Source organism: Dasypus novemcinctus, chromosome 31 (genome assembly GCF_030445035.2).
Source record: "Dasypus novemcinctus isolate mDasNov1 chromosome 31, mDasNov1.1.hap2, whole genome shotgun sequence".
Lineage (NCBI taxonomy): Eukaryota > Metazoa > Chordata > Mammalia > Cingulata > Dasypodidae > Dasypus > Dasypus novemcinctus.
In genome coordinates, this window is record NC_080703.1 from 21,253,645 (window position 1) to 21,542,002 (window position 288,358).

Here is a 288,358-nt window from a genome sequence, read left to right on the forward strand (position 1 = left end):
TGTGATAGCCAGGCCCTGAGCCTCAACAGACTAGCAACTCCTACACTCTGGTTTATTGGACTTACCCCACTCAGCTAACACGGAGGTGAAGAAGGTCAACCACCACACCAGAGAGCCAAGAGTGCCTACAACTGAAAGCAGGAGAATTGCATCCATCATCCATGTGGAATCTAAGCCCCTCTTGATATAGATGTGGAGTGGACACAACCATTCCAGGGACCACAGGATGGAGGAATAGAGTATGGATTAGAGTGGACTTACTGATATTCTATTCATGAACTATTGTGATTAGTAATCGAAGAAAATGTAGCATTGATATGGAGAAAGTGGCCATGGTAGCTGCTGAGGGTAGGGAGTGGGAAGAAGAGACATGATGTGATATGGAAGCATTTTCAGGACTTGGAGCTGTCCTGGGTGGTACTGCAGGGACAGTTACCAGACACTGTATGTCCTCCCACGGCCCATTGGGTGGACTGGGAGAGACTGTAAACTATAATGTGGACCATTGACCATGTGATGCAGCAGTGCTCAGAGATGTATTCACCAAGTGCAATGAATGTCCCATGATGATGGAGGAGGTTGTTGTTACGGGAGGAGTAGGATGAGGGGGTGGGGGGTATATAGGACCTCATATTTTTTGAATGTAACATTAAAAAAATAAAGACAGAAAAAGAAAAAAAAAAAAGAAATAAAAGGTAATCTGTTGGGTAGTTGCTTAAGTCTATCCCCAACTAAACATCATGAAAATGGAAAATCCAATATAGAGAATGTTGGATTATGAAAAACAAAGTGAATTATCTGGATGTACTTTCCATATCTCTCTCACTGGTAATAATGGGTTTTAGGAAGAGAATGTAAAATATCAAAACTATTACAGTTATTGCACTGTGGTAGGAAAGCCAAAGTTATGGGCATATTTTCCCCCATTAAATATCTCTCAGAAAGTCTAAAACTGTCTATTCAGAGTTCAACTATTATTTTTCAGAGATTGTCATCAATCAATCCTACCTGCAGAAACTACAGGAGATTGCACATTTTGGGATCACATGGCCACAGGCTTCTTCTAAATGTCTTTCCAATTTTCTGGGCCTTTGTGTCTGAATTATTGCTATATTTTGCTTTGTTTTAAGTTACTGGGACATGAACACCTTGGAGCTATTCTGGGACTCGCTGTAAAAAGTAGTGGCACTTTACATGTTATTGCCCAGTATCACTGGTGGGATTAGACCATACCTCTTTTATTTTCCCTATTTTCCCTTGGAACAAAAATGGTTTGTTTTTTGGGTACATGGTGGAACCTGGGTGAAGGGAGCACAGGGTTTGGTACGGGACTGGGATTACCAATGGCACTCAGGTTTTCTTAGTTGGTGAATTAGAGTTACGTGCATTCAATAGCCCTAAAACTAGAAACAACGCATGCATTGAAAAGATGTGAGCTCAATGAGTGAATGAAACGGATGTCATCCTATCCCCTGGACCCCTGTAAGTTGTTACAAGAAACTACAGATAGTTAAGTGTTTGCCTACAACATGTCCCAATATGACACCAGTTCATGTACAAATACCTAGAACATCTTTTCCATGCATTATGCATGAAATACATCTAATAAAACACCTACAGGAAGAGAGAGTGAACCAAACTGGTGGTAAAAACATGACCTTCCTTCATAAGGTCAAATAGTTTTATTTTGATTCAACACTACAATACAGTATATATCCATTAAAAAAAGAAAACTCTATAATGTATATAAATTATTCCTTCCATTCATCAGTTCTTCTTTTCTTTTCCCGTTACAGCTTTGGTACAGTGTGATTTCAGTATATAATTTTTAAATACTTTTAGCATCACAAACTCAACACAAAGTACAAAACTAATCCAAATTAGGGATATTATAATCTACACAGTGGTATTCAGTGGTAGGAAAAAATCTTACCTTGATGAATTCATGTCACTAGCTAAGCTATAAAGGCATACCTAGCAGACATGACAGAAATATGCACCATTAACCAGCTAACATGTGTATTAGTCTTTTCTTTTTTACAGGATACCAGCAGCAGCCATTTGAGTGTTGAGTGAATACTTAAATCCTCAGCCAGTTTTCCCACCTTGTTCCTCTTCTCGTCAAGGCCATGAGTAATATCTGAAGAAATGGACCACAGCCAGAGCGCTCAGAATTTGACCTGCCACCCGGCATTGCTCATGCTTGCACAGTTAGTCCTGCAGCTGGCCGACATCACAGGGACGGTGCTGGACGGGCAGGGTGGGCCAATCAGCCTAAGGTTGCTCTGAGGAGTGGGCGGTGTGACATTACAGTAGACAGGCATTCCGGTGGCTGGGAGTGACCCTTGACCTGCCTGGGTAGGTAGCATGATTGGCTGTTGGAATGACTGCTGGGGCAGTCCTTGAGAACCCTGGGTCATTGGCACCTGTAGGAAGACACAAGAGAGAACCCTACATGGAAAGGCTACTTTTGCGTTATGCCTAACAGGCCACCCATCCCAGCTCTGCCGCTTACCAGCTCTTTCACATGGGGCACAGTCATTTGGCCTCTCTGATCCCCTAGACCATTTGCATGATGACTGCTACCTCAAGGTGCCCTTGAAAGGATCACAGTGCCTGGGCACAATGCCAGGTGCTGAGTTCCCCTCCCTCCTGGGTCTTGTCCTGCAGGGACTGCAGGCTGAGTCTTACTCTGGGTTTCCTTCAGTTTAGAAAGCCAGGCTCTCATTCAAGTTTTTTGCAAATTGGCCTGGTGCCTTCCTTAGTAAAGCCCTGCCCCAGAACATTTGCACTCAGCCTGCAGCTAGTACACAACTGAAGGTAGAAGTTGATACAATGTGAATAGATAAGCTAGTGTATTAGAGGGCCTGGAATGGTCTCCTTAGGGCCAGAAGTAACTGGTGCAAGGAAATTAAATGACAAAAGCATTTCACTAACCCTTTACTTCCACCTCCAGGCTATTCCAGGATATAAATTGCTATATACTTTGTGAACACTCAACTTGGGTTTAGTCTGGAAAACTAAATCCAGACCCCATAAAGGCCAGTCAAATGAATCTCAGATGCCATTTAAAATTTTCTTAAAACTGAAAATTATGATAAAGTGACAATTCTTCAGGTATGGCAAAAATGTACCCCTGCGGGGAATTTCTCATGAAAGCTTTCTACCAATAAGGGAAATTTCGATAGAATGTCCAAAGGTCTTTATGAGAGAACTTCAGACTTTAGTATTTTCTTCCATGATTAGAAAGTTGACACGGGAACTAACTTAGCAGGGTATGCAAAAGCCATAATAGCTAAAGAAGCGTCCCTTTCCCATTTTCTACTTTTCTGTTATCACCTTGATTCAAAGTCAACCATTAGCTGTGGCTATGCCAATCTCCCACCCCCCCCCCCCCCCAGCCAACCACCTGCAGAGCCACATACCCACTCTCTTTATGCGGAATGTGATACAGTATAACCCACACTTCCCCAAGCTGCTGACGTGTACCTGATAAGAAGACATTGTGGGGTAGGAGACCATCACGCTTTGCACCGGAGCTCCCTGTTGGCTGCTCATCACGCTCTGACTCTGAGATGGCTGCTGCACTCCCATTAGACTTTGGAATCCCTGTTGACCAGATAAGACCGACGGGTAACCTGGGAAGAAAAACGACAGCTTGAACTGATTGTGCCAGAAAGAACACAACTTACGTTTCATGGGATAAGAGCACGGGTTCACATGGCCATCTTCAGACAACTCAGTCTTCATATCCAGATGGAGTTATCCAAATGGTTATTTCCTGAGAATGCATTCTTAAATTTTAAGAGCGGACATGATGATGGTTCTAAAAAACTCATGGATAGTCTCACTATAATACAGAACTGGCCAATGAGCATATTATGATGGTAGTAAATTCTCCATGCCACAAAGGCAGAAGCCTCTAGCGACATCAGTTGCCTGTTATAAATTATGCCTTTCATATTTGGCTTATTTGGTTTCAATGATATTTGGAGAGCCCACAGATGATCAAGTATTAAGTTGACGAGTCCCCTACTCTTCCCACCAGCTTGCTGTACCTCAGTTCGCATAAAGACCAACAAAGAGCCTACTGAATTTGGATTTATTCTATTTTCTCATGTCCTATGGAAAAAAAATCGCACTCTTTTGAGTAATTCAATCCACATTGCCATAGACAAAAGATAATGACAAGTGACAGGTATGACCTGTTTTACCACATTATGGTATAATATTTCAATAAATGATCATATACATAATAGATACTGACAGAATGCAACATTAAAAGAAATTATCTAACTATCTGAGTCTTTTTGGGTAGGCCATTTGGTTGACTTCCTTTTCTTTCTTTTTTAAGGAGACATTTATTCAAATTATTTTAATCCCCACCACAGCAAGTGGTTTAAAAATGCATTCTTCAAGGAAAGCTGTGAACTGTTCTCTCTATAAAAGTGTTGGGAAGAAAGTTATGACTTAGGTGAAAATGGCAGGGTAGTAGAGCAAAGGAACATTCACTTAATGCTACAAAACAAGATCTTTCTGTGGCTCATGTTATTATCACAATGAGTATCTGAGAATAAGGAAAATGTCTTAATGCAACTCTGAGAGAGAAGAAGCTTAAAAGCCTAGATTTTCTTAATGCAAATCCTAGATCCGTTTAACAACCAGATCTTTTTGACTAAAAGAAAAGGCAAAAAACAACTAATTAGCATATAAAATCATTTGGAAATCAGGTCATTTCATCAAACAAGATTGCAGAAGGTGTAGCCATTTTTGGAACACCTGAGAGAGCAAATGTGGGGAAGACAGAGTTGGGAGGTCTGACATTTGCCTGCTGCTGGGGGAGTGTAGCAAATGTGTAATTTAAAATGTCACCCTTTCACCTTTTTCATACCTGCTTTAATTCCTTTTCATCGTGGTATTAACTCATTGAGTTATTTTAAATGATCAAAAAACATTTATATGATTTATTTATATTATGACTATAAATATAGGTAACAGCCACCACCCAGCAGCTACATCCTGGCCACAATATACAGTCAAAACCTTCCTTAAATAGGCTTGGCAGGTCTATTTTAAGACCCTAATAACAGAGCCTCTGACGGCTGCATAACTGAATGCTTACAGTTTATACAATAGAGAAAAACCTCAGACTTGGGAACAAGAAATGCTATTAAGGCCAAGTCCTTCTCATCACTACCTCCTGGAAGGTCTCAGAGGCAGGGCCACTTGAGAGAAATTGCTTTTAACTTTGATTGCCACAACCAAAAAGTTTTTATATTGCTTCTCCTTGTTTAGAACTTCCACGCTAATGCATATAGCCATTAGCTCTGAACAATTCTATTGCTATTTTATTATTTCGTTATAACATTATCCCAAGCCACACCAAATTCTTTGCAGCATGAATTGTTAGAGGCATAAGAAAATAACTTGGTGTGATTGTACAAAACATGATCAACAGTTTTCCTTACTGTTTAGTTCTATAGCAAAGGGCAAGCAATGTGAAGCTGCTCTCTAGTCCAAATAACTGGAAATATAATACAGCCTTATTTCTGGTTGAAGTTTCAAAGTATATATTGAAAATGAGGGAAATGCCTTCGGAGTTTTGGGCTCACATTTGATCATCTGGTAAAAACCCAGCAGGCCTGAATGGGTCTTTTGCAGAAGGTCCACAGCTACTGTGTAAGCAAAAAGAAGACAGAAGGTGAGCAAGGGGCTAGAGAGGGGAAAGGAAGTAGGGTGGCCTTGGTTTGAAGATTATTTATGTATTTTTTTATTTTATCCTTTCATCCTTTCACAGAGTCATCTTACTTCAAAATAAATTGAGTTGGCCTATGATTCATGAATTACACCAGCCTCTAAACCAAAACTGGGGTGAAGAGAAAATAAGTCCCATGAAAACAGAGCTGTTAGGACACTCCAAGAATGGAGTGTCTTAGTAGAGAGACACAGGAAGCATCGAACAATATTCAAGGAGAGGAAAAAAGCCCGGAGGTTGGGTGGTGGCTTCCTAATAAAGGGGCAGAGGGCCTGAGCGCGGGGTTTCTCTTCTCTGCGAGCACAGCTCCATCCCCAGGGCAGCCTCTCGCTCCCTGGGCTTTCTCCACCTGATGATTTGTGAAGGTCAATATTCAGGTATGCAGAGCAACCTGGCCACCTGCACGGGCACTGGGTGTCCCACAGTAAACACCTTTAAGGCAAACAAGGATGTATGTGCCGAGCAAATACTCTACAATTTCCAAATGAAAACTTAAATGTCAAGGAACGCCCAATTCATATTCATGAATCCCCTTCCTTTCTCAATTTGCTCTCCAGGCATGAAATGCCCACCTGGAATGGTTTACCTGGGGAGCACCCATTTCTTCAGATAATGTCAGGGAAGGGAGGTCTTTAGGACAGGAGGCTGTCTGGAATATGAGTCTGAGCTCTGGGCCAGGGATTAAACCAATAGAAATGAAATAGCAGTGACCTAAGAATGAACCAGCAGTGTCTGCCAGGGACACAACACGCCCGAAGGCAGCTGTGGCAGTGCTATTGGCAACCTGCTTATCTTGTCTATTCAAATGAGAAATGTGTTCCAATTTGTCAGTTCTTAGCTGTGAAATGATCACTTTTTCATATTTATGGAGGATTAGGAAGATATAATGCATCTGAAAAAAACAGCAACAGCAACTGTATCTGCCCTGCAGGCTTGTAGGAGACGATAAAGACGTTAGCGACTTTTATTATTTCTCTTTCCGTCAGGATTGATTCGATTTTTTAGTCACATGCGCCATTTATTTTCCGAAGGTAAAAAGGCTAGGAATGGACAAACACTTCCTAGCAAATACAAGAATATACTCTGCTAAGACTGAGAAGTTACAAGATTTAAAATGTCTGAATCTTATTGTCTGAAAATGAGTAAGGATTCTGCTAAAATGTGGCAGTTAGTGAATTGCTTGAAGTGCTTTAAGGATAACTCATTAGTATGCCAGCAAGAAAATATTCCTCTTGATGTACCACAATTATGAAAAAGCATAATGATTAGGGATTATAAATTGGTATGCTTGTGACTGGCATTATTTGTATCTCTTATTTGGGGTAGTTAGTTACAGATCCAACATTTTGGAAATGAATGAAATGACAGAGTAGCAAACCCCATTTTCAGTTGTTTGCTGTTGAGAATGGAGGTCGAAGATGGGGACGAGAATAGTCAAGAGAGCAAATTTCTTCAGAGCCAATTTCTCCAGAAACAAGCCAGACGGCACTGCTTCCTTGCACGCGCTCAAGCAGTGTGTCACAGGCTGCGTCTGATTTTTCAAGTCATTAGAGTGAACAACACACTTAATATAAAAACCACTTCTCTCGGATAAGCCAAGATACAAGTATCTCCCAAAGTTCCTAAGAAGTCAATGAGCTTCAAACTCTGCTCTTGGTGCAGGATCTCGAGATGGAATCACAGTTGCTCAGCCATCCTTGGCTGAGGCATGGCCACTGAAGAACAGGAGGAAAATGCTCATTCAAGTCCATCAAGACTGGCCTCAGCCTTTGCTGGCTTTTTTTTTTTTTTTTGCCTTTATTTATTTTTTAAATGTTACATTAAAAAAAATGAGGTCCCCATATACCCCTCACCCCCCTCATCCCAATCCTTTGCCCATAACAACAACATCCATCATCATGAGACATTCATTGCATTTGGTGGATACGTCTCTGAGCACCGCTGCATCTCATGGTCAATGGTCCACATCATAATCCACACTCTCCCACAGTCCACCCAGTGGGCCATGGGAGGACATACAATGTCTGGTAACTATCCCTGCAGCACCACCCAGGACAACTCCAACCCCTGAAAATGTCCCCACATCACATCTCTTCCTCCCACTCCCTACCCCCAGCAGCCACCATGGCCATTTTCTCCACACCAATGCTACGTTTTCTTCGATTACTAGTCACAACAGTTCATGAATAGAATATCAGTAAGTCCACTCTAATCCATACTCTATTCCTCCATCCTGTGGACCTTAGAATGGTTGTGTCCACTCCACATCTACATCAAGAGGGGGCTTAGATTCCACATGGATACTGGATGCAATTCTCCTGCTTTCAGTTGTAGGCACTCTTGGCTCCCTGGTGCTTTGCTGGCTTTTTGTAGTGTATGTCTTTTGCCATTTCCCTACATCTGCCTGGTTCTGTTACTTTGCTTCCTATCAACTCCTTTACACTTCCACCTTCTTGAAGATTTTCCATTACAAACTAGCTGTATGTGTTGATTGCTCACTCTAAGCCAAACAGTGGACTATGTGCTTTTACCTAATTGTTGTGACAATCCCAGCAGATAATCAACTATTAGACTCATTTCACAGAAGGGAAAACGGTGACTTACAGAAATGTAATAACTTGTCAAGGTCCTGCAGTATGAGGGAAAGCTAGAATTTAAGTTGTGTTTTCTGACTTGGGCACCCTTGCTTTTACCACTATATTGTAGTATGATTTATTATACATTCTTCCTTCTCCCATCCCCCCGACTTAGTCCCTCCATGTGGCAGGTACTCAATGACCATGTATTGTATTAATTGTTTCCTCAATCTTAAAACAAGGAAAGAGGACAAGAAAAATGCTCCATAGTTCATTGAACAAAATCTTGTTCATACCAAAGAAAGAAAGAAGAATATCAAAGGTAAAGTGTGACCACTTTCTTAAAACCAACTCACACCTCTCAGTAGCAGTTTTAAAGGCTTTCTACTCAGATAATGGAACACCAGTCAGGGGTGTGGCAGGGGTAGGTGCTATTCAAACAGACTCTAGTCACTTTGTTTGTTTCATTCGTTTCCAGTTGACCAATACTAGAATTTTCCATGACAAATAATGGCTCGCCTCACAATATCTGAAGGGACTGTATATTTACTCTGAATGGTTTTCTTAAAATGATCTTAAAATCTTAACATATAAGGTCAAACCAGCTTATTTATACAGGAAATAGAAGGTCAATCATTTGACTCTTTCTGGCAACTGGACACCCCTAGGAAAGTTGCTTGGCTTTTGGAGATAACAATAGTGTTCAGAGTATCTGAAAGCTAAAAATAGGTAAGAGGGAGAAGATACACAGGATTCTGAAGAACAGCGAAAGGCACCAGATGAGGGTCTAAAGAAATCAAGATCCTTCAGGCCTCTTAGAGATAGTTGCACTTTTAGAGTTTTTAGACTGCTATCGTTATGCTTTCTAATTCTGGGGGTAGTGGGATTTGTTCCCAAGTTTTATTTCATTACTCCTAGGCATTGTCTCCATGATAGGAGGTCCTCTTTACCACTTAAGCATCTTGGGGTTCCACCTAGCCATGGCTGGAGAAAACAGACACGTAGCAGGATCTTATCATATTTTACTTCCATGGGTCCCTGAGAGAGGACCCCTCCCCTTAGGCCTCAGAGGAGTGGCTGTCCCCTGCTTGCAACTCCACTGCCTTAACAGCTCCCGTTGCCTTGAGGCCTCCCAGAACCAGGGCTCCTTGGCCACCCAGGGAGGCATCTGAGTTCACTGACCTTTACAGACACGCTTCTATTCCAAACCAATTTCCAGGCTCTAAATCCCCGGTGTGACAATATAGGCCAAGGAGGGTCAACTTTGAAAATCAAGGTGGGGGTCTTTTAAAGAAAAATCGCCTCTATGCCAGACTCCTAATTTATGTTGCCTAAAGCCCTAAGTAGTCCCTTTAAAATAATACAGCAGGAAGGAGCTGTGGCTCAGTTGATTGGGCTCCCGTCTACCCTATGGGAGGCCCTGGGTTCGCTTCCCAGGGCCTCCTTGTGAAGGCAAGGTGGCGTGCACCTGCGGAGAGCTGGAGCAGCAAGATAATGCAACAAAGGGAGGCAAGCAGACACAGAAGAACGTGCAGTGAATGGACACAGAGAGCAGACAGCAAGTAAGCCATGGGGCGGGGGTGGGGGGTAAATAAATAAATAAGAAATCTTAAAAAAATAATAATAATACAGCAGTAGAGACCACAGGGAAGGCTTTTTTTTTTTTTCCTCTCTCAAACATGTTTAAAATGTTAAGATAAAGGATAAGAAAGCCTAACCTGGGAAAAATAATCAGGTACTGATCTGCTCTTATCTGTGAAGTGCAACAGCTGTAAACTGGTTTTGAAAATTCAACAAAGGAGGTACAAGAAATTGCTTCTTTTCTTGTTGTTGTTGTCGAAGTCCATGACGGTTTCTTTGATTCTTTGAGGCCAATGTCTGCCTTCATCTCATTTACTGGCATGCTTTGCCCGCCTCTTCTTGCTTTTTCTCCCCATTTATTGTTTTAACTTTGCAGGAATGTTGGTACAGAACCGCCCGTGGAGAGCTTGCAGGGGAGTGGTGGGAAGGCAGGGCTCCTCGCTGCCCCGAAGGCCACCCGGTCCTGTGACAGGCCCTACGTGGGACCATGCTTTCTGAAGCAGTACTTTTTCTTCCTACTAGCTCCTTTGCTCATTAGCTTTCGTAGCACGCAGAGTGTAATTCTTAAAAGCCTCTTTACCGTCCCCTGAGAACCTCCACGCATGGGTCATTTCCTAATGGCCATACCCATCAGATGAACCACCTTATTACTGCAAGCTCGGGGCCTTTTCGCTGCAATTACACCATCCCGATCCATGTTATCGCAACTACAAAGCTGTTTTTCTGTCTCTCGCTCTTGCTCTCTCTGTCTCTCTCGCTCGCTTGTAAATCAGGGCCAACACGAGAGACACTGTTAAATGACTAGGGGAATGGATCACACACAGAATTTCAATGAATGCCTCAGAGGGAAGCCAGCACTGGATTCCATTTAAATGGAAGAGGCTGTCATATTATTGAAGGAATTCTCTGAACTTCCCTGGCCCATAGCACTGTGCTGACAGCCAGAGCTTCAACAACCCGGAGGGAGAGAGCCTCTGTGAAAAACTCACACGTGCTTTACTTTCTTAATGAGGTTGTGCGGCTTACAGGAAAACGTGGCGTTCTTGTGCCTCTACCAGTAATATTAATAATTTACATACTTAAAACCACTCTGGGTGGCACCAAACTGTTCCTGAAACCACATCAGGAGCTTTTTTCCTGAATTGAGCTTGAGATAAACTAGTGATGGAGATGGCTGTAAAAACTGTTCCCATAATAACCCTCTTCCCAGTGCATATTTTTACATTAAATTGCGGTTGCTCAATTGGCTTGAAGGAGTTAATCATGAAGTCATGGGGCCAGCACCGCTGTGATCAAACTACTCTCACTGTCTCTTGGCTACAGAATGTAAATCTCTAGTCACCGTGCTTGAAAAAAAGTGCTATGGTCACAGAGTCACTCTGCAGAAATCCAGCTATCTCTGTACCTGGAGGAACTATTCACAGGCAAGCACAATTGATTGAGTTGAGAGTGCCCTTTTTGAATAAGAAAGCTTCATACATTATGATTTGCAAGTGGTCAAAGTAACTGTCTTCCTCAGTTCAATTCCAGACTGGTAACATTCTCACACAATCATCACTCTAGTGGTCGATATAGAATATCACTTTTGGTGGGCATGAGCATGTAGTAACTTACTGTACCGTAGTGATGAATATCAGTGGTATGCTGGAGAATCAGTTCTCTGAAAAATAAAAGCCCTGATTTGTATAGTACTTGCTGGCTCTCATGGTGTAACTACAGCCCATTTCGAACTACAAATAGTTTCATGCTGGGTGGCAAAATTTTCTGATTTTTTAAACAGTTGTCTCTGGTGAGCCAGCATGAGGTGGCTCCAATATACCACTTACCAAACAGTCAATGTCAGGCAATTAAATTTTAGTTCACTTAATTTTTCCTTTGATCCTCCCTTCCACAAACCAGAGACTCTGTTCTTTGCTACCTTGGTAAAGGAGTGACTATGAGAATCCTTTAGAGACCACACATCAAGTGGTGGAGACAAGTCATAAACAGAGACTTCTAGCACACTGGAATGGTAATAGGATAGGAATGTGGCTCAGGCTCTAGGATCACTGAGGAGGGAACATTTACTTCTGGTGTGGGTGGGGAAAAGGGTAAGCATGTAGCAGTCTTCCCGGAGCTCATTTTGAACCTAGTATTACAAAAGGAGCAGGTATTTGCTAATGGGATGGGGTGAAGTGAGAAGAAATGGGATAGAGAAGGTCTAAGCACGAGGTTTAGGTGTGCAAAAGCCCAGAGATATGAAAAAAAATGTTCAAGGATTGTAGGTAGCAGGATATTGCAGCAGGTTAGATATGGGTAGAAGCCCTAGAGGAGGCTAGAGAGGAGCCGGTCTCAAATCTTAAGACTTTGAAAACTACACTATGAAATTGGAACTTAATCCTGAAAGATTTTAGGGTGCCATGTAAGATCTATAAGCAACACAATAAAGTGATGGGGTAGCCATTTTGAAGGGTTCTTCAGGAATCACTGTTTATGGGGCTGCATGACGGGAGGTAGGGTGCCTACTGGGGAGCATCAGCAAAAATCCAAAGCAGGGATAATTCATGAGGATGTGAAGTAAGGCAGGATAATAGGGATTGAGAGGAGAGATCCATTAGAGAGATACTTAAATGTTTCAAACCGGCATCTATGAGCTGGAAGGAGGGGATGACAGAAAAGAGGAACCCAAGAATGAACCCCAGGTTCTGATTTGGGCGAGGGGGCAGACAGTGATATTTTAGTTAGCTAAAAGTTGCTGGGAGCAATATATCAGAAATGGGTTGGCTTTTACCATGGGGATTTATTAGGTTAAAAGTTTACAGTTCTGAGGCCATGGAAGTGTCCAAATCAAGGCATCATCAAGAGATGCTGTCTCACCAAGGTGAAGCTGCGATCAGGCATGCGGCGGCATCATCTGAAGATGTTTTCTCTCTAAACTTAGCAGTGGGTGATCAGGCACATGGCAGAGCATAATGGCGGCTCTGGCAGTCTCTGTTCTCCAGGCTTACTTTCTCCCCAAGCTCATCTGTGGACATTTCTCTGCCTCTGAAGTTTTTTTTCTGTCTGAGACTTTTATTCCTCCATTTATAAAGGACTATAGTAAAGAAAATAACTACTATCCCCATCCCACCCCCATCATGCCCTACTGAAGTGGTCTAATCAAAAAGTCCAATCTACAATAAGTTTAGACAAACAGGAATGGATTAGCTCTAAGGACACTGTAACAGTTTGACATTGTTTATGAATTCCAAAAATAGATATTAAATTATGTTTGCGAATTGGTCTTTTCCTCAGGGCATATTAGATAACATTGGATTCAGACGTTTCACTTTTGATGAAATAATGATTAAAGCTTTGATTGGGCCACATCAGTAGGATGTTGAGTTCTCACCCCCTTGGTGGTGGAGGGGGGAGGACTTATAGAGAAACTGCACTGTAGAGAAGAAAGTTGGAGTTTTAATGCTGGAGCCCCATGAAGTAAATACCTAGAGAAGCAGATACCTGAGGAAATAAAGACATGGCAGAGGCCCTGGGAAGAGAGATGAGCCATTTGCCTGATAGTCTACAGCTGGCCTCGTGGAGAGAGCAGAGCAGCTGAGCCTAGAGAGAAACAAACCCCAGGGAGAGAGGAACCCAGGAAGCCTGAACCCTTGCAGATATCAACAGTCATCTTGCTCCAACACATGGCAACAGACTTTGGTGAGGGAAGTAACTTACACTTTATGGCCTCGTAACTATAAGCTTCTATCCCATGTAAATACCCTTTATAAAAGGTATTTTGCATCAGCACCCCTTTGGCTGACTAATAAGATGTGATCTTCTGGGGTCCACCCAGCTTCAAACTGTCACACCAGAGAAACAAGTAAATGGAGATGATCAGTAAAAACACGAGCAAAAAGTGTCTCGAACTCTGGTGAACAGTCTGTCAGAGAGATAAAAATTTGGGAGTCAAAAGAACACAGTTGCTCTTGCAGCTCATATATTTAGGAGTAGGCAGAGATTGAAAGAGGATCAAGATGGAACTCTTGGGCAATGAAATATAATACAATAATATTCAAGTGTTTGTTCAAGGGGATGATACCTGAAAAGGAGAATGAGAATTGATTGGAAAATTAGGAGAAGAAAGAGAAACAAGTGGTGTCAAGGAAAAAAAAGGGAAAATCATAAATTTGTCTTTGGAGTTTTCTAGAAGTAGGATCAAAGTAAAGGTGGACATTAAGACTATGAACAAAGGCATAAAGTTTAAAAAAAAGGAAAGAAAGAAAGAGGAAGGGAGCATTTCAAGAAAGAGAAATGTGACATTGATGAGAGCTACAGAAATTCCAGGTTCAGAAAATACATTTGACCTTGACATAAGCATCACCTGTAATGGGAAAGAAGCCAGATAGAAAGGAAAGGAAGGAAAGAGTTTCCTTTGAGAGGCTTGATTATGAAATAAAGAGCTGCACAGAGAATTAGAGGGGTGACTTCAGATTGATGGGATTTTGTGGTTTTGAGATTGTTGTTTTAATATGCGAGAAATATGAGGATTTTTATATTTTGGAAAAGGAACTAAAGAGGAGAAGACTGAAAATTAGGCAGAGAGTGAGAAAATCTATGAACCTGTCATGGTTCATAGCACATTAAGCACCAAGAGATACACCCATCCAAGCAGGTTAGAACCTGGGTGCCAGAGACACTGCATTTTCTGTTTGAACCATCATATGGCTCTCAGTGTCACCTCCTCACTTTTAAACATCTCATTTAATTCAGCATTACCGTGTCTCAGGCCTTTCTTTTCTGCCATTTTGGATGAAGACACAAGACAACTCAGAGAGCTTATTATGAACCACAACCAAATGCTCTAATATAACTTTGAGAAGGCAACAGAAGCTTCCCAAGATCATTTCTGATGATAGTTTCTGATAAGAATCTGAAGGATAGAGGCTTTCACGTATTTTATGAGCATCCACATGGAACTGCAGTAACTCAAGGAAATCTTGATTAGAGATGGATGAGAAGCCTATGATTCCACAAACTCTCCAAAATCAGGATCCACTGATATGACAGCATGTTCTAAATTATCTGCTAGAGTGGACAACCAAATGAAAGCCTAAGAAGAGATGGAAACAAAGTAAGATAGTTTCCTTTACATCATGGACACATATTCTTTGAACATATATGTCAAAGTGCCATGGGCTAAAGTTTTCCGGATCAAGATTCTTTTGAATTTCCTGTAAGATTCAGGTAGATATAATCAGTCAGTTTTGAAATTTAGGATGCCAACAAAATTAAAGTTTGACTTGTTCACATTTCTTGACAACCCAAAAGGATTGACAACATAAATTTCAGACTTAGTTCTAAAATTGAAACAAAGTAAAACAAACAAACAAAAAAAATTTAGCTTAGAATACATTTATATATGCTATCTCTGACTAATGCATTGTAAGGAGAGTTTGGGGCTACACAATTTTAAAGTTCTCATTATATTAGAGTGTGGGAAGGATGACTTCTGATTCCCTGTTTATCTTTCTTCATTAGTATTCAAGCAGAGGACCGTGTGAAAAGATATAAAGCAAAGTAGAGGTACTATGGGTAAGAGATTTAAAATGGAGTTGGGAGGTCATGCTGGAGGTCACTCTTATGCAAATCTCAGCTATACATCCCCAAATTGACAAAGTATGCAAAGCCTCAAGCGACAGTGTTCCTCAAAACCCTAAGGATATCCAGATACCAGACACAAACCACAAGATAATGAACTCAGTAAACTAGTTTCGTGCAGTAAACAAGCAATTTGGATTGCTACTTGAATCCCTGATACCCAAATTACAATTCTAAGACCCCAAATAAACACCTCTGTTGCCTTGCAGCTCAGTTTGTTAATTCTCAGTCAACAAATCTCAGTCCCCAATAAATCATCTGGGGAGCAGATGCTGTCATGGCCCCAACAACAGGAAAGATACTTTCTGCTCATCTAATAATCAGCCCATGATTATCCTCGGGTAACAGCAATATGAAATATTTTAATCTCACCACGTGGAGGACTGTTATTTAAAAGTGCTTTTATCTGGATTGAGACAACAATCAGAAGTCTTCAGGCCTGTCCACACAAAAACAAATGTGCTCATCTTTTCAGCTGGCTGGAACTGGCGGCTAGTCAACACAGAAATCAGACTTCTCAAAAATTAAGGAAAGGAAAATGAAACTGAAGGACAAATGGTCCATACCAAAGAGTCAGCATCTTTCAATCTCTAGAGCAGGCTGTCTCCTCCAGGTCTACCTGCCCCAGGTAGAAAGGGAAACAAATTCAAATTATTCTCTTGCTAACTTTTCCCTTCAACTCAAGGCATTCAAGAGTAATTAATATTCTGCCTTTCATTATGGCTAAAGGTGCTTTCTAAGCTCCCAAATGGAGCTTGAGTATTTAAGACGGTCACAAGCCTGCTCGCTGAGGTTCTCTGTCAAGTCACCGAGAAGTTTCCACACATGGCATAGTTAAGTCTTAAAACCTTTGGTAGGTAGATAGAGCTGGTGGCACCACCGATGTGGTCAGTACAATGAGATGATACAAACACACTGGGTCTCAGAGAGCCCAGCAGGTGCCTCACATTCTGCCCTTGGCCAGATGCCAAACTATTCTGAGAACCACTAAAAAAGTGTTATATCAGACCCATCCATACTCAGTGAGCTTTTGCATGTTGGAATTCCAGGCTTTAGATTCTCTCTGGTTGCCACTTAACCCAGCCTCATCATCTTGCCTCCATCTCTGATTGCCTACTCCCCCAGCCAGCTGGAATGCCCTTTTCTCTAGATCAGTAATTCTCAATGTTAAGCCTGACTCGGATTAATGAATGGACCATTTTTTTTTAAAGATTTATTTTTCATTTATTCCTCTCCCCTTCTTCCTCTTCCTCCTTGTTGTTTGCTCTCTGTGTCCATTTGCTGTGTGTTCTTCTGTGTCTGCTTGCATTCTTGTCAACAGCACTGGGAATCTATGTCTCTATTTTTGTTGTTGTTGCATCATCTTGCTGCATCAGCTCTCTGTGTGTGTGGTGCCACTCCTAGGCAGCCTGTGCTTTTTATGTGTGGGGCGGCTCTCCTTGCAGGGTGCACTCCTTGCACATGGGGTTTCCCTACGCGGGGGACACCCCTGTGTTGCACGGCACTTCTTGTGCACATCAGCACTGTGCATGGGCCAGCTCATCACATGGGTCAGGAGGCCCTGGGTTTGAACCCTGGACCTCCCATGTGGTAGGTGGATGTCCATCAGTTGAGCCAAATCCGCTTCCCCCAATGGACCTTTTAAGACACAAATTGCTGGGCCTCAAGCTCAAATATCTGATTCAGTAAGTTTGGGTTGGAACCTGAGAATCTGCATTTCTGACAAGGTCCCCAGTGATGCTGATACTGCTGGCGTGGGGACCACATTTTGAAAATAACTCCTAGGCCTTGGTTCTCCAATATTTCTGCCTTAAATTCCTAGTGTTTGATCCACTCACTACTTTTCTCCTCACAGAGTGAGTAGTGGGGTAAATCACCCCTCCGTGGGAGGCCATCTCTTCTCTCTGACTTCTTTTCCTTCATCTCTCAAATGGAGACAATTCTTTTCTCAAGGAATTTCTGTTAGGATGGGCTAAGATCCCCTGTGTAAAACTCATAGCAGTGGTGGAGCCTCTGGCAATGAGCAGTTTGTGACTGCTCCTCCCTTGCTCTCTGCACTTGCCACCTCATGGTCTTGAAACACATTTTACTACTTAGGTCCTGCTTCCCAGCTGGATTGCAGTCCTCTGTAATCCTTAACATTAGACATGTCTGCAGAGCCTTGTATTCTTCATTTGGTGCCTCAAGAACATTCACTGAAGATGCTGACAAAGAAAACTGCCCTATGTCATTCATTCTGCAAGTACCCTGCACTGGCACGCAAACGAAAATGAACAAGCAAACAAAACCTTGAAGGAAAAGAATGGAGAAGCAATGTGCTCAGAGCAGAGAGCCCAAAGCCCTGCGAACCCCTGAACAGTGGCAGACAGGAAATGATTTATCATCGTCACAGAAGAGTAACCAAGGATCTGGCCAGATTACAACTGCTTTTTCTTATCCCGTTTGCCTCCGGCAAATGGAGTCAATTCAGACAGAAAATCAAGAGGGCAGAGGACAGTTTTGTAATCCCAGAGTTTACTGCTAGGATGGGAAGAGGGATAGGTCCAAAAGATAAAAGGAGGAAGAATTATAGGAAGGGGTTGAGGAAGAGTGTAGGAAGAGGGAAAGAAAAAATGCATTTTGAAATTGTGTTTGACATTCTTACAGTTATCTCTTAGCATTTCTTGAGGCAGTTTGCTAAACAAGGGTTACACTCGCTTGTGATTGAGCCTCAACCTTCATTTGACTTAAAACAAAAAACATTCACAAGAAGCCTGGATTTTACTCCCTACCCCACCTTGGAGGTGGCATATAGCTGGCCTCCCTTGCTTTTCTCAATGTCTTCTTGATTCCCATAAAGCCTAGTCATTCGATCTGAGTACAAACAATGGATCTGGGGATCTCTTGATCCAACAAGTTCTAACTGATGAAACTCAGGTTTGGGGTTTGAAGAAAGTGACTTGTCCAGGACCATACATAGAATTTCTTATGAATCTGGGACTAAAACCCATTTTCCTATTATTCATTGCCCTAGAACTGCATGCTATAATGTCTCCTCCAAATATGGTAGATGGGACTGCTAGGAATATTTATGTTTCCTAAATGTTGATGCTAAAGAGTTGTGTTGCATCTTACTGAGAACAGTCCACCTGTATTTGAGAATTGAACAGGAAAGCCATTTCCTTCCCTCACATTTGCCAGTTCTGTCACTGCAATCACATTGTTATTAAGAGCTTTGAGAATACATCTCGTACACGTACACTACTGGGGCTCACCTAATTTGCATCAAGTAGCTACTAACAGGCTTTTCTAAGATAGCACATAGTAGGGCATTCGGGAGAAAGAACATATAGTTAGGGAGGGTCAATGAACTTATAGTATAAGGCAGGGGTTCTTAACCTTTTTTGTTCCATGGACCCTTTGCCAGTCAGGTGAAAAACACAGACCCCTTACTAAGTCCACACTACCCTGTGTTATTACTGAAAAAATATATCACACCCACACCAACACACCCCCACAGGAATAATGCTTTTCTGAATTTCAATTCAAGCTCACGAACCCCTTGTTAAGAATCCCTGATATAAGGAGTTGCACAAATGCAACCAAACTATCCCTTTTGAAACTATCAGACCAACTGTATCCCAGTTTTTCAGATATAGATTTTAGTAGGTATGAACCAGCTGGCAACATTCAGCTGAGGCCATCCAGTGCCTTGGTTTAGACCATACTCACAGTAACTCAAGGCAGCCAAAGCAAACATTCTCCTTCCTTTAGCCAAGTTAACAGTAACATTTATGACATATGCCTTCTCATTCTAAGCACCTTATGAAGTGGGTGAAAACTATTATTTTCATTTTGCAGAGGATGAAAATGACATATAAGAAATCAAGTAGATTGTTTAAGGCTACACAGCCTAAAAGTGCCAGAATTCAGACAGGGGTCTGCTTTTGATTTTGTTTTCTGCTGACTTCTTTCCCCGCCATCTCAGGGGCATGGCAGGCAACAGAATTCCACTCAAATGATTCATCTCAAGAAATAATAATAAAGGGAGTATTTTCAAATGTGTAGGCAAGTTAAGGGAGTAAGTGAGGTTGTGGTACCCAGAGCCCAACAACAGTGAAAGCCCTTTTCTCTCCTATGCCTGAAAGTCCTAGGGAAGGAGCCAGTGTATGGGAAGCCAGTGGGAACCAACTGCATCCCAAGGCAGGGAGAGGCTGAAGATACTGCAATCACGCTCCTGCCCTTTGCTCTCCAGCTGTGGATGCCTTTCACTAGCAAAACCTTCCTGGAAGCCACAGGGCAGAGGAACCTGAGAGATCCAGAAAAGGGCAGTGAATGGCTGCATGATGGGAGGAGAGGCAAAGAGAGAATAATCAGTTGTTCTTTCCCTTCAAAGATTACAAGAAGTGCTTTCCTATGTAACGGAGAATTTCCCAAGCTACTGAGTCAATCTGCTCAAAGGAAGATTTTAAACAGAGTTGGATAATCCTTTTAGTAAAGTACTGTCTCTTGGTTTTATAGATAATTTTTTTCCCTCAGAAATGATCCTTTTAAACACTTGATAATATGTCAGACTATGCACTTAGCATGACTGCTTCCACAATTAAGTAAATGTGAACTCTCAAATTTATATGTCATTAGCTACTAGGGCAGAATATTTGACTCTTTGCCCTAATGCTTGCCTTCCATTTTGAGGAAATGGCAACCTTTGTATGGAATTGATAATAACTTAAGAAGTACTATTAAGTTTAGATATTCGATATGACAAAAAAATAGATTATGATTCAACCCAAGCAGTATTATTCATATTTTTGAATTTTCCTTTACTGCCTGAAGAATGAGATGACCGAAATGAAATGGGTAATAATGGATGAAGAATATTTCAGGAGAAAATGAAAAAGAAAAATGGAGTATCTAATTTAGTTCTACAACTGAGCATACTGACCTTAGATTCTACAAGTCTATTTCATTTAGAAAATGCTCCATTGTAAATTGGTCTCAAGTTTGGTACATATAACCATATTTGTTCAAACAACTATCACCAAGGTGAAACAGTGTGATAGAATACTTAAATGAGACTTTAAGCTTTCTGATGTTAAATCTAAGACATTTCTGCTTCTTAATGGAAAAATTACAGGTTCCACAACCAAATAAACATTTAACTGGACACCAGCTCTCTCACCCAATGGTTGTGTGACACTGGGAAAGTAGCCTAATATCTGGAGCTTTGTTTTGCTTGACTATAAACTAGGCAGTTGGCAAATAAATCCCAACTTCCCAGGGCTTTTGTGAAAGTCAAGTAGATATCAGGCAATATGACTACACATTGTTCAGCACATGGCATTTACCAGATGGTAAATGGCATTTGTTTCCACCAAGTCCTGCTAGCGTATGGGGTATTTTAACTCCCTCCAGACCTGCACCTTAAATGAAGAACAAGCTGGCTGTTGATCATCCAGAGGGTACCCAACATCCTCCTAGCCGCCACCAAACAAACAAGAAAATCCTGGAACTGTTCCTTCTAACTGATAATGCCCAGGATTTAGTATCCAAAATTACTTTGCCAGCTAAGGCACAGTCATTAAATGCAATCCACATGGAAACCAACATGTCCTGCAATAAATATGACTTTCTGCTCTTGGATTATATGGAAATTTTAATCTCTAGTAACAAAAACAGCAGCAGCAGCAACTCTAAATATGAAAGTAGGCGGAACACCCAGTGTAGCAGGGTGTAGGAAAGGAAAACTCATCTTGGCTGGGAAGTAGATGCCAGGAAAGATTCTTCGGAAAGGATCGTAGGTCCAACCCAGATTCAAAGCATTGGAGGAACACAGATACCTTGGCTGGACACTTCAGGAAGGCTGGCTGCTGTCTTCGTCAACTAGAGGCTCTGTTCCATGGGTTATCACCAAAGACTCAGCAAAATTGGGGGTCTTCTCTTGCTCCTGCTAACCCAGCGCATACAAACCCTGTTCCCTTCTGTCTCTTTTAGGCTTGTATTCCCCTAGGAGGAACATATATATATCCTACTTCCCACCTCCCCCCGGAGTCCTTGAGAAAAGGAGGGCTCCCTTTCAGTCTAAAGATGTCTCACAGCAAAAGGATACTGAGTACACTCTGGGCTCAAGGAGGTGCTTTCGATTTCTTTCTGGTTACTTGTTAAATGGAGCCCCCTGTCACCACATCAGAGATAAGATAAGCAGCAGCAGCCCTCTCTCCTTCCACAGGCCTGCACTCAGGGCCCATCTCCTACCATGTTATACTTTTATAATGCTTCCGAGCACCTAGAACACTGATCCCATGCAGCACCACAGGCTCTCTAATTGCTTGACTCTAGCCATTTTGTATTTTTGTGTGTGTGCCAGATGATGAAGCCAGTGACTTTTAAGAGTATATTATTTTAAATTAATAAAGTATTGATTATATATAATCAATAGAAGGCAAAGTTTAAGAATATTCATAATGCATACAGACCAATTTTACTTTTTCCCATTTAACAAGTGACGCATGATGTTTAATTTAGTTTCGATTTAATTATGAAAGAAATCATGATTGTCAAACAAATATCTGTTGAAATTGTCTTGACCCACGGGTTCTATGGTCATGGCAGAAGGGGTTCACTGCCATGACAGATGGCCCTTCTTTGGAGCTGGTGTTTCTGCGTGATGGAAATGGACTCAGAGGGGATCTCTTTTCACAAGACTTGCATGCTACTTTATTGGAATTGTAGTTGGTGCTGAGTTTAAGATATATGTAGGGGATTTGGATCTCTGGACTGATAATATGACACCCAGGCCCAGAGCCTCAACAGACTTCAGCTCCTACACTTTGACGTACTGGACTTACTCCACTCAGCTAACATGGAGTTGAAGAAGGTCAACCACCACAACATGGAGCCTAGAGTGTCTACAACTAGAAGCGGGAAGAGTGCATCCAGTACTCATGTGGAATCTAAGCCCTCACTTGACATAGGTGTGCAATGGACACAACCAATCCAATGTCCACAGAGGAAATGTGAAATGGGGGCTGCTGGGTGTGGGGAACGGGAGGAAGAGATGAGATGTGGAGGCGTTTTCGGGACGTGGAGTTGTCCTGGATAGTGCTTCACGGACAATTACGGGACACTGTAGATCCCCCCAGGGCCCACTGGATGGAACGTGAGAGAGTCTGGGCTATGATGTGGACCATTGACTATGGGGTGCAGTGATGCTCAGAGATGAACTTACCAGGTGCAATGGATGTATCATGATGATGGGAGAGAGTGTTGCTGTGGGGGGAGTGGGGGGCGGGGGCAGTGGGGTTGAATGGGACCTCATATATATTTTTTAATGTAATTAAAAAATAATAATAATAAATAAATATTTAAAAAAAAAAAAAGAAATTGTCTTTGGGTCCAAATGAATAATACAGACTTGTTAAAGCACCATGACAGACAAAAAATGCTTTTTAACATCGTGTTTGGAAACATTGCACTTCATGCATCAAACAATTAACTGACTGGTTTTGATGATTTGTGTGTTTTGTTTCAAATTGACTAGATAAGATGAAAAGATTCAGGCTACCCACTGCAAGCACTTATACACACATACACACACACACACACACTCCAACACACTGGAGATTGTAGATAGGCTCTGTGCCTTCTAATCAGCAAGCCAAATTTGATATAAATGCCACTATTTCCCTCTTTTAAACTTGAAATTTATTTATCTATCTAATTAATTTATTCACAAACTAGAGCTTTTATTTCATACATATTGTGCCAAAGGGCATAAAATGAAGATTAAAATCTACCTTCCTCCCTCTTAACATTGTTTTTCTAAATATTAGAGACAGATCTGTGAGTTAAATATAAGGTGTCCTACATGCCCCAATTTATGCCTATTGCTCCAGCATAATTATTACTAGCCCTCCTTTTCATTCTCACATGTTTATCTGTTCAGATGAGAAATTATTATGTGTATGAGTGTAGATAAATGCACATACATATATACATATGTATGCATATCTACATACATATACATCCACGCACCTGTAGATGCATGGGTGTATGCTTACATATCTATGCATATTTATATATATATATGAATAATTGCATATACATTTTATGAATATAGTGAAGATATGCTTGATGTGAACTTAGAGAAATGTTACTCTTTTATGTTCCTTGTAAATTGCACTGCAACATTTGTGTTTTCTTTCTTTTCCTGTCTTTAACCAATGGTCCATTATGCAAATAAATTTAAACATCCGTGGCTTAGAATTAAAACTATTTAAATGTTTGGCAGCTAATTGGGTTCACAACAGGGTCAAAAGGAATGAGTGACTGAGTCACAAGTGCACTCGCTCTGCAATCTCTCCTAACAGCCACCCACTCAGGGTGCACCTTCAGAATTTTTTGAGGGTGGTACAGAGGGTATGGTGGTATTAATTTGCTATATTACTCTTTTTAAATGGGACATATTTACTGCCTTTAACAGCAGGAACTGCCAGAAACTCAAGTCCATGGTTTGAGAATTGCAGCTCTAATTTCCTCACTAATCTTAGGAAGGGAGAGAACTGGACAATAGAGCAGTAGGCACAACTGAGGCAAGTCACTGATCAAGGACACTGATAACAGGGAAGTAGAGGTGGCTAAACCAGCTGGGTGCCCGCCTACCACATGGGAAGTCCCGGGTTTGGTTCCCAGTGCCTCCTGGAGAAGGTGAGTAAACAATGAGCAGACAGATGAGAGAACCATCAGGGAGAGGGGGAGATTAAAATAAAGAAAAAAAAAAAAAGACACCAACAACATTTACTGGGGATTATGGAGCACCTTGAAAATCTGGTGAATGTCTCAAAATCTTTTCCTTAGACAATTGTACCCAGGCAAGTACACATGAAATTTTGCATAAATTTCCCTGGTTTCAGAAACCCCTGACAATCAGTCGTGAAATCCAGAATTCAGAACCCATGAACTAGAAAAAATGATCAACGATTCTCATTCTTTATTAATCAAATATAGCATAATTCAATTCAAACAGAGTCTACTTCTCAATACACTCCTCCAGCAAGATTCTCAGTATTAAGAAAAAGGGTGAAAGAGTAGGAGGAAGGCTTTGGGGTTACTTCCATTTCTTAGGCTGCTCAATCAAATACCAGGAAATAGGACAGATTAAACAATGGGAATTTATTTGCTCATGGTTTGGAGGCTGGGAAAATGTCCAAATCAAGGTACCATCAAGGCAATGCTTTCTTTCCTAAGACTGGCTGCCAGCGATCCTTGGCTCCTCTGCCACGTGGCAGGGCACATGGCGATGTCTGCTAATCTCTCTCTTCTCTTCTGATTTAACGGATTTCAGCTTCTTGCTTATGTAGCTTTCTCCCTCTTTGTCTGAGTTCCATTCTCTTATAATAGAATGAAGATCTATCCTGAATGAGGCGGGGCACACCCTAACTGAAATAGCCTCATCAAAAGATCTTGCTTACAATAGTTTTAGACCCACAAGAATAGATTTAATTTAAGAACATGTTTTTATGGGGTTCATACTGCTTCAGACCAACAGAGGTATTCCCAAAGAACACATTGCATGGATAAAGAGCAATTTAAGACAAGCAATTTTAGACAAGATCTGGCATTTGGGATTGATCCAAGAGAGACCACCAACAGAAGTGAGATGTTCCTTAGAGAGGTCTTTGTGAGTTGAGTAGAGAAGGGAAATCTTCCTGAGATGGCCATTCCAAAGTATAAATAAAGCCATGTTCTTTAAAATGTTTTTCATTTAGTAATATTTCCAGCCATGTTTTTTTTAATTGCTTGTTATATGGGATAACCTTTTTAATCTGTTATTAAACTGGTAAGCATGTTTGCTGGAATTTTCCCTATCTCGATTCAGCTCTATATTCCCAAGGGAAGCTTACATAGAGAAATTGGGTTTCTGTTTCTCACCCTCAGTATGACAGTCCCAGAGCAAAGACAGGACACAGACATTGTTTTACCAAAGCCTTTCATTCAATGAAGTCATTAGAACCTCTTGATAGACATATCGACTTAGCTGACACTGTGTCTTCCTGATAATGCCAATGAACACAAAGCCACACGTGTCCACATTTATATAGATGGAGCCAAAGTTGCAGCACCTCATTATAATTGCTTTCATTATGAACTTACTAAGAGCATATATAGCTATTTCTTTAGAGAATAAAATTTTAATTAAGAGAAGTTGGTACTTCAGCAGGTGAGAGTCCTTGGAAAGCTTACATGAAGAACTTTCATGGACGAGAACTCCTGAGTGGCCTGCCATTACTAATCATGAGGAAGGGCACAGCTGAGCAGCTTAAAAATAAATGATTATAACTGCATGATGCAGTTGTGAAAGAGCCGCTATTTATACCTAATATCTACAATGATAAATCTAATGATGTCTCAATGGGTGCAAAACATTTCGTCCTGAAACTGGTAAAAGCATTTTCTTGGAAGGATGTAAGCATGTTTCTTGTTTTATTTTGTAGGCACAAATTGCCAAGGCATGAGAGGCTATATATTTTAGTAAAGACACAGACCAAAGAGACAGATTCCTTGTATATCCTGAAGCATCTATTTCCCTTGAACAAACTTCTACTTCCTCATCTGTAAAATGGGGAGGGTGATACAATTGATAATATCAATCTCATGGGGTTGGGGTGAGAATGAAGTGCAGTAACACCTCTAAGTATACTACTCTCACATCGAAGAAAGCCCTTGGATTTGTTACGATTATTGTTTTTTAAAAATGATTTAAAGTTAGAAATTCACTTGCTGCTAAGGAAACGCCACCCCCAGGGTTCACCCAAAAGGCATTAGACTCTAATAATATGTTTCATCCTCAAGATGATGCACTTTTTATTTTTTTATTTTTTTATTATTTTTTTAAGATGATGCACTTTTTACTTGTTTTTCAAGGATCGGTCTTCAGGTTCTATGAATAATAAGAAACCCAGTGCTCAGCCTGAAGATATGGCCACGGAAGGGGTTTTTAAAGTACAAAATCCTTTTTTTAAATCTCACTTTAACAAAAAGTAAAATATCTAGGAAGAATAACCCGCTAGAGGCAAAAATCACTGCCACCTAATAATGCCAGGCTTGGTTACAGGAGTGTGATTCCGGAAGAGCAGCTGATCCGGGCTCCTGCGCACAGTCTGTACTCAGAAGCTGACATCAATTCATCAACCCAGACAAAGTCCATGCAGCTGTTTTCAGGCAGCCAAAGCCCTGCAATTTATTGGCCACTAGGACATCTGTGATCACCACACAGATGATTGCCCAAAATAAAGTGGGATAAAAAGAGATGAAGATTATGTCTTGCAGAGGTAAGTTCACTGGACCAGAAAGCAAATACGCTGGCTTTCAAAAAGCCATAATGGAAATGTGATATAGAATCTGAGATGATGGGGACCACCCAGGAGGAAGATGACTCACCTCTGAATGCAGAAAACCGAGCCCAAGATGTTGGACTGATCAATGACCAATTGTTTCACGATCTGAATGTCAGCACCCAACTCTGACTCAATTGTATGGCTTTGGGCAAGTCTCTTAACCTCCTTGGGCCTCAGTTTCCATACTGTAAAGCTAGGGGCCAGGGCGAAATTGGACCTTTTTAAGATTTCTTCTGAGTCTAATGTTCTAAAATTTTAAGAGAATCGCTTTATCGAGGACAATTTGGTAAATAATTATTATTTTGACACAAAATTTTAAATTCAGAAAGATGCTTCCCATTCAAATATCCTTTTTTAAATCCCACTTCCAAGAATAGCTGATACTGGATACTTCAACAGATTCCCCCAAATGTTTTAAATTAAACCTGTCAGATTCATCAAAGGTTACATTTCTGACTGGGTGCAATAACCAGCTACAGCCAAATTTAGAACTTTAATGGCTTCAAAGAAAATCTCCTTCTGCTACTTAAAAAGATATTATTGAGCCTTAATCTGAGCTGAAATTGTTTGCTTAAAAAAAAAGTCATGCTCAATGTGAACTGCAATCTCATGGGGTTTGTCAAAGTCAGTCTACACCAATATGTTTTGGGAGAAAAACAGTCAAACAACCGAAACAAAACAAAACAATAAACAAAATGCAAAACAAAACAAACCTCTTGATCTAAACAGAACATAGTCCAAAGTGCCTTTAAAAATATTTTGTTAATGCATGTGACTATGCAATGATTTTAAAAGTCACTTATCTTCTTGACCATAGGTCCTCAAAAGACACTTCTGTGATATACACCTTTCTTATTTTTCTCACTTTCCGCACTCCATACTGTCTGTGCAATGTATTGCGTTACTGTTGAAAGAATGTTCAATAGATAAAAGGAGCATCAACTACTAACGTTATGTCATCGTTCACCTCAATATCTTATTTCTGAAAAGCAGCGCCTAGCGGTCAGCAGGGAGAAAAGGCAGTGGACACCAATCTGCACATGAATCAGGGAAACTCGATGGGAATCCAGGATGGGAAATATTAGGATCTGACCTCCCATCCCAGCCAAGTGTGATTCCAGGTCTAAGGAGAGGTAGTTGCCCACAAAAGTAAGAAAAGGAAGATTTTCTCCAGTGGAGCTACAAGTAAGGCACTTGACTTTGGGAGAAACAAGGCACATAACTCAGTGTGCCTAATTTCCCTAGATTACAAACGAGAGTATTAGATGACCCCTTCGGCTCCAACAATTTGTGATCCTAATATTTTGCCAGTATGGACATTCTCCTGTTCTGCTTTGAAAATTTAGGGTCCCCTTAACTGACTATTAATTCATGCTAGCTGTCTCCCAAACAGTCATCCGCTGATCAAAATAATGTGTTATAGTGCTGCAGTGATTTCCCACATCTATTTCATCATGGTATAAACCACATAAATGACACAAACCAACCATTAGGGCATTAAAGAATTGTGGCATGGGATACAATCAGTAGGCTACTGATCACGATTTTAACACCTTCTCTTGTTTTTACGGTAGGCTATTTACCATGCTCAGAAATGGGGTTCAGTCATTGCAACATATATTTAAAAAAAATTAAAAATAAAAAAAAAAGACCAAGTCACTGCCCACAAAATAAAACTCATAATCAAACACATTCCTCCTTGTAAAGTCTGGGTGTGGCTCCAGACCATTCTTGGGGAGTCTTCTGAATATAGGGCAGCAACTGTTTTACCACAAACAGTAAACGCTGTTTGTGATAAAAACCACATGCTATTTCAGAATTCTCTCACCTGAAATCAGTGAGATGAAAGGCTATATTTCTAGGAGCAGTGGCAGCCTGGGTTGTTAAAGCATCAAATGGTTCATTCCCAAGGCTGGATGCTGAGCCACTTTACTAATCTTACTAATATATACCCTTGAGGACTGTTGGTAAAATCAAGCTCCTCTTTCCTAGGCCAAGCTGGTAAAAAGAAAAGAAGCACGTAAAAGGAGTAATTTCAGACATGCAAAGGACTAAAGATTTTCCTTCTATGAAAGAATTTAGGAGCCAGGTTTGGAGTAATGCTGGGAAGCAGAGCATCATATGAAACAGGTTTGGAGTTTATCCCAGACAACAACAAAGAAATATTTTTCAGATGAGTATTTTGCAAAGTCTAACAAATGCTGATGTTGAGAAGCTTTTAAGCTGCCTTCAGATTGCATGGATGCAATGGTTTCTAGAAACTGTAGCAACATGGCAAATTTAAATAGTGAGTCAACCAATTTCAAAACTTTGTCTTAGGCAGGTGCACATCACTGCATTCCAACAGAACTGTGTACTTTTTATTGGGAGAGAGGCAGTAGTTAGTGGTAAATTTTTGGAAGTTTCCAAGTCAAATCACCATATACCCTTCTAAGCCATGCCTCTACTCCCACACTGTGCTTGCCTATCAAATTAATTTTTTTTCTGTTTCTTAGCAAGATAGTATGGCTTTGTCTACAGAAAAGTGCATTTTTCTAGGCAGATATGCAAAGGAAAGTTTTCCAAAAATTATCATCAAAGAGACCTGATTCGATAAACAGAGATTGCCTAGCTTAATCAATCAGCCTAAGACTACAATGAAAGACAGGAAAATACACAGCTTTTTTAGGGCATTTTAATGACATTTAAATGAAGCAGTGTTTTGTTAGGCTCAAAGCAAAGCAACACTGTGTAAAGGAGACAACATTGGGTCTAGGACACAGAGTGGGTCCAGTGACCAGTTTCCTTTTGGACCACAAAGCTGTGCCGATTATTGCATCCAGAAATTACTGATTGGAAGTTTGGCACTTGAGTTATAAATTGAAGCTGCTTCTCTATGTTAATGTGACTTGGGGTTTCAAAGCAAGAGTGGGAAGTTTGGTCCTTACTGACAGAACTTCAAACAGCAAAGTTTCTGAAAAGTCTATGATTTTAGAGAACAAGATTTCTCAATGAGAAGGCAGTAGTCACTCAGATAAGGGGCTTGCCATGACACGCGTTTCCTTAGGAGACATGTTCTATGAATTCAGCCACTGCTTTATCTGAATCTGTTATCCTAGCCTGATGAACGGCTGGGAAGATTTCTAATTTCTTGGTCTGAGCTCATTTTTTCTTTCTCAAGATATAGACAGCCATATAGACAGAGAAAGAAGGAAAGAGACAGAGAGACAGACAAGCAGAGAGACCCTGCTGTTTCTTCAAGGATTATCAATAATCGTTTCCCTTTTTCATCCACTTGGCGTTAACACAGGTGCATAGCCCAAAGGAGAAATTACCTTATTCCAGTCCTTCTTCATTTCTATGACATTCCTAATTCTTCAATAAACCATGTCTTCAAACTGAACACAGGATGCCAAAAAAGTATCATGCCAGTATTTAAAGAACACACTGAGAATATAGCAATAAATCACAACTATTTAATGATAAAATAGTTTCAGCAATAATACTGCAACATCGACATTTTTTAGGAAAGGGTACAGTGGGCCTTTTGATAGAAAGACACAATAAATGAGACTGAATCATGCCCAGATAAGCACTTAAAAAAATGTAAAACTCAACACACAAAAATGCAGTTTTCAGGGAAAAGCAAATTTGTGAATGGAATTCCATAGGGAAGTTTTGCCTATTAAGTTTCCAAAACAAATCATCCATGAAAGCTTGCTATTTTCTACTGTAGAGACCTTTACTTCAATGACATTAAATTTAATGAAATGGCTGTAAACCAAATATCAGTTGTTTTTCATTTTTAAACAGATATTTATAAGACAGTGGTGTTCCCATGAATAATTGTTCTCCTAGTAAGGGAACCACCATATCTTAGCGATAGGCAATGCCTCATATTTTGTGAAAATGAGTGAATCCTCTAAAAATGATAGCCCTCTTCACATTTATTGTCTGGAGCAGTTCCGTTCCAGGCAACAGGAAGCCAGCTCCCTTCCTGGACTCAGAGAAAAGAGGATGGGGTGAAGGCCTTGGAAAAGGAACTGGGAAGGAGAGAGGCAAAATATACCTACTCGGGAAGTGGATGGGGCTCAAGTGATTGAGCTCCCGCCTACCACAGGGGAAGTCCCGGGTTCAGTTCTCAGTGCCTCCTCGAGAAGACAAGCAAGACAACAAGCTGATGCAATGGGCAGGTGCAGCAAGCTGACACAACAAGATGACGCATCAGGGAGAAACAAAGAGAAAAGACAATGATAGACACAATAAAGCAGGCAGTGGAGATGGCTCAAATGATTGAAAGCCTCTCTCCTGCATGGGAGGTCCCAGGCTCAGTTCCTGGAGCTTCCTAAAGAGAAGATGAGCAGACACAGAAAGCACAGAGCAAATGGACCCAGAAAGCAGACAGTGAGTGCAAACAATGGGGAAGGGGGATAAATAAAGTCTTAAAAAAATTCTACCTACTTAAAACAGTCTGAGAATCTGAATCCCATCCCCCTCCACCCCATCCTCTCCATCTGCAAAGGAACTCCTAGGCTATCAGACACAGTGCTAGCTTGGAGTCCGGTTGCCTGGGTTACACATGAGAGAGGTAAAAAAAAAAAAGGTAGGTAGAGGCAGAAACTGTATAAGAGAGTGGGAGGAGTGAGAAGATGACACTCCTGGAGTGCCTCCTGATTAAACTGGTGATGATGGGAGAGTTGTAATGCTGACTGATCAATGTTTAAGAATCGGTGGGCATTTAAGGGTGTAGCTTGGGACGATCAAGGGTGTAGCTTGAGAGATGCTGTTTTGGAGATCCCGTAATTAGACATGAAGGGGGGCTCATGAAGTTCTTAATAATGGCTATTAAGGAGTTTGATATAAAAAAATAACAGCGTCGTTAACTGCAAGAGATGCATGGAAAAATCTGAAATTCCATGACAGGACATAAAAGTCCTTCTTGATAATTAATGTACAAAGATTTAGAGCTAATTCAAACATTGCAGTGTGTGTGGGAAAGCACTTGGTTTTGCAACAAATAAATTAGTTTCTAATTATAAAACCTGGCTTCTTTATAGACATTGTTTTCTCTGCTTGGAGTGAACTACTGAGTCAATTAAAAACAAAAGTTATTTTTTTATCATTTAAGAAGTGATGGCAAATTAGTTTATAAATATTTAGCAGTCTCCAGTCAAGCCAATAAAAAAGAACACACTTTATTGTTCTTCATGCTGAAGAGTCCTGAAAAAGTATTAAAATAAGATTATGTTTTCCTTATTAGGAACTTCAGACATGGTATTGCTATGTAGTACATTTTCTCACTGAGGAATCCAAAGGGCTCCAGTTAGGTGCATTCTGGGTCTGGGTCCAGTCATTGTGAAATAAAAAGGGGACAACGTGGATCCCAGAGATCACGACGGGGAAAACATTGATTCTGCAGTCTGATTTATTGTCTATGGAGTTTTCAAGAGGTGGACATTATGTTAAACATCAGATTCCTTCTCCTGAACCACAGACCTAAAAACAGGAATGATTTGCACTTAGTTCTATTTCTTTTTGGGCTGATTTCACTGAGACGCTGGAGCAGTTATCTGCAGCTAACTGAAATTTAACCCCAATTGTAAGCATTTAATGCCCCCATCATAAGAGTAATAATAAAGAAATAAATTGCCACTATAAAATAAATAGGATAAAAGGTGCCCATTTCTTAGGGAACCTACGTGTTTTCCTTGGAATACTTCCTTTCATCTTAAAATATATATATATATATATATATATATATATATATATATATATATATATATGTATGTATGTATAGATAATATGGGCTTCCTAATTTCATTTTAGGAAATGGGTTATAATGTATTACAATTTACACAAATAAAAGTCTTGGAGAGCACTGCATCTATAAAGCATGAAGATAACTTATTGTTTTGGCAAATGATATAACTGCTTTCAGTGTCAGCTGTGATTTATTGAAGCAATTCAAATACAGTTGGAAAGTATATTAGCTTCGCCTCTGCCCACAAAGGGCACATTTGAACAGGGTAGGCCACGCCAATGATAAATTACAACCAGAACCAAGTGAAAGCAATTGGCACATCAGATGCCTAAAGGCTCCAAATTACAGCAAGAATGTGTTTTCCATGATAATCCCTCACATGCAGTGGCATCCAGGGCAGGCAAAGAAACAAATTAGCACCTGTTGTTTTATTTTGTGAGAGTGCTTTTTTCGTAACAAAGCTTCTCTTGCTTATGTCAAAAAACAGCCTGGCACCTCCATAGTGCCTTCAAAGTTACAGTGCCATTAAAACTCCAGCTGGAGATGTACAAAGGGATTCCAGAATGGAATTTGGCACAGCTATGTGTCTAAGTTTTATCAAATGAGTAGAGTCAGCTATGCTGCATTTCCTCTTTAAAGAACAGAAACATGACTTTAGCTGTGTGACCGGTCATTTAAAATCCAGAAAGTTATGTTCCTAATGAAAGACCAATGAATAGAAACTTTTGCTGCATTAGCCTTGGGATATTCCCCGTAAGTAGTGGAGTGGGCCTTGGAATAGGAAGTCTTCGGAATGGTGACTATCTCTTCCACAGGCTCCAGCACTCACCAGTCACTGCTAGCTTTGTATCAAGAGCCCACTAAGTGCCAACAATTTAAGCAACTTGCATGAATGACTGCATTTAATCCACTTTGAGGAGCTAGTCCTAGGATTATCACCATTTTACAGATGAGACCACTGAGGCAGAGTGATGAAATAACCTGTCCTAGGTCACACAGCTCTAAATGACGAAGATTTGAAGCCAGGTAATCTAACTCCTGAGTTCTTATTCTTAAACACTCAAAGACGCAGCATAAATTATTTATACGTAATAATTATTTAAAGGGACTTTTTAAAACTCTTTTCCATCTTTCTCATTTTCTCATTTCTCCTTTTTGATCCCAGTAAGAAGCAATTACTCATGGTCCTTTTAATTTAATAAGCATTGAAAGCACTGGGCTTTCATTTGCATGTTCCCATTTTGTTTCCGGGAATAGCTGAGCCTCACTCCTGGGCAAGGAAGTATGCAAAATTGTATCTCAGCTGCACTCATTTGACAAGAAGGTGCACTGATTGATAGCCAGTATATTGATGCTCTATTTTTGCAATAACTCAAGGACCCAGGACAAAAGAGAAGACCCAATTAACCACATCACAGAATTTCTCTACTACGTCCCTGCTTTTTTTCCCTCAAGTGAACCTCTTAACTATCATTCAGAATCAATCTCATACATGTTTCTAACGAGTTTATCTACTTTCTTAATCCAAATCGCAAGTAGCAGAAAAAAAAAAAACAATGGAGCAAGGCAAAACTGTTTAGATTTGACATTCTGATAGAAGTAAACCTGAAAAAAAGAACTGAAGTTTCAGGACATTTATGATAAGAACCCTTTTATGTTCAGTGTATATACTCTGCTTAGTAAGAAGGGGAGAGTGAAATCACTTCTGCAGAATTTCCATCTAAAACTCAGTAACTTAAATTCAATTACTTAAAAGGAAAATTTTCTTTTTTAAAAAAGAAAGTTCACCTAAGTGAAACAACTTGTCCTTCAGTAATGTTGCTAAATGAGACAATAATGTATTTCTCATGATTTTAGTTCTGAGATTGACCTGACCATTGGGCATTGCTTCAGAGCCTTGAAGTGGAGAGCTTTTGGAAATGATGAGTGTTCAATTCCTTGTCATACCTCAATAATTAGTTAAAAATCCTCCATAGACTCTATGATCTTGGCACATACGTGGACTTCTATCCTTTGCATACAAATAGCAGAAATGCATTTTTTCCCAATAAAAGTGATAGACTTACATTTATCTCTCCACAATCATTTAGAAAAAAAAATACATATATATGCAAACAGAAAACAAATTAAAAAACCACAAAACATTCTCTAAGGGTCCCCTTTTGCTCTGTAATTCTGGATTCTTACTGACTTCCTTTGTGAATAAACATGCTATATTTGAAAGGGTCACCCGGAATTAAGGAGGTAGTTTTGCCCCTTTCTAAGGTCAATTCCTGACCTCCACCTGCTGTGTCCTAAATCAGCTATTTCACCATAAGGATGGAGGAAAGCACCTAACGACCTAGAAGGCCAGGGCATATATCAGCACTTGGAGATGAACAACAAAATACTTGGAGGAAAAAAAAACACAACAACTGTTAAATTGTGTTACTATACCACTTTATATTGTTCTTAACTTGTAAGTTTCCAGTGCAAGCGCTGTGCTTTTAAAATCAGAGCCATGATACTAAAAGTAAACATTTCTAAAAATGCTATTTTCATCACACAAAAACATTGCAAATAATTCAGCTATAATTTCTCTTGACAAATGTCTAAGATGTTTCACAGGGACTCAAACTAAATATGATTTTTCGTCGATCACATTTTTAGCTCACCCACGAAAATTAAAAGTTCCATCATGTCCTTCTATGGGACATGTACAAACAATGAAATGTAATGTTCTAAAGCAAATTTGCTTAACATACCCTTTCATTTTAATTATCCTTGGCAATTCAACCCTCTCTGAGACTTTTATTTGGCCTACAAAATAATCATTGGCAGAAGTTTACTACTGGAGAAGAGTATCTGAATATTTTTGCAGACTATTAGATGGTGAAGAAAAATTTGGAAATGATTCCACTAAACAGCATGATTTCTATCCTCATCCATCCCAGGGCCTCCAAATCACCACCAAAGTTAGTTACGTTTCAGATTTAAGATGAATGCACTAAACTCATTCCCATGCAATTTATTAGATTTTAGTGTTCTATAAAGGATTTACAATTGATAAAAATAGAACCACTGAGCTACCATTTAGGGACTGTCCAAGCGCCATGTGGTTCTATGGGGATTAAGTAATAGTTATTTCCCTTCTTAGACATAATCGCCCAGCAAAAAGCACGACTGGGGAGGGAGCCTTCACTCATTTCGTTATCCTCTGAGGAACATCCAGGAGACACGGGCGAAAACTACGGACATGGTAGGTCTGTTAAAAGCAACTTTATCAGATGCCCAAACTGCACTTCTAGACAGTCCAAGTAACAATATGGGGATCACGTATGAATTACCCTAAAGCTACATAATAACCTCACCTTCCAACAGCTCAGGAGAGGAAGGGAAATACTCAACGGAGCCAGAAGTGAGGCGGCCAGGAGAAGAATTAGCGAGAACCAGCACGGTGTGTCATTACCCTGCATCAGGGCACATCTGACAGGTCTCCTCAACGCCAGCTGGGTTGTCCTGTTCTTAAAAAGGCACACAGAGCCACTAGTCTTACACCTGTGTCTGGGGAGGCTTCCTCTCCCATGCCTGACCAACTCATCCCATGCGTTTCCTCTCCGGTGGGCTCTGATTCAGTTCTCTAGCAGTTATTTCAAATATCTGAAGTATCTACCATCCAGGAAATCCGCCCTGTCTGAACCCTCGTAAATGTGGAAGGGCACTGTAGAAACGGCTCCTCTGCACCAGGACTGAGGAATCTATGAGGCCGTTAGCGCCCTTCACAACTTATTGGCCTCAGACGCTTAGTTTGGTTTTTAAATTTCTTGGCTTTAATAAAAGGTTGCTAAATTGACTTAGAAAATCTCAACACATGCCAGTCATCAATTTAGGGATCATTTATATTCTTAGTATCATCCTCTGCAACATTCAGTCTTATTATATTAGGAAACTGTTACTTTTTTGCATTCAACAATTATTGATTAAGCACCTGTTATGTGCGGTCTATATTGACAGTAAGTGATCAAGAACTTTTTCCTTCCCCAGTCCTTTAGTTTTCATGAATCCAGGTTTTATTAAAAAAAATAAGTAGATATTATAACTTGAAAAAACACACAAAGAACTGAAAGTTTCAGAAGGAAGGTCCAATATGCTAGTAACCTGAATGGCAGCACACCTGCACATGTATTCAATGCCAGTGGCCAAAGATGTAGATTTTATATAGAAAAGCAAATAAATGAAAACTGGGAAACAATATTAGCTTTTCTCTGATAACAGCACAAGTATCATTTTAACAGAGTTAAGGATATGGTCTGTCTTGTTCACCAAGACAGATGAAGATAATTTCCATGACAGTATATCTCTGTAATTTCAATTAATAAATGTGTGAGGAAATAGCATCTGACTTTTGGAAAGTCAAAATCCTAAGTGTAAGAGTAATGATATATATCCCATGCCTGGATGCTTGCATGTATATATAGTTATTACAAACTTTTCAACCTTGGTATTGAGGGCTCTGTGTTTGGTAAAAGCTCCTTACTTTGTAAACATATCGTGAAATCACAACAGATTGAATGGCTCCACGGATGGAGCATGCAAATAGCATCTGCATGGGATGACACCAGCTCTGTCTTCAGACATCAGTAAAAAATGGTAGCCAGGAGTCACTTTCTTTCATGTACCGTGCCCACTTCTAACCAACCCCACCTCCTAGTCTAAACCTCCGCTAAGCATAGGTAAAGCCCACATTTGCTATATCGGATAGCATTTCCTAACAACATAGATACCTTCCAACGTGGGGAAGGAAATTTGCACACGATTTGAAAGCAAGAGCATTCCTGCCATCTGGATGCCTTTGAACACGGGGAAGGAAATGGAAATCAGAAGAATTCTCATGGCAGACTAGCTTTGGGCCGATGGTTCGTACATATTATATTAGTGGCATATTAATTGCTTGAGACTGCGTTTTAAGACTTGGAAAAGCGGATCTGTCTGAGCATTAGAATCAGTTACATGTGGAAGAAGGAAAAGCTTTTGAAAGAGACTGGAGAAATGCACTTTCCCCACAAAACTGAGTCATCCTGGGGAAGAGGAGAGACGCAGTTTTCAGCAACTCAGGGGGTTCAGGTATCTGCTTTTTTTTTTTTCACATAAGCTTTCCCTCCCTCTCCTAGTGCAGGTGGGGAGCATCTCTTAAAAAACAATGATTGGGAGCCCTGAAAGTGCATTTTCCTCTGGCTAATTTATATCACATCTACACCTTTCCTGAAGAAGTGTCTACTATCCAGTGTCATGAGGGTCTCTTTAACATCAAAATGTTTATAGAGTTTCAATTGGCTTTCACTATGTCTCCAAATTCTTTTTTTGCACATAAAATACAGTCTCAATAAATGAATGGAGTCCATCTCAAGGTCCTTTAAGACCAACAGACATCAAACTCCCAATTGATTTATTTTTGTACTTCCTACTTCTACTTCCATGCCTGTTAGCTCCCCAAATAAAGCCATCTGCAGTGATTTCACAGAAGTTCTGGCTTCCCTGCAGGCTCTCACATCCCCAAAACCCAACAGCGGCTTCGGCTACAAATCTAGTAGAAAGAGACAGATGGCAGTTGTCATCGAAGGCTGGCTGTCATCGCCAGGCAAGCATGCAGAATTCAAGTAAATGGTATTTGCAGCTATACCCCAGACCTGAGGGCCAGCCGTGTTAGCCCGAACGGGGAGAGATTTCTTGGGAATGTTGAGAGCTGGCATTACTGATTCACATCATTTACAGTCAGTTACTTTCATCACAAACCAAAAAATGCTATAATGAAAAAGGAAAAAAAGAATTAAAAGAAAGTTTCTTGGTATTTTTTTACTCTGTTTTGCACAATTTTCTTGAATAGACCCCGACATATCTTTTTTCAGTTTTTCAGTTGCACTTATAAACACACACAAGATTCAACATGAGGTTTACAGATACAACATGAGATTTTATACATGCCATTTAACTGCTAAAGTTTCATGTCATTCCTACAATATTAGGTAGCTCAATTCAGGAAGGAAGACAGGATCACTGTTTCTCTTCTGCTTAATTCTAGCCAGTGGTAAAACAATCCAAAGTGCTAGCGTTTATTGGCAACATTATAAAACGCTTTGGCAAAGCACATTGGTTTTTCATGCTTAATACCTTTCTTCAACTCTTCAGCTTAAGAAGAATGGGCAGATACAAATTGTCTTGTTTCTTCTACTTGAGCTGAAGACTTGTTCCTGAATAACAGACACTAAATATATTGGCAAACTCATAAATTCCTGAAGTTCCAAACTGAACAGGTGGCTCACAAAGAAGAGAAAGCTTACAGCACACTAAATATCCATCAATAATTGATGAGCTCAGCAGCAGAATCATTTAGAAATCAACAGCTATACAAATAGGCATACTCTTTGTCACTGTTCTGACTAAGGAGAAAATACAGACTAGTGAGAGAAACAGGATTGGGAAGAGGTTTGAGCTTTGGTCACCAACTGAGGTAGAATTCTTGATTTTCTGGGACAGAGTGAGAACTTAGGACTTAAAATTGCATCAGTTGATCCCTATACTTACTGAATGACATCTCTGGAATTAAATTTCAGTAGATTCACCTATTTACTGTATAGATACAGTTATACGTATATTAATTAATCTTGCCATATTTTAATAGAGGGGAAGCATTTTGAGTTCAGTAATCACAGGGTTTATTTAGAAGCATACTTAATTGTGTCATAAGTACTGCCAGATTAATATCATAATTTCCAGAGCAAAAACCAAACGAGTCATTGCATCCCACCAGAATTTTAAAAATACAAATTTCAGAAATGGAAAATAAAATAAAAATGAGCGCTATCGGTTCTTTAAAATTATGCACACACACCGTTTTTTGGAAAACTATTTATCTACTAAAATTGTTAGAAAAGACCAGCAAAAGATAATAGCAAGAAAATGCCCATTCCACAGCTGATCTCTTTTCGTTAATGGGAAAACAGAACAAGTGGGGTCCTGTAGTTGAAGGTTAAACCAATCAAAGGCAGAAAGTGTATCTCAAGTATGGTTTCTGTGCCGGGCAAACAGCTGGACTGAAAGGCACTGGGGAAGGAGGTGGGGAGAAATTTTTCCATGGGGGACTTTGTCACATTCCTGTTGCCAAGGAAACTGTCTCCTTTGTGTGGCATAGTTCTACAGGTACTTGAGGTACACTCCAACTCAAAGAGTGTGTGCTCTTTGAATTGGATCACATGTAAAGATGAGAAATTAAAAAGACCCAAAAGCATTCAACAGAGGACCGAAAGAACCCTGAAACTTCTGCAGAGTCATCTCTGTTTGGGAAGAGAAGAAGCAAAGGCAGTAGCAGTGGCTTGCTGTGAAATACTTATTGACTATGGATGATCAGGGTGGTAGAAAAATGAGAGATTTGAAAGCTACAGTTTCCGACAATTCAGGCTTCGCTATTGAGGAGGAAACCAGGAAAGCTAGGACAGCACTGAGAAACATCATGGTGTGATTGCTGATACTCAGCAGCATAGACTGGATGTTTGGGGCTCACCGTGGGCGATTTCCGGATGACTGAGACAAGGCAATGCCCTGGGCCTCCCTGGACCTACCAGAGGAGTTGGAGTGATTAATTATTGCCATCAAAATTGTGTCACAGAAATATTGGAAGAATCACAGCATGTGCACATATAAAATAATAATGAGGCGGTTTGAAAAAAATAAAAATACTAATAAGAAAGTGACATGATCTGTGGACACAATACATATATGTGTGTATGCATAATATGCACAAACATAGGCCCAAAGGCAGAAACCAAAAAGGCAAAAAAATGAAAACTCATTATTCTTGCGTCAGGGTAGTGTTTTTATGCCTGTTTTTTTTAAACTTCCATTACTATCGGTTCTCGATTGTTTTCCTGATTTATAAAAAGTTGCACGCAGAAAATACAATACAAAAAAAATTACCATTAGCATCATGTACTCTTTCTCATAATTCCAGCCACTTTTTCAGGTAGGCAGGAGCTTTGCTCTCTGGTTAAGTGTTTGTCCTTGGCAGGCTCTCTTGGAGGCACTTCAATCCTCCAGGCTCAGATCAGCCGAAGCTGAGCCTCTCTTATCCAAAAGATCTGGTGGGGCTCAACTAGGGAAACTAAGTTTCTATCAAGAGTCACTGAAGAGCACCTCAAGCCATCTGACCTCTGTACTGGAGTACCACCCACCCTGGCTAACATCGTCCATGCATAGATGATTATTACGGTATTTGTTTTCCTTGAAAACATCATTGTCCTTGAAAAAAAAAATTGCTTGCAAAACCCACTGGGCACAAGTTTTACAGATTCTACTACATATTCTTCCACTACTGTGAAATGTTTGGTCCACTGTGGTTTCCTGCCTTCTGCAAAGTGTGTTTTGGGCTCTATTTTGGCCCTTCTACCTGCCATTTATTTTTTTATTCTGGAATCCCTTTTGACCCACAATGGCTCATTGAACGTGAAGAGCTGCTGGACCTGTTGCAAACAAACAAACAAGAAACCAACAACAGCAAAAAAGCAACCAACGCAGTACAAAGCATTTGGGAGAACGTAAAAAACATGAATTCAATAAGTCTCCAGGTGTCTTCAAGGCAACTGGGTGGGAATCCGCGCAAGATGTCAGCAGGCAGTTAGGGGCTGGTGCTCCTTGAAGGGCCCCAGCGACATCATTGCAGCAGGGAAGACTGGCCAAGAACCCCGAATAACACCTGGCTGAACGGTGGCGGGAGGAGATCTGCTGCGGCTTCTGGGGTTTGGACAAGAGCATACGCGGGAAGGCTATTGCATCTGCCTAACATAGTCTTCCAATGAACATTTGTTTAACTCATGCCTCTGCCATGGAATCGCGCTGTAACGACCGAATCCATTAGTGACTCCACTTGTCATGACCTGTCAACCGTTGGATCTAATGGAGATGTGCGAGTTGCTGAGTTTGTACCAGAAGCTCTCCCAGGGGCACACGATCCCATAGTCTTCCTGGGGTGCAGCAATTTATTACATGGCTCCAGAACTGAAACCATCTTGTGCCACTCTTTGGACAGAAGGGCCCGTGGCATTGCAGAGCTGGAGGGGGTGGTTCAAACTCTGATCCCACGCCGCCGGGCTGGGGAAGGGACCAACTGGACTGTGGCGGGTTGCTGATTTGCTGTACTGAACTCACATCTGTGTTACTGCGGAAAGCAGCCATTTCTGAAGACAGTGGGAAGAAGAGAGGGTTTTAAAGAGCAGCATATTTCGGGGAACTAATTACCTCGGAGGTCGTGGCTTTTAAATTTAGAGATTTGCGTGAGGTTTTCTATTCAAAGTTGAAACAGCATGGACATTTTAAAGCAAAAGTGAACCGCTTTGAAATGGCAAATCTGAACACCACGTAAAGGCCTAACAATTTTCCCGGGGGTGCTGCTGCAACGTTGAATTTGGGGGGCAAGATTAAGAAAAAATGCTACTCAAGATGCCCTTTTCTTTTTTTTTATTACTACAAATCTCTAAGTAGCAAACCCTGAACACCGAATTTATGCTGGCTCTAGGAATGCCAGGGTGAACAAGACAGAGTGCGATAGTCTCAGAGCTCTATGTGTGGAAGGTGGGGGGAGTCTAACACGTTCATCTTAATCACCGGATGCAAGATTGTGAATGCCTTTGGTAAGATGGACTGTCCTAGCTCAAAATGGAAAGGAGAGTGTAAAAAGGAAAGAAAAGAAATCAATGTACTGACAATATAGAGAAAATAAGCAGACAACCAGACATGATAGGAGAGGCAGGCAGAGGTGAGGGGAAAATATTGTTTTATATAAGGAGAAAAAGAGAGGGAGAGAGTTTTGGAGGACTTGTGTAGAGTTAGGAGTTAAAAGGAGAAAAATAAAATTTGAAAACACATTGGGAATGGGAGGAAGAGACTATGGAGAATTTTAATAAAAAGTTATTCCAAAGAAGGATGGGACTAAAAAATGGGATAACTCAAAGATCTAGATGACTGATAATAGTTGGCAGAAGAAATTGTTAGTAAGAAATTAACAAAGAGTGAAAAGAGAAAACATGGAAAAGGAGGGAAAAGACTGTACATGGCAGGAAAAAAAAATCCTCTCTTCCCTAAATTTAATGCAGTGAAATCATCAGGTAACCTTGACCCCTGGAACAAGTAGTTTGGGTTTTTTAGAATTTTCGGTGGTGTATATCATTCGAACCTTAGGAAAACTTCACAGGTTGTGGAGTTTTCAAGCAACATACGTGTGTGTATGACTATTTTTGACCACTTTTCTCTTCTTAGTAATGCCCTTCTCTGATATAACTCATTTTTATCTCATTTTTTTTCATAAGCTACTGCATTTCATTTTCTGCTGCATAGTGAAAGAAAACAAAATATTGCTGTGCTCTGATTTATTTGCCATCTTTCCAGAAAACCAGAAATCTTAATTGTACCAGTGTGCTTAACAGTAGAACAAAGATCAAGTTGTAGACAGTAAAAGACGAATAAAATGTAAAGTGGCAAGCAACTACTGCAAAAAGGCTAAACAAATTCCTTTTAATTATAAACTCCTAGAGACAGAGGAAATCTGTCCATCGATATGGTTGGGGGAACATGTAAGCTTCTTGTCATAAAAATAGCATGCTTCCTATTTTTGTTTCTAATAAATTTTTTTAAGGCGGTACCAGAATCGAACCCGGGACCATGTATATGGGAAGCAAGTGCTCAACCACGTCAGCTATATCCACTGCCTGCTTCTAATAATTTTAGCCCTTTGCAAAATCTCAGCATATTTCTCATTCCCATTTTTATAAGTGGAATAATTAGACCAATTAATGAAAAAAAATGGACATTTCCAGAATCATATTTTTAGAACAGCATGTTCCATAAGGATGTTCCTAGGTGAGTTCACTGATGTTAACAGAAATCAGACAACGAAGTCCCTTGTGACTCTACGAGAACCTAACCCTTTGCTTTTAGTAAAATAATAATGTATGTATCACTTCCTTAGTGCTGTCAACTGTAACAAATTTTGCATTGTTTCTGAGTGATTATTGGTTATTAATTCTGTCCTCAAAAATACATGGATTAATGGGATTTTAAGATTTAAAATATATGGAAAATAAATGTAGGATAATTAGAAAAATGGATCTTTTTAAAAACCATTAAATATTGTGGAAGGCAATTTAAGGTAGAGAAGCAAAATTCTACTGTCTATAAATGAATGTCTCTTATTGCTCATGCTGGTATTCCAAATTCTTTCTTTAGTTCTGATAAACCCTCTCCTCACCTCCAGCCAGTTACAAGGGGGAAAAAATCAAAGTGAGGAATATCACAAGCAGAAAGAAAGAGAAAAAAAACTTTTAAAGATAAAACCTCATCCATTAATTATACTGCTACTGACTGCATAATATATCAAGCTAAAAGTACAAGAGTCACTGTCAGCTTTATTCAACAGCTCTGGTTAAATACATTTAAGACCCATTAAGATATCTCTTGCCCCATCCTAAATGTATTTCAGAACAACATAAACAGGTAATAACCTTTCTTGCTAGGAGCTGTTAATACTAATAGTATGCTACTGTAACAGAAATATCACTCTTTTTTAAAGCTAAACACAAACACATTTATGTATTTAGAATATCTATGCAGAACAATCAGGAAATGAACAGTGGTTTCAAAGTATTTTCAAATACACACCTACCACAGATAATTGAATCTCCTGGCCAGAGGTGCCACTGGGTCAATCTAGGAGGAAACTAAGATGATAGGAAAAAAGGGCTGCCATGAACAAATAGGGATGAGGGTAGATTTTCAGGGCCTGAATTTTCCCTGCCATCTGAACACTTTTAAGACTAATCACTTGAAATGAATATTGATGGGGATATAATTATTTTAAATTTGTAGAGATTCCCAAATTGCTTAGAGTATTAACATCTAAACATATTGTAACCTTGAAACTGACCCAAGGTTCTGTGACATAATTGTTGGGTGTCTGAAAGTCAAAGAATCTATTTTGTTAATGTGGATTGGTTTGTTGGGCTATCTTTCTATTTGACTTCATAATATTAACTACTATTATTTTCTTACTTATTTTTGAATTAAATGGCTGAGAGATTTCCATTCAGCCTTTTAAATGTTTACAAAATAACTTTAGCTGAGGCCCCATATTTTCCATAGGGAAAAAATGAATCACCAATTCTGGCTGGAAAGAATATTCTCTCTCTATCTATCTATCTCTGGTGCACATGAGCACACCCACACACATTCCCTGCACATGTGAAAGTGGAAATAGGTACACAGATTATTCATTCTTCTCACATCTGTGAGTGCCACTATGTCATGGACTCATGTTTTATTTAGCTATTCTCTCAAAATTCAGATTTATAAACTACCATAAATTCTTTCTAGCCATCAATCACAAAATCAGATAAGTTGATTACGAAATTTAAGAATTGTGACTAAAATACAAATACTTTCAAGTCAAAGAGTGAATTTGGGTAGGTTTCTTCTCTTTGCAAAATCTTACATATGGGCTGGCCATCATTGAAAATGTACCATTTATTACATTGCTCTCAAGATGATAGATACGTAGCATCAGCATCATCTGGGAGCTTGCTAGAAACGCAGAATCTCAAGGCCTACTCAAGAACTACAGCATCTAAATTGTGCATTTTTAACAAGATCCCTGGTTGCTTTATATGTACATTAAAGTTTGAGGAGCACTGGCTACAGTATTTCTTCTTCCCCTCCCCCACAAAACATATCCACAATTTTAATGAATAGAGAGGAGCATTTACAATTTCCTGTTAAGAATCTTCAGAGGCCTGGAGTTGATTTGTGTGTGCAAGGGATTAAAGAAAATGAGTAGTTCTACCAAAGAAATGAAAAATATTTGATTTTTGTTCCAGAAAAAGTAAGAAATTTTAAAAAAAGCTAAACAACATGATAGAGTAGCTGAAATAAGCACAGATGAAGCTAATGGTCCCTTTTTAAGGTTCATATTTCCCACAGGCTGATCCCCTCCATCTCTAGAATTCTTCGTTGGCACAAATGATTTTCTGCAGATTTAAAATGGAGGTTTGAGCCAAGTGAATTTACAGTCCAAAGGTCAGAGTGTCTCCTGCAGATTCCTGGATTATACTGTTACCCCATTATCAGTGAGCAAAACTAGAAGAAAAACAAACATTTAGCAAAACAAACTGTCTAAATTTCATTTCTATTTCTACCATTCATGTCTCAAGATGGCTATTGAGCAGGGTATAAAAGAATGTGAGCTTTATCTTAAATACAAGTGAAAAGAGTAAGCAAAGCAGCTAAAAATTTCTAAAGACTGGGAAACGGACTTTGGCCCAGTGGTTAGGGCGTCCGTCTACCACATGGGAGGCCCGCGGTTCAAGCCCCGGGCCTCCTTGACCCGTGTGGAGCTGGCCCATGCGCAGTGCTGATGCGCGCAAGGAGTGCCGTGCCACACAGGGGTGTCCCCCGCGTAGGGGAGCCCCACGCGCAAGGAGTGCACCCGTAAGGAGAGCCGCCCAGCGCGAAGGAGGGAGCAGCCTGCCCAGGAATGGCGCCACCCACACTACCCATGCCGCTGACGACAACAGAAGCGGACAAAGAAACAAGATGCAGCAAAAAGACACAGAAAACAGACAACCGGGGGAGGGGAGGGGAATTAAATAAATAAAAAATAAATCTTTAAAAAAAAAAAATTTCTAAAGACCTCCCCCACTGTCTTATGCAAGGGACTCCAGCTCCATTATTACAAAGCAGGTTGGAACATTATTTATGCAAAACAGAGTCCTGAGATGAATGACAAAAGAAGACCCTTAAATATGCTTAAAAGCCCCACAAAAGCAGCATGGGGTTTCGTAATACGATGCATTTTTATGATTTCCTTTTCATGGCTTCCTCTTGAACTAAATTTGAAAAGTAAAAGATTTTCATGGAAAATGTTACATGAAATTGTTTTTTTTTGTTTTTTTGTTTATTACCTAAAATGAGACATTCAGTAGATACTTGCAAGTGGGGGAGGAAAATAATTTATAAAGAAGCAGAGGTGAGAGGGATCGCCACACTTTTCAGGATCCACACCAAATGGTTTGCTACAATTAGTACTTAATCTAATTTAAGGTTTGCTCATTTCTTTCCTTCCTGTACTGCTCTGCAGCTAGCTTATCTTCATATTGTTCTGTTTTCTTGACATTCAAGACTATACTTTCTTGATCCATTAGGAAGGTGGGACTATGGGACTGTCTCTGTTAAGCAGTCATCTATCATATACTTCCATTTAAACCTAAAGTGATTGTACTGGCATTAAGCCACGATCTTGAATGCCTAGCACGTGAGCGATGAAGGCAGCAGTTTCTAGGAACAGCTCACCCCAACCTCACGGGTCAGAGGGCCTTTACTTTTCAGACTATTTCTTTGGAATGTTTCTGATTTCTTTTAGGAATGTTGCATTTCTAATTCATTTGAGAAACAAGCCAAATGGTAAGATGCCTTGAGTAACTTCAAAGTCTCTCCTTTATTTCCTTCTCCTCCTTGGGCTTCAGGGACACAGAGGGCAACCTTCACTTTGATATATAATTCAGGACTTTCAGAAGTCTTATCGTTGAGGTCTTTAACATCCACCATTCAGCAACTGATAAAACTACTAAAAAGAAAAGATCTGAACAACATAGTCAATCTGATCTGACATATACAGAGCATTCCACCCAATAACTGCCCAATGCACATTTTTTCAGTTTCCAACAAACATTCATGAAGACTGACCACATAATGGGACATAAAACAAATCTCAGCAAATTTAATGGAATTGAAATCTACCCAGTTATGTTCTCTGACTATACTGGAACTAAACTAGATATCAATAACAGAAAGAAAAAAGGAAAATCTCCAAACCCTTAGACAATAAATAACACATTTCTAAATAATCCTTAGGTCAAAGAGTGAGTCTCAAACAAAATAAAAATTACACGCAATTGAATAAAAATGAAAATACACTATATCAAAATGCATGGGACATAATAAAAATAGTGCTGACAGAAAAATTTCTAACATTAAATACCCACATTAGAAACTAGGAAAGGTCTCAAATCAATATCTAACTGCCCAGCTCAAGAAATTACAAAGAGAACACAATAAACCCAAAATAAGGAGAAGGAAGAAAATAATAAAGACAGTAGAAATCAGTGAAATTGAAAACAGTAGATCAAGAGAGAAAATCAATGAAACAGAGCTGGTTCTTTGAAAAAAATCAATAAAATCGATAAATCTAACAGGACTGTCAAAAAAAAAAAAAAAAGAGAGAATTTACAAATCACCAAGTTCTGGATTGAAAGAGGTAATATCAAAACAGATCCTGAAAGGGAAGTATCATTCAAAGGCAAAATAATACTATACAAGAAGACTTTTTTGAGGACCTACTGTGCTTAAACTAAGCAGGGCACCTCTTTCCCCCACTAAATAAAGCAAAAAGAGCACCAGGCTTGGCATCCAAGACTTGGATTGAGTTTAGTTTACTTGTCATTTTAATATCCTTGGACAAGTCATTTAATTTCTCTGCATCTTGCCTTACTCATCTGAAAATTGGGAATAACAATTGTTGCCTTACCCACTCACAGAATGCAGAGAGATTCCAATAAAAGCAGGTGTGAATGTATTCGGCTGACAATAATTCAATAAACTACTGTGCAAGTGTTTTAAAAAACAGATCCTGCAGCCTTTAAAAGGATAGAAAAGGAATACCCCAGACAACTTTACACTCACACATTTCACAACTTAGAAAAAAATGGGCCAATTCTTCTAAAACCACAAACTTATAACACTCAACCAAGATGAAACAGATAATCTGAATATTCCTATAACCACTAAAGGAATTGGATTCTTAATTTAAAACTTCCCAAATTATCTGAAACAAATATATATATATACACACACACACACACACACACACACACATTTTTTTTCCCCCAAAACAGGTCCCCTAAATCTCCAGGACCAGACAGTTCTACTGGAAAATTCTACCAAACATTTAAAGCTTAGCATAAATTTTTTACAGTTCCAGAAAATAGAAAAGAAGGAAACACAGTTCCCAAATCATTTTATGAGGCCAGTATTATTTAAATACTAATACCAGGATTCATTCACTCCATATACTATTTCTGAAAGTGTACAGGACTTTATTAGTTAATTTTAATTGCTTTTTGGACACGTCTAAGATTTTGGAGAGCCAAGAATGAAGCTAAGTGTATCTTTTATTAAGTCAAACTAAAAAGGAAGCTTGGAGCTGGAGATACAATCTAGGGGGAATTTTGTTTTTCCCTCTCCAATGTGGGACTTAAGCATAAATGTCTCAGGGCTTTCTGCCACTTTTTTTGGAGTGGGCCAGCTCTGCAAAGTAAAATGGAACCCCAATCTGGGTCAGGAGGAAAAGTCCAGGGTTCCTGATTTGTTCTGCTATTATTTGTTATCTGCCTCTTTTACATGGGCAGGCTGATTTAGATTCAACCTGATAACGTCTACATGATAATCCTTGTTAGTAAATAAAGACAAAACTGGTAACTGTGTTTATCCTGTTATGGTACAGTGCTTAATACACAAGCCTAAAGCCAGTCCAGCAGGCCTGACTCCCAATTCAGCCAACCGTGGGACCCAAGGAGACTTACTTCAGCTCTCTTAGCAATAGTTTCCCATACCTGTAAATAGAATGCTAAATCCCCAGGATCACTAAATATGTGGCGGTGATTTAGTAGCGCAATGTTTGTAAAAACTTAGCATAGCCATTAGCTCATAAGGTGCCATCAACTGAGAGTGGACATCATTATTCCTAACACTTCTGTGGTCTCAAAGGAGTTTTTGAACAAGAGTATAACCATACCAATATAGGTATTAAATGAAAGCAGAATGGTAACAGACTGCTATAGAAAACCTGAAAACTTTAAGGAATAAAATATTAGTTTATCTTCACTTCATTTCGATATGTGACCCCTAGGAAATTTTCTAAGCAAGACACACTCAACTCCAAGTCTTTCAAAGCCAGGATGACTTAAAAACTGCATTCTATTTCGCTAAACCTGATAACTGCATTCCTACACAGTCTGGGGTTATCAATAATTGCCTCATAAAGACAACTGCACCTCCACTATTGGGGCCACTTGATGATGTACTGGCAATAAACATTTTTTTAAATATTAGAGACATTTCTATATTAAAGGTTTAAAACTTTTTTCTTACCTATGTAGCAACTAAGTCCAACATCACTGTGCAAATCTACCCTTTGATTTCTCCCAAAATTATCAACATTATTTATTTATAGTCACCACCAACAAATACTTCTTCTTCTATATGCTTAGCACCTTTATCGCCCATCGGTAGGGTAAAGAGGAAACAACGACTAGAAGCAAGAGCTTATGGTCCCCTACTGGGACGCACCATAATTCAAGTATCCTATTTGACTCATTGCAGAAGACCCAACTCATTTTATAAAAAGTCACTGGATATAATTTTGAGGTCTAGGATATGTAGTAACCGATAGAGCTTGCAGTTCTGCCAAGAATGAAGGAGTAAGAGATGCTGTTCGTTGCAATTAAATAAAGATTAAGAACGGTGCCAGGAGGCAAATTGAGATTAAAAACTTACTTGGCTTTTACTGACATGCTTTTCCCTACTCTAATGCCTACTCATATAACTGAGGACACTAAGATGCAATCTAGAATCAGTACTAGACAAGGACAGGAGGTCAGATCCAAGGATGCAGGGCTGCCAGAGGCAGGAGCTACAGCAAGTGAGAGTGTCACTGCAGGAAAACACCATGCCAATTCCCATGCAGAGGTCAACAAAGATAAAGAAAGTTTATCTTCAAGCTCTCCAGGCTGGCCTTTTTGTTTGTTTGTTTGTTTTTAGGAGGTACAAGGGATTGAACCTGGGACCTCATACATGCAAAACAGATGCTCAAACCCCAAGCTACACATGCTTCCTGCCAGGTAGCTTTTAAAAAATATATATGTGGTTTATTTTTTTTTAAGATTTAATTAATTTATTTCTCCTCCACCCCTCGTTGTTTGTACGCACTATCAGCTCTGTGTGTCTGTTCGTTGTGTGCTCATTTTATTTTTTAGGAGGCACCAGGAATGAAACCCCAAACCCATGTGGTAGGCAGGCACCTAACCGCTTGAGCCACATCTGTTTCCCCAGGTTGGTTTTTAACACTATCCAAAGAAGCTCTTTCCCCTTTGAAATAGTCTGTCGACATGGCATTGCTCCCTCAAATAACTGCTATGTCCATTTGGAAGGTGTGTTGGTCCTGCTACCTTCAGCAAAGACCTCCCAGGCATAGTGTCCTCTCAGTCACAGAGCCCTTGTGTGAGCTGGGTTACCTGGATTTTATCAGTGGAAGGAAGTCTTAGTGAAGTTAGGGAACTCTGTCTGTCTTTCCAAATGCTCAGTACATTTAGCATGGCTGTAGAAATTGCACTGAGATTTCTACAGCCAGATACTGGGTGTGCTGGTACACAGAAATTGAGTTCAGAGGCTTCAGTCTGCACGTGTCTATTGATGTCTCTTCTGGGGAAGATACTTTTCGTGTATCATTTCCCTTTTCCCACCTCCCTACCCTCAGAGACCACTGTAGCTATCACTCACTTCCTCGGTACCTGGGACAGCGCCCTTGCTTCTATTCTGAGCCATGAGACCACTTTAAAATGTATTCTTTCTCATTGCGGTGCAGTTATCTCACCTTGGAGATGGCATTTCCATGGTGATAAGGGAGCCAGGATCAAGTCAAAGCCACCGGGTTGCCACGGAGTGTATTTAGGGCCAGGCAGGTCTCTCTGAGATGGGGGAAGGGTCTTGGAGCCCAAATGTTCCCACATTTTATAAAAGTCAAAAATGCCGTTCCTTGTGTTGCTGCTTAGTGAAGTTAGTGGAGAGGTGAAATAGCAGTGGGTTGCCAGTGGGGACCCCAAGACTTGTTCTAAATCGGATGCTGTTATCATCTTAGCATATTATCCAATTTACTCAGCTTTGGCTCTAGAGTTTGTGAGTTAGCAAGTTCCCGCACATTTTGTAACTGCATTCCTGTATATGAACTACATTCTAACAGACTGAAATAACTCTCTAGAAAACTATTTAACACAACGGCACTAAACTAAATTAAAACAAACCAAAACATTATGATTAGAGATCTGCATCTTCGCTCTTCTGAAGGCATTTGTAGCCAAAAGGAAAACGTTACTATAGCCTCTGGGACACTATCTAGGAAGTTATAAATAAACTCTTTGCGGTAAACATTAGCAGAAGAAAATATGGTTTCAAAATGCAGGCAATACCTCAGCATCGTAAATACCTAAACTGTGCAGCACAGTTACCACCAAAACAATAGAGATAAGCGCATTTTCCAATAATCAGAGAAAATGTTGCTAAATGCTCTTCTGAAAACAATTAACAATTTAAAATTGTTTTTGTGTTCTTATTACTTTAAACATGTACAGTTAATTCAGAGGTGAGAATATATTCATCCTCGAACTCACACAATGCAGAAACAAGGCAAGCTTTGGTTGGCTACTACACATTTCTGTAGTTCTTTCCCTGCAGACTTTAAATAGGCCATGAGAAGAACTAAAGAACACAGAGCCATCCATGATACAGAGGAATTTAATTCTGTCTTCAAACTGACAAAATGCTAGCAAGGTCAGCATTAGTATCCTTAAGCTGAGTCCTTGACAGGGATTATGCTTTTTTCATAGCTCAAAAAATTGTACCTATCATGTTTGTATAAATGTGTGTGTGTGTATATGGATTATGCATGTAGATGTGCATATTTTGTGCAGAAATCAGATCACGGAGCAGGCATTCATGAGCAGCTGTCTTTTCCATGACCTACTTACAGAAGGCAGGGTCTCCCAGGCAGGCAGTCTTCAGCATGACAATTAGCAGTTTCTCCTGCAGTTTGCTCACCAGGACTGACACAAGCCTCTCCTTAGCACCAGCTCACTCAGCCCTGCCGGGTTCCTGCTGCTCTCTGGGTGACGGCATTCCATTAGGAGTGTGACACAGTAGGGAAAGAGACCGGTTCACTGTGAGACCTGCTACTCACTCTCGTACAGTGTATCGGCCCCCCTTCCCACTGCACAGTGGCTGCCGAGTTCTGGGTGACAGGCTATGCCGTGGCCATCTTGAAAGTGAACCATGGAGACAAAGTTCCATGGAGACACAGGCTGCATTTGTCAGTGGCCTTGTTTTAAAGACAGTGCGTCTCAGGAGGGTGTAGAAACAACCTAGGTTGATTTCCGAGCCTTGGGAACAGGGGAAGAACTCTCTTCAAGTTGAAAAGGAAGCAAACCAAAGCAAACAACAAAAAAGAAAAACACATGAACTAGGAAGACAAGGGTGTGGTTGACTCTCTACTTGAAAATAAACCAAGAAGTTCCCCAAATCATTTATGGACACCGTGTTTAGCATGCACGTCTGGGATGCAAAAGTGAGGTGTGATTCACCTTCGTGTACCTCTTACTCTTCCACAGAGAAGTAATCAAATGTGTTGCTATCTGCTTGGGGTAAGCAAAATGAGCAGATTTAAAGTGCCCAGCTTGGATACTCATCCAACGATTTACCTGCGAAAACAATTGTGTTCGAGGAGAAAATAGAAAAGCGATTCCAAATACCTGCTTGCTGTGCTGCCTGTGGCATCTGCTGGCTCCTCGGAGCATTGTACTGAACTGAGGCCAGGGACCGGTACTGCTGTGTGGTTGAGGTAGGGTACTGGCCAGATGAGTAATAATATACTGGCATCTGTGGAAGGAGAGCAGGGAATGAGAACTGTACTTAAAGTAACATTTTACACATAGCTAAAATATACTAAATTTTCTTATGTTTTAATACGATTGTGGTAGATTGCAGGTGCATGCTACTAAGCTCTTGAGGAGGAGAAATCTATTCTCCAAGCCCTTGAATCTTCCCCTCTGACTTGCTTTGACCAATGCAATGAGTAGAAGTTTGAGATTTGCAAGCGTAAACCTAAAGAGGCCTCACAGCTTCCACTTTTGCAGGTGGCTAACCTAGTCACGAGCTATCCTTCTGGAGGAAGAGGCCATGTGGAGAATAGGGGCAGATCAGTTAACCCCCTACACCAAAGGTCCAGACGTGTGCGTGAGGCCATCTTGGATTTTCTAGTCCCAGGTGAGCTGACCCAGCCAATAGCACAGGGAGCAGAAATGAGCCATCTCTGCTCATCTGACTTAATTTTGAGCAATGAAATGGTTATTGTTTTAAACCACTGAATCTTTTTTTAAAATTTTATTTTTTGTCTTTATTCATTTTTCTAATATTACATTCAAAAAATATGAGGTTCCCATATACCCCCCACCCCCCTCACCCCACTACTCCCCCCATAGCAACATTCTCCTCCCTCATCATGAGACATTCACAGCATTTGGTGAATACATCTCTGAGCATCGCTGCACCTCATGGTCAATGGTACACATCATAGCCCACACTCTCCCACGTTCCATCCAGTGGGCCATGGGAGGACATACAATGTCTGGTAATTGTCCCTGCAGCACCACCCAAGACAACTCCAAGTCCCGAAAACGCCTCCACATCTCATCTCTTCCTCTCTCCCGTTCCCCACACCTGGCAGCCACCATGGCCACTTTCTCCACTGAATCTTGTGTCTTTTACAATCAAACAATAGATAATCAAACATCAGCAACAAAAGTTACTCCTTAGGGTATAGCCTATAATATTGTATCTCACTTGAATCGTTTTTCTAATAACACAGGTGGGACATGAAAAATGCTGATCTTGAGCCTAAAAGGAGAGAATAAAATTATGAAATGTGGTTCAAAGAAGCACTTTGTACAGTGATTGAGACACGTTTTATAGTGACTGGGATACATATATATATATCCTTAGAGGGGAAACATAATAAAATGTGGTTCATATCACTTTCTATCACTATCTAATGATTGAAAATATATAAATTTCCAATAAGATTGAAATCATTATCACCTAATCTAGAAAGACTTCCTTATCTGCCCCAGGCTGGACTGAAAGCATCAGTGGAGTCAAATCCGTCTCCTCGTAGCACGAGAGAGCAGCTGCTTATTTGATTGTCAGATTCCAGGACAACGGCTGGGCCACGTTCACTTGGAAACACAGTGAGGTCATATTGTATTTATAGGCTACCCATGGATCTGCTTCTCTACTTCCTTTCTCTTTACAAGTTCCTAGAAGCACAGCTCTCCTGTTCACTCACGCTCTCGTGTGTTCGTCCTTTAGGGCTTAGTGGGTGGTGGTAAGCTTTAATTTAGACATAGTTAGATGGAAGACTGCTTAAGTGTTGGGTCTACATCTTCTCTTCTAATCCCATTTACACTGATTTTGAGTTCTCCACCAGTTGAAAATAAATTGGATTGCTGACTGCCTGTTTGCATTGCTCCTTGTACAGAGAGGAGGAATTAGCAGGGTAGGACTTTCACAGAATTCCATGTAGAAAAATAGGCACACACTAACTTTGACCTAAATATGATTCAGAGCTAAAATGCACCTTTTCAAGTGAGTTTTATTCACAAGTAAAGGAAGGAAACCCACTTGGAAAAAAATGCCTTGGACGTGGAACACTTTACCCTACTTCATGTTCACAGAAAATGCCATGAGACTCATAAGGGGACATAAATGAGAAATATGCTCCCTGGACAATATCCACAGATATTCAAAACTACGAAGGGTAATGCCTTTCCTTTGGAATATGGAGGTCTTAGTAAATATGAAATTATTCTCACTCTAAGGAAAAAAGAGCAAGTAACTTACACAACACTTATGGCAATGTAAGAGTAGAGTAAATTAGTTAAGAGTATGATCGTTAGCGTTGGATGGCTGAATTCAAATCAAGAACCCAACCCACTGGATGTCTGTAATGACACCACCAATACTTTTTTAGGTCCATGTCCCAAACGTCAAACGGTGAGAAAATTGTGCCTACCTTATGGATATGTTGAGAAGACATTGTGTGTATAGCCATTGTTGCTGATATTAGTGTTTTATGGCCATAAAAATATCAGTGTTGCTGATATTAGTGTTTTATGGCCATAAAAATATCAGTGATCATCAACTTTACTGTTATTCAAATAATAAGTCCCATTGTTTGTACAATGGACTTCACTTCTGAAACTGAAATAAATTAAAAATAGAGAAGACCTTGCCCTCAACTATAGGAGACAAATAAAATATTATGTAAACGGAGAATGTTTTAATTCAGTTCATCTGAATCTTTAAATGGCAAAACAGATACTCTTATAGACTGCTCTTAAAAATAAGGAAATACAAGTTTTTCAGCCATGATTCAAAGACATAATTCTGTTCTAAATGAGAATTGTTACAGATGTAGTTTTTATTCTTAAGCAGAACAAAGATTAAAGAGGAAAAAAAAATCACTCCTGTCCTAGAGTAATAGTTCCACTGCTTCTGAAGTCCAGTTGTGCCTATCAAATGCAGCTTTGCATTCCAGCTCTTGTCTATTGCCACAGCACGCGATCGGTGTTAGAAATTCTGTGAGTACTATCTTGGAAAAACACCTAATTTATGATGAACAATGGCTAAAATTTGATGTGAATCAGCCAGATGACTTGATAAGCATGTCTGTGTGGTATAAAATGAGATATGAGCAAGAACCTGGACTAGGAAGTACAATTAGAAGAAATCGTTCTTTTACTGATGCTTAAATATTTAGTGTTCCACTAGAAGAGGAGCCAGTAGGAGCCTAGTTCCACTAGGACTTCCTTTTAGAGGGGTCCTAAAAGGAAATACCACCTCATCCTGGGCTTTCCCATAAAGAAAAGTAGTGTGAAGGCATCATTTTAGGATAAGGTGGGAGCCATGTTAATCTGAGACCCTTAGTAATGGGTGACCAAGTGACCACTGCAAAGTGGTCCATAACTCCCTTGGGCTCTTTATGCAGCAATAGGCAAATGAAATATATAAAACCTCCACTGATATTTTTCAAGGATGATATTTTTGTGATATCTCGCAAATTCTATCCCAAAGAAGAATGTTACCTAATATTAAACATTTATATTAAGGCTGTTTTCTTATCACTCTTAATTATTTTCTATCCCCAGGCTTTTGTCCTACCATCGTTAAAGTGAAAAGATAGGCACCCCAGTCAACAGCCAACAGATATAACATATGCAGAATAAAATTACTAGGCATCAGGGAGCCATGGTTATCAGGCTGTTTTATTTTCTGATTTACTCATGTGAAATAGGAAACACCGTTTGCATATCAAAATTGCTGTTGAAACATATACAGCATATTTTCCTGCCTTAGGATAAAGTAGGAACAAAAGGTAAATTAGTCTTGGTGGATTTGTTCATTGTGCAATCCCCTAGAATCATTATGAATTAGAATTCTGATTATCTAACAATATGGATATTACAGGGTAAGAGACTGAATTTAGTTCAAAGCAAACAGGGGTCGGTACCTGGCAACTGATTTATAAATTATTATAGTATATGGTATGTGTAATTGTTTATAGTATAAGTAGTTTATAGTCGTATGCTCTTATCATTACTCTTTTCCTTTGTAAGGAAGTTTATAAAAATAAATGTACAAATAATTCTGGAATAATAATAGGTTTTCGTTGCATTCTGGCAAATTGCCATGCTATTAATGTTTACTGTCATTATACATCAGATGCATCCTAATATTGAGAATAGTAACAACTATCTGATTCATCCATCTGCCTTTTAGGAAGAATAGCATTTTGTTCCTTTGGGAAAGATTATGCCTTGATTAGATGTAAGCTGACAAATGTGTTATCCAAACCTTGACTCCCTTCCTGCATTCAATATAGGAAGCATGAAAATATCCGCAAGGGTGAGGAGTAGAGTTCAAACACTTGAAAATTTCTTGATGGGTAGCAATGATCTGGATATAAAGTACACTCCTTGTTTTAAAAAGGGAGAGAGTGAGTCTCCATTTTTAGGACTAAACTTTTACTGTTTTGATTTTCAGTTCCAGTTCCTGAGATGCATGCTAGAGGACTGCCCAAACAGAATCATCTTCATTTATTTACCCACTTTCTCCCATAGCCCCTTCGGTTCAGCACCTCTCAAAGGTACATCAGCCAGGACTTAGGAATTTTGGCCACCTACCATATGATACAAATGGGTCCCTGGCCCATCCTCATTCTCCCCCATAGAGGAGGGAAGCTGAGCTGGGCTAAGCGGAATCTCTTTAAGGATCAGTGCGAAAGGTCAGAAGGGAAAGGAGAGAAGGAAGAAAACAACCACCACACCATGGAGCCTAGAGTGATTACAACTGAAAGTGGGAGGATTGCATCCAGCATCCATGTGGAATCTGAGCCTCCTCTTGACATAGAGGTGCAATGGACATAACCAATCCAATGTCCACATAGAAGAGGTGGCATTGGATTGGGAAAAGTCTACATGGTGGCTGATGGGTATGGGGAAAGGCAGGAAGAGATGAGAGGTGGAGGCGTCTTTGGGACATGGAGCTGCCCTGGATGGTGCTTCAGGGGCAATCACCAGACATTGTAAATCCTCACAGGGCCCACTGGATGGAATGGGGGAGAGTATGGGCCATGATGTGGATCATTGACCATGAGGTGCAGAGGTGCCCAAAGATGTACTTACCAAATGCAATGTATGTGTCATGATGATGGGAACGAGTGTTGCTGGGGGGGCAGAGGTGGGGTGGGGGGGTGGGGTTGAATGGGACCTCATATATATATTCTTAATGTAATATTATTACAAAGTCAATAAAAAAAAATGAAAAAAAAAAAAGAGTAAGGGCAGCCCCCAAAGCAGGAAATGTATATTTTTAGCAAACTATACTAACATATAGAGAATCAAAAAGTGAGTGAATTAGGCAATGAAAGGACTTAATATAAGCTAGAAGAAACTATAAAAAATAAAATAAAACGAGTACTTCCCCACTTCCCTTGTCCAAATCCCTCTTTTCCCTGCCCAATTGTTTCTAGTTTTATCTTTCCAGTGGGCATTGAGAAAGCATAAATGACACGTCAGACAAAACTGATCTCAAGGATATTAAATGGACTCATTTCCTGCATAATTATAACATATTTCCAAATATCCACAGGTAGAATCTCAAATGAGTTCTTTTCATAGTTCAATAATAGACTTACCCGATTTTTAAATGTTTACTAAACTGAAAGTCACTTGGGATTATAGCCTATATCATTATCTATGATTCTTTAAAAAAAGAAATTTACAGATTCAGACTGATCTTGAGCTAGGAACATCAGTATGTTTGCTTGTCTCTCTCCTTTCCCCCCTTTTCTAATTTCAAATCAGTTAAAGAGGAAATGAAGGCATTTCTGTTGCAGACACACCAGGAATTCTAAATTGTCTTTACTTCTACAGTGCATTAATATTGAAATTTCTTCATCAGGAAAGGACATTTTTTTAACACTTCGATTAAATATTTTGTCAAGTCTTTTTGATGGCAGAAATGGGTAAGAACCCTTAAACGTTATTTAGGCTAAGTGAATGAAACTATTTTTTCAAATAATTAAATTTGAGGTGTTTAATTTTTTTAGTAAAATAATTCACATATTAATGAAGATCTTTACTCCGTAACTTAAAATCGTTTTTCACATCTACTTAAAGTCTATGAGCAAAAAGATATCATAGAGACGGCAACTGAAGATGAACTATTAAATCACTCCAAAGAAAATGAACAACTGAGTGAAAATCATTTCATGGTAGAGGGTTTTGTGTGGCTTGAAAAGAAAATAATTTATTCAAGATGAGAAGACAGCGAAACAAATGACACAACGGTGACACTGCACTTTAAACAGCTCGTCCAATGCAATACTTCATAATTAGGATGGAATTTGCTTTGGATATGTGTGCCTTGAAAATGGACCAGAAACTGCCTCTGTGCATTTTACATCTTGACAGTAATCACTTCCAATATTCTGCAAGAGATCCCCAGGGGAGCATGTGAGACGTTTGGTGGCGAACAGTAACACATAATCAGTCTTTGAGAAGACAGTAAAAATCAGTGATCTGTGATGTCTTACATGCTCAAGTCAATTAAATATGATTAATGGCTACCTCTGAGAGCATGCGTGAGCTCTGCCTCCCCCTAGGGAAAGCAAAGGACACTGGAGATCGGCTTACTTTCCTCCTTTATATTCATAGAGGAACTCCTGCCTGCAGCACCGATTAACTCCAGAAAATGCCTATGAATGGATAAGAAAGGAAAGAGCACAATTCCTGAGCTGCAGCCAGAGAAGACTGCAAGTCCCCTGGCTGCTGGCCTTTTCCTTCCCCAAGGGCATTCCTAGGCAGTCCAGTGAGCGGGTCATCACTGGAGGGAGCTCTAGCCTATGGGATCCGCATCAACGGCCTGGAAAATGGGATCCTCCCCTTAGGTTTACTTTCCGTGCTCCGGGGCTTTGCATGTGCTGCTGGACAGAAGCACAGATCAGGTTCTGGGAGCGGGACGATCAGCCTGAGCCGGAAGGGCCCTTCAGATTGTGGACCTGGCAAAGGCTGGCATGGAGAACGGAAGTCAGACTGGACCTCAGACCAGCTGTTGGGTCCCAGGGGTGGGGGAAGGCACGCCTACCTGTGCAGGTGGAGGCTGCTGCACAAATCCCTGTGGTGGGGGAGGGGGCTGGAGGACTTGCTGGGAGATGGGAGGTCCAGAGCCTGAGAAGCCCCCCGGAGGAAGCTGCTGGCCGGAAGAGGCGATGATAAAGCTGGGCTGTTGGGCTGGCTGTGGCAGGAGGGAGGACGGGTACACGGGACCCGACGGGGGCTCGGGGGTCTCCCCTGAGGACTGCCGGCTCAGGTTTATCTGGCTGAACTGAGTCGCCACGTCTTCTCTCTGCAAGCCAGAGGGATGCACGAAGTCAGCGAGATCGGCCTGGGAACGGGAGAGGCACATCGAGGCAGACACGGGTCGCATGTGCGTTCAGTTTGCCGAAAAGGAAAAGAAAGGTATTCTCAGGTCAGCACGTAAACCGGAAGAATCGGGTTTTAATCATCCCGAGGATTGGAACTGGTGGACGATTTGACCCAATTCTCCCCTTTCAAGGAAAGCTCGTCTTGTCTTTTCGCTGAGGGCTCGGGCCCCTCACGGTGGTATCTGGTGGCCCCCCTTTCTGAAGAGCCAGCTGGGCCTGCTGGCAGCCACAGAATCATGCTCACTGCCACCCACTGCTGCTGCAGAGAAACACGGAGCCAGGACTGGTGTCACCGGCAGGCCAGGTGGGATTTCACTGCCTACATTAGAGTATTTGTTCACTGGCCTGGCCTGAAACTTAGGGGCATTACCCACACTTGAAACTTTTACCCAGTATAACTAATTACATTTGAAAAGTGAAAGGGATTGGTACCTGGACACTATGGGAAGACGGACATCAGAAGCAGGGTGATAATGGCTACCCCAACACTGTTTGGAGATATTTCCTAAGTCCTCACATCAAATTCACCAGCCTCTCCCTTCCTGCCTTCTAACTCTGAAGGCATTCAAGTCCTGCTCAGCTGGTAATCTCTCACAAGGGACCTAGCCAACAGAAGTGCTAAATGGGCAACAGAAGACCGGAGGAAACCATCGTTTTGCAGAGACGGGCTGCACCGCCGGAGAATGACACGTGCACACAGCCCCTGCTTAGAGCACAGCGCACCTGCCGGGCGTCAGCCGACCCCGCACGAGAATGGAGGAAAGCCAGGGAATCTGCTCTCCCCGGGGAAAGTCACACACGTATAATACAGTACCACAGGGAAGTGCTGCGTTGGAGACACAGGCAGGAGATGCTGGGGAGGAAAAGAGACGGCTGGATATTGCACTGACTGGGAGGAAGCCTGCAGCCCCTGGACAGACTGGAGGAAAGAAAGAGCTCATCAGGTGACAGGTAACCACCAGCAGTTAAAACATTACAGGAAGGTTATCTGACCGGAAGCCTCCACTGCCCCTTACAGGTCGGTCCTCCTGGTTCAGTGCTCTCCAGAGACCAACTCAGAGCCCAGTTCCTGCAGCCCAGAGTCAGAGAGCCTTGAGGGAGGCTCATTTCCTTCATGTGAACACAAACTGGTGCTCGCTGCCAGGCTAAAGAGGGTTCCTTTGAGAGGCTGCTGTTCTATTTTTGATGGTGGTGTTGGTGCACAGATTTTCTGGGTCCAAACATATTGCCTAGTGACTAATATGTAAGAAAAACAATAAAAAGGAGGTTTGTTCTGACAGCCTACCCGGGCACTTGAGGACCCTGTGGACTTTCTCCACATGTAACTCCAAGGAGGGCAGCTCTGCATCTCTATAAGGGGTATGTGGACAACCGGGCCAGCCTTGGATGAACTGAGTTCTAGTCTTCCCATTGATAAAAAGCTCCATACTGACCCTCGGGCATGAGACTTGGTCTGGGATGGGAAGAGGGCGACCGAGATGAGGCACATGGTCTCCTGGCCTGGAGGGGATTATGATTCTAGGCTCCAAAACAGAGGTTTCTTTCTTGTGTAAAAGCAATATGAAGACCTAGAGAAAGCTGTCATTCATTCTTCTCTATACCACGCCTTCACCGGGCAAGTCACTGGATGAGACACTCATCCCCATCTGAACTTGAGGATTCGGATGAAACCCTGTCAAGCTGTACCCAGATATTCTAGGCTGCCAGGATTTCATTTCTGAGGCTCCAGTGTATGGGGGCAGACACCAATGAAAAACGCACCCTCTCCCTGCTGAACTTCCGCTCGGAGGACCATGCGGCTTTCATCTTTGGGTACTCCACCACCCTGGCTTCCAGCTGGCTCCTTACCTGAGGGACCAGTGCACCTGCCATTTGTGGCTGCTGGGGCTGGACTTGCTGCTGAGGCTGCGGAGAGGGCTGCTGCTGGGGCTGCTGCTGGGACTGCCCCACCAGCGCACTTGGCAGGGGCTGCTGACTGCTGGGTGGGTTGTATATTGCAGGTGTCCCATCGGGATTCACAAACGGCTGACCTGCAATGGAATCAGAGCTTGGTCTGGGCGAGCATCTCACTTTCTCCTTTGGCAGAAGGAACCACTCTGGTAGATACTCAGAAAGTAAAGGGGAGGGCAGTTGAAAGCCAAGATGCCAAAACCTTCACAAGGTGAAGAACACACCGTTGGTGACCCATCAGTTAAGCCGGGTAGCAAAGGAAAGCCCAGAACAATTTAAGGAGCTGCCAATAAATCCACAAACTTCTAGATTTACCAACCCTCAGTGGCAGTCGGTGGAGGAAGCCCGTGGAGAAACAAGCTTCACAAAGCCATATGTTTCCTTGCCCTGCACCTCACAGCCTCGGGTGAGAACATACACGGAAAGGTAATGGCTGTTTTCCATTGACCCAACTCTGGCTACATTTACAGGACATTCATTTCGCTTTCCACTAAGCCTTGTCCCCAATTCAGAAAATATCAGTTCCAAAAATGTGTATATTCCACAGAACACCCATTCAGTTGCTTGTCTAAAAAGACACAACCAGGGGAATACAGGGTTTTAGAATTTAAAGGCGATGCATAATAAGCTCAGTAGAGTCATGTTGAATTCATAAAGCTAATATGCATTAGTTTGACCTATGAAATAATGGCATCTTCACTCTTATTACTAGTAAGGAAAGTATTGCTTTATACTTGAGTTTTCTATAGTTACAAATCAGATCCTTTGAGTCTCATCTAGACTATGAAGATGCAAAGTCTTATCAACCTTTGTTTCAGAAGGGGAAATGAAGGCCCACTGGATAAAACATAGTAATAAGGAACAGAAAGGAGAGAGTGAAGGGCAGCAAACAAAATGGGAGGAAAAAAGGAGGGAGTGGAAGGAAAAGGAGAGAACAAACCAACTTTCAATGTGGCAGGCACCAATACAGGCCCCTACACTTAAGATCTCAGCTCTTCTGAAAACCCTATAATTATGTACTATCATTTCCACTTTACAAACAAGAAAACAAGGTCAAGGAAGTGAGATGTAATTAAGAATCACTAGGAAAAAACCAGAACAGGAATGAAAAGAAATCCCAGATGACAATGTTGTAGCAGCTGAATGTAAATTAAAACTTTCAACAGAAAGTCTGACCGAGAAAGTTTATTTTATTAGAGCGAGAAACAGGTACTTTTGTCAACAGAAAAAGAGGAATATTTGAAATCCCAAAGGAAGTGAAAATACTATACAAAAAACTAAAACATTGTGCAATTATGACCAAGCAACAGAATCTAAGAAAACAGCCTTTGCTTGACCTTGAAAATCGGAATATATTAATTTTTAAATTATATCTTTTCAGGGGATAACTCGCTCTCAAATTAAATACTATTTATAAAAGTATTATTGTAAAACAGAATGCTAACATTATAAATATTAATGATGTAAGGTTATGGTATTGTTGACAGATGTTGAGGGGAGACGTTTACTTGTCATTTTATATCCTCTATATGATTTATGTATTGTATCCATATGCTAGTACTACTGTTATACTAACAGTAAAATTCAGATGAAAATAGTGTTCTGGATTTAAGTATTCTCTTTTAACACAGTTTGAGGGATGAAGTCATGACTAACCAAGTGTCCAAAAGAAAGTAAATGTTCAGGATGAATTTCCAGAATGGGGAAGTGAGGGACTTGGAGAACTCACTCTTCCATAGAACAGTCAAGACACTGGCAAAGCAACTAACACTCAGCATTTCGGAAGCCTGGAACTTAATCACAGCCTCCAAATGAACTGAAAAACGATCTCTCTAAGAGAAACTACTGACTCTTGCTAAGACAACAGGGTCTGTGGCATCTTAACTGGAAGCGATGCCTCCCTCCCTCCCTAGCTCAGGCCACAGAGGAGACTGAACACTTCCAGAGGTCCATGGAAAGCCCCATTCCCTGAGCACAGTCGATATTTTACCTTAACTAGCAGATCCCTGTAAAATCTTCATTCCTATTTATAGTACATTCAAGACCAGGCAAAACTGACCAATGGCAATACAAGTCAGAATAGTGTTACATATGATGGGGTATGAGGAAAACTACTGGAGATGAGAAATGCCCTATATCCTGTTCTTGAGAAAGGCCCATGGATCTGTGCAGGTCATGCATGTCAGCTAACTAGAAACAAATTAAGAAAGTAAAGTGAGACAGGTTTGGGAGAAAATGCTGAGATTTGTAGTCGTATAAAACGTTTATAGAGAGCCATGGACTTGATTTCAGCTCAGCTGGGAAATGCAGTGGGAGGCAAGCATTCCCATTATTACCAAATTCTGAGCCAAATATATCTGTATGCATGCAGCAAGAAATCTCAAATGCTGCATATTCATTAATATACCTGCCAGAACTGAGGAAGTGCTAATAATGGAATTGTAACCAATGACAATGTACAGTGATGGAAAAGCCAATGTACCAGGAGTACATGCACAGAACAAGGCCAGAATCTAGTTTTTGTGTGTTTTTTTTAAATGTTGTTCTTACTCTAGGCACTTGTTTTCCTATCACTCATCTAATTTTAGCTACATTTTATTGTTTTTAATTCATTTCCTTTTTTTTAACTAACTTTCTACTGGATTCAAAATGGACAAACCATATTCCTTCCCCACTCCACCAACCACAACCAACAATTTGGGAAAGAATGAAAAAAATGCTACAGTTTTCAAAAAACCAAAGTCCATTAACACATTTAATCTCCTAGTCTTTAGTTCTTTCCAGGTTTTTTCTTGGATTTTAGAAAGGCAAGGGAAATTTTGGTTTGCCAAATATTAAAAAAAACAAAAAACAAAAACTACAGTAGCAAATACACATCTCCATCTGAAATAATTTCAAAATCAGCTTCACTCTGTGCATGCTCTTTCTCTCTTCCACATACACACACAATGGAAAGCAGAAAGAAAAGGATTTTTACTATGTTATTCTGTTACTTTCAATTGACCCCAATGAGCCACAAGGAGTGGGAAAAACTAGCTATAATTAGGGTGAAAAATACAACCCCAAAATATTCAGGTGCCCTTTTCGATAAATTCTCAATTCTCTATATGAAACATGATTAATGCACTGTCAACTAGAAGAAAGAGATGTTTCCAAATAATTGCCTATGAAAAGCGCGAAGAATTCAATTAAGCAGAGAGAGATGGCAAGAGCTTCTGGAAAGAGAAGAGAATATGCAAGACTGATTTTATGCTTACCAAGGAGAGGTGGTGAGAATGAACTGAGGAAAATGAAAGAAGTAAGACAGATGCCAGGGAAAAGAACAAAAACAGTTTCCTGAGAGACCTAGGACAGTGACTATTGGTTTCCAAGTCAGGGAAGGACTGCCTCCTCTATGTTCTGTGATTTCCACCAATCCAGATGCAATTACAGCTGAGTACAAGCAATTAGTTTGAATGACAGCTGCTGAGCTCCGAAGGGAAAAGAAAAGATTGGCTGGCCTTAGGCTTATTCAGCCTGGAAGAAGTTTTTGTGTCAGAAACGGCACCAGCTCTCCCAGCAGGCCCTGGCATGTGTGTTGGCAGAAGCAAAGAGTGTGATGACAGAGGTAAGCCAGGGAAGAGAAAAGTATCAAGGGCACAGTATTTATTCCTGAAAGGCTTATTTAAAATGAGAGAAAAGGGGGCTGGTAGAAAGAGGTTTTCCTCTCCCAGTCCTTAGAAGGTGATATTCAAATTATAAGGAAGCTACTGATGATGGGTTAGCTCAGGCATTGCAAAGAAATGTTTATAGACAAAACACAAAAATTCCATCGAACATTTAAGGAAATGGTGAACGCACTGGATAAGTAGATGATAGAAGTGCTGTTAAAATAGTATAGCATTAGGGAAGCCCATCAAGAACATTTGAAAGAGACCAGCCCTGGCAGGCTGCTCAGATTGAGGTTCCTGCAGATGCCAAATACTTACATTACACACTCATGAATTTGCCCTAGATGAAGGCAAAGCGAAAACGGCAACACAACATATCCGGGCAACATTAATGCGTTCATAAGGGACACCAATGCCTGTTGGCATCACAGGATAGCACGGGGTTGAAAGACAGTAGCTCAACAGAAATGAGCTTTCTTCTGAAAAGGGAGCTGGGCTTCAGAGAGCCCCAGGAAGATCAAACCCAAAAGTCCATACTTGCCTTGCCTCTGTGGCAACTCACTCAAGCAGGTGCCTCAGAAGCAGAGTAAGAGCGGGCAAGATGGTTGAGCAGCGCAAACGGACCAGCTGAGAGTTAAATCTGAGGTTGGACAAAATCAACAGTTGTGGTTGTGTTTGGGAGCTGCAAGAGTATATGTGGGCCAAATATGTTGTACTTAGTAAGGCACAAGTCACTTGTGCTGACGAAGGAAATTCTGTCCTCTCATTTAGTAGGTACATGACTGGCAGTTCCCTTAGCGTTTTGAAATCATTGCTTGTCTTATTCTTGCTTATGAAAGATATTACATCAATTGTAGTTTTTTACATGAGCCATACGCTCAAAAATATGGCATCAGGTTAAAACCAAACAAAACCAACAAAACACTACTCTACTAGCCAAACCAGTATTAATAATGTATAGTAGATGTTATATCAATAATTATCCAATGTAGTTACTAGGCTCCTGCAGAGTGACAAAAACTTTGTTATCCACTCTGGGGTAACGAATAACAACAACAACAAATATGGCCCTTCCCCACAAACAGCTGTTAAATGTGCTGGTAACAGGAAATACACTTATGGAAGAGCAATTTACACGGAAGCAAAGTACTCCTATGTTCTTCGTTCCTAACACCAAACCATTTCTGCCATGTACCTGGCAGAAGGGTATTTAAGAAAATGTAAGGGGTATAGATTCCAGGAATTCACAGCAGAAAGAAAAAGGGTGAGTACCAGCCCAAAAGATGAAATTTCCCATTGCAACAGAAGTCATATAAGAGATATAAAGATTGATAGCAAAATAGATATACACACACATACATAAACATCACAGATACGTACATATATGCTTAATTACATTGATGTGTATATATACTCAATTACAAAAACAAATACATGTTCATTTAATCCAATGTGAATATAATAATTCACCTTATCTTCCACCACTCAACAACAGTATACAATATATTAAAACTCTTTCTTGTCTAGGGAAATTTTACTGCCTGTCACTTTTCAGATCAGAGAAATGGGCATGGAGAAGTTGTTCAATAGAATTATTAGATTATTTTCCTTAGTTGGGATCCCTTTTCAAAGAAGATATTTTTATAATGACTTTAAATGACGCAGTTCAATGAATAAGAATGAGGATGTGGCTTAAGACAGCACTTTATTTCTTTTTCTAGAAGCAAGATTATAGATCATAATATACACATTCACATGCACAGTTATGCTATCATTAAAAGTAATATTCCTCTATTATACTCTAAAAATATTCTGTTGAGCATTTTTGAAACACTGCAATTTTGCTAACACACTGCTCAAAACCATCGCTCATTTTTCTGTAAATCTACAACTTCTCTAATTTTAAAAAAACAATCAGAAAGCAGATGCTTAGTGTGTGCTCTTGTCTGCAAGCCCTCTTCCATCTCAATTAAAAGTGAAAGAACTTTTCAAAAAGTAAAAAATTTAAGCCAACAGTTAGTTCCTATTTTGATCAGTGCCCAGAGTAATGAATATGGTCCTGGCCGTCTATTCATTTCCTTTATGGCATTTACACACATCCAAATAAAATAAAATTAAAAAAAGAACCGATTCAATATTTTCCTTAGAAGAATCTAATCTGAAGCTTTCAAATGGTTTTCAATAAAAGGATTATGCCTTCTTTTCCCCTCAAGCTCATGACAATTTCAGAATGTCTCAATCAAATACCAGGCCTTGAGAATGTGCCATATGTTTTCAGGAAAATGTGGCAATTATTCAAGGAACTATTTTACTATCGTTTGGATGTTTCTCTGGATTTCCTAGTTACTAGTAGCATTATGGATGTGGGAAGACTGAGTCAGATCGCGTTTATGAGATTCTCATGCAGCTTTACATTTTCAAGCATAGAAAGTTGAAGGAATACACTGGAAGGATCTAAACCAAACCTCAGAAGTACTGGGACCCAATTCCATGTTCTTCCCCAATCACTAAGATGGACAGGCCTCTTAAGAAGAGACCAGTTAATATCAAGCCTTTGAAACCAGTGTTTCTCAACCTCAGCACTCCTGCTATTTGGGCTGCAGGGAATTTAGCACATCTCTGGCCTCTGCCTGCTAGATGACAGCAGCACCCCTCCCTCTCCAGACCTGATAAACAAACATGACTCTATATACTACTCAATGGCCTTTGGGGTTGAAGAGACCCATCCCCAGTGGAGAAGTTTTCCCTAGGAAGGAGATGTTCTCCAGTCTATTTGCTGATGTTAGGCTCTATGCTCTGGATCCTTGGAATCAGTGTGGAAGTTAATTGATCCACTAGAGCAATTAAAAAACAAGTAACTAATGGCTATTTGTTATTGCAGAAACCATAGTAATGGGGTAATTAATTTTCCAAACCTGGCCAAAGCTAGTCTAAACCTAAAATCCCTAAGAATTTGTCCTCTGTATCCTCTTCCCCACTGCTATTCCCTCTTCTTCAGTAGGCGTTGCATGATGTGCTAAGACAAGAAAGTTGTTTCTGTAGTTAAGAATCCACCATGTGTTCCAACTGATACCTCAAATTCCTGAAATCTCTTTGGATACAAAAATACTTCTGCCCCAATGCAAGCTAACCAGGGGTTTATTCTGGGAAAGACAGCATCTTAATTAATTCAGTCCAGTTCATCACACTGTGGACTCTGATTTCAGCTCATGGGAAGACATAATAGACAGTATGGACAGGGAAGAAAGGACAGAGAGGAAAGTGTAAGTTTCTGGGAAATTGCTCTATCAGTAACTATATCCTTATCTGTATGGGAATGGGTAGGGGTATGGGAATGGGTATAGACAGACATAGCTATAGATGTAGATGATACAGATAGACCCAGAGATAAAAGACAGAGATATACAGATACAGATATATAGACTTAGATATTTGCTCTTCCCTTCACCACATTTCATGCAGCAAACAAGCTCTCCTGCTCTTGCATTTTCAGGAATCTCACTGGCAAATTCAACACATCAAACATAAGGACCAACCTCCGAGCTCGTGTGCCTGTCAAAGCAGCTGTAGTAAACTAACCTGTGTGTGGATTAAGAAGGATGCTTCCGGGCGGGATGCCTGTTGGCGCTTCAAATGGGAGGAGGATGTAGCTGGTGCTGCTGGGAGCGACCTGGCCCCCCATTCCGTTCTCTGGATAGGGCACACAGCCTGAAGAGCTGACTGCCACGCCTGAGACCAGGGATGCGCTCTGGAGAGGTGGATGGGTGCGGGACAGCGATCCAGAGGAGCCTGCGCTGCTGGAAGACTCCGAACCTGCCACAGATGCAGATTGACAAATCGTTCAACACAAAGAGGAGGAGAGAAAGCACGGCGCTAAGTCTAAAAGCTTACTTTCACCCAATTCATTGTTGAAAGCCTTGAGGTGTATGCTGTAGGATGAGATTAACTAATGCGCTCTCCCACACTTCGGGCTCACGCTTTATTGAAACCTTTACTACGTATTTTTCAGATGTGTCAATTTTCTAGGGGAAAAAAAAAGGGATTAAGGTGGATGCTCTCTCTTTCAGCCTTCTCATGTGCCACTAGGTTGATAAATTGGAAATAGTACCCTAAGGCTCTGAACTCAGTGAATGAACACTCCCAACTCCCCAAGTAATCAATGTCATAGAAATGTCTTACTGACCTGGAATGGTGAGAATAAAATGGCTGAGAGCGTGACTAAAGAGCTTTCAGTCTAAGAAGGAGACTTGTGAGGTGGTGATCAAGCACATAGTTTTCTAAAGTACTGGTTCTCCAACACCCATAAAGCTGAGTTTTGAGGGGGCATGCTCAGAAACAATCTTTTCCCCTAGATGTTAGAAGAACTGGATCATTCCTACCAGAAGCATAGCATACGTGAGTGAAAAAAAAACTTCAAAATCAAAAGCGAATCTCTTCCAAGGAGTGCTGTTGGTTGAAAATGTTTACAGGACTGAAAGTCAGGGAGATAAAGCCTCAATCAGGATTCGACTCTTTCAACTTTCTGACCAGGGACAACTTTAGTTCATTGAGTATTAGCTCCCTTTTGCGAAATGGTGAAATAACATTGACTTTAGAAAGTAAGGACTTTTAAAAAGAGGACTTAAGGAATCAGGTAAAGGGACTAGCACATACTACATGACAAAACGATGATGGGTAAAGTGCTTAAGATACAGTACTGTATTTTCCTTACTTGCAGAACTCATATTCATATGGTCAAGAGGTGGGCCTAGGAGGGCTTGATCCTAGATAATGAGCAAGCATTTTTCAGATGACACAGGAGAGTAAAAGCATAGGGATGTGAGTGGGCTGTTGACTTCTCCAACACATAGGCTAGTTCAGGATATTCCACCTAAATGGCTCAGAATGCTGACTGGGCTTTGAAGAAGGTTGGGGAGGAAATAAAGGGTTGTTAAAGGAAAATGGAAAATGATTCCCCTGCTCAGGGGAGTTTTGAGACCATGTTGCTGACATTATGAATCTGAAATCACGGCCCCAATGCAAATTGTACTGTTTGTTTTTGGACATGTTGTGTATAATTTGATGCCACAAGTCCAAGTGTGGCACCAGTATGGTCAACAACTGGTTGTAGACGGTGAAAATACAACAATACACCTGCCCCCAGACATCTTATAACATGCAAGAAATGCTTCAGCTCATCTCCATTCAGAGGGGTTAGACAGTGAGAAAGAGATGGGGCTAACTGGACATATCCTAACTCTGACTTGAGGTGTGAGCTAGGGCTGGCAAGGTGTATGTTAGGAAGACGGGGGGATCATACATACACTGAAGTGCCACAGTCAAAACCAAAGAGTGATTCATCTTTAGGCAGATGGCCATTTATCATGGATTTGCAACATCATTCCCTTCTATCAGATATAAAAAAAAAAATACTAGTGTAATCAGAGCAAAGAAACAATGCAAAACATTTGATTCCGCAGGTTAAAGGAAGGAAGGAAACATAATTTGGCTTAAATTCTCAACACTTGCAACGAGGGAGATGTGAAACCTCCTGGGTAGTGGCTTAGCAATCAGTGGCTTAATAACTGGTCTTTCTAACCAGGTGGCTGACTTACGGCCAGCCTGCAAACATCAATAACCTAGAATCATGTAGAGTAATATTCTGCACATAGCCAGTATTACTGAACTACTTGATCAAAAATGAATGCTAGCAATCATTATAAACAGCATTCAAAGTACTTAAAGTTTTTAAAAAATTAAAATTGATATTTGAGAACTTTATGATGTATGAGTTAAAAGTGCCCTAGTTTCCTTTTCCTCAGGGACTTAATAAGAATGGCAAATATAGTTTTCTTTTAAAAAATACATCTGACAGAGACTGTGCTAATCACACTATACAGATTATCCGATCCAGTTTTCACAGCAACGTCATTTTGAAGATGAGAACTCATGCTCAGAGATATTACATCCATTTCCCAAGCTCACTCAGTGTTGTGGAGTTCAAATCCAGGCAAGATACTCCAAGGGTCACTCTCCAAGCGTGCGGGTCATATGTTTACCCTAGTGATTTTCACATGAGGACTGGGAGGGGCAGGGACCCTAACCAGGCTTAAGGTCAAGTGCTAGGAGGTGCTGAGCAGAGGTCAGATGCTGCCCACAGTGGGATGCTCAGAAGCTGAACCTGGACCCTCAAGAGCAGTTGAGGGGAGGGCAGGAAGAAGATTCTGAGTGGCTGGGTGAATGATTCTGATGAACTGAAGAGAGGAATAAAGACAAAAAGGGAGGGGTGGGCAAAATGGGAAAAGATTGGAAAAGAGGTCACAAGGCAAAGCAAAAGGGGAGGGGCAGGAGAGAAAGGATAGGGCCAGATTCCCTTGGACTAGGTGAGCTCTTCACCTGGAGTTTGCTTCTAGCTCTGCCACTTACTAACTCTGCCGCCTTTGGGAAGTGATGATATTTTCACCCTCAATATACGTCTTGGTAAAATAAAGGCACCTGACTAAATGGTGAGTAAGGCCCCTGTCACCATATTTGTTCTTGAATTAATAATTCAGGAAAACATTTTCAGAATCAGGACTCAGTGGAATAAACGAATGCGTTCAAAACTTCAAGGAGGAAGACAACACCAGTAGCACAGTTGTGAGAGTAAAGAAGTGGTGGGAAGATGGGGTGCTCCAAAAATACCCCACGGTGTAGACATGGAAGATAATACCAAAAACAACATTGTATCCAGAAAACAAAATGCTACGGCACCCAAAACTATTAAATGGAACCAAAGAAGGTCATATTTCTCTAGAGCAATTGTTTTCAAAGTGTGGTCTCCAGACCAGCAGCTCCAGCCTCCCTTGGAAACTTATCAGGAATGCACATTCTCAGGCCCCACCCAGACACAGTGAATCAGCAACTCTGAGGGTGGCATCCAGTGATCTGCGCTTTAATAAGCTTCAGGTGAATCTGATGCTGGCTAAAGTCGAGAAACTCTGCCCTGGAGATCAAAAGGGAGGGAAAATAGTAAAAAGCAGGTCATTTGGACAGTATGGGAAGAAATAGATGTGGTACTCTTATTTCTCAACCACAGTGGCACTAGCACGAAGTAGCTGAGGATGCAGGAGAAGCACCTTCCGAGGGCTTTTCACCAGGATGATACAGTGGCAGCCTCTCCTTAAGTGTGTGCTTGGTATCTCTGAGGTGACAATTACTGAACTCAGTGCTTGGGAGAAAGAGGAAGGCACAGGGTAGCCTCAAAAGAAAGTGCATGCACACTCAGACTTCAGGAAGATGCTTTGACCAAAATGTAGGAAAGCTGTTTCTAACATGGAAAAGAGTCTCATTACTATCGATTTAAAGAAGAACCTATGTAATCAAAGGAGGAGTAACTTAAATGTCACAATTCCAGACTTGGTTTTTGAAAGGTCAAAAAAAAAAAAAAAGTTTGCAATTCCACTGTGAACAATGAGGTGAAAAAAATGGAAAACTTGTGCTGTTCTGATGCCCTATGACAGCAAACTGACAGCTTTGCTTCACAAAAGCTTCCTGGGAAATTGTAAGTTTGTTTTGACATCCTATCTTCATCTCCTTTAATTTTTTTTTCTTCCTTTCCATACCTGTACCTTGACAAGCTTTCAAATGAAGAGTTAGATTAAAAGGGGGAAAATATGTGAAGCTCTTACAATTTCTAATCATTCTTCAGAGAACATGGCATTTTAGCATTCTTGAAGTGTTTTAAGTATTTCCCAAAGAGGTTTGCTTTGGGAGTGATTGGGGGCTGGCTGCATGGAGAACGATGATTAATTTAAAAATCTTAAGAGCTCTTTTGGCACGTTGGAATTTTTAAGTGCACCATTTAAGGTACTTGGTTTCAGCATTTTAAGGGGATTTAAAACTATTTAACCTTTCTTAGTTTATAGCAGCTCAAGTGTACCACAGTGTATTTTCTTGACTTCAGTTGTAGCAACAGTAGGATAGGAGAGCAATTCATTAGAGTAAGAAATCAAGAATCCACCAACTGGTGAAAAAAGATTACAGGAAAGTAGGGTAAGCCTGCCTGAATCTTTCCAAGAAGCTATTGTGTGTGTGTGTGTGTGTGTGTGTGTGTGTGTGTGTGTGTATAGAATAATGGCTCTGACAAAATACTATTTCCTGACTATGTAGGAAAACATAAAATAAATTTTTAGGAATCATTTGCTAACAATATAATCATGTTAAACCATCAGCACAAGAAGTTCAGATTTTTCACAGTCTCCCCTAGAATGAGCCTGGGGCTTGGTTGGGAAAGTGTTCAGGATCAGAGCCTATGGCTGAAATCAGACTGGTGTCTTCTATTCAGAACCCCAAACTCTGGCCTGGCCTTCACTTCCCTGTTCTCCACACCTGCACCCCACGAACATACCCATTCCCCATGAAGACACCCACTAGGCCAGTTGGCACCCAGGTGGGGTCACTGAATCACAGCTCTCAACTCCCACCCTAGTTGAGAGTCATGGGCTCCAGTCTTCATGAAGCAGAAACACAGCCAAGACAAAACAAAAACCATGACCTAAACCATAAAGTTTAACTCATGGAGTGCTACGGTCACCTTTGTGGGATTTTCTGAGGCATTTTAATGGCAAACATTTGAAATAATTTGAAGACAATGCTGAGGGATTCTTGGGAGCCCAATGGGCAAGGAATGGTAGACCAGGAGGGGTCTTTTGCAGGCTTGTATGCATCCTGCGTGCCATGTGTCAGGAGGGTTGTTTTGCATTGATGGTTCTGTTAAGTCTCTCATCATCACTCACCTCCCAAAGACTTTCCATGCAAATCTGAACTACCTACTTCAAGACATAGCTATTCACTTAGAAGAAAAATAACAGCAAAAATAAAGATGCACTTGGAATCTCTAAACCTCTCTAAGGCTCACTTTCCTCATCTGCAAAGCAGGGAAGAAAACATTAAAGGACAATAGTGAAAATAAAAGAAATAGTTTTTCAAGGGCTTATAATTTGCTGGGCATTCTTTGAATTGCTTTAGCTGTATTAACTCATTTAATCTTCACAATAACCCCATAATATTGGTACTTTTACTCTTTCCACGTCTTAGATTAGGAAACCAAACCAAGGCACAAATAGGTTCAATAACTTGCCCTGGATCATACTAACAGCATGCCAAAGCAGGAGTCCAAGCTGTTAATATTACACTTACCTTACAGTGAGGTTTTAAGAGATTAAATCATACTATTAAAAATAATAACTAGCATTTGCCAAATAGCTGCCATGTGCTGGATGTCATGGTAATCACTTTTATAGAAACGATCTAATTTAAATTCACAATAGACTGTTGAGGTGGAAGGGAGTAATATTCTACTATTACCTATATTTTATAGATAAGGATTAGAGAGGTTAATAAATTGATCTACACAGGCAGCTAGCAAGTGACAGCAGTGGAATTTTAATCCCACCTTTGAGTTCCCGTTTATTAATTTATTACCACCCTGATCACTACTCAACTGAAGTCAGAGGGAACTCTGACCCTATGACTTTGGTAGAATCCAGAAAATGCCACAAGACACAAACCCATTCAGTACTAGCTACCTGCTTTGGACAGCTTCCCGGTGCTCCTGCTACTGGACGTGCTGTCACCTCTGGTCAGCACCGTGATGCCCCCAAAACTCGCTGTCTTGGTCATGGTGGGCTTCAGGTTGCGGTTGGAACTGTCAGAGTCTGTGCTGCTCCAGGCCCTTTGGTGGTCGGACCACTTGAGTTCATTCTCCGAGCTGCTCTGTCGACTCCCAGATGTTCTCCCCGAGCTGTCTCTGTTGCCTCTGGAGCAGACCCAGCAGAAAGAGGCACAGGGACAGTGTTACGTTGCCTGAACGGTGCAGGCTCAGAGCAGGGCCTTTCTTGGAAGAGTCGTCTACACAGGACCCTTCTTGTTGACCCTTTCCCTTAAGCTCGTTGCCTCACACGAATGCCACAAATACCTCAGTGATGTACAGACAGATAATGCATCACACATGACCCACATGTTACAAACAGAAAGGCCAAACTAGGAATGTCCCATGACGCCTCTGCCGGTGAAGGAGAAACAACTAGAAAAGCATGCTGTAAAATATAACTGTGAGCTTCTCTTAGGAGGAGAAGAGGAAGATAAGTTTTCCTGACCCAAATCAACTATGAATGAATGTTGGGAATAATTATGATCTTGATTGCTCCTAAATACAACTCCCACTGAAGGATTTTGCGCTCCCTTCAGCATTCAATAATTGGGCCATGGAAAAATGCACATAGCCCCAAAGAAGCTACTTATCAATTAATTTTCCACCTTCATGTGCATAGGTGACCTGGGATGATTAGACTTGTCTGAATATATTTCCTCCCCTTCAAATTTGCCAAGGTTTTTGGCAGACAGCACAGAAATCACAGAAATTACCCTGTTAACTTATGGTGAGATTTTTATCCAGTGAGTTTAACCTTCATGGGCAGAGGAAAGAGTTCTTTAATCTTTTTCATGTAGAAAAGCTTGTGAAAATAACAACAGTGGAAACACTCTACTGACATGGAACTTTCTAAGGGGATCAATGGAAATACAAAAAAGCTCTGTAGGTGAAAGAACAGGTTTGTTCAAAATTTGAACATAAAGAGCATGACTATATTGCAAGAGACCCAATAGCCAAAAGTGAATTTTGAAGAGCATCTCAAAGGATTGTGCAAAATTGCACACATTTTATTAAGCAAGTTGATGAAATTTGCATTTTCATTGGTTTCCAATCTGCTTAAAGAGTAGCTTCATTAATGTTTTCAATTTTTTCTGCAGATGGAAATAATGCATCATTAAAATACCCTAAGATTCTCATGGGCTATGGATATGAGAAGGGGACATAAATCATGGGCAGTAGAAATAATCCCTAATTTCATGTCATTATGCAATGTGATTTTTCAAGTCATGATAAAATCTCACAGACATAAGCAGTAGCTTTGTTAATAAATTCATTTTAAACAAATGAGGGACTGTTGAGATTCTAGAAGTAAGCATTTCTCATAGAAACACTCACCAGCAAAATGGTACAGAAGGTACACAGAAAATTCTGGGTTTTGCTTCAATTTTACTTACTAAAATTTTTCTTTCATTTCATGAAAATTTAAGAAGGTAAGTGGATCCAGAAGGCAAAAATGAAATAGCTAATCTGTGACAGGAACTTTGTAAGATGAGGGGGAAATGTGGAATAGAAAATTCACAAAACAGAAAGCACTTTCAGGGGGAACATGGGATGAAAATAACCGGTTCCCTGCCAGCCTCCATCAATGTTTTCTTTCAAAAATTCTCCCTGTTCTCAGTACCTGAAGAATGGCTGGGTTTAGGAGCAATGACCACATAGAAAGGACCGGAGTGCTGTTAGAAAATACCAGAAACCCACTAGTGACCAGTTAACTTTAGCTCTTGAATGTTTTGAAATTAAAAAAAGCCATGGGAAGTGGAGTGGAGAAAGAATAACGACCTCCATTCCAAATTGTTTCTCTTTTAATCTCCACACTCAACTTCATTATTCTCCCATATAACCGGTTACTGAACTGATGTTTGACAAAGCCTGGTCCTTCAAGATGGATTTCATTATATATTAGCAAGCATGCATGCACCTGGAATTTGATATAATGTCATTTACAGGTAATGTAGAATATATATTTTTTAATGTGGGGTGCTACTTCAGCATGATGCATCAGAAGGGAATTAACATATGGGGTGATTCCTTTTTCCCATCACTATTTTTGCTACAAATACCACCTTCTTCATAAACTATCTGCTCTTGGAGAAATCCAGTCTTCCCTTAAATACCAGTGTGGATGAGCTTCTCTCCGAAAAGAAGGTGGTCACCGCTATTCTTAGCTGCAATACACATATATTTTGAATTGTTTTTACAATTGGGTTGATGGTTTTATGCTAAGTCATCTTCCTGAGTTTTTGTGCTTGGTGATTCTGCTGAAAGGTAGCATCTATATTTGGGATGACTGAACTGAGTGGATGGTGTCTATGGCTATGGGGCAGATTTGGGATGCTCTAAAACTAGTTGACCTCTAAGGGACAAGAACCCATGTTTCATCTATATTAACCTATACAAATCTCTTCAGATCAGGGAAGGTATTAGACTATATGGTTCAACCTCAAAAGAAGTTAAAAAAAAATTCTGTTTGGTTTTACCAAAGTGTAAGAGGATATATGACTCAAACTTTGCTCTAATGATGAAGTCATTTTTTTATGGCAAATAAACTTTCTAAGTACACAATCCATCTAATTTTCTTGACCTTTTTTTTCTTCTAAGTGAGCATGAATTTGTCTCATCTTTCCTATAACAGATGAAATCTATTATTCATAAATGCACCAACAAATTAAATAAATATATTGGATACAGAGTATATTTGTAGCCCTTATCCCTATGATGGAAAGAGTAAATAATGAGAAAATGGATTTGGTTCTTCTGGCTTCATAGAGCTTTCAGGCTAGTAGAGAATTTTAAAAAATTGTAAACCTGTCCCTTTATCTGATACAGACCTTGATTTAAGAAGTTCATTATAATTGGAAGCAATCTTATATCTTCCTTTAGGAACAAAATTTGTATTTAAAACATACACACACACACACTGCATGGACTATTATGCTGTGTAGTACTGGGCTTAAAAATCAACTACCCAAATAGAGTTATCATTGACTTATTTTCCAGTGCTGGGAACATATAAAAAATTGCAACCTGTCGGAGAAATTTCAACTCAGTGGCGTTCACCAGAGTTGATTCTGTTAATGGTAAATCACTGTGCTACCAAAGGTAGCCCTTAAGAAAAAGCGAAAAATCAGAGCGGGGGAATCCTAAGGGATTATATAAAAAGGGCTGGCTTTCTAATTCTAGTGACTTCCACACCAGCCATGTAACAGGTTTTACAAAGAGATTGCCAAACATATTTAATTTCATGAACAGAAATGCTTTTTACACTAATACACTTATATTTAACATTTATTCTGCCACATAATCTGAAAACACAGTTTTTAAAAAGTAAACCATACCAACCGAAAGAGCTGTCTTTTCTTATAGGTCTCATTGCATATGTTATTGTCTTCCAAGAGCCTACTGGAAATGAAAAACATGATTTTTATCACGTAAAGGCTAAGAGTACAACTACCTATGTTAAATGGATGTGTGCTCTCCTCAAGCACATCTTTCTTGAAGAGTAAGCCCATACACTGTCTTTTACTTGTAGAAGGTTGAATTTTACCAAAGTAAATAAAGGATTTTCCCTACCCCAGGATTAATAGCCCTACTTTAGGATTAAGGCATGGATGCTAGCTAGGTGGGAAAGGAGGGTGGATAAAATAAAGGGAAGAAAAGAGGATAAAAGAAATTGATACAGATATAATTGACATTTAATTTCTTAATTGTTCTTTTTTTTCTACAGGTAATAACAAAGTTGTTTTTCTTTTTTTAATTTCTTGGAAACATTAACATACCAGAAGCAAGTATTTAAAAACATACCTGTTTTTGGAGGAGAGCCAGTCAATTAGATTTTTGCTTTTGGGGATTAGCAAGAGTCCATATATGCAATGCATATATGTGACCAATAAATATATTATTGTACATAATACAATTTGAATATGAGGAACACTTAAGTATCTTAGCAATCATTTTATATAAAATCCAAGTAAATAGAAAAGACTGGGGAATAAGGAAGGGAAAGCGACTGCCCAGAAGACAAGAGAATAAGACTTCCCACATAATTAAGTTGTAAATGCTTGCTTAATCTTTTTTGGTAAGATGTAGAATTTTGGAATGTCTCAGAGTCATCCCCAAGATGCCAGTGCTAACGGATTCCTAGTTTGGTTATAAATAGAGAATAATTATCTGAATGTTTATGGATTCCCAGGCCAATCTTGAGAGTTGGTTTTGAATCCTTCATATGGAGTTGTTTTCTAATTTTGATACTTTTTCTAAAAGAAGCATGAAAAAGAGTTTACTTAATGGCAGGGGTTAGTTACTTGAAGATTTCCAACTGCTGATAGGAATGATTTCAATTTTTTTTTAACCGATCATCTCTGAAAGCCCAGTTTAAATTTCTCTAAGGACTGGCACGTAATCAAACAGCCACTATTTTAATCAGTTTCACAGGAGCACTCATTAAGTTGACACGTGAAATAAAATTAACCACCATTTTTGTATGGAATACTACCTTTCCACTCAAAGTTGTGCATTTTGATGCATCTTAAATATGATTAGTACAGTTAATGTGGAATTCCGTAATTTCCCCTGAAAATCTGTGGTTATATTAATGGAGCATTTGAATATCTATGTCAGTTTAGAACCATTTTTTAAAAAGTTATAATGTTAAGCTTGATGACCTCATGCTCCTCTGCTCAAGACTTTGTAAAAATGCTATAAACTCTCCACATGACAAGACCACACACCCCCCACTAATTCCTTAGCTAGATACACTGCCAAATCCACACCAGTTTAGATAAGATTTCCAAGTTACGCTTTTATGAAGATTCATGAACTGTTTAGAATGATAAATTTTAAGACAGTAGTACTCAAACTATCATTTATATAGCCATATATAATGAGGGGGATAAGAAGTGGCTGATAATATTAGATATGCAGGGGCTTTTAGTAGCCTACTCTATAAGCCAATGAAACTGCAAGTTCCTGTGTGGTCTCAGCATTTATACTTTGTAAAACCTGGTAAAGGTAATAAGAATTACACCTTTGAAGGTATAGTTCTCAACCAGAAATTGAGACCTTACATACATAAGAAAAATGTTTAAACCTAGGTGCAAAAGTAACTGAGAAAGTATTTCCCCCAAATCAAATAATTTTTAGACATGCTACATAACATAAAAATGTGTGTGTATATATATGTGTGTGCACACATAGATATATGTATTTATGTATACATATATACAAGCATACACTTACATATGGGGTGTATATATCTATGAATATACAGGACACACATGACAGACTCTGTTCTTTTAAAAACAAGGAAAAGTAAATTTCATTTTACCTGTTTTCCACAAAAAGGCTTTCCTGGGAGCAAACTGACTGAAAAATAAAAAAAGGCATTGTATCAGACGTTCTGGATATGCTGAGGGATCCCAAAGCCTTGCCTGATTCTAAAACTACTTTTCCCCTTCTAAGGGAAAAGAATTAACAATGCGCACTAGTTTCAGAAAACAAGGAAGTAAAAAAGAAAAAAAAAAGGTTAGAGTTAGAGAGCAAATATTTCTCAGGCTGCCCAGGATATTTTTCCATCAGGGGATCTCCAGGTTTGAAACAGATTGAGCCTGTTCAGCATCGAGGTCAAAGGGAGAGAGATGTTGTAAATGAAACTGCCGGGGAGACACGTGGCGCTGGATTCCGAGGGGCTGTTTCCTCGGGTGGTTCCGCTCAGAACTGCAGAGGTGCAGCCACCAAGGAGAGTCAAGGCAGTGGGTTCAGATCAAGGCAAAGCGTGCACACTCAGTACGATCCAGCTGAGGGTGGAAAATCCGTAAAGCCACGATCCTGAAATCATCACATGGGAATGCTCAACCCTCATAGAACAAACAGATTGGGTGCAACCTTCTCCAAAATGAAGAAATACCATCGAATGTCAATCAGATGTGAAGGAGGAACAGAAAAGAAGCGAGGAAGGAATGAAGCTAATTTTTAGAAAACTGTCAAGCTCCACTAATATTTCTTAATTTTTCACATGAGGAATCAACTCATGAGCTCTATTTCCCTAGCATTCATTTATCTGTTATCTTGTGTTTCATACAAAAGGTAGGAAGGATGAAATTCCATGATCATTGTATACTGGGGAAAGGTGGCTCACATTCAACTTAAGCAGGAAAAGAGAAGTCCAAACAAAATATGATGCTGTGCTCCTATAATACAGAATCTGGAAGTTCAGGGATTAACAAAACCATTTTCAAATTTTAAGTTATTAAACATAATTATACATACATTATATTCTATCTGTGTAGATTTTCTAAATCATGAATAACTGACCTGTTAAAAGAATAAGCAGAAATTTAACAGGTCCATCTTAAGAGAAAATAAAACTAAAGAAATAACAATGACCTTTCAATAACTAATCCTTGAATTAAAAGATGCTGCCATGTAAGCACTTCAGAGAGCCAGGCAGGATATTGGTTTCTTTCTCATTTTGCCATAGAGAAATTGTTTCATTCCACTAGGCCAGAAGGCTACATGTGGAAGTGATGTTTTCGTCCTCAGTGGCCTCAGCATTTCAAGGAGAGCACCTCTAGAACAATTTCTATCTCAATCACCATGCATTTAACATGCATCCTGGATAACAAGTGTGCAAAAACATTATTTAGCAAAAAGCCAAACTAGCCAATTAAATGAAAATCTTTTCAGAAAATCGCTTTTTAAAAATCTGACATTTGTGCATAAAAAGGGAACAAATACAAATGATGTGCCATTGACACTGTTTCTAGGAAGATCTCTTCACAGTAAAGGAAACATCCTGTTGTCTTTATTTCCTTTAGTTTGGTTTTGCTGTCAGTTTGAGCCAAGTCTTGGTATGTGAAAGAAAGTGAGGTTGTCTCAGGTATACTTTATGAATTCAATACTTTATTATTTCTCTGCTCTTGAAGTTGGAAAGAGGTCAATTTAGGTTTATAAAGTTCTGACATGATATAGGAATTTCTGGGAATCCATTCCTTCTTTGAAGGAATTGATCAAAGACACGCGGACCTCTTCAGACTTTTTAATCAAATAGCATTTGGGGGCAAGTTAAGCTTACAGCCCAAACTCTTTGAATTAAAAGATAAGACCCCCTCAAGACAAGGGTGCCTTTCCCAAAACTATATTTCTGATTTTTACAGAAAGTTCCTAAAAAAATCATTCTACCGCTCCCTCATCTCATTTTCATAAATAAGACAGAGAAGTTTAAAGGCTTCAATTCAGTTGCTGATGAAAATAAACTTTTTTTTTAAAAAAAGTAATATTAATAACTTGCAAACTATAATAACAAAGAAAATTGTCACGATAATTAAGTGCTACATTCAGAGCTGTCACTTATATGCATTCTCGGATATGAAGTGCTCACTTTTTTTTTTAAAGGAGAAAAATGATTTTGCCTAATGTGTTACAGAATTCTCCCCCACATCGCACCCCCAATCCTGGAGGCATCTCATACCCTTATCATCAGTTTTCTACAAAGAGGAATCCCAGTGCAAAACAGGGGAGCACAGATAAGCAGGTTCCCTGAATCTCTATTTGTACATATCCTTCAGAAATTACGCTCTAAGCAAGGCATGTCTTTCTCAAATATATTGCTTTATCAATCTAAAATTCTTAAAGCTGGCAATATTGCAGAGGATTAATCCTAAAATAAGTGGACATCCTTGCTAAAGGAAACAAAAGAATCAAGATATTTCACATATTACTGATTCCTAAAGACATTTATTTATCATTTGAGAACTAAATTGTGTGTTCTAACTTATATTTTGCGATAGACTTATCTCAAGATAACTAAATATCTCAAGGCTTTTTTAAAAAATAGATACCCTCTAAAGTAATCTGCATATCTAGACTGTGTGCCTGCATATATAATAAGCACACACATACACACATGCACGCCTTAGACACCAAGATACATTTGGAAAATATTCAAAAATATATCTAATTCAAAAGCAAATTTGATTTTTTCTAAACTAAGTTTAAATACCAGGAAGTATTTCTGAACTTTATTTTCATTTTAAGGAGAGAAAAGCAAAAACAAAAAACAAAAACAAGCAAACAAACAAAAAACCCGTCTACTTAAGTATATCACTATTTGAATCTATTCATCTATTCAAATGACTTTACTACTTAAATAATAATTGCCAAGGAAGGCAGCTTTTATTAGCTCAGTTTTTAAAAAATACGAACAAACTAAACACCATTTAAGAAAAAGATGAGGCTTCTGTACCATAATTTCCTTATGCTGGATTCTTTGCATTTGTTTTATAATTGACTTAATATACTTTATTATCTTGTGTATCTCAACAATTTGGGCAGTGGTAATGGTCCTTGGGGGGCCTGAAAGTGCATAGCATGAAGGTCCCTTGAAATGTGCTATCACTATCTAAATGGTAAGGAGATTCGTTGCCAGATATCATTGAAAAAAATTCATATTGCTGTGCTATGTCCTTGAGAGTTTGTGTTAATATGGCATACACTAATATCTTGCTAATACAGCGTGGCCGCCAATGATCCACCAGTACCTCCTGGTCTTCACCCCTGGAATGGTCCTTCCCATAGTTTACCAGTGTTGATTTGTGTGTCCAACAGAAACAGCAGAAGGGAAGATATGTCGTGTCCAAGATTAGGTTATGAAAAGACGGTGGCTTCCATCTTGGACTCTCTTTCTCTTGAGTCACACCTGCCATAGGGGAAGCCAGTTGCTGTGTAAAGACACCCAGATGGCCAACGGGAAGCCCACCGAGTGAAACACTGAGGTCTCCAGCCTCGAGCCAGTGAGGAACAGAGGCTTGCCAATAACCGTGCATGTCTGGAAGCAGAGAACCCCTTCATCAAGCCTTCAGATGACTGCAGCCCTAACAGCTCAACTGCAACCTCGTGCCACTCCCAGATTCCTGACACGCAGAGATTGTGGAGTAATAAGTGTTAGTTGTTTCAAGCTGCCAAATTTTGGTACAAAGAAATAGAAAGCTGACACACAGAGAACACAATGATGGGACTCACGCCTCCAGGGGAGCCATGGACTAGTGAAAAAGGCTCTGGGCATTTTTCATCCTGGTAGGAGATGTACCCTTAACATTCTGAGGATCACGAAAACTCGTAATAATATAATGAATGGAAAGAACCCTTTCCTTAGAGAAATGCACATGTGCTCATGAGCATTGCAGCTGATACAGGGATTTCACTTCATCTATGAAGTCCTTCTCTGAATATACTAGGGGATGAGGGACGCCAGTTGAAAAGCCCCTTTCCTAAGAGATCAGGTCAAGATTAGTGCCAGAAACAGAAGACCTGGGGACCCACCCGAATTAGTAAAGATGCGAGTGTTGTGTAGACGCGAGTATAACGAAGGAGCCCACAGCCCTGCTCCTGCAGAGCACTTTAAATTGGGCTGCCAAAAGTTTCAGGGAATGGACTTTAAAAGATTTCATAGAGTGAAATGCCCATAGCCTTCTCATATTTAAATGTATGTCTGATTCCATGTTTTTAAAGTGTTAATACTTCATCTGGCCATAGAGGCTCCTGACAGCAACATTTTCCTCCAATCTTGACCCTGGGACCCTGAACCACGGCTGCTAACCTCTTTAATGGGGTGGTAGGGACATGCAATGTCCAAGGGAAATCATGCTGACCCTGAAGGACCGCAGTCCAGGGGTCGTTCTCATCACAGGCAGGCATCGGTGATGTTTTATTTTCTGTTGCCTAGCTCTTGAGCAGCTATCAACGTGGCACGGCTTTTTAAAGAAAAGCATAATGTCATTTGTGTGTTGCTATCTGCATGACTGGTATTTGCTTCTCCAGGTAGCAATGCATTCATAAATTACTTGACTTGCCAGAGCAGAGTAAGTCGTAAATATGTTCATAAGAGAGAGAAAGAAAGAATAAAAAACTGAACCAGCCTTAAGACAAATTTCTCTCTGTGAAGGTCATTAGATTGGAAACTGCTACCTCCCCGTTCACTATAGGAATCCCTACCCTGCCAAGACTAGCATAGATCCTCTCATCCCTTCATTCTTGTAACCAGTAGACACAATTAAAGACCTACTATGTGCGAGGGCTGTGCTTGCATCACCTCTAATTCTGACCCTAATAAAAAGTCAAAGTGGCCCACACATACTCAGAATTGTCTGGAATCGCATCCCAACATCCAACTATGGCTACCTGCAACTGTCCCTCCCAGTCTCCTCATTCCAGCTCTGAGCCAGAACTATTCACATGTCAAGATTTGATCTTCTTATGCCCATGAAAGGCAAAGTGGTTCTAGAGAAGATAATAGAAACTGCAGACATGTGGACGGAATGCAGTGCTTCAAGAATCTGAACTTCCTCTGCGGCTTTGTATGAAAGCACCCAGCACTGGCCGCAGGACCAGGGAAACGAGTGTCAGCCTGAAACTTCCAGGGACAGCCGTTCTCATCCACATGGAGCCCCGGAGCCCAAGTGTCCAGGCTGGCTTTGTAAACCCTCCAGGGGCCAATCACAACAGCAGGTCAGATGCCCCCACTGACTGAGCGAAGCAGGAAGTGTTGGTGGTCAGGGGGTCTACAGAAAGAGCTTGCACCTCTACGTTGTCAGAGGAAAGAACTCACTGCATTTTAGGAGGCTGCCAAATGGTTTCACGGAATGGAAACACTATGGGAATAACTCATGGTTTTGATTTCTTTGTGTTTAAATCTAGCTTTAATTTTTTCCCCCAGCTTTCAAGTGTTTATTTCAATTGTAATTTATTTTGATCACAGTGAGTAAAGGAACAAAACGCTCAACCACATTGTTCACAGTGATTCGAACAAAATAAATTATTTTGTGATTATTTCCTTGGCAGGTTTCTCCCGGACCTAATTTGATTTGAATTTGAGGAGGAAATATGAGAATTATTGTTTAACTGTTATAGAGTAAAATGTCCATACTTGCTGAGAACCCAGAAAATACTCTCTTTCTTCTGTGTGTATGTATAATCAACAGGCTCTTCTCTCTTTTCTGTAATTTCTTCCTCTGCACAACACTGGTATTTAAAAGAACACAAAAATGCTGTTTCTGCTAATATGGATGTGAAGGCATTTCTTCAAATCTGACAACTTCTCCACAGTTAAGGTCTCTTTTACTGAGCAAAATTAGACCTATGTGCCCTCACAGGTCATATCCTAGGAACACACCAAACCATTGGCTAATTTTCCATCACTTCCCTGAATCAGGTCCTCGTCCAGTTTGCGGTCGTTTGATTTGTTCCCCGGCTTCAGCTTCCTTTTTCCCTGCCAGCTCACTGTCTGGGGAACGAAACTGCCTTACTGCTGATGGGAGGACCACACTAAAGAGGCAATTAAAACAACTACTCACATCGTGTGCAAATATTCTCTCCCTCACTCTCTGATATTCCTCTTCTCTCTCTTCAATTGATTTACTTCGTCTGTCATCTCTAAATGGATGCATTCTGTTTTGCTGAACAGAAAAAAGAAATCAGGAGGGTTATCCAAGTTGAGCTGTTAGAAGCCTGCAGTTAAGCAACTGTCAGCTGAGAATAATACATGTTCATGTAAACAAATGGAGCATGGAAAGTCTCACTCCCTCTGGACCTTATGGAGGTCACGGGGGCATGGCTTGTACTGTGTGTATATGACGTGCAGTGAGGGGAGAAGTTTGCTGCACCTGGTAGCTTCCTGCCTGGCTGGAAGTAGCACCGGTGTTTTAGAAATGAAAGCACCTGTCAGTGCCGCAGGTGTTTAGCCAATTCAGGACATGGTGGGTCATCATCGACCAGCATCTTGCTAACCTGAATGGTTCTGACTCCTCAGAGGAAGGAGCTAGTTCAATGTGGCTGAGGGAAGAAATGCCTTTGAAAACCTGGAAAATGGAGAATTAGAGCAAATGAGTGAAGGAAGGAATGGGCAGAAAAGAAGATGGAGTAGACACTATTTCTCTATATCCTAATTTGTATTTTATTCCCTCACTGATGGATCTTGTGAATTGCATCAGGCAAAGAAAGCAGGATCATGGGCTTTTAAAACCAAATTTAAAATGTCTATCTGGCGATAAGGGTCAATGTCAAGAAAACTGAAGGAACAATTCAAAGAATCCAGCATGAGGACTGCTCTTTGTCCTCTCATCTGAACAACTTTCTGCAACTCAACTACCCCCCAGCCTATTCTTGCCATACCTCACAAAGTGCTATGTACTAGCCACATTCATCCATCCATTCAGCAAACTACCCGCTAAATACACGGCCCTGGCACATGTTTCCTAACAGGAGCCACGGTGCAGCTCAGTCGTGGTGGTGGCGGTGGTGGGAGGAAACAAGATACAAAATACGAAGTGTTGGTTAGTTTTTTTTCAAGTGCGTCTGAGACACACATACTGACATAGAGTGACTCACTGAGAATAATTAAAATAACTCGAGTGAGATGCATATTGTCTTACCTTGAAGAATTCTAAAGCAAAGTCTATTTTCAAAAAAATCTATTTCGATTGTTGGAGACACAAAGTGTAATGGGAATGGCATTTATGTATGGCTTCCTACTCTTCTGTTGTGGTTCATTTATTTATTTTTGCCGTTTACTCCGTTTTCTTCCTAATCCATCCCCCTGTCCCAAATCTGCAAGAACGATTTAGTGAAGCCCCTCTGCCCTTTCCCAGGTACCATGAATACGGCTACGCTAGAGCAACAGTGTATTGTCATAGCAAAAGGACACGTAAAGATAACATTCTGCTACAGTTCATGCACAACAAAGCAGACAATTCACACGGACAGTAAAACATGGGAGAGAGAAGGCGTGGGAGACTAAAACATGAACTCAATTCTTTGCTGTGAAGACTTAGTTTAGGAGAGTTGCAAAATCCACCTGTCCTCACCATAACAAGGTTTGTTCTTTACAGCTACACCGGTTGATCATCAGTCCGTATTGATAATCCAGCTCAATTTGTGCACAACTGAAGGACAAAGCTGTAGGGATTGGAACGACTGCCATAGTTACACAGACATCTGGAAATGCGACTGACAAAGCTTTCCCCCCGAAGCTCGGAGCTGTGGCAGCCCATCCCCCACCCCCAAATCATGCAGCAGGTACTGCGCCAAGCACCACCCATGCAGCCCAGCACAGAGCCATTGCTAAAGCAACCAAGACATTTTTTTTTTTCCGCTACCCATTGAGAGCCAAAAGAGGAGGCAAGGGGGCAAGGAAGCTGGAGAAAGGACAGTGGTACCAGAGGCAGGGAAGGGATGGCAGGAGGAGGGGACAACAGGAGAAGGACAAAAACATCAGTCAGCCCACCTTCAAAAACAACAACGTCAGCCACTCTCAAACTTGAGAACCAACCTGATTGTCTTCTTTATCAATACTAGAGTTATCTCGCTTCAAGATAAACCGCTTCTGGGATTCTTCACCTTTTTCATCTTTTAAATGTTCACAAAACCTTTGCTCTGGTCTGCCAGCAAAGTAAAACATATCAATAAAAAAGCTTTTTTCCCCTCCAGTTTAAAATTATTTCTTAGAGTTGTTTTTCCCCCACAGTGGCATTCAACTTGAAAAAAAGAAGTTTACAGTTTACAAGTGGTCTCGATAACTAGAGTTGCTGGCAATATACAGGTAGGAAATAATACGTCACTTTACATGTGCTGTTAGAATACCTTTTGTTGTTTTGCATTCCGAGTCCTGTTTTGCGGTCATGATTAACTGCATCTGCTCACCATGGCTGAAGTTGAAAAAAAATTTTAAAGGCCTGCACATATATAGGTTTATGGACGTATTCCTTTCATTCCTTGATGCCATTGCTCCTGAATTCAAACAAGTTCTCTCCCGTATTCTCAAACTAAGATACGTATAGAACCTGGAAGTACCACATTAATTCATCAACATTCAGAAACGCCCCATCGTTTGCTCCCTTTCAAGAGTTCCCTGAATCCAAAATGAGAGAGGATCATCTATAAATTATTTCTGGCTTTCTCCAATACATATGCTCTGGAATCTGGCTACGCTAGTCTCTGATATCCTAGACCACATCTTTTTTTTTTTTTTTTTTCATTTATCTATCTATATTAATCCTTATGCCTTATGCCAATTTCATACAATTTTTTTTGAGATTTTTAAAATTTTATTTTTTAACTATCTTTTAAAAAAAGTTAACATCACACAAACGTTACATTTAAAAACATAAGAGGTTTCCATACACCCCACTCCCCACCCCCGCATCCCCATCAATTTTTTAAGTTGTATTTTTTTGAAGATACATAGATCACAAAAAATGTTACATAAAAACAAAAAATAAGAGGCTCCCATATATCCCCCACTCCCCCCACATCAACAATCTCCCTCATCATTGTGGCACATTCACTGCATTTTGTGAATATACCCTGGAGCATTGCTGCACCACATGGTCAATAGTTTACATCTTAGTTTACACTCTCCTCCAGTACATTCGGTGGGCTATGGCAGGACATACAATGTCCAGCATAAATCAGTTCCATAATTGGGGGAACTGGAGGTATTTAGTTCAAACAACTTAATGACTGATTAGCATGGAAAAAATGTTCCAAGTAGTTATACACTATTGATTTGTCAATTGATTTTTTTTTAAGTCCTCTTAATCATTTACAGGAAAGGGCTCCACTTCTTGTTAATTTCCTATAATCCTCACTCTACACCACAGAACTCAGTGAATGATTTGGGCTTGCATTCATCTCAGAGGAAGTGCTAAAATGACTGTCCTGGTTTAGAAAAAGTTGTAGTTTATCACTCTCATTAAAGTGGGCCTGAAATATTGTGACTAGCAATGGAAGAAACTGTAGCATTAATGTGGAGAGAGTGGCCACGGTAGCTGCTGAGGGCAGAGAGAGGGGAGAAGAGATCTGATGTGGGGGCATTTTTGGGACTTGGAGTTGTCCTAAATGATATTGCAGGGACAGATGCTGGACATTATATATCCTGCCATAGCCCACTGAATGGACTGGGGGAATGTGTAAACTACAATGTAAACTATCCATGTGGTGCAGCAGTGTTCCAAAACGTATTCACCAAATGCAATGAACGTGCCACAATGATGAAAGAGGCTGTTGTGGGAGGAGTGGGGTAGGGTATGGGGTACATGGGAACCTCTTATAGTTTTTAATGTAACATTTTTGTGATCTATTTATCTTCAAAAAATACAATTAAAAATACATAAATTAAAATTAAAATTAAAAAATGAAGTGGCCCTCAAGGGCTGAGTGTGTTTCTTCTGATGCCTGCTGGGTTTGCTCTCCCAACTGGCTCTCTCTGCATTCGGTAACCAGGAAGTCATTTCATGGGCAGTGGTGTCGCTTGATTATTAGGGGTCACTGGTAACAAGGGAATCTCATAGTTCCCTCGTAGCTCCGAAACAAGCAAACAGCATTTTTAAAACAAAGGAAGAGTTGAAGCGTATGACTCAAATTTCGATGAGAAGCATTCCTTCCTTAAATACAGGCACCTAAATTATAATAAAATTGGTGTGCAGACAATAAGAGAAAACTGGAATAATACCAGTTTCTAGAATAGTGTATAATTTTTGCAAAGTGATATAATTATCTTTTTTTAATCCCTACAGTAAAACTCTGATGTAGGAGGAGCAAAGATTTTTTTTTGCTTCTTTTACAGATGAGGTAATCACCCCTGATCCATCCCTTTGACCCCAAGTTTATGGATTCGCCTACTAAGTAACAGGCATAAAACAGCCTTTTCACATGCTTGTAGAAGTCTGTTTTTGTATCAATCTGATTATTTGGTGCACGGTGGGCTAGAGGCCCTCAAAGCTCACAGTAAAGAACTAGAAGTCCTCCACCACCCTAGAAATCAATGTAAATGTTGTCCAACCAACTTAAAATGTAGTAAAGTATAACAAACAACCTGGAGGTACATTGATGACATTTTAAAATCAGAACACCAAAGGAATAAAATCAACGTGCTTTACAGTGTGCCATTTACAGTAGAGAAATTCAACATATGTTAATGATGCATAGTCAATGTACACTTCAATTATCACACTCTAAGCTGTTATTATCTTGGATAGCTTCAAGTCGCTGCAAACAGGAACATTTCTCTAGCATTTTTTTAAAGGATCTCAATACTTTCCACTAATACTTCCATATTCTATTTAGGTTTTTTTTTGTTGTTGTTTACATAGGCAATGACATTAGGATATTGACCTAAATACAAATGTTGATTCAATCAATGTTAATTAGGTCTCTCCCTCCGTGTATCTCTTGACTCTACAGTCTGATAAACTCTAGTAAATGAAATGATTTGTGAACTGTTAACCTTACAGATGCACTCTTTGTATTTGTTGCTAATTGGACGGGGGCCCTCTTAGAATGGAAACTGAGAATACGGACTTGTGATTTGTGAGCAGATGGTGAATTTACTTTAGACTAAATCTTCCTTAAGAAGAAAAGCATTCAAGTGAGATTTCAGCACATTAACCACAGCTAGAATGTAAATTTCATGTGGGTAGGGGCCTTCTAGCTATTTAATCTCTAGTGCCTAGAATCAGGGCTAGCACATGGGAAGCATTCAGTTTGAATGAATAAATGAAACACATACAATGGAATGTTTAGGATAGTGGTTCATAAATCACTGGTGCAATTCAAGGACAGATCAAAAGAGTCACTATATAAGACACAGAATCATAAAAATTTTAATGATAGAACAGGAGAGAATTTGTTTAGTAGGAGCACAAATTTAAATTTAGAGTATTAGGAAAATCTTTAAAAATCAGGACTTAATGTTTTGTTCAAGTTTACAATCATGTAAAAAGAAATTTATGATCTGAAGGTATCTTGGAAAGGGAAGTAGAAATGGAAATCACACCTCTTCTAGCCTTAGAACTTCTGAATTTGAAATGTCATTGTAGCTATGAAAAAACTAAACGTTATTTTTGAAATTTCATTTCTACTTTATACTGCTGGCCTATTTGTTTTTCATGACAGGATGTATTTGGGAAAAATGCATCTATTGCATAACCAAACAGTAGTCAAAAGATCTTGTTCTAATCAATAATGTAAATATTACTTAAACCAAAAGTGTTTACTCTGATATAACTTTTTTTATCTTAATTTTATTGTAGGCCATACGGGGGATTGAGCCCAGGACCCTATAATGGGAAGTAGGTGCTCAACCACTGAGCTAAATCTGCTCTCCAATGAGAGTTGTTTTTTTCATTTGTTTCTTTGCTGTTTGTTTTTAGGAGATACTGGAGACTGAGCCTGGGACCCTGTATATAGGAAGCAGGCACTCAACCACTTGAGCTACATCTGCTCTCTCTGACATAACTTTTGCAAAACGCATTCTCAATAACTGCTTTTAATATCTTGTTTTATTTTCTCCAAACACTATAAGTTAGTACAAATTATTAATCCTTTTATGTTTTCCAAAAATATTTTGTATGATCAAAAAGCAACCTTGTAAAGTCTGCTTAAAGGGAATAAAAAAAAACCTTACAAGATTTTTTTTCCAGGATGATTTTATAGAGAACTATCTATGGTTCTAAAGCTAAGAGCAACTTGAAGATTAAACTCACACAAACGAAGATAAACAACTGAAGCACTGCAAATGATTAAACTAAAAATTACCAGTAATGCACCATTACATTATAGCTTATTAAAAATCCTTTTACCATTAATTTAATACCATAGCACTATTATTTCTTATAAAATGAATGGCACTAAAATAATGTATTACAGAACATTACTTAAAATGGTAATAAATTATTTTTAATGTATTAATATGAGAGAATATAACATTAAGAAAAAATCCCCAAAGCTGCAGAAGGTCATGATAGCCATTAAATTAATGATGATCAGATTTTACCATATATCTTACAGCCATGTATCATACATGCCTATTTTTTTTTCCCTTGGCAGACTTTAGCCCATGAGGTATTATTTCTAGCTTTCTCCATATCATCATCAAAAAGCAGAGAAAATAAATTTAATGCTTCTTCTAGATGGAAAATAGTTTCCTCTTCTCTAGGTAAAAATATATGTTCCCACAATTCCTAGCTCATATCAACTATGAAAGCTCATTGTTCATGTGTGCTAAACAGTGCTGGCATTTCCAGTCAGCTTCCTGGCATACTCAATCAAGCCCCTGATAAGTTAGAATTAACTCCTCATTGTTCCTTAATTAGACATAGCCTACTAATTGAGAAGCAGTGTTGTTGAGTGAAATACGACAGGTGTGAGACAATCAAACTCTTTCACTCAGTCAATTCCAATTTTAGTTAGAATAGTTTTCTCATGAAGTTTCAAAGAGAAGAACACTCACTATTATTATTATTATTGTTTTACATTTTTCATCTTCTAGTATTTTCAATAGTTTACCCTCAGTGGCAGGTTCTTGAGACCAAATTTATTACTTTACTTTCAAATAGTTAAGTTTAATTCCCTGCCACATACACACACACACACAGAAATGAAAATTTCTATTCTACTAAATATGGAGAGGCACCAAGAGGAAGTCTTTGAATTTCAAACTGAGTAATTAAAAGGTGGTCATTAATATGTATAAGCACCTTAGCAAAGAAAGGCTCTGAGCAATACAGAATAAAATATTTTGATGGTGTATGATCTCTACAAAAAATATTTTAATTGTGAAACATATTAGAAAAGAGTAAGTGGCACTGCTCCCAAAATACTCTGAATTTTCAATTAAAAAATGTTTACAATATTGACGTCTTCTATTAAAAAGGAAAAAAAAAGTCCTATGCTCTGATATTCAAATAGCTTTTCAAAAATTCCAATAACATTTTGTCATTTTACACCATTTTATTCCCTTTTAAATGAGACTTAACCTTACAAATCAGATAATGTCTTCAATGGTAAGTATCCAACTCCCTATTTTTGCCTCTCTTACAAACTCCTGTTCTCCCTTTGCCATACTTTTGATTAATTTCATTCTTCTCTATTTCTACCTTACACTGTACATACAAACACAGACATGTAAATTAACACTGAAAATACCTTGATCCCCTTTAATACCATAAGGCTATTCATAAAAAACAAAATTAAGCAGAATACTCAAAGATAACATGGGTCTGTAAGAAAGACCACTAAAGCTGGGGAAACCAACTTGGCAAACAATTTGGATATGTGCATTAAGAATCTTGAAAATGTTAACCCACATTGACAAAACAGTTTCATTTCTAAGAATGTATCCAAGGGAAATAATAAAAATAAACACAGAGTTCCATTGTTCACAAGAACAAAACAGTGAAAGTCCTCAGTGAACGGGTTAAGTGACCCAAGATATCACCATGTGCAAATATGCAGCCTTCTAAAATGATATCCAACAATATTGACTAAAATAGAAAAACTATTTATAAAAACATGGATACATCATGGTCACATGTATGCTGAAGTTGTAATATATAACATTATGTTAGGAGTGATACAGTAAGACAAATGTTAGCAGTGATCGTTTCTGGATGGTGGGATGACAGGCAATTTTTATTTCTAACCTTTGACTTATTTGTGATTATTACAACAAACGTAATAAAAATAAAAAAAGTTCTATTTTAGAAAGAGAGGAAAGCAACTCAACAACTACAAAGTATCCAATCACTGGGTTATGTATAATTAAAACGTTCTTATATTGTGATTTTCTACATTTTCTTCCATAAGCCTGTATTATATTATAATCAGTTAAAATGATCATTTAGATGCATTGGTTTCTCAAACTAATTCTTAATCTCTCTCCTTGCTGCTACTTTTTAAAATAAAGAATTAATTATTCTCCTTGTTTCTGGTCTTGGATTATTATGTAACAGTCCCCCAATATACGCAAGCCAAAAATAAACAAATAAAAAAATATCTTTATTGCTATATCCATCTTGATCTATATGCATATAAATAAATACATGCATTTAGTAAAGTAAATTAAATGGCAGGGTCTACTCTGAAGACCTTTCTTCTTTTGCCCTCTAAAATAAAAAAAAAAACAAATAACTATGACATAGAGAAGGATAGAAGAAAAAGAATAAAAAGAGAAAATATAAAAGTTGAAAAGAGAAAGAAATCACATGCAATTAAGACCTGGAATATTATATTCTCTGCTCATGATTTGGGTTATTTCTGACCTGTACTGAGCACAGTATTGGCAAACAATAAAGAGGCATACATAACATATAGATACACAGAGATGCATTTCTGGAAGTTTTCCTCTAAAAGAGAATTGCCACAAATGAAAAGTCATGTGTATAGTAGAAACGCATCTTCATAGAAAGGCATTTTTTTTCTAAACGATATGGGGGTGTTCTTATATGAAATGTCTATAACATAGGATGCCTCATATATTCTCAAAAAGGAGAACAACATCAAAATATATGCTTATATTCTTAAATTATAAAAACATTTCAATCTTTGTCTGATAAGTGTCAAAGAACCTATAAAGCAATTTCTGTTTGGGACTCTTTAGGGCCAATTTGGAGGTACTTAAATTTTCAAACCTACAATTTCTTGTTCAGTTCCTCAGTATTCATTTCTTCCATGTTTTCTAATCTTAGACCTTTCTTTTAGTGGTAATAAACTGACTGAAAAGAGGGCTAAACTATCAGTTTACTTTCCTTCCTTGAAGTTATCCATTCTTCCATTAAACTGTTACACAAATTCTAAAAGATAGTAGTTATATATTCAATGACTCGAAGTCCACACCCTACAAAACTCAAATGCATTTTATAGCATAACTCAGTATAAAACGGATGTGAGCTAGCATATACTACATTTAATACTGCAATAGTTTAGTCACTAAAATAGTGTTAAACAATACAGACAAAATGCTGAGAAGCAGGCCTAACAAAAGTGCATCTTTCCAAACCATGTGTCATATTATCTTTTCAGCTCTACAGCTTACTAATTGTGTGACTTTTTGCAATTTACTTAAACCTCCTTAGAGGAGAGGTGTTTGTTTTATTGTTTTGTTCTTTAAAAAAAGGGAGGGGGAGTAACAGTATTTACCTTACAGTGCTTGGAAAGAGTAAATGAGCTCCAAGATAATGTAAGTAAACTATCAAGCCCACTGGCAGGCACTTAGCATAGAACTCAGTAAATATTAGCTACTATTATTACCACTGTTGATATTTTTCTGAGTAGCCAAAGTATGAGGACATCAGGAAACATCAAACCAAAATTTTCATTAGAATTAACCTAGGTCCAATCACTAATACAATACTCAAAGACTTGATTCAAGCATTTTCAAATGAGGCAGTCACAATTTTTTAGTGTTTTCTTTGAAAACGGCTGAATTTAACTGTCATTTTTGGGGTGAAAGTTTTGTTTTGTTTTTCTTATATATTGTTAAAAGCACTCTGTTTAAGCCTACAAGCAAATACAGCAGGACATCCGAAGTGATCAGTGCACTCTCCAGAGTTGCCTCCCTTTTTTTTTTTGTACTTGCAAAGAAATGTTTTGTTTTTCTAGTTAGAAGGCCAGGGGAGGAATAAAGTAGAGGTTGAGATTCTGTGAGGCTCCAGTGGAATTGAATTGAGGGCTGAGGGGCTAGAAGGAATCAGTTGTTGGATAAGATGTGTTAGGTAGATATTCATTCGTCTTGGCAGATTCAATGTAGTGCTTCAAGTTCCATGTTAATCATTATAACATGACATCAAAGCATATTATTCTAGGGAAACCAAACACCTTCAACAAATAAACTACATCTTTTTTTTGCTCTCTGGCCCTCTTCTATCTTTCCTAAAGCCATAGTAATAGGCTAAGGGCCTCTGCAATATGAGACATCTTTAACCAAGCAAGACATGAGAACTACACCAAGAAGGACACGTATCCGCGATAAACGTCCAGGTTCTCGCCTTCAAGTGTGCCCCCAAACACAGGGCACATGGGCTGAAGTGACAACCAATCCTATAAATGGGTGGAGAAGCAAAGAAGGGAGGCTTCAGGCACTGGGGCTAATTCAACTGCTTACCAGCAGAGCTGTAGATGGAGGGGACTGAGTCCCAGAAAGCTTGCTCCCTCCAAAACCAGTGTACCTTCAGGGCAGTTCTATATAGTGTCCCAAACCACATAACACAGTTTATTATATACGTAGGCACAGACAGAGTGCTGATGAAAATCATCTGGGCTCCTCAAGATGGATATATTCTAGAGCCTATACTTCTTTTATCCAAAACAGGATACTGAACACTTGAGAAGTACTTTTTGCTTGATTTAGGGCACAGTTTAAGAGCATGAGCATGGAATTGGGTTTTGTTTTACTTCTGCATATGCCAAGAGTATTTTTCATCCAGTGTGTTCTGTGGTTCTGGAGTTTTGTTGACACCCTAATGGGTTGACCGCCCCACTTAGTATTAGAGTTGTTTAATTTGGTTCTCTGCTCAATTTTAAAAACAATTAAGTTCAAGTTAGGGTTTTAGAAGCCAACCAGTAGGTAAGAGTGGAAGAATAGTGCTTGGATTTCTTTGTGCTTTTTTAATTATCTGGGAGTATTGATTCTGTTAATGTTAACCTTTACTCTCTCTAACCTTAGGACTAGACTCATAGCTGAGTGGAAGGAGCAGTGGGTTTTGGTCTTGGGCTTCTAAGACCACGTGAAACTGAGTTTTCCCTCCTGTAAAATGGTCTAACTTTCCCTGTTTAGGATGTTGTGAGCTAAAGAAATCGTTTCCACAAATTATTCTTAGTCCATGGGACACTCTGGAAAAGAAGTAGCAATAAGGATATTTATGTTATAGTAGGCACAGGCATGCTTTATTTTGAGCATTAGTCGATTGTGCATTCAAAAGTTAAACTTCCATAAATAATTGAAAGGGGGAAAGGAATGCAACAAACTTACCCCCCCACCCCACCTCCAGTATATTTCTGAGATTTATCCATCTTATCTATGGAGTCTTACATTCTCTGAAGGATTTGAGAAGAATAATAGGGCAAAAACACATTTTTTGAGAAAATTATATGGAATTAGACTGATGTTATTTTTGAGCCCAAAATTTGATTAAAGAACTAGGCATTTCTTTAGTAATTAAAACTTCATGGTTTCCCTGAGAGTAATGTGATTCTTAGGTATCTGATTGTTGGCTTCTAGTCTGATGATTTTCAACGTCATTCTTATAAAAATTACCCAGTAAATTTACCATGTTTAGAAATGAGAGGATGCCAGCCACTCACAGATTTCTAAGAGGCTCTTAAATAAATTGATGTTTGGTCTTCTTCAGAGGATTATTAAGTGAGCATCTACATCAGCATGCTGCTCAATTAATTTGAGGTGCCACTCACATTTTTAACCAAAGGAAAAGTAGTACAAACAAAAGCAGTAAGAAAAACATGTTTTGTTTTTGGTGGTTGTTGTTGGTGGTATGTATGTGTGTGTGTTTGTGTGTGTTTGTGTTTGGTATAAAGGAACTTCATCATCTGCAGAGAGTGAAATGTCTAAGGATTAAAAAAAGATGGTTCCCATTTTACTCCTTAATCTCATGAGGAAATTAAGCACAGCAGATATTCTGTGACCCTGATGTACTTTAGTCAACTCCTCTCTAGATCTACCCACTGAAAAGGTGGCAGGACCTAAAATCCTGCCCCTTAGTGCAGTAATTATTTATCATTTCAGGGATTCTTAACAAAATCAACTGTGTCAATTGCTTCACCAATAGAGAAGCTTCATTTGGTGCTAGAACAATTTCCATGGTTCTTGTGACTTATTACATAGCCTTCTCAGGTCATCATCTTTTCTGGCAACAAACTACTGTAGTCAGTACATACCACTCATCCTAGAAAAATACACAAGTCTACCTTTTTCAGGAATCACCCAGATAGGTCCCTGCCCTTGACTCTTAAGATACAGCCCCAATCCTCTGCCTTTGAGCCAGTGTACTTGCTTTTCAGTTCCTGGGCCACACAACTACCTTCCTTTAGGGCATTTTGTATTTCCTTCCTTTTCTCTGCACTCTTAGGGATTTGAGGCAATGACAGTGGGTGGATGTGAAAGACAAAAGAAAACATATTCAAGAGATGACAGCCCTTTAACATTAAAATTATCCAAGACTAGTTTAATAGTCACTCTGACATATGCACAGACAAGCAGATCCACACCAGGCTCCTTCATTGCCTGTGGCTGGTCTAGGCCCTTTTGAAAACACTAGTTCTAGTAGATGGTTTCTAGTCTCCAAATGCTCCTCATCCACTCACGTGTCCCTACCCCTGATGCGGGGGCAAAGGAACTTTCCTTAACTAATTCTCTAAAGTGCATCATTCTGTGCAGATGAATGCACCATCTTGGAATGAATGTCATTTCCCAGTCCTCCTCTCCTGGACTATATTCTTAATCTCTACCCCATGCATTAGTGACAGTAATACTCAGCCAAGTCTTTCTACGGCTGACCATCTCCTCCTGAATATTTCCTACAAGTGCAGACCAGCTTAATCTTTTTAAAGCATGGTATTGTTGTTGTCATTCCAAAGCTTTAAGGGCTGCCCACATCCAAGGTTGCTCCATCCTCATGTAGCCTCCCACCGGCACTTAACATAATGCCATCCGATCATCTCATTCCCTCCAAATTTCCCTCCAGGCAGAATAACGGGGTTACTCGAAATATTTGCATGCATCTGGTAGGACAGGAGCCCCCACCAGCTCCACTTTGTGTGGTAGTTGATATAGCATGCCTTTGAACCGCAGCCGTGCCCCAGGCAGTAATCACGTGCCTCCCATGTATTCACAAAGAACTGCACTACATTTTGCAGGTTGAAAGATGACTGAGATTCTGAAGTTATTCGCTCAGTCTCTACAAGCAGAGTGTAAGCCTCAGAATGACAGGAATCTATTTTACAGGTGTTGTGTAAACATGGACTGAGATCTCGATGCTGGAGATAGATTTGTGGGCAAATTTTAGTTCCTAGAAATAGGTTTCCAATGTCTGGAAAGGCTTATCTGTCTACATGGCAGAATTTCTAGATCATTCCATCTCTGCTTTCATCAGGTAATTCACAAGTTTCCCAGAAACTCCCAATGTATTAAGATAAAATATCTTGTGACTCTTCTTCAACTATCTTTCCATCTTGGCTTTTGTTTCTCATTGTGCTCATGCTCATGTGGATATGGTCTGAAGTCATGTATTTGGACAATCCAAATCTTAAAACAGCAGTTTTGTACTAACACGGTGACTAGGTTCATTTGCTATGGTAATGTTGTGAATAAATGTCACATTTTCATTTTTGAGGTGGGGGAAAGATGAAATGGAGTAAAGCAAAGCTAACATTTAAGGGATAACCCACTATAGCCATCCCCAAAAATCATATCTTGTAGCAGTAGTAAGCAGAGAAAATCTAGCAAGAACTATCAAACTGTAGTAAGATTCTGCTATTTACTGATAGCAGTGAGTCAACCTTCAAAAATGTCTTTTCCCTCAACCAAGTTACTTATCAGATAGAAAAGGAGTTAAAGGGTTGGAATTCCCAGCCAATCCAGAGGATCTTCTTGAAGACTTTGCTCAAGATGCTCTGGATGCTTTCATTTTTAAGAGAGTCAGATTATTGAAGGAAAATGTTCTAGGCGCTAGACATTCTGGTTCCCAGGCATGCTAATCATTGCTTCTCTGTATACCCAAAATTTAATAACAATATTGTAAATCTTTTTTTAAAAAAGATTAAATAATATAAAACATATAAAGCTCTTGCCCAGCACAACAGACAATGCAATTCTAACTAAGAAATGATATCACTTAACTGAGAAGTGTGTCCTAAGAGACATTCTTTCATGGAAGGGCAGATGGATTATATCTGAGGATTTTAGAGAACATACTAGAAGTGAGTGCAGCACACACACCGACACATCCATAATCCTCCTGTAGTGTGATTTTGTGACCTCAATACCTTGGTCTTCATGTGAAATCATTTTCCCTCTATGCAGAACGTAACTGTCTCAAGTTTCAGTCTATAATCACTTGAACGGCCTGTCATCGAGATATTGGGGATTCTCGGACATAAATCTCAATCTCTAGGGTAGCTAATATGGGTACGGTTATGTAAGCATCCAAGTCAGAGAAGCACCTTAATAACAACGCAATATCACTGAAGAGGAACAATTTAAAATCCTTACTAGAGAGTATTCTCTCTCCCTATCCTCCATCCATATTTTTGTGCTTTGCCACTTTTCTCCAGAGCTACAGGGTCATTTATAATGTGCATTTTCATGTATTTGCATTGGTATAGCATGAAACTATACACAATGAAAAGGAATTAACAAAACACAAAACCAACAAGGTGCCACCTCAGGAACTCCCGTCACAGCCTCTTCCCTTTACATAAATGGCAACATTTCCATCTGATAATATTTCTAAATAAATACGGATCCTACAACCATCACCTGTCAACTGCACTGATAAAGCGACTCTTTAATTTTTCAGAGACCAAAGCAAGCCAAGAAACCTAGGACTTCAAAAGAATGTTCCATTTCCAACTTCAGTTCCAAAGAACATGGCAAAAGACTTTTTAAAGTTACTCAAACTTTCCCCCCAACAACATTTCTTCTTTGTCAAAACTACCAGTAATGATTCAGGTCCTGACACCTGTGACTTGTTACCATTTGAAAAAGGACATTTAATCCATCCTCTTTTGAGGTCTTAACAGAAAACAGTCACCACCAACCCCCAACCCACAAGAGCCACTCAAATAGACTATGGTCAGAAATGTGACTGGAATAGAAGAAGATGACAACTTTGGGTTGGCTGTTGTTGAGCTGTCATTCTGTTGAGGTATGATTAGAGTCATAGAGTGGAGCTAAAGGGTGATATGTGAAAACAAGGAATGAGGCTAAGGTTAACCTTGGCAATCCTATAGCAAATACAATGGGAAAAAAAAAAGTTCTTTGTATATATTCACTTTCTACTCTCCTTAAAGGAATAACCTGTGGAGTCTATCTGAAAAAAAAACGGTTAGGTGAAAAAAACCTTATGCTCTCCCGGAAGTGAAGAAGTCTAATAATATAATAGCTATTTGACAGAATATAAAAGTTTGAAGGGTGAAATTACAGGTTCTAGTGGTATTTGGGAACTTGGGGGAATCACAAAAATTTAGAGCAGAACTGGCCAACAGAACTTTCTGGAATGGTGGGAATGATCTATATATATTCTGTCCAATAGGCACATTTTTAATGTGGCTAGCATGACAGAGGAACTGAGTTTTATACAGTTAAAATTTTTTTAAATAACCATATATAGCCAGTGGCAGCCCTTTCAGATCAAGCAAGTTTAGAACCATCACTCAAACTTTATTGAGAGTTTTACACCAATGCTCATTTTTTTTCTCAAGATCTTTTCTACAAGGAAACAGGTCTCCAAAATGTGTACTAATATTCATGGCTACAGGATTGCCAAGTCAGATAAATCCACTATCCCTACCTATTCAAACTGTATCAACTTAGTCTACCTTTCCTGTGAGCTTTTCAATTCTTGCTATGCTCTTGGAGACCAAGAGAATAGGAAATTTTAAGGTGGTCAATTGTTGTCTATTTTGCAGTCAGAATGTTCCTGCATTAGGGTATCTGAAAGCCACAAGAGAAACCAGAATGCAGAATGAAAACAAACAAAACCACACAAACATATTTGGTGGGGGAGGGAAGATGTAAAGGATTAAAGGACAGTGACCTTAAATCCCTACTCCTGTTCATAATAGGAGTCACCTGTGACAACAAAATGATAAAGTGGAAAGTTTACAGGTTTTAAAATGTGTTTTGCTGTCCCAGTAGAAGACAATCACAGAACCTAATAATTTTTTAAGCTACAAGAGCCTTTAAATGTTACCCACTTCACACTGTCCCAAAGATAAGTAAATAATCTCAAGCCCAGAGATGTGAAATGCATAGTGACCCTGAGATAATAGCCAAGCTGGGTCCCGGGTGTACCAGTTTGCGCTCTCTCCACTCTTTCACTCTGGCTCTCCTAAGCACAGACTGAGCCTTGAGTAGAGAAAGCTTCCTCTCCATCCCCAGAGGTCCCAAACTCTGGTGAACAGAGAACAGTGTTTCACCTGGGCTGCTCTGCTCGACACAAAAGCTCCCTTCACTAACCAAGCATTCCTGAAGACCCTCAGTTTACACAACTTACCGAACACACACTGAAAGAAGAGCTTGTAATACACAAAGGTTCAAAGAGGATGCTTTACATTGGGGCATGCATTTGCTGTAAAATTGACTTGCACCTTACTCAAAAGAACCTTGGGTTCAAGAGGGGCAGTTCAAAGTTTCCAAAGCCAAGGACTTTTTAATTTTTATTCCCCTTCTGGTGGCTCACTGAGACAATGAAAAGATATTGAGAGAGAAGCCAACAATTATTTTCAAGATCAAAAAAAAAAAAAAAACAACCCTTGCCATCCTCTTTTTAGAGCTAGAACTTAGAGGGCATCTTTCCCAACACTCATTTTAGAGATGAAACAACTGAGATGACTTTAAATGACTGGCTTCGAGTCACACAGCCAGTAAGTAGAAGAACTGGATCTTAGGGGCAGGATTTCTGTCTCCAGATTTAGAACTTTCTTTACTCCGGAAAGTACAATAAGATAGTTGTGTACAAACCAGAAATTGAGAAAGAAAAAGACAAGTATTCTGTGTATATCATCGTTATTCTAAAAATGCCTATTATTTTATATTTGATTTCTATTTTGATATAAAATTTACCATGCCTTTACATGTAATTACATGGAGTACTGAAGGAGGAAGGAAAATTATGTTTCTGGAGCTGTGCAAAAATCAGGGAATTTATCTGCTTTATTGTCTGAATTTTATAAATGCTCCTGGGTCCTCAGATAATCTTCTATAGATAAATGCTACACGACAGCCAATAAGAGCAAGAGATAAATAACATTTCACATTTTAAATGTCACGTACTATGAATTTTATACAGTGTTCTTACAAATGAATCCATAAGAGAAAAAGAAAGTGCTAAACAAATGCAATAATGGGGCTTACATTCTGGTACTGCTGGTTTTGTTAATGATCACAGACTTCCCAGTTTGATCCACATTGTGATCCAGCCCAAAGTAAGCTGCCACCCGATGGACAAGCATCCTCTGATATGATGACATCTGAGGGAACTTTTTATAATGATTACTGGAACCAAATGCAAGAAAAAGTGAATTCAGCATTTCAGTTTCTGGCTTGCAGAATGTTCTGCAGGTACACACGCGAAAACTGTTTCTCTTCCATCCAAACTGCTAAGCCTGTTTCAGCTCTGGCATCACTTAGTGTCCTCATTTCCAAGCAAATTTTCCACTTATTTTAGATTTATTGATTAAGCCACGATAAGTATCTTTGTTTCAGAGTTGCATATTTTCTCTTGCCAAAGAGAACTTAATGTCTTTTGGAAAGTATTTTATGTTAGCCCATGGTACCTTATCAACGTAGCAGGCAAAGGACAAATGATAGGGCATTATACGTGATTGCAGATGCCTATCTGGAGATGTGTCATTACACTGTTTGCACTGAAAGCAGCACAATTATTTCCAGGCATAACTGACTGCAGCCAGCTGGAGCCCATTAAAAAACTATAATAAAAATGAAAAGGGTCGATTCTTGTTACAGCTACTCTATGCTAATCAGTGGCCCCCTGTTTATAGCCATTTTGTCAGGAATTTAACAAGCAGGAGCTCACATGGTCCAAGGAACAATTCCCATCAGCATATGACTCCTAACTCTAATAGCATCTACATTTAACAAATCAAGAAACAAATCAAACAATGTTTTATCTATCCCTGGTTCATTCTGGAATGTATAATTAACCCCAAATACCAAACCAAGACACATCGTGTGAATTAACCAGCACTGCAATTTAACATACCTGTTGTCACCAATGAAATCAATAATTTCCTGCTCCATTTTCAAGAGTATCATCCTGTCCCTGCAAAATAAATATCAAGATGTCTAACTCCTCTCTCAAATATGTCGTCCATTTGCATATTATTCCATTCTCTATATGATTATTGTTTCCCTCATTTGGTAAGTATTTCATAACATCAAAACATTTTTAGTGTCAATGTTAATTATGACATGCAAAGTATCAGACCTATAAAACACATCAAATAATTAGCATATTTTTAATTAATACGAAACGGCAACAAAACAAGGCCCAAGTATTGACTGTAGATTGGAAAACTAGCTGCATTCAAACTTAATTGGTTTACTTAACATTACTAATTCTTATTCTCTATTTCCCCCTTAATCAGCATTTGTGTGTGTGTGTGTGTGAGAGAGAGAGAGAGAGAGAGAGAGAGACCTGGAAAGCAGAGCAGGAAAACTATAATTCATTCATTAGAGTAACTATCCAGGAATTAAGACTATCTGTAAACACTTAACTCGCAAACTATTAAGAGAAAACACAGGTGACAGCATATAACCTGGGGGAGGGGTTTGCATTTTACAACCACCTTGTTTGGATTAACACCTTTGATTCTAATAGTCTGTCTGGCCTTTCCAAAAGTAAGAGACTTATTGAAGAATTTACCTGGAATTATTCTTTAATGTGTTAATCAGAAACTCGTGTAAGTCTATGCCTGTAGAATCCGTATATTCTTGACTGCAATCTGAAATACACAGGAGGAGGGAGTTGTGAGGAAGGACGATAGGGAGAGGGGGAGGGGAGGCTTCCCAATTTTCCCTCTTTCCTTCCTGCTTAGGTAAATGTTAGGTGAAGCTATTAGTACGAAAGATACATGTTTCCAAACTAGCACGCTGGCAGCATAACTTCAGAATGAAAAGTAGATTCAGGGAAGGAGAGCACCCAGTAGAGTCTGAGAGTGGGAAGGTTCAATCCCATTGTCGGAGGGGAGGGGGCACAGTGGGGAAGGGTGGGGAGCAGGTGGAGTCACCGTGCTGAGTCCACCCTGTGCCATAAATCCCCAGGGACACGCCCTACACCTGACGCTCCCAACCCACACAGAGAGCTCAGGAGCTGGCGATTCCATGGAATCACAGCAAAAAAAATCAAAGATCTGCTACGAGAATATCTAGTCGCAAGAATAAGCAACAGGATGGGCACCGAACATTGCCAGGCCTTTCATATCACCTTCTGATGCTGGTGGAAGCTTAATTTCTAAAACCATTCTGGGAATCTGAACTTCTTTACCCTTGAGTTTGTATTTTGAGTTTTAGATATTCAGTGGCAGAGACAACCTTTGCAATAGACGTGGAGCGTAATATTAGAAGCAGTCACCATTCCTAAGTCAATCGGTGGCCCTAGTCCTTCTCAATTAATTTTTTTAAAAAGTCTACTGCAAGCTCGTTTATTCATGGCATTCCTCATTCCAACTGAATAAATACTTAGTTTTGTTTTGTACAATTAATTATATGTAGGACAACAATTTGAAAAGTCTTCTGGATTGCAGGCTTGGAGTTTTAGAAGAGTTGATATTTGTGATTTTGGCAAACATTTTATTGAAGTAGAGGTCACTATTTCTTTTTAATTGAGACATTGTGTGACAAACTATCAATGCAGAAACCAAATTCATCTGTGCCAGATAAAATGCTAACTCTGCATTCCCACTAAACTTTGGGGACCATGTCTCTTACCCACTGAGAATTGTTCATCATCTAGATGAACTTAAGTATGAAAGTGAAGATATAAAACTGTTCATCCCTCCAAGTTAGCTGAACTAATAAACCTGAATTAAGACCAGAACTGTATTCAGTCTTCTGTGTGGCCTTGTCAATTGGAAACAGGAGATCCACGTGTGAATTCAAGGAAATAAGTGGCCCTAAAAAGAAACCTCTTGGGCTACACAAATGACAACATCAACAGAAAGAGAACCAAGGTCACATCTCTTACACACACACATACACGCACATATAAAATTATATGCAAAGAGTTTGGTGGGAGGGAAATTCACGTGAAATCTAGAATGTATGCTGTTGACTACCTAGGTGCCCAAACTGAGTAAATTAAGGAAACATTTTCACATTCACCTTTTGATAACATTCTGATCTTGGGTTTTTCAGAGGTTTTATCTTTGTTTTTATCCTTTTCTTTTTCTCTTTCAGAGTCATCTTTCCTAGATTTATCATCCTCTTGCAGGCTGGGAAAACTGGAAAGCTGTAAATGAATTGATTCCTGTTGGGGAAAAAATATAATAATTTAGGGCCAAATTTAATAATCTGACTGGTTTCCATTTTGCATAGAGGTTATTAAGTACAGGAAAATGAAAGCCAGGTGAAGGTATTTTTTTCTTACTTAAATGGCAAAAAATTAAACCTGTCAGAAAACTAATTGCCCTTTAAGGCAAATTCTACTTCAGAAGTCAATGGGAGGTCATGAGAAATATTTAGTACTAAAACTTTTCCTCATGAATATTAACTTTTAGCAAGTTAAATTCCGGTAGATCACAACTCTTGTTTTTCTCTACAGGTTTATTTTTAAACACTTAGGAAATTCATTTATCAGTAAGCTTGCATCACAGCCACTGTAATGTCTCAAAAAAAAAAAAAGTCTGCAGTTCTTTTCTATAATTCCTTGTAAGGAGAAACTGGCACAAACAAAGACAGACAGCTATTATGAATCATAATTACAGATAAAACAGACATAAATAAAGGCCACAGTAGCCAATTTATAATAAACCATATCAACAATGTCTTCTAATACTATGAAAAACCAAACCATATAATATTGCAGGAATTCTAGGTATGGATTATTCTCATAGTTCTTTACAAATGTCATTAAGAAAGCCTTATAATACATGGATTACAAAATGCTTTGCCTTTTTTATAGCAAATTTTCTTTTTTAATTGTCTTTTCTTTAAGATACATAGATCACAAAAAAATGTTACATTAAAAAGTATAAGAGGTTTGCTTTGCCTTTTAGGAACTGTAGGAAGTACAATATTTTCTGAAATGTAAGGTTCTTTAAAACCAATGGTCATTATAAGATTGATCATTTCCAGTATGGGGGCTGGATCCATTTTTATATTTGTTTCGCACTAAAAACTACCATCGATCAAGCATGTGGTGATAGTATGCTCACTGTTTTGAAGAAGAATGAGCCAAATCTTTTTTAGTTTTATTAAAAACTCTGTGCTGTGATCATCACTGACAAATTAGCCAACTTAAACCCACCTGTTCTTACATAAGAGTTCACTTGATGGGAAAACTACTGACATTAAAATTTATGATGTAGGGAAAAAAAGTCCCAATGACTAATCGTGTCGCTCGCTGAAAACTAAACTAATGCTTACTCGCCACGTGACTAAACTGACAGCTGTACCTTCTCCGTTAGGGCCAGTCTGGAATTCTGAGCCAAGTTTCATTTTAGGCAGGGGCTCCAAGTGGCACTCCTGGCTGGAATCAAAAGCCACCACGGCTGGAAAAATGCACGATGCAGAGGATGGCATGAAATCCTTCCTCATGCTAAATATTGATCTTAGCCAGGTTCCCTGACATCCACAGTTGATACTGGGGATGGACAGACACAAAGTAGGTAAAAGGGAGTGTCGTTTGGTTAGAGGGGCCCTTTTCACATGATTTGGGACTGAGAAGTCTTAATCTACACCCCTTTGGGCAGGTTATAGGGTTATGAGTTGCTTCTACATGCTCAGGAAACACCTGGCACATTATTTCTGGCTCAGGAGAGATGGAAGGGGATGAGGAGAAATCAGTTCTACAGTTGATCACGAGGGGAAACTGGGGGTACTCAGGCCATGAAAGTAGGCTCACTGTCTCTTCACAACTAATTGAACCATTCAGTCTCTGTAGGGTTGAATCTAAAATCAAAGAGGTTTGGAAATTCATTATAAATGCGAGAGCAGAAGCTACAAGACATCATCTGCAAAAATGCACAAACTGTGGCGATGTGTTGACAAATACCATATCCGGAAAACTATCTTTTCTATACATAGTTACACATCATGGTGTGGAAAGAACACACAAAAGTGCTATAGAGTTGGTAAAAAACAATCTGTTATTTTTTAATATTTTTATTGATATGCTCAATAATAAAATACAAGTGTTAATAAATACAGTGGTACAGGATAAGTTTATATCCAACAACAGTGAAAGAATGATTCAAGTTGCAGTCATACACCGAGAGGCAAATAGGATAACATTAGAAAAGCAAAACTCCTTTAACTTAAGGACAGACTGAACCATCAGGTATGGCTCTGAGGTCAAGTAATACAGGTAGCAAGATTTTTCCCCACGCAGGAAAATGAAGGCAGTTTTCCAAATACTGGGAATATACAAATGTTGGGGAAGCAGTACAATCGATATACTGAATACTTTTGCCAGTGTTCTCTGGGATTCAGTTGCCCTCATTGTGTTAATGCCGGTGGTACCTAATGAAGGCATTGCATGTAAACTCAAAGGTCTGCTTCTTTATTCTCTAAGAGAGTTGCACAGCCACCTGCTTATGTGTATGCCTGGGTTGTTTTCTATCAGACTCCTACTCCCACCACCCCTCAGCCAGTCTACAGAGAAGCTTGCCGGCTCTTAAGTATCTCCCACAAAGCTAGTCTTGGTTTCTGAGCTTGGAACCAGCAGGAACAAAGCACCGTTTGCATCTTATTTCTCTGCACCAATTGCATGGAGAAACTAGACTTAGGTCCAGGACAGGTCCTAAGACACAGATGATCCTCTTAAAAAAATTTCCTCCTGGTACCTTGGCAAATGGGACAAATAAAAGCAGATTCGGTCTATAAATGTTGTCCTCCTCTGCCTGGCATTAGGGGTGGGAGACAAGTGGGGCATTACTTCTGCCAGGGTCTGTGCCAGGGTCTGCAGGGTTGACATCTATTGTGTGCAGTACATTACAAGCCATCAGTCAGCATTTAATAATACAAGCTGTGATATTCACATTATTCCCCCGTTTCAGTCTCCATTAAAAATAGAAGCACAAATAAAATGCTGAAGAAAAGCCACACACTTCTCAGAGCCCACGTAAAATAAAGCCTGTGTTTGAAACATAGTGATGGCAGCTGAGAGATAGCTTGTCTGTGTCTTATGACATGAGTGGCAGGTTAAGAAAACGAGGCTAGCAAAAAAAAAAAAAAAAACAATTAGGACAAAATCTATAAGGAATTTGTTTTTGGTCCTTTTCTAGAAAGTGCTCTCAATGCTCTCTGTATTAATGAGGAGAATGTAGAGTATTTTAATTGAAGTAAAAGGAGACAAGCACAACACAACAAAACAAAACTAATCTCAATCAATTTTCTCTCCCCTGGGTTCAGGTAATTCATTTTGTTTTTGTCTCGACTGCTCCGAGCCTCTGACAAAATAGAGGACATTTCAGCTGCATGACTATTTTTATAAAAGCTAATATGATGCCTGAAAGGCAAACAAAGATAATAAATACATAGGACATGAGATTGCCCATTTTGTCATGGAAGAATTTTGTTGGAGTTTGAATATTTAGAGCCAAATTATTTGACTCTAAGGGGCAAAAACCAGGGTAAGGATATGCAGCGATACATTACTTACTATTACTAACTTAAGTTCACCATCAACCCAAATTCATTTCTGGACAATTTTTGCAGTATTGAGAAATCGCTCCCAAAGGCCATCAAAAGCATTCCTCCAAAGTCCCATGCACCTTATTTATTATTTATTATCCTAAGAGCCAAGGTCGTGTTTCTTATAGGCATGTGTATCTCGGGGAGCTGCGAGGTAAGACATCTCCACTGAGGAGAGACAGGATGCTTAGGGCTCTATTTGGTTCAGCCTCATCAAGAGAGAGCCTTTGAGGAAATACAGCACTGCCGTGCTTACTTTTTATTTAAGCTTTAATCTAAATTCTTTTGAATTCCTTTCCATTTGCAGTTTTCAGAGGGTCTGGAAAAAAAGCAAACGTAATACTCGGTGACAAACTGTAAAACTATGTTAGTCCGTCTCTTAAACATGAGGGGATGAAGCCAGAAAACTCTTTCTCCTCTTCCATTATTTTTTGGTTCTCCCCCAAAACACTGTGTCATACCAAGCTGGCACTCATGCACACCAAGGTGGGTCCCGTTCATGCAATTACAGTAACGACAGGGCTTATACCTGGTCCTGGAGACTCTCGCCACCTGGCCTGGCTGAGGACTCCTCACAGACTGCAAGGCTGCGAGTCAGTTTCCCTTTTCCTGCTCCTGACTGGGAGGGGGAAAGAAAAGGAGAGCACAAGAAAATAAAGAAAACACACACGCCACGAAAGCATCTCCACATTCACACCAGATTCCCCAATCAGACTGCGAAAGCAGAGCTCTCAGGCTGTCGCCCGGGGCCACCTACTCTGGCTTACAGCCTCAGACCCCTGGGCAGACAGAGAGGAAGGCAGGGGGCATGTGAACGGATGGAATGAAGGAGCACTTTCAGCCAACTGTGCTCATCGCATTGGGAAGAAACGGAGGGAGCATGGATTGCTGCCGTTTCATGAAAAGGGAAGGAGAAAAAAACGACAACAATTTACTGACTGCTTAAAACTAAGTTTGGAGGAGATCTGACTGAGAATATACTTCAAAGGATGAAGGATGTGAAATAAATACCAAGTACTTGTTTACTTCGAGGCAAAAATCAAATGGGGAGACTAAACGGTTTACCCTCCGTGGTATTAAAAATGAAAACAAAAGAAAGTGGCTAGGTCTCTTGGAAAGCACTGTCAATCTCCAAGTGTGAAAACGGAATCGAAATAAACATTCTCAGCGACACCGTACCACAAATTCTCTAACTAAAAAGCATACAAAGAGAGAAAGATACACTTGAGCACAACCCCTGAAAAGCTGATAGCTTTTAAGGTACAGCCGGATTCACCATGATATCTGCACACAACCATTTGAATTGTTGGCAAACCCCTTTACTCCAATGTGAAGTATGCAATTTATATCCATGCTGCCAGGTATACATAGAATCTCGAGAGGCCTACCTTGGATTTTCTTCTCTCTTGGTTTTGAGCCGCCAGCCGCCTCTGTATGTTAGAAACAAAACAAAACAAAACAATAATAATAAAACACACAGTACACCAACCACCACCAGAGGGAGAGAGAAAGAGATGTAAAAAGTGTCAGGCAGTGAGGAGAAACCAACAAGAGAGAGCAGCCAGGCAGTGTCGCCACTAGAGAGTGCTCCTCCTTTCCCAGCTCTCCACAACTTTTGACCATTTAACTTAGTTCTCCGTCCTTGCAACAGCTGTTTGGAGGAGAAAAGCTGGCCTTGGAAGGCTTTTGGCCATTAGGTCATTAGGTGCCTTTGCCTAACTTATATACACCTAAAAAGAAGTAACTATCCCTTCGTGGTTTTGCTCAAAGAAAATCCAACCCTGAGGCTCTTTGCAAGGGCAGTTTGTCCTGCCACTACCAAAATTCTTTTTCTTATAAATCCTGGCGTATTTAATCGCCACGCTTTTCAGTCCCACCGTTCTTTCTTACCCTTTCCTCTCTGTCTCTCTCTGACGGGGATATCTAGCGCTCAGGCCTGTTAGTAAGAATCGAACCTTAGCACACCCATGAACATCGATGGAGCTCACGTCTGGGGATTTCCTTAAGACTACCCTGAGCTGGATCTTCCGCTTTTCCACGGAGGAGCATTTTAAAAGCTCAGCCAGTCTAAAGATGCTGTCAAGAAGCCTTCCGTGCACCTCGAGGTGGCCTGAAAATCAGTCCTGGGAGGCTGCGTGCGGACTCTGGAATTAAATACTTTCTTTGGATATATTTTTTATTTCAAAAGGCTTTTTAGTGCATGGGTCAGTCAGGAAAAAAAAAAGAGGTAACTAATAAAGGAGGCAGGATTTCCTATTCATTAACCCAAATTCTTCAAAAATAACGACTCAAAACCGACTCTGAAGTCTCAAAACGAAGGGTGGGGATTGCACTGGCTGGGGTGAGAACTGGGATGCTCTAGACTCACCTGCAGCTCCAGCTTCTCCTCTTCATCCAGACTTTCCGACTTGACGATGCCATTCTCCGGAGCGTTCGTCTCCTGCTCAGTCCCTCCTTCCTCCGCGATGGCTGGATTCAGGTCCCCTTGCTCAGACATTCTCCCAGACACAAATTAAAATAAGGAGGTGTGATGCCCTGGAAGGTCAAGACGTCAGAAAATAAAGTCAGTGGGGGGGGGGGGGGGGTCCGCTGGCTTTACTGTTCTTTTTGAGATACTTTGCTTCTCCCTATATGTTCAGATCCAAATGAGCAACTCTGCCCTGCCAACTTCAGGCACCAGGGAGTAAAGCCAAACCCAACCCAAGGCCCCAGGCGCACGCAGGAAGCAGTGTGGCCAACCCACCCCACACCCTCTCCACGTACACACTTGAGAATACACCTTGCCATGAAAATGGATCAATGCATCTTAAGTGGAGGTGACTAATTCTCACACATCCACTAGTCTCTGCCCCACTGCATAGAGGAAGAAGAAAAAAATATTCCTCCAACTTCTGAACAGATGACCCCTAACTTCTGAGTCAAGAGGTGGTATGGGCATTTTCCAGCTCTCCTAAGATCACTCGAAATTATTTGCATGTTTAACCAGAGACACACTTTCCTAGGTATAAAGAATACAGTATACTCCACAAGGGGCAAAAATCAATCGAAGAGCTAATAACTCAGTAATAAATATGGGATCTAAATTTGGCAATAAACCTTTCAGGGTCAATATTTCAAGCTTCAGACCTACAGCGACATTATGAAAACCATAAGCCATCTCCTAAGCTCCTGTCAGGGGTTGGTGCTACCCAGATCCTCCGGAAGGAAGGAAGTCTTTGGCAGGCAGCTCTAAAGAAACTATGCAAGTGAGCTCCACTACTGCGGGCTCGCAATAGACTACTGTACAGACACTGGAGATGGCTTTTCAAAGTTAAAGCCTGTTATTATTATTTCTCTCTACCACCATAAAAACCCTGACACTTCTCCTTCTGATGTGCTGTCAAGGAAGGCTCATGAATAATTTAGCATTTACTTCCTCCTCATTTTGTAAGATGTGAGAAAGAAAGTAAGAGAAGAGAAGGAAGGAAGGAAAGAAGGATGGAAGGGAGGGAGGGAGGAAGGAAAAGAGGAAGGCAGGAAGGCAGGCAGGCAGGCAGGCAGGCAGGCAGGCAGGCAGGCAGGAAGGAAGGAAGGAAGGAAGGAAGGAAGGGACTATAGTCTATAGTCCTTTCATAAAAATTCCCAAGCAATGAATGTCCTAGTCCCAGTGATTACAGTGGTAATTATTATTGGGCAAATCACTGTTTTGATATGCTTCTTTGAAAGAGTTTAATTAGCATTTACGAACTCAGTAATTTTATTTCCAACTGGAATAGGAGGCATGAGAAAAATCTAAAACCCAGCAATTTTTGCTGCAAATTTGCTAAAACCTACCATGACAGAACAGATGTTATCTAATATCTTTTTTTAAAAAAAGTAGACTCATTTAGCAAAGGATTATGGGAATTTAAAAGGAAAAGTTTTCCTAAAGCACAGTTGTTTGAGTATGCAAGTGACTAATGCACAATTCTTTTAGGTTTTGGGGGGGGTTAGGATATTTCATCCAGTGCATTCTGACAGATTTCTCTAATTTCCGTGATACTCAATATGTGCGTGACAACCTAAATTAAAAAGTTCTGTTTCTCCATGGCAAACAACTTGTTTCTCAATGTATTGGGTAGGAGGAGGAGAGGGGACTTCTGTTGCCCTAGCAATTTTTTCAGGGCATTTCAATAAAAAACAGATTGTGACCAGATTTAACATGCAGTGAACACACTGAGCTCTAATTTTCCTCAACTGTAAGCCCAGTGAATCCTTGACACGGATCCTGTTTATTTTGGGTACGTTCGATGAACTGTTCTATGCAAATAGGCACAGTTATATCAACCACAAAAATACAGAGGAGACAATAACCAGACAACGAGACCTTTACCTTCAGCACAGAATTCCTGCTGCAGGTCTCGGAGACTTCCTAGCAGCTTCTGTCGTTCTACTCCGGGAAAATCCACACAAGCGATCAGCGGCAACTGGAGTCCCATGTCCCCATCAACAGTGCAGAACGCCCATCTCCATGCGACGCCCTTACACACTGGGACACATCATCGTCCACCTGAAAAAAGATGACAAGTCAATAATAATGGCAAGAATCATGGCAGGGCGAAGGACCAAATAAATAAGACTGGATTTCTAACACTAATGACCAGCTTCCAGCAAATCACGTTCACAGCTTGATCCGCTCCACCTGTCTCAAGCTGCCTGCTTCTTCTCTAATGAAGGCTACAGCCGGCTGTTCAAGTCAGAACGACACCCACGCAAGGAGCTAAAATTAACAATTGCATTATGCACCGAAGATTACTCACTTCAATTTTAACCTTTTTTAGTGAAATCTCACACTTTGTATTGAAAAAAAAAATAAAAAAAAAAACAAGCTTGTGTGTTTGCTTCAATGAGAATCAAGATCACCTATGAGCAAAAGTCTTGCCTCTTTTTTTAACCAAAGCCTTTGTCTTGGTTAGATATTAATACATTAAACTTAATGCTGTTTCTGTGACTCCTTTTATTTTTTATGAACGCTATGTTAATGAAGTATATTTAAAGGTTTTGATTTAATGAGGCGTTATCCATAAAAGTTAAAAAAAATGAAAGACAAAAGGAAAAGGAAAGAAAACTTTCATAACGGCATGGCGGAAAAAGCTCTTTTCACTTACATTTTGGAAAGAATTCCTAGTATTCCTGCTGCTTGGTGAGTGTAGCCTTTCCACTATCCCTCCCTCCCCATCAGGATTGCCATCACCAGCTGGGCATTCTGTTTGACAGCAAAGAAACACTGTCAGAGGGAGTCAACAGATTTATAAACTTAGAGCCTGTTGAAAACAATCCATGCTATAATGTGCACTGTCTTTTTCTCACAACTCCTACAGGAACAGCCGTGAAGACAGCTCGAAAGCAAACACAATAACGGGTGCCTAGTAGCATTTGCCAAAAGCAAGCTGCAGCTCTCTGCCTTCGTGGCAACTCTACTTTGGTGCACACCTGCTAAATCCAGCAGTCTGTGTGTGCACCTCTTCCATCATATACTTGTTGGTGAAAAACTAAACACATCCCATTACTTTGTCTGAAAGTTAAGAAACGCTCTCTGCCTTGCCCTCCCTCGTCCCTCCACCCACCCCCAAGTTTAAATGAGCACAGCTGGTTCTTCACAGGATTTTACTGAGGCTATATTAACAACATATTGGGTTACAAAGACATTTGTTGTGCAAGAGGAAAACAACTGTTGAAAATGTGATCCCTTATACAGTCAATAATTTCTGGTTTTATTCATATTCTCTCAAGGTGGATAATTTAGCTCTTAAAATGTTCCCTTTATTACCAGGAATTGCATAGCTATTGGGAGATAAGCAAACATGCATTTAGGACAAAAACTGATGACTAAATCCACAGTAATTTTGATTTTTCAATTATACTAGGTTCTCCTCGGCTACTATAACTAATGCTCAATATTAAATAGAAGATACTATGCCTTAAAATTGATCTAAACAACCAGCCCCTTATCTAATTTGTTCTATGAGAGGTTCCAGTGCTGGATGCATTTGCCAAGTGCTTTTGTGAATTCTGTTTTCTTTTTTCCCAAACCGAATGAAGTTATCAACGATCACCACACCCCCTTTTTTATTTGTACAGTGGAATTTAAAACTCCAGTAGGCGAATGGCAAGGACTTTTCAAATTGAAGCCTTAGATGCATTATTCCAGACCCAATGGGAGGGTGTGTGATATAATTCTTTCCATCAAGATAAAGAAAGACCAAACTGATCTTCACACAGTACGTAACCAACTCAAAGTGCGAACAGCCTGGAGATGTGTGTGTGCGTAATTACCAGGACACGTTTTGAAATAGCACTGAGCTCGAAAGTCAGCGAGGTATTATTCTTGCCTGCCTGAATCATAAAGTCATCATCTACCAAGATAAAAGAGAATATGGGCATATGGGAATGAGCAGAGAGGAACATATGGATCACAAATATTTTTGTAACTGATTAAAATTGTTCTCTTTGCTAGGAAAGCAGTGCCAGCAAACCAATCCTACTCCAGCTCTCTGTTAGCCAAATTAACCTGACTCTTCCACTGCCATTTCATCTTAATTGATTCCAATGTTTCCCATTCCATTAAGAACCAAGCTATTTTTAACAAGCACCATTTCTCCAACATTTGGTTAATAAATATATGGTCAAATTTCAATTGTTATAGTTGGAGGGAGAAAGAAGAGACTATGTTCAGATGCACAAAATGTAAGTCACTGTAGTTCTTTCTGTAGAAATGTTACTTTAGCCCTACTTTTAGGGATAGGAATTAGCAAAGGCAAGGAAAGACTCATAAAACAAGCTATAGTAAATTGACTTAAATTCTGACAGCCATTTACAATGAGGAAAATAATGACGTTTTCACATTGTATATATGTGGTTTCTCATTTCCTTAGCTTATTTTAAAGTTGAACATGGTAGAATGTAGGATTGTGGAGACTAGAGACAAAAGTGGAGAAAAGAGAAGGGTCCAATGCAAGACATCAAATATTCTGCCTGACTCACCACCAACAAAATGAGTGTATCTTAATTATGTATGTGTATTATATATATTAATAATAATCATGGGCTATTGGGGAAGAAAGATCAAGATTTGATTCAAATTCCAGAGTCAAGAGTGATTTAGTTCTTGGGGGATATCTAAACTGGAAAATTAAAATTGGATTCTATTAGCAAGTTGGGAAGGTCACTCTCTTAGTCACTTTCTTTAAGTATTTATACTAAAAATTAACATGAGAGATGACTAACCTTACCCCAAAGAGCATAGGTATTTTATGATGAAAGAACACAATCAAGAAGGTTTACTTATTTGAACATTTTAAGTGTTTCTCCTTTGCACTGTCCATTCTTTGTTGGCTGGTCGCAGTTCTGCAAATGTAAACCATATATTCATGATTTGCCAATATGCTTTACAAGGCATTCAAATACTGCAACACCATGTAAGCCAAAGGGACATCCCGTTCTCAAAACATTTATTTTGCTAAAGTTTTAAAAATATTGAGAACTTGTCCGATTAAGATTAACAAGAGTAAAACAAATAAATAAGTAAAAAATCCAAAAAGTAATTGGAATGTAATCTCTTCAGAAACAAAAGCAACATGGCATGAATAGCGTGTATAGACTAAAATCTTTAGCAGTTACGAAAATTCCCAAGGCGATGAAAAACATCAAAGAGATAATGTCACATAAATTTAATTTCCCAAGGAAATTTTTATTCTTCAATACATGTGTATACTCAACTAGGGGCTCTACCTTCTAATTAAACCCTTTAACCAAATCTTACAGAACAAGGCATTCCTTAAGATTCCTGAGCCATTCCTGCCAAAATGATCACAGCACCATTTCGGAGGAAGGCCTAGGAGGGCATCTGAGAAAAGGAATTTGCATACTAGGGTTTTAAGGATTAGAAATATTTTACATGAATATTCTTGTCTAAGCTGTAATCTGTCAGTGTATAAACATAGAGCAGTTCATGTGTATAGAAGATAACTGTCTTTTTTTCTATAACTATTGTAGCAAACTTGACACAAACATGAACTCTTTAGATTAGCATTTAGCAGAATCCCAGCAATGGATCGAACTGATGTCAATGCTTTGGTATAAGAACAGCCTGTGATGGCTGTGAATTTAAGGGAGGTCTGATCTCAATAGAAACATATAAAGAAGAAAAGCTTTGTGTCCATGTTTTAATTCTTCATTTTAATAACAAGTTCTTATTGAGCCTCTACCACATACTTCTATGGATGACAAGATATGCAGGCCAACAAATGCAACTTCACGCAAAAATGTGCTATTTTTTTTTCCTTCTGAACTTGATGTAAATCAAAATTAAACAAACCAGCATTATGCACACCAAAAGAGCCAATGCAGAGTAGACAGTCCAAGAGAGAAAACTAACATTCTGCTTTATGAAATTTTCTCTGCTATATTGATGACACATACCTATACATACTAGCTCTGTGGAAGTAAGCTTCCCAGTTTAGTACTTCATCTGCATAGGTATTCAATAAATGGTATCCTCAAAATCTTCATCATCATCTTAGCAATCTTGTCTTTGGCAAGATAAGCTTTACCATCTACCTATTTGGTGTTGCTATTGCAAGCATAAAAGATTTTGGGAAACAGAATATTCAGAGAACCTTCCACTGCATCACAACTAAAATCAATGCATGTGCGTTCAACACATCCTCACCCACCAAAAGTAACAGAGAGCATTTCTAGCTGAGTAAGACAATCCTACCAAGTTTTTCTCTAAAGCTTAACCTGGGCACGGTCTTGGTGAAATACAAACACCAGCCTGTCGGCAATGTGGATGGAATGGAAAACCTGATAAGTAGCTTTGTCACATAATCAGCCCAATTTCTTGCATAAACAAATTAGGTAAAGAGAATTTTCTGACGAAAATAAATCCCATGGAGAGCAGGGCCAATGGCCCTGCTGCTACCTTAGCAAATAAGTCAAGGCTCTGACAAAGCAGAGGCTAGTTTGGGTTTGACACTCTGGTGACACTAGCCCCAGAATTTTACATGGCCTCACCACCATAACCTACGCAGGCTAATAACCACTTGATATCTTCAACCTCATTCTAGTGAGAGTCTAAGCATGATTTACCCATATATTGAGAGACATCATCAGTTAGGTGCAAAATAGAATAAAATAAAAATATGCAAATGCTCAGAGAACCACTAAGCTGAAAAGAAATCTGAAGTCAGCATGTTCAGTGATTTGGACAAGATCCCACAGTGGCAGAGCTGGGTCAAAAACACAGACATTTAACCTAGTGGTCAGAGCTCTTTCCAATACCTTGTGTTCCTGTAGTGATGGCCCGACCAGAATTCTAGACTAGGTTCACTGAATCTAAGCAATTACTTCCCATATGAGAGATCCACACTCGCCCATCCATTGGGCCATTATCTTTTCCTCTCATGCACAGGCCAGCTAATTTTCTACAGAAACTGTCCCATCATATCTTCTGATGATGGCTCTGTTTCTTCCCTAGTTTAACACTCCCCAAATCACACAGACATGTATGTTTTCTCTAGACATTATGCTCTGTCTTTTTTTTAATCTCCTGAAAGCCCATATGCCACAGCTAGCAATGGAGTTACCTGCTAGCTTTCTGCCCAATTTTCTCCTTCCACACTTAGAACTCAATGTACCCATCTCTTTACAGACCACATGGGAAATCACATACTTGCATGATTCTAAGATGAAATATCCCCAGGTATGGAGGAAGACATGCTATATATACATATTTTTAATGTAGTATGCCTAACTAGAATCTATTCTGGTGCCAGAGCACACTGGACAATTTGAAAGGAGTGTCTACCTAGTCTTCAAGTAAATGGTAGGGATCTCAGACTTGAGGAGTAGCCTTGTCATTCCAAGAATAAATAAAGCTAATAGTCAGGAACTCAAATAACACTGCTGAGATTTTGTCGATAATGACCGTCTTATATAACTTTTCTAAAAGCAAAAATATTCCTAGAGCTTCTAGGAATCCTATAGAATTACATACTTTCCCTAAATATTTTTCTCAATATCACTAAAATGCGATTAGTTATGGCAAGCAAAACTATTTCAGAGCTGGGGAGAGAAGTGATCCACTGAAAAGATACACTTGCTCATGCAGTCAGAATTTTATAGATGCCAGAACTCCTGTATTCTAAATTCAGTTCTTCCGAACACCATTTAAAATTTTCCTCTTTAGCTGGATGACAAGAAAATAACCCATTATTTATTTTCAGTTATTTATAATGGGGACTCACCAGAATGGAACAAGGATTTATCACAAAATGCACATTTTCAGCTGTAGTATAAAGGGTTCAAAATACCAAAATTCATCATAAAGAGAAAGGCAGTTCAAAAATAGGGGAATGTCAATTTTAAAGGTAATCAGCATATCTGACATCAACTCTTTCCTCCTTCATCCTTACAATAAGTGAAAAAAGCATCTGTCATTTCAAAAACAATAAAACTTAACAAAAGTGACGCAGTTATAAGTGTCAGAGCAGAAGTGCTAAGTGCTTGAGGAATTAAAACCTTGCTCGCAGAAAAGAAGAAAAGACAGATAAAATGAATAAAAGCAAAGAAAAACTGATGAATTATTTTTCTGTCAGAACTTTGAAATGAATACAAAGGTCGTGGCTTTTACATACGTAAATGAGGGAAAATCAGCAGTTTCCATTGCTATGACGTCTTCATCCTTCTCTTAAGTCAGTGCTTAGTATTTTGGTGCCACAGAGTTTGAATATTTCACGCCTCTAATATTGCATTTTTAGAATTATCATTAGCAGACTCATCACTATAAAACCTAATTGAAATGAATCAGCATAGAAGTTTAAATTGCCTACCCATGATCTCAGACCCAGTCCCAACTGGATACAGCAGAAAGAATGAAAGGGTGTTCTTGAACGAAAGAATCAAAGGGTTCACCCCTAAAATAAAAAGGTAAAATGTGGTGCTACACCGCCGAGACATCTATGGGAGCAAGAGCTGGGACAAACTACTGCATGAGGTATGTTCCCCTCCCAGAAGAGAGGGAAATAGGGAGGGAGAGAGAGCTTTCGCAGAAATGGATGTATACTGCCATCCCAAGTAAAGCATGTGGAATTTCAGGAGACACAGAAGCAAAGCAAGTGTCTAGTTACATCGGGTAGCTCTGGGCTAAAATTTTATATTAATATATTGACAGCAATCCCTTTCTACATGATTCAGCAATCATAGCAATAAAGCAACAGGTAGCTAGTACTGAGCCCTTGATACATGGTACCCATGGACTGTTTTATGTGGATTACTACATTTTATCCTAACATCTACTATATGTATCCATTCCCAATTTACAAGTGGAGAAGACAGTAAGCTGAATTCTTTTATTAGTAAGTCAGCAGGCTTGTGGGTCATCTAATCACTAGATCCCACAATGCAGACAAGTCGTTCATTAATAAGGCTGAAAATTTGAACCACGTAATAAAACAGACAAAAAACCCCACTCCTCTCCACTCTTATGTAAGCTCCACAGGACAGGGAGTTTTGCCTGTTTTGTCTACCTCTGTAACGCCAGTACTGAGAACAATGTCTGACACATAGTAGGATTTTTCGAATCAATGAATAAAAGGATGCTCTATGTTTTATCTGGATTCCAAACAGTGAGAGCTGGGTGAATTCTTCGTATCTCTGCTTCCTTCACCTCCAGCCCAGGTATCTAATAACTCAAACTTATTAACCAGCGAGTCGAGGGTTAAGGAAAAACATCTTACAGCCACTGGAAGGGACCCAAGAGCAAACCATGGCACGTTCTGGATAGTTTAAACTCTAGAAGTCTTGGCTCTGTCATAACAGATCTATCCATTCAGAGAAAGCTGAAGCACATTAATTGAGCATCTACTGTATTTTGCATTTTGGAGGGAAAGGATGCTAGAAAAAACAAAGAGCTGGTGCGTACCTTGCAGGAGCTACCAAACTATCTAGAGAATTAAACAAGAAAGAGATTTGAGGGCAAAGAAATAAGGGCTAAAGTGTAGAATATAAACATAGCATACCCCTGCTAAACTAAAACTAAGAGTTTTCTCAAAATCTTCAGAAAGTAGGGCTAATTTTGAAAGCACTCTTCAGGAACCAATAGACGCAATCAACAGAAGACATGGACAAGGAAAGGGTCGCTCTCATTAAAGATGAAGCAGACCCTGGAAGTGCACATTGATGAGTTTCTTCTTTGGGGTCTCAGTACTTTCCAAGTTTTTCTGAGGAAGGTATGGTTTTGAGGCAATGTATTAGTTATCAGAAGCAGACTGGCCGGACACTTAGACCTTGCTCATATCTCCAGACCAAAAAATATACAGAAACAGTGCCTCCAGGAGTCGCTGTAGCTCAGCGGTGGAGGGTCTGTTTCCCACACACAAGGCCCAAGTTCAATCTGTGGTGCCTGCCCCCACCCCCCCAAAAAAAAACACCCCAAACAAACCCTAGAAACAGTGCCTCTCTTTCCTTCCTTTCCCTCCAAACTTTATTCCTTTCAGCTGTTACATGCAGCTTCTTGAAGATTAAAACACCTTCATCACATGTGCCCATTCTGCCCCTTCTTAAATGCTGGAGCCCTTAGGGTTATTTTATTTTGTTGTTTTTGTTTGTTTGTTTTTCTGCTCTATGTTTTTTTCTCCCTCTACACTACCTTATATGTTGTGAAACTCAGAATTACATACTGATACCACTGCACACACAGTCATGAAAACTAAGAGTCACTGTGCTGAGATCAACGTTATTTGCTAGAGAAGAACGTAAGTGGTCAAGAAATAATTCTTACTACTATCGCCAGACTTCCTGTAAGAAGATACACTTGAACTATAAAATAATTGAATTCATTTGACTTTGGCATTTTGTTGTTGTTGTTGTTCTCTTGGGGTAGCAGTATGGCATTGTAATTTTTTTTTTTCATCATGATTAAATCTCTCAAAGTCTATTTAACCGGTTAGCACAGGAGAGGTAGAAGCAAAACTACCTCAGGATGAGTGTGAGCGCAATGTGGGAAGACAGTCCACATTTGGAAACTGTTTTTGTAAAAGAAAGTGACAGAGAGGGGAGGGATGATCAGGCTTGGTTGGGAGAAGAGGCACTGCAAATTCACCCTTTTGAGGTAGGGCGTGCCAGCTGTGCCACAGTAGCTCTGAGGTGAATGGTGGCAGGCAGGCGAACTCATCAACTGCAGCCCCTCTCCTTCAAATGGTCAAACTCATATTCCCTTTGGGCTGCCGCCCAGGCAGGGCATCTGAGGTCCCGTCAGCATTGCCACAGATGGCTACAGAGCCGGAAGTGCCAAATCCAAGCAGGCACAGACCTGCTCAGATGTCTCAAGTAAGAAAGCCCCTTCCGGTGGTGGAGCCCTGCCCACATTTGTGCTACAAATACAGATGCTGATCTATCAGGGTGTTGTGAGGCCCCTGAAAACGTTCTCCCTCCCCACATCCACTTCTCATTTCAGCAAACTGCTCTCAGTTGTGTTTCTGCTCTGGTAAGCACCACCGGGCTCCTGACACACACTGACCTGAGGCCCGTGCCCAGGCAACTGAGAGTTAGTGGCGATGTTTGTCATCTGGGGGATTTCTTTAGAGTGCTTCTATTTAAAGCATGAACCAAATGCAAGCCAAACCCTCAGTGGCTTAGGATTTAGGGCTTGGAGACTTTCTTTTGCATGTTTGCTTTCATGGACTATAACTTTGTTCTACTTGAGTCTCTAAGTCCTGCCTCTAAAGGCATCGAGCTTGCTTCTGCTGCCCTTGGCTGCTTTCTGTAGTCTCCTGAGGCAGCAGCATGTGAAAAATCTCTACCAACTTTTTCCTTGATGCTTTCCCTTGCCTTGCCTTCCTTTCCGTCTCTGTCACTTTCTTTCACAAAAAGTTTTTGCTAGAAGAGACAGTTAAAGAGTTAGTAGGATTCAGGGCTAAAAGAATTTTTACAGGTGTGTGTGTTTGCCTTGATGGACTCCCCTACCTGGGTTCTCCCTGCACAAATCATCCAACCAGACCCTTCAGTCCTGAGAAGCCCGACTGGAGAGAAATGGATGTTTGCTTTTTTGATACTTCTCTGTATTTTTAACTGCGTAATAATTTGTAGTAATCTTATTTTAAAAAACGCTGGTGGAAGCTCGGTGAGATATGAGAGACAGCTAATGTTACCATGACTGAGAAAAGGGAAGAGGTAGGTCCTCAAACGGTTGTAAATAAAAGAATTGGGAGATGCTATTAATGACATTTGAAGGCACACCTCACCCTGGGTGGGGAGAGATGCTGGGGTGGGGTCTTGGGTTCCAGAGCTGAATGTGACCCAAGGAGAAAGGGCTATGTTGCCTTTAGGAAATTCCTGGGGATGCTCGGGGGTCAATTTAAAGATCTGGGGGCATTTTATTCATAGATTCTGTAATGTGTAGGCTAAGAGTCCTATTAAATTTGTACATATGTGGCATGACCAGACAAAATAGTCTTGAGGCCCTCTTACTTTTCAGTGATTTCAATAGAAGAAAACTGATAATGGACTCGTGCAAACTGGCATTTCAAGAATAAAACCATGAGGCTAACTCATCCATCTTAATGTCTCTAATTTGTTACTCATGAAAATCAAATATGATGTAGCATCCCTACAACCAAGCAAGAAACGGGATCCCTGGAATTGGGGCTGAAAATCTGATATTTCACCAAAAGAAGGAGAAATAGATGCAGTTGCTAAACATTTGCAAGAGCGGCATAGATGTGGAAGAGGCTAACAGATGTGGAAATTGCCAGGTTGAAATTCTCTGGCAAAGAAACAAATTTATGAATTTGCTATATTATTGAAATATCTGCCAATCTTTCATAATAACAATACTCAACTTTTAAGTTGCGGCTTATATCTGTCATATCTTAAAGATTTCTAAAAGTAGATGTGAAAGGAAAAGTCAGTAGCTGCTCTCATAATATAGCAAGACACATTCAGAAGAAGTGGACTTTTTTTGGTTATTGTCTCCTTAATAAAAAAATCCAAGGCCTAAACCTAGAGAAAAATCACACAGTGAGAAAAAATGATAACCTTTCCTTTACTCACAATAACAACTTTGGAAGGAAGGAAGGCAGACCCAGCTCTTAGAACCCTCCTGCAAAATTAATAAAATATGTGAAAATGCACAATTTTATATTTAGAAGAATTCTGGATGAAGCCCGCATCAAAATTTCATGTGGACAAATAGATTTAAGTCTATGAAGACAGAAAGAGCAATTCATTCCTTACTCCGAGCATCCAGCACAGAGAGGACTATTCATCATTATAGATAAATGATATGCTAGGAATAGAATTTCCCTGTATTTTTTGAAAAAGCATATATACTTTAATGTGCTCCACACTTCAAATGATGACACATTTTCACTGAAAAAAAGAAAGAAAGATGTAGAAGGGATGTAAAGAACACGACCGCATCCCGATGCCTCTCGTGAAAGGAGATTGACTGGAGGCGCTGACTACAAAGTACATTTGCATAAATGATAACATTAGTCTCACAAGGCAGCTCTAACATCCTAACTTTTAATATGAAAATATATACGAATGGATGAGTGTGTGTTTGCATGTATGTACAGAACTTTGAACACAAGCTATTTGCAAATACAAAAAGGGCAGATCCCAGGTCTCTGAAATGCCTTGAAGGTTCTGTTTTTAATTCTGGGCACGCCCTCTCCCTGCTGGTAACTCTGTGCCCTGAACATTCCTACGGGGCTTTGACTTGACCACAGTCACGGATGCCAATTCCAGGCCAGGCTGTGACTGCTCCAAACTTCAGTGACCCCAGCAGGAGTGAGGGGAGAATCACACATCAGCAGAACACACCAGCAATTCCCTCTGCTGCTGATTCCTTAGACTCACAGAGATGTCAAACAAGGTGATTGCGAAACTGAAACAACAACAACAACAACAACAACAACAAAATGCTGCCTACCTACTTCTTGACTTCCTGTATCATCATTACATGCATGTGGTCATTTGGCCAGTTTTGGAAGATATTTGTTTTACAGCATGCGTGGTTTGGAGCAAAACCTAGGATATCACTTGGCTTTCTCCATGCATGCTCTAGTTGAGGGCCCTGGGCTTTGTTGCAAATTTCATGTCCCAATAACATTACTAAAAATTGATTCGATAATTTCAGAAGCTTTCTCTGACCACTTGGATGTATTTTGTTTTTCCAAAGTTATATGTACAAATAGAGAGTGAATGTATTCTGTTTGCTATTGTTTTCTCCTTAAAACTTTATAAACGAATTTGGGTGCAGGTCTTTTACTAGACTTTGAAAGGTGATTTTAGGACTGGCCTTTTAAGGTTGAAATAAATGCTTGGACAAAATGTTTTTTTTTCTGACAGGCAATAACAAGTTGTTATCACAATATCATGGCCTATGCAAAGTGTAAGTCTCTAGCCATTTTAATATAATCCTCTGTAAATACACATTAAAATACACACCTACACCACCTGGGATGTACAAGAAGGAAGGAAGAAATACAACATATATTTGGAAATAATACAGACAGCTTTCCCTCACCCCAAAAGGATTTTGGACTCAGTACTTTTTCTCTTTTTTTTTAATAGAGAGATGCTTGCATAAAAATGAATGTTTCTATATTTATGACTACTCTTCCACAAAAATATATAAAAACAAAGTCGGAAATGATGGTTTATAATGAAAAGTAGCAAAGTGCTTTCTGAGGGATGCTGTCAATCACTTGACAGGGAATTTCTCATTTGACTCTGTTTCCTTGGAAAGGAAGAGGTGTAGGTGATGTCTGACTTGTTAGGAGTAGTCCAGGCATAAATGTTGGTACCCAAGTGTAACAAAGGTCTGCCTTAATTTATTTAGTGCCTTTTCTCCACAGCATATGTTGCAAAAATGTCTGACCCATTGCTTGCTTCCAATATGTTTTATTTTGGGCTGATGCTATTTCAATACCATTGGAAAATTTCATTATAAATTAAGTTTTCATGTATTTATGATTTCCCATTTCAAACTAGATTGTCTTTTCCCTTAATTAACTACAAGGAATCTTACACTGCTGTCCTCTCTTCTTTCAATCTAGCACCTCTCCAAAATGCACCAACAAGTGAACAAATCTATAAACAGAGCCCAGTTTCCAAATCACATTTCAGGAAAAATCTGTAAGTTACTTGTCCATCTCTCACATAAACTATTTAAAATAGGAATTGTCCAAACACTTAGTAGGGTGCCTGATGCTCAGTAATGACTTGATGAAATAAATCTTAAATATGACAAGTAATGTGATAATGATGTCTAGTCATAATGCAAAGCCACTGAGGTCATACTTGCAAACTAACAATTATTTCCTCATTATCATTATCACTAGCAGAAATCACATTAGTAAATAAAATACTTTGACTCTGCTACAGTTTGAGATTTTACATTAAGAGAAGGTTAAATGTTCACATAAAGAACAAATTTACTACAAGTCTAATACTGGGTACTCAGTCTGTACCTGACATTATTTCATGCATTATGCAGTGATTAACCCTCAAATAATCGCATATTAGAGAATAGGAAACTGAGGCACAGAGAGATTAAGTTTAATAGCCAAGATTTCACTCTAAGAAGGGGTAGGGCCTTAGTTAAAATTCTGTTTCTAGGACTTGAACTTTAACTACTACATTTTGAAATGAGCCAGTATAATAGTCACCATTTGCTCATCAATAAATAATAAAGACACATCAACATGTTGCCAGTGGTGAGTCACGTGGATGAAATCACAGGGGGTGTTTGAGGATGCATGCTTATTCTAGTCTTTCCAAAGCTTCTCAAATGAATTTGTTTTACTTTTGTAATCAGGAAAAGTAAACATAAAGATTGAGAAGAGACCAAAAAATAATGAATGAATCCAAATTTCCTATTTGCAGTGTTAATCACACTGTGAAGCATGTTTGTGGTTGCAATGTAATTACCCATTTAATTAGAAAATAGGGAAGTAAAGACAATGCAAAGAATTGTTAATATAGTCAAAATAGAGAAAAAACACATATCATCAAATGTGCAATAAAAGGAATTAAGTCTATGAAAAGGTATGTTTTAAATAAATGCCAATGGCAAACTGGAGGAAAAAAACCTGAATACAAAATAAATAATAGAATCTTAAAAAATTTAATAATGCCAAAAGAATCACAAGTCTAATTAAATAAAATGTAAATGATCATATAAATAAATTTTGTGCTTGGAATAATTATGAAAATCAAAACAACACAAATGCATCAAAATAAAAGTCAGAAACAATTAAAATCTAAATGGACTATAATATCTTAAGAATTCACAGATATTTTTATGTGAAGTCACTGAGTTGAATATCTTGTTCCAAGGTCACTTCTCTCTACCAGGAATCAACCACAATGCTTCAGTGGAAAATTAACAGTTTGTGGAGAGACCCTGTAACAGTATGAAAATAAATTAGATTCCCTTCTGCTAAGTAGGTTTTGATTCAGGACGGTACATGGTGACTTCTATAATCATATGGAGAATTATCCACATTTATTATCTATTAATCCCCTTCACTCAAAGCAAACAGCACCAAATAGGTGTGTCACTTTTATCAATCAGCTCTAGCTGTAGTCACAGCTCTACGAAAGGCAATTTTGGGGTTGAGAGTCTGAGGAGCTGGGCGAAGACCTGTTAAGTCTGTCATGCCAGGAGCAATCATCTGGCTATTTTCCAAACCACCACAACATACACCTGCCTTCATTTTTCTTTTCAAAACCATTAATGAACAGGATGAACTGATGACCTTTTCATTTATTCTACACACACTTTATTAGAACATAAACAGGAAAAGGAGGTACAAAGGTGACCAGGGGGCCTAGGCTAGAGGGAAAAGTTGTATTAATTCTTTAAAAAATTAGATGTGGTTCATTGAATGGTTCTTCACCAGCACTAGTGATTTTAAACAAAAGGAGGATGGTGGCATGAGTTTGTGTAATGTTTTCAAGATTTTTTTTCTTGTTTCTCAAGTGTAGGACAGAACTAAAAACTGAATATTTCATATTATCACTTACCTTCAGTATAACAGATACGTTTACATTGTATAAAATAATTCAATGGTAAACTATCTTAAAAGATCTACCACCTATTGCTACATAGATATGCTTGGGTGACATAATCTAATGCATATTTTGATTTTGTAGAGTTTGAGTGCCCGCATATAACTCTCTGTCAAGCACTTTCCAATTACTTGAACTTCTTTTTTTTTTTTTTTTTTAAGATTTATTTTTTATTTATTTAATTCCCCTCCCCTCCCCCGGTTGTCTGTTTTCTGTGTCTTTTTGCTGCGTCCTGTTTCTTTGTCCGCTTCTGTTGTCGTCAGCGGCACGGGAAGTGTGGGCGGCGCCATTCCTCGGCAGGCTGCTCCCTCTTTCGCGCTGGGGGGCTCTCCTTACGGGCGCACTCCTTGCGCGTGGGGCTCCCCTACGCGGGGGACACCCCTGTGTAGCACGGCACTCCTTGCGCGCATCAGCACTGCGCATGGGCCAGCTCCACATGGGTCAAGGAGGCCTGGGGCTTGAACCGCGGACCTCCCATGTGGTAGACGGACGCCCTAACCACTGGGCCAAAGTCCGTTTCCCTTGAACTTCTAACTTCTCCCAGCATTCATATTCTGAGAGGTTTATTATCTCCTTTTTGCATACTAAAAAAGGGGGGAAAAACTTAGCCAAGGGCAATGGTGATGACCAAAATCCCTTCTCTATCTAAAGACTTCTCTTCAGTTAGGATGTAGTTCTAAGAGGACCTCGATTAGAGGGATGTTGTCTTAATTCTTAATATCACTGCTAGTCCCATATTCTTTACAAGCTGCCTCCGTGCATACGTAGGCAGACATAAATACAAACCGAGACAGGCTTATATTAGACTCACACATCCGGAGTTAAGACGGTGGCCTCAGCTTTCTTTGTTTTCAGTAGTGTCTTTAAGGCTTGTAAACTCATGATCCCCAGAGGAGCCAATGTCTTTTGTGTTTCTTTTCAATGGCCTAAAATTTTTCATGTAACTTGAATGTCCGGAAAGGGTCACCTAAACTAGGTCACATGCACACAAATAACAGCAGGTGGGTTCCGTCCCTCAGAGTGTGCAAGTGACACTCGGCTGAGGCCCCTCCCCAAATGCCAGCTTGGGCCACATAGCTGCCTGGGGTCCCTTCCAGCTCGGAGAACAGAGGAGCAGCTGCTGGGAGTTGGCTGCAGCTCAAGTCTCAGCTGTATTCTTGGCCTCCTGCCTCCTCCAAGCCCTTACGAGGGGCGCGTGATCAAGGAAACAGCTGAGCCCCCACCTCAAAGAGGAAACACAACCCACAGCCCCCACTGCCACCTGTCCCTGGGGTCAAAGAATCATCGGTTTCCTGCTCAACTTGCAGGGGCAAAGAGGACTGCTGATTCACGCCCCGGCCCGCCAGGGCTCTTCAGGCTCGGGACAGTGTCCGGTCCCAGCGGGGTCTAGCAGGGCTGGAGGGTAACCTGGACCCTGGGCAGACACGCCCGGGGCTTGGACTTTGTTTGAGTGAGTCGGACACTGGGTGTTCGAGCCCCAGGGGTCTACTAAGATTCCAAACGGCTTTAGAATGGTCTCTGCCAAATGTGCCCGAAGTTATTCTTTTCCCAAAATGCCATTTTGATTTTGGTTTTAGGGCAGGCTGAGAAACTGCAGAGGGTTGAGAGGCTGGCCAGGCCACCTCCACGGCCACCGCTTCCAGGAGGCCCCTCAGCTGCAGCGTCATTATGAAAATGAAGCAAACACGTTGGAGTCTCTGCACTTTTCTTGGGCTGTGACTCAGCCTGGCCTGCCTGGGTGCCACCGGCGAATGCCGAGACGGCCCTGGTGGCGTCAGCGTGCATTCCACCTTGAAGTCCAGTTCTCACAGTGGAGCTGGGGCAGGGGAAACGTGAGGGGTGGCCAGGCAGCGCTGCTCAGGAGGTCTGTGGGGGTGTGCTTGTCACTTCCCAGAACCACAGCTCTGACAGCTTCACCTGTGTTCACGTAAGTGCTATTAGGAGACACTCATGACTTCAAATATTGTGACATCTCACCCTACTCAGAGGGCATACCCATCTGGCTCTGTCTCAGATCCACACAGGAGGCTGTACTTGATGCTATTACAAATTCCTCTGGAACCAGAAGGGCACAATGTTGATTCTCCAGGATGTGTGCATGAAGTTTATTACACAATGATCACTATTTTGTGTATGTTTTGAAAATTTCCATAATGAAAAAAACTAAGCGTATAAAACTTTCTCTGGGATTAAACCACCTTCCGATACAAATACTACACACCAGGACTGGACTTCAGTCCAAGTGGGAGAGACTGTGATCGATTATTATTCCCAGGGGGAGTGTGAGAAGGTTGAAAACCTCTGATAGACCACAGCTCCTTGGACAAAATGGTCCCACAAAAGCTAGTTAAGCTTTTTCCCCCAGAAGCAATGGACAATTCTTATCCAACACTGCAATAGGCAATCAGATATTAATAGATTTGCTGCAGAATATCATGGCGTGCCTGGTGCTGAGTTTTCACCTTTCTGGTAGACCTACAGTGGTCTCCCTTCAAGGAAGGACTTGCTGCAGGGATTGTCTCAGAGCAGAGACCCGAGTCACCCAACGCCTCTCTCGTAGGATGGTCAACACACAATGAATGGTCAAAGAGGGAGTGCCTGGTCATCTCAACCCTACACAGGACAATCTGAAGGTTCTCGTTGCAGAGCTCCACGTGAGTGGGACCCATGCTTTCCTCTCCTTTGCCCTGAGCGGCAACGCAGTTGTTGCCTCTGCCCACTCTTGCTCCTTTCCGTGTCCTTCTACAGGTGTTGGATTGAAGGACCCTCCTAGGCCAATGTCCTGCACACAAAACCCCATCTCAGAGCCTCTGTTCCAGAACACAACCCGCAACATCGCAGGACACTTCAGAAGGTTGAAAACGCATGGCAGCAATAATAAAACTGAGATTAAGAATCATTGCTTGGCTTAAAGACAGTTGTTAGATCCTCTAAATCATCTTCTCTAACCCCCGATGCCTCAATCTTTGCTCCCAATCTTTTGATATTTCTGAAAGTATTAAATGTGTACCCACAATATACAATTGTATGCAGATCAGTATTTCTGAATTACTGGTTCTTGAGCAATCACATATTTCATTATGGCCAAATGAAAATTTAAAAAAGAAAGAAAACCTAAAACTCTCCCCAAAGTAGTAAATTCTACCTATACATGAAATCCCTTCCGAATATTTAATCTCCAACTCCCAGAGGCCATTAAAACTCTTACCCCAAATCTCAAGTTTGTCTATATGCAGACACCTCTGAGTTACATCCCCAAATTTAATTTCGAAACCACGGGCAGCTAACACCATACCTGACACATAGTAGTCAAAATATCGCGATGATTTATTAGTGTCTATAAAGTGTTAAGCAGTTTATACAAGCTGTCTCACTTATTCCTCTCAACCATTACTAGCTGTCAGTGTTTCCACTATACAGACAGGATAACTGAGACTCAGGGAGGCTAAGAAACTTGTCCGAGGTTACACAAGTCCAAAGACACTATGCCTCATTTTCCCCCAGTGAGGAGGCATTATTGTTAGCCATGTAAAGTGCTCTTTTGGGGAAGAGGCAGGATGTAAAAAGATCAATTACAATGGAATACTCTCGATTCACTGAGTTTTTAGCTGGCCACAAGAATGTTGTAAATGTTTTGATTTCTATGTTCTTTATTCATTTTCAAGTTTCAATACTTCATGCAGAGCATGTACACTAACACTTCAAAGATTCTCACAAAGGAGCAGCCTAAACAATTAAAGTAAGAGCTAACACTTATATAGGGTTCCTACGTGCTGAGCGGCATTCTATGAACTTTACCTGTAAGAACTCACAAAGGCACTTTCCCTCTTTATGTCACATTGTTCACAGCCTCTTTTTGTGGACAGATCTGGGGAATTGGGGGTGAAGTTTTAACAGCAAGAATGATCATCACGAGCAGAGCTCAGTGAGTGTTTTCATACCAAGACAATCAACAAATAAGAGAATATTAAATTATAGTCAGTGTTTGATGTTTTACAAGGCTGAGAAGATTTGTACTTAAATTGGTCAAAATGACATGTTCTGTCTCTTGAAAGAACTGACTTTAATTATCCGGACAATCCATGCGTGTGATCGCGGGTAATCAGGTTGTTATTTACTCGGCTCCTACCAGGAACAAAGTGGTCTGGATGTCTTGTGAGGGGTGCAAAGGTAAAGTCCAGTGCCTGCCTTCAAGGAATTTATAATCTGCCCAGAATGAGGAGTTGAGCCCACATAACTTTCCAAAGAATCTTTTCTTTTTTTGTAGTAGGTATGCCAAATGAATCCTTATCATATGGTTCACTAATTATCATGGGGGAAAGTTTGATAAACTAATTCATGATTTGAAGAAAACTGCCTCATCCAACAAGGAAGGCAAGTCACTGTGAAGAAGCTGGAATCCCAAACATTTCTTAAAGTCCCTAGTCAAGAGTTAATGATTCCCCTTAGAGCCAGACAACTGCCCATCAAGATATGAACTTTGAGAAGAAGGGTTAGTCTTCTCTGAACTTGTCATTGCACACCCTGAAGAGCTGGCACAACCTTCCCTGAAAGCCCAAGCATGGTTCTCTCTTCCTCAGACTCCTCCAGGTATGGGATGGCGAAGCTCAGGAAAGAGGGCCCAGGCTGTGGTCAAAAGGAAGAGTGGTTTGAAAGGATGAAGACGCAGGGTTAAAGTGAGGATGTGCACCTGGGGATATATGAGAGGAGGGGGCAGAGTCAGAGTTTGGATGCCTCACACGTGGAAAAATCTGCCCAGAATCAGAAGCTGGAGCCCAGAGTACACACAGTGAGAGGACAGTCCTCTGGTGGCCGGGCGGACCTTCTCTAGATGGCATCTTGCGCTTTATTCCCACGTGTGACTAGACTAGCTCCCTGTTTGTCCCTGGAGGAATTGAGAAGCACCATTAAAGTGCAAACATTTGAAAGAAGATTTAGTATTCTTATTAATAATTATTTAGATTTAGTAATCTTATTAATAATTTAGAATTCGTAACAATTTACAAGTGGTTGCCACATGATTACTTATTAAACCACCTCTTCCTGGATACCTGGCTAAAAGAGAAAAAGAGTCAGGGCGCTGAGAATTCCTGAGAAGGATGCCAGGAAGGCTTGTCCCGGCTAGAACATCGATCTGGCCCTTGGCAATGCATCTCATGTTCTCCCTGTGCCAGCAGATGGTGCAATGCACACCTGCGACACTTGTCACAGAACAGCTCTCCGATATTTTTATTACTAGAACTTCAGTGAATCATGAACCCCCCAGGCATCACTCTGTGCCCACATGTCCACTCACTGAGCTGCCCCTGAGCAGTATAGAACATTTGGTATAAATCAGGATGCTCTCTCTGCCCCACACTTAGAACCACATGCCAGTCCCCTCCATTCTCTGTGAAGAAAATCATCTTAGACTGTGTGAGGTATCACTGCTTTACACCTATTTCTCCACAAACAAGGTGAGATTCAGGAATCATGTCTCCCCGAACAAATCCCCTCGCTCTCTCCTACCCACTCCCCAGTGTCGCTCCTCCTCTGCGTCCACACTGATGCCTCTTTCAGGAAATATTCCTCGCTCTGGGCATGTATCACAGGACCCTGAAGTTATCTGAAAGTCAGGCTTCATGTTCCCCAACAATAGGTACTATGCCTTGCTCATCTCTGGGGCTTCAGCACCCAGAAAGATGTCTGAAGCATAATAGAATATTAATAAGTTTTTCTAACCATCTTCTATGAATGTCTTCAAATCATCTAAACCAGTAAAGCTGTATTAATTTTAAAGAGCTTAAATTATTAACTCTTTATATTAATGCTATCATATTTTAAACTTTTTTTAAAAAGCATACTTCCACAAAATTGCTAGTGTGTTGTTGCTATATGAAGTACACAACTCAAATCAGCAAACATTTTCAAGAATGCACAGACCACCTCAAGCAAGAAGTCACTTTTCTGGGACCTGTGGCAATAGTTTAACAATCATTCACACCCATGATCTCTATAATAAGCTATCTGACTCATCAATACATACTGATTGAGCAACTAGTCATCACTCCTGCCTTTGCAAGGAGTACAAATTGGTATTTGCTCCATGGAAAAAGCAATATATTTTGCTCACTGCATTAAGACTGCATATACCTAAAGATCAGAAAGGCATAATTATTCGAGATAGGCTCCTTCCTATAAATAACGGGGGAGGATAAGACAGAATAACAAATAAATGCATATGTACATGGATGTTTCTCAAACTTCAGTTTGTGACCTATTAATAAGTTATGAAATCATATCATCGATTGCAACCTGAATTTTTGAAATATAATAATTAGAACATGGAAAGGAATGGAAAAGGAAGGGATGACGCATAATGGAATCGTGTGAACAGGATGGAACGGACTAAAATGAATAGAGAAGACTTAGAGTACATTACACATGGTAAGATTGTGTCTTATTTTGTGAATTTTATTTCACATATGTTTTTGGAAGGGTTTGGGGCACAGATATGGACGTGCATATGTACTGGGACTTCATATGAAAGTTATTTCTTAGAAAGTCTCTGTCGACTCAGTTGCTGGAATAGATCACATCCATGTTTTCAAATCTGCTTGAAAAAGAATATGGGATATATGTAACTCATGTCTTGATTACCAAAGTCAGTGAGAGAAAATATGGGCTGTGACGGTGCTCCTGCTGTGAAATCCAAACATTATTTGTGAGATGCAAAGACCTTATCATTTAAATATGAGGATTGATGCCTCTGTTGAAGATCGAGCATCTTAGTTAAAACAAACAAATGATTATCTTGGACAACAGTGTAAACAAGACCCTAATTCATGATGCTACTAATTGCTCTTCCCAGCTGCAGAAGATTGGCTGGTCCTCCATCTCTCACCACGCTCTCTCTGAGCAACATTTGTGCACTCGCTTCTGAAATTCAGCCCAGCCCAAGTCCAGCTGACACACCAAAGCCTGGGGGCCAAAGCGAGGGAGTTCAGAAAAGCACCTGTTTAAAAGGCAAATTACTTACAGGCACCAAGTGCTTCATTTTATAGAAATATATTTACCTGTGTGGCTATGCTTGAGTTAAACTCGTATTTACATTGCTTTATTTCCTTACAAGGCTTACTGGCATGTCACTAGGAAGCACTCTTTGTAGCCCCGGGAAACTGATACTCCATATCACCTTCTTCAGGTAAATCATAAAGCTGGTATCCGTATAATGATACAAATTTTCATGGTTGTTCCTATTTAATTCAACTTAAACACAGGTACATTAATCCACATAATAAAAATATAGTAGCTACCATGACAGAACATAAAATATTCTGTCCAAACCCCACAGGAAACACTTGACACATAGTGTTTCTGATCCGTATTATAACTAATCTCATTCACACCTATTAAAAAAAAAGAAACTTAATGTTCAGAAAGGATAAGTCCTTTGCCCAAGGTCAACTGGCACCCAAATAATTCCAACATAGATCTTAAAATTCCACTCCGACCACTGCCCCTGGCCATGTTGTTCAGTCTGTACAACTGACATACATTCACAGAGCATGAAACAACCACACATACGTCATGGGGTAGTCATTAAAGAAAGATACCAAACATATAATAATGACATCTTTTGTCATAACAGAGCATCATTTCAGCTATCCCCATCCACAAACATGCAATTCTTTTTCATCATTAAAGTTGCCTTGGACATCCCACTAAATAGGAAAAAGCATACTCACTACTCGATTCTGTAATAATCTTAAAACTGAGAAACAAATTAGCTACAAAAGACCCTGTTATCATAAAGTGACAAGTATGTAACATGTGAGTAACACACATGTACTCCATGATCCTTGGTACATGGGCAGAATGCTACCCCATATGGTAGAAGAACTGTTTTGAAGGCTCATGGGGTCTCACCTCCACCCCCATGTCATGACTCAGGCTTGGAGAGTTCTTTGAGGATTGAAGGAGACCCAAAGGTGGTGCAACGTCAATCCTTAACCCATAGCTATCTTTTAGGACTGAATTGATGAAAACTATCCCGGCAGAAAATATTTCCTATGGAAACGTCACCAGAATCCAACAAGAGAGGGAGCTGGTTTGCCTTGAACCTCATTATTTCTAAGATTTGGGTTGGATTCTTGTTCTCCCCAATCTGTTTCACAAGCTGAGTCAAGAGGAAGAGTGAGGAAATGAAGGCTTCTCTAGATTCCTCAGTCAAGTTTCCGTCTGCTCACCCAATGTGTTTAGAAAACGAGACTCTCCAGGCCAGGGGCTATCTTCTTGGACATGCTTCCTCCTGGACAAGTTTCTTATGGGACAGGGTAGCTTTCAGGTTTTCTGGCTCTGTAAGGTCTAAGATTCTACAGAGCAGATAAAGCTGTCTTGCAGACCTTGCCAATATGTGCCCTTCCTTAAGAGCACCGTGGTGCTTCCAGCGTCACCAGATATTTCAGCTGTCCTCTCCCTTGCCCACTGCTGTAACTCGACCGAGTCCCCAGTGACGTCTCATGTGACTGGGCTCGAAGAGCAGAATCCATATGTATTACTCATTTGGTACAACACGTCAGCTCTGTTAAAGGTTTATGAATTATATCAGGGCTGGGAGATCATGTGTAAGCTGAAATACCCCCAAAATACCTAAGCCATAAAAGAAGCAGGTATATCTAAAAACAAACAAACAAAAATGGACAAAGCACTGTGTGGACGTGAACTACTTGAACTCTGAACCAGGGCTTGAAACCTGATTCAACCATTTGTTACTGTGTGACCCTAACCAAGTTAACTAAATGTGTCTGTGCCTCAGTGTCCACATCTGAAAATGGAAATCATGAGCCCCTACTCAAAGAGTGGTTATGAGGACTAAACATCCTAACATATGTAAAGCTCTTAGGAAAGTACTTCATGGAAAGTTCTAAATGCATACTAGCGATTGACTATCTCTTGCAGAGAGAAATACACACAATCGATAGACATTCTTTCAAAAACAAGCATTTATTGCTATTACCTGATTAGAGCTCTGGCTAGAATTAAACTGCCAACACAGAGAGAAACCTAGAACTTCTCAACACTTCTAAAGGTCTCAGTGTCTCTAGAAATTACAGTGACATAAAAAATGAAATTGGCTTCCTTCTGAGGCCCTCAGGTAGTCATCACCGGCTTTTCAAGTTGTGAGTAGATGGTTACTTCTCTTAAGAGCTTGTGCATATATGTGGAAGAACTCAAGACTGACAATTCTAGGGTTGTCAGTCTTTTACATCTAGTCTAAATGAGAAGAGCAAAACTGTCGCTGAAATTCAATACAGAGAAGGCCTCTAAGAACAATGATAAATGAGTAAATAATGGAGCAGTGCCCAGGATCCCAGGATGACATAGGAAAAGCCTATTTCAGGAAGATATTTCCAACTTCCAAGTTTTACCTAGGATCCCTGCCTGTAGCAAATGACTTTAGTACCACTTATGAGGAGCCCGTCCCAAGGATTTTTTCTATTTTAGTTGAGATAGAGCAAATTTATTTAAATCAATTGATATTTACTTTATATACTTGTGGAAATCTCATTACTTGGTCTAACCAAGAGATGACATTATTCTGATATTTTTTTTTAATTTAAAAAATATTACACAGTAAATTAGACTCTTAGGAGAGCTGTGAATTTTAATACATGTATACATTCATGTAACCACCACTGCAATTAGGATAGAAAACAATTCCACCACCCAAAAACTTTCTCCTGACATCCCTGTATAGTCACACCCTCTCAAGCACCACCCCAGTAATCACTAATCTGCTCTGTCACTAGAGTTTTGACATTTTTTGATGTTATGTAAATAGGACCATACAATACATGACCTTGTAAAATTGACTTATTTTACTAAGAGTAATACCTTTGAGAGCCATCCAAGTTGTGCGTATCAGATTTTTATTACCGAGTAGTATTCCATTGTATGGATGGTCCACATTTTGTTTATTCATCTGTTGAAGGACATTGGGTTGTTGCCATTTGGGAAGATTATGAATAAAACTGTTATAAGCCTTTGTGTACAGGATTTTGTGTTCATATTTTTAACCACTAATGCATAACAAATTTTATTAGAAAGTTTTCTTGATCCTTAAATACCCAATCTTGTGGATTCTGGATTATTATATTAATATTATTATGTCATCTCCATGGATATTTCAGGGGCTCTTGAAAATGGTCTCAGGGGAAAAAAAATATATCCTCTTATAATCCTCTAAAACAGAGGCTCCCAATTCTTTCTGTTTAGTGGAATGTGTAATCTTTATCTCTTCTTTCAAGAAGCTATCTTTAAAAATATTTCAGATTTTTTCTCTTTCTGTTTAGTGGAATGTGTAATCCTCATCTCTTCTTTTAAGATGCTATCTTTAAAAAATATTTAGGATTTTTTCTTTTGGATTAAGGAAAATGTTTAAAGATTTACTGGGGTGATAACTGAAGAACTCTGTGAATGGAAGTGAGAGCCACTGAGTGTACACTTTGGGTAGAATGTACAAGGCATGGGACTGTATAACACAGTGAACCATGTGGAGGAAGATGGGCTGTGGTTGACAGTGTAAATATGAGAGTTCATCTCATGAGCTATAATAAATGTACAATACTAATACATAGTGTTAATAATAGGGGGTGTGTGGAAAAACTATACCAAGTGCATGCTATGGACCATAGTTAGCAGTAGTAGTCTGATCATATTCTTTCATTATTTGTAACAAATATTCCACAACACTGTAAAGTTTTGGTGGAGGAGTGATGGACAGGAATTCTGCACATTATGCATGATTGTTTTGTAAGCTCATAACTTCTCTAATAAAAAAACAGCAAAAATATTTCTAAACAAAGGTAAATCAAAATTTACTTTGCTTTGATGTTTGCTTATTTTGCATTTTATCAGGTTCCTTTGAGTTTTCAGATTAAGAAGCATCAATCATGCAAATTCTGCATTCTGAAAGGAAGTTTTATGTTTTAGGTAAATTGTTCTCAAATCATGCTCCATGGACCAGCAGCATCATGGAAATTCAAACACGTACACCCTACCTCTGATCTATGGAGCTGGGAACTCTGGGGATGGGGCCTGGACATCTGCCTTTTACTAAACCCTCCAGGAGAGTCTGAGGCATGTGCAAGTTTGAGAAGTTTTATAGAATGAACCCCTCTCTGTAGTAAAAAAGAGTTCTACAGTCTGAGACCTCCCTTAAGATTACATAAGAAAATTCCTACTTGGTTCCTTCTGTAATAAGATCCCTTTAAGGAACAGGACAGCTCATTTGGGTTAAAATATGGGCCCTAGATCACCGACTGCCATTTATCAGACAGACAATATAGATCATTTTGGTCACTGGGACAAAGATATGGAATCTAAACTTAAAATCTACAGAAATCTCTAACTCCTCATTTGAAACAATAAATTCATCATTCTATCTCCTATGCCTACCTTGCCATTTACCAGTGCTGATGAGTCATGGACAGGGATAAATGCTAGTTTCCTCTCTTCATTGACTCCGTTAGCAGGCCTACCCTCAATGGGATATTGTTCATTAGTAATGAAATAAATGAATTCAGAAGAAAAAGGAAGTAGAAAAGCAGCTAGCTAGGTCATCCCATCAATGACCTAGCAATGATAGAGAGATTTCTCCTTGTACAATACAAAGATATCACAAATATATATATATATATATATATATATATATATATATATATCACTACATACATATATATATTTTTCCAAGAATATGCATATTTATTTTCTGTTATTCTGTTCTCTCTTCAGGAAAAAAAAAATCACAACAGTAAAATTACAGCTAATCTCCTGGCCCTTGTTTATTCCAAGTAAAGCTAGAGAATAGCTAAAACATATATTGGATTAGGCAGGTTAAGAATTTGAAGCACTTTGTTTTCTGTATATAATGTACAAAATATATATATTGCTACCAAATATATTTTTATATTTTTCTATAAATAGTATTTCCAAGATGTTCCATATCTTTAGTTTAGCTAAATGAGCAAACAAGTAAGTATATTGGTTGTTAGTTTGCTTCAGGTCATTAAATAAGGTCACTAATTAATAAAAATTAAGCATTGCCCATAAATTCCTCTGTCCAAATACTTTAACAAAGTTATTACCTTTGACAAATATTTAATAAACAGGCTTGTTCTACCCACTACACTACACTTTTATTTCAGGGTAAGGCTGAAACTTCTGTTAGCTTCACCACTTCCTTTATCTGAGAAACTGACTCCCTGAGGGTAAAGGGATGAAAAGGCCACTTTGATCCTGTACATCTGCCAAAAGCAACCGTCACCCTCTGTGCCAAAGAAGGGGTGCATGCACCCAGGTGTTTGGGGTTTGCTTGGTAGAAAACAAATTGAGAACAAATAACCTATGAAGAAAGCTCATGCTGAGTAATTCTCAATTAAGTTTTCCAGAAGATAATTCAGGGGAAACATATTGGTCAAAACTGATTATTTAATCGCCAATATCAGTAAATTTCATAAATATATGTGGCCAGGCCAGTTGAAATTAAGGGCCTCTGTCTAGTATTAATTCTTTCCCATGGGGCAAAAGGAAGCGCATAAATGAATCATCTAGCACTCTTACCCAACCAAAGGGATAGCTTTAAACACATATTTGAAGATCAAAGTAATAATACATGAACTATAAAGAATCACAAAAGAGTACCTTAAAATGCACATTTTAAACCAAAAAAAAAAAGAAAAGGCATTTTTTTTCTTTCAAATCTAAGCGTCACTTAATATGTATCTTCAAAACCTTTTCTTCCTCTATTTTTTTTAAATTTTTATTTCTGAAAATAGTGAGCATTTTCCATTAATCACTTATCCTTGAGCATCATCTCATGGTGAAGTGTGAACCACTAAGTACCTCAAATCAATAACATTACTTCAGACTTATTGGTCTTGAGTACAGATATGGGTTTCCATGCATATAGTTTTATTATGTTTTTTGTAGTCTTTTATTTAATCATGCAATATATATTGTTTGCATCTTGTAAAAACCAGTAAAACAGAATTCCACCACTCCGAGAAATCATTCTGTTTCTCTTTCATTTGCAGTGATGTGTGGACAGATAATATATCTGTGGCTCAGACCAGATTTTTATGGCATTTTCAACACAAGTATTGATGCACATGATTTTATTACAAGATTCTTGTAAGGTTCATTGTTTTAATGGATAAGTAGCCAGTCCCAACGGGAGAAAGCAAGAGGCAGCAAACATTTCTTGAGGGTCTAATTATGTGCCAAATTTCTTACATATGATAATGCTTAAAAGGCAGTATTATTGCCCATATACTACAGAAAGAAAATTGAGCTCACGTTACGTGACTTGTCCAAGGAAGTGAGAGGCAGAGATGGAATTCAAACTTAGATCTGCTTGACCTCAAGTATGTTCCAAGGACAAGCAAAATCAGGATCTAGTAACCCCTGGCCTGACATGTAGCCACAAGTACAGAGCAGAGATTACAAACAGACTTTGGCTTCCACTTTCAGGTCCTTCTTTTTCATGGCCCTACCACAAATCCTTCCACTGCTCCCTGATTGCTAAATGCTCATCTCCAGATGACATTTTCCAATTCTCTGCTGTTACTCAGTATGGCTAAGAAGTCTAAGCTTGTTATCAGTTTATCATTGTTTCCCTAATATACGACAAAGAAAAACAATAAAAGAAGGATTAAATATCATCTTCCTGCTTACCTTAGACAAGATTCCTCAAATAAGCCACTTCTGTGACCACAGCTAAGAGGCAGGTCAGTGAGAAGCCACACGAGCACCAGAAGTCCCTTTCCCACAAGGGGATTTCATAAATATCGGCTAACATTTCCTGTGTGGAAACATTAAAATAACCACCCCACAGACAGCTTTTGATAAAAAATGATCCAAAGCCATATTCACAGAACCAGTGGGGGAAATACTGATTTTTACTTATCACTATCCCTGTGGCTTCAGCAAAAGATTCGCCTAGGGCTACAAAAATCTTGGATCTCTATATTGATATGAATGTTTGCCAAAAGAAACAAGGCAATTCAGGGTATAAAAAGAGCAAAGCCAAGTTAAGTGATTCCCACAGAGCAGAACAAGTCGCACTAATGACCTAATCGATACAGAAAATAATCCAGATTTCCATGACAAATGGCCATATGGTAGCTGACCCAACAATTTCAGAAAAAGCAATTTATATCTCCCTTACTTTTTATCAGTGTACTTCATCAGGGATACCCAAATGCTGGATTTTGGTCATCTCAATATATTAGGGAAGATTACCAAAGCTTGGAGTAAAATATGTCACTCCCTTCAAATTTGAAGATCTGAGCCTGTCTTTCCTTGAGTGCTGTAAATTCCTTGACTAACAGTGCAAACCATTTGATCCTTGCCTAAGCCTGTGGATCTAATCAATAAATGATGAAACCAGTGATAACCTCTCATCTTTTTTTAGAACATCAAGACCAATCTGTTTTCCCAGCTAAGTCAAAACAATGTGGCAATGTTTTCTAGGGTTTAATTGATTTTAGAGCTTGCTTCTATTGCAAGATCAACTGGGTGAATCTCTGATTATAAAAATGGCCTTCTGTTGGATATAGCTATTGGTTTCATCTGGAAAGATGTACAAATCCCAAGGCTCTTACAATTCCATTTGAAATCATTTCTAGTTCTTAGATAATGATCACAAATTGCTCCTGGAAGGGCGCTAAGGCTAAACTCTGAGAATGACACCTAGTTAATCTTTGTAAATCAGCACTGGAGCAGAGATTCTTATTCAAGGTGAGGCAACATTACTAGCTAACAAAATTCTGTGTGTGATTTTGTGTGCACAGGGAATTCTGAATTATCCATGCCCAAACTTCCTTTTCAAGGCCCCTACTGCCCAACCAAGCTTAGAAAAGGCCATGCCCTACAGTCCAAGTAAGGAACATCTTCTGGAAAGAATGGCCTGGAGCTGAGATTTCTTTTTTATAGATGCCCTTTCAGCATCGGACTATAGGCCATGGAGATGTTTATCATGGCTGTGCTGAAAATGATCTCCCATTACGCATGAACAAAATGGCAAGATGGTTGCCACAGCACAAAAATATTCTCAGGTTAAGGAAGGATATCAAGGTTACCTTTCATTTATGCGAGGCCAATCGAATCAAGGAAACACAGTGATAAAGACAAAGCAAACTCTGAAATCAAGAGCATAGAAGAAAAATAAATAAGACTAAGGACTGGGATAAGCACTTTCTAGTTAATTCTTACAGCAGTCCCATTTTAGAAATGAGGAAGTTGCAGTCAGATCTGAACTCGTCTGATACCGGAGATCCTCTTTCCTCAATCAACTATTTTTGATAAGCTCTTCTAATAATTTTTCTCTTATTCTGGAGCATTAAGGCTCATTCCCAACCCAAAGAAAGATCATCAAAATTTATAAACAAAGCAATATGAAATGATCCATTATACAAATGTCAATGAATCATAGAAATTACACGCTGGAAAAGATCTTAGAAATCGTCAGCAGAATCTGATTGCACTATGGTAATTTATAAAGGTAGTTTCTTTCTCAGGAGTTCAGGGCAAAATATTTGAACATGAATCAGATCTGGGGCAATGTATCCTGATACTGCTCTGCCTCAAAATATTTAACTCTTTAATTTTATGTATTTCTACTGAAAGAAAGAATTACATGCTTAAAAAGTATCATCGTCATCATCCTTCAGGTGAACTACAGATTAAATCATTTACACTTCGGCAATTTTCCTGCAGAATCAGGTTTTTTTCTACTTCCCTCTAATCACAGGCCCTATTTTTTTAAATCTTTTCGGACTTTTATATAGTTCCAGTTTCCTTTCTCAAACACACAATGTGGAATCTCACAATAAATTCAGGGAGCGGATGCGGCTCAAGCTGTTGAGGCCTGCTTCCCACACAGGAGGTCCGGGTTTGGTCCCCAGTGCCTCCTAAAAACAATATAAACAAACAACAAGCAACAAACGAAAAAAAAATCAACTCAGGGGAGCTTATGTGGCCCAGTGGTTGAGTGTCAGCACTCCACATAACGAGGTGCAAAGCTCATTCCCTGACCCCGGTACCATTAAAAAAAATAAATAAATAGATTAATAAATAAATAAATACATTCAAAGAATAGTTTGCCTTAAAAAAGATACTTTTTATTTCTAAACAAGCATTCTGGTTTGTATATATGTTTTTAATTTTTCTCAGATATGATCAGAGAACCTAGGTCACAGATTTTGCAATTCATAATCCCAATTCAATTTGAATTAGTTGCTTGCAGTCCTAGTAATATTGCAGATGTGTCATAATATGGGATCAAAAAAGAGAATATGAATGACTCATCCCAGTTCAATGTACATTGGTTGAGTTCCAGTTTTTCATGTTAGAGAGCTGGTTTTAGTTTGTGGCCTATCACCATCAATAGAAATCTTCCCCAAAATTCATCGGTAGTGTTCACCATTCAATGTTTGTTTTCGGGAAGCAATATGGTATCCATCTTCAAAGTATACTCTCTATCAACTTCCTTAATTAATTTTACAGATTAGGTAAAGACAGATTTTTCTAATTTTTAAACAATATAATCCAAGATATTGTTCTGTCATTTTGGATTTTCCTTATACTCATTCATTGTTCAAAATATTAAAATCCATAACTCTCTTCCAAATGCCTATCAGATTCTACAGGTTTCCTACCCATTTAGCATGGAACCTGACACAGAAGATCCTCGAAAAACATCTGACATATAAGAATGAACGAATGACATTGCTATACGATACAAGGACAATTCTTGCTAAATATCACACAAGAACTTAGTTGACTCTTCAATTCAGTTTGCATGGAAGTTTCCCCCTGCTTTGACATAGTGGGGCTTGGAACATATTTTTCTGGCTCCCTGGTGAGAACACCAGCTGTGTCAGAATCTATTGCTAAAGCCTGACATGTTCTCAAAGAAAGAGAAGATGACCTTCATTTCTTTAAAACACCAGGTTTGGATTTTCTTTGGAAAATGAAGGAGTGAACAGAAGTTCATTCAATCTGAATTACACTTAACATTTCTTAATGAGTAAGAGGGAAATTCAGAAAGCAAATTCACTCCACTCTTAGTCAAATCCCTTCTTTAAAGATTAGGTTACTTTTACAGAAAAAGGTAAAACATTAATCCACTTTACAATGGTCCTTGATGGATGAACTGGTTTGCCATTTAATCCTATCACCATTCCCATGTAGGAGGAAGAGAAGAACGCCTCTCCTATAACTTGTTCTGCTTCAGGCAGGAAGTTGGCTTCTGGGAGCTGCCAGTTGCTTCTCCTTTCCTAACTCATCCCTATCTTCTAATCTAACACTGGCCAGTACCCTGTCCCTTAGAGATGTGAATTATTTTTCCACTTCCTGGATCACCTTGAGCATAGCTAACTCCTCCAAAGGTACACATCCAGTAAACATCAAGTGTCACTAGTTTTATGCTTCAGTGATTTGGAAACTGTGAACTCACCTTGTCCTTATCCCCTATCCCAAGATCCAGATTTAATTGTAATTCCCTTCCATACATACGGAAAAGTGAAACATATATTCAGTGAAGTTTAAGGGGCTATGGTATCTGAAGAAGTAGCATCTTTATGAGGGCCAAAATAATCTACTACAGTTATATTTCTATATGGAGGGGCATCTGTTTGTCCTCATTTTCAGAAAGATAAATGTGAAATCCAGTTAAACTGAAAATTCAGGGGAAAATGCAATTAACACTTTCCTTAGAATTTATTTTAAATCATGACCATTAGATACCACAAATATAAAGGTCAATCTATAATTCAAGAAACTTTGATTCAGTATCTGCCACATATAATGGCTATACTAGGCAAGAACTGCTAAGGACACTGAAAAAATATATTTTGAAATATGCTTGAAGGTTAAATAACTTTTTAAATTTAATGTGAGTTAGTGAAATGACTCTTGTATCTAAGCATGTGTATTATGCTGGATTCTAGCTAAATGAAAAAAAATAACAAAAACAGTTTATCCTTTTCTTATTTTTTGTTTGTTTTCCAGCAAATATCTGGAATAACCAAAGATTATCAATTTATTTTCAGGCACCCTCTGAGAAGTTGTATTGGATCCCTTTCTGATTGTGCACTCCCCAAGAAGAATGAATGACAGCCAGTTTACACTAAAAAAATAAAACGCAATTGTCTGATGAATCCACTGCATTGCACAGCCCGCCTTCTATACTGAACATTACTTGTGGTTCTCCATTTCCTGATAGAACTGATTACACCTCAATTACCGCACAAGTCTCCACCCTCCCATGGCCATTTTCACACAGGCGCAGCGCTGACTCATTTCAGCAAAACCAAGGACAGATATTTTAGAATCAGAGGCCAGATCAGCTGCCCTGTCCAAACTACTTACTCTGTGCTTGGAGACAAGAAGCCTGAGGCTTCTGTGCTTGTGACAGGCAGCCCCTCGGAAAGCTGGAAGCTCTGCTAGCTTTAAAAGTCTAGGAGTTCATTGAAAAAGGTTTTCCATGTCCTAAACCTTTCCAAGCCTGTTCAGACTCTTTGGCCTGGGATTCAAGGTTTCCTTCATGCATCAGTCTCAACCCCTTCCCACAAATGGTTGAGTTCTTTGACCACTCCTTTTAGGTGGTAGAAATTACACAATTAAAAAGGTCTTAGCAAAATAATACCTCTGTGTTCACTTTTTAGACAATTCCGAATTGGGGCCATTTAAGCTTCACAATTCTCATTTTATACAATGCACACATACAAGATTAGACACTAACTTGGCTTCTTGGCTTGGTCTTCAGTATTTCACAGGCACAGAAAGAGGAAGGCGGTCACTGATTTAACCGGCAGAAAAAATTCTGGGGTGGCAGTGGGAAGAGATCAAGACTCTGATTTATTTTTTTTTTTTAAGCTTTTCTCTTAAAGAGAGGTTTTTCTAATTTATTTAAAAAGACTAAATCTCTCTCAACATTTTTTCTATCAAGGGAAAATGTTTCCATTTTTAGTGAACAATTACTAGGTCCCAGATCCTTTCTTCTGCTTTGATCCTGAAAATTAGGTTTTATCCCCACTTTTTAAATGAGGAAATTGAAGCAATGCAGGGTTAGCCAGATTGCAAAGGTCACATAACTAGTAGGTTGTTTAGATTGGGCTGGGGTCACTCTGCAACTTTCCCTGTGAAGACTCCAGCAGTCTGCAGTATCTCCACTCTGCAGATGTCCAGGCTGCAGATGTCCAAGCCTTCTTTCATCGCCCCTAGCTCCCTCTTGGACAGGCTCTGAGCATACTTTTGGTATATAACCCCTCCACTAGTGTTAACATGGCTTTCGAGGGGAAACTCCAGCAAACTTGAAATCTCTCTCTCTATACAGCTTCCTGCTTCCTAGCTGATAAGTAACACAGACAGTAGAATCATTTGTAGAATAAAATAATATCCCTCATGCAGAGATATTTATAATCTTTCCTACACTTTGCATAAGTTGTTGTAATTTATAAACTCTGCAACATGAACTACGCATACTCTTTCATGTCTTGATGCTGGAAAAAAAAACACTATTAAAAATGAAGCCACCAATAGATCCAGGTAAAGACAATTATTATAATAGTAATTACAGAGTAAGGTGTACAGTTGTTAAGATTGAACAATACGAGGAGTAAGCAGATAGCAACAGCATGTACATTCAACATGATTACATGCTATATTATTTTATCTTTCCAGAAGCTTGCTAGTGATTGTGTAAAAATTTCAGGGTTGGAGAAAGATTTTAATCTTCACAAAAGAAACATGTGCTTTGATCAAAATTACATCAGCATGAAAGAAGAATTATTAATACCAGCTAGTTGTTTGCAGCAAAAACATTTGCTTAATTCATTTTCAGTGCTAAGTCAGTTGTACATACTTTCCTAAATTCTTATAGCAACACCAGCATCTCTAAGTAAAGTTAATATATATAAAAATATAAAACTCTCTCATTTAAAAACTTGCACATGCTCATAAACCAGCTAAACAAAAAAGGATCAGAGTTTTGATCACAAAATCCTGTCATATAATGACAAGTTATGTTGTCTTGAAGAATCACCATTTGACTATCAGGTTTAATTTCCTTTCTCTAAAAAGAGAGAATTACATGCCATATTTCCAATCAAAAGGTTTTTGAACACTCCCATTTAAAAAAATGTCTTAAAGAAGCAATGGTTATTTGTAGTTTGCAATTGCTGCACAAATCTTGAATCTGTAACATACTCACATGGAACCTACTTGCCTTCTGCCCAATAATTATTTGATGATTTAAAAAATCCAATGCTAATAAGATTTGAATTTCCACCCAAGTTGCATACATATTAACATGGTAAACACTATGAAAAAACCATGTCAACAGTGATAGGTATTTTCCTATCAACAAATACCAGACCCTCATATGAGAATTTTTGCCTCAGGTCTTAAAGATGCATAAAAACCTGCAAAATCAATTTAATTGCTTTTTATTTCCCTGTTGGGCTTAGGAGCAAATAATGGTTGATTTGGGGTAGTTCCTGAATTTCAGTGAGTTTACTGCCCTTCTCTCACCTTGTTGACTCATGGTTTGAGTCTTCACAATCTATGTGACTGTGGTAAGATGACCTGAAATCCACCCCAAGATACTGAACAATTAGAACATAGCTGAGATTTCTGATATGTGTGTCAAGGGATATTTTATTTGGACTTGTAAGACTGTAAAATGTTTCGAAATGTTGTTCAATTTCGCCGTCCGAAAATATTCAAATATTTTACCTCAATTATTGGTACTGATTTGCAGTTTTGATCAGACCAAAATATATCTATAAGCATTAAGTTCATTAACTTTTCTGTTTTCTTTAAGGTATAATTCCATGGACTAGAATGTTTTGCTCTGAGTATACTGTCTTGGGAATTAGAAGGAAGTCTGGTAAGTATATGAGGACCGTTCCTCTGATTTCCATTTCCTTAGAAATGGTCCGCTTTCTTGCCTTGAGTATTTACTATTTAATAAAGAAGCAGCCAACAATAATACCAATGTAAAGAATGAGTATCTATTCTTAAGAATTCAGCACTGAATCTGGTTCAGAAGAAACGGGGTTCTTCTTTTGGATGTCTCTATCCCAAGGAATTATGTTCTAACTTGTGTGGGTATCAGGGAGAGATGACTGGATTAATGTAGGTAAATAAGCTTTGTGAATCTGTCTCAATTTTAAAAACCTGCAAAAAAAGACTGTACATTGCATTATGCAATTCTGCATAGAAAAATTACCCGCAATATGTCAAATAAGCCTCTACAAAATTTGCCAAACTATTTGAAATAAAAAGTGATGTAATTGTTTTCCTGTCCAAATTTTTAAAATTCTTCCTTTCAACTACAGCCAAATTTATTTGCAATTACCTGAAAACCAGTGTTATTATTGCAGAAGCCATTTTATTAACAAAGTCTTAATGGTTTGTGTGTTATACACACTGATTTCTTATTTAAGAACTGTATCATTTTGAAGTACTGCGAAATGTGAGAATGCAGTAAGAAGCCAGTTTTTAAAAGGGCAAGTTATTGTTGAACCCCTCTTACCTTTACATGGAGAAAATGAGATGATTTTCTCTTGATAGATAAGAGGACCAACTGTAATATTCTGTATGAATTTATGACTGAAGAAGAATTATGACTATTTGCCTTGAGTTAGACAATCTTGGATTATTTTTGAGCATTTTAAAATGTCACAATTGCAATTTTACCTTAATAGATACACTTGAATATAAAACATGTGAAATATCATACATAACTTGTCTCGTTGGTATGTACATTAAGCGGGGGACTTTTAAAAACTGCCAGAAGCCATTTTCTTGGGAAAAGTGCATAGAGGAATTTAAAATATTGAACTACTGTGGACATAAAATGACTACCACTCTCATGGCATGGGAATATTGGGATCTATGTTGCCAGCTAGGAAAGAGGATATGATGCTAAGGAGTCAAAACAAAAGAAGAGAGCCAGTTTGGTATATTCCAGCCAATCCCTTTGTTGTTGTTTTTACTCTCTAATATCTCTTTAAATGTCCCAAAATAAATCTTGAAATTCACTTTTTTAGTTTGCCTGCATAGCGATTTCCCAGGGCACAGCTATGTTCCAGTAATTTTAGAGAAAGGTACATTCAAAATGTCATATATGCATTTTTTAGGCCTTAAGAAAATATCACCACACTACGGAGGATTTCGTGACCACAAGATAGCAATGTTACCAAATGTTTAAAAACTGTTATATGGACTTGATATTCTATCTCAAACACTTTATTCTTTATCAAGCATATTATATTTAACATACTAAATACTTCCTACCCCAGCTACTATCTTATCCTCATAGAAATGAAATGGCTGGATATACACATAAGTAATACATACTTTCAATATCTAAGTCCAAATTTAACCCAAGAAGAGGAAAATTAATTTAAGTTATGAGACCATGAGGCTCTGGGGGAAAAAAAAACAACCCAATTTATTAGACTTGGCATCAATATCCCTTAACAGAAACTAATATGTAGAAGTAAAAGACAGGCTAAGAAAAACAAATCTAGTCATAGATGTATCTTGCAAATATCTTTTATACCTTCAACAGTCCTTCAGCATTTGCTTATAATACTGTTTGAACCCCATTTATCATATCTAATAGAGAGGTTAGAATGAAAAACAAAAGAAAGTAAGCAGAAATGTAGAGCTTCTGGAACCATAGATTCCCTTTAAAAATAACAATTCTTTGTCTAAAGAGAGAAAATATATGTTTTATAAGGTCATCATCACTGACTTAAAATACGTTCAGAACTGCCCAGGTGACATAATGTATTATTAAGGAAGCCAATTTAGTCTGTGATAAGAGAGTTGCAAATTTCTAAAGACGCTACCACCATGTGGTACCAGTTAGAAGGATGCCAGTACTTACCATTTGAAGACAGAGCTTTCGGAGTCAGCATCACTTTTAAGCCCCACATTCTTTTCTAACACTGTCACACAGCAGATCTGAAGTAAACTAACTTATATACAAAGGGTTCGTTTGCAGTTTCCGATCGTATGGCGATCGTGTGGACTTCAAACTGTCTCATCATACTAATGAGAATTCTTAGCCATATTCACTTCTGCCTACATTGTATTTTGTGTTCTCAGTGACTGACTCATTCTGTACTCTACTCAGGCAGCTTATCATTATCTTGTCCACAAAGTACACACTGAATTCAGATGAGAGTGCCCACTCCCTGAAAAGCTCAAGAAAGGTGTCAGAATCCTGGTCTAAATGGCATAACAGCTAAGGGAACTAGGGCAGCCAATGTAGAATATTTCCCCCCACTAGAAGTCCTAAGTTGAAACAAACAAATTCAGTAACTCCTTGCAATGTGTATCCCTTCAGAGTTTATTTTTTGGTTGACTTTTTCACAGAAATTGGCAAAATCCAAATCAACTTTGCACATTGTCCTAACAGCTCCATTGAAAAGTAGTTATATGACTAACCTCCCCCATTTAATAGAAGCTACCCACCCCTTTGTTTATCAATTTTGAAATTACTTAAGCATTTTGTCTAATTAGCTTCCCTCTGAACAAAGAAATAACCTCATTATAGCATGCTGTTAATATGAAAATGAACAACAGAGACCTTTCTGATTGAACATTTTCACTTTCTACGTCAAGACAGGTGTTCTCTATATATGCAAACACTGTGGACAGATGGTTTCTTGAATTATAATTTTAAGATATTGTGCCCCTCATTACAGTATTTCAAAAATGACCAGTGATGCTTCAGCTATCTACATTTTTATATTTAATGTTTGTTAAAACAATCTGTTGTACTTATTTCAAAGTAAAAAAAAGACAGCTCAAATATTCTGTCAAGTTCAACCACAGCTTCCTCCTTCAGTTAGTTACGATTCTGAACCCAAACTCCAAATTCACAAAATAAAATAAAATAAAATAAAGATTCACAAGGCAGAACTTCGGGTGATCATACTTCTTTTAGAAGGTTATTAGTTATTTTATGCCCAAAATGTATTGCAAGCTCCAAACACTTCACTGTAACAGTATTTAGGAATCTGAAATTACTTCTGTACTTCTCACACCCAAGAATAGACAGCTTGTATTAAAAATAGTAGGCATGTAGGAATTCCCCAGTTAGTATCTCCCTCAAGTTTTAAGGCACTCAAATTATTGAGTCTTCTTTCTAAGAATTATTGAAGAGGTTTATGAAAACTCATACCAAACTACTCATGTGTAAGTTTCTCATTAAAATCAACTGACTCCAGTTAATACAATATATTAGGACCTAATTAAAATGATCATATCCAGCAGCCAGTCTTTACCTTTCCAAATATCTTTCTCCAGTATCCATAACCACGCATTGCTCTGTCTTCCATCATGCTTCTTTTATTGCTGAGTGAGGTGCTTGCTCCTTCATTAAATAGCATTAAAAATAGACTGCATAGAACTCCCCGGTGGAGCATGCTCTAACAGGGCTAATGCTACAGTTCTCAAGGTAACCATACTCAGCTGGGATCTAAGAGGGACAGGCACTGAGATCAGCAATTTGCAAATCTAATAGCGCACACAAACCTGCCTTGGTCTGAGCTGAATACTGCAAAAAGAGAAATCAGGGTGTAGTGAAATTAAGTCACCGAGAAGCTGTAAATCAATTTCTAATGCTGTATAAGTTTCTTTAAATACACCTCACCTGCACAGGTTACTCTATTAAATCGGCTTCTTTTAGAGCAACTTAGTTACATTATTTACCAAGTATCAGAAATCATGTGAAAAATCAGAACTCATGCCCAAAGAGCGTAAATTAACACATATATTACAGCAATCTGTCTTAATAGGACATTTAAACAAAATCATAATTGTATCAGTAAACTAAGGACAGTAACAGATTATCCTTTTCAATCTTTTGTGATGGAGTATACTCCTGCAAGAATACACCTAAGTTCACTCTCCAGAAAAATGTAAAAAATATCAGTTAGCTAAAGTTGGTTAAAAAAAAAAAAAGATGTAAAAGAATGTGGAAACAAAGGAAGGACAGGACTGAACACAAATACATACCTTAAACAGAAACATACAAACAGAAAAGAATGCATACATAATCTTTCACAAGCAGTACGCATCAGAAGTACAGCACAAGCAATCATTGCCAAGACAGGTTACTCGACTATTTAAACAAAGCAGAGCTAGAACCCACAGCTTCCTAATGACTGCCTTTCGTGAAAATGACATTGACGAAAATCCCATTAAGACCTGTGAGCCCCTTGGTAACATAAATACAGAGCCTCAGAGGAGTACGTGTATTTATGATAAAGTGAGCACCAAAGGTTTCCTGACTTTTACCAAAGCCAAAAATGGTCTGTCATCTCCATTTCTCTGTTTTCTTAGAACTCTCACAGCAGTTTTGATCTCCAAAGTGGATGAGGAGGGGTGGGACTCATTTGGGTTCATTCTGCATGTGAGCATATTCTTTCAGCTTTGAGGACTAATATGCTTGTTGGGAGAGGCTGGGACGCAACATCTAAAAAATCAGAAATCAAAATGACTATCTGCACTCTAAACCCTTAGCTTCCCATCCCCATAATTTTCAGTGCCCTCTTTGTTTTTCCTTTGAGGCTTGGACTCCCCGTCCTTATCCTGCATCTGCAGGAGGTGATGTAGTTCCGAATCTGCACTGCTGACACCCACAGCCTCCACTCCACTATACTGCTTAGGCATAAACATCAAGTGAGTCAATTACTCTTCCTACGAAACTTTCAAAACCAATGTCTAAGCCAACTCGATTCTACCATCATATTCAGGGCTGAAGGTTGCAACGGAAGCCAGATTGCAAACGTGTGAAAATAAAACTGCCCCTTCCCTGAAATTCCTTGGGACCCAGGACCCCAGTCCTAACAAGGACAACAAACAGATTATAACTTTCCGCCCCTAGTACAGCTCTCTTTCAAATGACGAGCATTCCAAACTTTCTACCAAGAAGCCCGCAGAAATCCGTGCAGACGTCTCCACTGCAAAGCATCTCGTGTCTCTTCGGCTCACTTCTCCTCTTTTCCAAGTCTGCCTCATTTGGGGAGGTGGAGGTCACCCCTCCTTCGACAACACATAAAAACACAACAGATAAATGTAACAACAGCCGAGAACACGAAGAAGAAATACAAACGAGAAACAACTTAAAATGCAAAGCTCAGAAAGAAAGAATAAAGAAAAAAGAAATCCACAAAAGGCGTGCAACGCTCACGTCGGAAGACCTTGTAAATTACCTTGACCGAATAGTGGATATCCCCCCAGCGTCGTGGTGGCCTTGATTGATTTTAGTTTTTGGCTTTTATTAATAGTATTGTTTCTTAATGATGGATTTGGCTGGATTGGTTTGGTTTGGCTTTAAATTTTTTTTTTTTTGTAATTTTTTGGTCGATTTATTTAACGGCTAGTAAAGCGAGCTTTCCGCAGCGTCCGCTGGACTCTCGCACGGCTGCGGCGACCGGGGTGGCTGCGGCTGGCGTCCCCGCGGCCCCCGCTGCTCGTGGGTGCTCCGAGCGCGCTCAGGGGCCGCCGCCTTCGTCGCCGGGCTGCCTGCTGGGTGTGAGCGCGCCCCGGCCGCCTGTCCGCCCGTCTGTCCGCCACCCTGGCAGCTCCGCGTGGGGCTCACTCTCGCGCGCGCGGTCTGCTCTTGGAGCTGCTCCTCTCGCCGGTGGCCAGTCGGTCTGTCCGTCCCTCCTCGCCCGTCGGTGCCGCAAGGACCGGGGGGTCCCTCTTCCCTCCTTGAGTGTCCGAGGTCCCTCTCCTTCTGCGTGACCCAGGCCGCTTCCCTCGGAAGGAGGCTGGCGTCTGGGAGGGAGCAGGGGCGCTCCTCTCTCTCTGTCTCTCTCTCTCTCCCGGATGGGTGAGTCCCTCGAGAGGGCTCCCGCGGCCTCTCCCTCTTCTCCCTGCGCTCCTGTCTCGCTCAGGCTGCCTGACTGCTTCACCTGTCCCTGGCTGTCAGCCCCCTCCCAAGGCAGCCCGCGCCGGCCCGTCCCTCGGTCCCGCGCCCGCCCGTCCGCGCCCTCCCACGCGGCTGGCACTGGCGCCGGGGGCGGCGCCCGGCTCCTCCCCGCAGCCGCGGCCGGTCCCCGCAGGGGCTGGGCGCCGAGGCCGCGCCGCACGTGGCCCCTCGGCCGCTCGAGCCCGAGACTCCGGCTCGCCCACGCGCCACGCCCTTGCGGTGGCCGCGGCGGGCGGGGGGCGCGGGGTCCGAGCCTCTGGGCCACGGGACGCGCGGCCGCAGCTGCCCGAGCGGAGGCGCGAGCACCCGCCCGGGGCGCCCAGCGCGCGCAGGGCGTTGCGTTCCCTGGCCGCGGGCCGCCAGCCCCGAGGCTGGAGACAAAGCGCACGAGCCCCGCGCGGCAGCGCGAGCTTCAGGAAGCGGGAGGAAACTGGCACGGTGCCCCCGGCCCCTCCGCGCCGCCTCCCCGCTGCTCCCCGCCAGCCGGCGCGCCCCTCGTCCCCGCCGCAGCCCCGCGTCGGAGCCCGCCCGGGTACCTTGCCGGGGGTCGCCTCCCGACTCCTGGGGACACTTGGCCGCGCTCAGCTCCACTCCCTGCCTCCGGCTCCCACTGTCCCGGCCAACTCTGCGGGGACGATCCCGCAGTAATTCAAGCCTCACCCTGCCCAAGTGGATCCGTCAGCCTCGGGGGCTCGCGGAGATGCGTGGCTTTGAGCTAGACCCAAAGTCCCCGCGGGCGCCCGGCGCCACACACGCGCTGGGAGCGAGGGCCGGTCCAGAACTCTGCCCACCCCGGGCGCTGAATTAAAATTACAGAGGTGCCGCAGCACCCCGGGCAGGGCAGGGCGTGGGGCAGGAACAGAGTTGGCACCTGAAGGAATAAAAGCTCTGCTTTTCGCGTTTGTTTTTGGAGACGTGCTATTTTTATCTGTAATTCTTTTTTTTTTTTCATTGTGTCAGGGCGCACACTATCAAAAAAGAAAAAAAAAAAAAAAAGGGAAAGGCGTCGTGGAGGAGAAGGAAGAGAAAGAACACATTTCCGGAATACCGCCCACCCCTCATGATTGAATGTAGAACCTACTTTTCCAACATTTAGAAGTCACCAGCCAAGATATATCACCGCTCTGGCTTTCTGCCCCCAGCTGAGAGCAAGGCATTTGATTCTGGGCTTCTCTGCTAGGTTGTTATTAACGTGCAGCTAAATTATAGTTGTACATGGCTACATGGAATTGCCAAAGCTCATTTTGACAGTATCCAGCCTTTCAGTTTCTGAAATGTAGACGCTGAATAACTGTGGATTTGGTGCAATGAATGCCCCATCCCACAATAAATCGAAGACAGAGAAAACCAACTTTTACCAGCTGCAATTAGTGACCCCGTGAACAGACAACAAATAAATGACTAGCATAAACACCATGTTATGAAAATGTCCATATCCTTTTAGTTTCACTTATTGATACCCACTCCTAATGACAGGCATTATCCACAGATTCATTAAAGAATGTGCCTTCCACTTTGTGGTAATTTCAACAGCTGTAGCCATGTTCATATAGGGTAAGGTATTGATTATAAATCTCAAACAAATAATAATGCACTTGTAGAGAAATCTATGGGAAGAAATTAGGAAAGAGACCTACTGGCCCTTGACGAATAGATAATTATTTTGTAACTACTAGACATAGTCTCCCTTGGGGTTCAGCTCTTGCTGGAATAAGAATAAATCTGCCTATCAGGGTTTAGGCAAACCAAGCTTTAAAAATTGAGGACTGTAACTTGAGCTATTTTTCCAGCATTCTGACTCAGTCATTTCCAAAAGTGTTTGGACAGGTACTTTCTCCTTCCTGCCAGCCGTATGGAATTCAAGGGAAAATTAATAAAAGTATTTCTAATTCACTTTCATTTCCTTCATCTCAAGTCATGTTCTGAAAACCTGACTGCTTTGGGGGAAACTCTTGTGCCAGGTTGTGCTATGTCATAAATTTGCATAATTGGGATAGCATCCAAAAGGGTCAATGTATTTGATTTCCCTTCTGGACAGGATCACACCTAAGGATCTCCATAATGGGATAATCTATTAACAGGAAACCCTAAAACCGTGCTCATAATGCAAAGATTTTCTAGAATGACTCAGATTTCACTCTGAGGGTTCTCTTTAAAAATGGGAACTCAGTCTTATAAACTAGGTTAGAAATTATAGCCATTGGGTAGGGCAGGGGACAATTTAATGAGTATCCTTCATGCAAACTCCACTGATTATGTCAAAGAACAAAAGAGAATGTTGCCACTTTGAACAATATGTAGACAAACTTAATGGCAAGATGTATCGCAATATCTTACTAATTTTGAGCTTTACTTAAAAAAAAAAAGGTCTCCTAAAGAAGAATAAAATGAATTTGCTTCAACTAAATTTTTCTATCTTTTCTCAAAATATTAGGTTGACAAATTAGAAAATGGGGAAAGTTTATTTGAGGCCATATAGATAATTAGCATTCAGTTACTCAATTTTAAATTTGTGGTCCCACTGTGGGACTGAAATATACTTAGGGGACTGTTAGGCAGGCAGTGAGCAATACATGACTCTTCTAGGCATTCAGAAACTATATTTTCTTAAACAAATTGAAACACTTGACATTCTTTAAGGCCCTTGGACCATCATATATTAACTACTACTAAATTCACTAAAACTGTTGTGACAAACATGGGTGACAAATTTGCAATATCAGTTACAGCAGGATCTTTCCACCAAAAATGTCCTAACTTTAGGAGTGGAAGGTGACAGTGGGGGAAGAGGGAGTAGTGCTGTTACTCTCTTGGCCTGGGTGCTTTGGGATTTATTTGATGTCATGTTTTAAATGAAGGAGCTTACATGTAACCAGGTAACCCCAGCTTGGGGAGTTGAGCTCACCTATGCACAGGCAAACATCTATGATTGTCGACAAGCTCCTTTAAACACATATTCCCATAAGACACTAAATTAGTGCCCTTTAATGAAGCTCCCAAATTGGATTTCCAAGATAAGGCAAATTGCTAAAATAGCCCATCTACCTTTATAAGCACCTTTTCAGCTGAAGCGAGAAGTAGAATTTCCATGCTGTTGAACTTCCATCACTTGTCAACAATTAGGCAGCAAGGAATTCCCGTCTAGGGCATGCTCCCCCACCATAATAATGGCCCACAAATCCCCTAGAGAGACTTCTCATTTGCCCTGTTTCCAATAAAACAGTTTAAATTCTTTTAAATACCAGGCTCAGGTTTAAAGTTTCATGCATGGTACAGAAAACACAGGAGGAAAAAGGTTAGCATTTCCACCAGAAAAGTTTAGATCTCCATTCCTATTTTGTGCTAAGCCAAAATAACTCTAAAAACACATTTCAGCACATCAACAAAGAATGTTACATCACGTATGCATCTGAGCACGAAGAAATGTCACGATCAAAAACAAAGAAGACTTGGGAGACTAGAAACCAAATGTTCTGATGGCACGGATCCCTTGTCGGTAGCCATGTTTCTCTAGTCTGCTCTGCACAGTGTAAGAAAATGATCTCCACGAGCCCTTGGAGTTCTCACAGGCAGGCCATCAGGGAACACTTGGGATGCAAACCAAGAGATTTCCTCCAAAATGAATGTATGTAGTATTTTCATGAAGAGCCATCTCCATCCGAGGAGGGACAGCAGGAAAAAACACACCACAAAAGGACCTTCAAGAGGCTTGGGAAAGCTGTCACGGAAACACGTGAGCATCAAAAGACGAGAACGTCTGTGGACTAAATTACATTTATCTTTTCAGCATCTCTTTGAATAGAAATACCATTATTCAGACACATCCTCAGCTTTTGGAGGTTTTGCTCCCCTGGTCCTTAGGACACGATGGATGTTCCCTTCGTCTCTGCATGCACTGGCCTGAGGGACCTGTGGCTTTGGAATGGCTGAGGCATGCGAGGCAGGCGGTAAGGCACGCTCAGGCAGGGACTATGCCTGGTTGCAGAGCAGGTGCGGGGAGGCACGATGTCCAGCACGCCCATTCTACCTACCTGTGCTAACATTCCCCTCCAGGACCTGCTTCAGCACAAAGTGTTCTCAACCCCAAGAACGGTGTCCTTGATTTTTCAAAGCCTTGCCCAGAGCTGCAAGCAGAAATGAAGTAGAAGTATTAGGAACATTTCAGGAAAAACAGAGGTGAATTTTACCATCCTTGATGCATAAGGGATAATACAGAGCCTAACCTAACCTTTGCCATACCACTGCCTGTATTGGACCTCAATTCTGCATTCCTGTTCCTGAGATACAGCATTTTGCTCCACAATGCGCGCTGCTTCCTTTACACACAAAGGAAGACAAAGGTTATTCAGAACTTGCAATAATCTATTTGACTTCTCAACCATGACGTATTATTAAGAGGTCTGTGAAACAACCACTAGTATAAAACAGCTTCCATCCATCTTTAATGGGATAAAGACACTCGAATTTTAAAAACAGTTGTTCTGGGAGCAGACATAGCTCAAGTGTTTCAACACCTGCTTCCCATATCAGAGGTTTCAGGTTTGATCCCTGGTACCTACTGAAAACAAACAAACAAATGAAAAAACCAGCTCTCTTTGGGGAGTGGATATACATCAGTGGTTGAGCACCTGTTTCCTGTGTATGAGGTCCCAGGTTCAATTCCAGTACTTCCTGAAAAAAAATTATCATAACATAAATAGGTATATGTCTTTGTATATGTGTATTTCAAAGGTAAAACATATTCACTATATTAATATTTCAAAAGAGTGCTTAAGTCTTACTGGAAACCCAGTTGTATGCCAATACCCAGCATCTGAACAACAATATGCAGATTTATAATTCTGCATAAATGAACAAGCCTTTCTCCAAAAATGCTTTTTAAAGTAAGTTTCTTTTTATCTTTTAAAAATAAATGTGCATTTGAAAACTGTGTTCGGACATTGTTCAAAAAAGAGAGGGGGGGCAGTTCAAAATAAAGAGGAACAAAGTAAAAATCACCTAAAAACACTGCTATCTAATTTGTCATCAACTTCACAGTTGGTCAGTCTCTATGCATATATATTCCTATTTATATAGATATACTTTACATAAATGGAGTTGGAGTATACACATTACTTTGTGCTCTGCTCTTTTCTCACTTCTTTTGGATAAGTCACGGGGTTTCTTTCCATTGCACTGACTATAACACGTTAATGACAGCTAGTAGCCTATTAAAAACAGCATATTCGTAAGTTACATATTGTTACAAATAATTGGAAGCTATCCATGAGCATGGTTTCCAGTTTGAAGGATCTTCCTTTGAGGGGAAATCCTAAAAATTTGAATTGCTTATTCAAAGAGTATCTATATTTTACATTTTGGCACACATGGCCAAACTAGATTCAGAGTCATTATATAAGTTTCAGAATATCTTTCATTTTGATTATTAATTTTTATTAAGGAATTGACTGTATTTTGCCTCCCTGGTTTAAGCTATATAGAATTTAAAAAGAAAACATACCAATGAAAAGATTTAAAACATATTTTGCTGTATATATTTTAGTTGAATTTTATTAAATTAAGGCAAAAGTGTTTTTTTAAATGAAAAACGAACTTTTTAAGAAACAACAATTCTATGGGTTTACATTTTTGCTTCAGACTTTTCTGTTGACACAGACACCCATTTCTAAAAGAAGGATATTTGGGGGCTCTAAGTGAACCCTTTTTGACCAACCATGTACAATTCAGAGGACTGAGGATGTGCCAGGTAAATATTTAGCAAATTCCCAGGAGCCATGGGCAAGGCTCCAATCCATTCTTTTGAACTTCTTCCTTTGCTTATCCTTTTTAACTATAAAGAGCCCAAAATACTGATTTGATTTAAATAATCACATATTTACCTTCAACTCGTCGGATGGGGATACAGACACAGATATTCAGGAATAATCTAAAACACTAGAAGCCTCAATGGGAACCAAAAAATCAAACATGAATAACCAGCTGAACAACTGAATTACCTTTTCTTAACTACATGTAATTGTAATCCCGAGTTTACCCATAGCCAGCTCTTGCTTCCTTCCTACACATACAGGACATCCCACTCCCAAGCCCTCCGGCAGACTGGCGGGACCTTGTGACAAATTCTTGCCAAGGAAATGTGAAAGGAACTGGTGCCATCTACTTTTGGACTGAGGCAAAGGAAAACCTCTGCGGAGTTCCCTAGGTTTCAGCTCCCACACAAGGACAGAGGAGGACAAAGGCCCCCAGACAATGCAGAGACACGAAAATGGAGACTTCATCAGTCCAGGTGGCTGGGCGATGACGTGGGGGAGAGTTCTGCCCTAACCCGCCTTAGACATGGACTCTAAGCAGGACATGATAGATTGTGTTTTAAGCCACTGAGACTTGGCATAGTTTGTTAACATAGCATGACCAAGCCTGATGCTATGAACTCTATACTAGTCTAACAGCTTAGGAGAGAATAGCAAGTACTGTAGTAAACAGAAATCAGTCCTGGGATTCAGGATCTAAGTGTTGGTCCTGATTCACTGTGATACTTGAACAAGTCATTTCCACCTTTGAGCCTCAGCTATCTCATTTTCCTAAAAACTTCTAAAATGATCGGACCATTTTCATCTAACCAATACCTTGCCATTCTAATTACTGATATTTATGATAAGCCTTGATATCTACCAGGCAAGACCCCATTCTTATGTTCCAGGCTAATTTTTAGAATTTACTCTTTCATTTGAATTATAAAAACAAACTACAAAACTTCATAAAATATCTTATTGGAATTTTCATTGGTATTGCATTACATTTACAGATTGATTGGAGGAGAATGGGATCTTTTCCTGTCTTCACAAACATGAATATCATGGACATATCCTAATTTTCAGAGTTTTTAATAAATATGTCTCTCTCTATATATCCACATGATTTTTAGTTATATCCTCATTAATTTCTAAAGTTGTTTAATTGTACCATCTCTTACCTATTCTTTCATAGTGCCAAAATCATTTTTCTGTTGGCCTTTCCAAAAAAAAGAAAGCTTTCAAAAACCCTACATTTTTATTTCATTAAGCCCTACTTTTTATTTGTTTATTTTATCTTTCATTCCAATATTTTGGGGTTTGTTCTACTTTTTATTTTCATAGTCTTTTAAGGAAAACGCTGTCTGTAACAGTTTAAAGTACATTTTAGCTCCATAACAAAAGGTTATCAATAGAGCATCCTTTATTATTTCATTCTACTTAGTAATTCCCATGAATAAATCATTTCCGAATATGATATAAAGGATATATTCTTCTTTATTTTTTAATCTATAAAACTGTGTTTTGGATATTTCTTTCATTTAGAGGATGCTCAACTTTTATTATTCTTTTTTATTTTTATTTCATTTTAGTCAATACTTTTGAATTTGTTGAGACTTCTTTTAGTATCTGAGATTTGAACAATTTTTGTTAATGATGCGTGTGTTCTTGAAAAGAATTAATACTCTCTATTTAATATTATACTGTTCTATATAAATATGTTAGTGTAAAATTGTTAAATAATATTGTTTTTATGATATTGTAAAACATTTTTTGTTGTCCTATAAATTCTATCTGCTTGTTCCATCAGATTCTGAGAGAATTGTGTTACTATATTCTATTATTCTTATGGATTTGTTGATTTCTTCTTGCAATCATTTTAAACTTTGCTTTTGCTTTTTATTATGTCTTATTAGTCAAATGTAAGATTATAAAGTTATGTCTTGTTGAAAGATTTTGTTTCAAAAATTAACAAAGTTCTTTATTCTCATCAGTGCTTTTACTTTAACTTTTTGTTTTTGGCTGATATTCATAGAGACACTAGAACTTTCTTTTAGCTAGCATGTAGAAATAATATATATTATATTCATTTCAAATTTTCTATATTGTAAGTATGCATTTTCTGTATATAAACCCTGAGTATGCTTCATTTAAAACCATAAACTAGATTTTAAAAAATGTAATCCGACAGTTTGTTTTATGGTTTACTTTAATTTATCTTACTTGGAACTTCATAAATAGATACATATACAGACAGGCATAGACATAGACGTAAACATAAATGTAGATAGATATAATCTGAAGACTCAAGTCCTGGAAATTTTCCTAGTTACATTATTTTTATTTTATTTTTTTAATATTTTCTTTTATTTTTAAAGAAGTTTTAGATTACATAAATGTTACATAAAAAAAATAGGGGATTCCCATATACCCCCCTTTCCCCTCCACACTTTCTTATATTAACATCTTTCATTGGTGTGGTACATTTGTTACAAGTGATGAACACATACTGAAGCATTGCCACTAACCATGGATTATAGTTTACATTATATTTTATACTTTGCACTGCACAATTTTATAGGTTTTGAAAAAATGTATAATGACCTGTATCCATCATAGCAATGTCATGCAGAACAATTCCAGTGCCCCCAACGATGTCCCTGTATTACATCTATTTTTCCCTCTCCCTCCCCTCAGAACCTCTGGTGACCACTGCCTTTATATCAATGATACAAGTTCTTCCATTGCTAGAATAATAAGTCTATAATAAAATAATAATAAGTCTACTTTAGTCCATTGTACATCCCTCAATCTCAAGGATTTTGGGACAGTGATGCTCCTCTGTTTCTGATTGAGAGGGGACTTAGATCCCATGGAGCAGATGGATGGACCTGTCTTGCTTGCCATTGTAGATACTCTATTTTTGGGGATGGGTATTGTCCATTATCATCCTTTTGTTTGTAGTCCTGGGTGAGCCCAATGAACTGGACAGTAAGTGTTGTGACACTATTGAGATTCAGAGCTCATCTGGTATATGAACAGACCGAGAATTTAAGTCTCCAAGACATATATCTAACAAGTAAGTGCTAATTATAGGTTCAAATAAAAGGGGCAGATGAGCCGTGTGTAGGGAAATTATAAATGAGTCTAATTCTGTTACATTGGGGAGGATAAACTCCAAAGTATGTCTCACTGATAGTGCCAAATTCCTGAGATTTTCTGCCCTGATTATACTGTCTAGATTTCTCTAGAGCACCAGTGTTTGAGGCACTGTTTACTGTGGCAGTTAATGAGCTCCTGCTGTGACATGCATAAGCACAACCTCTGGAATGACATTCCAACTCACTTTGAAATCTCTTAGCCATGAAATCTTACTTGTATTTAGTATTTTCACCTTTTGGTCAAGGTCTTTTTCAGATTCATCATTTATTGGTTCTTGGTAATAATCCCTTGGTGCCAGGAGGTTCATCCCTGGGAGTTATGCCCATGCTGGGTGGAAGAGAGTGAATCTACATACTCAGTTTGGCTTAGGGAGAGGCGACATTTGAGCAACAAGGAGGCTTTCAGGAGGTAACTTTCAGGCAATACATAATACTAGGCTAAATATCAATTTCACAAGAAAATGTTCATAAGTACAATTATCAATATCATTGGCCTAGCATAATGGTCTGTCCTTCACTAGGCACTGCCCTGTACTTGGGGGATTCTTGATGCTCTATCAGAGAATGTAGCAGGACTACTCAGGATGGGAATTCAATATTCTTTCAGTTAATGTGTAGATCTCCACCCATCAAAACAACATCCCTTGAACACTTGAACATTTTCATGTTTTAGAGGAATGCCCCAGGTGCACTTCTCCCCACATATTCCCCCATCACTGACACCCACACCCAAGATCCTCCCTTGCCACATTTTTGACCCTTCTGAGATTCAAAACCTCCCCAAAAACAAAGCCAAGAAAAAAACAAATAAAATAATAAATAACAAATAAGATAGAAAAATACAAAAATTAAATAAAAAAATTTTGTCTTTCATCACTGTAAGATGTTATCAGTGACAATTTCTTCCACATGTTCCTCCAGTGTTTTAATTATTTTTGCTTTAACTTCAAAGAAGATTTAGGTAACAGAAAAGTCACATAGAAAATATGGGGGATACCCATATATCTAATGCCCTCCCTGTCTTCTACTCTCTCCTATTTACATATTTACATGTGGATGGTACATATGTTACAATCAATGTACAAATGTTGAAGGATGGTTACTAACCATGGTCAATGGTTTACATTTTGGTTTGTATTTTGCACAATCTAGTTTGATTATTGTCTCTTCTTCATTTTCCCCTTTTTTGGGAGCTTGAGAAATAGATCAATGGATAGATAGACAGACATAGACATAGATATATATGAGCTATAGTTTTTATCTCCCATAATTTATTTTCCTACATAGATTTTTGTATAATTTCCTCACTTCTATTTTCATCATTTTGCTTTTCAGCGTGTTTTGCATTCTTCTGAAAATTCCCACTGGTTTCTAAAATATTATTATTTCAATGTTTTTTTTCCCTAGAATTTCTGTTTGGTTCATTTCCCAAAATACTTTAATGTAGGTTCCTCAGTTAGTTTAGTCTAAAGTTTTCCTTTCTTATTTTGTCCTTATCTAATTCAGGTATCTGAGTATTGGTTAGACTCATATAGTTTGTTTCCTGATGCCCCATCATTCTTTATATTCCAGAAAACTGTGAATGAAAAAGAAAAATATCTGTATATTGATAGTCTGAGCTCAGTTTCTTTTCTAAAAAGTAAATTTTAATGGTGCATTTTGATTTCAACCAAGATTTCTGGCTTATTTCAGTTTTCTATTTCTTTTCATGCTAAAATTTCAGCTTTATATTTCCCAGGAAAAATGATACTCTTCACCTATAGTTTTGGTTTTATGGGTTTATAGGCATGCATTTTATTCTTCCACACATTAAAAAATAAAATATCTTCTGTTGCTATAGTCATGTACCTTTTTATTTTATCATAGTGAAAGTAAGAGGGATGAATGGTGAATAGATGTGTCGGTAGCAAACTAAGGACACCTATTGTGGTTCTGTGAACAGCCAACATTTCAATTGCTACTGAGTCACCTCTGCTTTTAAAAACTATCACCTGCGTGACTGAAACCTCTTTGAAGTTTCTCCCTACTTTTGCAGCAAAAGGACTTTTAGATCCCTTCTTCAGTCTAATTCCCTCTCCTATCTTCCTTTCCTTTTCCATAATTACTGATTATCAATGGTACCCCCTCTCTAATTTTATTTTTATGGACTTAGATGAGGTGAAAGACAATTTAGTATGTGGTTAGTATGTCATATTAAAATGAACTTCATATACTTTTTTCTTTTTTTAGTTTCTTTTTTTTAAAGCAAGGAATAAACGCCCACAAATCACTCTTTCTCTGAAAGACATATAGCACTACAATGTGAACACATAATTTTTTTTGATCATTTGTTCTTGAAAAAAGCTATTTGGTTGGTTGATCTGTGATAACCAGGCTAAAGTAAAATATACAATATTTTGTTGAACACAGAATATATGAAAATATCTAATATATAGCACAGATATGTATGTGTATGTATCCATCTCTGTATCTATCTTTATTAACCTCCACCTCTACCTCTACCTCTACCTATTTCTATTATCCTCTGCCTCTATATCTATATGTATACATGAAAACATTTTAGCTGATGGGTCACTTTGATATCCTTTGCCATTATTTTCAACTGTGTCCAGTGTGCTTCTTCAAACATCCCTTGGCGTGTATATGTGTGCATTATATATTATAAATTATATAAAAAACATATTATATGTTATTATATACGCACATCTGTAAACATACACTACAGCTGATATTTTGAGAAGTACATAACATATTATACAACATGTAATTTATATTACATAATAAATACAACTATACATTATATATTATATAAAACTAACTCATTATGCATACATGCACACGAATTATATACATGCATGAAAACTTTTGGCAAATTTCTTTGATGGCTGTGTAGCTTGTTTTATCTATTGTATGTTAAAGAACTGTTACAGATTTTATTTCTTACCTAGACTTAAATCCACCCAGAAAAAAATTCTCTTTAGCCTAATTAAAAAAACAACTTTTTATTCAGTAATTTTATTTTATTTTATCTTTTCTCTCAGTAATTTTTAAAATTATAAGTATTATATTTTTTGTTCTATAACTAGCATTTTATTCTTTTTATAGTTTCTATGTACCAACATTTCCTATCATTCATTACATATAAAATTTTCTTTATCTCATTCATCTTAGTTATAATTGCTACTTTAAAGTTGTTATCTGCTAATTCAAAACAGGGCCATTTGGGGATCAGCTTTCCTTGACATTTTTTTTTCCTCTTGGGAAAGAGTAACATTTTTCTGCAACTTCGTATATCAATGACTTTTGGATTGTATATTGTACCATGAAGCACTCCAGTGTTATATCCTGGAGATTCTCTGTTTTGTTTACTGTGTAATGAAGAGTGTTGGCACTTTTGTTTTAACTGCATTTAACTTGATTGGGCTCAAACCACACACTCGATCTCTTGGTCAGCAGCTGAAAACCCAAATCAATCCTTTTTCCTTAAACTAGGCTACCTGCATTCTGACCAGTACATATATATATGTGGCTGAGGAATCAACCAGAAAGTATGATAGCATTTGGGGTTCCTTCTTCCTGGATCTCTCCTTTCTAGAAATTCCCTCTTGCTTTCCAGCAATTCAATCTAAAGTTTCTAAAATTTTACTTGTTTTACTTTTATGAAAAATTTTTGTCGTATGCCATAGAAATTAAATATATTTCAGAACAACTTGTCTTGCTTGTTTGAGAGCATGAGTAGTTTCTAAACTATGGAAGGTTTGTTAAATAAAATGAAGCCACAAATGAGATCGTAAGTGGATGGAAGATACCTGGCACCAGCATAAATGAGACTGTAAGTAGAACATTGGTAATAAATGAAGAACATTTCTTGAGTAAATATGATGTCCCATATGGCACTTATTTATAACAGGAAATAGGTCATAATTAGATGAAAGCAATGAAAGGTTTTAACTTGTTCAGAATCTACAAGAGAAGGAAAGTAGTGCTATGAGTCAAAAAGATAAATACACCTGCTAAGTGGGCTTTGAACCAGGTCAGAGACTACCTAGATGGAAATAGAGAAAGCAGCTCAGAGAGAGATCATTGAGGCAATGACTATCCAGCCAGATGGACATTGGGCTCTGGTGTTGACCATTAAACTGACACAAGAAAGATACAGCAGCTCTGAGGGATCTCAATCACTTTTTATATTGCTGAAACTCTCAATTGCCTAAAAGGAGTATACCTAATAAATTCTTAATGTGTCTAGCTCACCATTTCATTCCTCAAGAAGTGGAAAAAAACCAAATCCATGCACTAGGAAGGAGTTGACAGACAGTTTACAGCATTTGGATTGGGCACTGTTAGAAGCATTACCTGTAGTCTTCAGAGAGACAGGCATCTGAAAATTCAGAAATATTATGGGTACAATCTCTACGGTCTGAACCTCTAAAAGAAAAAATTAATGTTAAAGGAGGTTGGACTAATCCAAAGAATGTAAAACTCCAGTTTACTCCAATGACAAATAAAAGTTGATAGAGATTAATGTGTCCACCCAGGCAGCTCTCCAATAAGTCGGATTCTTTAGGACACCATGAATTAAAGATGGAAGGGAACAGGACCTGAGACTTGTGGAAACTGTAGAGGGCACAGGTGCAGTTTAAGCACTTTATGCAAAGGGAGTTGCTGCCACAGCACCTGGTATCCTAGTTACGTGGTACTCAGCTTCTGCTGTGATGTGGCCTAGATTCATCTACTCTGGAATTGGTTTGCACTCTCACTAGTATAATATTAGCCGTTGTCAGTTACTCTTATTCCCATTGCCGTTGCCACTGAAGATTGCCCAGGTACCCATTCTTTAGTGATTGGCTGCTCTGGAAGTTTTTCCCTCAGATACGCTGCAAAATGTCTGCTACCCATATTTAAACTGAATGTTCTGAACTGGTGATTTTTTTCTTCTAGGCTAGATTCTTCTTTGCATAAGGGCAAACAAGAGAATATTATACCACTCCTTTTCAATTAGGAAACTGAAAAAAAATTGCCTAGGAAAATGGATGCCTTCCCATTACCTGTGTAGCATCATTATAAACATCCTGCCTACTGACCTTGGTAACTCCATAATGTTTTATTAAGTCCAGTGTCTCCCATGATAATAACTCAGAGACATGTTGGGGACTCCACTTCTTCAGGTCCAATATGGTATCAAACAATCTTCTCATGAAGTTCTTTTCCTTCTTTCTAAGGATTTATATTTTCCTCCTCTTTTTAATAAAAAAATATTCTTTAGTTTTAAAGAAGCATTAGGTTACACAAATGTTACATCAAAAATATAGGGGATTCCCATAAACGCCACTTCCTCCCCTCCCACATTTTTTCTCCATTAACAACATCTTTCATTAGTGTGGTACATTTTTTACAATTGATGAAGAAATATTGAAGCATTGCTACTAACTATGGTCTATAGTTTAAACTATGGTTCATACTTTGCACTGCATGATTTTATAGATTTTGATGAAATGTATAATGGCCTGTATCTGTCATTGCAATGTCATGCAGGCAGGCTAATTCCAATGTCCCAAAATGTCTCATGTTACATTTACTCTTCCCTCTCCTTCCAGTCGGAACCTTTGGTGACCACTGCCTCTATATCAATGTTTCAAGTTCTTCTGTTACTAGAATAATAAGTCTACTTTAGTCCATTTAGACCTGAGGAGTCCTAATGCATTCTCCAATAGGGTGGCAAGAATCCCTATAGTCCATGGGCAATGCCCCGTGAAGGAGGATAGACCAACACACCAGGCCCTTGACATTGATGCTTGCACTCATGAACTTTGTTCTTGTTAAATTGAAACCTAGTTTAGTATTATACATTGCCTAAGAGTCACCCACTGAAAGCTTCCTCTTTCCTTAAACATGGCCTTTCTCCAAGCCAAACAGCCTACAAAACTCACTACCCAGCCCCTGGCATGAGACAGAATCCCCAGGGAAGAGCCTCCCTGGCACTGAGGGGCTACTACCAAGCTCCAAATAGCAATGCATTTGGAGAAAGACCTTGACCAAAAGAGGGAAACACTAAACAGAAATGAATTTTTATGGCCAAAAACTTCAGAGTGAGTAGGGAGGTGACTCCAGAGACCACTTCCATGCATGTCTCGTGAAGATCTCACTGACTTAAGGCATTAAACAGTGCCTTAAGTAGGGCGGGGGGGGGGGGGGGGAAGGGTCCTGAAAGTTCTAGAGACACCCAGACACCATAGAAAACCCCAGGAACTTGCCACCCTGTCAGTGGGCCTTACCTTGAAATATTTGTTAATCTATTGCCCCCAATGTATTGGAGCTAAACTTACTTATAATTTTCCTACACATGGTTCTTATGTCCCTTTTTCTTGTACCTATAATTAACACTATACCTATTAAGTATGTGTTCCATAGACTAAAGTCATTCAGTTGTTCATATGACAGTTGAGCCCTGAATCCCATTAAAGTTGCAGCCAGCACCCACTCTCCAATCCAAAGGACTCACCCAGGGCAGCCAACAAAAGGATGATGATGGACAATGCCCATACCAAAAAAACAGAGTATCCATGATTGCAAGCAAGATGATTCCTTCCATCTGCCCCATGAGATCCAAGCCCACTCTAAATCAGAAGCAGAGTGGACATCACCACCCCCAAATCCTCAAGATTGAGGAATGAACAAACACAAGGGGGGAATCCAAAACATCATTATTAATGGACTTCCCTGGTATTTTATTCAGCCTGAAACTTAGTACTCTCAAATTAGTCTTTCTCTCTCTTTTTCTCTGTCTTTCCCTTTCTCCTCTCTCCTTTTCTCTCCAATTCTCCCTCTCTCCTCTCCTTTTCCTCTTCCTCATCTCCTCTTCTTTCCTCTCTTCTTCCTCCATCTCTCTCACATACCCACCCAAAACTTTGCACACATATTAAAAGATAAAGATTCCGGATCTGACTCCCAACAACCAATTCCCTGTGTCTCAGCTTTTTCCCTCCCATACCTGAAGATCTGAAGTCCCCTCTGATATTTCCCACACTAGCAGGTCTTTTGTACCACCTCTGTAATACTTCCTTGGGAAGCACTTCCAGTTACTCTCCTCCACCTGCCTACTCTGAAAGACCAGACTTGCATTCTGCAGTCTTCCAGATAGTAGGAATTTTAAAATATAGGTTATGAATGGCCATGTCAGTAAGAGTATCAAACATCAAGGTAAGGAGTTGGAGATATTAATATATTGGAGAAAAGGTTGGTAAGAATAAATGAAAGGACACAAGTTAGAATAAGCTCTGGTTTCACGGCCTCTGGAGTCTTTGGGGGTCTTAGAAGAGAAATGAGAAAATACTAAGGAGAGAGAGAAACAACTGAATAGGACCAAAAATCAAATCTGAGTATATTCCAGGGCTTGGATCACCACAGTAAACAGTGCCTCAAGAAGGGCAGCTCCTGGGAACTCCAGAGACAGTACAGTCTTGAATAGAAGTGGTGATAGCAGCCATCTTTATTTCACTCACAATCTTAGAGGGAAAACTTCAAATATTTCACTTGTTGATATGGTAGATTTTGTTCAAAATAACTTTTTATCAGGTTAAGGAATTTCAAATCAATTCTCAACTTTCTAATTTAAAAAAAAATCACTAAAAGTTATGGAAGTTATGACCTCCACTTTCTTGACTGTTTTTCTCCCCGAGCCATTTGATAGTTCATTTGCAGAATAGTACCAAGAAACTGACAATAAAGAGATTTTGTTTGTCTAATGGGGCTGGAGTTAAACAAACTAAAAAGTGGAGTTCAGGGTTAGCATGATGTAGAATTAAGAGAGGATTTGAGAGGCCAATTTCCTTGGAAAAATAGGGAAATTATTTATGGTCCCATTTTCCCTTTAAGATATATCTGCCAATTCTTAAGTTTTTCAAGGTAAGAGACTAAAAAAACAAATAATAAAGCAGCATTTCAGACTGTACTATTCTCATTCATTTTTAAAAATTATATATATATACTTTTTAAATTTTAAAAAGATACTTAGATTATATAAATGTTACATAAAAAATATAGGTGATTTCCATATGCCCCACTCCCTACCCTTCCCATATTTTCTCACATTAATGACATCCTTCATTAGTGTGGTACATTTGTTAAAGTTGATGAACACATTTTGGAGCATTTCCACTAAGTGTGGATTATACTTTACATTGTAGTTTAAACTCTCTCCTGCAAAATTTTATAAGTTATGACAAAACATATAATGGCCTGTATATCTGTCATTGCAATGTCATTCAGGACAATGCCCTAGTACTGAAAAGCCCCCATATTACACCTATTCTCCCCTCTCCCTCCCCTTATAACCTCTGGTGGCCACTGCCTCCATATCAATGATAAAAGTTCTTCAACTGCTGGAATAACAGTAAGTCTATAATAGAGTAAGAATAAGTCTACTCTAGTCCATCCTTTGTTCCCTAATCCTGAGGATTCTAGGATGGGAGTTACAAATGCCCCATGGGATCTTTTTATTTTTTATTTTTTATTTATTTATTTATTTATTTACTTATTTTTTAAAGATTTATTTATTTATTTAATTCCCCTCCCTCCCCCGGTTGTCTGTTCTCTGTGTCTATTTGCTGCGTCTTGTTTCTCTGTCCGCTTCTGTTGTCCTCAGTGGCAGGGGAAGTGTGGGCTGCGCCATTCCTGAGCAGGTTTCACTTTCTTTCATGCTGGGCGGCTCTCCTTACGGGGTGCACTCCTTGCGTGTGGGGCTCCCCTACGCGGGGGACACCCTTGCGTGGCATGGCACTCCTTGCGTGCATCAGCACTGTGCATGGGCCAGCTCCACACGGGTCAAGGAGGCCCCGGGTTTGAACCGCGGACCTCCCATGTGGTAGATGGATGCCCTAACCACTGGGCCAAGTCTGTTTCCCTTTTTTTTTTTTATTTTTAAAGAAGTTTTAGATTACATAAATGTTACATTAAAAATATAAGGAATTCCCATATATTCCACTGCCCTCCCCTCCCACACTTTCTGACATCAACAACATGCCTCATTAGTGTTGTACATTTGTTGCAATTGATCAGCACATTTTAAGACATTGCTACTAACAATGGATTACAGTTTACATTTTGGTTTAGATGATATCCCACACAATTTTGTGGGTTATGACAAAATATCCAATGGCCTGTATCCATCACTAGAATGTTATACAGGACAACGCCAATGTCCTGAAAATGCCCCATATTACAACTATTCTTCTTTCTCCCATCCCTCAGAACCTTTTATAGCCACTACTTTTATATCAATGATAAGAGGTTTTCCATTGCTAGGATAATAATAAATCTATGATAAACTATTATTAAGTCTATTTTAGTCCTTTGTTCATTCCCCAAACTTGAGCATTTTTGGTTGATGATGTCATCTCTGCATCTAATTGAGAGGGAATTTAGATCCCATGGGACAGATGGATGTAACTCTCTCACTTGCAGTTGGAGACACTCTCTATTCCTTGGGACAGGCATTGTCCACCATCACCTCCTTGTTAGCTGTCCTGGGTGAGTCCCATGAACTGGAGAGTAGGTGTTGCAACTCTGCTGAAATTCAGAGCTCAACTGGCATATGGATGGACCAAAGATTTAAGTCTCTGGGGCATATATTTATCAAGTATAGTGCTAATTATAGGTTCAAATAAAAGGGGCAGAAGAGGCAGTTGTAGAGAACTTATAAATGAGTCTAACTCTGTTATACTGGGGAACATAAATTCCAAAGTAAGACCCACTGACAGGGTGCTGAATTCCTGAGCATGTCTGTCCTTCTTACAGTTTCTGGATGTCCATAGAGCCCTCAGGAACCCCACTATTTAAGACACTGTTTGCTGGGGCAGTCAATGAGATCCTGCTGAGACTAGCATCAACATAACCTCTGGAATGAACTATCCACTTTGAAGTCTCTTAACCTTTGTATTAGTCAACCAAAGGGCTGTTGATGCAAAATACCAGAAATCAGTTGGTTTTTATAAAGGGTATTTATTTGGGTTAGAAGTTTTAGAAGTTTACAGCCACAAGGCCCTAAAAAGTCCAACTCCAGGTACCATAAGAGGTACTTTCTCACCCAGAGTCTGTTGCTACATGTTGATGCAAGATGGTGAGTGATGTCTGCAAGGGTTCAGTTTTCTTCCCCTTCCCAAGGCTCTGTCATCTCAGCTTCTTCCAATCTCAGCAGTCTTGTCTCTCTCCCAGGGCTCATTTCTTTCCAGGCTCAGCTGCTTTGCTCTCTCTACAAGGCCAGCTCTAAACTGTCAGGTGAAAGACTTGTCTCTCTTCCTGGGCTCCAGGATCAAAACTCTAACTTTCTTCTCTGCCATGTTGTTTTCTCTGTGGGGACTCCCTGTCCTACTGACATGGCCCAACCAAAGGTTTACTCATTGTTTAATCAAGTAAAAGTGAATCCCCTGTATCCAATCCAATCTAATATGCCTAGCGGACCAGACCAGCTCACACCATAATTGAATATCTATTTTTGGAATTCATAAACAGTATCAAACTGCTACAACCATTTAAACTCATTTGTATTTACCATTTTTCCCTTTTGGTCAAGATCTTTTTCCAGATGCATTGCTAGTTATTGCTTGGTAACAATTTCTTGGTGCCAGGGAGGCTTATCTCCAGGAGTTATGTCCAATGCCAGGGGGAAGGTAGTGCATGTATATACTGAGTTTTGCTTAGAGAGAGGCCACATTTGAGCAACATGGAGGCTTTCGGGAGGGAAATCTTAGGCAGTATTTAGTTCTAGACTACATTTCAATTTCACAAGAAAAGGTTCATAAGTACACTCATCAATCTCAAGGCCCTGGCATAATGGTTTGTCTTCCTTTACTAGCTACTGCCCTTGCACTTGGGGGATTCTTGCTGTCCTATTAGAGAATGTAGTAGAACTCTCCAGGACAGGAATTCAATATTCTTTTGTTTTTTTGTATGTATCTCCACCCACCAAGACAATGTCCCATGAACACCTGAACATACTGATATGTCTTAGAAACATGCTCCAGGTGAACCCCTTCCCATGCATACCCCCATCACTGATACCCTGAACCAGTCATCTTTCCCTGCAACTTTTGCAGCCCTTCTGTGACCCAAAACCTCTTCAAAAATGAACCCAACAAAGTAACAAATAAAATTAATAAGAAAATGAAATAATAATTTAATAAATGAGTCATAAATAAAAGAATTTAAAAAAATTGAAGTCATAAAAAATTTAAGAATTTTTTTAGACGTTGTGTTTTTCATCACTGTCAGACCTGTTGTCCTATATGTACAGTGACATATTCTTCCATATATTCCCCTTGTGTCATTCTTTTTTTCATGTTCTCTTTGAAGAAGCTTTTGGATACAGAAAAGTCATATAGAGAATATACAGGATTCTCATATACCCAACGCCTCCCCCTTTTCTCCTTTCCCGCATTAATAACATTTGCTACAATTGATGTAAAAACTTTGAAACATTGCTACCAACCATGGTCAATGGCCCACATTATGGTTTACATTTTGGATTGTACACTTTTACAGTTTCTGACAAAACTTGAAGCCACCTGCATCATCATTATTGCAAGATCATGCTGAATAATTCTAAGGCTCTAAAAATGCCCTACATTCCATCTATTCTATTCCCCTCACCTCCCCCGGAACCTATGGTAACCACTAGGTTTCAATTTTTGAAGATGAGATTCATAGTTACTCACAGTAATATTGGGGGTTTGACATATTGGTCTGTTTTCTTTAATCAAGCACTGCCTATACTCTTGATGGATTCTTGTCCCTCTAGTTGAGAACAAAGCAGGACTCCCTAGGATGGGAGTTTGGTATTTTCTCATTTATTGTGTGAGTCTCCACCCACAGAGATAACATACTATGACAAGACAAACTCTTATATATTCCGTAGAAGTCTGCCCCAGGTTTGCCCTGTCCTACATACCCCCCCCCACACACATCCAACACCCTACACCAGTCACCCTCCCCTGACATATTTGCCAAAAGAAGATGCCCAACATAGTAGTTTTTTACCACAAAAACTGCAAATTCTTAGAGTTCACCTGCTCCTTCCCTCAATCCTCCCCTCAGTTCCATGGATAGTCCAACCCCAACCCCCTCCTACTCCCCTCACAGACCAGCACCACTGAACCCATCACTGCACCACTGTCATGCTCATCCACTGCATAAATACACACCTTCCCTTATCATAGATTTTGCCCCATAGAGGGTGGGCATTGGCCTGCCATCCTCTACACCCTTTCTGTCTCCTGTAAACATATCTTCCTGACTCTAGCTCCATGAGTCTGCTCAAATTTGCAAAAATACAAAGGAGGTCACGTAATATTTGTCCTTTAGTCCCTGGCTTTCTTCATTCAATAGAAGGTCTTAAAGATTCACCCATGTTATCCCATGTGTTAATACTGCATTCCTTCTTACAGCTGAGTAATATTCCATTGTCTGTATATACCACATTTTGCCTATCCATTCATCTGTTCGAGGGGGCATTCGGGTTGCTTGCAACTTTTGGCATTAGTGACTAATGCTGCTGTGAACATTGGTTTGCATAGATTTGCTTGTTTCCCTGCTTTCAATTCTTCTGGCTATAAACCCAGCAGTGGGATTGCTGGATCACATAGTTGTAAGTTCATAGTTAGCTTCCTGAGGAACTGCCAAACTGTCCTCCACAATGGTTGCACCATTCTACATTCCCACCAGTAGTGAATAAGTGTTCCCTTTCCTCCACATCCTCTCCAACACTTGCAGTTTTCTGTTTTATTAGTAGCAGCCAGTTCAGTAGGTATAAGACGATATATTGTAGTTTTGATTTGCATTTCCCTAATAGCTAGTGATGTTGAACATGTTTTCATGTGCTTTTTAACCACTTGCATTTCTTCTTTGGTGAAGTATCTATTCAAATTTCTTGCTCATATTTTAAATGAGTTGTCCTTCTATTTTCAAAATGTGGGATTTCTTTATTTATGCTGAAGTTTAGGCTCCTATCATAGATGGTTCCCAAATATTTTCTCTCTTTTCAAAGAAACATTTACCAAAATTATCAAATGCAAACCCATAAGCAAATTTCAATAAACTTCAATGAGTTGGAGTCATACACAGTGCATTTTCAGACCATAGTGAATTTAAGCTAGAAGAGACTATTTAAAAACATATCTACACAAATCCTTCTGTAGTTGAAAATTAGATAATTTAGATAGGCCTCTAAATTATCAATGGATTAATGAAGAAATAATGGGAGTTTAAAAACTTCTTGAACTGGATATTAATGAAAACCTGACATAACAAAAATTGTGAAATATAGCTTAGACTGTTCTTAGATGGGAATTTATAGTTAAAATGTACTTATTATAATCTGAAAAAATGGGAATATTTATGTCATTAAATTTTGTCAATTTAGATGAAATGCGAAACTTCCTCGAAAAACACAAATTAGAAATACTGACACAAGAAAACATGGATTATCTGAACTGTCTTTTGTCTATTAGAAAAATTGAATCCACAATTTTAAAATTTCAATAGCAGCCTGACAAGTTTTCACTGGGTAATGCTTCTAAACCTATTTAAAATTTAATTTCCAAATGTGCGTATGTTTTCTATCATCCTCTTCAATTTCTGGTTTAAATGATTTTCTAAGGGAACATATTTTTATAACAAAATTATTTGAAATTTATATATATATATATTTATGTTGAATGTGCTTTGTGATCAAATAAGTGGTCAATTTTGTAAATATTCCATTTATAGCTGAGAAAAATTTTGTTTTTTTGTAAATGTGGGCTATATTTCTATTGAAATAAAATATTTTCTTATTTTGTTCAAGTCTTCTATAGTTTTATAACGTTTTTGACTGCCTGACAAAAATTAAGAGAAGTTTGTTGAAATCTCCTAGTTGACAGTGTATTTTTTTCCAGTACTTTTCCCTGTAAATTTATTACATTTTCCCTTCATTACTTTGAAGCTTTGCTTTTGGGTTCATTTGACATTTATAATTACAATAATACTGGCAATTAAATATTTTATCATCAGGTAGTGACCCACTTTATTACTAATGCTGTTTTCTCTGTTAAAGTTTAATTTTTCTGGTCTATGTAAAATGGTACCATTTGTTTTGGACAGTAATTTCTTAATATATTTTTGGTATGTGTTGATTTTTTATATATATGGCTAAGTGTACTGAAGCCAGATTCCTCTAGGTTCTTTGCTATGTTACAGAAAAGAATTTAAGAACAAGCCAGTTTAGTTAGGCCAGTAGTTTACTATGAAAAATGGAAGACGAAAACAGAGATGGGAGAAAATAACAGACTACGGATCCCCAAGCATGGGTGCAGGCTGCTACAGGCAGAGAGAGATTTGGCTTATGTGGTTACTTTTTAAGCTATTAATTATTCCTCCCCTTGCTAATGTTTGGAGGAGGGGTCCCACCTGTTTGCTGTAATGATTGATTACCCCTCCCGTCAGTTCTCGAAGGCCCAATGTTGAGGCCCTTTGAGAATATCCCGGACTTTTCCTTGATCTGGGATGAAATCTCATTCCAAGTGGAGTTCTCATGGCTGGATTCTTCCAGCAGCCTTCTGGTGGGATTTTTCCTCAGGGGTTTTCCGGGTGAGGTTTCATGGCCATGTGTTTTGTGGCCATGCTTTTCTGCCATGCTTTAGACTCATCTTCCCACTTCCTATTCTAGCCTGCCTCAGTACCACTTACTTTACATGAACTTTGCTCTTATTTTTTCATGTATTTTGTATCTTTTCTTTATTTCTTATTCATTTTTCCCTTTGTTGATTATACTTATAATTATACTCCATATTTTTAAGTAATTAGTTGTGACATTTAAAAATAGATATTTAGCAATGCCTAAGGTTAATCAATATTTTAATCCCTCCCCCCCCCACAAAGAAGCTAGATGCAAAACACCTTTTAACTTTGACTTTATCTCCTCAACAAATTAGATATTATTATACAGATATTATTTAGATTTACCTACATATTTCCAAATGTCTGTATTTCATTTTTCTTGTATCTCACACATTGCTTTTGTATTATTTTCTAATTCTTGAAGTAATTCCTTCTCAGCTTTCCTTTACTTCCATATTCCTAATTGTGTATCTCTAAGTCTAAAGGGATTGGTATGGTTTGATCCGAATTCTTATAGAATGTATGGGAAGAAATCCTTTTACATTTTTTGAGACTTATTTTGTGGCCCAGAATATGGTCCACCTTAGTGAATGTTCCAAATCCACTTGAAAAGAATGAATTTTGCCATTGTTGAGTCCAGTGTTCTATAAATGCCAATGAGGTCATGTGTGTGTTGATAGTATTTTTCATGTCTTCCATATCCTTACTTATTTTTCTGTCCACTTGTTCCATCAGTTATTCAGATACTGGTATTAAAATTTTGTTATAATTGTAGATTTGTCTACTTTTCCTTGCAGGTCTATCAGTTTTAGTTTCATGTACTATAAAGGTCTAGTTTTTGGCACATATATAGTTGGAATTATTATTTACTATTGATGAATTGACCCCCTTCATTATTAGACATTCTCTACCCTTTGTAATTTTTTTTTACTTCAAATACATTTTGTGTGAAATTAATATAGACACTCTAGCTTTCTTTGTGCAGTGTTAGTAAGGTATAAATTTTTCCCATCCTTTTACTTTTAACCTAGTTGTGTCTTTATATCTAAAGTGCATTTCTTGTAGGAAACATATAGTTACTTCTTGGTTTCTCACACAATCTTACAATCTCTACCAGTTAATTGCAGTGGTTCAATTATTTACATATAATATGACTATTGACATGATTATATTTAAGTCTATATTATATAGTCAATATTATATTTTGCTATTTTTTTCTATTTGACCTGTCTTTTCTTTGTTTCCCTGCCCTACTTTTTATAGCCTCTTTTACATTTATTTTAATAGTACAGTTTTACCTTATTTGTGATCTCATTACCTAAAACCCCTTTTTAAAAATTAATGGTTGTTTTAAGGTATACAGAACACATTTTTAAATTATCATAGTCTACTTAAAAGTGAGAGCACATTACTTCATGTATAGTGTAAGAAGCTTGTTTTAGTATACTTCCTTTACTTGATTTCCACTTTTAATTTTGTATATATGTAAGTATCCAACTGGGTAGCTATATAGAAGTATATAGAGATGTTCTTTTCAGCATTATTTAAAAGAGTAAAACATAAGAGAAAATCATTATGTTTAACTCTAGCAATATTTATACTGAGTATAGAGCTGTTAATTACAATGAGATGTGAAGATAAACACAAAAGCACATACAATTATGTGGAGAGGTGGAAGTAGGTTAGCCATGAATATGTATATATGATTCTTTCTTACAGTTTTTATAAAATGTACATATACACATATACATACCTCAATATAATTATGCCTACATAATTCCATATGTGAAATAAATGCATAAACACATAAGATGAGTTTCAGGAGAACAAAATGTGTTGTAAAAGTTTAGAGAAAAGACAAAATAAGTTCCTTAATGGCAAAATACATAAAAAGAACTAAAAATTAAGAGGCATAAGGAATAAGATGTATTTTTCTTTTCATTGTAATAGAAAAATGACCATAAATAAGTTATAGTTTAAATTTAAATAATTATGTAATCATTGCATTGGTACAAAAAGCAACAGAAGGAACTACAGAGTCTAGAAACAGTCACAAGAATATTTTGTAAATTAGTGCAAGGCCTGGCAAACTTTTTCTTTAGAGAGCAAGAGAAAAAAGATTTTATGATTTTTAGGTCATGCAGTCTTTGTCGACAACTGCTTAACTCTGCCACAGCATAAAAGCAGCTATAGATATTACACAAACACATGAGCATGACTGTTTTCCAAAAGAACTTTATTTACGAAAAGAAAGGCAGTGGGACTGATTGAATTTGGGGACCAAGTTTTGAGAGCCCTAGTCTAGTGAATGATATTTTAAATTACTGGGGAAATAAATTATACAATAAAGTTGGTCTGGATAGCTGGTTGAAATAAAATCTGAAGTATCTACCAGATGTGTTATACCAAAATCAAATTCCAGTCTGATTAAATATTTAACAGTAAATAAATAATAAATCATTATGGAAAAATATTCAGTTTATTAGTTAATAATCTTGAAATACAGAAAACTCTTTAGAAGCATGGATTGATATTCTTTAGGCAAGGCTGGGTTATGCTTTGGTGGGAAAAAGAAACCAACAACTCCAAAATCTTTCTGGTTTATCCTAACAAAACTTTAAATTTTTTTGTTTAGCTACATGTCTAATATGGGCAAGCGAGGGGTTCTTCTCCACTAAGCTATGGAAGAAGGTCTTGTCGTCTTGCAGTGCTTCCAAATGAACGTAGACTTGGCCATTGGCTGTGGCAGGAGATGGGAGTCGTGTCACAGCAGCTCTGCAGTGCTCTGGCATGGATGTGACACACATCACTTCTACTCATAGTCCATTGGCCAGAACTAGTCCCAAAAACTAACAGGGGCCTGGAAGGGAGTTTCTGAAATGTGCGGGGGATATTTGGACATAAATCAACATGCACTAAGCTTTATTATCTGATACTTGGATACGAGGGCCCTGAGCTTTAGAGAACCCAGACTTTCACAAGAACACACGCACATATCAACACACACATTATTGAAGAGTATGTGGCCCCAATGCCATTCGGGAGCTGGGATTCAGCACTGGTGGGGCCTGAGTCACAATTCTAAATGTCTACTCTCCTGACTGACAACATTCCAGGCCCCAGGGTGTTAGTCCTTAGCCAGGATTTTTGCCCTAATGCCTAGAAACAGAAAACAACTGAATCCAAATATTTTGAAATCTTTGGTGTGTGTTGCCGAAGGTAAAGTTGGACACGTCTTCAGAAGGCAGGTGGGATTTGAGTAGCAAAGCCCTTAGGTAGGATAAAAGGCAAATTAATTGTCATGTCAAGTCTCTCCTCTGGGTGTGGATGCAATGGGATTTTTCTAAATTGAAATAGTTTCCAAGTATAGCAAAGCGTCTGTTTTATTGTTACTCAAGGTTTTTAAATCAATGGTTCCTCAGGTATTTACTTATTGCCTTAATGTGCCAGAGTTGCTATGACAAATGCCACAAAATGATTGGCTTAAACAAAGAGAACTTACAGTCTCACAGTTTTGAAGGCTAGAAATCCAAATTCAGGGTATTAGCAGGCCATACTTTCTCCAAGGTCTTTAGGTTTGACTTGTTGGCAATTCATAACTCAGTCTTTGCCTGTGAAACATGGCAACTTGTCTCCTTTCTCCTCTGGCTTCTAATTCCTTGTCCAAATTTCCTCAGCTTATAAGAATTCTAGTCATATTGTATTAAGACCCACCCAGCTTCAGTTTGGCCTCATTTTAACAGGATCTTTGAAGATCCTATTTACAAATGAGTTCACACCCACAGGATTGGGAGTTAGGATTCCATCTTGTCTTTGTGAGGGACGTGGTTTAATCTACCACCCTTCTGTAGTATCATGCTACTTGCAGCAATTACATCTACTGACTGAGAAATATGTTGCAATGTTAAATAAATCCTATTACTTTGGAATCTGTATATTTGTTAGGATTGCCAGACAAAACACAGGACAGACAGTTAAATTTGAATTTCAGATAAAGAACGTATAATTATTTAGAATATGTACATTCCATGCAATATTTTATATATATTTATATTAAAAACTATTGCTATTGAACTGAAATTCAAATTTAATTGGTTGTCTGGTAATTTATTTGCTAAATCTGGCAACCATATTTTGGTTGATTTAGGATGATTAGGATGATTGTTTATATTGGTGGCTAGACAGATATTAAAGGCTAGATTTGTGAACAGTTTTAGGTCTAAAAAGTGCTCTATGAGATTTAAATGCATTTCAAAATATAAACAAATTTCAGCTTTATCTAATGACATTTAAATTTGTGATTTTCCTTAGGTTTTCACCTTTAATAGAGAATGATAAATACTGTCAAAGAAAACTAACATACCTGAAAACATGTACTAAAGTTTTTGATTGTTTTTATTTGCTTCATATGCAAATGTACCGCACTTTGAATTGATTTCTATTTTATGTTTTAAGATTTTATATCATTATTATCATTGGAATGCAAATTAGGGGACAAATGTCATGATAACTATATTTCACCTGAAGCAAACTCAGGGAAAGCAAGTTCTATAGAATGAATGTACATTGCTTTACTAAGTAGGCATGTCTTTATATTATTACTCATTCAAACATGGCTGACCCATCAGAAGCAATAATTACTAAATTCAGTTGTCCTTGAGATTTTTTGCCTTTGTGATGTAAATGTATAAATACCATATCATATCTCTGACCACTACATAACTTTTTACTGCCTTCTTCCTGTGCATCAAAGAAATTCTTTTTCAGTGGAGATAACCCAAAATACCAATTAACCAACATATTTATTTTAAAGTCAAGAACCTTCCAGTGATGTGCAGTGGTCACTACACCAGGTGCAGAAGGTGCTTCAGATAGGGTTCCAGATAGTTGTGTATTAAAACAAGTCATCTGTCTCCCTGACCCTCTGACCCATCCCTAAGGGCAGTGGTGGGACAAAGAAAGGATAATCACAATAAGCACAGCCCATTTGGAAAGCAGAAAGACAGGAGACACAGGTCTGTGGCAATTCTGAAATCCTTCAGGGCAGACTTTTCAGACTTTGGAACTCTGGGTGCTGGAATTTCTTTATGTCTTAATTCTGCTCTCTGGAAGAAGCAGCTTTTTTCTTTGTTCTTGAAGTTCCTAGGTTGTGCTCTCTGGGCGAGTCTCTTTCTTTACTCTTTTCCTTGGCTTTTGTGGAGGGCTGCAAGCATTCTCATTCTCTTTCTGCCAGCAGAAATCTAAAAGCCAGAGAGTCATTTGAAAGCCAAAAAGTCTCAAGGTCTAGGCTTCTTTGGCAGTAACCAACTCTCAGAACTTTAGTAAGCTTCTTATATCATTGATTCCAGTAAAGTTCATAACCTCACATAAAGTAGTCTCCTAAACTGAGTTCTTTGCTTTCCCACCTCTCCCTTCTCCCTCACCTCTCACTCTCTTCTCCAGTCTCTCTCTCCAGGCTTTTTCCAAGTGGCTACCTGCAATCCAATCCTTTCCATGATACACATTAATCCACTGAAAAGTTTTAACAATAAGTATGTACGGCAAATGCTTTGATTGTTACCAGAATCATCCAAAACAAATGATCATCTTTCCTGGGGATGTTTTCATTCCACATTTCTTTTAATCCATGTTAACAAGGGTCTAGAAGCAGCTGATGTTTCTAGCATAAGAACCTCTGCTTTCTTTCCTTTCTATTTCTGGGCCAGCCAATTCTATCCAGGGCTCATCACTTTCTTTTAACACTTTGCCAAAAGTATCAAATAATACTCTACATATATTAGCAGGTTCTGTTTCCATCTTTTTTTCCTAAAGCTTTAGGTTTGTAAGGCATGTGGGCTGATTCCTGGGTTACTGCAAATTGCAGTTTTACTAAACATTTGCTGTCTTCCTAAACTCTGATATCAGTTTTCTCACTACCTGCTTATTGTTAAGCCAGTCCCTCCTATTTTAGGTTTTGGTTGCTGCAGTTTTTCTCTTCTTCTATGGTAGGACCAGGCTATGAATCTGATTCCTGTGTCCAAAAAGCACTTAAAAAAAAAAAAAAAAATGAAACCCAAGGAGTTCATGCCACTTCACATATTCATATCCTTTTACAATGTTATTTGTAAATGGCTTACTGTGTTAGAACCAGGATTACAACTCACATCTCTCAGTTTGAAACCTAATGCTCTTTGAACTTTGTTAGCTAACTGCCTATGAATCTGTGATTCTCCTTCATGACTATTTGCCAGTTGTGAAGTTATATTTTGTACCCCATTTAAGGTGTTATTTTTTGAATAATGTTATGCCGAAGTCTTAAAACTGCTCTATTGATGAATTAGATGCCCTTAGTTTGTGAGAAAGTCCTCTCCTCATGAAAGCTTTCCTTAGCTGCCACAGGCAAGCCACTGCCTCCATCCTTAAATCTCTGCAGCACTTTCACAACTACCTTTCACAATACACCATACTGATTCAACTACCTCTTATCTACTAGACTGTTTGCTGACCTTGAGGGAAGATTCTCTATCTTCTTTCTTCTTTCTTCTTATCAGTTCTTAAAATAATGCTTGGGACATGATAAGTACCCAGTAGATACAGAAAGAATGAATGTAGCAAAAACATTCCAAGAATTTATGTAAAGTGCCAGGTTGGAGATGAAATATTAGGATTGGGACTGTTGGTTACCTCCATTTAATCCTTGTCGTTCCCATCTTCTAGAATTTCTCATGGATCTTATTATTGTTAAATCAACCTCTGTTAATGAGCTGGACAGTAATTTTTAAAATAAATAATTTAGCATTAAAATTATTGCTATCTATTTAAAGAATTCAAGGTTAAATAGTCATTGTAGTGTGTATGCTCTTCTCCCTTTCTCTTTGCATATGTACATCTATCTATCTATCTATCTATCTATCTATCTATCTATCTATCTATCTATCTATCTATCTAGAGCACATATTTACATGGACATATATAAATATAGGTAGGCATATATATATTCTTTTATAAACAGATTATTTTAAAGGGATTTTATGATGCTTGCTACTTTTAATAATAATAAATTATTTGGATAGAGAGGAGAGAGAATTTGAAGTGAAACAAAAGAATTTGTTAAATTTTTGTAAAAATTTCTTCCGTTTAAGAGAGACAATTTCCTGAAAATTTCTGTAAGTATAAAATAATACTATGAGGGAGTGGATGTGGCTCAAGTGGTTAAGCACCTGCTTCCCACATGGGAGGTCTTGAGTTCAGTTTCCTGTACCTCCTAAACACAAAACAAACAAACAACATGCAAACAAATGAAAAAATAAACCCAGGGCAGCTGATGTGGCTCAGTGCTTGAGCACTGGCTTTTCTATGTGTGAGGTCCCAGGTTCAATCCCCAGCCCTAGTAGCTCAAAAAAAAAAAAAAAAAAAAATATGAGAAATGTTAAGAAGTTGAGATCAGAACATTTTATTACCTACAGGTATTACTAGACTCCACGCTAAGAAAAAAGAAGAAATAGACATTCTTGTACTCTACGTACTCTTTTCCCCAAGTTTTGTTAGATACTCAGCAAATATAAAGAATTGATGGTCAACTCTGAGTCACACAAATCTGTCGTCTTACTCAGTATCAAGTTTAATTAATAATTCCAATATAGAAGCAATTAAGAGTCCCAAGCAAAGGAAACAGAAGTCTCAAAAGTCCTGCATTGCTCCTTAGGTGCTTCCTTCCCTAATTAGGACAAAGGCTCTTTGGACCAGCGTAATAAATAGCCTCTAATTGAAGTTTGCCAGAGCCTTACACAAGGGGACATTTTTTGGTGATGAAGTATTTTCATTTGATTCTCCAGATAGTTGCACAGCATATATAATACTCTTTGGGGACCATGCTTCATAAATCCATTTATAGCAGGCTTGCCCATCGTAAGTAATCAGATCACAGGGATATTCAGATTAGAGTATCTATAGGTAAGGATCCTCCCCTCTTGCTAATGCCATTAGTCCATTCACCACGGGGTTCAGTTATCAATATGTTTATGAGAAGATTAGACTGGTGTGATGGTTATAAGTGTTTCTTTCTTATTGTATTATGAATATGCTTATGTATATAAATGAAGTAAATGTCTTTTTTCTTCCTTTTCTTAACCCCTTATCATATAACATAAGGTATATTAACTTTATGCTGATAGAATTCAAGTTCCAGATTGTCAAGGCCAAGAACGAATATCACTAATGATGTGCGTCATCTTCTGAGGAAAGAATTAGTTCATTTCTGGTTGTACACAGGGCAGTTGAATTATGTTAGGAAAAAGTATAACTTTATTTAGGGGTTAAGTATGTTTTAAGGAGCTATGTATGGGCTCCAAGTACACAAGGAGTGGACTGTGATGGATGGTGAATTTCATATTTAGTTTTGTTTAGGTTGTGGGTCAAATTGTTTGATTAAGCAATCATTGGGTTGATTGTTACTGTGAGGGTATTTTGCAGATGGATTTTAATTATTAGTAAATTGTTGCATCTAAGGCCAATTACTTTTACAATCAACAAAGGAGGTTGCTTGCAGCAATGAGAAGAGTCTATTCATCCAATCATTTGGAGACCTTAAAGAGAGAAATGAGGGTTTCAACAGTCTGAGAGAAGAATTTCTGTCTGTCCTTCAGCCAGCCCCCTTCTCCTGGGAGAATTCAATGTTGCTTTTATCAGAATTCCAACTTGCAGCTTCTCCTGGGGAATTCACCTTCACCTTCTTGGAGTTTCCAACTTGTGGTCTGCCCTATAGAATTTGAACCTGCTAATTCCTATGGTCATGTGAGCCAATTGGTATGATAAATCTCTAAATATGTATGTGAGAGAGTGTGTGTAATGGCAGTTCAGTTTCTCTGGAGAAGCCTGATCAATGCCAATGTAATTGGGTCAACAGTATTTTTTTCTTCCCCATCAGTATACTTCCAGTAATCACTAGAGAAATGTGTTATAGGTCAGCTGCTCTAACTTCTTTCTCCCAAGGAATAGTCTCCATTTCTGTAATCAGAATGTACAAATCGTTTTTTTTTTTTAATTTCAAATGAAAATCCAATTTTCCCAGCACCATTTGTTGAAGAGTACCCAATCGAGAGGTTTTTGTCACCTTATCAAAAATAAGTTGGTAATAAACTTGAGGGTTGAGGAATGTGAGTCCCTTAACTTGGTTCTTCTTTTACAAAATAGCTTTAGTATTCGTAACCACTTCCCCTTCCATATAAATTGATGATTAGCTTTTCCATTTTGGCAAAGATGGTTGTAGGAATCTTGATTGGGATTGCATTGAATCTAAAAACTGCTTTCACGAATATTGATAGTTTAGCAATGTTTAGTCTACCAAGTCTGTGAACATGGAGTATCCTTCCATTTATTTAGGTCTTTTTAATTTTTTTTAGCAATTGTAGTTTTCTGGGTATAAGTCTGTTACATCCTCGGTTATATTTATTCCTAGATATTTGATTTCTTTTAGTTGCTATAGTCAAGGAAATTTTTTTTCTTCTTGCTGTCTTGTTCTGAATATTTACTGCTTGTGTATAGAACACACTGATTTGGGGGTACTGATCTTATACCCTGCCATGTTGCCGGATTCATTTATTAGCTCTAGGAGCTTTGTTGTGGAATTTTCAGGATTTTCTGTATATAGGATTATATCATCTGCAAATAGGAAACATTTTACTTCTTCCTTCCTTTCCAATTTGTGTGCCTTTTTTTTTTTTCTTTTTCTTGCCTCATTGCTCTAGCAAGAACTCCCAGTACAATGTTGAAAAGCAGTAGTGACAGTGGGCATCATTGTCTTGTTCCTAATCTTAGCGGGAAAGCTTTCAGTCTTTCATCATTAAGTAGGATGTTAGGTGTGTGCTTTTCATATATGCTCTTCATCGTGCTGAGAAAGTTGGATTCTATTCCTAGTGCTCTGTTTTTTTAACCAAGAAAGGGGGCTGTATTTTCTCAAAAGCCTTTTCTGAATCGATTGAGATGATCATGCATTTTTTTCTTTTATTATGTTAATGTGGTGAACTACATTAATTGATTTTCTTATTTTGAAGCAATCTTGCATACTCAGGATAAATCCTGCTTGATCATTGTGTATAACTCTGTTAATATGCTGTTGGATTGAGTTTACTAGGATTTTGTTGAGAATTTTTGCATCTATATTCATAAGACATATTGGTCTATAGTTTTATTTTCCTGTGGTATCTTTATATACTACTTTGGTATGAGGGTGATGTTGGCTTAGTAAAATGAATTTGGGAGTGTTCCCTCTTCTTCAATTTTTTGGGAAGAATTTGTGAAGAATTCGAGTTAAATCCTCTTGGAATGTTTGGTAGAATTCCCCTGTGAATCCATCTGGTCCTGAACTTTCCTTGTTGGGAGTTTTTTAATTACTGATTCAGTCTCTTTACTGGTGATTTGTTTGTTATAATCTTCTATTTCTTCTTAAGTCAATGTGGGTAGTTTGTGTGTTTCTAAGAATTTGTGCTTTGCATCTAAGTTATATAATTTATTAGCATGCAGTTATTCATATTTTCCACTTACAGTCCTTTTGTTTCAGGGGGGAGTATTGTCCACCTTTTCATTTCTGATTTTCATTATTTGTATCCTCTTTGTTTTTTACTTTGTCAGTCTAACTAAAGTTTTGTCGATTTTGTTGAGCTTTTCAAATAATCTACTTTTGGTTTTGTTGATTCTATTATTATTATTTTAATTCTATTTCATTTACCTTACTCTAATCTTTCTTATTTCCTTCCTTCTGCTTGCTGTATGTTTAATTTGTTCTTTTTTATTTTTTCTAGTTCTTCTAGATTTGAGGTTAGGTCTCTCATTTGAAGTCTTTCTTCTTTTTTAATATAAGCATTTCAAGCTATAATTTTCCCTGTCAGCAATGCCTTGGCTGCATCATATAACTTTTGGTATGTTGTATTTTCATTTTCATTCATCATAAGATATTTCCTAATATTGCTTCTGATTTCCTCTTTAATCCACTAGTTGTTTAAGAGTATGTTGTTTGATTTCTACATATGTGTGAATTTTCTCTTTCTCCCTCAGTTATTATTTTCTAGCTTCATTACATTTTGGATGGAGAACGTGCACTGTATAATTTCAATATTTTTTTGTTTCTTGAGACTTGTTTTATGATTCAACATATGTTCTATCCTGGATAATGATCCATGTGCACTCAAGACGAATGTGCATTCTGGTTTCATTGGATGTGGTCTTATGTACACATATATATACATGCCTATTAGGTTATGTTGCTTTAGTGTACCATTCAAATCCTGTACTTCCTTATTGTTCTTCTGACTAGATGTTCTTCTACCCATTACTGAGAGTGGTGTGTTTAAGTCTCTTACTATTAATGTAGAACTGTCCATTTCTCCTTTCAAATCGTGTCAGTATTTCCTTCATATATTTTGTGGCTGTGTTTGGTACATATATACTTAAAATTACTATGTCTTTGCACTGAATTGTTCCCTTTATAAGTATATAATGACTATTTTTGTTCCTTGTAACTGTTTGTGACTTAAATTCTATTTAATTTTACATTAGTATAGTCATACCAGCTCTCTTTTGGTGACTACTTGTATGGTATATATTTTTTCCATCCTTTTACTCTCAATCTACTTGAATCTTTGACTTCAAGGTGAATCTCTTGCAGACAGCGTACAGTTAGGTCCTGCTTTTTTATCCATCCTTGCCATTCTTTGCCTTTTACCTTTACTTTTAATGTCACTAATGATAATACAGGACTTTCTTCTGCTATTTTGTGATATCGCTTTTGTATGCCTTATGCCTTTTTTGTTCCTAACTTTTGTTAAAGCCTACTTTTATATTTATTTGTTTTCTAGTATTGTACCATATTGAATGTCTCCACATTTCTATCTGAATATATTTTTCATTTCCTTTACTTGTGGCTACCATAAGGTTAAAATTTAACTTTCCAAATATATAACAATTATATTTGATTTGTTATCAACTTCACATCATTAGCATGCATGCATACTTTTCTTATAAACCACTGACCCCTTGGCCCAATGGATAGGGCATCTGCCTACCACATGGGAGGTCCGTGGTTCAAACCCCAGGCCTCCTTGACCCGTGTGAAGCTGGCCCACACACAGTGCTGATGTGCACAAGGAGCGCCGTGCCACGCAGGGGTGTCCTTGCGTAAGGGAGCCCCACACACAAGGAGTGCACCCGTAAGGAGAGCTGCCCAGCATGAAAGAAAGTGCAGCCTGGCCAAGAATGGTGCTGCACACAGGGAGAGCTGACACAGCAAGATGAAGCAACAAAAAAAGAAACAGAGATTCCTCTGCTGCTGATAAGGATAGAAGCGGTCACAGAAGAACACACAGTTGAATGGACACAGAGAGCAGACAACTGAGGGGTGGGGGAAGGGGAGAGAAATAAATAAAAATAAATCTTTAAAAAAATTTTAAAAAAATTAAAAAAATCCACTGACCCCACCACCATTTTTTGTATTTATTACCACTTATATGTTCATACATTCTATGTTCAAGAGCCTAGATTTAGATTAGCATCATTTTTTACTCCTTTGCATTTTAGCACCTGCAGGAAGAAGTGGAGTTATACATCAAACAATACACTACAAAAATACTGGCATTTATAATTACCCAAATGATTACCTTTACCACAGGGTTTTATATCTTTATGGTGCTTTGAATCGCTGTCTTGTGTCCTTTCCTTTCAATTTGAAGAACTCCCTTCAGCACTGTTTGTAGGGCAAAGCTAATGGTGATGTACTCCCTCAGCTTTTGTTTATCTGAGAATGTCTGAATCTCTCCCTCACTTTTGAAAGGGATTTTTGATGGATATAAAATTCTTGGCTGGCTATTGTTTTCCTTCAGCACCTTTACTATTTCAACCTGCTGCTTCTTTCCTCCATGGTTTCTGCTGAGAAATCAACATTCAATCTTATTGGGACTTCCTTGTTTATAACACACTGCTCTTCTTCTTGCAACTTTCAAACTCTTTCCTTGTCTTTTGTATTTGATAGAGTAATCAGTATATGATGAAATAAAGTTTTCTTCATGTTTATCCTGTTTGGTGTTCTCTGAGCTTCTTGGATGTGCATATTCATGTCTTTTGCTGAGTTTGGGAAGTTCTCTGTCACTATTTCTTTGACTATTCCTTCTGCGACTGTGATGGTTAGGCTATTATGTCAACTGGTCCAAGTAATTGTGCCCAGTTGTTTGGTCAAGCAAGCACTGGGCTAATTGTAATATAAGGGCATTTATGGACTTTAGTCACCATTGACTTTACCGCAGTGGTAAATCATAGATAGCTGGTTATAATTACATCAATCAGGGAGCTTGCTATCAGCAAGAGCAACACTTAACCCAATCAGTTGAATGGCTTAAAAGGGGAAGTGATTCCGGCATTGGGAGAGAATTTCCCAGCTCATCTTTGGACAGCCAACATCTCCCAGGACTCATCAAGAACCTTCACTGGACTTTCATTGCAGCCCCTGGTTGCAGCCTGCCTGTGGAGCCTGGACTTGTGCATCCCCATGGCTGCGTGAGAGACTTTTATAGAATCGCATACTATTGACAGATATTTCTTGTTGATTCTGTTTCCCTAGAGAACCCTAATTAGTACAGCTGCTTTTTCTCTTTCTTTTCCTTCTAGGACTCCCATAGTGTGTGTATTGATGTGCTTGAAGGTATGCAAGGTAGATATGGGTATCTATCTTAGACTATTTTCATTTTTAATATTTCTTTTTGTTCCTCAACCTGACTCATTTCCAGTGTCTTGTCTTCAGATCTATCAATTCTTTCTTCTGCCAGCTCCAGTCTGCTCTTTTTTTTTCCTAGTCTTCTCTTGAAACCCTCCTGGGCATTTTTCATTTCAGTTAATGTGGTCTTCAACTCTAGTAGTTCAATATGGTTCTTTTTAAAAATTTCTGTCTCTTTCCTTAGACTCTCATGTTGCTCATTCACTCTTTTCCTGATATCCTGTAGTTCTTTCTCTGTACTTTCCTTCGTCTCCTTAAACATTTTTAAGATCACCTTTTAAAGGTTTCCTCTCATATGTCCACATTCTTGTCTTCTTCCATGGCATTTTCTGAATTTTTATCCTCGTCCTTTGGATGGACCATCATTTCCTGTTTCTTTGTTAGTTTTGTACTTTTTTGTTGCACACTGAACATTTTAATATTTTAAGGTGTTAACTCTTGGATTTCCTCCCTGGGATGTCTATTTCTTGATTTTCTAACCAGCTGATGGTAAGATAGAGATTTTCTTGAGCTTCAGCCCTGCATCAGATGGGTGTGGCCAAAATAAAATCACTGTGTAGGGTTTTCCTGGTCTTACTGGGCCTCTGTCTTACACTGAACTTTTTCTTCTTAATTGCTTTAGAGTTCCCCTGCTTTCATGAATTTGGTTATCCCCTCTGTTTCCCAGGGAACAAATCTCCCTCTGCCAGCTTTCTGAAGTTGCTAGGCCTTTGTCCTAGACTGCTCACCTCTACAGTTTTTTATACTCATTTTGCTACCTCTAGCTGCTTTTGTCTAGAGAGCAAATTCTGGGAGAAGAGTCACCCTGGAAGGACTTTCCCAGTCATAATAAGGATAAGGACCACAAAAAGGGTACATGCTATCTCTAAAGTACCCTGTGGAGAAGGTCAGGAAGGGCACCAGAAAATGTCCAACAATTCCCCAAAGGTGAGTTTTCTTGGCCTGCCCAGCAAATGCCAGCCCTTGAGCTAACTTTTCCCTACATCCCTGAACAAGCTCTGTGTCTTTAAATTGCCAACAACTCATTCCCTGTCCAAAGAGGCCGAAGCAATGGCTTTTGCTACCTTTGTCAGGGTGGGGTTGAAACAATGCCTGCCTTGGCCTTTGTCTGGGGCAGGTTGCCCTCAGAGCTGGGGTTCAGCGATCTGAATTTGTTAATCAAAAGTTGTGATCATCGATTGTCCATGCACTCCCTTGCTCTTGGGGAAGAGAATTTTTAGGTCTCTTCCTAACCCCAGCTGGATGATGATAACCATGCATTGAGAGAGCAATTTACTATTCTTTACTTATCAGCCTCCTCCTCCCACTCTCCCCTCGATACATATTCTCTAAGTTTCAAAATAGTTGTTTCAGACAGTTCCTGCTTGTTTCGGTGAAAGGACTGAGTCCTGGAGCTCCTCACTCTGCCAACTTTCCCAGAATTTCCTAACAGTGGATTTTAAAACTTTGAAGAAATGCATATTTAAAGACAAGTATAAATTTCAAAAAATAGACACAGAAAGGATTAGAAAATTCTTTTAAGCAAACATTAACCACTGATGGAAAGGAATCTTTAGTATAAAAATCTTTTTCTATTCCCAAAAAGATACCTCTAGGGTAAGACAGATGTGTTTAGCATTAGGTCCTGAAAGTGACCTGGCTATAATATCTACTTCTATTTATCATGAGGTCATATTTATATATCACTCATCTAATTTAAAATAAATGAACTTAAAAACAAGCAAGCAAGCGAGCAAAGAAAACAGAATTAAGTCAATCTCTAGCTTCCGCCTGCATCTCCATTGCCCAGTTCAGGCTCAGAAGTTAGACTAAATCAAGACACACTGAAGACTGTCTTCTGCATATCTTCTTAGTCCAAATGTTGTCTTTTGTCACTTTTTTTTCCTTGTTTCTGAGACCTTCAAGACTCATTTTAAACAGATTTCTTCTATACCTGAGGACAATGGTGGGAAAAGTTAGCAAGGTACGGAGGTGTGCAAACAATGCCATTTGCCTCCTGGCATGCTCCCTGAGGATGATCCTGGACGCTGGATGCCATCTCCCCAGGGTGGGATGGAGATGTTGACTGAAATTCTTCATTCCCCTAAACGATCCTGCTCAGCACTGATGTTTTGGTGCTTGCCCATTATCTTGTTTCAATCAACTCAGCTTTAAATCCAGTAACATTTACTGAAACTCCTTTAGGTGTTCAGAACTGTGTTCTTGGATGAATAATACCTCTTTGAACCTTACAGAAATCCGTGAGGTAACTACCATACCAGTCCCCTCCTTTGCAGATTCAGAACTGTCACAGGTTAGATTCCCCAAGCAGCAGATTTTGTGCTAGAGTTTAGTAGGCTGAGTGTTTACTAAGAAGAGCCCTTGGGATCCACTCCTGTGGAAACGAGGGAAAGGATGCAGGATTCGAGGGAGAAGAAAAGTTGAGTTGTGATATAATCTCCATTACATCTTCAGTGAACCCCCCAACGAGGACTTCTTTTTTATTTTTTAAAGATTTATTTATTTATTTATCCCTGCCCCGCATTGTTTTTGCACTCATTGCTCCCTGCGTCCATTCACTGTATGCTCTTCTGCATGTGCTTGTCTTCTTTTTAGGTGGCTCTGGGAAACAATCCTGGGACCTTCTGGAGTGGGAGAGCGGTGCTCAACTCTTGTGCCACCCCAGCTCCCTCATCTACTGCATCTCTCATTGTCTCTCCTCTGGGTTTCTTTTGGTTGCATCGTCTTGCTTTACCAACTCACTGTGCGGATCAGCTCATCTTCACCAGGAGGCTCTGGGAATTGAACCCTAGACCTCCCATATTGGTAGACAGGAGCCCAATTGCTTTTGCCACGTCTCTTTCCCGCCTGAGGACTTCTAGAGCTATGATGGTCCTTCACATTTGTGTTGACCAGGTTGGGATATCCAGACCTTTGTATTCCTGCAGCCATCAGTCTCTGGTAGAGATCCATTACAGGAAGACCCTGGCCTTGTATGTAGTGACTCTCAGCAACTGAGGAACCCCTAAAGGATTAACAGCAGAAGACTGTCTAGTGACAGTGTTCCCAGAAGCTGGGGCCACAAGTCCTTCCTTAAATTGTACTGTGAGCACCAGGTCTACATACCCACAGCTAAAACCATGCATATAAGGGACTATAGCAGGAATTTCCATCCAAATTTCTGGCTCCAGGCTTCAGTACTTTCCCATGACATTCCTACTGTCTCCATGGCCTTTTCACTACAGAATGTCCATCTGCGGGGAGTATGGATTGTTCCTGGTGAGTCAGGTGAGGTGTGGCTTGGTGCAATTGGAATCAGAGAGAGGGGGATCTAACTTTGGATTTTCCAATGATTAGCTGTGTGATTCTGAGCATGACAATCATAAGAGCTGACCTTTATTGAGTGTTTATTGTGTGCCAAGAACTATTTTAAATGCCTTCCATCTATTAAACTATCTGATCCTTTGTCTCCCTGCATACAAGCTATAATACCTACTGAGCAGCTTTGCTGTAGCTCAAAAGACCTAACGTATTATCTAAATCTCTTTGCATGCAATGGGCTTGGCACGGATGTTAGTTTATCCCTCCCTCTTTCCCATGAAGCATGAATAATTCTAGACCCCAAATATATGGATTGCTCTACCAGCCATGTCATACAATAATGGTAGCACTCGTAATAATAGTTATTATAGCTCCCATTTATTGAGGGTTTACTCTTTTCCAGTCAGTGTGTTAAGCCTTTTTCACATGTAGACTCATTGAGTCCTCAAGATTCCCTTGTGTGGCAGGAACATGATCCTCAGGTCTACATGCCTGAAAGGAAAGCCCAGAGAAGAAACTTTTTCTTTCCAAACAACCACTATTGTTTATCATTCCCTCCCTTTTAGACACACACTCACACACACAAACACACATACACATACCACAGCACACTTTTCTTCATCTTAAATATGTTTTGTTTTTTTACCACTGCCTTCCTTTTGTTTCCACCTCTAGACACATTCAAATGTTTCCTTTTGTTTTATAATCTGAATTATTTCATGCTCAAAAATTACAGTTCCAGAGAGAAGAAAAAAATCCTCCCTTTTACAAAGCTCAGCACGAGTGGGAATCTTGCCATTGAACAGGCTGTCCATGTTCAATTTTAGCATCATATAATTTCCTGCATAATGGTTTAAATGTCCTCATTCTCATCCTTGTCGCTCTCCCCACTCTCCTATTTTTTAAAGAAAGCATCCAAACTGCATGCGTGGTTCAATAGGGAATTCACGGAGGAAAAATGCCAGGCTGCATCATATGCCTTCAGTTATGCCAACACCGAAAAAAAACAAGCCATGCACCGGAGATGGCAGTTGTCCAGGCTGCTACCGCCTTCGGTGACCTCTCTTCCCTGCCAGCCGCTTCAAGGCCAGGCATGTGAAGATTCCTCATGTGTTGGTGTCATTCGAGTCCCAAATATCACATAACCAAAAATATTAAAATAAAACTGCTCATAACATTTTCCTGAATGCCATCTGGGCCCCACTGGAAGCTGACACTATCTGTCAAACCCAAGATAACCACATTTCCCCCTCCTTTGTATGTGTTAATGTTTGTCATAATGGATTTCACTTTAATGCCCCAATTACATTTATGACATTCTTTCAACCAAGTCACACTAATGACTTCCATTATTATTTATACTCCTCCTTAATTATAAGACTCTCACCTCTCTCATTACACATACTCCTTCATAACCCCCTCACTTGCATACATGTTCTCTGGTATGAAGCTAATGTGCCTTGGCTTCCAATTTCAGAAAACACAATGATTAATTACTCCTGTTAAATCACCCTACACTAGGGTGATCAGATTGGCAAAATGAGTAAGGAGGACCAGATTGCTGCTCCAGAAGGATTTCCCAGGGCACATGTCAGAAGGGGGGAGGGAGAAGTCTCCAACCCTCAAATAAATAATTGCATGGCATCCATGCTCTTCTTAGCCCTGCAATGAATCACAAGGAGATGCAATTTTAAAGTAAAATAAAGTAGGCTATTTGGTACAGATACTCTGCTTTGTAGATGATGATATGACTTAGCTAAGTGAGTAGGAACATACATACTCTCCAACAGTATAGTGCTTCCTCCATCAATTAAAATAGTTGGAATTAATCTCCATGAAGAACTTCCCAGATATGGTAGATTGCAAAGAGTGCACCAATTCTTTCTGCTGCTCCTATCAAAAGATGGACTTTTTCTTTTGAACTCCTTGAAGCTGGGCTGGGTTTGTGATTTGATTTAGCCAACTGAATGTGGCAGAAGCAATGTTGTGTTGGTTCTCCAGCCTGGGCCTCAAGAGCGCACAGATTCCATTCTGTTCTCTTGGAACTTCTACTACCTCTATGGGAAAAAGCTCAGGCTCATTACATGGTCCCAGGCAGGCCCAGTCAACTCAACAACTGAATGGAAACACATAAGCAAGCCCAGCCAAGATCAGCCCAAACCATAGAAGATCCCTCAACTAACCTCCAACCTACAGAATCTTGAGCTACGGAAATGACTGTTGTTTCAAATGACTGAGTTGGGGGGTGCTTTTTGACACAACCAATGCTAACTGATATACCTGTCAAAGGAAAGACATTTGGACATGAAGACTATGGTGAAGTTTGAGAAGAAAGCCAATCAATAAGAACTTATTTTGCTCCAAGCACAAATAGATGAACGCAGCAAATCTGAGAGGGAGCTGGTATTCTCATCTCTCTCACTTTACAAATGAGAAAACTGAGACCCAGTGATGTAAACTCATCAGTACAAGATCAGAGTGAAGAAGCAGCATGTGTAAAATCTCAGGGGAGAAAGCGAGGTTTAAATCTGGGTCTCTGTGGCTCCCAAAGTGATGCATGTCCGTGCCACCACACCTGCTGCTGTGCAGCCTGAGACCACCAAGCTGCCAGAAGCAGCATTTCCTGTGTTCCCTCTGTTTTTCTCCCTGCTCTAGCGGGGACTAGGGAAAAAAGATGTAGCTGGGAGTAGTGAAGACAAGGAGGATGGCCCTGCCTCCTTGGTTTTCTCCTCATCGAGAGGCAGAGCTGGCCTCATGCATCCCTATCACAAGCTGATAGACATGAGGTACACCCAGGCAGAGCCGTCGGTGTTGTCAGATGTTACATTTCAATGTGTAAAATGGATTTGCAAAGAAGTGAGAGTTATGGTTGAGGAGTCTGCATGTCTTCTTAAAGGATCGAGTATTTTTTAGGACAATCCTTAGGATCACTGTCATTGGTATGCCGACCCTTTACTCTTTTTCTTTCCAGAAAATTTTCCATCTAAAACCACAGTGTCTTAAAAGGTGAGTACAAGTTTGTTGCTCTTCCTCCTTTTCTGAAGAACTAAAGAGGATCACTCTCTTATCCCTAAAGCACTGCATGTCCAAAATGATTTATAGCAAACAGAAGTAAAAAAAACCCAAAACAAAACAATACAAAAACCAGTGATCATTTGCAAAGGCCCCAAGTAATGTGTTTTCCAATTTGAATTGCATTTCTCCTTTTTTTTTTTTCCTTCTTAGCTAGTGCAAATGTCATATATATATCAATCTGGGGGAGTTTATTTTGTATGTCACTTAATAAATTTATTCATAATATTTATTCATTCTCTTGGCTTTTTTGATTCCCTGAGTCAAGGAGTACTGTTCCCTCTCTTTAAATAATATGAGGATAAACTAATTGATCTCTGAGATCCCTTGAAATCTGTGAAATGAATTATTTTTTAAACAAAAGTACCCCTACTTTTGATGTTTGAGTTTTCCAATTTAAACATTATGAAATTAGAATATATCTGTATATTGAGCTTTTCTGAGAGATCTTTTATAGCCTTGATTTTATAAGCTAAATTCTTTCCCAAGCATATTTTTACTGTCAGATGATTATATACAGATGGACAACTAAAAGAGGCTGTAAAGATGGTTTCCAGTGGGTTTTGTGGTAATGTGATAATGTACAGAACTTTAAATCAGGGGTTCTTAGCCTTTTTTGTTCCATGGACCCCTTTGCCTGTCAGGTGAAATGAATACTTTATTTATTGTATACATTCACAAGTGAAGGAAAGGCTAGGGATCAGAGAAAATAAAGATAATAAGTTGATTTTTTCAATTCAAGCTCATGGACTCCCTGAAATCTTTCCACGGACTTTATGGGGTCCATGGACCCCTAGTTAAGAACCCCTGTTTTAGGGAGAAATCTGCAGGATGAGACTGGTAGGAAGACCCACTGCTTACCCAAACTATAGTGATTCATGAGCTATATATAATTTTTCCCTAGCTGAGGGTGTCCTGTCTCTGTCATAAGTTCAATACTGGTCATGTATTCTTCTGCACATAAAGTTCTAATTCCAAGATTATATAAGTCACAACTTCCCTAAAACAGTAATTCCAGTGGCACGTCTTGGGCTCATTGTTTGGTGGGCTTCACCAGAATCACTTGGATGGTTTCATAAAATTCTGATCTCTTGTTCTAACCTAGGAAATTTTAATTCATGAATTCTGGAATGAGGGCAAGGATTCTGAGTTGTTAACAAATTCTTGACGTTTTGAGATTCATGGCCCTGCAAGTTGTTTCATGTGAAGAGATGAAGGGATCAAATTAATTTTACTCTAAGTGGCCAAAATGTTATCCTTGACCCCAATATTTACTATTAAGAGAGCTGAGAGGTAAACCATGGTAGAGTACAATGGGCCTTGAACATTCAATAGCTATGCTATGAATGGCCTTAAGTAATCAGTTAACCTTTTTGCATATCAATTTCCATGCACATAAGTACAAAGACTTGGAGCAGACAATGGCTTTCACTATCTTTGATCAGGTGACAGTGTGTCCTTGGAAGTCTTATCAGGGTCACTGCTGCTCTGAGACTGGACAGCAGTTGAACAAAACAGGACACTCAAAGGCTCCCTTAAATAAAGTACGTCTCTTTGTTTATGAGGCTAAATAGGATTGTGTCTGGAGGAAGGGTTCCAACGATAAAAGTTTGAACAGGATGCCTTCCAGGACCATTCTAGTTGTGCTGTTCTGTGGTTCTGAACAAATAGTTGTTAAAAGGAGAACTGCACCAAAACAGGGTCATATGAGAAGTAACGTTTTAACAAACCCAGACCCGCTGCTACAGAGCAATTAGTAACAGCTCTGTCTGAAAGACTTACAGCAAAGCATCATCTCTCATTGATTCCTGTGGCTAATAGGACTCTCAAAGCTCAGGAAACAGGTCTGGCAATTGTGATTAGAACTCAATGAATAATTATTACCCTTTACATACCAAGCTGTGCCTCTGTTGTAATGCAAGGCAGACCACTATCCATGGTTGCCAAATAATATAATAACACGCAGCACCTTCAGTATTAGAGATAGGGGATGTAGATTATTTGACAAATCCTACTCATACTCAAGACCTTGCTCAAATGACACTTCATCTGTGAAACCACCTCTAATCCTCCCACCCATATATTTCTCCTCAGGGAAGAGCTGGTCTCTCCCAAACCTGAGTTTTCTTAGCATTCAATGATAAGAATAAATAAAAGTAACAGTAATGACCATAATTTCATTTCTGGGATAGGCTTCCTTTCTCATTTCTAGATATCACCTAGGTCTTACTCAAATGATAACCTAGTACCTGACCATTTTCACTTTACCCTGTTTTTTCTGCCACCAGACTGCTTGCTGCCCAGAACTTAGCAATCATTTTGGTTGATTGATAAATAAACAAGTGAATAAATGAATGCATGCTTTCTTTGTACCTTGTATGTTCTCCTAATTCTCCCAATACTCATATTCTCTGTTGGCTCCAAATCAAGGCTCTTAGTCCTGATTCAGTTACTCAGTTAGGCTGTGATCTAATCAAAACACAAGGCACCAAAATGTACATGACTAACTTATCAGATATTTACCTCCCCAAAGAAGGACATATTAGCTTCCTTAATCTCCAGCTGGTTCAAGTATTGATAGAATGTTTTGAAGCTGAGTTTTCTTGCTTCCTGGATGCACTATAAGATCTCTTCCAAACTTCTAACCAAAAAGCTCCAGCTTCATACCACACTCTTGTCTTTTCCTAAATTTTCAACTGTTTTGGCATCTAAAGTTTAGGACTCTCATGCTGTCAGCTCTGTGACAACACAGACTTGGCATCCTTGCTCTACAGAGCACCTTCCATGTTCACTGGAAAGCAGGAGTTGTTTCTGAAAGGTTTTTTTATTGTTATTTATTTATTTTTTCTTCTTTAGTTTCTTTTAAATATTACATTTAAAAAAATCCTTGCCCCATTCCTCCCACATCAACAACCTCTTCCATCACTGTGGCATATTCGCTGCACCTGGTGAATACATTTTGGAGCACTGCTGCACCACATGGACAGTGGTCTACATTGTAGTGTACACTCTTTCCCAGTCCACCCAGTGGGCCATGGGAGGACACACAATGCCCAGCATCTGTCCCTGCAGCACCACTCAGGACAACTCCAAGTCCCAAAAATGCCCCCACATCATATCTCTTCTTCCCTCTACCTACCATCAGCAGCTACTGTGGCCACTTTCTCCATGTCAGTGCTACAATTTCTTCCATTACTAATCACAATAGTTCCACAGCACATTCATTGGGATAAAAGAAGATTGGAAAAGTACAGAGAAACGCTGAGCGGAATAGTGCCTGTCATCATTGAGGGGTATTGTGTTTAAAAGGTAAAGATGATTTTAACTTGTATGCAGTCCCTGTTCTGTGAATTACTGTGTGACTCTGGACAAGGTACTTATCATGTTTAAGACTAGTTTCCTTATCTGTAAATAATGAGTAATTATAGTATTTATCTTCTAGCAATTTTTGTTGCTATTTAATTTAGTTGCTGGATATAAAGCACTCAACATTGTATATCACACTTAACAATTGCTTGATAAATGTTAGTTACTGTTGTTATATAATTTTAATATCCAAAACAGTAAAAGGAATTCCAATGAGTTTACTCTAGTACACAATAGAACCATATCTTCCATTCAACCACCAATCTAGTCATCCATTCATTCACTCATCTATTAATTTATTTATAATTGCTAAGTACATTCTGGAAACCAGACCCTATGGTAGAAAATGGGTTTGGACTTAGATATGGTCTGTGCTTTCAAGGAACTCAGAATAAAGTGGCTAAATCAGTTCCATAAATAAACAGTGACAACACAATATGATAGTTGAGTACACAATGTGATATGCAAAGCCAGAACTCTTTTGTCTGCCTTTTCTTTGTGGTGGCCTCTAGAGAATATCTTAATGAGGAGATAGCTCTTGTCAAAAATGAAGGATGAGTAGAATTTGGCCAGGTGAACTAGAAGATGAGGCTGTTCCAGGCAGAGGGAATAGCATGTGCTCAGGCACTGAGGTAGGATAAATCTTACTTCTTTTGAGAAGGTAGGAGATTAAGCTGTGAGTGAGAATTTGTTTTCCTCATCTATAAAGATAAAAATACATATTTCTAGACAGTGAAGAGGCACTACAGCAACATGAACTCTAAAATCCAGGAAAGTCTCAGGTCTAATTTTGTCAATGGACAACTATACCATGGGATTGCTGTGAGGGTGACAAAAACAAAAAAACAAACAAAAAAAAAAACAACGTTCTAGGTATAGACTAAGTCTTAGTTAGATATTAAAAGTTATCCTTGTCTGTTAATGTTCTGAATTCTAAAAATATGTTTTTAGTGCTAAAGCATCCTCTTGTTCCTTGGATAAATCCCAATACTTAAAATTAATTTGTAGTTTCTCTCATATTTGGCTTGTAATATGCAGGGTCCTAAAGGAAATACCAGATGACAATAGCAAAGAGGATGATGTTGCTTGCAAAAATGGCTACCATTATCCAACCCTTTGTATCAAAGGTGCTTTGTCATATGGCTTTGTTCTTCCTCCCATCCACTGATGGAATTCTTGAATCTGGGCCAGGCTTGTGATCTCCTTTGGACAGTAGACATGGCTATGTCAGTTACAAGTTTGGTCCTTAAAGAGGTTTTGCAAGCTTATACTTGCTTTCTTAGAAGCCTGTCCAGCCATTATGAGCACCATCAGAGCTAGGCTGCTGGAGGGTGGGAAGAGACACATGGCCCTGTTATTTTCTCATCACCCCTTTTGAGAGATGGCCAATCCCCAGCAGCACAGTCACTCTGTTGAAGTGAAGCTGACAACAGATTCACGAGGGACCACAGCTGAGATCAGAAGGATTACTCAGATAAACCCAGGATAAAATAGTTGTTTTCTTAAGCCACCAGATTTTGGAGTGCTTTGTTATGCAGTAATAGCTAACTAATACAAAGGCTTTGAGATCTGACAGTCAAATATTTAACAGGGATTCTGCTCTCCATAAAGGTAATCAATGGCATATTGTCTGATGCTGTCATATGTGTAATGTTTTGGCTTTTCCCCAGTGGTGAGATCATCACATCTCTTTTGTGACTAGGAAAGTACCAATTAATACAAGGATCAGATAGATTTGGCTTGGCTACTTAGCTAAATTTTATTCCAATTAAAAAAGTAAAATTCACGTTTACTGTAAAGGGATAGGTTCTTCACTATCATCATACTTGTCATGCACGTACAAACCAGCTTTATCTATGATTCTTCCATAAAGCCCTGGAATCCTTCCAGCTTGATGTGTAGGACTGTGAAGTGAGGAGCTTTAATTATAATGTGTAATAACAGAACAGAATCTAGACAATAAGGAGAACATGATTCAAGCCTTGCTGTCATACGCTGAATCAAGATTCTACCTCATCACAAACTTCTTATTCAGCTTGTTGAGTGCCACAAAGTTTAATCAGGTAATACCCACAAAATGCGGAGTTCCCCAACAAAGACACTCCCTTTAGAAGAGGATTTATTTAAGAAGTATTACATTCAAGTTTTCCTAACCTCATTATCTCTCCTTCCTCCCTTCTTTCCTCCCTCCCACCCACCCTCATCTTTACTCCCCCGTTCCCTCCTTCCCTCCCTCCCCTCCTTCCTTCCTTTCTCCCTTTCTTTTTTTTCCTCTTTAATGTGAATTGTCTGTTGTGGCATAAAGGAACAGCTTTGTTGATCGCCCACATTCCTCTGTTTCGAAGAAAGCTGCACTTTTGGTGAAGTCTAATTTTCTTAATTAGTGCATAATCAGAAAAGTAGAACAAGAAAGTCATGGGCAATATCTTCCAGTCAGCAATTCTACACGTAATCAAAGAAACTGAGTGTGAAGAAGGTCAAAAAAAAGAAAGAAAAAAAAAAAGACCAAAAAAGTTCGAGGATGAGATAAAATTCAAGTCTACTTTTTGGCACCTTCTAGGAAACAATGAAAACCTGAAAGGAAATTCAGCTTCTATCAGAGATGCTCTTAGAAGTATAAATGAGGATAATAGGAAAATGATAAGCAGTTTAAAAAGTTTAAAACAAATCTACTTTTGCTGTTTAAAAAAACCATTACCTGTAAAATTTTGCTCTTGTGCAGCCCCCTTCCAGATTAACGCTGGGCTTGGCCCTGGGTCTGGCTTTGGCCCATGTGACATTCGCAAACCTGAAATAAGCAGAGACTTTTTTAGGGCTTGTCTGGGAAGAATGCTCTCCCTGAGAACCCAGATGCCATGCTGAAGAGCATGGGTAGACTGCTAAATGATGGCAGACCATGAGGACAACTAGAGAGAGAGGTCACATGGAGGTACACTGAGGTGCCAGTTATAGGAGTACAGCCTTCCAGTTCAGCCCAGCTGTCTGCTGAATGCAGCTCAGTGAGCCATCTCAGCCGCTGCCATGGGCAGAACTGTCCAGCCAAACCCTGCCCTAATTCCTGACGCGCAGTTTCCAATGAAATAATAAACAATAAATCACTGTCTTAAGTCACTACGGTTTGGGAGTATTTGTTTCAGAGCCTATCATCCACACTCGCACTGGGAGCCCTAAATTTCCCCAAGTAGGTTATCTTATTTTTTTGGCGAGCACTTCTTCAATTTCACCCTGGCGTTTGAATGAGCTGTGCCAGTGGCTCTTTATCCAAAGGAGTAAGGAAAGGGAGCTATGTGGTGGCTGACATATTCGTTACATAAATCGTTTTAAGATGAACCATTTTGGTTTCCATCCCTTACCTTCCCACTCTCAGAACCTTACTTTGCCAAGTTTGAAATCTCTCTGTTCAGGGAACAGCATTTCTCATTTTCAGCCATCTCCTGAGACTCCTGTTGGCTGCTTCTCTCTGCTCTGGCTTGTTCTTCTACACATTTCCATCTGCTTGCTATCTTTCAGAATTTGTCTAAATTCTCATTTCTGACAAGGACATGAGCCTTTGTTTCTCTTTTTCAGTGTTTTTATTCTTCCCTCTTAACCAGAAGAACAATTTTTTTTTTTACTATAAATGCATAATCATTGCCACCTACCGCATTTGTAACATTGAGATTACCTGAGGTGATAGATACATCAGAAAAGAGTACCTTATCCTACTTTTCTTACCAGACAGTTACACCTGGAATAACAAATAGATGGTTGTGGCATCATCTCAAAACCTGGATTATGATTTGTTCCCTTGCCAATTGTATAAATGCACAAGCATGCTAAAATTTCTATTGCAGGAATCTTATCAGCTATCATGATTTTTTAGAAATCTTAAGATGATTCATGATCCAATGCTCTTCTCAGATTTCTTTTTTAATGCAGTATTTTGAGTCTTGCTTTTTTCTTGCTACTGGGGAATCACTCTCCAAGGCCTTTATCTGGTCACCTGTGGCAATTAGGTTAAGAGCTCTCTTGATGAGGAAGCGAGGTGACAAGATTCATTCAGTTTTTTAGAACATGGGAATATTTAGGGTTAGGGGTAAGAAAAGTGGTGATGAAAGCAATGTCCATTCAGTCATTGTGGCGCCTGACGCTCAATCCCACTCCCCAACCTCACCTGCAAGCGTGTCTTTCTTATTGCCCAATCACCAAACTGGGCTAATCTTCACTTTTAAGAGAATCCTAGTGCTCTCAGTCCCTGTGTCTTTACTCAAGCTGCTCTTGCCATCTGAGAGGCATTTTCAATCACTTCTTTGCCTATAAAAATTCTCCTAGATCTCAAGCACCAGCTTAATTGCCAGCACATTCAGGAAGCCTCCATTATCCTCCCCAGTGTTTTTTATTTCTTCTTCTTCTAAATAAGAAATCATTGCACAACATCTGTCACTTGCTGGACACAACATCTATAGCTTGCAGGAGAAATTATTCTGATTCTCGCAGATATTTTCAGTTGTCTTTTATTTAATCAAATGTGTGATAACTCCAATATTTAAAGTCTTTGATGGTCTATTCATTTACATTTTTGTTTTTGCTCATAGTATCATTTTTTTTCTTTTTTGTTTGGTTGCTTTGACAGTGGGATATTAATTATGTTTGTAAAAATTGTTGTGGGGAATAGCATTAGGTCGTGGATGAAGGGGTGTTCCTCCGTAGAAGATTTGTACCTGCTTTTGCAAAAGTACCTGGGAGACCTATCTGAATGGAACTACCTTAAACCACATTCAAAGCTTGAGCTTCCCTGGACTACCCAGTCCATATGAACCTGGACTTAAAAAAATGCCCAGGTAATCTGATCCACACTTCTCCTAAGGATGTAACCTTTTAGGAAATTAGATGATTTGAGGTTATGATCCTTACGTTGTGTGAGTCTCGGTCTTGGATTTCTTTCCCCTTAACCAGGGAAGGGAGAAGAAAAAAGTCTGAATTTTCCAAGATTGAAAAATAACCTTAAAGAAAAGCTAAACTGCTCACCTCTGAGTTCCCAAGTTCAAGTTTAGAGTGGAAGAAGAGGGTGGCAAATCCTTATTATGTTAGGTTTTGGATATGCTTTCAATTAAAAAAATATTTTTTTTTTAAATTTTTTTATTTTTTATTGACTTTGTAATAATATTACATTAAAAATATATATGTGAGGTCCCATTCAACCCCACCCCCCCACCCCCCCTCTCCCCCCCCCCCAACAACACTCGTTCCCATCATCATGACACATCCATTGGATTTGGTAAGTACATCTTTGGGCACCTCTGCACCTCATATACATTGGTTCACATCATGGCCCATACTCTCCTCTATTCCATCATGTAGGCCCTGTGAGGATTTACAATGTCCGGTGATTACCTCTGAAGCACCATCCAGGGCAGCTCCATGTCCCGAAGACGCCTCCACCTCTCATCTCTTCCTGCCTTTCCCCATACCCTTTGTCCATTATGTCCACTTTTCCCAATCCAATGCCACCTCTTCTATGTGGACACTGGATTGGTTGTGTCCATTGCACCTTTATGTCAAGAGGAGGCTCAGATTCCACCTGGATGCTGGATGCAATCCTCCCATAAAAAAATATTTTTATCTAGCATTTTTAGTTCTGCATCAGTTGGACCAAAAAAACACACTTTTTTTTTTTTGAAACCAGACATTCTTAAAGTAACATCTATAAGACTCCTATTCTCTATTATGTTCTACTTGTTACAGATTTCTGATATATCAATTATCTTAATAGATTGCAGGGCTAAGGACAGACCAAGGATGATATTTGTTAATTTTTTATCCCCTGGTGCCTCTTTTATTTTATTGGTACTAAATAGAAATAAAAGTAAATCATAATTTTTATTTTTTGTATGTGCAAGTTTCTGTTAAACTGCTTTTTAATAATTTGATTTTTTAAATCTAAAATTCACACATTATTGGCACTAAGTTGTTTGGAGTATCCTATTATATTTTTCATGAACATGGGATTTGTTGTGATGCTCCTCCTTTTTTTGCCTTTGTTTTTGTAATTGCACCTTCTTTTTTATTTGATTATTCCTTTAATTATTCATTATATATAATGTATATATTATTTATTAATTATTCTTGCAAAATCTTGTCAATTTTAAAACATTTTCAAATAATTTATCCTTTGATTTTGTCAATCTTCCTATTGTGTTTTTTTACTTTTTCATTTTTCTCTTAAGTTGATAATTATTTCCTTGCTTTGCCTTGCTTGAATTAAATTATTTTTCTTTTTGTAAATAGTGGAATAAATGCTGTTTATTGATTTATGTATTGGCATTCCTCTTTTCTAATACATTTATCTAAGACTATACATTTCTCTCTAAGCATGTCTTTTGCAGCATTTAACTTTCATTGTAATATCTTCTTTGTCCTATAGGTTATTTAAGAGTGTATTTTACAATGTCCAAATACAATAAAATAACCAGATTTCCATCAATATTGGAATGTGGGTAAATTGTGGAAAAGTCATAGAATGAAATGCTACTGACAATGAAAATGAAGCAACATCTGTTAGCATTAATAGCATGGATATGTATTGTATTGTTTATTAAAAGACAAAATTAATAACACTCTTATCTGTATGTGTGTATGTATTATATATACATAGCTATATATAGTTCACATATGAAACTTAACTGCTATAGGATGTTAGGTGTCAGCATGTTAATTACCAATGTATGAGAATGAGTGGTGATTGGCAGGGTTCAAGACAAAGTTTCTGAGGTACTAGTAATATGCTAATAATATTTATTTTTTAGCCTTAGTGGTGGTTTAGTGGGTACGTCCATTTTGTGTCTTCTTATCATCCTCTCTACTTATATTTTGTGTGATTTCATGTTAATAAGTTACATTTAACAAAAGGCTTGAAAAAGTGCTTGTTTAATTTATTCAATAATTATTTTTGGAGTGACTTCTACTAATAAGATACTACATTTGTTGAATGATGCATAAGCTATGACTTCCACCATCATGACATTATAATTTAAAATAAAAAACTGAGAAATTAAACAAGTATTTGTATGACGCTTACTGTATTTGTTTTTCAGGAAAGGAAGCTAAATTTCTCATAAATGAAATAACCTGTACACTGTTAGCCTTTAACATGTTTGGAGGGCTGAAGCACCACTAGTTAAAAGTGGCTTCTTGAGTTTTGTTTCATTTATTGCAGGACATATGGAAATGGAAGGTGTGAGCAGAAGAGAGAAGGGACAAGCTTGCTCAGCCTAGCACGTTGCAGGCATTTTCTATCCATTTCTTGTCCAGTGGTTGATGCAGGGGTAATTGGAGATAATGCACTTGTTATCAAATGATGAAAATAAAAGGACTTTTAATAAAAAGGTCTGACTTTTCAGAAAGTCAGTGAATTTCATCCTTTCATAGGAAAGCTACCAACCAGCAAACTATTGCCAAATCCATGTTTGGCCAGTAGATATTTTCAAATTTCAAAAAAAAAATACTAAATAAGACAAAACAAAAGCAACCAGTTCTAATTTCTAAGGGAAGTGCATGAAGTCATCTCTTCACCATAAACCCCATCACTCCAGATTATTTTACACCCAAATAGTATCAGTCATTTACATCCTCTCCGGGCCCCACAACCATTTGAATACCCCATTTCTGAGTGTAGGGTATCATCAAAGCTTTGGACTCAAGCTCTGGAGTCAGAGTGCATGCATTTGAATCCTGGTTATCTGCAGCTTCAGAGAACTTATAAGTGTTATTTAAATAGTTTTCCTGTCTGTGGAATGGAATAATAAAGTTTCCTTTGAATTATTGTGCATAAATGTCTTAGCGCATTGCCTGGCCTAGTGTAAACTTTCAATAACTGTTCCTTCACATTGCTTTGGTTGCTTTTGTAATTACAGATAGGAGGCCCAAGGCCCAGTATATTAGTCTTCTTCTCTTTCTTGCCTGGAACATTGTACTCTGCTTGCTTTCTCCTATGATTTTTGAGATCAAATATTAAAGCAAAGATAACTTCCTTTAGCATTTGGGATCTGGCGCTTGAGAACTTCCTTAGTGCTACATTTGCTATTCTAGTAAACTCATCTTTGGGAACTAGGGAAAGGTAAAGTGCATGTGATGGCCATTCATTCCCATTTACCAGGGGATCTTCTGACATCATTTCTTTTTTTAATCTTATCCAGTGCAGTAACTGATGTTTCATCAGTAGTAGCACTAATCCTTAAATCCAGATATCACTATGTCCTTCCTAGCTTACCAGAATATTACCTAACTTTCATTTAGGCTATTTGGATATCATACTAGTTCTAGTTTGAAGTTCTTTGTTTCCCAGAAAAACTTGTTATTAAATCTAATTAACTCACCATTGTGTCTTTGTCCAGTTCTGCCAGGTTGTTTGCTAAATAAAGAATGACTAAATCCTACACAGGAGTGGCAGAACAATTCATAATTTTGCTGGGTCATTGCAGTTTTAAGCCCTCGGAACATGACTTACAGTGGGTCCCTGAATCATAGTTAACAATTGAAGGGTCCATATTGACATTTCTCTTCATTTTCCAGGACAAAGGCAAAACTTATTGCAAGCAGAGTATTATAGGATCAAAGAAACTATAATGGAATTTCACTCCTGATTCACCATTCAAGGCACTATTCTCCACCTACTTCACATCTCGTTCAGGACCTTAGACTGGGGTTGCAGAAATCCAATCAGCTACATAGAGTGGTCTCACTTAGAATTTCTGACTTTAAAATTTAAGTAACTTTCATAAATATTTGGTAGCATACTGACATAGTGCTCAGGCTCAGGAGTTTGGGACTTGAGTTTGAATCCTAGCTCTGCCTCTAATTAGCCATGTGACTTTGAGCAAGTTACTCAACCCCTTTGTATCTCAGTTCCTCTTTAGTAAATTGAATGTAAAAAATAAAGTATCTGTATTAGCCAGCCAAAAGGGATGTTGATGCAAAGTATCAGAAGTCTGTTGGGTTTTATAAAGGTTATTTATTTGGGGTAGAAGTTACCAGGCCATAAAACATGTTACTTCCCTCACCAAAGTCTGTTGCCACGTGTTGATGCAAGATGGTGGGCAACATCTGCCAGGGTTCAGTCTTCCTTCTCCTCTTAAGGCTCCATGGTCCCAGCTTCTTCCAATCTCAGAAACGGGCTGGAACAAGTCTTGTCTCTCTCCCAGGGCTCATTTATCCCCAGGCTTAGTTGCTCTGCTCTCTCTACCAGGCCAGCTGTACACTGTTGGGTGAATGGCTCATCTCTCTTCCTGAGGCCTCTGCCATGTCTAATGGAGCATTCTCTCTTTCCTCATGTATCTGCTTCTCTGTGCGCTTACTGCCTGGGCTCCAGGATCAAAAAATTCCAACTCCCTCCCCTGCCATTGGGGTGGGGACTTAATGTCCTACTGACATGGCCCAATCAAAGCCCTAATCATAATTTAAGCAAGTAAAAGTGAAACCTGTGAAGTTAATAGAATCTAATACACCCAGAGGAACAGACCAGTTTACAAACATAATCCAATATCTATTTTTTTGAATTCATAAATAATACTAAACTGCTACAGTATCTATCTTCAGGTTTGTTGCAAGGATGAAATGAAGTGTTCAGAATAAAGCCTGTTCTTTAGAAAGTATAAGTTGGTGTTATAATTATGCCATTACTTGGGTTTGCGTGTATGCCTAGGCAAGCGTTTCATGACTTCTCTTGCTTCAAATCTCCACCAAAAATTCTCCTCCCACTCTCAACCTATGGCTGTTTACATCATTTAACTGAGAAAATAGAAGCAATCAAAAGAGGACTTCATGTTCTTGCTATATTTAGTAATGTCTGGCACCTGTGCCCATATAATTTGCTTTCCCTACTATTTCTACTGAAGAACTTTCTTTGCTCCTGTGTACCATGTTTCCAATGTTTTGACCTCCTAACCTCTTCAAGATATTAGTCTTGCAGTTATTTCCTCTTCTGCATCATAACTTTCTTATCTATATTTGATTATCATAAAAATATCTTGTAATATCTGCCATCTTGAAAAAAAAACACCTTCAGCTTCTTACCCTTCACTTTCCACAAGTCTCTTAAGATCTTTACATCAAAATACTTCAAAGGGTTTTCTATATGTTCCCTTTACTTTCCCTCAACTCTCTTATCTCCCATCTCCTAACTCCCTTCAGACTTCCAGACAATCAATTTTGTGGGGAAACAAAAATCACATTATCTCCATTGTGCTAAATCCAACTTCCAGTTTTCTGTTCTTACTTTCTTCGGCCTACCAGCACCACGTGGCCAAGATGGTCACTCCTTCCTCCTTAATAAATTCTCTTGATTTAGCTTATAAGACTTCATATTTCACTTTTCCCTTAAGTATTTATTTTACTAGAGAATTATGTTTACAAACCTATCATGCAGAAAATACAGATATCTTATAACTCTCCCTCCATCTTATAGCAGTATTCCCTATTATTAATGATTTGCATCAATGTGGTAATGTTGTTACAATAAAAGATACAATATTATTATAATTATACTATTAAACATAATCCATAGTTTTCATTAGGGTTCACTGTTTGTGTTTTGCACACTTAGGTTATTTTAAAAATTCATCCTCGTCAATTACATACAACCTAAGATTTTCCCTTTTAGCAACATTCAAATATATAATTCAGTGGTATTAATTACATTCACAGTTGAGTTACCATCACTAATATACATTACCAAAATTTTCTGTCACCCTAAACTGAAACTCTGTACCAATTAAGTATAAATTCCCTGTTGCCTGGCCCTACCCCAGTCTCTGGTAAACTGAATTCTAGCCTCTGACCCTATGAATTACCTTATTCTAATTATTTCATGTCAGCAAGCTCATACAATATTTATACTTTTGTAACTGGTTTATTTTGCTCAATATGATGCCTTCAAGGTTCATCAATGTTATTCCATGTATCAGAATCTCATTTCCTCTTTATTTTTATTTATTTTTGAGAAGTAACAGGTTACAGAGAAATCATGATAAAACAGAGTTCCAATACACCATCCCATTATTACCAACTTGCATTAGTATAGTACATTTGGTATAATTCATGAAAGAACAGTTTTATAATGCTATTAAGTATAGACCATCATTTACAATAGTGCTCACTGTATTGTACAGTCTTATTTTAAAAAAAATTTTTAGTCTAGTATCACATGTACAACCAAAAATTTCCCCGTTTAACCACTTTGAATATATAATTAATTGCTATTTATTTTTTTCATAACGTTGTGCTAACATCCATCACCAAACTTTATAATCAACCCACTTGGAAACTCTACAATTTAAGGATTAACCCCTCATTTCTTTCTCCTACCCCATCCCCTGGTAACCTATTTTCTAGATTCTGATTCCATGAGTTTGCTTACTCTAATTCTTTCATATTAGTGATGTCATACAATAGCTGTCCTTTTGTGTCTGGCATATTTCACTTAACATGATTTCTTCAGGGATCATTTATTGTGATGGTTAGGCTAATGTGTCAACTTGGCCAGGTAATGGTGCCCAGTTGTTTGGTCAAGTAAGCACTGGGCTAATTGTAATGCAAAGATATTTAATGGACTTTAATCATAAGTGAGTTGCTTGCATCTATGTCTGATAAGATCTACAACCAACTGAAGAGACTGCCTTCAGCCATGAGTCTCATACAATCAGGTGAAAACCTTAAAAGGATTTCAGCATCAGGGAGAGAATTCCCATCTCTACTTCAGATAGCCAGTGTCTTCTGGGGAACTCATTGAGGGCCTTCATTGAAGTTCTTGGCTTGCAGCCTGCACTGCAGAATTTGGACAGGTGCATCCCTATGGTTGCATGAGACAATTTTATAAAATCTCCTACTGCTTATAGATATCTCCTTTTGCTCCTGTTTCCCTAGAGAATGATGACTAGTACCTGCATGTTGTTGCATGTATCAGAACATCATTAATTTTGACAGTGAATAATATTCCATTGTATGTACACAACACATTTTATTTATCCATTCATCTGTTGATGGACATTTGGGTTGTTTCCATCTTTTGGCAATTATGAATAATGCCACTATGAACATTGGTATGCAAATATATGTTTGAGCCCCTGATTTCAATTCTTTGGGGTATATACTAAGAAGTACAATGGCCAGATTATGTGGCAATTTTATATTTAACTTTCTAAGGAATTTCCAAGCAGTTTTCATGGCAGCTGCACCATTTCACATTCTCAACAACAATGAACAAGTGTTCCTACTTGCCCACATCCACTCCATCACTTATTTTCCTTTTTAAAAAATGGTAGCCATTTTAGCTGTATGAAATTTTATCTCATAGTGACTTTGATTTGCAGTTCCCTAATGCCTAAAAATAGACATTTTTCATGTGTTTATTGGCCATTTTTTTTGTATGTTCTTTGGAGAAGTGTCTGTTCAAATTCTTTGGCCATTTCCAATTATTGGCTGTCTTTTGGAGGTGAGTGATAGTTCTTTAACCCCTTATTGGATAGGCGGTTTCTGAATATTTTCTCCCATTGTATAGGTTGTCTTTTTAATTCTTTGATGAAGTGCATTGATGAACAAAAGTTTTCAATCTGATGAAGTTCTATTTATGTTTTTATTTTCTTTAGTTGTTTGTGCATTGATATAAAGTCTAAGAAACCAATGCCTAACACAAGTTCCTGAAGATTCTCCCTTCTGTTTTCTTCCAGGAGCTTTATGGTTTTGATTCAATATTTAGGTCTTTGGTTATTTTAATTTAATTTTTGTATATGGTGTGAGGTAGTGGTGCAACTCATTCTCTGCATGTGGAAATCCAGGTTCCCCAAAACAATTTTTTGAAGTAACTCTTCTTTTCTCTTTGAGTGGACTAGGCATACTTGTGAAAAATCAATTGGACGTTGATGTGAGGGTGTATGTCAGAAATTTCAGATTGATTCTATTGGTCTATATATGTCTGTACTTGTGCCAATACCATGCTGTTTTGATTACTTTGGCTTGGTAATAAGTTTTAAGTTATGGAAGTGTGAGTGTCTCAACTTGGTTATTCCTTTTCAAGATGGTTTTGGCTATTTGCTTCTCCTTATCCTTCCAAATAAATTTGATGATTGGCTTTTCCGTTTCTGCAAAGAAAGCTGTTGGAATTCTGATCGGGAAAGTGTTGACTCTGTAAATCACTTCAGGTAGAATTGACTTCTTATAAATATTTAGTTTACCAATTCATGAACATGGAATATCTTTCCATTTATTTAGGTCTTCTTTAGTTTTTTAGGGTACAAGTCCTTTACATTCTTGGCTAGATTTATTCCTAGATATTTGATTCTTTTAATTGCTATACTCAATGGATTTTTTTTTGTTGTTGTTGTTCTGATTGTCCATTGCTTGTGTATAGAAACCCTATTGATTTTTGGATGTTGATTTTGTACCCTGCCACATTGCAGAATTCATTCTCTAGGAGATTTGTAGTGTTTGTATTTTTCCCAGGATTTTCTGTATATACAATCATATCATCTGCAAATAAGGAACATTTTACTTTTTCCTTTCTAATTTGGATGCCTCTGTTTCTTTCTTTTTTTTTTTTTCTGTCTCATTGCTCTGACAAGAACATCCAGTATAATGTTGAATAACAAGGGTGACAGTGAACAATTTTTGTCTTGTCCTGATCTTAAAGGGAAAGATTTCAGTCTTTCACCATTAAGTAAGATGTTAGCTGTAGGCTTTTACTATGTGCTCTTTATCATGCTGAGGAAGTTGGCTTCAAAGTTTTCTAAGTGTTTTTATCAAGAAAGGGTGCTGTATTTTGTCAAGTGCCTTTCCTGCATTTATTAAGATGGTCATATGCTTTTCCCCCTTCTTTGTATTAATGTTGTGTATTACATTAATCCATTTTCTTTTGCTGGGCCAATCTCACACACCTGGGATAAATTCCACTTGCTAATTCTTTTAATGTGCTGTTAAAATTGGTTTGCTAGTACTTTGTTGAGGATTTTTGCATCTATATTCATAAGGGATAGTGGTCTATAATTTTCTTTATTGTGGTAGTCTTAGCTTTGGTATTTGGGTGATTTTGGCTTCATAAAATGAATTAGGAGATGTTCCCTCTTCAAGTTTTTGGAGGAGATTGAGCAGGATGTTAATTCTTGGAATGGTTGGTATACTTTATTTCACTTATCTCAAATCTAATATTTTTTATTTCATTCTTTCTGCTTTCTATGGGTTCTGTTTATTCTTCTACTTATTCCAGTTTTTGACATTAGTTCTCTAATTTGAAATGTTTTTTCTTTAATGTAAGTATTTAGAGAAATAACTTTCTTTCTCAGCAATGACTGCTGCATGTCATAAGTTTTAGTATATTGTATTTTTATTTTCATTCACCTGAAGATATTTACTAATTTCTTTGTAAATTAGTATTCCTTAACCCATTGATTGTTTAAGATTATGTTGGTTAATTTCTGTATTTTGTGAATTTCCATTTCTCCCTTTGTTATTGATTTCTACCTTTATTCTGCTGTGGTAGGAGAAGATACATTGTATGATTTCAATATTTTTGGAAGTGTTGAAACTCATTTTGTGACCTAATGTATGGTCTATCCTGGAAAATGATCCATGTGCCCTCAAAAAGAATGTGTATTCTGTTGTTGGTTGGAGTATTCTATACATGTCTGTTAGGTCTGGTTGGTTTGGAGTATCAATCAAGTTTAGTCCTTCCTTATTGATCTTCTGTATAGATGTCCTATCCATTATTGAACATAGTGTATTAAAGCCTCCTACTCCTATTAATATAGAACTTTTTATCTCTTCCTTCAAAATCTGTCAGTATTTGCTTCATATATTTTGGAGCTTTGCTGTTAGTTACATACATATTTATAATTTTTATGTCTTCTAGTTGAATGGACTCTTTATCAGTATACAATGACCATGTTTATCCCTTTTGACAGTTTTTGGCACCAAGGGATTACTACCAAATAACAATTAGAAATGCGACTGGAAAAAGACCATGACCCAAAGGGGGAAAGGGTAAAGACAAATCAGTTTATATGGCTAAGAGACTTCAAAGTGAGCCAGAAGATATCCCAGAGGTCATGCCAAAGTAGCTACTACTCCAAATGGTGGAGCTTCTGAGGTCTCTGGAGACAACCAGACACTATAGGCAGAGCTGACAGCTCAGGAGTTTGGCACCCTGCCCGTGGGTCCTACTTTAGAATTTATGCTCCAAGGTGTGACAGAATTTGACTCAGTCATAGTTTCCCTACATGGCTTTTCTGCCCCTTCTCTTTGAACCTATAATTAGTACTAGAGTTGATAGGTTTATGTCCAAGACACTTAAACCTTTGGGTTTTCCATATGCCAGTCAGGCCCGGAACCGCAAAAGAGTTGCAACACCTACTCTCCAGGTGACTGCATACATCCAGGACAACTAACAAGGAAATGATGTTGGACAATGACCATCCCAAGGAACCGAGAGAGTTTAGAACTGCAAGCAAGATAGTCCCATCCATCTGTCCCATGGGATCTAAGTCCCCTCTCAATTAAAGGCAGAATGGGCATCACTATCCCAGAATCCTCAGGATTGGGAAATGAACGTTAACTAAAGTAGACTTATTATTATTCTATTTTATACTTATTGTTATTTCTATGCCACTCTATCCTCTACCTTTTTGTTGTACTTGTGACAAATTATATCTTTGCACTTTCTATATATAAATCCATAGATTTATCATTACTTTGTACATTTGCATTTCAGAACCTGTAAGAGTGAAAAGTGGAGTTACCTACCAGAAAATGCAATAAAATAAACAGCACTGGCATTTATAATTACTCTTATTTTTACTTTTATCAGAGGCCTTTATTTCTTTACATCACTTTGATCCACTGTCTAGTTTCCTTTCCTTTCAGCCTGAAGAACAGCCTTTAGCATTCCTTATAGGTAGCATAGGTCTAGTGGTGATGAACTCCCTCAGTTTTCATTTATCTGTGAATATCTTTATCTTTCCCTTATTTTCTTTCAGCTCTTTAAATATCTCATTCCTTTGCCTTGTTGCCTCCCTGTTGTTGATAAGAAATTGGCATTTAATATTATTGGGGTTCTCCATCTTACATAATATTTTGCTTTTCTCTTGCAGCTTTCAGAGCTTTCTTCTTGTCCTTGGCATTCAACAGTTTGACTGCTATGTGACTGGGCATGGTTCCTGTCAGGTTTATCTCTTTGGGATGTGTGGGTTCCTTGGATGTGTATTTTCATGTCTTTCCTTAGTTTGGGGAAGTGTTTTGCCATTATATCTTTGCCTATTCCTTCTGTCCCTTTCTGTCTTTCATCTCCTCCTGGGACTCCTATAACATGTATATATTGATACACTTGGTGGTGTCCCATAGATCTCATAGGCTCTGCTCATTTTTTCATTCTTTTTCTTTTTTCTGCTCCTTATTGAGAATCATTTCAATTGTTTTGTCTTCAAGTTCTCTGATTATTTCTTCTGCCAGCTTCTGCTATTGAAATCTCAAGGGCAGGGGCTCTTAACCTTTTTGTTCCATGGACCACTTTGCCAGTCAGATGAAAACCACAGACCCCTTCTCAGAATGTAGCAGCAGATAGTTTTATGACACTCAACTAGCATGGGTGTCTAACAACTACCATAATTTGGAAGCGTGGATGAGCATAAGTGATTTTTCAAGATATGCCAGCAACTGTAATGTGATATGAAATGAATACTACAATAATTTATTGCAAATATTCATAAGTGAAAGAAATGCTAGATTTCAGTTAGAGGTCAGAGAAAATAAAGATAAGTTGATGTTTTTCAATTCAAGATTACAGACACCTTGAAATCTTTCCACAGACTCCTTGGGGGTTTATGGACCCCTGGTCAAGGACCCCTGTTTTAGGGGATTTTTCATTTCTGTTATTGTGGTCTTCAGCTCCATATTTTGGGTTGATTACTTTTACAACGTTTAATCTCTTTATCAATATTGTCCTATCATTCATACTTCATTTTCCTGACATTCATTAGTTCTTTCTTTGTGATTTTCTCTATCTCTCTGAACATATTGAGCACATATTTTATTAAGTCTTGAGGCATTTTAGTTTCCTAGACTGTTTCCACAAATACCATGAAATAGTTTGGCTTAAACAATGGGAATTTATTTGCTCATGGTTTTGAGGCTAGGAAAATGTCCAAATCAAGGCATTATCATGGCAATGCTTTCTTCCCAAAAACCAGCTGTCTACCATCTTTGATTCCTCTGTCACATGACAAGACACTTGGAAAGGTCTGATGGTCTCTCCTTTTTCTTTGTGTTTCATTCATTTCAGCTTCTTGCTTCCGTGGCATTCTCTCTCTGTCTGAATTTCATTCTCTTCTAAAGGACTCCAGTAATAGGATTAAGACTCATCCTTTTGAGGTGGGTCACACCTTAACTGAAGGGGCCTCTTTAAAATGTCCTCCTTACAATGGGTTTACACCCACAGGAATCGAGAGTAAATTTAAGAACTTGTTTTTCTGGAGAACTTACACCTTTAATCACCCCACAAGGCAATGGCAGAAGTGGAGTCAGCAGCACAGGATGTCGAGTGTGAGAAATGCTAAGAGAAAGAAAGAGGCCTGATGGCAAGTTGAAATTCATATCATCCTTGGGAGGCCAATTCTGCTGATCTTACCTATGAGAGTGCAGTAAAAATAGGTAGATTTGAAGAGAGATCTTTTCCTGAAAGCTGTTGACCTCACACCTCTGTGTTCCAAATTCTGCCTCTGTCAGTTACAACCCTGTACCTATTACACCTGTAATTTTTATTTTTAATTCAACTATTTGAACACATATTTACAGAGTTGTGAAACCACAACCACAATCAATTTTAGGATATTTTCATCACCCCAAAAAGCAACTTCATACCCATCAGCAGTTATTCACCAATCCTCTCTCTACCCAGCCTCTGACCATCACTAATATGCTTTTGGTTTCTATGGATTTGCCTATTCTCAACATTGTATATAAATGGAATCCCATGGTAGGTGACCTTTTGTTACTATCTTCTTTCACTTGGTATGTTTCCAAGGCTAAATTTAGTATGTTTAGCATACTTCACTCTTTTTTTGCCAATTGTCTGGATATACATTTTGTTTATTCATTCATCAAGTTGAAGGATATTTGATATGTTTCTACTTTTTTGCTACTACTGTGGATAATGCTGTTATGAACATTCATATAGAAGCTATTCTATGAAATATTTTCTTTCAATTCTCTTGGGTATATACCTAAGAGTGGAATTTCTAGATATTACAGTAACTCTGCATTTAATTTTTGAGTAACTGGCAAACTGTTCCCAAAGCAATACTTTACATTTTTATCAGCAAAGAATATCTAAGTGTTGATATGATGTATTAAATTAACTGATTTTTAGATGTTAAGCCAATTTTAGCACTAATGAGATAGATTTTACTTACTCTTAGATATAATCCACTTTATATATTGTTGGGTTAGATTTACTACTATTCTGTTGAGAACTTTTACATCTGTGTTCATAAAAGAGATTGGTCTGTAGTTTTCATTCCATCACTCTGATACCTTTGCTTGGTTTAGCTATCAGGGTAATCTTGACTTCAAGAAATGGGTTGGATGTGTCCCCTCTTCCCCTCTTCTTCCTTCTTTCTGAAATACTTTGTAAAGAATTGGCATTAAATCTTCTTCAAATTTTGAAAGGATTCACTAGAGAAGTCATCTATTACTACTCAATCTCTTTACTTATTATTGGTTTACTCAGATATCTACATATTATTAAGTCAGCTTCAGTAGTCAGGGTCTTTTTAGGAATTTGTCCATTTCATTGAAGGTATCTAATTTGGTCTATTATTGTTCACAGTATTTCCTTATAATCTTTTTTATTTCTGTAAGATCAGTTTACTGTTTCCTCCTTTATTCCCACTTTAGTAATTTGAGTCCTCTCTTTTCTTTCTTGGCCACTAGCTAAAGGTGTGTCAATTTTGTTGAATTTCTCAAAGAACAAGCACTGGTTTCATTGATTTTCTCCATTTTTTCCTAAATTTCATTTCATCAATTTCTAATTTAATCTTGATTATTTTATTTCTTCTTCTTCTTAAGTTTATTTTTTATCTTATTTCTCCATTGTCTTAATCTGGAAAATTAGGTGTTTGATTTGTGAGCCTTCTTCATTTTTAATATAGGTGTTTAGGGCCATAAAATTTCCTCTAATCACTGCTTGAACTGCATTCCATAAATTTTTGTATGTTGTTTCTTTGTTTTCATTCCTCTAAAAGTATTTTCTAACTCACTTGTAATTTATTCTTTGAGTTTTTGATTATTTAGGAGTATGTTTCTAAATATTTGTGAGCTTTCCAAATTTCTTTCTGTGATTAATGTGTTATTTCTTTCAATTGTGGTTGGAGAATAAATTTTGCATTTTCCCAATCCTTTAAAATTTATTGAAGTTTGTTTTGTTGCCTAGCATATGGGTTTTCCTGGAGAACGTTCCTTGCACACTTGAGAAGAATGTGTATTCTACTGTTTGGTGGAATGTTCTATAGATTTCTTCTTACTTCTATTTGGTTTATAGTATTGCTCAAGTCTTCTATTTCTTTGTTATCCTTCTGCCTAGCTGTTCTATCCATTACTCTATATGGGATTCTGAAGTCTTCATCTATTTTTGTTGATTTGTCTATTTCTCTATTCAATTCTGTCAGTTTTTGTTTTATGTATTTTCAGGATATGTTCATCTATCTATCTATATATATAGTATAATTTTTATATCTTCCTGATGAATTACAGGCATACCTTGAAGATATTGCAGGTTCAATCCAGACCACCACAATAAAGCAAATTTCACAGTAAAGAGTCATACAAGTTTTTGGTTTCTCAGTAAATATACAAGATATGTTTACACTCTGCTGTAGTCTACCAAGAATGCAGTAGCATTATGTCTAAAAAACAATGCACATTCCTTAATTAAATGTGACACAGAGACACAAAGTGAGCACATGCTGTTGGAAAAATGATACTGATAGGCTTTCTTGACACACAGGGTTGGCATAAACCTTCAATTGGTGAAAAATGCAGTTATCTGTAAAGTGCAATATAGTGAGGAATAATAAAACAAGATATACCTTTATCTTTTCATATCATTATAAAATGATCATTTTTTTCTTTAGTAACACTTTTTTTCTTTTAAAGTCAATTTTCACAGATAATAGTCTAACTACTGCACCTTTCTTATGGTTTCTATCTATATATGTTCCCCATCTTCCCACTTTCAATCTTTTGTATCTTTGAATCTATAACGTGTCTCCAATAGGTAGTACATAATTGTATCTTGTCTTCTTTGTCCAGTCTAACAATTTCTGCTTTTTGATTGGATTATTTAACTCATGCCCAATAAAGTAATTATTGAAAGGTTTGGATTTACAGCTGCCATTTTACTGTTATTTTCTCTAAGTCTCAAGTAATTTTTTTTATTCCTCTGTTCACTCTTCACTGCTTTCTTTTACATTAATGGGATGTTTTCGGTGTTTTCCGTGTTTAACTCCTTTAATGCTTTTTTCACTATCATTTAGAGCTATTTTTTTAGCTATATTTTGGGGCTCAACTTAGTGACTTCTTGTGACCTTTTTTAGCTCTCATTCTGTGATTCCATAACTGTGTCTCTTGAGGTAACCCTCCCTGTCCTTTATCCTTTCAATGGTGTTGATTTGGGCAGGCAATGGGGTATAGGTGCCTGCAAGGTAGCAGTTTCCATAGGTTCAAGTGTCCATTAGCAAACTTAATATCATAGTGGAACCTGGTTAGTGTTGCAATGAGACTCTGTTCAGGAGGGTTTCATTTACTACCTCCTGCCATAGCTGCTTTCAGGGACCTCGTCTGAGACTGCTGTGGTGTCTACTCACGCACAATTAATTCTCTGATAGCTGGTGGAACTTACCAGTTGCATAAGCGCTCTGTGAAAAGCAAACTGCCCGAGATCATTGCTTTTTTTTTTTTTTTTCTCTACAAAGCATGGGCAAATTAATGAAAGGCTTTATCTTTCATAATACAGCAATCTCCATAGCCCTGAGAATTCAGGCAGTCACAAAACAGAAGTGTGCTGTAAAGATAAGTGTGGGAGAAAAGTAATGAATAATGTAGCAAGATCTTAAACTGGATTATCACACCAAGCTAGCTTGTCAGAGCACTGGGTAGCTTATTTGGCAATTCATCTTCCTCAGCAGTCACTGAGTATGTGCTGGCCAGCCTCATTAGAATACCTCAAAGCAGTTCCTCTCCAGTGTTCATATATATTAAGCTCATGCCAAAAGACAAAGTAGTGATGGGCCAGCACTTGAAATATAAAATCACACAGCACACTGTGCCCTTGTTCACATAAGCAAAGACACACTGGCTTGCAGTCATCTTTTAAAAATCAACTTTATAAACATTTATTTCACCACAGAAAGCATCTTAAGAACTCACAGAAATTTCCACTCAATATTAAAACAGGAGCAAACTGTTCTGGAATAATTAAGACAGTAGCTGACTAGACCATGCTAAATTAGAACAAACATACAAAAAAAAAAAAAAAAGAGCTATCCAGTTATACTAGCCCATTTTATTGGCTTAGTCCAAAATTTAAGTTATCAGTATCATGTCATGAAAATGCTTTTTGAAATATTTATATACCTAGCAATGTTTTGTCAGAATGAACACCACCTTGTTATGCCAAACCCCTCTACTATACAAAGTGCTGTGTAGAAAGAGGAGATGATGAGGGTTTATAATTTACATACAATTGAATTCATTCCAAGGTTAAGAGGCTCAAATTTTGTTTGTTTGACTCTGTCCAAACCAGCATGTCTGAGTCTTATTAATAAACCAAAAATTCACTGTAGTTGACTATGACAAGGATATAGGTCAATCTAATTCCATTCTGTTGAACTAATTCCTGGTATGGACAGACACAAGTAACCAGACAATAGAGACTCAAAATAGTTATTCTTCCAGAATGTGGCACTTGTGACCTATGATTGGGAACCAACAGTACAGTATTTTTTTTAAACAAACTCTCTGAGTTGAGTAAAATGAAGAGAATGTATTTATCTCCCATCTTGGCTTCACATTTAGTTCCAAGAGTAAATGATGAGATTTAATGAGATTAGTTTCCCTAAAGAAACTGTAGGTGGACAAGATCTCTCAACAATCAAGTCAATGATTCCTCTTCTACTGCCTGATAGAATCTAGAATACTCATCATCCTGAATTTGTAAATGCTGTTCTTAAAGCATTCTGATGTAATAGCTAAATGTACAAGTTCTCCAGATTTTATGTTTAGAACTGTCAAAACTTTGCTAACGTTTTCCTATAATGGGTACCTTTGAAACGGACTCAAAGAGAATTTTACTTGGTAAATTTTACCAAATTAGAGATACCTCAATTTTCTGAATTTCTTGTCAATATTTGACCTTACCTATTATGGACTGGGATCCTTAATTCAATATCTTTCAAAATAGTTTATCAGTCTGGGCTTGATCAGAAAAGAATAACTATTAAGATCTATGTCTCTGTCTCTATCTAATCTCCAAAGGAGATTACTATAGGAATTTGACATTATATGATTACCTTCTTCCTGGATACTGGGTTTGAAATTCTTCAGGCAGGTAGTACCACTTGTTACATATTTAGAAATTTTGTGGGCCAATTAAACCATTATGTGGATACAAACTGGGGGAAAGCAAGGAAAAATTGAAACATGCAAGGGTTCATTGAAACTCACAAGAGAAGCCCATCCATTCTTTCACTGCTTGATGCCTCCAACTTCAGAGATGCAGGTGACTTACACTACAGAGTTAATCACACATTTGGTGCAGGAGTGGAGAAGCTGAAGGTGGAGAAATGGTGGTGACTGGATGAAAGAGAGCCTGGCTGATGCTTCGTTTGGCCAGAAAGGCAAGCCAGAATATTTGTAATACGTATACAAATAGAATCGAGTCAGAACTTGCGTTGACTTGCTAAGTACAAATGCTGCTGCTACTTCACTTTACCTTCTAAATCTTGAACAAATATTTCTTGTATCTAATCCTTGCCCATAACCACATAGGAAAAAGAACTCTAAAAATCTTATTCCAGTTGACATACTACTGTGTCCCCACAGTAAGCAAGGGAGTTTGAACTTTGTGATGATTAACTTCATGTTGTGAATTTGGCTATGTTATGTTGTTTGTTCGGTCAAGCATTGGCTTGCTTGTTAATCTGAAGGTATTTTGTTAGATGGGGTAAGCATCTAGGATCGATTGGGTGCACCTACAATTAACAAATGAGGTTGCCCTCAGCAATATGGGGAGGCTTCTCATCCAATCAGTTGCAGGTCTCAAAAGCCAGAGCTGAGAATTTCAGAGGTCAGAAGAGGAATTTAGACTAAGGACTTCAACATTCCTTCATTGGAATTCCCAGCTTGTGGCCTGCACTTTGGAGTTTGGACTTGCCAGCCCCCATGATCACGTGAGCCAGTTAACTATAGGAAATAAATCTATCTGTCTATATCTACCTATCGATCAATCGATCTATCATCTTCTATCATCATCATTTATCTATATACCTTTTATTTCTCTGAAGAACTCTAATATAAATTTTGGTACAAGGAGTGGTTCTTGAGAAACAGAATCTTTTTTTAAACAAATCTATTTTATTGATGCAAATTAATACAGCATACAATTCATCCAAAGTATACAAACAATGGTATTTGGTATAATAACATAGTTGTGCATTTATCACTTCAATCATTATACGAGCATTTTCATTATTTCAATAATAAAAATAATAATAAAACTGACAAACAAGCAAACAAGAAAATTCCTCACCTCTCAATCACTCTATGTTTCCCCTCCTGTGCATAGTTGCTATTTTTGGCTATTCTCACATGAATATTTATTTATTAAGCAGTTTTATTGAGATATATTCACATAACATATGATCTATTCAAAGTGTATAATCAATGACTTTTAATAAAACCACAATGCTATGCATTCGTCTCTATAAAAAAATCTTAGAACAATTTCATTACTTCAAAAAGAAAAACTCTATACCCCTTAGCATTCCATTCCCAGTCCTACATATCCACTAATCTAATTTCATCTTTATAAATTGATTTATTTTTACATTTTATTCAAATGGAATCATACAAATATGTAGTACTTTGTGTCTAGTTTCTTTCACTTAGCATAATGTTTTTTGTCTAATATTAACATTTTGTAGTAATAACATACATTTGTTCAGTTTCAAAAAAAGTCTTTTATATGCATTTTACCCATATTCATATTTCACATGTAGTTTTACTATGTTATACATTTCCATGGTACATTTTTTAGTTTTCCTTTTAGTAATATACGTGACATTAGACTTCCCCTTTAAACCACTTTCATATCCAAATTATAGTGGTACTAGTGGCAGACATATATGTTGGGCTTTCACGTTTCCACTCATTTCCAAAGATTAGCACACATCCTTTTTTTTTAACCAGTTCTGCACAAATTAAGCCTCAGTTATCCTTTCTCTAAATTCATTCAATTTTCTGATGATCCATATTCAAGTTAGTAACTCCATAAGATTACACAATGTATTTAATTCGTAATAGCACAAACTTACAGTACTTCTGCTTTGTGTGTCCGGCTTGCTCCACAGTGGCTGTCTTATTTTACATTCCCACCAACAGGGAACAAGTGTCCCTATCTCTCCACATCCTCTCCAGCACTTGTAGTTTTCTGTCTTTTTAATAGCTGCCATTCTGATAGGTGTGAAATGATAACTCATTGTTGTTTTGATTTGGATTTCCTCAATCACTAGTGATGTTGAATATTTTTTCATGTTTTTTATTTTGTTATTTGTATTTCTTCTTTGTACAAATGACTATTCAAGTCTTGCCCATTTTTTAATCGGGTCATTTGCCTTTTTATCATTGAGTTATAGCATCTCTTTATCATGGATATTAAACCATCTTCAGACATCTAATTGTCAAATATTTTCTCCTATTGAGTCAGCTGCCTTTTATTTCTTATGGCAAAGTCCCGCGAGGTGCAAAAGTGTTTAATTTTGATGAGGTTTCATTTATCTATTATTTCTTTAGTTTCACATGCTTTAGGAGTGTGGTCCAAGAAACCACCACCTTCCACAGGTCTTTAAGATGTTTCCCTACATTTTCTTCAGGTGGTTTTATGGTCCTGGCTTTTATATTTAGGTCTTGGGTCCATTTCGATTTGATTCTTGAATAGGGAATGAGATAAGGGTCCTCTTTCATTCTTTTGGTTATAGATGTCCAGTTCTCCCAGCACCATTTGTTGAAGAGACTGTTTCATCCTGCCAACATGTACTTGGTAGGTTTGTAAAAAACCAGTTGGTTGTAGAGGTAAAGGTTTGTTTCCGGACTCTCAATTCTATTCTACTGATTAATATGTCTATCTTTATGCCTGTACCGTGCTGTTTTGGCCACTGTAGCTTTGTAGTATGTTTCAAGGTCAGGCAGTGGAATTCCTCCCATGTCCCTCTTTTTTTTTTAGAGTACTTTTGGCTATTCAGGTGCACCTTCCTTTCCAAACGAATTTGGTAATTGTCTTTTCTATTTCTATAAAGTACCCTTTTGGGATTTTGATTGGTATTGCCTTGAATCTATAAATCAGTTTGGTTATGATTAACCTCTTCATGATATTTTGTCTTCCAATCCATGGACACAGAATGTCTTTCCATTTGTTTAGGTCTTCATTGATTTATTTAGCATTGTTCTATAGTTTTCTCGTATAGGTCTTGTACTTCTTTGGTAAAATTGATTCCGAGGTATTTGAGTCTTTTTGCTGTTATTGTAAATGGAATTTTCCTCCTTATTTCCTCCTCAGATTATTCAATACTAGCATACAGAAACATTGCTGTGTTTTGCATGTTGATCTTGTATCCTGCCATTTTGCTGAACTTGTTTATTAGCTCAAATAGCTTTGCCATAGACACTTCAGAATTTTCTAAATATAGGATCACGTTATCCACAAATAGTGAGAGTTTTACTTCCCCTTTTCCTATTTGGATGTCTTTTTTTTTCTTATCTAAGTTCTCTAGCTAGAACTTCTAGTACAGTGTTGAGTAACAATGGTGATGTGGGCATCCTTATCTTGTTTCCAATCTTAGAGGGAAAGTTTTCAACCTTTCCCCATTGAATATGATGTGACTGAGGGCTTTTCAAAATGCCCTTTGTAACATATTGAAGAATTTTCCTTCTATTCCTATCTTTCAAAGTGTTGTTATCAAGAAAGTATGCTGGATTTTGTCAAATGCATTTTCTGCATTGATTGAGATGACCATGTGTTTTTTTTTCCTTCTATTTGTTAATGTGGTATATTAAATGTTGAACCATACTTGCATACCAGGAATAAATCCCACTTGGCTGTAATGTATAAGTCTTTTGATATGCTGTTTGACTCCATTTGCAAATATTTTGCTAAGAGATTTTTCATCTATGTTCCTTAGAGATATTGGTCTGTAATTTTCTTTTCCTGTAGCATCTTTATCTGGCTTTGGTATTAAGCTGATTTAGGCTTCATAAAATGCGCTCAATAATTTTCCCTCCTCTTCATTTTTTTGGAAGAGTTTGAGCAAAATTGGTATTAATACTTCTCATAATGGTTGGTAGAACTCACCTGTGAAGCCATCTGGTCCTGGTCTTTTCATTGGGAGATTTTTGATGACTGATTCAGTCTCTTTGAATGTGATTCATCTGTTAAGTTCTTGTATTTCTTCTAGCATCAATGTAGAATTTTTTGTGCTTTTCTAGGAATTTGTGCATTTCATCTAGGTAGTCTAGTTTGTTGGCATACGTTTCTCAGAATGTCCTCTTATGATCCTTTTTATTTCTGTGGGGTAAGTCATAACTTTCCCCCTTTCATTTCTGATTGTACTTATTTGCATCATTTCTGATTGTGTTTATTTGCATCTTCTCTCTCTCTCTCTCTCTCTCTCTCTCTCTCTCTCTCTCTCTCTCTCTCTCTCTCTCTCTCTCTCGCTAATTTAGCTAGGGGTTTGCCTATTTTATTGATCTCCTCAAAGATTCAGCTTTTGGTTTTGTTGATTTTCTCTATTTTGTTGTTGTTCTCAATTTCATTTATTTCTGCTCTAGTTTTTATTATTTCTTTCCTTCTGCTTGCTTTGGGAATAGTTTGTTGTTCTTTTTCTAGTTTTTCTGGTTGTTCAGTTAGATCTTTGACTTTATACTGTTTCTTCTTTTTTAAAATTTATTGAAGTAGATCACTCATACATAAACATACATATGTTATATGTAATATATCACTCATACATAAACACACATAATAAGTGTATAATAATATCTGTGAGCTTACAGAACAAACATATGTAACATTATACAGGACTCTCATACACCACCCTACCACCTGTACCTTGCATTGTTGTGAAACATTTTTAACTAATGATTAATGAGCATCCTCAAAATATTGCTACTAACCAAAGTATCATACATTTGGTGTATTTTTCCCCAACCCAACATATTATTGCTATTATTATTATTACTACATCATTTAAACATGAACATACATAAGCAATAAGTATATAGTAAAAGTTGTGAACTTACAAAGCAAACATATACAACATTATACAGAGGTTCCATACATCAATCTATCACCAACACCTTGCATTGTTGTGAGACATTTGTTACAAATTATGATAGAATATTGTCAAAATCTTACTACTGACTATAGTCCTTATCTGACCTTTGTTGTATTTTCCCCCGAACCCACCCTATTATTATTTTTAAAATATTATTTTTATGGCAGAAATTGTAGCTTACAAAGCAATCATGCACATGTGCAGAATTCCTATAACAACCCTCTATAACACACCACACTGTGTGTGGTAGAACATTTGTTACAGATTATGAGATCATATCATCAGACAATTACCAGGTCCATAGCATACATTTGGCATACATTTTCCATACTCCCTCTTTATCAGCACAGTACATCTTTGGCATAGATGCATGAATATTACAATATTACTGTTAATCACAGTCCATAGGTCACTATGGCTTACTAGATGTTTTTATTCTGGGAGCAGTTTCTCTCTTTAATTTAGGGCTGTCTTGTCCTTTTCTCCCTTGCTGTTTGTACAGTAGGAGCCAAGGATGTGGCTGGTACTGCAAGCTGTCCTCATTGCCCTAGGGACTGATGACGCTTCTCCCAACTTTCTCCTTTGCCAGGGGTAGGGACTGAGCTACAGCTGTGTGTAATAATCCAAGTCATGCCAGCCTAGACTATAGTTGCCCAGAGAGACTGATGAAGCTTCCCACCCTTTTCTTCCCTGCCTGGGGCAGGGATGGAGCCACAGGTGTGGGCAACAATCTATGCAGTGCAGGTTCAAGATGACCGTAGTTGCCCAGGTAGACTTCCGATTATTCAGTCTGTGTCAAATGAATGTACCTACAGTTACCTGAAGAAGATGGTGCAGGGCCCGCCAACCTCCTCCCTGCTAGAGGTAGGGCTGAAGCCTAGTCTAGGGCTGCAGGCCAATCTGTGTAAAAGAAGCCAGTTCCTATCGTCACTGTGATTTTCAGGCAGCCTGGCTTCCCCTTATGCCAGGAGTGGAGTCAAAATGGTGGCCACTGGCCTCTTTTCCTACTTGGACAGGTTCAAACTTTAGCTGTTCTTAGGGGTATTCTTTAGCCAGCCGAATTGACTAATCAGTAGTTGAAGTTGGTGGCTAATAGTCTCTTCCTCCCCTGTTTTTGGGGAAAGAAACTCCCAGTTCCATCCGCAGAATAGCTCCTGAGGTGGTTTGCACTGCCAGAGTAGGATGATCACTAGCCTCAGTGGCTTGGCTTGTAGTTTCCTGCAGAAGCTGGTGCAGGTGCACCCAGTTTCCTCACTGATGGAGGTGGGACTGGGGCTTAGCCTAGAGCTGCAATCTGATCTGGATGGAAAAAAACTGGTCCCAACCCTCACTATCATTTTCTCTCTGTCCTGCTTCCCCTCGTACCAAGGACAACATTAAAATGGCAGCTATCAGCCTCTTTCTGACTTGGACAGGTTCAAACTTTAGTTCTTGTTAGAACTATACTTCAGCCAGCCGAATTTGCTAATCAGTAGCTGAAGTTGGTGCCCAATCATCTCTTCCTCCCCTATTTTTGGAAAGTGGAGCTTCCAATTCCAGCTGCAGAATAGCTCCCTCTAATAGAGGCTGGGCATTGGCCCCCAGGGCAAGGAGGCTCTACTTATGAATCTTCTCTGCAGATGGGCAATCTCCTCCTTCCATGCTTTCAAGGATGTTGTAGGGTGCTCTTCTGGTCTCCTGGGGCCCCCAGAAAGGTACTTTAGGTAGCTCCAGGCAATTTACTAACTGCCTTGTAGCAGGAGCTGACTCTAGGAGCTCCTTACTCTGCTGTCATTTGCTGGTTGTCTCTCTCTCTCTCTTTTTTTTATATAGGCATTTAGGGTCTAAATTTTCCTCTCAAGACTGCCTTTGCTGTATCCCATACATTTTGATAAATTTTGCTCCCATATTCATTCATCTCAATGTATTTATTGATTTCACTTGCAATTTCTTCTTTGACCCACTGATTATTTAGGAATGTATTGTTTAACCTCCACATGTTTGCAAATTTACCTCTTTCCTGTCTATTATTGATTTCCACTTTAATTCCATTATGATCTGAGAAGGGGCTTTGTATAATTTCAATCTTTTCATATTTATTGAGAGCTGCATTGTGACCTAACATGTATTCTACTTGGGAGAAAGATCCATGGGCACTTGAGAAGAACGCATAATCTGCTGAATTTGGATACAACTTTCTGTATATGTCTGTTAGGTCTAGCTTGTTTATCATATTGTTCTCTTTTTCACTTGTTGATCTTCTGTTTAATTTTCTTTCTAATGCTGTGAGTGGTATATTGAAGTCTCTAACAATTATGGTAGAAATTCTCCTTTCGGTTCTGCTAGATTTTCTTTCATGTGGATTGTGCTTTTTATTAATATGTAATGACCTTCTATAGCTCTTATAACTTTTGTGCATTCAAAGTCTGTTTTATCTGATGTTAGTATAGTTACCACTGCTCTTTTTTGTTACTGTTTGCATGTAGTATCTTTTTCCAACCTTTCACTTTCAGCCAGTTTGCATCCCTGGATTTAAGTTGAGTCTCTTATAAACAGCACATGTATGGCTTATGATTTTTTATCCATTTTGTCAGTCTATATATATATATTTTTTTAAAAATATTTATTTAATTTATTTGTTTCTATCTCCCCTCATTGTTTTGTGCTCACTGTCTGCTGTCTGTGTATTCTTCCATGTCTGCTTGTCTTCTCTTTAGGCAGCACCAGGAACAGATCTTTGGATCTTCTGGAGTGGGAGAGAGGTGTTCAATCTCTTGCACTACCTCAGCTCCCGGGTTTGCTGTGTCTCTTTTTACCTCTCCTCTTTGTCTCTTTTTGTTGCATCATCTTGTTGTGCCAGCTCTCTGCATGGTCAACACTCCTGCATGGACCAGCACTCCATGTGGGTCAGCACTCTGTGTGGACCAGCTTGGCTTTCACCAGAAGACCCTGGTAATCAAACCCTGGACCTCTTATATGGTAGACAGGAACCCAATCACTTGAGCTACATCTGTTTCTCAGCCTGTATCTTTTGATGGGGAAGTTTAATCCATTCACATTCCATGATATTTCTGTAAATGTATTACTTACTTCCACCATTTTATTCTTTGGTTTTCATATATCATATCTTATTTTTGTCTTTTTACTCTTTTGTTCAACCTTTCTCTCTTCTTGTTTCTATACTCTTGTCCATGCCTTCTCTCTAGTCTTTTTCTTTCAGCTCTCAGGCTTCCTTTAATATTTCCTGCAATGGTGGATTTTTTTTTTCTGTATGTACTCCCTTAGTTTCTGTTCCTTTTGAATATTATAAACTCACCTTCATATTTGAAAAATGATTTTGCTGGATAAAGAATTCTTGACTGGCAGTTTTTCTCTTTCAGTATGCTAGCTGCATCATACTATTGCCTTCTTACCTCCATGGTTTCTGATGAGAAATCTGCACTAAGTCTACTGGGCCTACGTTGTATGTGATGAATTGCTTCTCCCTTGCTGCTCTCAGATTTTCTGTTTATCTTTGATGTTTGACATTCTGAGTAGTATGTGTCTTGGAGTATGGCTATTTTCATTTATTCTGATTGGAGTACACTGAACTTCTTGGACATGTAAGTTCATTTCTTTCATGAGAGTTGGGAAATTTTCAGCTATTATTTCCTAAAATACTCTTTCTACCCATTTCCCTTCTCTTCTCCTTTTGGAACTCTCATGGCATGTATATTGTTGTGTTTCATGTTATAATTCAATTCCCTGAGCCCCAGTCCTGTTTTTTCTCTTTGTTTTTTTCCCTCTTCAATATAAGCTCTTCTGTGCTCATTATCACTTACTCTTTCTTCTATCATTTCGTGTCTGCTGATGTATGCCTCTAATGTGTTTTTGATCTCACTATCATGTCTTTCATTCCTATGAGCTCTGTTACTTTTCTATTCAGGTTTTCAAATTTTTCTTATTGTTCACTAGTGTCTTCTTGAAGTTCTTTATCTCTTTAGCCATATTGTATTTCAACTCACTGATTTTATTTTGAAAATTTGTGTGCATCTTGTTGATTGGTTGTCTTAAATCCTGCATTTCTTCTGGGGCTTTGATATATTACCTCTCTTGGGTCATGTCTTCCATTTTCTTAGTATGGCTTTCTATTTTTTGCTGATGTCTAGGCATCTGGTTTGGGTAGTGAGTTTACTCAGAAACTCAATTTCTCTCTTTTATAGGATTAGTGGTGGGAGGCTGTGGGCTACTGCTGTTCTTTGAAAATTAGCTCAACCTGTTCTAGGTCTTTAGAATTGTCCCTGTTAGTTGCTTAAATCTGGAACTTGGACCCAGTAATGGGTTGCAGACCCGCTTCTCAGGGCCTTTGGTAGGGGGACTATGAAGACCAGAGAAACCTCTCTTATTTAATTTCCTTATGTGCGCTTCTTTTGTCTGCCAGCAGATGGTGCTGTTTGGAAGCCCTCTCATTTCAATACCTGGTCAGATGTGTTTGCTGCAACACAGACCGGATCAATATGAAAGAGGTCCCTTCCTGGTGGCTGAGATCCTTGTAATTCAAACTTTCTCAGAGGCAGTTCTCCAACCTTTGCTGGCAGCCCCCTCCTTTTTCCTAGGTAGGAAGTAATTCCACTCCCCTCTGTGTCCTCAACTAGTCCCAGTCAGTAGAGAAGGAGATTGAGAGGGTTGGATCTCTAGTCCCTTCAACTCTGAAGAAGAACAATGATGCATCCCTACCCTACCTGGAAAAGCTCAATAGGACACAGCAGATCAAATCTGTGGGTCAAAAATGGAGTCAACCTTAGGCTGTGCTCCTCTCTCTCTCCTCTCCTGGGGAGGTAGCTCCCTGGGACCCTCTCTGTCTGTAGCTGCCTGCCCAAGGCCTGAAAATTCATTCAAAATTGTCTATACTGTGGGGGAGGGTACCGGTATTGGCAGTTGTGGCTTTTAATTCACAGTTTTGCCATTGCAGTTCTTTTCCTTTGCCACTCTCTCTTTTGGGTGGTATCCAGCCTTCCCCTGGTGTCTTAAAGCCCAGAAGATATTTTTATAGATCATTTCTACTTGTCCTGTAGCTATTTTTCTGGGAGAGAATAGAGCTCTGTGTCTTTCTAGTCTGACATCTTCCTGGAAGTTCAAGAAACAGAATCTTAAGGATGAGATTTCAGAATTGGTTCTGGGGTTCTGGGCACTGATTCTTTAATGATTAGATTTCATGGCACTAATAATGCCAATAAGTCACCTATTTAAAATGATAAAGATGCGCTGATAGTACATGGTATGTTTTGGCAATAGAAATATGAAAAATATCACCGATGGATATTCCTATCCAAATGCCTATAAGAGGCAAGATTCTAGGTAACTATGTATTTGATACCTTAGGAGATTTTTGTTGAGCTAAGTAGCATAATGATGTTGACTGATCATTCCTAAATACACTAGATAAAGTTGTGAAAGGAAGGGATGAACCAAGGGTTTCAATTTTTCAGTTCAATTGCTGCATGAGTAGCATTGAAGTTTCTGTTTACCTTGAAAGAAACATATATCTCCTGTATTTGCAGAGTTGAGATTTCTGAAAACCAAACATGGTCTCAACTTGTAAGTAGCTGACTTGCATTGCAAATTGAATTTCAACCTTGCAGGGTATCTTCTGTTAAAGTGGGGGCATTGATTGGGAAGGATTGGGATCCTGAAAGTTAGAATGGATTTGGGCTGATAATTATGATAGTTGGTACATTGAAATCTTGGATTCTGCAGTCTTCATTGCCAGGTAAACTTGTGATAGTCTCCCCTAAGGAAGCATCCCTTCCACACATGTTTGAAGAGATTAACCCTTTTTGTCAGATGAATCTCTAATGGAATCCTTTCCCAGAGGTAGTTTACTTTCAAGGCACTGCTAGTTCTTTTCAGGACCCACCCCATCACCCTTTTTGCTGCCAGACTTATAGCTCACCTAAAGTTGCTGCAGGATACAGAAGGTGAGATACAAAATGGGACCCATGAGAAGGAGCACTACACTCCAAAAGAGCTGCATGATTTCTCCCACTTTATCCAGTATGTAAATCAGAGGAATATGTGTAGAAATGCATACTAAGAATATGGGATTATAATGAAAAGGACAGAGCTGGATTAGACTGAAACTATTGATAAGCAGAAATTCTAGAGTCAATGACATAGCTTGAAGGGTTAGAAAGGGCTCTAAGATTTGGACTGTTGACTAAAACAAGGACCAAAAGGTGGCTTATGGTAAATGAAGAGCTCTTCTCTGTATATTACTATGAGAACTGCTGCCATTGAAATGAAATCCTTAAATGCAATGGAGGTGATCAGATTTTAGATTGGCAGGAGCAAAGTGATGGCACGTGATTGTGGGCATGATTACCATAATGCATAGTAGAGTCAAAACAATTATTTTATTTTCCTAGGCTGCTTAAGTAAATACCATGAAATGGGTTGGATTAAACAATAGGAATTTATTTGCACATAGTTTTAAGACTAGGAAAATGTCCAGAGTAAGGCATCATCAGGGTGATGCTTTCTCCTGAAAGACTGTGGTATTCTGGGGTTGGCTGATGACAATTCTTGTTCCTTAGCTTGTCAAAATGACAAAGCACATGGTGGCATCCCCTGTCACCTCGTCTCTCTGTTCTCTTACATGTTCCATTGATGTTCAATTTCTGGCCATTCCTTCTGGCTTTCTTTCTCTCTGTCTGAGTGTCTTCCCACTTATAAAGGACTCCAGTAATAGGATTAAAACCTATCCTGTTTGGTTATTCATCAGAAGGTCCTATTTATAATTCATCAGAAGGTCCTATTTATAATGGGTTCACTGCCATTGGAATAGATTATATTTAAGAACATGTTTTTTGTGGGGAACATACAGCTTCAAACCCATAAATCAGAACATTCCAACTTACAAGACCTGTGGCATTGGCTAGTTGATAATAAGGTACCTAGAAGTGAAATAGATACTCAGTCTTCTAAATTCCTACTTGATCTGTATAACTGGAAGAGTTCTAGGTTAAGTGAGCAAAATTTAACTGTAATCATAAGAACAGAGTATCACAGCCCCTTAATGTGTTCTCAGATTTGAGACCGTTTACAGACCCAATAATCCCTTGAGTGAAGTGAAAGCTGGTGTCCTTAGGGAAGGACCCTGCAACGCTGTCAAAATTTTATATTATTAACCTTTCTTCCAGTTTTCCCCAAAGGGACCTTAAGCCTTTTATCAGAGTAACTGCGTGTTGGGGAAAAGAAAATGATCAGACATTTCATGGATTACATTTCAGGCTCTGAACTAACACTAATTCCAGGAGATACAAAATGTTACTATACTCCACCAATCAGAGTAGGAACTTATAGAGGTCAAGTGATTAATGGATTTTAATAAAGGTCCATCTGACAGTCAAACCAGTGAGTCCCTGAATCTGTTCTATGGTTATTGTCATTTCCAGTATGCATATTTGGAAGAGATACTTTCAGGAATTGGAAGAATCTACACATTGGTTCCCTGACTGTGGGCCATTGGTTTCCTACTGTGGGTAGGAAAGGCCAAGTGGTAGCCAATAGAAATGCCTCTACATAGGAAAATAGTAAATCAAAAGCAATATTGTATTCCTGGAGAAATTGCAGAGATTAGTGCCAGCCTCAAGAACTTGAAAGATGCAAGGTTGTTTCCCACCACATCCATATTCAATTCTATTTGGCCTGTGCAGAAAACAGATTTTAGAGGATGACTGTGGATTATAATAAGCTTTAAAAAAAGTGGTGACTCTGATTGCAGCTGCTGTTCCAGATATGGAGTAATTACTTGAGCAAATTAACATGTACCCTGGTACCTGTTTTGTAACTATTTATCTGGAAAATAAAATTTTTTGAAATCTCTTAGTCAGGACCACCAGATGCAGTTTGCTTTTAGCTGGCAAGGCCAGCAATACACCTTCACTCTTCTATCTCGGTGATAGATCATCTTTCCAGCCCTAAGTCGTAATCTACTCCACAAGGACCTTGATCATCTTTCCCTTCTACAAGACATCATGCTGCTCCATTATACTGATGACATTATGCTGAGTGGACCTAGTGAGCAAGATACAGCAACCACTATAGTCTTATTGGTAGGGCATTTACATGTCAGGGTGTGGGAAATAAATCTGACAAAAATTCAGGAGGCTTCTATCTCAGCAAGATGTCGAGGCATTCAGTGGTGGGGCAGGTGATGAGATATGCCTTCTAAGGTGAAGGGTCTCTTATTGCATCTAGCCCAACCTATAAGCAAAAAAGGAGAGGCACAATAATTAGTTTTCCTCTTTGGATTTGGAGGTGATATATTCCTCATTTGGATGTACTACTCTAGTCCATTTACTGTGTGACCTGAAACGTTTTGAATGGGGACCAGAAAGAGGGAATGTTCAGCAACAGGCCCAGTTTGCCATGCAAGCTGCTGCTTCCACTTGGGCAATATGATTCAGCAGATCCATTAGTGCTTGAAATGTCAGAGATGCTGTTTTGAGCATTTGGCAGACCGTCTATAGGAGAATCACGTAAGACACTCAGGAGAAAAGCCTTGTCATCCTTTAGAGAAGGAATTTTGACAAACAGTTTTGACCTGCTACTTGGCATTAGTAGAAACCAAATGCTTAACCACGGGCAATCAAGGTAACTTGTGACTTGAGATATCCATCATGAACTGGGTGTTGTCTGACCCATCAAACCACAAAGCTGTGCATGCACAGTATTCCATCATTAAATAGAAGTGGTATATATGAAATCAAGCTTCAGCAGGCTCTGAAGGCACAAGTAAGTTACATGAGGAAGTGCCCAGAATGCCTGTCGTTCTCACTCTTGTCATATGACTTTCTCATTCCCAGGTCACAGGTATGGCCACTTGAGGAGCTCCTTATGATCAGTTGACTAAGGAAGAGAAAACTCAGATCTGGCTTACAGACAGTTTTGTATATGAAAAAACTACCCTAAAGTGGACAGCTACAGCACTATAGTTCCATTCTGGACACACTTGAAGGACAGTGCTGAAGGGAAACTCTCGCATTGTGTGTACTTGGAGCACTGCTCCTGGTTGCTCATTTTGTTTGGAAGGAGAAATGACCAGAGGTGCATTTATATATTGATTCATGAGCCATGGCCAATGTTTTGACTAGATTGTCAGGGGCTTGGAAGAAACATGATTGGAAAATTGGTGATATGGAGGTCTGGAGAAGATGTGGTGAATAGGTGAAAAGCATTAAGATATATGTGCTCTCTGAGGATGCTCACCAGAGGGCAACATTAGTAGGGGAGGATTTTAATAATCAAGTAGACAAAGTGACCCATTCTATATATATATATATATCAGTCAGTCTCTTTTCCTGGAAACTCGTCAATGCCCAGTGGGTACATGAACAAAGTAGCCGTGGTGGTAGGGATGGACGATATACATGGGTTTAACAACATGGACTTCCATTCACAAATGTTGACCTGGCCTAACTCACTGTTAAGTACCCAGTCTGCTAGCAGAAGAGTCCAGCATACATTCCCCAACAGGGTACCATTTTCTGAGGTGATAAGCTAGTTAGCTAGTGATTAGATTTGACTGAGATTGATCACATTGGACTGCTTCCTTCTTGGAAAGGGTGGCATTTTGTTCTTACTGGAATAGACTTTTACCCTTAATGCAAATTTCCCTTCCCTGAATGTAATGTTTCTGCCCAAACTACCAACCATGGATTTGCAGAATTTCTTATCCATACAATATTGTTTCTGAACAAATGACTCACTTCACAGCAAATGAAGTGTGGGAATGGGTGTATGCTCCTGGAATCCACTAGTCTTACCATGTGCCCCACCATCCTGAAGCAGCTGGACTGATAGAATAGTGGAAAGGCCTTTTGAAGACTCAATTATGGCACCAATGGGTGGCAATATCAGAGAGGTCTGGAGAAATGTTCTTCAAGAGGCTTAAAACCAGAGTCCAACATATGATGTTGTTTCTCCCATAGCTGGGATTCAAATGTCCAGGAATCAAAGTGTGAAAATGGGAGTGGCACCACTCATTATTACCTCTAGTGATTCACTAGTAAAACTTGCTTCTCCACCCCATGACCTTATGCCTTGCTTGTCCAGAGGTTTTATTTCCAAAGGAAGGAGTGCTTCTACCAGGAGACACAACAATTGTTCAACTGAATTGGAAGGTAAAACACCTGGCCTCTTTGCATTCCTCATGTCCTTGAATCAACAGGTGTAATAGGGAATTACTATGCTGGTTTGGATGATTGGTTCTGGTGGAAGGGATTGATCCTTGAAAAAGGGAAAATAGAATGGGTACTATATCATAGAAGTAAGGAAAGATATATCTGGAATACAGGAGATCCCTTGGGGCATGTCTTATTATTACCATGTCCTGTGATTGAAGTCAATGGAAAACTACAAGCCAATCCCAGCAGGACTGTTATTGGCCCAGACCCCTTAGAAATGAAGGTTTGAGTCATCCTACCAGAAAAAGAACCATGACCAATTGAGATGCTTGCTTAGGGTAAAGGCGGTATGGAATGGGTAGCAGAAGGAAGTTGTTATATTTATTTATTTATTTATTTTAAAAAGATTTATTCTTTAAAGATTTATTTATTTATTTATTTCTCTCCCCTCCCCCACCCAGGTTGTCTGTTCTCTGTGTCTATTTGCTGCGTCATCTTTGTCCGCTTCTGTTGTTGTCAGTGGCATGGAATCTGTGTTTCTTTTTGTTGCGTACTCTTGTTGTGTCAGCTCTCCGTGTGTGCAATGCCATTCCTGGGCAGGCTGCACTTTCTTTCGTGCTGGGTGGCTTTCCTTACAGGGCGCACTCCTTGCACGTGGGGCTCCCCTACGTGGGGGACACCCCTGCGTGGCAGGGCACTCCTTGTTCGCATGAGCACTGTGCATGGGCCAGCTGCACACGGGTCAAGGAGGCCCGGGGTTTGAACCACGGACCTCCCATGTGGTAGATGAAAGCCCTAACCACTGGGCCAAGTCTGCTTCCCGGAAGTTGTTATAAATACCAGCAGTGACGGTGTGACTAGTTGCAGAAGTGAGGGTTGCAATTGTTATGAATTATTTATTCCTTATTTTGTTATGAGTATGTGTGATATATATGTATATATTTAAAAATATCTTTATTTTCTTCCCTTTTTTACTTCCTTTTCATATGACATAAGTTGTATTATCTTGATATAGATGAGTGAATGTCACTCAAGGACTTGCATCCCTTTCTGGGGAAAGGGTTAGTGCATTTTCAGTTGTATTGAAACAACTGTTATCGTGTTAGGGAAACACGACTATGTCATTGTCTTTATTTGGAGATTAACTATGGTTTAAGGAGATATGTGTAGGTGACAAGTTAACAAGAGGTGGATTGTGGCAGTTAATTTCCAGTGTGAACTTGGTTAGGTTACGCTGTCCAGTTATTTGGTCAAACGCTGCCCTCTTGTTACTCTGAAGGTTTTTCCTAGATGGGATTTGTATCTATAATCAGTTGATTACTTCTAAGATCAACAACAGAGATTGACCTCAGTAGTTTTGGGAGTCTCCTCATCCACTGAATTTGAGGTCTTAAGAGGCAGAACTGAGGATTTCAGAGGTCCAGAAGAGGAATTCAGACTAAAGATTTTAGCACCACTTTATAGGTGTGTCTGTCCTAGGGAGTTTGGATTTGCCAGCTCCCATGATTGTGTGAGCCAATTCCTCATAATAAATACTAAGAGAATGAATGAATGAGTGACTGAATAATAAATTAGAAATTAGCCAAGGAGACCCTTGATTAATATAAGTTCACAATTTATTTTTTTAAATAGATGGACTGAATATTTATCTTTCTGTCAAAATTGCAGTTTAGTGTTCTGTCCTGGGCTGATGACATGGTTTTTAACACAAATACCAAGGATCCTTATAAAGCAGCTGGTGGAAGCAGGGAAAATTGGCACAAATATTTTGGAAATCAAATTCCTCTTTTCAGTCAAGGATCTTATGTTTATGCTTAGGTAATTGATCCTAAAAAATTAAAAATTAAAATAAAAAAGAAGCATTTATAGTGCATATTCATTGTATTGTTTTTATCAATACTGAACAATTAGTAACTATCTGTATATCCAATACTAGGGTTATAGTTTAGACTATTATGGCAAGATGTAAGTAGCCAAAAGAGTATTTATATTGAATGTGGACTAAGTAAGAGAAGAGTGTGTGTGTGTGTGTTTGTGTGTGTGTTTTATTATCCCCCCCTTGCAGCTTTTTGCATGCTGTCTGCTCTCTGTGTCTGTTCTCTGTGTGCTCTTCTGTGTTTTTGCTTGTCTCCCTTTGTGTTGCATCTCCTTGCTGAGTCGACTCTCTGAAGTGCTTGCAGGCCAGGCAGCTCTCTGCAGTGTGCAGGCGAGCCTGCTGTCCCAAGGAGGCCCCGGGGACAGGAACCCAGGCCCTCCCATATGGTAGATGGGAGCCCATCTGATTGAGCCACCGTCACTTCCCATGCATGTATATATTTTTAAGAAACATATTTATTAAAGGATCCAAAATGGATTCTAATTATGTTAAAGTAAGTCTAGAAGCCTATGAACAACAACAAATAAATGAGTCTGTATGATACTAATGTGCCGTTTTCTTGAGAAGTTTACATTTTCTTCTACTTTCTATAGTTTCCTATTACAAAAATTCCTATATTTTTAATGGTCCCCAACAGTTTTCTAAATTTATACAGGTAACATTGGTTGCATTGGGGATTAAAGTAGGAGCCAATTCAGTGCGTATCTACAGGGAGCATTTTCATACAGCTTATATAATTTAAAGCATGGTTTGAAAGCAATAAAATCTGTTTCCAAAAGTGGTTCATAGTGGTTACAGTTTCATACTCTCAAGCCAGACTGCTAGAGGTTCAGATTCCTAACCCATTACCTCCTAGGTGTATGACCCTGGAAAAATAATTTAATTTCTCTATGCCCAGCTTTCTCATTTTTTAAATGGTGGAAATCACAGAGTCTAAAATGGTGGCAATCAGAGAAACTTCACAGGTGCCTGTGTGGGCTCAGTGAGTTCCTACATGTTAAGCATTTAAATGAAGGCCACATGGGTCCTTTATATTATTATTATATGGAATAAAAAGATACACCAATTCATTTCTTCCACCCTCTAATTAGAATTAATGAGATTGTTTTGAAGAATCGTATTTTATATATTAAATTTTATTTGGCAAGCTCCAACAGCTCCTTTCAAAAGGTACACAAAAGAGGTATTCACACGTGTCCTTTATGCAACAATCTTAACTCATAATTATCACACAAGTTTATAAATGACAGATAACATTAAAACAACAATCAGAACTACTTTCTGATCATGTCTTATCCAAACCAGGCTATGCCAATAAACCTTAGGACTAATCCTCTCTTTCTCCCATTGTCTTGTTTGGTGATAAGGAGCTATTCCAACAATTTTAAGCAATGTCTTGGTGGCAACAGGATAAGGAGATGAGATATTGAACGCACTATTGGTTGAACAGCTTTCTCATAGCCCTAGCCAAATGGAGCTTTAGGGAACAAGTCCTGTGATTGTCTCAAAGCATCCTCACTTGGTGATGGAAGTGCCCATGCCTAATTAGAACTAACAAACAATGAGAGCTATAAATAATAAGCAATAAAAAGAACATGTGTCAGAGGAGACTCAAGATGGATGTGCTAAAGGTGACGCTAGGCTCTCCGCCGCCGTGTTTTTCTATCTTCATTTCTCTATAAATTTTCAAATCTCTGCTTGCGGGGTTTGCCTGAGGGTCCTGTAACTCATTTACAGGTGAATCTAGAGGAGGGTGGTTAAGCAATTATCCACCTACACATTTCAAGATGCAAGGAACTGTTTATGAAAAATAAAAGAAAGACTCAGAACAGGTGTTGTTTTGCCCACTGTTATTTTGCTGGCATGCTTTCTTGAGGTTTTCTTGAGCATTAGTTTTCCAAAAGTCAGAAGGTGATGATACGTTAAAAGAAAAAAAAAAAAAAGAAACACTCAAAACTTCAATCTATTTTTGGTGAAATTTTGAGAGAATATAAGAAGTTTAAATGCCATGGTGGAAACTTTTAACCCGGGCCTCACCATTTATTACAATTATCAAATGCTTGAATTTGTCGAAATTGTCTCCTCATATGTACATTGGGGGAAATAACACCTGCTCCAGGGGGTTGTTATAATATATATTATATATATATTATTATATATGTTATAATATATATTATAATATAATATAAATTATCTATGTAAATACTTAGTGCACACAGTAGTTGCCCTCAGTAGTAGCTAAATGTTCGCTCCCTTCGTTTAGCTTAAATGTAGTGCTCTTATCAGCTGACCATTATCACGTTTCTTTCTTCAGTCCTCTGTTAGGATTCATTTTAGAAAAATCTGAAGCACTTGCCTATCTTTTTGACAGAGGGAAAAAAGAATAGGATCACACCTGCTATTATGCAAGCCCATGGTACTCTCATGGAGGGTCATGGCACCAGAAATTTTTCCTGTCTACTGTAATTTACAAATTATAGGCAGGCTCCATAGCAAAATGGGAATATTCTGCCAGTCCTCTATCTATAGTGATATTGTAGAGGGTATAACAATTTCAGACTGGGGTTTGGACTAATTCCCTTTCCCATCCTAAGCCTCTACAGCTTTGATTTATGAAGAGTCTTTTCATTTTTATTTTACCAAGGTAATGCATGTACATAATTTTAGACATTAAAAAATGCTACAGAACATATAAGGAAAAACATCTATTTTTGCCTTAAACATACTTATCCATCCTACACCCTCCCAAGCAAGCTACTTTATTCTTCTAAGTAATATGATTATACTACTATTTTTACTTTATCAATTTTAGATGTATATCAACTTCCATCCTGGGAAAAAGAGGATTTATATCTCTCACATACACACCCACTTTTCTTGTTCTATTCTCCTAATATAGTTATATGCCAATATTTGGGTTAAATCAATATTCAGAATATTCATCATTTTGACTACATAGCATGATGACTTTATTGTTCACAATGAAACACATAATGTGCTATAATTACATATTTTTTCTTCAACAATTTTTGTTTTAATTTTTGGAGTTTATAATTGACTTTTTCTTTTCTTTTGCTTAATTTTCCATATATCTGTATATGCTGCCCACACTTTCAAACATAACTCTAAAATATATTAGACTACCACCAGGTAATCTACGGTTTCATCATGAGTATACATTGGGGAGACTTCCTTCGCCCTGTGCCCATCTGAATAGGTTGCTCTGTGGGGCAATTGCTCAGCTGTTGACCTAAGTTTATTTTCACCATTACTAAAAGGTTTCTCTTAGTTTTTCTCTATATAAGATTACTCATTTCTTATATCTCATATTATCCTCATTTTACTGGACAAACTCTTCTAGTATTCTCTTAAGATGAGATGCATGGAAAGTAAATAGTTCAAGTTCTTGCATTCTGAAAAAGTCTATGTTATATCTTCACACTTGATTATTTGACAGAACGTAGATTCAAGGTTGGAAATAACTTCCCTCCTGTGAATTTTGAAGACTTTATTTCTATTTTTTTAACTTAAAATGTTGAAGATGATGATAATGTAACTTTATTACATTATATCTTTCATAACTTTCCTTCTGTTCTTTTGTTTTCTTTTTCTGCTTAATGTGTTGGATGTTGAATCGCATGCACTTTTCTTCTAATTTTCTAATTTATTTTCTACTTCCTGGCTCTATATTTTTGTTCTTTTTTGTGGGTGTGGGGGGGGAGCTTCCTTGAGTTGCTCTTTCAACTCTTGTGTTGATTTTTTAAAAATTTGCTATCATGTATGTTTTTAAGAACTCTTTCTTGTACAAGAATGCTTTCTTTATTTCAAAATATAATATCCTATTCTTGTTTCTCTTATCTTTATAAAATTTTTAATAATAAAAGACTTACTTTAGACTTTTTTTTGCTTCCTGGTTTTTTAATTTTTCTCTGGAAAGTTTTTTTTAAACTTCCTCTGTGATCTTTGGCTTGATTTTCTTCCATTCTCTGTCTATCACATTCGAGGTATTCACCAACCATCTTTTGATTATTGATTGCCTATCTGTGTTAAAGACTGATGCACTGAACTTTCAGTTGTAGGCTCTCTGTGCATGGTGAGGAGACAGAAGATTGACACGTAGTGTGAGATAGAGATGAGACCATCTTATTATACCCTTAATGGTGGGGTCGAAGCCTGTCTACCTAATTTCATGTAGCTCTCATTTGCACTTCAGCATCTCACCCCCACTCCCTGGAGTCCCTCTCACTCAGTTTCTTCACACTCAATCTGTTGTCCTTCTGGGTAGGGTGTGGTTCTGCGGAGTTTGGAGGGTAGCTGGGGATCTAAGTTCCCTTCATTCATACTTTAAAACAGTTGTTTCCTTTTCATTACACATCTTACCCCTGCCTTCCAGGTTATCTAGTACCCCCACTTTTATAGATTTTCTACCTCTACCAAGTCATTAATCCTCACCCAACCACTCTATATCTTCAATAGTTAGTTGTCTTCTCCCATCCACTGTCTACTCTCTTTCTCTGTCATCTAAGAGAACACATTTTATTTCTTTGCAATCCTTTTAGTGGGAAAAAAGAAAAATGTGCCTGTCTTTTCTCCAGTCTTTACCTAGAATTATCCTTCCAAATCTTTTCCACCACTGAGTATTGCATAGGGAATATCATGTCTGTGAAAAACATGGTAATAAACTCCAAGGAAATGCTTTATGCATATGGACGGCTAGGTACAGGAGAACTCTGAGTACTCTTGGTTGGCACTTCCTCCTCCTCCTCTTGTCATTGATGACAAGACCATTCTCACCAATACAGGATATATTTTACCTGTGAAAATTAAATTCTGCTCGTGGCATATGGCAAAGAGCATGCACAGATGAGAGAATTAGATAATTCTTCAAGCATCTTTAAACCTACTAAGTGAGATAGGCAAGAAAACCCAGTAAATAAAGACTAAAATTCAGTGTGGTTGGTATGAATGTTTGAAAGTACTCAGAGTCATGGAATCATTTTATTATTTTATTTTTATTTTTTAAAGATTTATTTATTTATTTAATTCCGCCCCCAACCCCCCCCCCCCTCCCCGTTGTCTGTTCTCTGTGTCTATTTGCTGCATCTTGTTTCTTTGTCCACTTCTGTTGTCGTCAGCCACACGGGAAGTGTGGACGGCGCCATTCCTGGGCAGGCTGCACTTTCTTTCGCACTGGGCCGCTCTCCTTACGGGCGCACTCCTTGCACGTGGGGCTCCCCTACGCAGGGGACACCCCTGTGTGGCAGGGCACTCCTTGCACGCATCAGCACTGTGCATGGGCCAGCTGCACATGGGTCAAGGAGGCCCGGGGTTTGAACCACGGACCTCCCATGTGGTAGACGGACGCCCTAACCACTGGGCCAAGTCCATTTCCCAATGGATCATTGTAAGGAGCCATCTAGCCCACACTGGGGCACTGATCATAACTATAAGAGGATGTTATAATATTTATATATTGCCACAGAACAAATTACTCAAAAACTTAGTGGCTTAAAACAAAAATAAACATTTATTATCTCTCAGAGTTTCTATGGATGAGGAATTCAGGAGCAGTTGGCTGGGCAGTTCTAACTCAGTGCTTAATGTGAAATTCAGTTACATATTGGTAAGGGCTGCAATCATACGAAAGTTTAACAGATGCTAAAGGATTGGATTTCCAGGTAGCTCACTGTTATAGTTTCCTAGCTTGCTCCAGGAAATACCATGAAATGGGTTGGCTTAAGTAATGGGAATTTATTAGCTTATGGTTGTGTGACTTGGAAAATGTCCAAATCAAGGCATCCTCAGTGTGATGTTTTCTTCCTGAAGACCAACTGCTAGTCATCCTTGGCTCCTCTTCCATATGGCAAGACACTTGGTAACATCTGCTGGTCGTTGTTTCTCTTCTGGATTTCATTGCTTTCAGCTTCTGGCTTCCATGGCTTGCTCTCTCTCTCTCTCTCTCTCTCTCTCTCTCTCTCTCTCTCTCTGCCCTCCTGCATTCATTCTGTTAATAAAGGCCTCCAATAATAAGATTAAGACCCACAGTGATTGGGCTGGGCCACGCCTTAACTGAAGTAGCCTTATTAAAAGGTCCTACTTAAAATTGACCTACCCCCACAAGAATGGATTAGATTTAAGAATATGATTTCCTGGGATACATACACCTTCAACCAACCACACTCCACCCTCTGCTTATTTACTATCCACCCTGCTTATTTACTATCTCAGTTATTGCTCTACAAAATGAACAGTCCATCTGGTTTGGAATATGGAGTGAAATGGAAATCTCTGGAGTTCACAGGGCAGCATTTTAGTATTGTAATAACATTTATAATGCTGAGTATATCCAAATAGAAAGATTTGGATCCAGGTTCATGTATGCTTGTGTTACAGGCTTTCTGTCCATCTATTTTTCTGTCTGTCTGTTTCTCTCTCTTGTTCTCTGCTCCCTTTCTCCCCTTCTCTTATAGGATTCAGTTTACAAAATATTTTCCAAGTTAATCATAGCTAAATGGAAAGTGAATTAGGAAATAGTCTGGTATATCTGATACATCTCTGTGAACTAGGCAGTAGAATGTTTCCTGATTCCAGCATTCTATCATCACCCAACATTCATATCCCTTCCTATCAAACATTGCTTTTGGTAAATGAAATGGAAGAGTGAGAAAAGCAGTTAGCTGAGAGTTTCCACCACATTTTTACCACTAACTCGTGACCAAGTCATGTTACTTCTCCCAGTTATCATTCAAATTCCATTTCAGTGTTTCTATAATTTGAGGAGGTTCTCAAGCATTTGGGAATTGGTAGAACAGTGGTAATTTTCTGTGTAAAGAAATACATGCATAAAGGCATTCCATAATCATGAAATCATCCAACATAGAGATGATTATTATCTGCTTGAAGATGAATGGATTATCTGCTATAAATTAACAGCAAGAACAACAAAAGACTGAATTATGTAGTTTGCATAGCTGATGCTGCACAGTGGTAGTTTGCAGTAGGGGAAATGGATTCTGATTTGGACTCAGGTCTTTTGACTAAGTCTTGTATTCAAGTCAGAGATATAACTAGATGAAGGACCTCCCTTTCCATATGGGAGAGAAGCTGAGATTCAATGTTACCATCTTTTCCTAAATATTAAGTCCCCATTTGTCTTTTCTCCGCTAACTGGAATTTCCATTATTAGAATAAAAGCCTTCAAATAAGTATGCCATGTGTATTAAAATAGTCACTGATTAAGTTGCCATATATTCAGAGGGACAAGTGGAGAGAGATTGATAGGGCTGTTTTCTCTTTAATAACAGCCTGAATTGGTTCTCCACTTCATTCTCTGGCACCACAGGATGCAGAGAACAGGAATTGCCAGGGATTATACAACAGATCATTTTTTGCAGTGGTTGAGGAAGTAAGTTGCAGCTTTTGAGATACTGTCCAAGGAGTAAAGCTGAAGGGTAAAATGTGAGTGGGGGAGTCCTAAACCAATGGAGACAGTGATGGTAGAGAGAAAAAAGCAGAGGACTGCTGATGATTAAATTTGCCCCCTTTATAACTTTGCTTAGAGAGACCTTCTAAAATGTCAGTAAAGGTGACTGACAGTCCAACTGCCTTCACTGATCCTAACAGAAATTGCTTTAGAGCTGGGCCTTCAAGACATAAAATTTGCTAATGTAAGTGATATTCAGGGTTTCCTTTTATGATGGGACTGGCAGAGTTAATAGAACAATAACAAGATTAAAAATAAACTAGAAACTTTTCAAAAAAGTCATGTCTGGGGATATGGATTATTTTTAATTTAATCAAAGAGATAAAAATCAATCCTGCTATGAAGAGGGATTTTCAGATTCATGGCAGTCTATTTGTGCCTTCAGAGTCAACAAAGGAATCTACTTAAAGCTACAGAAAGAAGATTTTAAAGAGCCAGTCCCATAAAAACATTAACTGCATAAGTTAGGAATGTACAGCTGAATGTTAAAAATAAATATCTCTTTGTTATTGCCTAAACCAAAAGACATTTAGTCATCTGGAATGGCTTATAGCAGAATTGCATAGCAGATCTCTGTAAGAAGAAAAATTTTCTGGAGACGTAGCCAAAGAAGAATTTAATACATTTTTTCTTAATTATAAAAGAAATTAATATACATTGTTGATAATGGTGAAAATACAAAAAAATATAGAGAAGAATATAAAAAGTGCCCTACTTCTCTCAAGGTTATTTTTTCCTCTTTCTCTTGCAAAATGTGAAGCGTGACTCATATTAGGTACTAGGTGTTAAGGCATTGGTGTTTTGTGAATTATTCATCTCTTAGTATATTTTTTCATGAATATACTATACTTTTGCATTAAAACATTTAAAACCATGACTTACTATGGGAGCAGTAATATGTAGCATGATTAATATTGCCTAAAATATTTCTACTCTTTATGATGGAGTTCTTGGAGTTTGCATGAGTAATGGGTTTATGTGTGAATACAGGCCCTGTAAACGGGGAAATGTGAGTGGAATGGGATGACCTAGTTTTAGGACTTTCTATTGAATTCCCTTAAAATCAGTAATTTTCTCAGGTCTCCTGCCAAGTAAGAAAAAATAAATGAGTAGAAACCCAGCAAAGTAGGGAACTTGAACAAAGAAGTCCACGGAGCTAATTGCCTTCTCTCTAACCACGGTCCACCCTTGAGGTCTTATCTGTAGTCTTTTCCTAATTCCAGAGCCTTTGACCTATTGTAGTCCATCGAATCTCAATGCCTTAAAGTCTTCCTGTTTTTCACCCTGACTATTGTGACATGTCTTTACCTCGTTCACAGCAATTGGGTGGAATAAATATTTCAACTAAATCAAATGTGTTTTTAATGTTACCCCTTAATGCAAAGTTCTCCATCTGCTAGGCTAAAGAAATCCAAAGGGAAACATTTAGTGGGGAGACAGATCCATGTACAGAGTGGTATTGAAACATGGCAATAGAAGAAAGAGCAGAGAAAAGAGCCTTAACTCAGAGTGAAATTTTGTTCATTCTGATTCATCCAAACTTCTCAGTCTAGACTACGTTGGAATCTTTGTTTTAAAGATAACTGCTGCAGAATAATTTTCTTTCCTCTAGGGAACCATGCAAAAAACATTCAAGTTAGTATCACACAAGGCAACTGCTTCTAGAAATGTGTTATTTTTTTTTAAAAAAAGTTCTAAATACTTTTCAGCTTATTATCCACCTGTGATTTTGCTGAACTGATGAACAAAGGCAAGTGACAAGACAGAAGATTCTCTTTACCTAGAAACCTTTCTTTCATTACAAATGGGAAAGTGAAATAGTAAATGGACTTCTATTGACCCATTGAACAAAAAAAGGGTTTTGATCCTCTTGTCTGTTACGTTCCTTTGTATCTCACTATCCTGATACATTAGCAGCTGTGGTATAAGACTTCAGATCTCAGGGCTTATTTCTGGCATGTTCAGTGACACTCAATAGGCACATATGGCTCCTAATAAATAATAAAACAGATGAAGTTCCCAGTAAAACCAATGAAACATTTTCTTCAGTGTGGACTGAGCTATGTCTTTACACTTTTGTGTGAGCAAATGAAAAGCCTAATGTTTAAAACATTTAACTGATGTTACCAGCAGGCAGCAACTCCACCTAACACATAGAATAATCTATATGAAACTGTATATATGCAAGTTTTTAGGGAAATATTGGTGAACGACCCCACTATCTTTGCAACATACTATGTCACAGCTTTCACAACGCTTTGCTAAAAAATGTCATACTCGATGAAGTCATTCAAAATCACTGCCAAGTACATGAGTTGTCTTGGATTCCCCACATTTACTTTAATATTGTGGCCTCTATCCTCTCAGAACAGCAAAATTCTAAGGCAAAGGGGATGGTGAAGTGATGAAGGTGAGGGCACTCAAATATTTATGGAAAATGTAAAGCTGAGGATGGAGAAGGCAATTTGTTGGTATTCTCCCACTTTTACAAATTCACCATTAATAGAGTGACGATGTAATCTTAAATTGGTTCTATAGGCAAATCCAAAGCCAAGGGCTGCTGTTGTATGTATCTGTGATCTCTGTGGCACTAAATATTCAGAGTCCTGCAATGATTATCATGGCTAAAGAATGGGATCGCTCTGACCCCAAATTGTTGTAAAATTTGAGAGAGGTTCAATTATTTGCGTATAGAAAGGCCAGGACTCAGGAATGATTTTCAGAAGGAAAAATGGTTTATTGATGGCCGGCTGGACTCGGGAGCCTTCTATTGCAAACCTGAGCCCTGAACAAGAATTTTGAGTTCCTTTTATACAGAAGAGGGGCTAAATTGTTCTTTGTTTCAGTGCTCAATAGGTTTGAATTAGCATGTATATCTTTTACATCCTAGGTAAGCTTTTAGCATGGACTGTATACATTCTAGATAAGCTTTTAGCACATTTGGTTTGCATTTTCCCTGAGTATTTAAAGTTTATAGAGTTTGCATTGATAAACGGTTTCCTGGGACTGGAGTCGTTGCCATGGTTACCAAGGGCAGGGCTGCAGTCTCTCACCATCCTACACCCACAAGTTAGGACAGACAGCTTAAGTTAAGGTTATCTCCGAGGAGACAAAGAGCCTCCCACCCATAGGTCACATCAAAATCACCTTGTACTTTTCAACAAATTCTGAGCATTTTTGACCCCTGAAGTTTCAAAAAGGCATTCATCCCAAACTCAAAGATAAAGACCGTTTCTACATGCTCAGTGGCACAACCACGGCAGCCAAGGTCTGGATCCTGGACACCACTGTAAGAGTTTCCTTCCTTTGAGGGGATGTCATTATGGGGCCATATTTGTAAGCCTGCCCATTTCATGACCCCTGGATGAATCCTATGGATCATTCCCATTGGAGGGATAACCGAAAGACTTATTGGGAAAGTTTGATGGCCTTGAAGGTTGACTCAGCAATAACCCCAAAATCATATCCAATTCTTTATATCTAGAGAGTACTGGGATTGTTGACTATTAGTGTAGGGTTTTGCAGTGTTTAATTTAAAGCACTCTTGCGTGTTGGCTTCCATCAACCTCACTGCATCTCTACAAAGGAAGTAAGGTATTATCTTTTAAATGAAAAGAATTTTTTTTTTATTGATTTTGTAAAAATATTACATTAAAAAAATATGAGGTCCCATTCGACTCCACCACCCCCACTGCACCCCTCCCCCCCCCAGCAACACTCACTCCCATCATCATGACACATCCATTGCACCTGGCAAGTACATCTCTGGGTATCTCTGCACCTCATGGTCATTGGTCCACATCATGGCCCACACTCTCCCCCATTCCATCCAGTGAGCCCTGGGAGGATTTACAATGTCCGGTGATTGCCCCTGAAGCACCATCCAGGGCAACTCCAAGTCCCAAAGGCGCCTCCACATCTCATCTCCTCTTGCCATTTCCCATACCCATCAGCCACCATGTCCACCTTTCCCACTCCATTGCCACCTTCTCTCTGAGGTCCTTGGATTGGTTGTGTCCGTTGCACCTCTATGTCAAGGGGAGGCTCAGATTCCACATGGTTACTGGATGCAATCCTCCTGCTTTCAGTTGTAGGCACTCTAGGCTCCATGGTGTGGTGGTTGTCCTTCTTCAACTCCATCTTAGCTGAGTGAGGTGAGTCCAATAATTCAGATTGTAGGAGCTGGAGTCTGTTGAGGCTCAGGGCCTGGCTATCATATTGTCAGTAAAAAGATTCAATCCCCTAAATATATCTTAAACCCCAATACCAACTACAATTCCAGTAAAGTAGCATGATAGTCTTATGAAAAGAGATCCCCTCTGGGTCCAGTTTCATCATGCAGAAACACCAGCTCCAAAGAAGGGCCATCTGACATGGCAGTGAACCCTATCTGCCATGACCGTAGAACCCGTGGGTCCCTTTAGCCCTTAAATGAAAAGAATGATGCATTTAAGAATTTAATGATTTGGAAGCAAGTCTACAGCCACAGCTCACATTTCCTAGCGAGGAGCCTTCACCAGCTAGCAGGGGTAGCATGAAGAAGTAGTTTTCATAACAAATTGATAAATGGACAACATGCTCACCATTATGCCTGAGTATAATATGCCAGTTCCTCATCTATGAATAACATAATCCTGTCAGAGCCCACCATTTCTTGAAAATAAGTATAGAAACGTGTGTTTATTAAGCATGTGATACATGCTAAGCACTGTTGGAGGTACTTCATAAATAATTTTCTTGGGCGAGTCTTTGCCTCAATTGTTGGCATAAAGTGGAGGGTTGAGATAAGGAGGTCTGCCGAGGTCGCTTCCAGCTCTAACATGATTCAGGGTCTTGATATTACAACTTGAAACAGAAAACCAAAGTGAAACTAGCTTCTTTTCTCAAAAGAAGCATTTGCATTCAGCTATATTCTCCCCACTTTGCAGAGAACTGTGCTCAGATGCCCTCATGCCACATCCACCTGTCATAGCCAAGTCTCCCCAATTGGGTAAAACTGTTGTACATATATTTGGATTGAATTTCACCACAGTGATTTTGTTCCTGGACCACTACTTTACTATCTGCTGCTTCCTTTCTTGAAGCCAACTGGCCCTAACTGATGCTTTATATCTTCTATTTCTTAATGGCCCCCACCAGAGCATAAGTTTCAGGAGGGTAGAATTGTTGGCTGAGCTGTTCGGTTCAACCAAGGCACTGGATTATTTATTATTTATTTTATTTTCACTTACTACCTGAATGAATTTGGGTTAAATAACTTAGTAAAGGTAAGAATATTATGTTGTAGACGGACACTAACCATTTACAAAGCATTTGTAAAGAGACGTACCCAGAGTTTCAAAGTATACAAACTTAGGTGTAGCCCAGGTTTTCCACTGGACTCACCCCCAGTGGTAGCAGTAGGTGGGATGATCATGCTAATCTGGTTTGCAGACCTCCTGTGCTTTGTAGAAGGTGTTATTAAAATTAATTTCACTTTCTTTTTTACTTTTTTATAATATGTGCACTTATAGCCCACATTGTATTTCTGTTGGGCACCCCTGATTTAAGCTTTTGACTCAAAGTATGAGCCACAGCCCAGCTTTGCCATCACCCCTGGGAGATTTTTTGAAATGCAGACTCTCAGGCCGTACTCCAGAACTGCAGAATCAGACTCTGCATTAAAACAACATCCCCAGATGATTCCTATGCATGTTAAGGTTGGAGAAGTGCTGGTCAAATTTTTCCTAGTTGGTTACTTCATCATCACAGACTCTGTCTTGAAAGAATGGTTCTCCCTTAGTTCTCCTGCAAGTGGGCCTCTGATGGGGCAGCCCTGATTAACGTGCTAAGCAGGACCAGTCATGTATCAGTGATATTTACACCAGGGCTGGCGCTCTGCTACCCCCATGTAGGACTCCCATATAAAAGGCATGCTCAATGAAGTGCAGGGAATAAGAAAATTGCAAAGGCATGCTGATGGTGTCCACTGGCCTTTCTGTTTCACCACCTACTGCACCATAGAAAACGATTTCAAATGTATGCCTAAGCAAATTCACACATTGTATAAATTATTATTAGTCCACCAATTCCAAGCTTCTTCTACTACTTACCTCATTTTTAATTTTGCAGAAAAAGGGCATATGATATGGACAAGGAACAATTAATCACCTTTCACATTAGGTTCCCTTAACTGATGACTCAGCCACGGTCTCACAACTAGTTAACAGCAGGGCTGGAAATGGTACTACCTTCTTCTTTTTCATTCTTCCTCTATGATCTACAATTTCTGTCGCTTGTAAAATTGTGCTTAAAATTAATCCAATCTAACTTATGAGATGCTTTGTTAGCAAGAATCAATAAGATATTCTGTGGGATGCCCTTTGAAAACTAAATTGTAAGACCTTTAATCCTTTGCATTCCCATAATTATGAAGCACCTTTTCTTCAAACCAAAATATGGTTTTAAACATTTCTTACTCACTGAGCGGGTCATTGGAGTGTTTCATACAGCGAACCTGCCATCTATACAGTATATATTGTGACCCTTCGTATTACCACCTCTCCAATGTCCAGCCAAATCACCACGTACCTTTCATGGTCCATGCTTCTCTGTCTAAAATTTCCACCAAGGATCACTCTTAAGGGTCTAAAAGCTATCATGCGGGAGACATACTCTTTTACTCTCTAATCAGCAATAGCCACTGCTATAATCAACAGTGATAGCCTAATGCCAACTTATTCCTGATGAGGAACTGGGGAAACAATCTAAGAAAAGAGAGGTTTATTAGAGGAGGAGGAAGAGAATGGGCCTGAAGATTCAGGATTGAAAGGAGTTCTTATGATGAGTAATAGATAGGGGTAGTGAGTTCTGAGCAGCCGTAACAAATTGGCAAGGCCTCATGTATCTGAGTGGTTAGATATAGAAGGAGCTCCAAGTTTATTTTTACTAAGTTCTAACTTGGTCAAGGCAAATCCCCTTTGGATTAAAGTTCTAGCATGGCCTATGTATGGTTAGGCATGCGAAAAATCTGAAGATGCTTTTCGCCCGTTCTCACTGAGACAAGAAATTATAAATCCCATTATCCAGAGAAAGAAAATAACACACAATACATAATAGACTTCTTGAAGGCCCCTCATTGATTGAGCTTTTCTTAGAACCGTAGTCTCAAATTCCCTCTTAGACCCACACAAGTTGCTTGATTTCATTTAGAATACTAAATGGCTATGACTGAGTGGGAAGCCTACTGTTTAACCCTCTACGAGAGGGCTATGTGGCTTTGCAGATGCTACCTGTTTCATCTGTGCTTCTCCCTCCCTCCTCCTCATTTCAGCCAGTACATCCAAAACTGAAGAGAGGAAAATGAACTGATAATGAAACCCGTGAACCCCAGCAAGTGCCAGCTGTCTCTGGAGAGTATTTGAGAGAAAACTATGCAAGCTTTAAATTGTTCCTCAGAATTTAATTATTGAAAAGCACTTGAAAATGTTGGTTTTGGGATGCTATCTACTCATCGATGCATTTTTACGACTTTTCACACAAAAGCTATTCTCAGGAACCGAGCAAAGACATTAGGTGAATTTTTGTGGTGTTCTATTTAACAAGCATTTATTGAGTACTTGATAGGTCCAGGAACTGGGCATATAAAGATAGCACAAGTTTCTCACCACCTGCACCTATAGGAAAAAGGTCACTGTTGTGACTCTAAAGACCAACTGAAAGGGATTTTACTGGAATGTCTCTGGTGGAGGAGGTTGGGATGGAACAATTTTTAGGGGAGGTTAAAGTGGCTGGACACGAAATTTGAGCTTCTTAAAAGAATTGGGCACTAAGGAGGGAATTGCAGACAGGTATGCTTCTTGCATAAAGTGTTCTGCAAAGCAGGAGAGCTAAATTATGGCATTGGTGATCAGTGTTTGGGACCAATGAGGGGTCCCCAGGGGACAGATCATGCATACCACATGGACCATGAACAGAGATATTCCTTTCTCTTCTGCCAACAAGTACATTCCAGATTCTTATATGTCTCATGTTGGGAGAGGGAAAGCCTCTACAATAACTAAGTTTGAATAGAATCTACTGCATGGATGGGTGGGGGGTCTCTGACCAGATTAAATGTGATAAGGAGAAATAAAAAAGAAAACTTTCTTGTGCATGAGTATATGAAGTTGTACCAATATCTGTTATAGTTATACTTAACTTGTGTAGTCACAGAAAAAGGAGCAATTACCAAGGAATGTGAGAGTGGAGAGGTAAAGCTATAGAGAGGCCAGCATTGCCATGTGTAATGTCTGTATTATATTCTGAAATGGTTAATTGTTGTCTTGACTTCCAGGGTATCAGCATTAGCAGAGCAACTTTTGGTCATCTGAATTACAGTTCACCAGTTTGGCTGGTTACCTTTGGCTGATACCGTCATCTGGGAAAAGCATGTGGATAAAAATGACAAGAGTTTCCTGTGATGGCTTGGGCAGTTCATTTCCATTTATCTTTTCATGGGGCTGAGATTGGAACAGAAATCCCCATGAGGTCCTATTGGGCTCAAGGGCATGGGGCAATAATATGGCATTTATCTTGCACAGTCATGAAGAGTTTCTTCAAAACCTTTTATAGCCTTGTATGGGATCAACTGTCAAAACTTAATTCACAGCCTTAAAAGTTGTCTATGAGAATTTTCCAAGAGCAGAGGGCTGAGATAAGAGAAGCTTAGTCACTCTTTTCATTCATCACCATGTTCTCTCTGTCACCCCTCAAGACATAACATGCTTCTTACTTGTTCTTTGACATCTTCCTGTCCCTTTCATTTGTTCATCTCCAACATTAGGAATTTGTATTGTAAATTCTCCTTCTAACTTTCCTCATCCAACTTTTGATAGAATTTGTCCACTAAATCAGTCAGGATTTCTTGATCCTTGTTGCAGTAGGATCAAGCAGCAGACACTTGATCCTAGTTCATTTAAGCAAAATGAAATCTCCTAGGAGGATTTCAGGGACTCACTGTATTATTAGTTTGAACTGATCATTGATGAAAAGTCAAGAGAAGCAAGGCAAACCTAGAAGTAGGAAGCAAAACTGCAGTCCCAGCTGACAGGACACATTTACAGGGACAGGGCAGAAACCAGACATTTCAGTCTTTTGTGCTCTAAGTTTCAAATCCAGGAAAGAAACCTCTACATGGTCATATGCTCACCCTTTTGCTAACACAAGGCCCTTGACTACTGACTTTACCAACTGATTCTAATCAGTTATTGATTAGAATTATTTCTTCAAAAAAAAAAAAAGGAATTTCCTTAGAAGGGTATTGTTAGAAAAGAGAAACTGATGGTAGTTTGATAAGAGATCAAATATGCAATGAATTCACATCTTCATGTCTAGCTTCTGGCCTTGGCTTATTGCCCACTGCCAGTCTTCCTGCACTCACAGGCCTGCTTTCCACCATAGCGTGCTCAGCTTCCTGCTCTTCCTTCCATCAGATCTAACCCAGATTCTTCTGATCATGCTCTGTGTTGTATATTGCAGCATTGTATGATAGTGAAACAAAAAATTTAAGATAAAGAGCATCACACTGTGGGCCTTGTAATATGAGACAATACATCTATTAGATGTTATCTGAAGTCAATGAATGCAAATATAATATTCTCTTGAGGCCCTCCAGGTTCTAAATTGTGCTCAAAGATCAGTGTGGAGCTCCAGTAGAGGTAGTCTACTGGATCAGGGGAGTCTTCACTCTCTAAGGATGTCAAAGCCGTCTTCATCCCCTCGATCTTCTCTCATGAGATAGCAGCCATGTGAGTCTCTCTTTGGAGTACCAGCTATTGTCGCTGAGTCAGGTTAAAAGGTAAACTGTCCTTAGACTCTATGAGACTGTGGCCAACCTAGAACATCCAAGAAATTTAGAATGACGTTGTATGCATGGGCAGGTTTTGGAAGGACTTGGTAATAGTTCAGCTTGATCACCACAGTTAGTTTCCCTTCTGGAAGTGCACAAGATAGTACAATCTTGTTGCTCTCCTTCTAGTTACACTGTCCTTTATAAAATGAATAATGTCCCTTCTCCATCAACCTAGTCTCTAGGGCATTCTGAACCATTACAACCAAGTGTGATACTTCCACCTTGGTTGCCTTAGGCTCTGGCTTCAAATGAGGAGGACCCAAGAGGTTCCGAATGAACACTATAAACCCAGAATGGACTAGAGGTCTAGATCAGTTTTAAGTGAACTGACATTTTGGAAAGGCTAAGAAAGGCACTGTGGTAGTTTGAAATTATTTTATGAATCCCAAAAAGAGAAATATTATCTTTGTAAACTAATCTATTCCTTGGGTGTCATACCCTTTGATTGTATTAAATTCAGTTGAAGGCACAAGCAAAGAACAGTCATCAAACAACTCCCCAAAATCAAAGGTCCAGGACCAAATGACTTCATAGTCCATTCAAAGAAGATATAATACCAATGTATTAAAGAAGATTTAATACCAGTTTTACTCAAATTCTTGCAAAAAATTGAACAGGAAGGGACACCATCAAACTCATTCTGTGGAGCCAATATTGCCCTAATATCAAAGTCAGATAAAGATTATAAAAAAGGAAAATCACAAAACCTTTTCCTTAATGAATATGAATGCTAATATCCTCAAGAAAATACTTGCTAATCAAATCCAAAAACACAATAAAACAATTATTCATTATGATCAAGTGAGTTTTATCCCAGGCATGCAAGGGTGGTTAAACACAAGAAAATCAATCAGCATAATGCACTACATTAATAAATCAAAGAAGAAAAATCACATGATCATCTCAATTGATTCAGAAAAGGCATTTGACAAAATCCAGCATCCTTTCTTGATAAAAACACTTCAAAAGAAAGCAATTGAAAGAAACTTTCCCAACATGAAAAAGGGCATATATGAAAACATGCAACTACATTGTACTCAGTGGTAAAGACTGAAAGCTTTCTCATTGAGATTGGGAACAAAACAAGAATGCTCACTGGGACCACTATTGTTCAATATGGTACTAAAGGTTCTACCTAGAGCAATCAGGGAAGAAAAAGAAATAAAAGGCGTCCAAATTGGAAAGGAATAAGTAAAACTTTCACTATTTACAGATGATATGATCCTATACCTAGAAAATCCTGAAAAGTCTACAAAAAAGCTGCTAGAGCAAAACTGAGTAGTGTTTCTAAACACTAGCAATGAGAAATTTGAGGAGTAAGTCTGGAAAAAAATTCCATTTATAATAGTGACTAAAGGGATCAAATATTTAGAAATAAACTTAATCAAGGATATAAAGCACATGTATTCAGAAAACAACAATGCATTGCTAAAAGAAATCAAGTAACCTAAATAAATTCAAGAGCATTCCTTGTTCATGGATGGGAAGACTAAATATTGTTAAGATGTCAATTCTGTAAAAGTTGATAAACAAATTTAATGCAATTCCAATAAAAATTCCAACAGCTATTGTAAAGAAATGGAAAACCCAATTTTTAAATTTATTTGGAAGAGTAAGAGATCCTGAATAGCCAGAAATATCTTAAAAAGGAAGAATGAAGTTGGAGGACTCTTACTTCCAGACTTTGAATCATATTACCTGGCTACAATGGTAAAAACAGTATGGTACTAGGATAAAGATGGACATATGGACCAGTGAAACCAAGTTGATGGTTCAGAAACAGACCCTCACATCTATGGTGAAGTGATTTTTGACTAGCCTGTCAAATCCACCCAGGTAGGGCCGAACAGTCCATTCAGCAAATGGTGCTAAGAGACCCATTTCTCTCCATATTGAAAAGAAAGAAAGGTATTGTATACCTTACACCTTATGCAAAAATTAACTCAAAATGGATTAAAGACCTAAATATAAAGGTGAGAACCATAAAACTCATAGTAGAAAATGTAGGGAAACATCTTCAAGACCTGGTGGTGTGTGGTGGTCTCTCTGAAAGCAAGAGCAATGACACAAAAATTGAATAAATGAGACTTCTTCAAATTTAAACACTTTTGTACTTCAAAGGACTTTGTTGTCAAGAAGGTGAAACAGGAACCCACTCAATGGGAGAAGACATTTGGAAACCACATATCCATTAAGGGTTTGAATTCCATGCTATATAAAGAGATCATACAACTCAACAATAAAAATTCAAGCAATCCAATTTTAAAAATGGGCAAAAGTCTTGGACATTTCTTCCAAGCAGAAATACAAATGGCAAAAAACAAACAAACAAACACATGAAAAAATGTTCAATATCACTAGCAATTAGAGAAATGCTAATCAAAACTACGAGATATCATCGCACACTGTATAGAATGACCATGATTTAACAACAGACAAACCTGGTCAAAGTGCTGGAGAGGATGTGGAGGCACAGGACCACTCCTGTGCTGTTGGAGGGAATGTAGAACGGTGCTGCTCCTGTGTGAGACAGTGTGCCAGTTCCTCAGGAAGCTAAATGTAGAACTGTGGCATGACCCAGCAATCCCTCTACCAGGAATATACCCAGAAAACTAAAAACAGAGACACAGACAGAGACATTTGTGCATAAATGTTCATAGCAGCATTTTTTATAACTGCCAAACACAAGTGTCTGTCAACCAATGAATGGATAAATAAAATGTGGTATATACATATGATGGAATACTATGGCGCTGTAAGAAGAAATGAAAATGGGACACACACATATGGTAACATGGATGAACTTTGAGGAAATTATGCTGAGTGCAATAAGCCAGACACAGAGAGACAAACATTGTATGGTTTCATTAATCTGAAATAAATATGAAGAATAAATACATGGAGTTAGAATCTAGACTATAAGTTACTAGGAGATAGGATGAGGACTGAGAAGGGATACTGATGTTGAATATTTGTAGAATTTTCAATTAGCTTGACTGTAAAAGGGGGTATGTTGCTGATGGTAACACATTATAGTGAGTATAACTAACACGGCTTGTTTATAAATGGGATTGTGGCAGAAAGGGATAGTCTAGGGATGTAAATGTCACCTGAAAATAAACAACAACTGGAGAACGATCTAGGGACAGAATAACATAATCAACCCAGAGGTGGATAAGAATTCTGGTTAATAATACAAATACAAGAATGTTCTTCATGAACTAGAACAAATGTACATCACTATTACAAGGTGGTAGGAATGTAGTAAAGAATGGGAAAATACAATTAATGTAATTTACGGAATATAGTTACAGCAATATTGTAGTATTCTTGCATTAATAACAAAGAAGTTACTATATCAATGCTAAGGGTCAATAATAGGGGGTATGGGATATTTTCTTTTGGAGTAAGGAAAACATTCAAAGGTTTACTGGGGCAATGACTGCACAACTCTGATGAAAGTGAGAGCACTGAGTGTACACTTTGTTTTTTTTTAATTTTTTAATTTTTAATTTTTTATTTTTTTTACACTTTGGATAGAATGTACAAGGCATGGGTCTATATAACACAGTGAACCATGTTGCAGAAGATGGACTGTGATACACAGTACAAATATGAGAGTGTTCTCTCATGAACGATAACAAATGTACAATGCTAATACAGAGTGTTAATAACAGGTAGTCTATGGGAAAAATGCGCCAAGTATATGCTAGGGACCATAGTTAGTGATAATAGTCTGGTCATGTTCTTTCATAATCTGTAACAAATGCTCCACAACAGCGTAAGGTGTTGGTGGAGGGGTGATGCATGGGAATTCTGCACACTAAGCATGATTATTTTATAAGATCACAATTTCCCTAATAAAAAAGAAGTACTAAAAATAATTTTTAAAAATTCATTTGAGAGGCCTTTGATTTGATTACTTAATAAGATCATTTTAGGTCTTTTGAATGGACTACATCAGTGAGGCATGACTCAGGATAAGTCTCTGCCCCCTTGCTGGGTCTTATATAAAAGGACACATAGACAAGCACACAGACACAGGAAAAGGAAGCCACCGTGTTTGATCCTGACATCTATGGGAGAGAACTATGAGATCACTTAAGCACAAAGCCTCAAGAGGTTGGGCTCATGGAGAAACTCAAGAGGAAAGTTGAATCCTGATGGGGAAGGCTGAAGCCTCAGGAGAGACCGGTGGCCATCTTGCTTCACCATCTGGTGACATGCCAGGATCAACAATAGATGACTTTGATGAGAGGGCATCTCTGTTGATCCCTCAATTTGGAAATTTCCTGGCCTTGAAACTGTAAGGTTTTACCTCAAATAAATCTCCATTGTAAAAGTCAACAGATTTCTGGTACCTTCTACCAGCAACCCTTTGGCAACCTAAAACAGCCAGTATCCCTAGTTTGTTTTAGTCAGAGACTGTTAGTATTAAGATGAGATACTAAGCATTGAAGAAAGCACACCTAATATCTTTAATAATTCAAGCTGATCACACTACTCCCCACTGTTTTTTTGCTTTCCTTAAAACCATTGTAAAATAATTAGACTACGTTTGTTGCTTCCACTAAGACAATTCCATTTCATTTCTGAAAAACTTCAACTGGGTTTCTGCTTCCAAAATGGCACTGAACTTCTCTTATAAGATAGATAAAAAATAATTTCCATATGAAAAATCCAATAGACCCTTTTCTGTCCTCGCCTCACTACGCATTTTAGCTGTACTTAGTGGAGATGAATATTCCAGTCTTAAAATGGTCATCTACTTTTTGGCCACTGTTTTGGTCATTTTAATAGACTCCTTTTTCATTATAGAGTTCAATCTAGAATTCTTTAGGTTTGATGTTAAGCCCTCTTAAGATTGCTTAAGCCCTCTTAAGATTTCCTCTCTTACCAAGGCTTTAAAATGTCACCTGAGTGTGGACTACAACAAAAAGGATATTTCTACCTCAAACCTATCCTCTGCATGCCAGACCTATATATCAAACTGGTACTTGACTTCTCCCTTTGGAAGTCACACCTGTATCTCAAATTAGTTGCTCCAAGATGCAAATGCTTATTTTCCTGTCTTTTTCCCCCACACATTATTTTCCTATTCATTTCCATCCAATTAAATGGCATCAACAAGCACTGAGCAGCTTACATTAGAAACCAGCACCATCCTTGATTTTTCCTTTTCCCCCACTCCCAATCTACTGTATCAGTAAGTTTTGTCAATTTTACTTCAAAGATATTCCAAATACATCCATTTCTATCACTACCTTCAACACTTTAGTCCAAGTCATTCTCCTCTTTTGCCTAGTATGGTAAGTGTGAAGATGAATATATGTATTTTCTCTCCCAGGCAAGTCACTTTTCTATTGGCTACTCTTGGGTAAAATTAAGGAATTGTCTCCTAACCCACCCAACCTTGGCCCCTCTTCCCTGCACTATCCTCTTCCTATGGAGGCCTTTAACCTACTCAGATTCTCGGAAGCCTCAGGCTCCCTCATTGCTCTCCACCATCCATGACTTCTCACTGGCTGCATTCCTTACCCTTGACTTCCCTTCTCCTCAGTCCATCCTCTGACTCCCATGATGTTGAGCCAACTCTTCAGCTGAGAAGGGCCATTCAGTCCTTCCTGAAACAAGCCTTTATGTTTATAATCAATGAGGAATCTAAGTCTAGCAAAGGTGAAAGCATTTCCATAAAGATACATGGCTTACCCTATTTTTTTTCTTTCACGGGCATTTTGAGGATTCTTGCAAGTAGATGCAAAAACCGTCTTTGCATGTAAGACATTTTAGTGAAATATATGCGAACTTTAGTAATGGATATATAGAATCAGAGATTCAAAATTTGAGAGTGAAGAGTAGAAATATACCTGTGGGTTAATCTGGTTCAACCTCCAATTTTTATTTTATAGATGAAGCAATTTAATGCCAGGAACATCTGGGCTCAGCATACCACAGTGAGTAAATGGTCGTGTGGAACTGGACTCCTGGTCTCCAGGGTTTGCTGCTCTTTCCAGACGCCCAGCTGACTCCATTGCACTTAAATGCTCTAAGATTATTTTGCTGCATAATATATTTAGAAAGTAAATCTTTAATAATAAAAAATGATATTTTTTAGGTGAATATTTAAGGCATTCATCTAAGCACGTTATCTGTGACCTCATTTAATTCATGCAAAACCAGAAAGCTGTAAGATGAGTATCTCGATTTTATGGATAGGAAAATTGAGGTTCAGAGATGTTAGTAAGTTGTCCACTGGTACCATACAGTGATGCCATTGCTGGCCCAAATGGGGTTTTAAACCCAACCCATGAAGTTTCAATCTCAAATATTACTCTGTGCATCAAAGCTGATATTCTTTGAGCTTTTTTTCTGTTTCTGGCACTGTCAGCCACCTTTATCTGCATTATTTTTAACTATCCCTATGTAACCCAGACATTCCTTGGAAATACATTGTCCTTGATGAGACACTCTACACCTGGGATAGGAAGCCTGGAATTCCTCAGGAGTTTCTTTTGGAATCTTGCATTTTCGTGATTTCTCCTCCCAAAACAGACACCTTCCCAAGCATTCATTCACCAGGGCCCCAGGATTCCAAGGCTTCGTCAGGTGTAGACTGCTACTTTGTGGGTCATGGGTATGATGGTTTCATATTGCCATACAAGCAGCACACAACTGAAAACTGGTTAATTTTTTTTAAAGATATATTTTATTTATTTCTCTCCCCTTCCCCCATCCCCCGCCCCAGTTGTCTGTTCTCTGTGTCCATTTGCTGCGTGTTCTTCTTTTTGTCTGCTTCTGTTGTTGTCAGTGGCACGGGAATCTGTGTTTCTTTTTGTTGTGTCATCTTGCTGTGTCAGCTCTCCGTGTGTGTGGTGCCATTCTTGGGCAGGCTGAACTTTCTTTCGTGCTGGGTGGCTCTCCTTATGGGGCACACTCCTTGTACATGGGGCTCCCCTACACGGGGGGCACCCCTGTGTGGCATGGCACTCATTGCATGCATTAGCACTGTGAGTGGGCCAGCTCCACACGGGTCAATGAGACCCCGGGTTTAAACCACAGACCTCCCATGTGGTCGGCCAATGCCCTATTCACAGAGCCAAGTCTGCTTCCCCAAAACTGGTTATTTGATAGCTAATTTCCTAAGAAGGTCCTGTCCTGTTCTCCCTGGCCTGGCTGCCAACCCACAGGGGTCCCACATTCCGCAATCTACTGGACTTATTTCCACTCCAAGAAACTTGTAATTCTTATTTATTATGTAGAACAACTTAATCCTCTTATTTCATAGACTTTCTTTCTTACTGTGCCCTGAGGTAGATATTGTTTTTGCCAAATGTCCCAACATTTTGTTTTGCTAAACGAAAGGTTACCTGCTCAGGAGAGAAATGGTACCACTCCCATAGGTGGCAGAAGTGGCTGCAACCAGTTTTGATTTTAAATATAACAGTCTTTTTTTTTCTCTCCTCCCTCTCTTCTTTCTGCCATTCTTATAACAACCTTATTAAGTAGAAGTGATTAGCCACTTTTTAGCAAGTGGAAGGTTAGAGAGATTAAGGAATTTGCCCAGGATCAGCCCCTCAGAAAAAGGAGGGACAGGGTTTTGATGTCAAAATTCTTCTCTTTCCAATCTCTGTGCTTTTAAAACTAGCCTTTTCGTCTCTGCCATTCTCCAGCAGATGTTCTAGATCCAAATTTCTGCATGAACTGTCACAAATCTGTTTCCACACTTTCTCGATATCCTACTCATCTTCCTTATAAGCATATATTTAATCTTTTCCAAAATTAATTTTTTAGTAATATAACTTTATAGTAAATTTGTAAACTAAAATAATTACCTTTAGTTCATGTCTCTAGAATCATTGATTCTCTAAACTGTTTACATTTTTGAATGTGGCAGTTAAAGATTCTATATAATTTTGATTTGAACAACACCACAGCTGCTTGATTCAGCTTCATACTTCTTAAAAATTGTATTTGAAATATGCAATAAGGAAATGGATGTATTATTCTTGCAAAAACTGAAAAGTAAAAATAAACCGTACAAAAGTAGTGCATCTTCATCCATCCACAAACCTACTGTTCCCCAGAGTTCATTTCTCTTTTCTGTTTGGTGTGTTGCCTTCCATGTCTACTTTTTAAAATAAGAATTTACACTCACATGTACACACATGTATAGTTTATAGTGTGTGGTTTAAAAGTTCTAATTTTTCTATTTTTAATTAAGACGAATCATGCATTAGAAATGTTTTGAAAAAAAATTTTTAATTAGCAATATGCCCTGGAAATCTTTCCATATCATCCATCTCTCTCAAAATGTACAGCAAGAGTCCCCTAAAACTCCTTCTTCTGATAGCCAGCGTTATCTTTAAAAACAAAATATGATGAGTACTTCTTTGCAGAACAAGCCCTCCCATGGATTCCCAAAGGAATTGAAATAAAATCCAAACTCATTACCATGTCTTCTGAGGACTTCCAGAAGTCTTTTGGCCCTTTTCCTCTTCTGAATTTACTGCTTAGTATTTCCCTCCTTGTTCATTCCATTCCGAACTCTCTGGCTTTCTTGCTCTTTGTTAAGGATTTGTTAAGGTTTTCTTTTACATTGCCAATTCTTTGACTGTAATTCTATCCCCCTCTTCACATTGCTCTCTGTTTCCAGTGTTCATGGCTCTGAAATGCCTTCTCTGGATAGTTACCCTTGCTTCCTTCTCCATCTCCTAATCCCTTTTTTTTAAAACTTCATGGTATTTCTCATTTATTCAAAATGTATTACTTATTTCTTTGTTTACCTGTTTGTTGTTGTCCCCCCCCCCATTCAAATGTCAGCTCTAAAAGGACGTAAATCTTGTTTCTCTTGTTCAGCCTCATACTCCCAGAGCGTGGTTCTGTTTCTGTTGTTCACGCATGATGGCTGACCGAATGAATCAGGTTCAGCCGTCAGAACTGCTGCATAGTTTGCCACTGAATGTCTTTGCCTTACTTCAGTAAGTATTTCCATTTTCTAGCATGTTTATTCATTCATTCATTTTTTAAGAATCTATGAAAAGCCAGGCTGCAGCCAAGATCTATAGAGTGATTACATTTGGAGGGAGAAAAGGGTCTGGGTGATTGAAATGCTGCAGGTGAAAGAGCTACTTGAGGTGGCTTGTAAATTCCTATTGTTTGACCTGGGTGGTGGTTATTGGAGTATTTGCCTTATAATAATTCACCAAGATATTCATTTGTTTTATCTGTTTTTCTGTATTTGAATTTTATTTTAGAATGTAAATCCAGCAAAGAGATGGAGATTGACATGTAAGAGACAGAGAGCAAAAGAGACAGTTTCTGAGTCAGATACTTTGTTGCAGATCCTTGGGGATGGAGTGTAGAAGAGGAGTCCTCAGTTTACCTCTCTGCTGAAGTTAAATTGCTGCCATCATTCTGTTTATGTCTCTTTAAAGGCACCATTTACCAAGTGTAAATGGTTTACCACTTTCAGAATCTCTCTACTTGATGAATGAATCTGAAAATCAAAGAATCTGGAAATGCCAGTTCTACTTGCTCATTATAGCTGAGGAAAGTGCTTCATAAGATACATGAATTTGTGGCAGAGTGCGACAGCACCCCTAAGTACCATGTCTCTACAAGAGTGAGCCCTGCGACCCAGTGGAGGATATCCTCATTGTACCTGCTCTGATCTAATTTTCAATAATTTAAGAAAAGTTTTCATCTGTCACTGATGTAATTCTACTTATATTTATTTATTCCAAATTATCCCACCTGTGAAGGTTAGGCTAATGTGTCAACTTGGCCAGGTAACAGTGCCCGATTGTTTGGTTAAGCATGCACTGGATTAAGTGTAATACAAGGATATTTATGAGCTTCAGTTACCAGGGAGTTTACTGCAGAGATGGCTGATTATATCAGCAATCGACCAGAGAGATTGCCATCAGCAGTGAGTGATGTTTTAATCCAATCAGTTGAATGCCTTAAAAGGGGAAGCAATTTCATCATTCAGAGAGCATTCTCCAGCTCATCTTTGGGCAGCCAATGTCTCCAAAAACTCATCAAGGACCTTCATTGAACCTTGATCAGAGCCCCTGGTTTGCAGCCTGCCTGTGGAACCTGGACTTGTGCATCCCCACAATCATGTTATAGACTCTTATAAAATCTCATACTATTTGCAGTTATCTCCTGCCGATTCTGTTTTCCTTGAGAACCCTAATATACCACCTAATCTGCTCATGAATCCTTCCTTCCAGGTTCTTACAATCATTGGGTCTCAGAATTTATACTAACGCACTAGTAAGATCATTCATTCAGGGAAAGAAATTGTTCTGCAATATCTTTTTTTTTTTTTTTGGAGTCCTACCACTCAAATCTCACAGTTAAAAAATTCAAGTACTAAGTAAAAGAAGCATTTCTTTTAAGAAGAAGGAAACATATATTGATGGACCTTGAGCACAAATCCATTAAACACTTCCCATTTGATTATTTAGGCACATTATTTTACACTTGAAGTTAAACAGTATAGATGGTACTTGTTCCTTGAAAGTAAATCTCATTACCTCTTTAATCAAACCAAGCAGAAGAAAGGATCTGAGAATTAATTAAGGAAATGAAAAACCTTTGGCATGGAGTGGGGGATGCTTAAATACAAAAAGGACAAAACTGATTGCTCATGGACCAAATTCAGTCAAGTTCTTATCAGATGTTTTTTTTGCGCTTAGACCAGAGATATACTATTAATATTATAATGCCCCAAAGTAGAGCCATTGCTTTAGGTGAGTCTTTTTTCCTCACTTGAAATGAGTCACTGACCTCTGAGAGTCCAATTATCCCTACAGTTCTTCCGTAAATATCTGCTTTGCAGAGTTATTTAAGATGTACATGATTCTAATCTGAGAAAGTAGATGTAGTTGTTTCTAATTTGAGAAAGTGTGGGGAAAAATCCCTTTATATAGACTTTTCATTTTATTTTTGTAGGGCTATTTGTAGCCCTGTGAAAGGAACACTAACTTGGACTCAAACTCATGCCCTAGTTCCAGGAGTGAAAAAGAGTTAGCTTGTTATTACTTTCGAAGGAAGAAAGCTGTTGGAACCAACCACTTCTTTCCAGTGTTTTTAAGTGGAGAGAAATGTAATTGAGCCTCTTCACGTTATTGTTATTTATTGATTTATATCCCTCCTTCTCAAGATTAAAGCACTACAGAATTACAAGCAATACTTTCTCTCTTCCTAAAACTTGCTTATTATTTTTCTAGCAGGAACTGGTTACAAAGGTTAAATATGTATACCCTTGCATTCTTTTTGATGTGAGAATCAATCCACTGCCATCCTCTGAACTGGATTTAAAGAAAGTCGAAATTCAAAATCAGGCATATACTTCAAATTGAAGTACTTCCGCAAGTTGTTGTTTATGTGATGGGTTCTGCTGTGGATTTAAATTAAGACAGGACTTTACTGCTAGTGCTACTGATTCCTGTACAGAAAATAATTTTCCTCTTGAAGCAAACCACTATGGATGCACATTACAGATCTGATATCTTTTCTTAGACTCTGAGGGACTTATTTATGGCCTCAGAAGAGTTTGTGCCTGACATATCATAAATGCATTTTGAATTTCTGATGGGTAAGTTCATGTGTCAACTTGACTAAGTTATGGTGTCCAGTTTGGCCAAGCAAGCACTAGCTTGATTGTGACTCTGCGGGTATTTCCTAGTTTTAAAACATCAGTCAGTTGATTGCATCTATGGGTTGATATTGCATCTATGGGCTGTCAGATATATTTGTCTGGAGAACCCTAATACATAACTGATTGCTCCTGAGTTCATTTTTGATGGGGACCTATGTTGGTGTGCAATAAGTAAATGGCCTTGTGAAACAGCACGTTCAATTCTTTCATTTCTTCATTCAATGTATATTTGCATTCATTTTGTATGTGTTACATACCATATTAGGTAAATCAAATATAAATAAGGTACAACCCAGTACTAAGGACAAAAGATGTAAACAGATAATTACAATAAAGTAACTTCATATGGAAAATACATGAGAAGAGCTAATATTGAGGTGGAAATTTTAAGGGAACCTTAATGGAAGAGAACAATATTTTCAACAGTTACAGTGAACTCCAAAGGTGCGTGTTTCTGAGTTCCTTACTGGATATTCATGCAGACTGGCTTCTAAGTGGAACGTGGGAGAGAGGTGAGGTCTGGAGATGTAGTTTGGGAGACTACTTGCCTGGGGATGCTCCTTGAAGTCATAGTGTTGCCGAGTGAGGGTGAAGTGAGAGGACAGCAAGACCTTAGGGATTACCGAGAAGGGAAGAAGGATCGGCCAGTGGCAGCTAGAAAGACCCGAGAAGAATGGGAAGAGTGGAGCACAGCAGTGCACCAAAATGTATTCACCAAATGCAATGAATGTCCCATGATGATGAAAGAGGTTTTTGATGTGGGGGGAGTGGGTTGAGGAAGGAAAGGGGTATATGGAGACCTCTTATATTTTTTTGAATGTAACATTAAGAAAAAATAAAGAGAGGAAAAAAAAGTCAAGAGAGAAGAGACTCTCAAGTAGGGAGTGGTCAATGGTATGAAATACTGACGACGTGTGAGCACAGGTCTTTGGATCTGGTGATGGGTGGCAGTGGTGATCTTAAGATCACTTTCTCATGATGGCTAAGAAAGGAAATACAGCTCACGTGACATTGTTTTGAATGCCAGTATAATCTTCCTTTGACTATCAAAATGATATTATACAGAATTCTTGGGCAGCTTTATAGATATCCACTGTAAGTAACTGCCTGTGGGAAAGTGAGGGAGGAGGGAGGATTGGGGCATACAGGAACCCCTCCCCCCCCATTTTTTATCTAACATTTATGTAATCCAAAGCTTCTTTTTAAAAAAAATTTAAAAGGTGTAGGAAATTGTCAGTCGAGGAACAGGATAGGGAAGGAGAGGAAATCACCCAAGGGCACAATCTCAGGCAGAATTCCATGAAGGGTAGCTGCACCCTGACCCCATAGGAGATCCCAGGGATGTAAATTATACCTCCAAGTTAGCCCAACCCAAGGCAAGGGACCTGGGCTCCATGCGCCCACACCAACCAGCCTTTGTTAAGGGCCACCCTTGAAGATGAAACACCCAGGAACCACTAGCTCTCTTCACAATGAGGCAAAACGTGGCTTCAGTAGTCCTGAGGACAATCTTCTAAGAAGAAATTATAGGTGCCAGCTTTTGAGAGTGAATGAAAAATGGTTCAGACTCTGTGGGGAGAGTTGGAGTTTCCTTAAAGAGTTAAACATAAAATCACCATATGGCTCAGCCTGCCACTTCCAGGTATATACCCCAAAGAATTGAAAGCACAATTAAAACAAATATCTGAGCACACATTTTCCTAGCAGCACTATTCACATTAGCCAAAAGGTGGAAACAACCCACATGCCCATTTGTGGATAAACAGATAAACAAAATTATGATCAAGACATACAATGGACTATCATACCACTTTAAAAGGAAAACTGCAAAGTGGATGAACCTCAGAAACTTTGTGCTAGGTAAAATAAACCAGACACAATCACATATCACACCATTCCATTTTAACGAAATTGCCAAAGTAGGTAAATTCACAGAGAGAGAAAACAGATTGGTGGCTTTCGGGAACTGGGGGTAGCAGGGAACGGGAAGAAGCTGCTTAATGGTTACGGAGTTGCTTTTTGAGGTGAGAAAAATATTTTGGAAAACTAGATAAATGTGGTGGTTTCACAGCAGTGTGACTGTTCTAATTATCACCAAATTGTTTACTTTAAAATGGTTAATTTTCTGTTTTGTGAGTTTTGCTTCAATAGGAAAATAAAACAACAACAAATAGAAATATGGATGACAGACTTTCAGAATTTGTCCATTACGTTATTAAAAATAATATATTCCGGTGGCCTTTTATAGATTGTCCTACGTCTTTATGCATTCATACATTGTTTGGAATGCTTCACAACATATTAACTAATCTGTATCCTTGGCCAGTTGGTTTAGTTTTAGGTCTTAAGATTACAAGCATGTTGTTTGCAGGTGCAATGCTCGTGCCCTTCCTAATTTTACAGCAGTATTCAGCTTTTATAATTTTCTTAGGATCTATTTCCCAGGAAAGAGAATTTTAAGGAATATGCCTGTTTTAAATATTTTAATAACTTAATAAATCTGCCAAATTGTGCTTCAGAATAGTTATTCAATTTAGACTCCTTGCAGAGTCAATTGTCAAACAGGTCTTTTAAAAAAATTACAGTTTAATATAGAATCTTCTTAATGAACAGTTTAAATTGAACACTTTTGTGTGTTCTTTGGTCTGTATTTTTCTTTCATGAATTTCTCTTTTGGGTTTTTGGTTCACTTTTCTACAGTAATTTTCATTTTTAAAATAAATACTCTTTATGTATTAATGATCTTAAACACCTCTGCTGTATATGCTGGCATTCTTCTTGTTTTGCTATTCATTTGTTAATTGTAGCAAGCTATCATTTGATGCAAAGGAAAATGGTATTTGTTTTATTACATTATTATATGACTATAGCTGAATGAGTGAAAAAAAAAGGTAAAAAGTGCTACAAGACTTAGAATAATAATAAAAAAAAGAAGCGGTATTTATTTCCTTCCTCCCTTCCCACTCTTACAATTTCTTCTAATATTTTAGTGATTTATTGTAGCATTTTTCCATATTTCTAAACAGATGCTTAAGGTACTAGTTCATTTCATTATTACACCTACTTTGAATAGTGAAGATTCTTTTTTTTAAAATTTTATTTTGTCCTGGCATTTATTATATTTTATTTTTTAAATTATCTTCTTTTTAACGTTAATATGTCACACAGAATGTTACATTAAAAAGCATAAGAGGTTCCCATATACCCCACTCTCCAGCCCCCACCCCCATCAATTTTTTTAATTGTGTTTTTTTCTGAAGATTCCATTTCTTTCACATCTCCTCCAACCTCCTTCTACGCTTTCTCTCACTTCTTCTTTTCAAGAGTTATATCAAAAGTTTTGGGTAAAATCAGAAGCAGTATTTTGATTGTAATTATTTTTCACAGTTAAAACATGTAGCATATTATAATGAATTTTCCTTCCTTGTTAATTCATGTTTTGCTACATCTAACAATTTCTGGTTGTTGGTTTAATTGCTGACGTTATGCCACCTGGTTGCAAATTCTTTCTTTACAAGATGGTCCAGCGATCTCACAATCCCGTTTCTTTTCCACCCAGTTCCACTCTAAGAATTCTTTCTGGTCTTTTATCTTCTTGCCTCACTTTAGACTAGTTGCTCTCTAGACCTGATACTCTGAGGTCCCTCTGGGACAATTAATCTTGAAAATTATTCTTTCTCATTATTATTATTCAGTTTTTCCTTTGTCATGGTGACACACATCTTCCAGGTAGTGGCTGCTTGCATTTTATTCCTTTTGGCAATTGCAACCCTACTTTTTGGTCCATTTTTCTATTGTATTATTTAAATTTACTCATCAATTTTTGAAATAACTTTTACATTTCAAATACTTAAGAAATTTGTTTATTAATACTTGAAAGATAGTTTTACTGGGTTGGTATACTCTTCTAAATCAAAAGTATTCTTTCCCAGATTTTTCATTTATTGTCCCATAGCTTCCCAGTACCCAGTGTTTTTCATATGGGCTTTGGTGGCATTATGAGTCTTGGCCTTTGCATGTGGCCTGTTGTTTTTCTTTCTTGAATTTTAAAACTTTGCCCTTTACCCAATTTTCCCAAAATTTCTCACTGGCGTGTTTTGTTGCTTGTTTTTATTTATAATGCTTGAAACCTCATGATGGGTTTTTCAACTTAGAAATTCATTTCTCTCTGTTCTTTAAAATATTATTTTGTTAATACTTTTATAAATTCTTTGCATTTCCTCCTTTGAGTTTTTTTTTTTTTTGGAATAACTTACTTGGCTATTATAAATTCTCAATATATTCTCTACTTTTCTTATCTGTTTTGTCCCACTGTTTTTATCTTTATTTAAGCAGGGATTTCTTATTTATTGAAGTTTCCACATACTTACGATCCAATAGTTTCATTAAATATTATGGGCATTTTTTTTTCACTTTTCCAGATATCTTTCAAGATTTTTATTTTTTTATTTGGTAACAAATTCTTTTTCAATACACCATTCCATTATTTGAAGTATTACGTATATTCCCTGCATTGACTTGGCTACCTCCCAATCTCTTTATTACTTTTTTATTTGTCTTTTACTTTTCATTTATAACAGCCTCAAAATTCTGGTCATTCTTGCCTATTTGTTCATATGTAAAAATAAGTGACTAAAATGATGATTGGAAGAAAAGTGTATATGTAAGGTTTGTCTAAGGATGAACCAGACTCTCACTGGATTATTTTCAATTGGGTTTATAAATATCCCTTAAATATAAAATTATATTATTCTTATAATCAAATCTTTCAATATATTCACTTGAAATTTCTGCATTATTTTCACGTTTAGAAAGTCAAAGTCTTCTCCAATTTAAAATTATGCAAGTATTTTACCAGTGCTTACTTCTGGTATGTTTATATTTATTTATTTTTTTCTTTTTACATTTAAGGCTTAAATTCATTAGGAATATATCTTTTTGACATAAGGAATATCATTACTTTTTACAATGGTTGGTCATTGATCTTTGTAACACAGTGATAAATTTGTACTCTGCTGACTTGAGATTTAATCATTTGCTATACTTTCAATGGTTGTATAATTTGTTTATCAGGGCAGATTATGAAATCTCACAGATTGTTTTATTTGAGATTTCTGTGCCCCACTTTCTCATCGGTCAATGAAAATGATAATAATAGGATCTGCCTCTGAGGGTTATAATGAAGTATATGCTAATATAGGTAAAGCACTTAGAAAAACTCCTATCAGGCAGTTACTGCTTAATAAGTATTATTTTCATTAGCTCTCTTCCTTAGGTTTTCAATTATGTCTAATTGAACACCAGTCTATTTGCCACTCTTCAAGCATTATAACTTTATAGATATAAATTGACTAATTTTTCTGGATCTTCTCCATTTCTTGTCTAAATCAATATTGTCTTAGGGACACTCTGGTCCAGAACATTTTTTTAAATTGAAATCTGACTCTTGAAAGTGCTCAGCATTGCTTCAAAACTATACAAAATCAAAAAATAATTGAAAGCAAAACCAGAATGATAATGTTAAAATGTTGATTGTAAATTACAGAGTAGGTATAATAGAGTTTCAGAGAAATTATACTTTTACAAAATTAATTCTTACCATCTAGATATGTGATACATTTTTCCATTTATTAAAGTATTATTTGATAGACAAAATTAAAGGTTTGACATGCTGTTATTATCAGTTCTGTATTATTGCCTTATGCTTATTTTCTAATATTATTTACCTTTTTATCTGTTGTGAGCAGGATGTTTTTCGTTGTTTTTCAAGTTAGCAGCAACTGTTGATTTCTATACATTTAATTTGTCCATTGATACATTCTCATACATTTTCTGCTTATTTTAATTTTAATGTGATTTCTGGTTCTCACAATACCTGGAAAATTGTGCCTCTTTCTTTCCTATATTTTCACCCCATCTATTTTTTTTTTTCCTTTATTTTGGCGTCCACTAGAACTTTCAGAAAAATGTTCATTATGGCATTGTAGTGGCCAATCTATTTTGCTTCATTGCTTCAAACATTTCAAGGTTCAGGATGATAATCTTTGTAATATGGAAATCATCTATTGAGATTTACTAACAACTTTCTATCAGGAATGCGTGTGAAATCTTAGCAAAAGTCTTTTTAAAAAAAAATCAATGAGATGATTTTTTAAAAAATGTAAGTATAGTTAATTATATTAGTAGATTTTCTTCCAAACAATTTAAAAATTCTTTCAGAGACCATTCTCTTCTCATAGTATGCAAATAAATTTTCCCATAGTATGCAAATAAATACTTTTGCAATTAAAGTTTTTTTAATATAACTATTTTAAGTGAAATTGGACTTCACCTTTCCTGCTCGGATCTTTTTTATTTAATCTCATTTTAGGTTGCAGGTTGTCTAATATTATGGGAAAACTGCACTTTTTTTATGTTCTAGGACTTAATATTGCATTTCCTATTATCATTCTTAGAAATTTTGATAGACTTCATCCATAAAACCATCTGGGCTGAGGGCCTTATTTGGAACTAATCATCTTTGCAAATTGTGTATGTGGAATGAAACAAAACAATTTTGTAAAGATATTGACATGCATGACTCCAGCAACTACTGTAGTTTCCAATATATTCTGTTTATTTATTCCAACTGTATGTGCTTATTGAGCAAATGAATAGAATACACTGGAATTCTTATCACCAAGGACCAGCAAAGAAAGATAATGTTTTAATTCTTTAAGTAAGTTTCATCATTTCAGCAATCTCTTTGCTTTTAAAAAAAAATTAATGTGTTTCTTTTAATATATTCCCTATTTCAGAAATGAAAATTTAAACTAATATATTTTTATTTTTTCACTTATTTATTTTTTATTACCCAGGAGACAGATGTCCATGACACTTTACCTTGGGATGCTTTAGAATGGCAATTAATTAAAGGAAAATACAAATAGCCAATAAGCATATGGAAATTTTCTCAGTCTCACAGTAAGAAATGTGCAAATATTTTACAATGAGATTTGTGTTTCCAACAATTGATTTGGTAAAGATTAAAAATACTAATAGTGGGTCAATGTTAGGGAGATTTCAGTGAAACATATACTTTCATAAATTGATAGTGGGATTACAATGTGGCATCAGTTTTCAGAATGTATTTGCCAATCAGTATCAAATTTCATTATGCCTGGATCTACGTATAATAAGCTGTTTCTAATATTAGAATGACAGTTATGAAAAGTGATTTTCATTACTGCTTTATTTTTAATTAAGCAAAATCAGAAATAAATGCCCATCGATAAGAGAGTGGCTTTGGTATTCTCTTATTTTTGGTATATGGTATTCTCTTATTTTTGGTATATGGTATTAATATTATGGAATATCATTAAACAGTTTAAAATTTAAATGGGTAGGTCTTGATGCATTCATGCAACCTCTTGTGGTTTAAAAAAAAAGAAAGTTGGATTTAAACATATGGATGCATAAATATTAAATAGTTAAAGATATTTAGAGTTAAGCAAATGAAGACATTTCAGAAGAATATACCTAAATGTATGTTTATATATATATGAATACTATATAATATACTAATATAATTCAGCATTAACATGAATATCATGATACGATATATATGTATGTATATACACATATATATAAATATACATACACATAGATTTAATATGTCTGCCGTTATACTCACCTATCTGCTAGCCATAGTTAATTCTGAAGAACTGATGTGAGAGGATATTGGCTTAAGAAGTGACTCTTTGGCTTTATACTTCACAAGCTGCTGTATTTTTTAATTGCTTAAAGAACATGCCCTGCTTTGCTATGATGAGGTAAAACAGTTTCCACAAAGAAAAGGTAAATAAGTGGACTTGTGATGTTGGAATTCCTGAGTTGACATTAGCACCCAAAGCCGGGACTGCCATAGAAGGGCAGTAATCGATGGTCACATCAGGGGGGTTAATGGTGGAGACATGGTGGAGGGCTGGAATCTGGGTTAAAATACAGAACTCTCAGGAAAAAGAAAATGCATCTGACCCTGCCGAGTACAGCGCAGGGGCTACCCACAGGACAGCGATGGTACCGCAGAGAACCTCTGCTAGGTAGTGGCCTCCTCAGGAGAAGGCACTGTGAGCAGGCCACAAAGCAGAGACCACGAGGCAGGTTCTGTGACAATGACCCAGGAAAGATGGCATGAAAATAGACTTCCTAAAGCTGAGAGGGACATTGGCACGGAGCCAATGCAGAGAAACTACATGATTCTGTGGGACTACATGAACCCAGAATTAAACCACTATGAACTACCAGTCCTTGCCGATTTTCTCTTAAAATGGAAAAATATCAGCAAACAAAATTCAATGGAAAAAAAACCATAGTATATCCAGTCTAGACTCTTCCTTTCCCAGCTTATGGGAGATACACAAAGTAGCAGAAGCTTTTCGTGCCACAGCTATCCTTTATACTAGGATTAAACAGATATAGATGCTATCAGATTTATTTTTTACCCTAATGTACTTTCCAGACTATGTATAGTTTCTTACCCCAGTATATTTTCCAGTTGAATGAATTCTTCAAAGAATTTTTGTATTTTGGAAAGGGACATGTGTGGTGTTTGTGCTACAAATAAGTATTTTCTTTCAAGTAGGAAAAGGTGTGGGAACCCATTTACTTGTTCAAAAGCAATTCAATTTCCTTGCTGACTGTCAAACAAGCCAGAGATGAAATTGATCAATTGAGAAAAGTAATGAGAAGAATTGGCTAGGGATGCTAAAGGGTCTATGGTAAGAGAAAAATCAGTATGTAGATATACTTCAAACTAATGAAATTATGACCAAACTGAGTGACTACAATCTTTTTATATCAACATCATCATAAAAATATTTATTGGGTTTCTTGCTACATACTGTCGAGACCTGAGCCAACATGCTTTGAGGTTCCTCATATGCCAAAGTCCTTATGAAATACCTTGATCTCACTGATATTTCTGCTGGCCCCCACACCACTGATGAGATTTATTTGGGATAAAAGTAAGCTGTATATTTATGTGTGTAGATGCGAGGAAGGGCAAGCTGCTGGAAAGAGATGGAAAGCCAGTTGTCAAAAATTGGACAGATAAAATAGATAAAGGGCTTTGATAAGTAAAAATGATGTTGTCATATTCAGGTATAGGACAAAAGCAGAAGAGCTGGCAAATATTTTGCAATGTTGGATTACAGTAGGAGGAGATTTTTCCAAAGTGGTCATTTGAAGTTGCTGAAGGGCTTAAAATGTAGAATGAGGACAGGATTTAATTCTGAATTCTGGAAATATTAGCATTGTGGGTTTTTTTTGTTGTTGTTGTTGAGTGGAAGATGCAGTTTGTGCATTATATATTGTGCACTGGAAAAGAGACAAATAAACCAGTCACCAGTGGCTTGACATTAGGTTTGAGAGAGAAGAAAGGAGACCAGATTATGGTGCTGCCAAGATTGAGAGTAAAAAGGGAAACTGAAAGAATCATGAACAAGATCTGAGCGAATGAAGGCTAAGTAAAATGATCTTGAGTCTCAGAATTACATTTCCTTGGATACCTGCGTTCATTGGCTTCCAAAAATCTGGTTTCTCATTTCAGCAGAGACATTCACCAGCAGGGTATTAGAAAGCCAGTTTTTAAACCCTAAAACTCTTAGGCTCTGTAACTGATACAAGGAAGGAGGGTGTAGTAAACCAGATCCCGATCTTTACAGTGTGAACAACCTCTCTCTGCAGTCCCATGACTGAACCAGACACCATTAGTCAATCAGGGACCTCTTTCCCAGTGGGTTCAAACGACGCTCACCATCTTTATCAGGTAAGCTCTTGAGACAATGAGTACGAACTGAAGCAATTTTGCATTCACACCAAAATCAAACTGCTATATAGGAATTAGGTACTTTCCAATGTTCCCTCTTGTTCTACTGTTTCGATTTCTGATTTCACTGTTTATGCTTCTTGCAAATGGAGAATCGGAAGACCCTCCGATGGCAATAGGAGAGCTTAAAAAGGGAGAGTGGCAGAGGCGGCAACTGAAGGGTGTACAGAACAAGCTTGCACCTGCTGGAGGTCAGCCTTGAATGTGCACAGTTGCGCAGCTACAATCTTTCAACAGGGATGAGAATGCTGAGCGAAGTGAGCTTCAGGTAAAGATCAGAGAAGCACAGATCAGAAAACCAATAAGAAATTAATGTTGAAATAAGCAGGTGTCAGATAGAAAGTTCTTTTTCCTTAGGGGGTGTGGGATGAGCTTACCTTTCCCACTCAGGAGAGCAGTTAAGGAATCAGGCAGCTGTTGTGAAGAGTGAGGGTAACAAAATCAAAAGAGCCAAGATCAAGGGCTGTTAGAAACCTAGACTCTGTCAACAGCAGTTCACAGAGATAAGGGACTGCCTTTCACCATTCAATGTCTGGTTGTGAGAGCTCTGGTCTGAGTTAGTTTCTTCCACATATTTAGATACCTGGTGTCCCAGGGACACCCCTTCCCTACTTGCTGGAAGAGTTTTGACTAATGGCCACAGGTGCACACATGCATATATACACATGTGTGCATGGACACACACAATCATGTTTTAATTGCCTATTTTTCCCAGCAAAGAAAACCCTAGTCAATAGATTCCAATTGTGCAGGCTACAGACTAATGTCTATGCTATAGTATATAACTATTCCAATAATCTATCTCCATAGAGGGTCTAACATCCTATCCTGAGTATAAATGAAGGTATTATACAAGTGAAATTAAGTGGAGTTTTCTGATTTTAGGGAGACTTTGGGTCTGTGTAAGCAACCCATCTCATTTTGCCTTCATTAATAAATGCACTCCGTATTTTCACGTTTATATGAAAAAAATCTTTAGTAAAGAAGTTTCATTAAATTCTATATTAAATTTTAATTGAAGAAACTAATAATCCAGATGCGACCCATTTATCTAAAATATATCACATCTCTTAATTATAAGAAAAGTAACCATTTAACAATATAACTATTAAGCCTATTAAGCTTATTTTCTAGTTATGATTCCAAATGATCTTACATTTTAAATTGTGATACCTCAATTTATTCCTCTCTACATACATGGAAGACATTTGCTGCTTTTCATGTGACTGTGCTCTCTAATTAGCTCTTCATTACTTTGTCAGATTCTTTTATTTTCTTCATCTCCTCTGGCCTTGAATACAGCTGATGGTTTTCTCAGTTTTGTTTAGAAACATATATAAAATTCTCGGGCATAAGCTTTTTGTCTCATCCTCTTCCTTTTTCTCTTCTGCTCTAGTGCATGACTGCATTCCTAACTAATGACATCTGGTCAGAATATTCCTTAGGTTCTACAAAACAACAGCTCTTCTCCCTGGAAATTTCATTGAATTGCTTAATTCACCCAGACTCCTTTCAACCATTGTTACTCTATCCCTCTCCTTCTTCCTGTTTCTAGACACATACTTTGATCAGAACCAGTGACCACACCTACCAGTTTTTCTAAGAGCAAGTGCATTCTTTACCCTGACACTCATTGACTATATATTTTTCTATTTTTATCTCCATTAAGCATGCCCTGAAATCTGGCTTTTCCTGGGACAGACATGTAAATGGATTAAATACATAGTAAGTGCAGCAAGAGAGGTTTCTATAAGCCCCTTGGAAGGAAATCCCTGGTGACTAATCAGATTGCAAAAGTAAAAGAATGATGATTCTCTGTGGGGAAACTGACATTTTCATAACTGATGGTGAGGAGTATAAATCGCTACTTTCTATGTGGCAATTTGGTGATACACATCTAGAACCTTAAGTGGGTCCTTACCTTTTGAAATTGTTCTAGAAAAATGTACTCCAAGTTGTAATCTGTCATTTGTTCAAAGATACTTGGATAAAAATGATCTCATGAGTGTAAACCATTTACTTTTTACTTCTAAGGCCAACCTATTAGGCTGAACACATATTATTTCAACCCTGAACTACTGCTCCCATTTATCCTGCCTCCAAACGCCAAGCTAATATACCAAAGACGTTAGTTGCGTTATTTCATTTCCCAGTTGAAGAACGTGTGGTAGCTGCCTGTGAACTAGAGCATTCACTTCCATCTGGCTGTTTGCCATGGCTCTTCTTGACTCCCCTTATCCAAGCGTATGTCTCATTAATTGTCAGAATGAACCCCCTACTTCCTGTTCTCCTATTCTCTTCCCTACCTGGGACAGATATCTTCTTTTTGCCTTCCCAGATGGACTTTCCAAGCCCATCTCCATTTGGCTCTTTGTCCTGGCAGATTGGTGTGCCTGAAGTAAACAACTGAACTCTCATGACCTTTGCTTTCTGGTTTGGTCAATGGGGAGAGCAGAGAAATGGCAATAGTGGGTCAGATTATGTATTCCTCTTGATGGGGTTGCTACAGACTGGTTGTTTCCCTCATGCTCCTTCCTAGGAAACTTGCTCAATGTGAAACTCTACTTTCTGTTTCTCTGTAACATCTCCCACCCCTCATTCTGTCATTCCAGAGGGGTAAGTGCACTGCTGCTACTAACCTTGTGCTCCTACACTATTCCTTGTTCAGCTTGCACACGCCTTTGCAATGAGACCCTTTGAAAATAAACCTTCTTCCAATTACCCTAATTTGAGTGAGTCCTCAGGTTTCTTTGGGATCCTGACAGATACACAATCTTTTGTTGTTTGTTTGTTTGTGAGCTCTTTGGGTAGATTCTGATGTGTAATGACAATGACCTTGTGAACATATCAGGAATTGGACTGTATCCTAAGACCAATAAGCAACAGAAAAACAATGAAAGATTTAAAGAGGTGTGGAGGGAGATGTGATGTATTATGTGTAAGATTAGCTTGGAAAGTGTTGCTTTGGGTAGTAGTGAATTATAGATAGAAGGGTACAGGGAGTTAGAGAGACTTGATAGTAGCAGCTGCTATTGTTAAGCTACATTAGTTTTATATTGGAAAGAAGTGGAACTAAAATCAAAGGACATGATGGATTGTATATCAGGAATAAGGAGTAAGTAAGTATTGTTGGCAGAATAATGAGCTACCAAAGATGTCCAAGTCCTTATCCCCAGATCTGTGAATACAATACCTTAGATTACCAGAGAGAATTAAAGTTGCTAATTAGTTGAATATTGAGGTGGGCCCACTAGGGTCCTTTATATGTGGAGGAGGGAAGCAGGAGAGTCAAAACCAGAGGGGGACCAGAAGATGGCACACTTTTGAAGATGGAGGAAGTGTCCATGAGCCAAGCAATGCAGGCATCCTCTAGAAGCTGGAAAAGCAAGGAAACAGGTTTTCCCATAGTCTCCAGAAGGAACACACTCCTTCTAATACTTTTAATTTAGTCCAGTGAGACTCTTCTCAGATTTCTGACCTCCAGAACTGTAAGATCATAAATTTGTTTTGTTTTAAGCCAAGTTTGTGATAATTTGTTATAGCAGAAATAAGAAACTAATGCACTAGGTTTACTCCACCTGTAACAAACTGGATGGTAGCATTACTTAGTGGCCCAAGGAGCTTTGAAAGAAGGTCAGGTTTGGGGGCAAGATGAAGAAATAATTTCGGATATAGAGCTGGGTATCTTTGGAGATATCTAGTAGGCACTGGATTATATGAAAATAGGACTTACAATTATATGCTTGGGAATAATATTAGCTTATTAACTTCCACATATTGGACCTTTATTATATGTCAAGCATCTGTTCTATGTGTATATATATGTGTGTGTGTGTGTGTGTGTGTAATTACAGACCTTGTAATGTTGCACTGTTACTCTTGTTTAACAGAGGAGAAACAGACCTTGGGAGGCCCCAAATCCCACAGCTAGTGAAATCTGAACCCTAGCAACCCTTCATCGCTTCACAAGATGGACTATATCATCTAATAACTACTGCACAAGAAGATAACTTGAGAACGTTCCATGTATAAGTGTAATTGAAATGGAGATATGGATGACTTTAGCTCTTTTAGAGATTATAGAGGGAGAGTGAAGGAGAATCCAGGACTGAGATCTGAGAAACTACAGTTGTTAATGACTAAGTTAGAGGAGGAGGTATCTGCAGGGGGAGTCAGAAGAAATAGTCAAGAAAATTAGGATGATCACTAGAACAGTGTGCTATTCCAAGAGCTGAAAGGAGCAAAATTTTACAGGAGAAAAACTGGCCAACAGTGTCTAGAATAAGGACTAAAATATGGATACCAAATTTTAGTTTGCCCTTTGGTTATATGACTTTGCCAATTTCTTCACATGCTAGCCCATAACTTATATTAGCAAATTATTTTATTTTACCTTCTATGATGAAAAGCATCAAAGATATATAATAGCAGAGAGAATTTCAGATACCATTCACTTATATATAATTATTAATGTTTTTCCATTTTTCTTCATCTCTTCTTTCTAAAGTATTTAATAAAATTCTGACATCATGACACATCATCCTCAGTATTTCAGTTTGTGATTACAAAATACAAGGATATTTCTTTATGCAACAGTAATATCATTGTGAAAAATAATAAAATTAATTAACAATTGCTTACTACAATCTAACAGCAAGTCTACATTAAAATATTGTCTCAAAATATCATTTTCAATTGGTTTTCAAAATATGAACATTTAATTATTCAAATATGAAAAAAATGCATATGAAAATATATCTAATCTTTTTATTTGCATTAATTATAACAGATTTTTATGTATTTTTTCATCTTCATTTGTCATTTTTACTTTTCCAATATAATGACTTCATTTTCTTTGACATTTTGTTCTATGAGTAGCCTCTGTTTCTTACTATTTATGAAAGATCTTCATCTGAAATATCTTTTACAATATTTACTTCAGTTGATCATGTGTCTTTTTATAAAATCTGCCTATAGTATAGAAGTTTGTAATAGTTATGTCAACAAATTTAATATTTTTCTGGATTTTATGCTAAACTTAGAAAAGCCTTCCCTGCTCAAGGAAGACACAAATAAGTAATTTAGGTTCTCTTTGAGCTCTTTTAAATACATTATTATATTTCAATGTTCAGTCTAACAACTATTTCAGTTTAAAAATGGGGAATATTCAGCATTTTTCCTTCAAATGTAGACCATTTCACTTTTTTAACATACCATCTTTATCACCTACTTATTCTCATAACTATTTGAACCTGAGTCTGAAATCTTTAAGTTATTCCATTGTTTTTTTTGGACTTTTCCAATACCAGCACCAAATAATTAAGCTTTATATATTCTACTGTGTAACAGGTTTCTCC

General features: G+C 38.5%; 1 protein-coding gene across 50 annotated transcripts; it reads right to left on the reverse strand.

The window, feature by feature from the left end:
• Positions 1–1,646: 1,646 nt before the first annotated feature.
• On the reverse strand, positions 1,647–158,315 carry ARPP21 (cAMP regulated phosphoprotein 21). Of its 50 annotated transcripts, none has more exons than XM_058290691.2 (21): positions 157,932–158,294; positions 115,645–115,821; positions 113,662–113,828; positions 112,682–112,723; positions 111,823–111,912; positions 107,763–107,907; positions 106,306–106,384; positions 105,643–105,702; positions 104,775–104,915; positions 89,178–89,286; positions 87,205–87,306; positions 81,183–81,220; positions 79,199–79,258; positions 75,735–75,964; positions 69,766–69,999; positions 62,435–62,616; positions 61,401–61,505; positions 60,247–60,546; positions 53,295–53,421; positions 3,490–3,638; positions 1,647–2,426 (listed from the first exon to the last, which is right to left on the reverse strand). In XM_058290691.2, exons 3-21 carry the CDS (start codon positions 113,788–113,790, stop codon positions 2,169–2,171), a joined length of 2,580 nt encoding a protein of 859 aa, XP_058146674.1. In that variant the 5' UTR covers positions 113,791–113,828; positions 115,645–115,821; positions 157,932–158,294; the 3' UTR covers positions 1,647–2,168. The 50 variants fall into 50 exon arrangements, with proteins under 50 accessions (XP_058146674.1, XP_004471192.1, XP_058146675.1 ...); XM_004471135.4 differs by having other exon boundaries at positions 75,732–75,964; XM_058290692.2 differs by having other exon boundaries at positions 79,199–79,255; positions 158,056–158,285.
• Between the last annotated feature and the right edge of the window lie 130,043 nt (positions 158,316–288,358).

What these genes read in the sequence shown, in the direction of transcription:
- ARPP21 (XM_004471135.4), bottom strand. Translation starts at nt 113,790, where the DNA reads ATGTCTGAGCAAGGGGACCTGAATCCAGCCATCGCGGAGGAAGGAGGG. An exon ending in ACATTAAAGAATAATTCCAG is followed by an intron (nt 105,703 to 106,305) that starts GTAAATTCTTCA and finishes TTTATTTTGCAG; the next exon opens with GGACAGGATGATACTCTTGA. An exon ending in AGCAGCCTCCACCTGCACAG is followed by an intron (nt 53,422 to 60,246) that starts GTAGGCGTGCCT and finishes CTCCTTCCACAG; the next exon opens with ATGCCAGTATATTATTACTC.